Source organism: Equus caballus, chromosome 25 (assembly GCF_041296265.1).
Source record: "Equus caballus isolate H_3958 breed thoroughbred chromosome 25, TB-T2T, whole genome shotgun sequence".
NCBI lineage: Eukaryota > Metazoa > Chordata > Mammalia > Perissodactyla > Equidae > Equus > Equus caballus.
The window spans coordinates 19,771,580-20,059,937 of record NC_091708.1 but is presented as its reverse complement, the minus strand read 5'-3'; the positions used below and the strand labels follow the sequence as shown (position 1 = coordinate 20,059,937).

Below are 288,358 nucleotides of genomic sequence, written 5' to 3'. Positions count from 1 at the left end.
TCCATAATTACCTCTAGCATAGAGTGTGTTTTTCTTTTTTTTCCTTGAGATTTAATAATTGTATTTCTCTTTTTTTCCTTGATTATCATTCCATTCAGCCTTTCTATTTCTTAGAATCAATTTTGATCTTTTTTTTTCCCAGGAGACCATCCATTTCTAAGTTACTCTGCTGCATTCCTTTCATATTATTGACTTTTGATTTTTTAATATTCTCCATGTCTATCATTATATTACCGTCCTGCACTATACTTTTATTTACATATTTTCTCCACTGCCGTCTTGATTAAAATTTCCAGAAGTTTGTATTTTTCTAGAGAACCAGTCTGATAATTATTTATACATTCTACTGTTTTCTATTTTTAAGTGTATTTCTTTATAATTGCCCCACTTTTAGGCAATTATAACTTTCTTAAAGTTAGCTTTTTATTTTTTTCTAGCTCCTTGGTGTAAAAAAATTAATATTTTTTTCCAAAAACTTTTATCATATATTTTTTCTACCTTGATCTTTATAAATGGATATTTAAAGTCTGTAAACTTATACTAATCTGTGGTTAAATGTAAATATCCCATGGACACTTGAAAGGATATGTTTTTTACTTGTATAGTATTAATATAATGATAATTAAAATATTTAGATAATTTTATCCTTTTTTAAATTACTTCCGTTTAAGATTCATAATCTTGAAATTTGTTATTCTCTTATCTTCTTAATTTCCAATGGCTTTTTGCTGTGTATATTTTGCTGCTTCTCCACAGCACGTAAATTTTCATTACCGTTAAATCTCTACTCTCCATCGGTGTTTCTCAGTGACCCGCAGCATCATTCTCACCTGGGAATTTGTTAGATATGCAAATCCGCATGGCCCATCCCAGACTCAAGGAATCAGAAACTCCGTGGGTGGGGCCCAGGGATCTATTTGCTAACAGACCCTCCAGGTGGTTCTGATGCATCTGACGGAGAACCGCTGATCTACAGCAGCACTTCCGGCAGGATCAAATGATTCTAAACGACTCCTTTAACAATTACTATAACCAGTCTGCTTTCTTGTTTCTTTGTTTCCCTAACATACGTTGGCCTTTTATCTTATCGTTGAACATAGCAAACCACTGAATTTTATTTTATGATCAAATTGGAGAAAGTTTAACTTTTCTTAAACAGGCAATTTTGAACTTTATTCTCATACTTGTTATGCTTGGTCTTTCTAATACCATTTTATGCTTTCTGGTTTTTGTTTCTTTGATTTTCCTTTCTGTTCTAGTTTTCTTTGAGGTTAAACTTATTTTACTCTTCTACAAATATGTGGATTTCTAGTAGTAAATGACATGTAAAGCTTTCAAAAGCACTCTAAAATCTATATTTATTCATCAAATATGAAAACTAATTTTTACTATCTATTGAAAAATATTAAAATTAACACTTGCATTTTTTTATTGCCCTCTATTCTTTCTGCTTTCTTTTATTTCGAGTTCAGATAATATTATTTTCTCTTTTGAATATATATAATATGTATAATTTCTTTAGTCTTTTGCCTTCTGTACATTTATCACTATTACTTGAATTATGTCTATATGTGGAATGTATTCAGTGCTCACAGCAGTGTAATTCACGTCTCAGTGATCTGGAGTGCCTATGACTAACCTGTTAAGCAGTATTATATAAGTGGTGTATTCCTTCAGACACCAAACATATCCGACAGAGTTGTCCCATTCTCTTCTCATAGGAACCACAAACTTTCCCAGCAAGTTCTCCATACATCACTGCATTGTCTTCTGGCATTTAGTGTTGCCAAGAATTCTAGCATCAATCTGCTTTTTGCTTATCTGTCAGAAATGGGTTTTTTCCTTTCTTTTCAGGATGCTTGCAGGATTATTTCTTTTTCTTTGAAATCCAAGTTTTTAAATTTGTTGAGACTATTTTAAATCCAGAAATCCTTCTTTCATTTTTTCTTTTGTTTATTGCCTCTACTCCATTGGTTCTGGATTCTTTTTCTAGAATGCTTGTTACCCATGAAGTTAATTTCTGCTTTCTATTGCTTAATTACAGCTGCCACCTTCTTTGACATTGCTTTAATATCTTTGCCCTTTTCCTCTGCATTCTGAGGATATCTAAAGTTTGTCTTCTACCTCGCTTAATTATTTTTTATGGTATCCTGTCTCCACTTTCTTGATTCCTATATGGATTTTACTTTAGCTACTATATTTGTCATTTCTATGCATTCTTTTTATTTTCTTACTCCCTTCCCTCCCCATGACAGCCTGGTCAGTTTAATAGAAACAAATATCCTTGTGTGTCTTGTTAGGAATTGATATTTTTTTTTTTGAAATGTGTTTTCAGTTTTTCACAGGAAACCTATTTCAGACGAAACTGAATTTGCTTAGTCACAGTACATTATCATGCTTCTCTTGTGCTACAGAATTTTCCCATAAAACCTTACATTGATTTTTCTGTTCTCGTCTTTATGAAGGAAATACACACTCGTCCTGGATTGAAGCATTACCAAGAAAGAATTGCTTTGGGACTAGTCAGAATTTGGGTGAGGGGGTTGTGGAAGAGGGAGCCCTCCCAACTCCTTATTCCAAGGTTCAGATCCAAAGGAGATTGCAAAGGCTATAAATGCAGACTTAAATGGCCTAGAGAGGGGCAGGGCCACCTGGGGAGTCTCTTAACATCTGTAGGAACCACAGACAGGAAAAGGCCTCCTACTGTGCCTTCATGGAAAACATTCCTGGTCCCACAATATTTTAGGGCCAGAAGGAAACTAAGGCCCAGAGAAGTCAAGCCATCTCCACACCTGTGACATAGTCTACACTTGAATCCAGGTGCCTGACCTCCAACCTCAAGCCATCACCTGCAGCCACACAGGCTGTGCACTGCACATCCAGAGAGTGCCACTTACAGAGCTACACCCCTGGAGTTGCACATTGGGGCAGCCATGATGTAGGAATCATATTTCCAAATCTCATTGCCTCCCCACTTGGTTCCCCTGCTCCTCCAGGGAAGGCTTCATATCTTAGGATTGCTCTTGCCAAGCCTGAAGTACCATGGCTGGAAGGTGGCTTTTTTCTCTCCAGGAAGGAACTTCTGCCTCTCCCACCGCAGTCAGCACTGTCCCTTGTTGTGTGTGTGTGTTTTTTTAATCCAGATTTCAGTTCTCTCTCAGGGGTTATTGTTCTAAGAGTAGTTGTAAATTTGTTGTGTCTGTGGGAGGAGGTGAATTCAAAGTCCACCTACGCTGCTATCTTGACGCCATTTCCTATAGTTTTTTTAAAATAAAGAATTTTAAATAGTTTATATGGAAACATGAATTATAAATATATGATATCTATATAAATGTAATTTATAAAATTTTAGAACTTATAGAATATACAATCATATAGAATTTTTATAGATTCTTTATAGAATTAGAACATATAAATATTGATAAAGTGACTGAAGGGTATTGTCAGCTCTCTCAGGATTGTAGCTGAGTGGGGCCAGCCGCAGGCATGGGAACACCTAATTGTTTCAGGCTGTGGAGGGTGGGGCCAATCGCCTATGTGGCTGTTTGATAAGCACAAGTCTGCTGCAGCTGAGCATTACAACCAGCCAGCCAGGGGGACAACCTAGCCTCTCTGGGCACCTGCAGCAAAAGCAAACCTGCCACAACAGAAGGACACATGAAGCCCACACAGGGGCACTTTTGGAACACTTGGAACTGGTGACAAGAAGGAAGCACACTGCTGGGCCTTACTAGGCATCTCTTATATAAGGTTACCTCTCCAAGATCAAGAGATATAGCTGACCTATCTGATACGTATATATAAGCACAGAGAAAGAGGCAAAATGAGGAGACACAGGATTACAGTCCACATAAGGGAACAGGATAAAACTCCATAAAAAGAACTAAATGAAACAGAGATAAACAATCCACCTGACAAAAAGTACAAGCTAATAGTCATAAGGATGCTCACTGATCTTAGGAAAAGAATGGATGAACTCAGTGAGAACTTCAACAAAGAACTGGAAAATATAAAAAAGAACCAATCAGAAATCAAGACTGCAATACTGGAAATGAAAAATTCACTAGAGGGACTCAATAGCAGAGTAGATGATACAGAAGAACAGATCAGCAAGCTGGATGAAAGACTAAAGGAAATCACCCAAGCTGAACAGATAAAAGAGAAAAGAATTAAAAAGAATGAGGACCATCTAGGGGCCTCTGGGACAACATCAAGTGCACTAAGATCCGTATTATAGGTGACAAGAAGGAGAAGAGAGAGAGAAAGGGACAGAGAATCTATCTGAAGAAGTAATAGCCAAAAACTCCCCTAACCTAAGGAAGGAAACAGACGTCCAGGTACAGGAAGCATAGAGATCACCACACAAGGAGAACTCAAAGAGGCCAACACCAAGATACATTATAATTAAAATGTCAAGAGTTAAAGATAAAGAGAATCCTAAAAACTGCAAAAGAAAGGCAACAAGTTACATACAAAGGAAACCCCATAAGGCTATCAGCTGACATCTCAGCAGAAAGCTTACAGGCTAGGAGGAAATGGCATGATCTATTTAAAGTGCTGAAAGGAAAAAACCTACAGCCAAGAATACTCTACCTAGCAAAGTTATCCTGCAGAATGGAAGGAGAGATAAAGAGTTTCCCAGACAAGCAAAAACTAAAGGAGTTTATCACCAAGAAACCAGGCATACAAGAAATGCTAAAGGGACTTATTTAAGTGGAAAAGAGAAGACCACAAATAGGAATAAGAAAATTATGGGAAAAAAAAGGAATAAAATCATGGTAAAGGCAAATATACAGTAAAAGTAGCAGATCAACCACCTATGAAACTTATATGAAGGTCAAAAGACCAAAATACTAAAATTATCTATTTCCATGATAAAAGGGTAATGGATACACATGCACAAAAAAAGAGGTTAGGTATGATACCAAAAACCTAAAATGTGAGAGGAGGGGAGTAAAAGACTAAAACTTTTAGCAAGAGGTCAAACTAAAGAGACTATCAACTTAAGATAGATGTCTATAAACATAGGTTATTATATATGAACCTCATGGTAATCACAAACCAGAAGCCTATAACAAATTCACAAAAAATTAGGAGAAAGGAAACCAAACATAAAACTAAAGAAAGCCGTTAAACCACAGGGAAGAGAGCAAGAGAAGACGGAACAGAGAAGAACTACTAAAACTTCCAGGAAAAAAGGGGAAAAAACGGCAATAAGAACATTCTTATCAACAGCTACATTAAATGTCAATGGACTAAATGCTCCAATCAAAAGGCATAGGGTGGCTGATTGGATTAAAAAACAAGACCCATATATATGCTGCATACAAGAGACACATTTCAGACCTAAAAACACTCACAAACTGAAAGTGAAGGGATGGAAAAAGATACTCCATGAAAATTGCCATGAGAAGAAAGCTGGGGTAGCAATACTTGTATCAGACAAAATAGACTTTAAAACAAAAACTGTAACAATGAACAAAGAAGGGCACCACATAATGATAAAGGGAACAATCCAACAAGAGGATATAACACTTGTAAATGTCTATGCACCCAACACAGGAGCACCTAAATATATAAAGCAACTATTAACAGACATAAAAGGAAAAATAGACAGTAACACAATAATAGTAGGGGACTTTAACACTCCACCTACGCCAATAGATAGATCATCCAAATAGAAAACAATAAGGAAACATTGGCCTTAAATGGCACATTAGATCAGATGAACGAAGTAGATATATACAGAACATTCCATCCAAAAACTACAGAATACATTCTTTTCAAATGCTCATGGAACATTCTCCAAGATTGATCACATATTAGGCCACAAAACAAGTCTCAATAAATTTAAGAAGACTGAAATAATACCAAGCATCTTTTCTGACTACAGTGGCATGAAACTAGAAATCAACCACAGGAACAGAATCAGAAAAGCTGCAAATATGTGGTGATTAAACAAAATGTTACTGAACAATGATTGGGTCAATGAAGAAATCAAAAGAGAAATCAACAAATACCTGGAGACAAATGAAAATGAAAATATGACATGTCAAAATTTATGGGATACAGCAAAAGTGGTCATAAAAGGAAAGGTTATAGCAATATAGGCCCACCTCAACAAACTAGAGAAATCTCAAATAAACAATCAAAGAGTGCATCTAAAGGAACTGGAAAAAGAAGAATAAACAAAGCCCCAAATCAGTAGAAGAAAAGAAATAATAAAAATCAGAGCAGAAATAAATGAAATAGAGAATAAAAAAAAGAAAAAATTAATGAAATTAAGAGCTGGTTCTTTGAAAAGATAAACAAAATTGACAAACTTTTAGCTAGATGCACCAAGAAAAAAGAGAGAAGGCTCAAATAAATAAAATCAGAAATGAAAGAAGAGAAATTACAATGGACACCTCAGAAATACAAAAGATTATGGGCCGGCCTGGTGGTGCAGTGGTTAAGTTCGCACGTTCCGCTTCTTGGCAGCCCAGGATTCGCTGGTTCAGATCCCAGGTGCAGACATGGCACCACTTGGCAAAAGCCATGCTGTGGTAGGCATCCCACGTATAAAATAGTGGAAGATGGGCATGGATGTTAGCTCAGGGCCAGTCTTCCTCAGCAAAAAGAGGAAGATTGGCAGTAGTTAGCTCAGGGCTAATCTTCCTCAAAAGAGAAAAAAAGAAATACAAGAGATTATAAAAGGATACTATGAAAAGCTGTACACCAACAACTTGGATAATCTAGAAGAAATGAATACATTCTTAGAATCATACAACCTTCCAAAACTGAATGAAGAAGAAATAGAGAATTTGAACAGACCAATCACCAGTAAGGAGATTGAAACAGTAATCAAAAACCTCCCAAAAAATAAAATTCTGGGACCAGATGGCTTCCTTGGTGAATTCTACCAAATATTCAAAGAAGACTTAATACCTATCCTTCTCAAACTCTTCCAAAAAATTGAACAGGAGGGGAAGATTCCTAACTCATTCTATGAAGCCAACATTACCCTGATACCAAAACCAGACAAGGACAACACAAAAAAGAAAATTACAGGCCAATATCACTGATGAACTTCAATGCAAAAATCAATAAAATACTGGGGCTGGCCCGGTGGCCGAGTGATTAAATTTGCGTGCTCCGCTGCAGGCAGCCCAGTGTTTCGTTGGTTCGAATCCCGGGCATGGACATGGCACTGCTCATCAAGCCACGCTGAGGCAGCGTCCCACATGCCACAACTAGAAGGACCCACAACAAAAGAATATACAACTATGTACCAGGGGGCTTTGGGAAGAAAAAGGAAAAAATAAAATCTTTAAAAAACAAAAAAGCTATGGTAATCAAAACAATATGGTACTGGCATAAAAACAGACACACAGATCAGTGGAACAGAATCGAGAGCCCAGAAATAAACACATACTTCTATGGACAGCTAATTTTAAACAAGGGAGCCACAAACATACAGTGGGGAAAGGAAAGTCTCTTCAATAAATGATGTTGGGAAAACTGTACAGCCACATGCAAAAGAATGAAAGTAGAACATTATCTTACACCATACACAAAAATCAACTCAAAATGGACTAAGGACTTGATTGTAAGACCTGAAACCATCACACTTCTAGGAGAAAACATAAGCTGTACGCTCTACAACATTGGTCTTAGCAGCATATTTTCAAGTACCATGTATGACCGGGCAAGGGAAACAATAGCAAAATAAACAAATGGGACTACATCAAACTATAAACTTTCTGCATAGCAAAGGAAACCATCAACAAAATGAAAAGACAGCATAAGAATTGGAAAAACATAAAGGGTTAATATATCTGATAAGGGGTTAATATCCAAAATATATAGAGAACTCTCACATCTCAACAACAAAAACACTAACAACTGAGCAAAAGATCTGAACAGACATTTTTCCAAAGAAGATATACAGATGGCCAACAGGCACATGAAAAGATGTTCAACATCACTAATTATCAGGGAAATGCAAATCAAAACTACAATGAGATATCACCTCATGCCCGTCAGAATGGGTATAATTGAGAAGACAGGAAATAACAAATGTTGGAGAGGATGTGGAGAAAAGAGAACTCTCATACACTGCTGGTGAGAGTGCAAACTGGTGTAGCCACTATGAAAAATCATATGGAGATTCCTCAGAAAATTAAGAACAGAACTACCATACAATCTAGCTATTTCACTGCTGGGTATTTACCCAAAGAACATGAAGACACAAATGCATAAAGATACATGCACCCCTATGTTCATCGCAGCATTATTCACATAGCCAAGACTTGGAAGCAACTTAGGTGCCCATCAAAGGACGAACGGATCAAGAAGATGTGGTATATATACACAACAGAATACTACTCAGCCATAAGAAATGATGAAATCCGGTCATTTGTGACAACATGGATGGACCTTGAGAGTATTATGCTAAGTGAAATAAGTCAGAGGGAGAAAGTCAAATACCATATGACCTCACTCATAAATAGAAGATAAAAACAACAATAAACACATAGAGACAAAGATTGGATTGGTGGTTACCGGGGGGAAAGGAAGAGGGAGGAGGACGAAAGGGGTAATTAGGCACATGTGTGAGGTGATGGATTATAATTAGTGTTTAGGTGGTGAACATAATGTAATCTACACAGAAATTGAAATATAATGATGTATACCTGAAATTTATATAATGTTACAAATCAATGGTATCGCAATAAAAAAAGTTACAAAATAAAAAAAGTACTATATACTTTTTCATAATGATAAAAGAGTGTTTTAAGAGGGTGTTGGAAAAATATACTTATCAGAACAGCAGTTTATAACTCTGTCCCAAAAATTCTGTGACTATGTATGGTGATTGGTGTTAGTTAGACTTACTGCCGTGATCATTTTGCAAGATATACAGATCAAATCGTTATGTCGTACACCTGAAACTAATATAATCTCGTATGTCAATTATGCCTCAATGAAAAAATAAATTTTTAAAAATAATAATTAAAAAAATGAAACTCTGTCCCAGGAAGACCTGAGGTTTAGCAGAGGTGGCTCAAGGATAAAAGAGGAGGATGAGGGAACAGCCTCCCAGTGTCCCTGCCCTACTTCAGAAAGAGTACTGCCACTTTTATCTATTTCATATGTTTGGGGTTTTATATAAGATTTCATCTGGAAAATGATCACCACTGCCTAAAAAACTGAAACACATTGTATTAGAGGCTTTATATTTGGTTTATTTAGGGCTACTGTGATTTATAATAAGTCTGTTGTTTATTTAATAATCACTAAAGAGTTGGCTGCTTGTAACAGTCGGAATCTATTTTCCTTTCTTGAAACTTTCCCCCCTCCTTGAATGCATCACAGGTTTCTCCTGCCACCTGGTGGCAACATATGTCTATTGCAGGGGCAATTTCTAAATTTAGCAGGTATCTGCTGAAGTTGCAAATACAACTCACAAAGTGATGAAGATTTGTAGGGGGATTTTTAAATATCCATTACAAGTTACAAGACATCTCTGCATCCATTATCTCATTTTATCTTCCCACCAGCTTTGGCAGGTGGGTATTCATAGTCTCTCCCATTTTCAGCAGAGGAAAAAGCTCTCAAAAGCTAAGGAACTTAGGTATAGCCAGAAAATTATGGGACTTGGAGTCTAATAGTTATAAGAGAGAGATAGCTTTGTGACAATCTAAAGAGTCTTAAATCTAGAGAGATATTTGGGCTGGAAGCACAAAATTGGTATCCATCAGAATAGAGGTTAGTGTTTGAAGTTACCAGGTGATCAAAACTTGGAGCCATGGGAAATGACACATGGGATTCTAATGAACAAACTGAGATGGTATGGCTTGGTGATGGCTGATAAAAAACAAACAAGGAAGCTTATACGGTTGGCAGTCTGAGGTCACAATCTGAAGAATGCAAATCTTTGTCTATTGCATAATAGACATATATGAAAATACATAGCAAGAAGAAGAAAGAGGAGGAGGACACATTAAGAGCTCCACTCTACACAGTCCGGATCAAACCTAAAATTCAGGTCCCTGTTTGAAACTCAGATGTGACAAACAAAAAATAATAAAGTGTGACTATCACAGCCCTTTCCCTCCTTACCTCTCACTCCCAAAAGGATTCTTTCTTGCCCAATTACCCAATCAGTCCCTAGGCGTTTCTGTGAATAGTAGGGTAATCAACAAGAGAGACAACACAGGAAGAGGGAGAAGACACCAGCATTGAAAAGAGAAAGGGAGAGAACTAAGGACAAAAGGAGAAGAATTTATGCAGAGAGGAAGAGAGACCTTATGGGCTGGGGTTATAAGAGAATATTTGGAGTTTGGAGTGGGAGAGAAAGGAGACTTTGGTACGGTTGCCTTGTATGGGACACTGGTGGAGAGAGAGGAAAGAGAACTGGGCACAGCCTCAGACAGGTCATGAGGTAGAGATGAGCACTCACAGGAGCAAGGGTTAGAGGACGGAGCACGTCACGAATCCGGGCAGATGACAAGAGGTGTAGAAAGGGCCACAGGTCAAAAATCCTGAGAAAGAGCATGATTCCAAGGCAATGTCTGTGCCATCCACGATTTGCCTACCAAGACAGAAACCAAATCCTCAGAATGGACGGGTCTTGGCCAATAGATGCCAGAGAGAAAGGGCCACATTCCACTGAATAAAGGAGAGAAAGGAGAGGCTGGCAAAAAATCTTCTGACAGACTCAGGTGCAATAAAAGAGAAATCTGTCCATGCCTAAGAGCCATTTTCTAATTGCCATTTTCTAACTAGTGACCCTGGAAAATTCCTCCCCTCTCTGGGCTTCCATGCCATCCTCTGGATAATGAGGAGATGTGGCTGGGAGATCTCTGAAGGCTCTTCTGACTCTGACCCTCTGCCTCAGGACCTCAGCATCCCATTTGGCTGCAGGCCCAGTAGCTGGCTCCTTCCCCCAGAACAGGTAGGACTGAGAGCAGGTCCTCTTTTACTGCTGTGGCTGTTGCCACTGGGAGTGCCCCCCCAAACCCCCAACCTAGCCTGCAGCTTTCTCATCACCATGCCCTTCACAATTGCCCCCACCTGCCTTTGGGGCATAACCTCCAGCCACCCTCTCTCACACACCAGGCTCCAATCACACTCTGTTCCTCAGTGTCCCCCTTGCTCAGCTGTGGACCTCTGCCCCTGCTCTGTCCCTGTCCACACAGAATACCTGCCAAACACTTCTTTATGTTTTTCAACAGATTCTATAACGCAAAGACGCCAATTCCTCCCTTTCCAATGTTACCTTCTCTGTTGCTTAAACTCCTAGAATTCTGGAACAGGATGGGCTTATAACTATTTGTCTTCCATTTCAGATTGTCATCTCTGTGAGGACTCAATAAATATTCATTAAACTGTTTATTAAATGATTTATTAAATTAAATAATTAATGAACAAATGGATGTGTAACGCTAACAAATCCACACATTTCCCACTGTGCTCACTGCCACCATCTTTATCTGTCATCTGGATTTTTCTAACAATTCTCACCTGTTCTCCTTGTACGTGCCTCTCCTTCCATCTTTCCAAAACCTTTTAAAACTTAAGTCATATTTAAGTCGTATTTATCGCTCCTCTGCTCAGAGCCCTCAGGAGGAAAAGCCGAAGGCTTTATAAATGGCTTACCAACTCCTGTCTGATCAAGGCTCTGACCTCATCTACCACACTTTGCCTCACTCACCCCAGCCACATGGCCTACTTGCTGTTGCACAAACTTGCCCTCACACTAACGCCTCAGGGACTTTGCCCCAGATATCTGCCTGGCTCACCCCCCTCACAGCCTTCGAATCTTTGTTCCCATGTCACTTTCTCATGGAGGATTTCCCTGACCACCATATTTAAAATTTTCAACATGTTCCTCCCTGAGAATTCCCTAGCTCCCTCTCCTGCTTCATTTTTCCCATAGTACTTACCATGTTACAATATATAACATAATTTATTTATTTACTTTACTTTCTCTCTCTTCCAATAAATTCCATGAGAAAGAGTTTCTGGTTTGTTTTATTCATGGCTGTATCCCCAGTCGTTGGCACAGAATATTTGTTGAATGAAATCCCTGATTCTCAAGTAGTTCAATTCCAGCACGGTGTCTCATTCAAGTAAACTAATCCAGCAGCCAAAACTAATTCAAAACTTTTATTGTGCTCTTAAAAACCACTAAAGAAGATTGCAATCACCGTCCAAGCAAAACTTCTTAAATTTCCTTTCCACCCTTCTGTGATCCTTAGATTCCAGCAACTGCTTCCTTTAAACCCTTCGCTTCCACATCTCTCCCTGGGTGCCCTGTCTGTGGACCAGCCCCCTCACATCCTCCCCAGAGGTCATTGCCAGGACTTCTGCTCCCACCGCTGAGCCACTGGGATGGCCAGAGACTCCCCCTTGCTCCCCACAGAGGGAAGTGGGCCGAGTCTTCCAAGAAGCAAGGTTCTCTCATTCTGAGTGCTTTTCTCAAGGTAACTGTAATAAAGGTTTCTGGGAATAATTTTGCCCATTTGTTACAAATGCAACCTCAGGGAGCAAACAGGCGAGGGGTCCCAATAGTTCCCCAGGGAGTTGTATGTGTTTGCTAATTGAGGCTCTTGTACCGTTATTGTTAACTTACCTGTGACCAGTGGGTGGAGGTTAGAGACTTCCCTTCCCGCTAAGCTCTGGTTTGAGAACCTGGACCTTTGAGGGAATTTGGAGGTTGGCAGACTGGAACATTATGGGTCACTCTAGAAGAGAAACTGAGTCACACCCTGACTGCCTCGCCCCCACACTCAGTGAGAGGGAGGTCTGGCTAGCTAGAGAAGCACAATCCAGGGAGCGGCCAGGCTACTGAGCTCTCAGTTCCAGGAACCTGATCATCTCAGCTGGTGGCCAAGACTCTGGAGTTAGGAGAATAGGCATTTATCTGGAGAATCACTCAAGGTGACAGGATCCCAGAGCTCCTGCTCTTGAATCAGAGGGAGTAAAGAGCAGGGACCAGAATTACCATGCGAGCCATGACCAGAGGGGAGAGGGAAGAGCTAGGACCAAAAACGAGCCAAGCACCCAGGAATTCCCTTGGGAGCAAGTCTTCTACAGCAAAAAAGACTTAGGGAGCAGTGATGGGATCAGCCAACGGGTCATGATGGGGTCACTTGGTCCCAGGCAGGCCTGAGGGTCCTGACACTAAGCACATGAGGCACAGACAGCAAAGATACTGATAAAATTCCTCCCTTGCTCGAAATGGACGTAGATCTGGAGTAGAATGAAGCCTACAAGTGGAGCCACCAGAGGACAGGGAGCAGCCAGGAAATTCATTCATTCACCCAACAAATGTTTACTGAGTACCTACTATTGCCAGGCACTCTTCCTCTTGGAGCCGGCCTCCTCATCAAACAGACAAACCTCTATCTGAGACAAGTCACTACCAAGAATGCCCCCAGTGACCGCTCTCACTGGGCTCCTCAATCCACACTGTGGTTAACTCCGAAAACAAACTTCATGGAGTAGAGGCTACTTGCACTAGATATATATTTTAACCCCAGAAAAAGTTTAACAAGCAAACCAAAATCAGAGTACCGTGAAAAAGAAAAGAATGTCCATGGCTGATTTTATTACCGTTATTTCCTAGAACTCTTGGCAGCCTACTCAGGATTCCAGGATTCCACAGAGCACAATTTAAAATCCTCTGTCTTCAGTCAGGCTGACCTTCCAAAAGAGAGGTAGGCGCGCTCTCCATCCCCCAAGCAGCAGTAGCGGTGAGATATATCAAAGCAGAGCGGGCCAGGCTTCACTACCGGAGCTCGGAGGCCCGAACCGGGCCTCACAGAGGGTCCATGTGGACTTGTAAATAGATGCACTAAAAGAGTAAATAATGAATTTGTGCAATTGGAGGAAAAGGCTCCGAAGCAGTTCTGGTGATGCAGAGACAACCTTTTAAAACAGAGAGCCTGTGCGTGCATCTCCCCCAGCAGAGGTAATGGCTTCATATACATTCATGAGCTCTAGTCCCCCAACTCTTCCTCGTTCTCCATCACAATCATAAAACACAAAGGAAAAGTGAGACAGAGAAAGACAGATAAACTTCAAGGGTCCGAATTGCAAACACAACCTTCAGTCTGTAAATTGCTTGGAGACCTTTGGAGGGAGAATCGAGGAAATGAAAAGTAGAACATACAGGAATATTGCTGTTTAGGGGAAAGTCTCTGCTTTGGGCATAAAATCTTGTCTGGAGAACGGTGGAGAGGCGCTATACCCACTAAATGTGAGATTGCTTTGTATAAAGGACGAGCCGCGTTCTTACTCCGCATTCTTCCGCCTGTCTCCGGTGGCCACCTCCAAGGTCATTTACTTGCGGAAGCTCCAAGGCTCTATGGTTTTAGTTATATTAAAACCAGGAGCCCAGGAGTCCCGGCTGTGTTTGTTGGGCTCTGCTAACCCCACCCCTCCGAGATCCCACCCCTCCGAGGTGGATCCTCCGAGAGCCCAGCCTGCCACAGAGTCAGAGGGTCTCAGAGCTCAGACCCCAGAGTCAGACTGTGTGAGTTTACATCCCAGCTCAGCCACATGTCGTGTAACCTGCACCGTCTTCCAGAAAGGACTTAGGGCCATCTGCAAAACGGCTTTGCAATTTTGTGCATTTGTGCATGCGTTGCCTGGTAATTTGGGGAGGGGTATTTATCCTTTTTAGAGATAAACATAAGCGCACACACACACAAGGTGAGGAAATTGGCCGCCAGGAACCTGAGGTCAAGTTATTGTTACATGCTGCGGTCTTGTGTCCTCAAAGGCAAGTGCGCTTTGCTAACTTCAGCTGGAAGGAATGCAGCAGGGTGGCGGAAAAGAATGAAAGAAAGATCACAGGCCAGCTTCCGCTCCCACACCAGGCTGTATGTTCAGACCAAAGGCGGCCAAGAGCCAAGCAGCCAGCTCGGCCGGGTCACGAGGCTCAGCTGCCCCTTCCCTGTGAGTGAGGCTGACCCCAAGCCCCCGCAAGCTGTTAGGGGGCTCCTGGCTGCCAGAGGAGCAGCTCTTCAGAAGGGATGCGAGCTGAAGGTCGTACCCATTTGTGCTTAGCCCTGGCCTCGCCGCAGCGCTCAGAATCGTTGGCCCAGGGCCAGCTTGGATAATTACATTTCACCTGCCCAAACTCGCCCGTGGTCTCCCCTGAGAGACGTCTTCCTCTTCCATGGCTGCCGTGATCCCGAACATAAATACTCTCTCAAAGGCAGTATTCTATGCCTGAGCAGCTCAGGTTTGTTCCTGAAAAAAATCCTCTTGTAACAACGCACTTACTCTCATTCCTTCCTTCCTTGGGCAAACAGTTATTAAGCAACGACTTAATGAGTGCGGAGCACTGTCCTGAGTGCAGGAGGAGCAAAGACGAATAAGGCAATAAATTTTCGGCCTGTGAGAAGCTTGCAGTCCAGCAGGAAAACCATCAATATGAGTAGTAAATGCCTTTAGAAATGGAGTATGTCTGGAGAACCAAAAAGAGAGATTCTAAATCTTCTTAGAAAAGTCAAGGAAGGTTCCCAGGGTCCATGATGTTGGAGCCGAGCTGTTAAAGAGAACCTCAATAGGCAGATACTGAAGAAGAGCATGCAAGGCAGGGAACAAATACATATGCAGAGCAAAGGGGTATGAAAGAGCCTGGAGCGGGCAGAATTAAAGGGGAGTGGCAGGAGTATATGGCGTGAGAGAAAGGGGCCTGAAGAAGGGAGGCTGGAAACGGAGTCTCTGGGTAGGCTGTGGAGAGCCCGGAATATCACAATAAGGAATTTGCTTGTAGCGTTTGAAGATTTTTAAGCAATGAAACGACTGATCCATCTGTGTTTTAGTAAAGACAGTCTGTGGCAGTGTGGAGAGAAGAGTGGGGAGACTAAAGAAATAAAGGTCAGAAATAACAAAAATGTGGCACTATTCTCCTCGACCCAATGAGAGGTATTGGGGGCCTGAATGAAGGCAGAGGCAGCGGGAGAGAAGCAGACAGACACAGGCGTTCAGGAAGGGAAATCAACAGGTTCTCAGGGCCTGGTTGGATGAAAAGTGAGAGAGTAGAAGAATCTAGAAGAGTGGGCAACTGGACGGATGGTGGGACTATTAACCAAGACGCCACAGGAGGAAGCAGAGTAGGGGAAATGAAGGATTCCTGCAGAGATTACAGAAGACAGCTAGAAATGTAGGTCTGGGTTCATTAACTTCCATAAGTTCCCTGCAATGACATTTATCAATTTTATCAACAAAATTTATTTCTGGAGGCTCTACACCGGTGGTCCTCAAATCTGAGTTTAAGAATCACCTAGTGGGTTTGTTAAAACACAGCTTGCTAGGCTCCACCCTCAGAGTTTCAGATTTAGCAGGTCTGGGGTACCCAGCCCAAGAATTTGTATTTCTACCAAGTTCCCTGTGATGCTGAAGCGACTGACCTGGAGCCCCCACTGTGAAAACCTCTGCTCTAGATTTTTGTTTGGGCTGCTTTCCCCACGATCTGAAATTTTCTCTGAGTAGGTAACTAAAAGGGCTGATTCAGGTGGAGATGATCAAAAATGTTCTCTTTTACCAGCAGACTTTCAAGGATTCAGTTCTAACCACTAAAAACAAGGGTTTGAGTTTGGTGGCTGACTAATCTCTCATTTCTTCTTACACAAATGACAGGCTTTAAAAAAAACCTTAGCATGTAGAAGTCGGTAGCATTTTTTGAGTGCCTACTATATGCCAAGCATTGTGCTAAGCACTTTCCATACATTGTCTCATTTAGTTCTATCAATAACCCCATGGAAGTGAATACTATTCTAATCCCCATTTCTCAGATGAGGAAACTGAGGCACTGAAGTGGTTAAAGTTAGCCCAAGGTCAAGTTGCCAGGAAATGGCAGATTTACTACAGAGTATATGCTCAAATACTATAAAATATTGCCTTTGTTATCATCCCATATTTTGTTCTATGAAATAGGCTAGCTTACTCCAAGACCAGAATCTTCCACATCCTATTATGTCATTAACCCACAGTGGTTTCCTGAATCTGTTTTCAAAACTCTGCCAGCACATTGCTGGCAGCCACGATGGAGTATAATCATCATCTTTCAGCTTCTTAATAACCCTTGTGCATTGAACAATCAGGAGAACGGAAGGGTCAAGTGGAAGGCAACGCCCTGTGGTGCTATGAATGTGTGTGAGGATTTTCTGCAATAACGCCTTGGGGATACATGGGCATTCTCAGCATTCTAGAGTGTAAGAGCCTCTCACAACATCTGTTCCAACAACCTCTCTAGACAGTACACACAGTATCATCCTTAAAAGACAATTTTCAGAGAGCCCTAAACAGTTGTTAAGATTCTTTGGCCATCTCCAAAGAGAAAAGCAAACAAAGTGAGCAATTCACGCACCAGCTCTCTATATAGAATCTACTGGCCTTTCAGCCCCTAGGTTACATGACTAACCTGTGAGACAGAATGCGTCCTATGAGACCACAGGACATCAGAAATTTGTGACCTGTGTCCCAGTGTTATTTTAACATAATTCCTAAAATCTGAGGAGTGTGAGTCTGGCTGCTTGAGGAAGCCACGGGTACCAGGATTCCTCTCTTCTGAGGAGATTAACCTCTTTGAAGGGCACAAGTGAATGCCCTTCTGGAAAAGACAGTGCTAAAGAAAATTTCAGGAGGACCATCCCAAACTATCCCAGGGCCATGCCTGGCCCAAATAGTCCCTGGCCCACCAGCAGGGGGGACCTGGAATTAAGTCTTGCTGTCACAGGCCAAGAATCTCCAAGGCAAAGCCCTCACATGTAAGCCTTCTCCCAAATCTCTGTCTGTATCACTAGCCTTCAATGCCACAACTAGAACCTGAACTTGAATCTTAGTTCTTAGCTCAGGTCCCAGAATCCCATCCTGCTTGATTCTTGGAACCCCGTCTTCCCAGGGTCTGGACTCGAGCATCCATAACACTCCTACCACCAAAACCATCTCCATACCTGCAGCTCGCTAATGTCTTACTCCCAACTGGGCAGAACAGTTCAAACAGAATGCTTCCTCCTGTCTGAATTCCAGCAAAATCTTGGCTTTAGCTCCTGCTACCCTGCTCCAGATACCACATCACTGTCCCTTGGATATAGATGCTCTGTCAGGCAATGCTAGTCCTCACCAAATTCATTTCCTCTTCTTCTTGGGCTCATAGCCCAGTCTCTTTTGCAGTTACGTGTGGCCATATGATTCAATTCTACCAAAGGAAAGTGAGAAGTGACATCCAGGTCTGGCCCATAAAAACCTCATACATGTCTCTTTCCCCTTCCAGTGGCTGAGTGTTGATTTCCAGGCAACCTTGGAAGCCTGGAAACTAAAGGTGGCAAAGCCTATCAGCCTGAATCCCTGAATACCTGTGCAGAGCATAGTTCCCAACCAACTGGAAATGTATGGACTATTCATGAGAGTGAAAATAAAGTTGAGTGCATTTGAGCCATCATACATTCTAGGGATTTTGGTTAATGCAGTTGGCCTATCCAACTAATACAAGTGGATCAAGTCCCAATTCACTAATTCACTTTAGAGAATCTTCCACGAGGACCCTCCTCATTGATGAGTTAACCTCCCTGGCCCTATACTCAGCCCTAGCTTGCTGGGTTTTCCTACCTTGAATGGCTGAGATCCTATCATTTTATCTGCCAATCCCATCTAAGTAAGCATAGCACCCTATTGGTTCAGAGATGGGAAAAGCTAGATTTATGGCAAGAAGATGAGGCAGTGAACACATGCACAGCCCTGAGCCTGTTTCTCTCGGTCTGCTCAACCAGAGATGGCTTGACTGGTATACATCAGTGAGGAAGAATGTAAGTCTGTAACTTCAGCGTCACTCTCTGAAAAGATGAGAGGATCCAAAAGAATGCCAATATATTACTGACTTCCTTTACTTTTCTAGTGTAGAGTTTTTAAGTTGATTCTTGTGGTAGGAGATGTGAAAATTGCCTTCTTTCAGGTAATTAGGAACTCCTGAACCCAGATGGAGCTTCTGTTAACCCAGTTTTAAAACATTGTTAGGGGTGTTCTTGGGCCCTATTCAATATATGTTCTTCTCATAATGCTTGGGAGAGGCTTAGAACTTGAGTCCCTGAACAGCAGAGGGCGGAGATGAGACAGAAGAGAGAAACATGGGGAACACGGTAAGATCAGTGAGTTCCCATGAGCATGGGCCACTGCTGCACTTCCTTTGCTTTGAAGGGAGTTCCTTGATCAGCAGCAATGCTATGATGTAGATTACTGTGATGGTATATCAGGCATTCTGTAATCCCAAGGATGATAGTTTTGGCAGAAGCATTGCATGCAGGGAAATCAAATCCATGTCCAAAGTGTCTCTTCCAGTAAGAACAAAATGTCACACCATCCATGATGGAAGCAGTCTAGTGTAATCAAACTGGTGCCATATTGGGGCTCTATGTTGGACTCTACTGCTGGCAGATTGGGCACTCAGCAGTGGCTGTAGCTAGGTTGGCTGTGGTGAGTAGATGTTCATGTTGTTGAACTCATACATAACCTCCATATGAATTTAGCATCAGCCTTTCCATCTTTGTGAAAAAGATTGCTGGAATGTTGATAGGGATTGCACTGAATCAGTAGATCACTGTAGGACATACTGCCACCTTAACAATATTCAGTCTTCTAATGCATGAACACAGGATATCTTTCCATTTATTTAGGTCTCCTTTAATTTCTTTCAGCAATGTTTTGTATAGTCTTGAATTTGTTGAGACTTGTTTTGTGGCCTAACGTATGATCTATCCTGGAGAATGTTCCATGTGCTCTTGAGAAGAATGTGTATTCTGCTACTGTTAGATAGAATATTCTGTATATATCTGTTAAGTCCATTTAGTCTATAGGATTGTTCAGATGCACTGTTTCTTTATTGATTTTCTGTCTGTAATGATCTACGCATTGTTGAAAGTGGAGGATTGAAGACCCCAATTGTTGTATTGTTGTCTTTCTTTCCCTTCAGATCTGTTAGTATTGCTTAATATATTTAGGTGCTCTGATGTTGGGTGCATATATATTTATGATTGTTATATCCTATTGATGAATTGACCCCTTTATCACTATATAATAACCTTATTTATCTCTTGTTACTATTTTTGGCTTAACGTCTATTTTGTTTGCTGTACAGGCAAACTCATTTTATTGCATTTTGCTTTATTGCACTTCACAGATATGAAGTATTTTACAAACTGAAGGTTTGTGGAATGCCCACATTGAGCAAGTCTCTTGGCACTGAAGGCTCAGGTGATGGTTAACCTTTTTTCGCAATAAAGTATTTTTTAATTAAGGTATGTACATTTTTTTAGACATAATGTTATTGCACACATAATAGACTACAACATAGTGTAAACATAACTTTTATATGCACTGAGAAACAAAAAAATTCATGTGACTCGCTTTATTGCGATATTTGCTTTATTGTGGCGGTCTGGAACCAGACTTGCACTATCTCCAAGGTATGCCTGTAAGCAGAGCTACCCCTGCTCTCTTTTGGTTTCCACATCATGGAATGTCTATTTCCATCTCTTCACTTTCAACCTATGTGTATCCTTAAAGTTTAAATGAATCTCTTGTAGGAAGCATATAATTGGGTCCTGTTTTTTTAATCCGTCTAGCCACTCTATGACTTTTCATTGGAGAATTTAATCCATTTACATTTAGAGTAATTATTGATAGGTAGGTAAGGACTTACTAAGAACATCTTATTGTTTTCTGGCTGTTTTGTAGTTCCCTTATTCCTTTCTTCCTCTCTTGCTTCCTTTCTTTGTGAACTGATGATTTTCCGTATCGGTATACTTTGATTCTCTTCTTTTTATCTTTTGTGTATCTAGCGTAGGTTTTTGCTTTGTGGTTACCAGGAGATTACATAAAGTATTTTATAGACGTATCAGTCTATTTTATGCTGATAACAACTTACCTTAATCACATAGAAAAAGTCTACCATTTTACTTCCCCCCCTTTATGCTTTTGATATCACAATTTACCACTTTTTATATTGTATTCATAACAAATTGCTGTAGCCACGGTTATTTTTAATACTTTTGTCCTTTAACCTTTATACTAGAGTTAGGTGATTAACACACCACCATATTGTAGTATAAGAGTATTCTAATCTTGACTATATATTTACCTTTACCAGTGTGTTGTATATTTTCATGTTACTAATTAGTATCTTTTCATTTCCGCTTGAAGAACTCCTTTCAGCATTTCTTGCAAGGCAGTTCTGGGGGTGATCAACTCTCTCAGCCTTTGTCTGTCTGGGAAAGTGTTTATATCTCCTTCATTTCTGAAAGACAACTTTGTCAGTTAAAGTGTTGTTGGTTGGCAGTTTTTTGTTCCAGCCCTTTGAATATATCATCCCACTCGCTCCTGGTCTACAAGGTTTCTGCTGAGAAATCCACTGACAGGCTTATGGGAATTCCCTTAGAATTTCAAGCTTCTTTTCTCTTTCGGCTTTTAAGATTCTTTTTTTGTCTTTGACTTTTGGCAGTTTTATTATAACGTGTCTTGGTGAATACCCCTTTAAGTTGAGATCTTTTGGTGACCTATAAGCATCATGACCTTAGATATCTAAATCTCTCCCCAGATTTGGGAAGTTCTCAGCCATTACATCTTTAAATAAACTTTCCATCCCCTTCTACTTCTCTTCTCCTTCTGGGACTCCAATAATTCACAGATTGTTTCTTTTTGTGTTTAATTTTGGTGAATTTCAGCTCTTAGCACAGTAGCAGCTTCCCATCCTCCACCCCCAGCCCTGTGGCAGGCAGCTGTGCACGTGTTTCAGGAACAACCTGCACTCAACTTACAGAAGCCGGAGTTGGCAAACAGGTCCCTGTCCTCCAAATATCAGGAATCTGTGCTTTGATCACTGGTTGCTGCTTCTGACCACAAAGATGCAGAAAAAGAAGAGGGCAGCCATTGTGTGGCACCACCCTCCTTGTTGCAAGCGCCTCCTCCTCTGGGTGAAGTGACTTTCAGGGGTTTTAAAGGGCCAGGGCCCTTTTCCTTCTTTGTTTTTCTCTTTTTTCCCCTTTTAGAAAGCAGGCATTAAAGACTAGGACATTCAAAAGCAACTGCATCTATGGGGAAAATTAGAAAGTGACTGTGCATGCCCAGGAAAAGGCAAAGGCTGGGAGTAGACCAGAGAACACCTTAAACATATACCTCACACTGATCCTTGGCACAAAAACAGCCAGAAACAAACAAAAAACCGAAACAATTTTAAAAAGCAAACCCTAGGGAAGGGGAAGAATCTGATTTGCAGTTACCACATTATTGGATTCAAATATCCAGTTGTCAATAAGAATCATGAAAAAACAGGAAAATATGGCCCACTCAAAGAAAAGAAATAAACAGAAACTCTCCCTGAAAAAGACCTGAGAGTAGATCTACTAGATAAAGACTTTTAAAAAACTGTCTTGAAGATGCTCAAAGAACTAAAGGAAGATGTGGAGAAAGTCAAGAAAACAATGTGGGAAAAAATAGAAATATCAATAAAGAGATGGGAAACCTAAAAAGAAATATGAAAGAAATCCTGAAGTAGAAAAGTACAATGACTGAAATAAAAACTTCACTAGAGGGATTCAAAGGCAGATTTGAGCAGGCAGAAGAGAGAATCAGCAAAACTGAACATAGGACAATGGAAATTATCGAGTCAGAGGAATGGAAAAAAAGATTGAAGTGAACAGAGGCTAAGACACTTGTGGACTACTTCTCTAGCGGACCACCACATGCATTGTGGGAGTCCCAGAAGAAAAAGAGTCAGAAAGGGGACGAGAGAATATTTGAAGAAATAATGGATGGAAACTTTACAAATTTGGTGAAAGACATAAATATAAACATACAAGAAGCTCAATGAACTCCAAGTAAGATTAACTTAAAGAGACTCACCCCAAGACACATTATAATCAAACTTTCTAAAGACAGACAAAAGAGAGTATCTTGAAAGCAGCAGGAGAGAAGTGACTCATCACCTATAATGGATACATAATAATGTTATCAGCAGATTTCTCACCAGAAACTTTGGAGGCCAGAAGGATGTAGGCCAATATATTGAAAGTGTTAAAAGAGAAAAAAACTGTCAACCAAGAATTCTATATCCAGCAAAACCATCCTTCAAAAGTGAGGGAGAAATTAAAACATCCCCAGATAAACAAAAGTTGAGAGAGTTCATTACCACTAAATCTGCCCTAAAAGAAATGTTCAAGGAAGTTGCAGTATGAAGTGAAAGGACATTAGATAACAACTTGAAGCTGTATAAAGAAATAAAGATCTCAATAAAGGTAAATACATGTGAAATTATAAAAGCTAACATGATTTTTACAATAATTTATAACTACATTTTGTTTTCTACATGATTTAAAAGACTGATATTTTTCACTAAACAATTATTAGTCTAAAAGCTGGTATTAAGGTTTGTAACTCCACATTTTGTTTTCTACATAATTTAAGAGATGAATTCATTTTTAAAAATTATTAGTACATGTTTTGGGGCACACAATGTATAAAGATGTAATTTTGTGACATCAACAGCCAAAAGGGGTGTGGACAGAGCTGTTAAAGGAGGAGTTTTTGTATGTTATTAAAGTGAAGATGGTATAAGTAAAATTAGTGTGATAACTTTAAATGTAATCCTGATGATAATCAGAAAGAAAATAGCTATAGAATATATACAAAAGGAAGTGAGAAAAGAATTTAAACATTTCACTACAAAAGACCAACTAAACTCAAAAGAAAACAGTGAAGCAGGAAATAAGGCACAAAAAAGCTATATGGCATATAGAAAACAAATAGAATGATGACAGAAGTTCCTCCACATCAGTAAATTATTTTAAATGTAAATGGGTTAAACTTCCCAATCAAAAGAGATTGGCAGAATAGATTTAAAAAAAGATGCAACCATATGCTGTCTACAATAGATTCACTTTAGATCCAAAGACACAAAATGATTGAAAGTGAAAGGATGGAAACAAAATACGCCATGAAAAGAGTAGCCAAAAGAGAATGTGGTTGGCTATGCTAATATCAGACAAAATAGACTTTAAATTAGAAAATTTGAGACAAAACAGGATATTGTATATTAATAAAATATTCAATACCACAAGAAGATACAACAATAATAAACATTTACACACCTAATAGCACACCACCAAAATATATGAAGCAAAAACTGACAAAACTGGGGCTGGCCCCATGGCCGAGTGGTTAAGTATGCGCACTCTGCTTTGACAGCCCAAGGTTTCACCAGTTCAGATCCTGGGCATGGACACGGCACCACTCATCAGGCCATGCTGAGGCAGCATCCCACACAGCACAACCAGAAGGACCTACGGCTAGAATACACAACTATGTACTGGGGGCTTTGGGAAGAAGAAAGAAGGAGAAGGAGAAGGAGAAAAGGAAGAAGGAGAAGGAGGAGGGGGAGGAGGAGGGGGGGAGGAGGAGGAGGAGGAGAAGAAGAAAAGAAGAAGAAGAAGAAGAAAGAAGAAGAAGAAAGAAGAAGAAGAAAGAAGAAGAAGAAAGAAGAAGAAGAAAGAAGAAGAAGAAAGAAGAAGAAGAAAGAAGAAGAAGAAAGAAGAAGAAGAAAGAAGAAGAAGAAGAAGAAGAAGGAGAAGAAGGAGAAGAAGGAGAAGAAGGAGAAGAAGGAGAAGAAGAAGGAGAAGAAGGAGAAGAAGGAGAAGAAGGAGAAGGAGAAGGAGAAGGAGAAGGAGAAGGAGAAGGAGAAGGAGAAGAAGAAGAAGAAGAAGAAGAAGAAGAAGAAGAAGAAGAAGAAGAAGAAGAAGAAGAAGAAGAAAAGATTGGCAACAGGTGTTAGCTCAGGTGCCAATCTTTTAAAAAAAACCTCACAAAATTGAAGGCAGAAATAGTTCTTCAATAATATTTGGAAACTTGAATACCCTACTCTCCATAACAGATATAACAACCAAACAGAAGATAAGAAGACAAACAACACCATTACCCAAATAGATCTAATAGACATATATAGAATACTTCACCTAACAACCGCAAACACATTCATCTCAAGTGCACATGGGACATTTTCCAGGATAGACCATATGTTAGGTCACAAATTAAGTCTCAATAGATTTAAAAAGGTAGATATCATACGATGTACCTTCTCTGACCACAACAGGATGAAGTTAGAAATCAATAACAGTAGTAAAATTGAAAAATTCACAGATTTGTGGAAATTAAACAACACGCTCAAACAACCAATAGATCAAAGACTAAATCACAAGGGAAATTAGAAAATACTTAGAGATGAATGAAAATAAAAACACAATATACCAAAACTTATGGGATGCAATGAAAGCCATGCAAAGGGGGAAATTTATAGCTATAAAGGCTTATGTATTAAAAATAAGAAAGATCTCAAATCAACGATCTCACTTTACAACTTTGTTGTTTAGTTGTTAGCACTATTGAGTCTATTCTGACTCCTAACAACCCTGTATACGGCAGAGCAGAACCCTGCCAGGTCTTTTTGTGACATCCTCTCATCTTCCAACACCATATCAGACAATGCTCTGCTGCTATTCATAGGGTTTTCACAACAAATTTTTTCGGAAAGAGGTGACCAGGTCCTGCTTCCTAGTCTGTCTTAGTCTGGAAGCTCCACTGAAACCTGTCCCCCATAGGGGACCATGCTGGTATTTGAAATACCAGTGGCATAGCTTTCAGCATCACAGCAACACGCAACTGCTACAGTATGACAACCAACAGATGGGCGGTGTGGTTCCCTGCCTGGGAAAGAAACCCAGGCCATAGCAGCAAGAGCACCAGCTCTCAACCTCCAGACCACTGGGGCTGGCAACTTTACAACTTAAGGAACTATAAAAAGAAGAGAAAACTAAACCCAAAGCTGGTAGAAGAAAGGAAATAATAAAAGTTACAGCAGAGATAAATGAAATAGAAAAATAATAGAGAAAAGCAATGAAAACAAACTGACAAAACTTTAGCTAGATGGATTAAGAAATAAAGAGAAGACTCAGATTACTAAAATCAGAAATGAAAGTAGGGACATTACTACCAATTCTAAAGAAATCTAAAAATTTATGAGAGTACTATTAACAACTCTATACCAACAAATTGGAAAATCTAGATGAAATGGACAAATTTCTAGAAACACAAAACCTACCAAGACTAAATCATAAAGAAATAGAAAATCTAGGGGCCGGCTCTGTGGCTGAGTGGTTAAGTTCACGCGCTCCGCTGCGGCGGCCCAGGGTTCGGATCCTGGGCACGGACATGGCACCACTCATCAGGCCACGTTGAGGCGGCGTCCCACATCCCACAACTAGAAGGACGTGCAACTAAGATATACAACTGTGTACAGGGTGGGTTTGGGGAGATAAAGCAGAAAAAAAAAAAAGATTGGCAACAGTTGTTAGCCCAGGTGCCAACCTTTTAAAAAAATAAAAAAGAAACATTGTTTACTATATTAAAACAGAAATTAAAAGAAAATCTAAGAAGATTTATAACTAGTAAGGAATAATAAAACATCTCTCAAAAAGGAAAAGCCCTGGACCCAATCTGATGAATTATTCATTGATGAATTCTGTCAAACACTTTAAAAAGAACTAGTACCAATCCTTCTCAGACTTTTCCAAAAAATTGAAGAGGAAGGAACATTTTCTAACTCATTCTATGAGGCTAGCATTAGCCTCATACCAAAGCTAGACATTAACACCACAAGAAAAAAATACTACAGACCAATATCCTTTCTGAACATCGATGCAAAAATCCTCAACAAAATACTCCCAAAGTTTAACAGCATACTAAGATGATTATACACCATGCCCAAGTGGGATTTATTCTTGGAATGCAAAGAAGTTCCAATATATGAAAACTGATCAATGTAACACACCACATTAACAGAACGAAGGGAAAAAAAACACATGATCATCTCAATAGATGCAGGAAAAGCATGTGATGGAATTCAACACACTTTCATGATAAAAACACTCCATTAACTAGGAATAGAAGGAAACTACCTCAACATTATAAAAGCCATATATGAAAAACCCACAGAGAATATCATAATTAATCATAAAAGACTGAAAGTTTTTCCTCAAAGATCAGGAACAAGAAAAAGATGCCTACTTTTGCCACTTCTACTCAACATAATACTGGAAGTCCGGGTCAGAGCAATTAGGCAAGAAAAAGAAATAAAAGTCACTCAAATTGGAAAGGAAAAGGTAAAATTATCTGTTTGCAGATGATCTTATATGTAGGAAACCCTAAATAGTCCCCCAAAAGCAGTTAAAAATAATAAATAAATTCATCAAAGCAGCAAGATACAGTGCAAACACACAAAAATCAGTAGCATTTCTATACATCAACAATAAACAATCTGAAAAAGGAATTACAAGAACAATTCCATTTACAATAGCATCAAAAAGAATAAAATACTTAGGAATTAACTATAGAGATGAAAGATTTGCACAATAAAAACTACAATATATTGCTGAAAGAAGTTAAAGAAGACATAAGTAAATGAAAACACATCTCATGTTCATGGATTGAAAGTCTTAATATTGTTAAGATGTCAGTATTACCCAAAGTGATCAATAGATTCAGTGCAATGCCTATCAAAACCTCAGTGATTTTTTTCTTTTTGCAGAAAGAGAAAAACCCATCCTAAAATTTATATGGAATTTCAAGCTACCCTAAACAGCCAAAACAATCTTGAAAAAGGACAAAGCTAGAGGACTTACACTTCTTGATTTCAAAACTTGTTGCAAAGCTACTGTAATCAAAATAGTGTGGTATTGGCATAAAGATAGATATATAGACAATTGGATAGAATAGAGAGCCCAGAAACAAAACCTCACATATATGGTCACATGATTTTTGACAAGGGTGTCAAGACCATTCAGGGAAGGGACAATCTTTTCAATAAATGATGCTAGGAAAACTGAATAGCCACAAACAAAAGAAAAAAGTTGGACCCTTACCTAACACTGTATACAAAAATTACTCAAAATGGATTAAGACCTAAATGTAATGCCTAAAACTATAAAATTCTTAGAAGAAAACATAAGGCAAAAACTTACAACACTGGACTTGGCAATGATTTCTTGGATATGACACCAAAGGCAAAGGCAACAAAAGAAATAATAAACAAAATGGACTTCATGAATATTAAAAAATTTTGTGCATCAAAAGATAATATCAACAGAGTAAAACGGCAATGCATAGAATGAGATGAAATATTTGCAAGTCATATACCTGATAAAGAATAATATCCAGAATATATAAAGAACGCCTAAAACTCAACAACAAAAAAGAACAACCAAATTAAGAAATGGACAAAAAACTTGAATAAATATTTCTCCAAAGAAGATATACAAATGGCCAATAAGCTCATGAAAAGATGCTCAACATCACTAATCATTTGGGAAATGCAAATGAAAACTACAATGAGCTATTACCTCACACTGATTAGGATGTGGAGAAATTGGAACCCTTACCCACCATAGTTGGGAATATAAAATGGTACAGCCACTGTGGAAAACAGTGTGGCAGATCCTCAAAAAATTAAAAATAGAATTACTATATGATCCAGCAATCCCACTTCTGAGTATATACCCAAAAGAATTGAGAATAGGGTCTCAGAGAGATATCTGTACACCCATGTTCATAGTAGCATTATTCACAATATCTAAAATGTGAAAGAAACACAAGTATCCACTGACAGATGAATGGATAAGCAAAATGTGGTATATACACACAACAGAATATTATTCAGCCTTAAAAAAGAAGGAAATTCTGACATATACTTCAACATGGATGAATAAATAATAAGCCAGTCACAAAAAGACAAATACAGCATGATTCCAATTATATAAGGTGCTTAGAGTAGTCAAATTCACAGAGACAGAAAGTAGAATGGCAGTTGCCAGGGGCTGCAGAAGGGGAAAATAAGTAGTTATTGTTCAATGGATATATAGAGTTTCAGTTTTACAAGATGAAAACAGTTATGGAGATGGATGGTGATGACAGTTGCACAACATTATGAACGGATTTAATACCACTGATCTGTACAATTAAAAATGGTTAAGAGGGTAAATATGTTTTGTGCATTTACCACAATTTTTTAAACAGCAGGGAGTTCCGATTTCCAGTTCCACATGAACGAGCTTGGAAGTCGCTGCCCTGTCCCAACAACAAGTACAAAAGCTGGAAAAACTGAAAAATCAACAACTCTTCTTGGATCGGTAAGAGAGGGGAGGACATAGGGTAAACCAATTGCAGAGACAGACAGGCGAATAGAGGGAGTCACAGTTGACAGGAGCGGAGACTCACCAGCGAAACCACCAACAAAACCAGGCCCAGGTCAAAAAATCTGAACCGCACTTGACAAATTGCTGAAGGCTCAGCGTTGACAACTCTGAGTTAAAAACTGCAGGGGAACCCAGTCATAAGCGTGCCCCTACAATAATTGTGAGATTTACTGCAGGAGTTCAACTAGATTCCCATAGTAAATACCACAGAAAAATCCCCTTGGACTTCCAGCAGGGGGAGAGGAAAAGGAACCATTTTGAAATGAGTCAGAGCGCTCTGTTCTTAGCAAGGCCTGCCCTAAGGGGAATCTATAACCAGAGCCTAAACTGCTGGGGTATCATCAGAGCCTAACTGACCTGGGGAAGGGAAAAGCCCACATTTGGTCCACTCTAGCCATCCTGTCCTACCTACAGGTCGGAGAAAAAACTGAGAAACACTTGTGAAGTTCACAGTCCAGAGGCACAGGCTCATTAAAAGACTAAGACCTAATCATAGGACTATACCATGCTCCCTCTCCCCACACCTCACCACCACGTTATGAAAGGCCTATTCACAACAGTTTCTTTTACCTGATACATCATGTCTGGCTTTTGAGAAAAAATTAGAAGGCATACCAAAAGTCAAAAACACAATTTGAAGAGACAGAGCAAGCATCAAAACCAGACATGGCAGGGATGTTGAAATTATTACACCAGGAATTTATGACTAATATGCTAAGGGCGATAATGGATAAAGTAGACAGCACGTTAAGAAAAGATGGTCAGCAATGTAAGCAGGGAGATGGAAAACATCAGAAAGAACCAAAAAGAAATGCTAGAGATCAAAAACACCGTAACAGAAATGAGGAATGCCTTTGATGAGCTTATTTCCACTGGGCACAGCTAAGGAAAGAATCTCTGAGCTAGAGGATACATGAACAAAAACCTAAAAGCAAAGAAAATAAAGACTGAAAAACAAGGAATAAAATATCCAAGGACTGTGGGGAAACCACAAAAGGTATAACATACATGTAGTGGCAATATGAGAAGGAGAAGAAAGAAAGAGATAGAGGAAACATTTGAAATAATAATGACTGAGAATTTCCCCCACATTAATGTCAAATAGCAACCCACAGATCCCAGAAGCTCAGAGAACACCAAGCAGGATAAATGCCAAAAAACAAGTAGGCAAATCATTTTTCAATTGCAGAAAATCAAAGATAAAGAAAGAATACTGGAAGAAGCCAGAGGAAAAAAAGACCTCACCTATAGAGGAAGAAAGATAAAAATTACATCTGACTTAGAAACTATGCAAGCAAGAAGAGTGGAGTGAAATATTTAAATGTTGAGAGAAAAAGACCACCAATCTTGACTGCTGTACCCTGCAACATTACCCTTCAAAAGAGAAGAAATAAAGAATTTCTCAGATGAACCAAAATTGAGGGAAATTGTAGATCTGCCTTGCAAGAAATATTAAAAGAACTTCTTTAGAGAGAAGGAGATAGTGTGTCAGAAACTCAGATCTACATAAAGAAAGCAAGAGCATTCAAGGAGGAGTAAGTGACGGTAAAATTAAAATCCCAATCAATTTTTTTAAATCACAATTTTAAAAACCTCAATAAATATTCCAGTAAGTTATTTTTGTGGAAATTGACAAGATAATTCCAAAATTTGTATGGAAGCAAACAGGACCAAGGACAGATAAGAAAATTCTGAAGAAGAAAAAGATCAAAGTAGGAGGATTTATTCTACCAGATATGAAGATTAAACAGCCACTGTAGTTAAGACAATGCGTGTATAGCATACAAACATACCTCGTTTTATTGTGCTTAACTTTTTTCCTTGTGTTTTTTTACAAATTGAAGGTTTACGGCAACCCTGAGGTGTGCAAGTCTATAGGCGCTGTTTTTCCAAGTGCATTTGCTCACTTTGCGTCTGTGTCAATTTTGGTAATTCTCACAATATTTCAAACTTTTTCATTATACTTGTTATGGTGATCAGTGATGAGTGATCTTTGATGTTACTATTATAATTGTTTTGGGGTTCCATGAACCGCACCCATATAAGGCGACGAACTTAATAAATTGTGTGAATTCTGACTGCTCTACCAACTGACTGTTCTCCCTCTCCTCGGGCCTCCCTACTCCCTAAGACACGAAAGTATTGAAAATAGGCCAATTAATAACCCTACAATGGCCTCTAAGTGTTCAAGTGAAAGGAAGAGTTGCACATCTCTCACTTTAAATGAAAAGATAGAAATGATTAAGCTTAGTGAGCAAAGCATGTTGAAAACTGAGATAGGCCCAAAGCTAGACCTCTTGTGCCAAACAGTTAGCCAAGCTATGAAGGCAAAGGAAAAGTTCTGGAAGGAAATTAAAAGTGCTATCCAGTGAACACATGAATGATAAGAAAGTGAAATAACCTTATTGCTAATATGGAGCAGGTTTTAGTGGTCTGCATAGAAGGACAAACCAGCCAGAACATTCCCTTAAGCCAAAGTCTAATCCAGAGCAAGTCCCTAACTCTCTTCGATTCTATGAAGGCTCAGAGAGGTGAGGAAGCTGGAGAAGAAAAGTTTGAAACTAGCAGAGGTTGGTTCACGAGGTTTAAGGAAGGAAGCTGTCTGCATAACATAAAGGTGCAAGGGGAAGCAGCAAGCGCTGATCTAGAAGCTGCAACAAGTTATCCAGAAGATCTAGCTAAGAGAATTAATCATGGAGGCTACATTAAAGGTTTTCAGTGTAGATGACACAGCTTTATATTGGAAGATGACGCCATCTAGGACTTTCATAACTAGAGAGGAGAAGTCAATACCTGGCTTCAAAGCTTCAAAGGACAGGCTGACTCTCACTAGGGGCTAATGCAACTATTGACTTTTAAGTTGAAGCCAGTGCTTATTTACCATTCCAAAAACCCTAGGGCCTTTAAGAATTATGCTAAATCTACTCTGCCTGTGCTCTATAAATGGAAGAACAAAGTCTGGATGACATCTGTTTACAACATGGTTTACTGAATATTTTAAGCCCATTGCTGATACCTGCTGCTCAGAAAAAAAGATTCAAAATATGATGCTCAACCTAGTCACCCAAGAGCTCTGATGGAGATGGACAAGATTAACGTTGTTTTCGTGCCTACTAACACATCTATTCTGCAGCCCATGGGTCAAGGAGTAATTTTTACTTTTAAGTCTTATTATTTAAGAAATACATTTCACAAGGCTATAGCTGCCACAGAGATAGATAGCTGCCAACCTCTGATGGATCTGGGCAAAGTCAACTGAAAATCTGGAAAGGATTCATCATTCTAGATGCTATTAAGGACATTCATGATTCACAGGAAGAAGTCAAAATATTAACATTTACAGGAGTTTGGAAGAAACTGATTCCAACTCTCATGGATGACTTTGAGAGGTTCAAGACTTCAGTGGAGGAAGTAACTGCATGATCCAGCATTTCACTCCTAAAAATATACAGAACAAAAATGTGTTCACATGTGCACCAAAAGATATGCAAAAGAATATTTATAGCTGAAAACTAAAAACAATCTGAATTTCCATCAACACAATGGCTTGGATACATAAATTGAGGTATAGTCATAGAATACAATATTAGCAATGAAAATGAGTAAACCACAAGCTACATAAAGTAACACAGATGAATCTCACAAACAACATGCACAAAATAAGTCAGATACACCAAGATAAATACAGCCTAATTCCATTTATGTAAAATTCAAAAAGAGTCAAACGAACATCCAGGACTAAAAGTCAGGACATTGGTTACCTTTGAGAAGGGAAGAGTATTGATTAGAAAACAGAGATGCTAATAATGTTTCATTTCTTGACCTGGGTTGTGGTTGCATGGGTATGTTCTCATTGTGATCATTTAACAAGACACACATTTATGATTTGTGCACTTTTCTGAATGTTATACGTCAATTAAAAACTTTAAATCTGATGTTATTTTGAAGAAATGTTACCATTTCTAATACAGATCACTTGTCTTGCCAGTTTCCTCTCCTTTTTTTTTTTTTTCGGATGTACATCATAGCATATTTCAAATTCTGTGTAGATTACATCATGTTCACCACCTGAAAACTAATTATAGTCCATTCCCTCACATGAAAGCCTAATAACCCCTTTTGCCCTCCACCCCCCCTTCCCCTATGGTAACCACCCATCCAATCTCCAATGCTATGTTTGTTTGTTGTTATCTTCTACTTATGAGTGAGATCATATGGTATTTGACTTTCTTCTTCTGTCTTATTTCACTCAGCATAATACCCTCAAGGTCCATCCATGTTGTCACAAATGGCCGGATTTCATCATTTCTTATGGCCGAGTAGTAATCCATCGTGTATAAATACCACATCTTCTTTATCCATTCGTCCCTTGATGGGCACTAGATTGCTTCCAAGTCTTGGCTATTGTGTATAATGCTTCAATGAACATAGGGGTGCAAGTATCTTTATGCCTTTCTGTTTTCAAGTTCTCTGGATAAATACCCAGCAGTGGGAGAGCTGGATCATATGGTAGACCTAGCCTTAATTTTCTGAGGAATCTCCATACTGCTTTCCATAGTGCCTGCACCAGTGTGCACTCCCACCAGCAGTGAACAAGTGTTCCCTTCTCTCCACATCCTCTCTAACATTTGTTGTTTCCTGTCTGACCGAGCAAGGGAAACAAAAGACAAAATGAACAAATGGGACTACATCAAACTAAAAAGCTTCTGTACAGCAAAGGAAACCATCAACAAAATGAAAAGACAACCTAACAATTGGGAGAAGATATTTGCAAACCATATATCAGATAAGGGGTTAATACCCAAAATATACAAAGAACTCATACAGCTCAACAACAAAGAAACCAACAATCCAATTTAAAAATGGGCAAAAGATCTGAACAGAGATTTCTCCAAAGAAGATATACAGATGGCCAACAGGCATACGAAAAGATGCTCAACATCATTAGCTATCAGGGAAACGCAAATCAAAACTACAATGAGGCGTCACCTCAGTCCTCTCATCCTTAACAGAACTGAACTTATCTGTCTCCTGTAGGGAGTGCAGTGCCTTCTGAGGGGAGTCCCCTCAGAGTCCAAACGATTTCCTTTCTCTTCTCCGGTGAGTTGTCGGCTGCATTTGACGTGGTCAAGAGCTAAGAGTCACCTCGAAGCAGATCTTCCTTTCTCTGCAAAGAACCTTGTGAGTGCGTTCCTGACTTCGGGGAGAGGCTTAGCACAACTATCCTAAATGGCCCTAAGCATGATCTCTTGTGGAAGCAGTTACTCGTCAAGGAGGAATTAGGAATAACCTTTATAGATTTGTGAGCTGGAAGGCAGTGTTGAGTGAAACAAAGAGAATCAATTGCTAGGAGGTCTACTAGGAAATTAAGACGCCCCAAATGCATCATGACCCGGGGTGATTGTCCTCCTTTAAACAACTGCTGTGAAAGAACTTCACCTTGGCAGCCTTGATGGCAGCTAAAGCAGAAGATCTGGCCTCTGCCATCTTATCCTTGTCCCCCCTGGAGCCTTTCTGAGGAGTCTCATATTTTCCCAGGAAATTCTCAACCTTGTTGCTGCTGCCCACACCTTCTGCACATTTCTCAACTACTTTGCCCCACTATCTATTGACTCAAATCACTGCCACCTATGGGGAGTGACCATCGACTAAATTTGTGCCATTCCCACTGCCCTGGGGTGACCTAGCATCCCACAGATTTAGTTCAGAGAGGGAACAGAAATTACTTTAAAGATTCTGGATAGTTTGGCTTCAAGTCTCCTTTACTAAGAGTAACATTAATAACATTGTTCAAAATAAAGAGGCAGGACCAAATCTGAAGCCCCTTGAACACACAACCACAAAGGGTGAAAGACTGGAGGAAGAAAGAAGGGACTTGAAGATTGTGTTCAAATGGATTTAATTAACACAAAATTTATCATAAGTCTGCAATCACAGGGAAGAATAATGTGAGCTTTTGAGGACTTCTGAGAATATGCAAGATCAGACAGACTGAACGTGAATGTGATAACTGGCATAGTAGTGCAGTGATGGAAACGACAGAATTGTTTAAACGCGTGAGTCAGGATGCCATCCACAGTGACCCAGCTCCTCCACAATAGCTTACATCACGACAGCATCATCACCATAACAATGAAACGTAACAACAGTGCAATGAGGAGAATGGACTTCTGAACTTTCTGTCTTACTGGCTTGTGGGATTCAAGTATTATACATGGGAAATGACTGGGGCACATTCATTGTATTCCAAACTACGTACAACTCTGGTTTTATCCATAAATTAACTAGACTCTTCTCTGTGAATATTGTTTAAAAACACTTTCACATACATTAGCTTATTTTCAAAACAGTCCTTTAAGGTAAGCAGTTGTGGCAAAGACTGTAACTCGTCCTCTAACATGAATTTCTCTCTCTTCCTCAATATAACCCCCAAAATGTCAGGCTGCTCAAAATAAAGACAACATGCTAATGTTTCATTACTTTTTATTATTCAACATTACAAAATTCATGCATATTTCTTTAGGTTTGGGTCTTACATAATTCTTCCCTGCTATATACTTATATGTTTTAAGTCACACCATTTTCCAAGCATAACTATTATCCTTTGAATTCTTCCTGTCGTCACAGGTTTTCTTAACACCTAAGGTCCTTTGCAAATTTAACTACGATGCTATGTGCTTTCTCTCACAGCTCATTAAGATGTCAAATATAAATGCTGTTTATAAGGCACTGTAGCAGACTCATTTCATTTTGTATTATTCTCAAGGAAGGTTTCTGTCTATAGTTTATTTTTATTGAGAGCAGGCTGAATTTTTATGTCAAACATGCATGATTACCACAATTTTACAGGGGTAAAAATATATCTGAAGTTAAATTAGTCTGGCAGGAGTCCCTCCTGCCTCTCCCCCGACCAAACCATTGTTTGCTGATAATAATTCCACCATGTGAATTGCTTAATTTCTTCTTGATCCCAACTAAGTCTTAAATCTCTTTATTAAATGTAGAAGAAAGTAATAGTTCTCATTTTAGTTATGTGTGCCACAAAATTTTGTATTATCATGGATCATCTGATAGTCTGCCACGTAAATTAATCTAAGGTCTACGGATTTTCATACCAGATCATTGGGCCACATTCTGTCACCACAAATATGCACTTAGATTATATATTTCAATATGGACCACTACCTCCTCAACTAATCACATACCTACAACTGAGCTTAGGGGATTTTTTATTTCATTTTTTTTAACTTTTTATAAAGATTATGATAGTTTACAACCTTGCGAAATTTCAGTTGTACATTATTGTTAGTCTATTTCATTTTTTAAATATTTTGTATTATCACATTCTTATTCACCAGCTCTCCAAAACATTAGTTATGATGCAGCAAGGTCAAACCTGCCCACAGAAAGTCCCTAGACATAGACAGAAAAGTCCTAAATTCCTGTAATGCATAACCTATAGCACAAGCACAGAAAAAGCGACCGCATATGTAAAGTGTACAATGACTTTCAAGAAGCAGAACCAAAAATGAGGGCTGAGTGACTTGCTAAGTAACAGAATTATTACTTTACATAATAGCATAAAGTGTTTCTCTTTTAAGCATTTCTCACAATAAAGGCTGGGTACTCCTTTGTTTGGGTGCCTGAGGTGGGCAAACATTTCATGACGTGGAGGCAGGCAAAAGTTTCTTATGGCACAGAAAACAACTATAACATACAAGGAAATTAGACTTCAAAATTAAAAACTTCTGCTCATTAAGACATCATCAAAAAAATAAGTAGGTAAGCCACATATCAGAAATATGTGCAAAATACATATTTGACAAAAGATCAGTATCTGCAATATATGAACTCCTACAACTTAATAATAAAAAGACAAATCCAACAAAATATGGGCAAAAGATCTGAACAGACACTTCACAGAAGGAGATACACAAATGGCCAGTAAGTACACAAAACAGTGCTCTATGTCATTAATCATCAGGGAAATGTCAATAAAAACCACAAACCACCCACTGGAAATAGACAAATTGTAAGTGTTTGAACCTAATCCTCGGTAAGGATGTAGAGCAACTGGAACTGTCATAGATGGCTGTGGAGTATAAAATGGTACCACTACTTTGGAAAAAAGGTCCAGCAGTTTTTTATAAAAGTAAATGTAATTCTGTTCCTAGGTATTTGCTCAAAAGAAATAAAAATGTATGTTCACCAAAAGACTTGTACAAAAATGTTCGTGGTAGCTTATTCAGAACATCCCAAACTAGAAACAGCCCTGATGTGCAACAGGATAAACAAAATCCGTCCTATTCATCTAGTAGAATGCTACTAAGCAACTAAAAAAGATGCAACACAAACACAACAAGATGAATTTCAAAATTTCAAAAACGTTATGCAGAGTTTGAAAGAAGTCTTATGCAAAAGAGAATATACTGCATGATTCTGTTTATATTCTATTTAGAGGAGGAGTGGGCGGATTAAGTGGAAAGAAACTTCCTGAGGTGCTGGTAATTCTGTACACCTTGGTAGTTTAGGCTACATAGTTTCATGCATTTGTCAAAAGTTTTTAAATGTACACTTAGAATTTGTTCATTTCACTGTATGCAGATTTTACCACAAAAGAGAAAACAACTGTAAAAAGAAAAATAAATTCTACTAAAGAAATGTCTGAAAAAAACAACAAGAGTGAAGTTTTACTTAGTAAGAAAAATAGATCCAATAATTTTTGAAAAAAATATACAATCTAACCCAAGTGTAAGAAGAAACAGAATGACCCTTGCACTTACCCAGATGTCTCTGCCTGGCCTGCTCCTTCACATACTCAGGTCTCCGCTAAAACGCAATTTTAACAGAAAGGCATTCTCTAACAATCCTGTTTTAACACACACACCCCCACCATTTTCTATCCATGTGTCCTGCTTAGTATTTATTCATAACCTCTACTATCACCACAAGAACATCTTTGTTTATTACTGTCTCCCCACGAGCGGAATGTAAACTCCAAGGGAGCAGTGGCAGGAGGAAGAGCATTCTTGAGCACGTTATTCCATTTCCAACATATCACTCAATTGCAATCAACTTGTGCTTTGAGGTAGATTTTAATGGAATGGTGTCTGCTCTTAAAGGAACAGAAAAAAAATACAATAGAGAGACAGTAAATGTCTCCCCTCTTCTCTCATCTCTCCACTCTTTGGTCTCTGCCCACAGGGAAGCTGGATTTCCACTGAAATCTATCTACTCCAAATATCTGCTCCCTCTCCAGCCTTACTCCCTCAGTAAGGAAAAGTGACTAATCTGATAAATCAGAGTTTGATATTAATTTGGCCACATTTTACTAGAGGATGAGATCACTGAGTTAAGCCAGACCATGTTTTTGCCAGCTTCTTGTCTCCTTTTATAAGGAGATCTATCAGGTGTTGACTTTCTCAGTGCCACCTCTGACTGTCCGTGTGAAGCAGGCCCACAGGCCTCATTCAAGCTACCTGTTGGGCAAGGAGTCTAACAACCCGCTTTGCAAATCCAGTCGCGTCTCCATAGGAAGCATGCGTAGATTCAGCGGGGGTTCAAGCCTAAGCCATATTCTCCAATACAGCTTTTTCCTAAGAATCTTGAATTGAACGTTACAAGATGCTTGCCTAGATTAATAAAGTTTGTACCAATGTCCCATTTGAACAGTAATCATTGAATATCTATCAGTCAAAATGGCTTGATTATATATCACTCAAAATGCCAAAATAGAAAAGAAGAAACATTAAAATAATGTAATACTCCATTGGTGCTAGATAACTTATTTTAATAAATTTGTCTTTAATACAAGTGTAAAACAAGATTCCTACCATTTCAACTATAGTTAAACCCAAACTTCAAAACTGTCAACAATTAGTAACATTAATTTTGAAAAGTTTTTAACTACAAGAGTATCAAATATAATACAGAACTCTTAAATATTTAATGCATTTTGTCACAATATTAAAAATAAACTTCTTAGCATCTCAAGGCTACAAAGCTCCTCCCCCTAAAAATCTTTTGTTTTAACAAGTATAGTAACTGCTGGTGTATTTGCTAAAAATTTTTAAAAACAAAAACTTCTAACTTCAATGTGATTTGAGTACTTCTAGGACATCCCAAAACGCCTGGAACATAACTAACTCTTTGTAGGCAGCAGGTTTATGGTCTTGGTAGAAGAAATCATATTAGTCAGAGTTCTAAAGTTATAACTGGCCTTTTAAACTATAAAATAAAGCAAGAAAATTTAACACTATTTGGTACTTCTTTTCTTTTTGTCAATAAGGAATCAGATTTAATGTCATCATTCTTCATTCAAATGAACTACCATATGAGATTTTAGTTTCTGTTTCTTCTTGGTTAGCTGGTTACTATCAAATGTCAAAGGACAACTCTCATTAGGGCTGAGCATTTTCATAAGGGTAATTAGTTTCAATTTAAAATAAAAATAATACATGTACATGTAGATTAAAATATAAACATATGCAAACAAGCAAGAGACATTCAACTAGAGAATGAAGGAATTCCGCTAGAAAAGAGACATAAAGGGGAAATTTTTAAAGTGAAATAATACTTTTGTTGAATCATTAAGATGATACGATCATCAACGTATCCAGACCAACTAGGATCAGAAAGAAGATGTGAAATGCTGAGAAGAATAATTTCTCCTACAGTTAAAATGAATGTGTTTTAAGAAGAGACAAAAAAATAAACTCCTAAAATGAAACTTACAAAGCAAAACATGGGCTTAAGGATTTATTAAAAATTACACCCGATATTCTTTTGAGAAAAGAAACAATATAAACAAGGACATGAAATAAACTTCAGATTAAGACTCATACAAATATTCTCTTCTCACTGAAAAATACTACTAACAAAATTTAAAATAAAATTTCATATATTTTCCATTTAATGTGGGTAATAAATACAATGTTTAGGGGCCAGCCCAGTTGTGTGGCGGTTAAGTTTGTGCTCTCCACTCTGGGGGCCCAGACTTCAGGAGTTTGGATCCCAGGCATGGACCTACACACTGATCATCAAGCCTGGCTGAGATGGCATCCCACATACAAAATAGAGGAAGATTGGCACAGATGTTAGCTCAGCAACAATCTCCTCAAGCAAAAAGAGGAAGATTGGCAACTTTAATTCAGGGCCAATCTTCTTCACAAAAATTAAAAAATAAAAAAACGAAAATAAATTAAAAAACACAATGTTTATATCTGAGATATAAATTAGTAATTTATTTTCATTCATAATATAAACTGATTTAGGTAAAGTTTACTCTTCCCACTGCTCAAAATTAAACAGGAATTGTTTTCCATGTCTAGGAACTATAATGTTAATGTGAAGTAAAAGTTTAATTTTCCTGAACTAAAGCTCAAATAGATTCAAATAAAAAATATATACGAAAATACCTAAATAAAACAAAAAGGCTTTAATATTTTTCAATGATAGTAAGTTTACTTTTTCTAACATTAAAAACATCTAGCCTTCTTTTATCAATCTAAAACTATTAGTCACAATAGAATCTTTTATATATAACTTAGAAAAACAATTTCACATGATACTCTCTTAACACTCAAGAATTACAATCCGAAAAAGGATAGTCTCCCTGAAACAGAAAGAAGTTTTCTTTTTGTCACCTCCATTCCTTATATATAATCTTTATTTCATATCATTTACATAGAAATATTTACCACAACCTGAGAGGAAATAAGAAAAATTTTTTTGCCTTCTAGAGTTCATCAAGTAAATTTACTCAGTCTTCTTAGCATGTTTCTTTTTCATTTTATCTGAAGCATCAGCTGTAGGCTTTGAGGTGGATGAACCAGTGCCATTAAAAGATGACTTCGTTTCACTTTTCTTTCCAGATGGTGAGAACTGCTGCTGCCAGCCAAACAGCATCCGGCTCAGCATGTCCTCAAAAGGGGCGAAAGACACAGTAGGGGTCTCTGTGAGCATCATGGTTATCTGTAAAAAAAGTTCAATTTGGCATTTAAATACAAATATTTTCTGTTTCTCAAAACTGAGAGGAGAAAGTAAATCAAAAAACAAAGATTCGAAATGCATTCTTTTTTTTCCCCACTCTTTTTTTAAATTAAAAAAAAATTTATTGAGGTATAATTGACAGATAACATTATATTAGCTTCAGGTGTACAACATAATGATTCGAGACTTGTATATATTGCAAAATGATCACAATAGGTCATGACACACAGTTACAAATTTTTTATTCTTGTGATAGGAACGTTTAACAACTATTCTCTTAACAACTTTCAAAGACGCAATACACTATTATTAACTATAGTCACTGTGCTGTACATTACATCCCCATGACTTTATTTTAGAACTGCAAGTTAGTACCTTTTGACTTTTTTCATCTATTTCACCCATTCCCCATCCAACCCCTCACCCCCATCTCTGGCAACCACCAATCTGTTCTCTGTATCTGTGAGCTTAGTTTTCTGTTAGTTTGTTTTGGATTCCACATATAAGAGAAATCATATGATATTTGCCCTTCTACATCTGACTTATTTCGCTTAGCATAATGCCTCGAGGTCCATCCATGTTGTCACAAATAGCAAGATTTCATTCTTTTCATGGCTAAATAATATTCCACTGTATATACATAGATAGACAGACAGGCAGATAGACAGATAGATAGATAGATAGATAGACAGACAGACCACATTTTCTTTATCTGTTCATCCATCAATGGACACTTAGGTTGTTTCCACATCTTAGCTACTGTAAATGATGCTGCAATGAACATAGAGGTGCATATACCTTTTCGAGTTAGTGTTTCCATTTTCTTCAGATAAATACCCAGAGTAGAACTGCTAGGTCATATGGTAGTTCTATTTTTAATTTTTTGAGGACCGTCCATACTGTTTTCCATAGTGGCTTCACCAATTTACAATCCCACCAACAGTGCACAAGGGTTCCCTTTTTCCCACATCCTTGCCAAAACTTATTTCTTGTCTTTTTGCTAATAGCCATTCTGATAGGTGTAAGGTGATATCTCCTTGTGGTTTTGATTTACATTTCTCTGATGATTAGTGATGCTGAGCATCTTTTCACGTATGTGTCGGCCATCTGTACATCTTCTTTGGGAAAATGTCTATTCAGATCTTCTGCCCATTTTTTAATTGGATTGTTTGTTTTTTTCGCCATTGAGTCATATGAGGTGTTTATATATTTTGACTATTGAACCCTTATCAGATATATGATTTGCAAATATTTTCTCGCATCAGTAAGTTGCCTTTTCCTTTGCTCTTCAGAGCTTTTTGGTTTGATACAGTCCACGTGTTTATTTTTGCTTTTGTTCCCTGTGCTTTTGGTGTCAGATATAAAAAACCACTGCCAAGACTGATGGCAAGGAGCTTACTGCCAATGTTTTCTTCCGGGAGTTTTATGGGTTCAGATCTTACATTCAAGTCTTTAATCTGCTTTGAGTTAATTTTTGTGTACAGTGTCAGATAGTGGTCCAGTTTCATTCTTTTGCATGTGGCTGTCCAGTTTTCCCAACACCATTTATTGAAGAGACTATCGCTTCCCCATCGTATATTCTTGGCTCCTGTGTAGTAAATTAATTGACCATATATACATGGGTTTCTGGGCTAAAATGCATTCTTAATGTGATCAGAAGAAGAAGTAAACTAAGCTAGGATCTGGGAAATCTCTTTTCTCTACAAGCTTATACTTAATGGAAAAGAACATCACTCATTAACAATAACTATGGTACAAGGTACCACACTTTTAGGTGCCAAATGAGCAGTATAACCACAAAAACACATTATTCAAAGTGAAATATCATCTATAGTCTACACCAAACAATAACAGCTATCATTATTATGCACTTAACATACACCAGAACTGTGATAAGTGTTCTGCATTACCTTATTCTTCTTAAATTTCATCCAACTACTCTATTATCACTCTCATCATAGAGATGTGGAACTAAGGCTCTGACAGGTTGAGTAACTTGACCAAAGGCACAGAGATGATAAGTGGTAAAACAGTTTAGAACACTCAGATTTTGGGTTCAATCACTAAATACACAGCATTCTATCATTATCTAGTCACAGACTTTCAGAATTACAGAATACTGCCCGTAGGAGAGACTGTAGAAAATCTCTATCATCCAATTTTTTCCATATATATATATATATATTTATATAAAAGGAACTGAGACATTGATAGGTGGAATGGAGAGTGCTACCAAATCTTTATCTGGCAAAATGCACAGTGTTCAGAGATGTTTAGATTTGCTCAAGAAATCAGACTGGTGCCAAAATGGATCTGGGCTGAGGAGAGAACTTTAAGGACTGGAATGGTTCCAAAAGCCCATGATTTTCAAAGCGTCAATTCCTCCAGCAGATCTCAGATAATAAATCAAACTAGAAATTTGGGGAATCAAATTTCCACAAGAGGCCCCTACCTAATCCACTTGTTTGAGGGAAAGGGAGTCAAGAGTCAATCTTATTAACTGTAATATAGTCTAGGTAGTGGGGAGCTGGAGACAAAGTAAGTGTCCGTCACAAGAAGAACGGACAAATGAAATGCATACTGTGCAACGGTTAAAAGTAATAAATAGAAAAGTAACACAGAAAAATCCTTAAAACACACTGTTAGGTGAAAATGAGACAAAGAACAAGAGCTATAGTGTACTATCATTTATATAAATTAAAAATGTGATGCACACAATACACTGTGAATGTACTAAATGCCATTGAATTGTATACTTTGAATAGTTGATTTTCTTACGTGAATTTGACCTCAAAAAAAAAAATAAACAACAGGCCAGCCCAGTGGTGTAGTGGTTAAGCTCATGCGCTCCGCTTCAGCAGTCCAGGGTTCTCTGGTTTGGATCCCAGGCGCAGATCCACATACTGCTCATCAAGCCATGCTGTGGAGGCATCCCACGTACAATATAGAGAAAGACGGCCACAGACGTTAGCTCTGTGTCAATCTTCCTCAAGCAACAAGAGGAAGATTGGCAACGGATGGTAACTCAGGGCCAATCTTCCTCACCAAAAAAATAAACTTTTTTTTAAATGCACACACATGGGCTTCAGGCCAGCCACGACTAAATACCTTATATCAGACTCAGTCTCTCACCAAAATCAATATAAAAGATAGAAATACATAAAACAACTGTTAAAAAGCACTGGAGAACAATCAATATAGGCAGAACTTGATGGCAGAACCTTATGATTCCTAAGAGAAAGGAAACTGAGCATGGTGAGCTCCACATTCGCCCTGGCAGTTTCTTTTAATGATAGATGTCAATCTGCAGCATAGGGGAACAGCAAGTCACCAAATGGGCTAAGGAGACAGAGGCTGCATTCTGAGGTCAAAGCATCTAGGACTTGAGGGCAAGACAGCTCAAAGAGGAGGCAACCACATGGAAGTGAGCCCAAAAATCCATGAGCAATCTGCCCTGGAGGAATTTACCAACCCTAAACTGTGCAAATATAGAAAGAGATTTCCAAAACCTAGCAGAGAGCAACAGCTGGGAATCCAGGAGCTGAGCAGACACTTGAGCAGCCAGCTGCTTGGTGCCAGGAGGACAGGTTGGCGTTCAAGGCCAGCCAAGGTAGAACTGCCTAGGCATATACTTCAGGCTTAAGTTGAGACCCAAAGACGGTCACACTGTAGAAGGGCAGACCTGAAATAGAACATCACTAATGAAACCTAAAACCAACCATCAACGTGATTAAAATAATCTGCTTGTGCTTCACCTGGCTGCCAGAAGAATGCTGAACGCAGTCCCTGCCCTCAAGGACTTCACAGACTAGTCAGAGACAGGCAAGTAAATAAGTAATTACAGAACAGCAGAGTACACGCAGTAACAGAGGTCTACCCAGCAACCCTGAAGTAAGGAATATAGATTTGGAAGTCATTGCCACGTAAGTACAAGGTAAAGGTATGAATATGAATGTGGTCACCTGGAGAGGGAAGACAGAGTGAGAAGAGTCTAAACATAACGTTAACCTCCAAGTTTAGGCCATTACTGGGTAGGATCTAAGAAGAACTTCCTTATATTAAATTATTCTTTAGAATAAATAGTTACAATGAAATGTATCAGCATAATTATCTTGGTCATAGCTTGACTTCACAGACTGCCAATAAAAGATAAAAGAATTCTGGGGCCAGCCCTGTAGCAAAGTGATTAAGTTCGGCATACTCCAGTTTAGCGGCCCAGGTTCGCAGGTTCAGATCCCGGGTGCAGACCTACACCACTCATCAGGCATGTTGTGGCTGCATCCACATATAAAGTGCAGGAAGACTCGTACAGATGTTAGCTGAGGGCTAATCTTCCTCAAGCAAAAAAGGAGGAAGATTGGCAACAGATGTTAGCTCAGGGCTAACCTTCCTCAGGGGAAAAAAAAATATGACTCAGCTATCCACTACCGGCTTAACAACTTAAAATCAACGATTCAAAGTGACCTATGTACCCCTATGTTCATTGTAGCACTATTCACAATAGCCAAGACATGGAAGCAATCCAAGTGTCCATGAACCAACGATTGGATAAAGAAGATGTGGTGTATATATACAATGGAATACTACTCAGTCAGAAAAAAAGGACAAATTCATCCCATTTGCAACAACATGGATGGACCCGGAAGGAATTATGTTAAGCAAAATAAACCAGACTGAGAAATACAAACACCAGATGATTTCATTCATATGTCGAAGATAAACGTGCGGACAAAGAGAACAGTTGAGTGGTTAGCAGGGGAAGGTGGGTAGGGGGTAAGCACAGGGATGAAGGGGAGCACTTACATGGGGATGGACAAGAAATAACGTACAACTGAAACTTCACAATGAAGTAAACTATTATGAACTCAATAAAAAAAATTAAAATTAAAAAAAAGATAAAAGATTTCAGATAAAAACAATGGTCCACTGTCAGGAAAACAGCAATGTGTTTTTACAAAATCCAAAAGAGAAGAGTGTCAGGATCTAAAGTATCTCCTGAGAACATGAACTATAGCATTTTTCAAAGTTGAGTGTTTTAATAGACTCTCCTCTCTGAGTAGACTCATCACTCAGCTGAGGACTATTGCTGGCATCAGAAATTATTGCTGGGACAGACTTACGAGGTTCAAGGACAGACTTCTCTGAATTCAGCCTCTTATCAGGCCCTGATTCAGCAAGGTGACACAAATATAATGGTGACAAATAGAATGAACCCTTATTCTTTTACAAATAAAATATAAAACTGTCTCTATATTTAGCAAACTATTAAAAGAAAAAGCATATTACCTAAATTAAATAGCATTTGACTTAATGGTCTCTTGCTTAAAAAGGGAAGGAAACAAAAGAAAGCAGAAGTCTCAAGGATAATCTCATATTTAAAACATATCCTAAAATATAAATTTATTCAGCTAAAGAAATTGCTTAAAGCTCTGCCACATTCTTTATATAATATCTCATGTTATACTACTTCAAAAATACCCAGAAAAATGTGACTTACAAAATAAGTTCTTTAAGAGCAAAAATAGTACCTAAGTAGTTTAATATCCTCTATATTGCCTAGCACTGACTAAACATAACTTCTACCTCACATGAATAATTCAAACACTATTACAATATATGTATATAAGCAAAATTTACATAATTAATCTCTCTCTACCCAGAACATGCTTCTTCCTGAATCTACCTGCCCAAATCCAGACAATCCTTTGCAGTGCAACTCAAGAATCTACTCCATTAACCTTCCTTGATGCCCTCCAATGAAAGTCACTTTGCCCTGTAATGAACTCCTGATGGCATGTGGCATATCCAACCAGGTTTTCTAGTCATCTATGCTTTCTTCATTGGTGATATCACCCACTCAGACATCCATAATCATTAACCTGAATGACTGTCAAATAAATTATAATCTTAAGATTTCCATTTTTATAAATGTCCTTTCCAATAAGGTGGAAAAAAGAATTATTCATTTCTGGTAGTAGAACTTTAGATAAATAAATATGGGAGAATTAAATACAGAGAGACCTGTGAAAGAGCATTTTGGTCATTTATCAGTCAGTCAACAAATATATATTAAAAATCTACTACATATACCAGACAGAGTGCTAGGGATGGAGTGATGCATAAAACAAACCTAGTCCTTATCCTCATCAAGTTTAAAAGTATAGTGTATATGTATCATATTTCTTTTTAGACAATAACATCTTGAGGACACAGTTTGGGTCTTATTCAAAGTTATTATGCCCATTTGTATCCCCCAAAGAGCCTAATAACATTGCCCTTCATTCATGTATTCAACAATCTACTATCTGAATACACCTCTCAACAGCATTCAGCACAACTGACCAGTCCATCCTTCTTAAAACCATCTCCTGGTTTTCATCAGCCACTTTCTTTCCAGATTCCCATTCTGAATCTTCCTTGTCTAAATATTAGAGAATCTCATGGCTCTGTCCTCACTCCTGTCTCACTCTATGCTTTTCTCCCTATGTAAATAACTGCCTAATTTATAAATGTAATACAATCTCAATAAAAATAAGTTTTTTTATGGAATTAGACAAATTGCTATTAAAGTTCATATCAAAGTACAAAAACAGTTGGGAAAGAAACTGAAAAGAAAAATGAACATGCAAGAATGTCCAGAAAACACTGAAAACAAAAAATTGCAAGTGCCTGGTTCTTCACAGTCTCATAAATAGAATATGTAACAAGACTTTTAATTTTTGCCAGCCTGATAAGAAATAGTATCTGAGTGTAATTTTAAATACTATTTCTCAAATTATGAGTGAGTTTCACATTTCCTCATATGTTTGAGAGACATCTTCATATCTTTTCTGTGTGAATTGTCTGTTGATAACTTCCTTTTAATTTTTCTTTCAGGTTTTTGGTCCTTTATCCCTTAACTTTTAAGAGGTTGTTATATATTAGGAATACAAGCTCTTTGTGATACATGTTGCAAGTATTTTATCACAGTTTGACGTGTATTTTTAGTTTGTCCATGACGTTTTTTGTCAAGCAACTTTAAAAACAATGTTATGGAGTCAAACTTAACCTTTTATTTATAGAAAAAGAATGAAGTAAGCCTAAAGTAAGTATAAGGAAGGAAATAATATAGACCTGAAATTAGTGAAATATAAAACAGAAAACAATGAAACCAAAGGCTGGGTCTTTCAAACATATCAATGAAACTGATAAACATCTAGCTAGACAGATGTAAAGAGAAAGAGAAGACAGAAATGACCAACACCAGGAATGAAAGTGGAGACATTACTACAAATTCTACAGATATTAAAAGGGTAACAGAGAATACTATAAACAATTTCATACCAAAAAAATCGAAAACTTAAATGAAATGGCAGATTTCTTGAAAAATGCAACTTACCAAAATGAACACAAATAAAACAGAAAATCTGAACACTCCTATAACAAATATTTAACCAAGAAATAATATCAAACCTACATAAACTCTTTCAGAGTAGAGAATCAAACACTTCTCAACTTATTTAATGAGCTCAGTGTTAACGCTGACACAAAAACCAGAGAAAGAAATTACAAAGAAAACCATAAAACAATATCCTTCATAAACACATCAGGGAAAAAAAATCTTTGAAAAATACTAGCAAATTGAATCTAGCAATATATAAAAAGGATACACCATGCTTTAGTGAGGTTTATCACAGAAATGAAAGACTGATATAACACTTAAAAAAATCATGTAATCCACTATATTAACAGAATATAGTGCATTGCAGTCATATTCAATCAATGCAGAACAAAGCATTTAACAAAATTCCACACCAATGCACTATAAAAATTCTCAGCAAACTAGGAACAGAAGGGAATTTCTTCAACCTGATAAAGGGCATCTGTAAGCCACTTATAGTTAACATCATACTTAATGTAAAAGGCTAAATCTTTTACCACTAAGGTGAGGAAGAAAACAAAAATGTCCACTCTCACCATTTCTATTCACCATTGTACTGGAGGTTCTAGGCAGGAAAACAGGCAAGAAAAAGAAAAAAATAGCATCCAGATTAAAAAGGAAAAAGTGAAAGTATCTTTATTATTTATTATAGACAACAAGATCGTGCATGTAGACAATGCTTAAAATCTACACAACAGATACCAGAACCAACAGGTAAATTTAGCAAGGCCATAGGACAGGAGAATAATATACAAGAATCAACTGTAAATCTACATACAAGCAATACAAAACTCAAAATTGAAAATTTTAAAATTACTACATAAAGGCATCCAAAAATGTGAACTACTTCAGTATAAATTTAAATTTAAAAAATTCTATGTACAACAATGAAAACTACAAAACATTAATATGAGAAATCTTAAAAAACCTAAATAAATACATATATCATAGTCATGGATTGGTAGGCTCAATATTAAGATGTCATTTTTCCCGAATGGATCTATAGACATAACACAAGCTCAATCACAATCCCAGAAGCCTTTTTTTTTAGTAGAAAGTGACACCTTAATCATATTATTTTAATGGAAATGTAAAAGACCTAGAATATCCAAAGAAATCTTGAAAAAGAACAAAGTTGAAATACTTATACTACTTGATTTCAAGACTTACTATAAAGTTACAGTTATTAAGACAGTTTGGTATCGGCTAAGGACAGACATGTAAATCAATGGGACAGAATATGGTTCAGAAATAGACCAAAATAGACTAAGGCCAACTGATTTTCAACAAAGGCACCAAGATAATTCAATGAGGGAAAGGATAATCTTTCCAAAACATGGTGCCAGAACAAGTTCATTTTCTTATGGGAAGAATAAACCTGACCCTTAATTCATTACCAATCATAAAACTTAATTTTTGTTCCACAAATTAGGCCTTAAACAAAAACTGATCCTTGTAATTCAAAAATTTAGCACATATCAGTACTACTTATTCTTACGAAACCCATAATACATGTTCATTTTCTTTAAAGTTAGAAACTCTCAAAAGTTATACAGCTCCCATCACTCCTTCATAAAACACTCAACAAATCAACAGTAGAAAGGAACTAACTGCTTCAATCTGATAAAGGACATCTCTGAAAGACCTACAGTTAATATCATACTTAACAGTGAAAAACTGACTACCTTTTCCCTAAGATCAGGAAGAAGAAAAGGATGTTCATTCTATTTATTCAACACTGTACTGGAGGTTCTAGCCAGGGCAACTGGGCAAGAAAATTAGATAGAAGTCTTTCCAATAAATAATGCTAGGACAACTAGATATCCACATGTAAAAGAATGACATTGGACCCTTCCTCATATTATACACAAAAATTAACTCAAAATAGATCATAGAGTTAAATATAGGAGCTAAAACTATAAAACTCTTAGAAGAAAACATAGAGGTAATCTTTTTGACCCTGGATGTGGTAATGACTTCCTAGACATGACACCAAAAGCACACACACCAAGGAGAAGATACATAAACTGGAATTCACCAAAATTTTTAAAATTTTGTGCTTCCAAGGACACCACCAAGAAAGTGAAAAGTCAACCCACAGAATGGGAAAAAAACATTCAGAAATCAGAAATCTAATAAGGGTCTAGTATCCAGAATACATAAAGAATTCTTGCAACTCAACATTAAAAAAGACAAATGACAATCAAAAATGGGCAAATGATCTGAATAGACATTTCTCCAAAGATATACAAATGGCCAATAAGTACATGAAAAGGTGCTCAACACCATCAGTCATCAGGGAAATGTAAATCAAAATCTCAATGAGATGCCACTTCACACCCACGAGGATGGCTCTAATAAAAAAGACAAGCATTGGTGATGGTGTGGCAAAATTAGAATTCTCATACATTGCTGGTGGAAATGTAAAATGAAGCTGCTTTGGAACACGGTCTGTTGGTCTCCCAACAAGTTAAACAGAGAATTACTATATGATCTAGTAATTCCATCCCCATACAATAAACCCAAGAGAAATGAAACATATGTCCACAAAATACTTGTATGTGAATATTCATAGTTCATTATTCATATTAGCCAAAAAGTAAAACAACCCAAATATCCAGCAACCAATGGATAAATAAAATGTGGTATACCCATACAATGGAATATTATTTGGCAGTAAAAAGGAGTAACATTCTGATATGTACAACAACAGAGATGAACCTCAAAAATATACTAAGTGAAAAACAACAGTCACAAGGCCACATATTATATGACTCCATGTACGTGAAATGTCAGAATAGGCAAATTTAGAGAGATGGAAAATAGATTAGTGGGTGCCTACAGTTGGAGGGATTGAGGGAAAATGTGAAGCGACTGTTAAAAGATATGAGGTTTCTTTTTGGGGGTGATAAAAGTGTTCTAATATTGATTGTGGTGATAGCTGCACAACTCTGAATATACTAGAAACCACTGACCTGTACACTTAAATGGATTAATTGTATGGTATGTAAAATATATCTCAATAAAGCTGTTACAGAAAAATACATTACAGCTTAAAATTTGAGAACTAGAAGAGGAGGGCCCATGTGAGGAGATTTTGCCTCAGATATTTAAAATAACTTGAATTGCAGCCACAGACCACCTCCTCTGCAGAGACTACACCAACAAAAGGAAATGATCCCTATGGTGACTTCGTTCTTTCTAAGACATAAATTTATATAATATATACAGTTTTCCTTTTAAGAATCCCATGGATAAGCTTTTAGTCAAAAATATCTAGGCTGAGACAGAGTCAGCTATAAAATTTTCTACACTTAAATAACAATCTTACTTTAAAATCAACTGTCTACCTGTGAAGAGGGAACAATGTCTAATAATGGTAAGAATAATAATAATCAGGACTAGCCTCATGATACAGCTACAAATAAAATTCATAACATGTGTCAGACACAGTGACAGAATGACATGTATCAGCTCCAATCTTCTCAACGATTGTACAATGAAGATGAAGAAATCGAGATCCATAGACTTACCTCTTCAAGGATGAGATAGCAAAGCTGGGATTTGAATTTAAGACTGCTCGTCTCTAAAACCTATAATCTTATACCATACTACCTCCTATCAAGAGAGGATAAAGCTTCCAACCAGGCAATAATAATATAGACTGAGCACAAATATGTCCTAATGTAAAATTTTGAAATTTTAGACCTCAAAGGCACCTCAGAGAACATCTACCCCAAGTATCTCCTTTTACAAATGAGACAACACTGTCTTTGCAGTCTCGGATCAGCTTTGGTTATTTCCACTACTCTCTAGCCTCCAATACACTATTAGACTATCTGCAAACCCTTCCTGATAGCCTGGACTAAATCAAACGAGGAAACATAGAAGACCTGTGTTTCAGAAAATCATAGACGTGCTGAACAAAGTCCCCCAAATTTATCTTTTTAGACTATAATAACAGTAAAAAATAAATGTTCCTTTTACTTGCCTAGTGAGCAGAATTCTGGTTACACAGAATTTGTAATACTGATTTATAGCTACTTTGAACTCTTACCTTTGTGGTCACAATAAACATGGTATAAAGGAACATAAGATTATGCCTTGATATTGCCAGATGCTTGGTGTGCTGGAACGTGAAGATAATTGACCCCAGCAGGGTAACCTTGGCCGCACTGAAAATCAAACACATTTTAAGTTAGTAGGTAATAAACATGGTCTATCTCTATATATCTCAAAGAGTACTCTACAAAATATCAATTTAATGAGTTATTACACAGACAAAAATGAGTTCTGTGAATATACTTATAAAGTTTTATAAGTGCTAAGTTATATAAAGTTAAATACGTTTCTTTACAGCATAAAGTATCAGAAACTTTAGAATGTTCATACATATTGTGACTCTCTGATAAAGAGATTGCATTTCTATATGCTAATATTTCTGAAACACATTTGACTATATAAAACCTTTTCAAAAAGATTTGGAAGTTTCACGTTCCATGGGGTGATTTGGAAAAAACAGATCAGTCCTGAAAAACTTTAGTGCTAAATAAGCTCCTTGGGGGGGGGGGGGGGGGGGTGGGCAGGAAAAGAAAGCTCTGATTTGTAGCGTCTTCCCATTTCCATGGTGTAAATACTCCCATCACAGCCAATTTCAGGCTGCTGTGGAATGGAGAAGGGATACACAAATCAGCTCTCATAAAACAGTACAAGCCACCTCCAGCACATTACTTAGCTAACTCCAGCACAGAATATTAGCGTTAACTAATACCTAAATAAATTAATGCCGAAATTTTAAAGTCTATAGTAAGATATTAATCTACAAGTAAGCATTATTTTTATACTATATATTTGCCACATAATTAACGTCTATCTCAGTAACAGATCATTATCCAGCTCTTTATGTTTACAACTAGAAAAATAAAAATGATAAATTCTTAGAATGCCACATTGCAAAATATGACAAAATTTAAAAGCCCCTATAAGCCATTTTATGAAAAATTAGTTATTAAATTATTACAAGCTAAGGACTGAGTTCAAAAGAGAGTTAGGTTTGGGCAACAGGGATTTGGACTTCGCTTAACAATATGACTGGGCAACATTCATGTTCTGGAACAGTGCTATCTACACTTTTTGACTGTGCATCCCTATTGGTAAAAAAAGACACTCCCTAGTATAGGTTTATCAATTAATTTATAAGCTATATACATGTACAGCTGTATTACAAAACATACACCAAATTGACATTTTAAAAAGATAAGATAAAAAACACATGTCTTAGGTTTGTCTTAATGTCATTTTGCTACTCTTTGTTTCTAATAGTTTGGTTTCTGCACCATAGTGCCTCATCATGGGCATCTCCTTAGCATACTCACATTCCTTTTTGGATTGCATTCTCTTCAAGCATAAATTCAGAAGTTTTGAATCTAAGGAGCAAAGATCTTGTAGACAATAAATTGGGGCAAGGCATTTCTAGTTTCCTGAGAAACTAGAAAATAAGCTTATATCTGCTTCCCAAATGCAAGGGTGGAATAGCACAGGGTAACAGTTGCAGACATTCCCATACCAAACAGGAGAAACGGAAGGAAGAAAGGGGTCACTAATCCTATGCAATTTCAAAATCCAGCAGGGCAAATTCCACTAGGTTTCGAGACCTGGGAACAATCCTCTGTGGCTTCAGGCTCCATCCTCTGAGTCTGCAGCCCCAACCCCTGCACTCATGACTCTGGCCTTTGCACCTGCAACTCCAGCCTGTGGGCCTGGCCTCAGGCCTCGAGGCCCACAGCTCCCAGCTGAAAGTCATTCTTCCTTTTCCCTGAAAGGTAGTTACACGCTTGCAGCAGAGCAGTTTTATCAGCCTGTTTCCTGCCTACAGAGTTCTGAGAGTCTGACAGTCTTCTTTTATTTCATCTTGTCTCTGTCCCTTTCAGTCCAAGCTGGTAGTGTTTCTGCTGACATAACATTTTCAAAAACCTTGTGGGTCTCCTGTGTAAGACAGAGGAATCCATGCCATTAGTCAGGATGGTCCTCCACCTAACTTTCCTGAATAATCTCATCTCTATTGCTGGCTTCTGCTGTGACAGCTGAATGGACCCATGAGTCCCAGACCTAATCTGCTTAACACTAGCAGAAGTTGCCTAGCCACATCTTTGACCTGCTCTCCATAGCAGGTTGTCCTAAAAATGAATCTCCATATTTTATCCTCTTTTGCAATATGGATAGCCTGAGAATTCCCTAAATCATTAAATCTTGGTTTCTTCACTTAGCGGTTATTTGTTCAATTCAACTCTTTCCTCTCACACTTTACCATAAGCAACAAGAAGAAACCAGTCCAGACTTTCAACACTTTGCTTCAAAATCCCCTCAGGTAAATATCCGAGTTCATTGCTTATGAGTTATGCTTTCCACACAACTGTGGCACACAATTCAGCAGTTTTCTGTCACTATAAAACTCTATCACTTCTTCTCCAGTTTCCAACATCATGTTTCTCATTTCCTTTTGAGCATTCACCAGAACCTTTACCGTTCATATTTCTACCAATATTCTATTTATGATAAAAAACGTATTCTAAGACCATATAGGCTTTCTCTACTATACAAAAGTATTTGGTAACAGGTAAATGAAACCTTACATATATACACACATACACAAACTATCCTAATGTACCAATGATCTATCTTGCCTGACCAATTGTTGATAATTAATTCATTCAGCTAATATTTATCAAGTGTCTAATATGTGGTAGGTGCTTGGGATACAAGAGCAACCAAAAAAGACAATAATCCCTGTCCTTGACATCTTGTATTCTTTCAAGGGTGGGGCAAAGCCAAGGAGAGAAGAAAATAAACATAATATCATATTCTAGAATATGATAAATGCTGTGGGGGGGGGGAAAGGGAGGTATTGCAATTTTAAGCATAGGAGTCCTCATTAAGAAGGTAAGTTTTGGGTCGGCCCAGTGACGTAGTGAAGTTCGTGTGCTCCACTTCAGTGGCCCAGGGTTCACAAGTTCGGAGCACGGACCTAGCACTGCTCATCAAACCATGCTGTGGTGGCATCCCACATACAAAATAGAGGAAGACTGGCACAGATGTTAGCTCAGCAACAATCCCTCAAGCAAAAAGGGGAAGATTGGGAACAGATGTTAGCTCAGGGCCAATCTTCCTCACAAAGAAAAAGAAGGTAAGCTTTGAGAAAATACTTTGAGCAAAGCCAATAAGGGAGTTAGCCACCTGAGGAAAAAGATTCTAGGCAGAGAGAAAAGCTAGCGTTAAACCAGACCACATCTAGCTCATTCAAAGACAGAGCAGAGTGAGCCACGGAGAGATAGTAAGAGATGAAGTCAAGGCAAATAGGGTGTGGCAGATAGGCAGATCTTGGAGGGTCTCTTTTTTTTTTTGTTTAAAGATTGGCACCTGAGCTAACATCTGTTGCCAATCTTTTTTTTTAATTCTTGTTCTCCCCAAAGTCCTCCAGTACATAGTTGCATATTCTAGCTGTAGGTCCTTCTGGTTGTTTAGAGGGTCTTATATAGACCATCTGGGGGAGTTACCGCAAGGGTTTAAACAGAGGAGAGAGACAATTTGATTTAGGTTATAAAAGCCCCAAGAAATGTTTTATGGAATGTACATTTCAAGCATATACTCAAAATGAGAAAAATTTCCCCTGAATATTACTAATGCTTTATTTATAACTTATTATCAATCAAAACCTCCTTTATTCTATTTCTAAACTACCTCATTCAAGCTTTAAGGCGTACTTTCCAAGTTAAATATCCTGGAATTTGCTGATTCACACAAACAGATACTTCACCATTCATACTGCTTCTCAACCTTCATTTTTAATCCACTCTAATAAGCTTATTTTCACATAAGGTCTTTCCTCACCCTACTTATAGCCACTGTTCACTAGTCTTTTCCTTCTTGAGTTGTGGAAACAGTAACTCTTATTTCTCTATTCATTTTCAGGTGCATCAGGGACATTTGTGACATTTAAGATTGAGTCTATCTTTAGAGAACATCTAATGATTACATGGATGCAAAAGGTAGTTTGCATTGTACAAGTACACAGTGAGTTATTTCCTCTAATCTTTTTTTTTATATGGAATTAAGCTCAACTCTCATTCTTAAAGCAACTAACAGGGCTTTATGATAATGTATTGATTTGTTCCTATAAGCCTGACATTTTACTAGCAGAACTATGTATAATTTGAAATCTGGGTGATGCAGTCATTAATGAAAATTTCAAGAGCCTGCAACTGATTCACTTCCATACAGAGAAGTCTGTTCCTGCGTCATTCTCACTCCATAAACACACTCTTCCCACAGTTCTTCAACCATCCAGAAGTTTTGTTTGGTTTTATTTTCTAAGAGGAGAAACCCAAAGAGAAAGAAATCTATATTAATTTGAAAAACTACGTTTGAGAGAGCACACTTTTTGAAAGGGTAACTTTCCTATTTATTTTTTTAGCTACATTTCATGCACATTTAGAGTCCCCAAAATGTTCTTAAAAAGAAATATGGTAAGATCTCAGGACAAAAAGCCGGGTCTCAGTACAGTTTATACCAACTCACTAGGACATCTTCATCCATTTGTCAGCTTCTGGTTTCCAATCTCCTTTCACCAACCGTTCAAAATTTGTGACAATGCTACCACCTGCACCTAAAAATAAGATAATAAAACAATAATATTTATTCAAATTTTCTAGAGAAAATATTTGAAATGAAGCCATAATTCTATCCCCTGACTTAAAATGCCAAAGAAGATCCCCAAAATATAATTCTTGGGAGGAAGAAAAAAGTTGCCTTGTACATTTATGATACTGAAACAACTGCAATTCTTCTCTTTCACCAGTATGGCAACTGTCTATTGTACCATAATTAAGGTTAAAATTGGGACCTCAGGCACAGAGATGTGGCTAGAGGTTTCAGACCCAAAAAATAAAATCCTCTGCTTTATCATTTCCTTCCCTGATATTAGCTTTAGGTGCAGTATACTATAACAAGAGATTAGAGAAATTTGTTCAATTCCTACGTACAAAAGAACTCAACAATAAATGTAAGCAACACAGAGTGAACATGAACCCATAATCAATCATATTTATTATTTCTAGTTATTCAGGATGAAAAAAAGACAAGAAAACAGAGCAATGTTTCTTTCATCTACATGTACCACATAATTTCTTATGTAAACTTGTTTTATCTATACTGGCACTACACCTTAATTAACTAGGAATTCCTCTGGTTCAGGGGATGCTAATCAAGCCAATCATAAAAATTTTATATTATAAGACAGGCTCAAAATAATAGCTGATGACTAATAATAGTGAAAAGTGCTAGTTTTGATTAACTTTACTAGCCAACAGAAACAAGGCTTCCATCCTCCAAAAAAGATTCTGTTATTAAAGTATGTGGTCCCCTGTAATGTAATTAGAGAGTTGCTCGGTAGTCGCAGTTCACCAATAACAGAACATTTATGAATACATATCGTTAATATTACCTCGGGCCCATCCAATAGCTATCATGACTATCCAGCCATTTTTGTAATAGCTATCAGCATGTGTGACTCCACCTACTATTTTCCAAGTTCTGGTCACTTCCTTCATTCCGGCAGCCAAGACTTCAACAGGTAGGAAAGAATAGCCCTGGGAAACTAGGTCATATGGGCAAAAAAATATAATATACCTGAAATTAAAATTCAAATATTTTAATATAAAAATGGAGTCAGAAAAACAAAATTAAAATCCAGCATATCAGCAATAACAATTTGGCGAATCCAACAAATGGAATTATCCATATAAACATGAAATTTGACTTCAAGAAGACCACAGATTGGGTCAATTTTTTTAAATCTCATGAAGCACATAAAAGTCATGATCAAAGGAGAATGTAAATTTTGGACTTCTGAATACTCTATGCAAAAAGTATTTACTGAGTTCCTAATTTGCGCCTATACTGTTCTAAAAGCTAACTGCTGAATCCACCAACTAAATAAAGCAAAATGTACAATCACCTCTCAGGCAGGGACTTCTCTAGCTAGAATGTCTTTGTCCTGCGAGAAAAGGAATTAGAAAAGGGCCCTGGTAGCTGAGCAAGGGCTACATTTTAACCCCACTTACATCTTCACCTGTGCCCCTTTGGGCAGCACATAAACCGCAACCTACGCAAAGAAGGTTAGAGCACTCAAGGAGACACATTTGTGTTAAGGAAAAACATGTTTTCACACAGCTGAAAGAATATGGAGCTTCTTTCTCAATTTAGGTGAGTAAGCTTAAGTTTTAACCAATTAAATTGTGACATTACTTTAATAATAATTCACTCCTTGTGGTCTGCTCTGGCCATAGGTGCTAACACAGTTTTTTGCTGTTTTCTGCAGTTAAGCACAGTGGAAATATCACCTTTGACAAAACTCTCAACACTGCCCGACAGATGTGACACCAGTCCTTGGCCAGAGAACTCTCTGGAACCACTACACAGATCCTGGGGACTGCCCAGTCTGTGGCCCGCAATGTTAATGGCCACCACACTCATGACATCATCGATGACATCAAGAGTGGTGTGGTGGTATGCCTGGCTAGTTAAGACACACCGAGGACAATACTTCAATAAAGGATCACTTGGAAACGGAAAAAACAAAACAAACAAATAATAATAATAATTCACTCCTCCTCAGGTGAATTATTTTCTGAAGTTTCATTTGTCCTAAGCATCTGTTCAAACAATTTAGCAGTACTGTTAATTGAAAAACACACTAGTTTTCTCTCCCCCACTCCTAAAATACTCTCTGGTAGACAATTTCGTGCTTAAAGCAGAATATATTTTCTTCCTAATGGAGTGCTATGGTATACACTGCATGAAAGAAGTATTATATCTCTTCTAAAAGAAGTTGTTAATCTTATTGCAATTCATGATTCATAAAGTCAGAATTCCCAAAAGCATTCATGGAATATGAAATCTATTTGCCAAAATACGGCTTCAGAGACCAATACAAGATGCAATGGTTTATTCAGCCCTCAGCACCTTTTCTTCTTCATCTCCACTTACCAATTCGTTCTTATTCTTCAATGTCCCACTCAAATACTACCATATACATTGACTTTGGGAGTTTTGTTTTATTTAATATTCTCTGTTCAAACTAAATTCTGACGGCTCTGTACAACTAAAACATTTGGTTCCTATGCCCCAACATAGCTCTTTATACATTTTTCTTTATAATATACAAAGGCTGTAACGCTCATAACAAATTATAATAGTCCTTAGACAGCAGGACTCACTCATCTTGTCACCCCGTCACCTAAAGCCCAGAACGATGAAAAGCGGCCCTGAATTAAGTCATTTATTAGCAGTCAATGTGGGGGCAAATTACAAAATATACCAAATCAAAGAATCACTTGATAATTAAAGAGTTTGAGAGAAAAAAAATTATCTGAGAGTAGTAAAAACCTTTATGAAAATAACTGGCATGATTTTAAAACTTTACATGTTCATATAATATTTTGAAAGCCTCCATACACTTCTATCTTTAAATATAGACTAAATCTCCAGGAAGCCAATTACGTATTGGGGGGGGAGGGGAGTTACACTTAAATGAGTAATTTGAAAATGTATTTTTAAATAAAACAAAAATGTGTTGGTATCCACTGTAAATTAAGAAAGGAGGATTTGGTTTCACTTGAGCAGTAATGAATGCTCAAAAGCAAAAACACTCAAACAAAAAGAAAACAAATGATCCATTTTCATTCTCTACACCAAAACTATCTTCAACATGAGTTAAAAATTTATACTAGTGGCAGAGCAATCTTAAGACTTTTCATATTCAACTCTGTGACATTATGGCATACAGTGTAAAATTTATAATTATTGCTGTTTTTGAATTAAAAAGTCTTTAATCAGATATTTCTAAAGCATCTCCATAATAAGCTAACATTTTAAACAGAAAACAGTTCTTGGTTCAAGTGTTAAATAGCCACAGGGCAAAAGGACAATTGTTGATTGTGCTCAGTAGACTTAAAAGTAAACATATCAGATCAATGGCTCCCCAAACAACCATTCCTGCTTATAATCCAAGGGAGCTTTTTAAATTCCTTTAATGAATCACTCAACCAACGCTCATTAAGCAATCATCATGTCTTTCCTTCTGTAAAGATTATAATTCTACCTTTAAATAAAACTGTCACTCCTAAGCAACTTTTAACTTGTAAAATGCTTAAAGAAAACATATTGGAAAAGAAGAAGAAATGGGGCATATTGACAAGAAATGGAAGGAAAAGACGATTTCTTATACATTTTTAAGTCAATTAGGTTAATGGAGAAACGAAAACAACAGAGAATAGTGCCAAATAATAGAAGTTAATCTAAAACAGAGTACGAACAGGATGCTAGGCCACTGACAACTGAAAGCCAAACCAGTTTAAGTAGGAAAGGTGAAAGTAGAATTTAGGTTAATATCAAGAGTTGAGCAGAGAGAAGCTTCCTACAGTTAGTCACTGAGAACTCTGTTTTCACCCTGCTATTAATTCTACTCCTCTATCAAAGACAGTATTATTTAACTAAGCCAAAACAGAACGATAAACTAAATACAGTTCATATTAGTCCAATATGACAGCTTTGCTCTTACTCTTATTACTCTAACAAATTAATAATTTTATGTATATGTTTTGAAAAAGACTATTGCTGAAAGACAGAACTATAAAACTATATCTTGTCTTTTTCCTCATAAAAATGCAGTCTCAGTTACACAAATGTGCAATACACAATAACTGATACTTGTAAGTTTAAGGAAAACAAACTGGGACATAAAAATCAATACACAGAAAAATTGCAAAATATTTATCTCCCCCAAAAACAGTTTTCAACAAGAAAAATCCTATGAAAGTGTCTGCTGTCTTCCAAACAATACTACACCACGACATGCCCAGCTATTGTTTCCCTCTGCCAGTAGATGGTGCTGATCTCCAGAGTGAGCACGATGAGCTACCGTGCCAAAGACGACCTTTCCGACAAGCGCACGCACAGAAGCCCTTAGTTCAGCTTGCTGGAGATTAAAGTAATTCCAAACACCATTTTATGTCCCAAAATAAAATCAAATAAAGCAAAGATTACAAATTTCTTCTCAACATTAAAATTTTAAAAAGGGAAACAGTAAAATATTCTGTGTCTTAAAGACAAATATCATTTTTCATATTTAAGGGTCTGTGAGAACAGAGACAATGTTTGTATTCCAGAGTTGAAAACAACACACTGCACAAGAGCAGATAAAAGGATTAGACAGCCTGGGTTCGAATCCTGGCTCCAACTACTGGAAATTGGTGATACCTTGGGCAAGTTAATTAATTTAACCGTTCTTACCTCAGTTATATCATCTGTTAAATGAGAATAAAACAGCACCTACCTTACACGGTTCTTGTGAGGTTTAAGTGAAATAATATATGCAAAGCACTTAGAAAAGTGTCTGGGAACACAGCAAATACTACAGCAGTGCTATCGTTGTTGCTGTTTTACAATGCCCAACAAAACAACTAGAACCAGTAAAAATGCTCATCAACAGAAGGATAAATAAAATATAGATACTAATATAATGGATTATATAGCAGTGAGAAGGAACATACTATAGCTACGTGCAAAAACACAGATGAATCTTAGTAACATAATGTTGAGTGAAAAAAACAAGTTCCAGAGAACAATATACAGTATGATACCCCATTATAAAATAGGGCTGAAAACAAATAAAACTAAATATCTATTATTGAGATATTCATACATACGATACATCTTTTTTTTAAAGGTAAGATAAACACAAACAGGATAGAGGTTATCTGTGGGAAAAGTAACGAGAGATGAGGGGGGGGGAAGAGATACATGAGTATATGTAGGTTATTGGTAAAGTCCAGTTCTTGGGTTGGGTGCAATGAAGTAAAAATGTAAATTAGCATAACCACTTTGGAAGTGATTTGACATTATCTAGTAGAGTTTAAAAATCACTTTCCCTGACTTACAACTAGGATATACAACTATGTACTGGGGCTTTAGGGAGGGAAAAAAAAGAGGAAGACTGGCAACAGATGTTAGTTCAGGGCCAATCTTCCTCAAAAGAAAAAAGAAGGGGGAGCTGGCTGAATACTGCAATGGTTAAGTTCACACGCTCTGCTTCAGCAGCCCAGGTTTCGCAGGTTCAGATCCTGGGCGCAGACTTAGGCACTGCTCATCAAGCCATGCTGTGGTGGCATCCCACATACAAAACAAAGAGAGAATGGCACAGATGTTAGATCAGGGACAATCTTCCTCAAGCCAAAAAAAAAAACCAGGACGACTGGCAATGGATGTTAGCTCAGGGACAATCTTCCTCACAAAAAAAAAAAAGGGAAGAGTATAGTATGTAATAGCTGTAACTATGATAGTGTAGAATAGTATATCTATTTTAAAAATGAGAAGAGGATCAGAAGAGGTATGCAAAAAAATTAATGTTTCAGTAATCATACGGTAGTAGTTTTAGTACGGTTACTCTAAAACTATTGTGTATTGCGTGCATAATAGAGAATAAAACAAACGCGTAATGTTGGAATATTCTAATTCTATCACGTCTTGTGCCCTTAAGAACTAAAATTCTTAGAGTGGAAAAAAGGAGATACGTATGTAACAGAGAGAGGTTAAATAAAAGCTCAAGGGTCTTGAATGCATTACAAATATCAATATGAACCCGCGTTATTTTATCCTTATTTTTCCCTAACTCTGTCCCCTAAAAAGGCCTAGAAACAATAATCAATCCACCAATAATGAACATCTCTAGTGCTCAGAGTGTGGTCTTGAAATGCTATTTCTCACTAAAAGAAACCAGAGCTTCTTAGAGAAATGAGAGATTCCAGAAGAAAAGTACAAGATGAATCTTATATTAAGTAGCAGGGAAGCTAATCAAAATCCCAGGAGCCAGTCTGAAGAAGCTCCCACTGGCCAAAAATGAAACAACTTGAGCTTCAATAATGACAGTAATTGCAATTTATTGAACCCTATGAAAATGCTTGAATGCACTCATAATTATTTTTAAAAAAACCAAACTGGTCACCTCTTGAGGATGACAGGAGACCAATTCTTATCTTAAAAACTGGTAAGTAAGGGCCAGCCCCACGGCCTAAGTGGTTAGGTTTGGCATGCTCTGCTTCAGCAGCCCGAGTTCAGTTCCCGGGTGTAGACCTACACCACTCATCAGTGGCCATGCTGTGGCAGCATCCCAGATACAAAATAGAGGAGGACTGGCACAGATGTTAGCTCAGGCAGAATCTTCCTCAGCAGGTAAATAAACAAACAAACTGGTAAATAAAGGGAAAGAATCAAGTATTTATCCTGCCTTTCCTATATGAATTGTACAACTGGGTAACCAAATAAGAGATGATTAGTGAGAAGTATCTATTTACAATTCTATTCCAACTAACACATAAGGAGAAAAGACAGAATTAGACTATTAACATTTTGCTATTTCCAATTAATTGATACAGTCATTAAGTATAAAAGGGTGCTAATGTCAACAAAAAGAGAACTAATCAGCCATTTGGGGCCTCTTATGGTCTTGCTAAAGGAATCTAACCTGAATCTGATTTGGTTGAATCTGATTGATTCTGGATCAATCTGCCAATTTTCAGGCAACACAGAGAATAAAGGAATATAATGATCTGCACTTATGAGAATGCGATCAGCAAACTCCAGACTATGGAAAACTCTACGTGTCAAATGGTACTGGTTCTTCAAGAGATAAATTATAAGGAAAAAAAAGGAATGGAGGGGGGACCCATAAAGTAAAAAAGACTTAAGAGACATCAAATTTTTTTTTTTTTTTAAGATTTTATTTTTTTTTCCTTTTTCTCCCCAAAGCCCCCTGGTACATAGTTGTGTATTCTTCGTTGTGGGTTCCTCTAGTTGTGGCATGTGGGACGCTGCCTCAGCGTGGTCTGATGAGCAGTGCCATGTCCGCGCGCAGGATTTGAACCAACGAAACACTGGGCCGCCTGCAGCGGAGCACGCGAACTTAACCACTCGGCCACGGGGCCAGCCCCAAGACATCAAATTTTTTAATGGACATGAGTAAATTATAGTGTCCAGGGACAAACATTTGGATGACAAAATTATAAAAATAAGCAAGAAGTGATTACCATAAAAGTCACGATAATGGTGTGTTATTGTAAGGGTTACCTAAGGCAGGACGGGGGTTGTGATTGAACAGGACACACAAAAGGGACTTCTAAGATGGATGACAAAGCCGTATTTCTTGATTTGGGTAGTGATTTCAAGGATACACTTTACAATAATCCATTAGGCCATATATTTGGTTTTTGCGGTTTTCTGAATTTTCACTTTATAAGAAAAAGCTTTCTTTAAGTGGTAATTTTTTTCTTACTCTAAATGATAGATATACAAGTTTTTATTATATCACAATTATTTATACTTTGCATATATTTTATAAATATTTTTTGTACCTGTTCAATACAAAGTAAAAAATTTTTAAAAGAGAAGGACTTTCTTTTTCTTTTTCTTTCTTTTTTTTTTTTTGCTGAGGGAGATTTGCCCTGAGCTAACATCTGTTGCCAATCTTCCTCTTTTTGTATGTGGGCTGCTGTCATATAGCATGGCCACTGACAGACGAGTTGTGTAGGTCCACACCTGGGAACTGAACCTGAGCCGCCAAAGTGGAGTGCACCAAACTTGACCACTAGGCCACCGGGGCTGGCCCTAAACTAAAATTTTTTAATTGAAAAACATTGTTCTTGATGAAAACTCTTCTTGGTTAAGATCACAGTCTAAATGCTGAATGGAAATCCAGACCCCACCATTTACCAACTTTCTAAGCCTCAATTTCCTCTTATCTAAAATGGGGATAATCAGGGCCGGCCCAGTGGCATAGTGGTTAAGTTCGTGTGCTCTACTTTGGCGACCCAGTGTTCACAGGTTCAGATGCTGGGCACAGATCTACACACCACTCATCAAGCCATGCTGTAGCAGTGTCCCACATACAAAATAGAGGAAGATTGGAATAGATGTTAGCTCAGCAACAATCTTCTTCAAGCAAAAGGAGGAAGATTGGCAACAGATGTTAGCTCAGGGCCAACCTTCCTCACCAAAAAGAATATAAATAAATAAAACGAGGATAATAAAAGATATGAGGTTAATAAAAATCAAATACTAATACTACTAATTCACTATATAAAAATGTACTTCTCATTTTCCATTTCTAATCAAGATTTATAATTCCTTGCTACTCAATTACAGAAATCCCTTATAATATGACAATACATAGCAGTCTATTCCTTTAGCAATGTATTTACTGAGCCTAGAACAGTACTTGGCACACGGTTAACAAAGTCCCTGTTCTGATAGGGTGTTATTCTAGTGGAGTGAGACAGACCAACATAAAAAGAAATAAACAGATAATATGCCAGGTAATAATAAGTCTAAGAAGAAAAATAAGGAAAGATGTGTGATAGTCATGGGAGAGGAGGTGCTATTTTAGTCAGGGAAGACTTCTCTAAAAAAAGAAAATATGAGCCTCAGGGGAAAGGACATTATAGAGAAAAGACAGCAAGCACAAAGGCCCTGAGGTAGAAGAACACTTTATGTGTTCAAGAAATGGCAAAGCCAATGTGACTACAGGAGACTGAACAGGAGTAGAGTGGAAAAGACATTACATCAAAGAGAGTGGAAGGGAAGATTTCCTAGGGTTTCATAGGCCACGGTAAGAGTTTTGTATTTTGTTCTTAAGATAAGAAACTACAGAGCATAGGAATATTATGTTCTAACTTATTTTACAATAATCCCTTCGTCTGCTACATGAAGAATAGCCTCGGGTATAATGAAAGAAGCAGCTAGACCCCTTAGGAAGCTACTGCAATTGTCATGCAAGAAACAGTGGTGGTTGGTCTACAGGAGTAGAAGAAGTAATGGAAACTGTCAGATTCTCCGTATCCTACTCTTTACATAGTTTCAGTAGCTACACACATAAAAACATTCTCCAAAACGCTAAAATCTTTTAAAAATATTGTTACAGAAATAAAAGTCCTTAAGAAAGTCTTTCAAAACACATAGCACCTGGAAGACTATACTTTAAGAGATGGTTAAACAAATCTATGAGAGAAGTGGCTGGTCAGTGCCAAGGCTCTAAAGTCAAACTTCCTGGTTTTGATCCTAGCTCAATCACTTACTAAATACGAAAATTTTAGCAAAGTTTCACTATGCCTCAGTTTTGTCATTTGTCAATTGGGAATACTACTAATAATAGCTACCTCAAAGGACTTGTGATTAAATATGAAAAGTGAATATAATGAATTTAGCTGACATACAGTAATAATTCAACAAATATTAGCTATCAAATTTATTATTCTACTGCTACTAGTTTCCACTGCCACAGGTTCCCACTATTACTTTTTCCCATTGCCACTACTATTTATAATATTTCCTTTTATGACTGGTTATATATTCATTTAAAAATTATCCCAATAAAAATGAACTTTAAGTGTTCCTAACATGTTACATATTTCATTGATAGAGTTTTTTAATGAAAAGCATAGTTTTTGCTATAGATATAACAAGTACTGTGATTTGTATTATGCTTTTGTTTAACTTGATGGATCAATCCTTAAGGATACCTGAATTTGGGTGTGCAAAACTCCAAAGTAATTCCTAACATTTTTTCTTCACTTCAAAACTAAATTCAAAACAAAATTAATGTTAAATTTCATAAAGTTCTGACAGATCCAACAAAGAGTATGACAGGAATAATTATTGCATATGAATCATAATCAATTAGACTTCGTGTGGTTGGTCACATTCTTGATTTTATCCTGTTGTATATCTGCATGTATGGGTTAGGTTCACAAGATAAACTGTTTGGGGCCAAATATCTGATGCTCTTTCATGTTTGAATGCCTCCACTACAGATACATTAGATAATGGTAATAACTGTCTCTGGGAGGGCAAGGGAGAAGGGTTAGAAAGAGACATACTTTACACTTAAAACCTTTGGCATGTGGGTTTCTTCCCTTGCACATGCATTAACTTTCAAGAAGATAAAATATTTTTTAAAGCAAAAAGTTCCATTTACTAATAATTTACAAAACAATTTTTAAAATGACTCATAGTTCACCACAATGGCAGCTTACCAGATTGCAGATGCCAGTAATATATTAGTGTTGTTTGCAAGAAACCTCAATACAGGCTCGCCAAGCAGCACACAGGATAAGATTCCTCCACCAAAGCAGTGGAGCATCGCAGTAAACCAGCTTGAAAAAGGGTTCTTCCGGGCCTCTGCTGCTGCTCCTGAAACGGTACAGTAAAAACGTGGTCTGACAGCTGTACACGAAACAAGTCTCAGGTATCAGTGGCACTAAAGAAACAAACTTCTTAACTTCATAACTTTCAGGAACTTAACATTACTCATAGGTGTGACAATCACAATCATCAAAAACCATACCTTTTGTTCTTTAGATCAAGACTAGAAACATTTTGTTAAGACATGGGTGATTGGGCACCTTTAAAATACTCCGTTCAGGCTCTTATTGCCAGTTTCTTACTAGTAGATTATTATAAACAATCTCCCCATCTACTGTCTCCTTTCATTCCCAATCCTACTGTAAGTACTCCTAGTCAGTATGTCAAAGCAATACATTAAGAAAAATTTATAATCTTAAGTACTTCAAAAATAAAAGGTGAGATAAATAAAATAAGCCTTCAACATGGACAGGCTAGAAAGCAAACAATAAAACAAACCCAGAGGTGAAAGGCTGATGAGGAATAGAAATTTACATCATCTCAAAACACTGCCTAAGAAATTACTTATTAATTACAGAAGGAAATAACTTCAGTGGAGAAATCGTGCAGACGTCACTGTAAACAAACAACATCGGGTGACTCCTGATATGACGCACTAAGAACGTATCATCACTTCTGTGGTATTTCTACCAAAAATGTATAACCTGAACTAATCTAAGCAGACACACCCAAATTAAGGGCTATTCTAAATAAATTTTTAAAAACAAAGAAAAAGGGGGTGGCCTGGTGGCACAGCAGTTAAGTGCGCATGTTCCGATTCAGCAGCCCGGGGTTTGCCAGTTCGGATCCGGGGTGCGGACATGGCACCGCTTGGCAAGCCATGCTGTGGTAGGCATCCCACATATAAAAGTAGAGGAAGATGGGCATGGATGTTAGCTCAGGGCCAATCTTCCTCAGCAAAAGGAGGAGGATTGGCGGCAGATGTTAGCTCAGGGCTAATCTTCCTCAAAAAAGAAGAAAAGAATAAAAGAGAAAAAAGCCTGGCCTATACTTTAACAATGTAAAGGTCAAGAAACACAAGAAAAGGCTGATGAAATGTTCCAGATTAAATGACATTAAAGAGACAACAACTAAATGCAGTGCATATCCTAGATCATATACTGGAGTAGAAAGAATATTTATAAAAGAACTTTTTGGACAACTGATGAAATTTAAATATGGATTGTGGCTTAGATAACAGCATTGTATCACTGTTAAATTTCCTGATTTTGATAACTGTACCATGGTTCTTAAAATTAGCACACTTAAGTAATCAGAAGAAACTGGGTAAAATGCCTCCAATTTACACTCAAGTGGTTCTGAAAAAGTAATATGCATAAATAAAAACATTGAGAGAGAAAATGCTAAAGTACAAGCTTCCAGTTATAAGAACAAGTTCCGGTGATCTAATGTACAGCATAGTCACTATAGTTAATAATACTGTATTGTATACTTGGAATTTGCTAAGACTAGATCTTAAGTGTTATCACTCCCTCCCCCAAAAAAAGGTAACTATGTGAGGTGATGGAGGCGCTAACTGACTTGATTGTGGTAATCACTTCACAATGTATATGTATATCAAATCACCACACTGTACATTTTAAATACATATCATTTTTGCAATTATACCTCAATAAAGTTGGAAAGAAAAATAAATTGGGCAAAATGTAAGTAGTTGGTGAACCTAGGTAGAGTATATGGGAGTTCCTTGACCTACTCTGGCAACTTTTCTCTAAGTTTGAAATTATCAAAGGAAAAAGTACACAAAAATAAACTCAGCTAGAGAAATAGTAGCAATTTATAAAAACAAAAGTAGAAACTAATTAAATAGATGCTAAAATCGGGAGGTAGAGATGGGCAATCAATAAAGCCAACACAAAGCAGTTGTTGGAAAGGACCAATAAAACAGATCATTGCTCAGTAAGTTTCAGAAGGGGAGGGGGCATGCAAATAATGCTAACATTAGAAAGAAATTATTTTAGTCAGAGATTTTTTTAATTATAGGAAAATAACCTGTATTTCACCTAGTAAATGTGAAGATATAGTTGAAATGGACAGTTTTCTAAGAAACTATAAATTAGGAAAATTCTCTTAAGAACAGATAGAAATCTGACCATACAAATAACTATGGAAAAAAACTACAGGGCAGTCAAAGATCTATCCTAAGAAAGTTGCCAGCCTCAGATAAATTCATAGAAAACATTTACCAAATTGTTTTGGATTACTCATTTTTATGCTATATAACCATTATAGAATTTAGCAAAGGAGAAAAATTTAAATCATTCCATGAAACACATAAGGCCAACATCAAAAGTTATAAAGAAAAGAAAAAAGAGAGAATCAGTGAGAAAGGAGGAAGGGAAAGAGACACGGAGGGAGGGAGGAAGAGAAGGAGGGAGGAAGGAAAAAAGAGAGAAACACTATAATTCTAACTTATGAGTATAATGCACAAATATATTAATAAAAAGTTGAAATCAGCAGTTTTTTGAAAGGATAATAAATCATGACCAAGTAGATTTTACCAAAAGAATTTAAGGAAGGTTCAATATTCAGAAATTCATGAAAATCATTCACTATACTAACAAATTATTATGATCACTCCCTTGGTCAGACAGTAAAAGGTCACTTGATAAAAATTTCACATTCTTGATTTTTTAAAAAAATCTAGCAATCTGAGAACAGAAAGATAAGTTCTTAACCTGAATAAAGCCATGAAGGAGATTTCAAATTTGACTTCAACAAAATTTAAAACTTCTATATTACAAAAGACTGGGACAGAATGTTTTTTCAATACACACAAGGCAAATTCCAACAAATCAACAGAAAAAGACAATCAACACAATAGAAAAATCGGCAAGTCACAAAGCAGCAACTATAAATGACTAATAAACATACCAAAAAAAGGAAAGTCCTCAACTCATCAGTGATCAAGGGAAAACGAGAGGCTATTTCACACACACCTAATTGGCAAAAAAAAAAAAAAACCTACAGCTTAATATTAATAAATTGGCAAAGATGTGAAGCAATTCATATACTCTTGTGAAAGTATAAACAGGTAAACCATCTTGAAGAACAATTTGGCAATATCAATTAAAATTTTAAATTTAAAATTGACTCAAGTGCCCAAGAAGTTCCATAAATATTAAAGCAATGCTGCTTATAATGCTGTGAAAAAATGATAACAATCTAAGTGACCATCATCAGAGGATCAGTTAAACAAACCATGATCACTTATACTATACAGGAGCAACTCAAGAATGTGGTAGATCAATACCAACATGGGAAGAGCCCCAAGACATGCTGTTGAGTAAAAACAAAACACCAAATACAATCATACTGGACAACAGTATTACAGCATGGAATCATTACAGGCGAAAATGCAAAGATCACACATTTCTATAGGCACATACATATACATGGAATGCACAGAAAAGGGTCTGCAATACACCAAAATGTTAACTGTTATTATCTCTTGAGACAAGCCTGGAATTAGGAAAGATGGTCAAAGGGGCTTTAAATTTATTTAATTATATTCATTATATTATTTAATTATATTTAAATTCTTTAAAATAAAATATCCATTTATTAATTGTATAATTAAACAAATCTTAACAAATTAGGTCACATCCAATCTGAGGAATACAACACATTTATTCAAAAACAGGTGGCAGCTTTACATGCACTGACCTGACAAAAAGGCAACCATATGTATGTAAACAATATGTACAGTAAAAAATCACTTACAGTGGAAAAACAGAAAACTAGACATTTCTCTAGGTACATACACATGCAGGTCACGCATAAAATAAAGTCTGCACGAACATACAAACAAACTGTTAACTGTTGTTACCTCCTAGGAAGAGGCCCACACATGCAAAAACAAACAACAAAAAAACAACTACGCATGGGGCTGGCCCCGTGGCCGAGTGGTTAAGTTTGCGCACTCCGCTGCAGGCAGCCCAGTGTTTCGTCGGTTCGAATCCTGGGCACGGACATGGCACTGCTCGTCAGACCACGCTGAGGCAGCGTCCCACATGCCACAACTAGAGGAACCCACAACGAAGAATACACAACTATGTACCGGGGGGCTTTGGGGAAAAAAAGGAAAAAATAAAATCTTTAAAAAAAAATTAAAAAATTAAAAATAAATAAAAAAAACAACTACGCAAATGTATGTGGGGGTTCAGCAGAGTAACATCATCATACTTTTATTAACATGGAAATTCATCTATATGTGCTCAGAAAAAAAAAAGAAGGAGGTAAAAATTTAAATAGCACAACCCACCATTCCACACAACAAAATGTGCCCAGAAGTGAACATGAGTTGGCAGACGTGAATTTTCTGTGGTGTACGCATCCTGTCAATTGAAGTGACGCCAAGGTTTAATGATAAGCATCTGGTGATAACTCAAGAAATGGTGACCTGTTCCAATCTGGAAGAAAAATTAGTTATGAGAAACTTACTAAAAGACAGGATGTCAATCTCCAGTGTAGCAACTTCCCCTAAACCTAAGAATTTTCAAGTTATTTTGATGATACATGGTCATAGTCTTTAGAGCCAAATCTCTATGTAAGATGCGACACCACTATGTCTCTAGCACACATATACTGTTATCTATCTAAGTATGTGTATAGGCTCTGTTCACTATTGCCCCATATGATGTACACCCCGTACAGGTGATTGACTATAACACCGGTCAGTCAGCGCAGTTAATGAGTATGATCTTTTTTTGGTCAGTGGACACTAGCTGCCATAATGAGCCATCCTCATGTTGAAAGGCAACGTAGAGTGCTTAATAGTATGGACTGTAGAGCTTAATTGCCCAGGTATAAATCCTGGCTCCAGCACTTTGCTTTCCTACATCTTTAAAATAGATGAAGATATAGATATAGATATACGGACATAGATATACATACAGATCTAGATACACAGATAAAAGAGGAAAAGGGAAAAAATATCCTACCTCACAGCAAGGTAGGCCTGTAAGGACTGACTACAGGTGGGTACATTTAAAGCACTCAGAATAAATGCCTGGCACATAATAAGCAATAAATATTAGCTATCACTATGACTACAGAAGAAAATAGAAATAAAAAGCAAAATTACTTTTTCCTCTCTACTTCTACCATTCAATCACACTCCTCTCCTGAGGAGTGACACTTTCATATTTTTTTTCTATGCTTATTTACACATACACACTCCTTTTGCCCCTTGTCTTTTCTCTCCCCTAACCCCACTCCATGTGTGTTTGTGCGTGTGTGTCTCTCTCTCACAGGCATGCCCTGGTTAGCTCTGGGGACACAGTCTGCAAATGGGAGGGACCTCTAACCATATAAGAGCTATAATGTGTCCATCACAGCAGTCACTATGAAGACACATTCCTAGGTAACTGATTACTTCTGATAAATATACAATACGGGAATACTGGCTCATGTCTCTATCCTCTATATTCCTTAGTACTGTTCTAATGGAAGATTTAGAGTTATTTTCATCTGATTAGCAGACATTTGGTCCTATCCAAAACATCCATAAGACATCTGATCCATACTAAAAGGTCCTTAACATTTGGTCCTGTCCAAAACATCCATAAGACATTTGGTCCATGCCAAAAGGTCCTTCATATTTGGTCCTGTCCAAAACCATTTGGTAAAACTCCTGGACATTTCATACAGGACCAAATGTCCTACAAGGCTTTCATCCATCTGACACTCGCCACTCACTGGCTTAGCCAAATTCAAATATATCCAGGTTTTCCTTGACCACTAAAACAATTCAAATCAAATTTACTAAATGGTTTCACACAAATTATTAACTCACGAAATATTCATTTCTGATTAAGTCTGTCAAAATAACTTTCCTTTTCCCTCAACTTTCTCATTGTCTTATTCTTTCCTCTTAAGACATATCACATTCTAGATTTTGTTCACAAGTATTAGCTCCATTATAAGATTGTTACCCCTTGAGACTTGATGAGACTTTTGCATAAAGTGGGTGCTCTATAAATGTTTATTGTATCACAGAAAAATACATGTGCAATATTTCAGGAGTTTATGTATTACAAGTTTTGTTTTTTGGGTTTTTTTTTTGAGGAAGATTAGCCCTCAGCTAACTACTGCCAGTCCTCCTCTTTTTGCTGAGGAAGCCTAGCCCTGAGCTAACATCCGTGCCCATCTTCCTCTACTTTATATGTGGGACGCCTACCACAGCATGGCATGCCAAGTGGTGCCATGTCCACACCCAGGATCCAAACCAGTGAACCCCGGGCCGCTGAGAAGCAGAGCGTGTGAACTTAACCACTGCACCACCGGGCTGGCCCCATAAGTATTACAAGTTTTTTTTCCACTAATTTCCCTTAGTATTGCAGTGAGTCAGAGAGGCAGTTGTGATTGCATACCAGTTTTGTGACCTCTTTGGAGGACCTTAACTTATCTTGGCTTAAATTTCAACTTTCATAAAATGGGAATTATATAACAGATAAGGATTTAAAATGAGAGAATACACATAAAAACACATAGCACACACTACACATGGTAGACACTGTTGATTTATCTGCTGAATGGATTGATGACTAACAGCAGAGAAAATAAACAAAGTGCAACCCCTGGGCTGCTTCTGACTCAATTCTCTGAGCCCAAGATATAATTCTTTTGAGTTCTCATTGCAATGCTGGGATGAGAACACCACATATGGTACTGAAAAAGCACTCATAACTCCAACAGTCTTAAATCAATAAAACTAAGATTTTATTAGACCAAAAAAGAGAACAGAGTTAAAGGGAGGATCTCCCTTACATAAGTCTTTTCACTTAATTTTCAAAATTATGTCAGTCAGAAGAACTTCTCTAACTCAAATATGCCTTTCTATAAAGCTCTTTTCAGTACACACACGATGGTAATACAGTTTACTTTATGAGGCAATCTTATGACAAAGTTCTTTGAGTGTTATGTTCCTTTGCATGAATCACGCTAGTAGCAGAATTAGTTTAATGTGAAGTTAAACTATGAAAATATATAAAGTTAACCAGAAACAGCTGGTATATCTTTAGGGAATATAAATAACTTTTAGTTGGAAAAAATAGCTAATATATCTTTAATTCCTTTTCAACTTTAAAACAAAGATGTATTCCTTTTAGCTAGGGAAAAAGTTGTGTCATAAATTAGGATACATTATTTTATTTTTAATATACTAAGATTTAAAAGAGAAAAAAATATTCTCCATACTACCTAGAGTTAAGATGTTTGTGATGTGCTATTGATAGATTTTCCCCAAAACCCTTAGCAAAATTTGTTGCATTGAGACCTAAATCTAATTCAAAGTATAAGATCTTTAAAGTACTTTAACATCAAAATATTTTCATTATGAAATGAAGACTAAAAAGTAAAGTCACATTTCTACCCCCATAAATTCACTTAAAATCACGTCTACAAAATAATTCCAGGAGAGTGACATCAGCAACATGGCAGAGTGAGCTGTTCCCTTTGTCTCTCTCCCTTTTGAACTACAACTAAATGGACATTCATTGACCAACGGAGGAAGCCCACACAGCACAACTGGATGCCTGAGAGACACACACAGCTCTACATCCGAGGGTGCATAGACTGGCCCTCCAGGAAGTAGTGGACATAGGTGAGCACTCCCTGCCCTCCCCCAGTGCCCTATGCACACATAGGAAAGCTTTCCAGCCTGGCAGGAGCACCCCAAAAGTGGGAACATGTGTGGGGCACCATAGGAAGAGGTGGCAGCAGCCCTTAGCCCGCTCATGATCACTTTCCTGGCAGGGGTTGGGGGGAGTGCACTGTGCCCCTGCAGCCCCAAGGAGTGGCCCAATCTCGGTCTCAGGAGGAAGCCCTGCTCTCCAAGCACAGTCCACACAAGCCACTGAGCTCCCCAGGGCAGCACAAGTGCCAACAGTACCCCGATAGCTTCCAGCAGACGGGGGGGAGCAGAAACTCTGCTCCTGCTTCCTCTTAGTGGTAGAAGATGTAATCTGTGAACTAATTCTACCACAAAAACCCTGACAAAAGATTAGTTCATCAAGCACCATGAGAAACTGCAGCAACAATTCAGACCAGAAGGAACATGACAATTCTCCAGAAACCAACCCTGAAGGCACAGAAATTTACAACCTAAATGACAGAGAATACAAAACAGCTGTCATAAAGAAACTCAACAACTTACAAGAGAACACAGAAAGAGAGTTCAATGAGCTCAGGAATAAAATTAATCTCTTCACCAAAGAGGTCGAAACTATAAAAAAATCAAGCAGAAACTGTGGATAGGAAAACCACAATTAATGAAATAAAAAATAATCTAAAGTCCTTAAGAAATAGAGCTAATGTTATAGATGAAAGAATTAGTGATTTAGAAGACAAAAATATAGCCATTCTAGAAGTGAAGGAGGAGACAGAACTAAAATTTTTTTTAAATGAAGGAATTCTTTGAGAAATATCTGACTCAATTAGGAAAAGCAACCTAGGGATTGTAGGTATTACAAAAGGAGAAGAGAGGCGGAAAGGAGCAGAAAGCTCATTCAAAGAAATAATAGCCGAGGACTTCACAAACCTGGGGAAGGAACCAGATTTACAAATACACAAAGCTAATAGAAGGCCTAATTACATGAATCCTAAAAGACCTTCTCCAAGGCATGTAATAGTAAAACTAGCAAAAGCCAAGGACAAAGAAAAAATACTAAGGGCAGCAAGGCAGAAGAAAATAACCTACAAAGGATAGCTTATCAGGCTTTCAGCAGACTCCTTGGCAGAAACTCTATGGGCTAGGAGAAAACGGAATAATATATTCAAAATACTGAAAGACAAAAACTTTCGGCCAAGAATACTCTATTCAGTGAAACTTTCCTTCAGATGCAATGGAGAAATAAAAGCTTTCCCAGATAAACAAAAGCTAAGGGGTTCATTGCCACAAGACCTCCCCTAAAAGAAATAATTAAAGATGCCCTCACAACGGAAAGAAAAAGGCAAACGTCTACAAAGCTTTCAGCAAGGAGATAAATAGACAGACATAATCAGAAAAGCGCAGCTCTCTGTCAGAATAGGGAGGTAAATAATTATAACTTAAAACATAAACGGAAAGAAAGCATCAAAAGTGACTATAGACACTTCGACTTAGTCACAAACTCACAACATTAGACACAATAATTTGTAACAACAAGAACTCAGAAGGGGAAGACGAAAGGGATGGAACTTGCTGAGGTTAACAGAATAAGAGGTTATGAGAAAATGGACTATTTTATCCATGGGATCTTTTATACAAACCCCACGTAACCACTAAACAACAAATTAGAGCAGAGGCACAATTCACAAAAAGAGAGAAAATCTCATCAGAAAACCACCAATATGAAATGGCAGTCAGAAGTACAAAGGAAGAGAAACACTGAAAACAGAAAAACCAGAAAACAACAGATAAAATTGCAGTATTAAGCTCTCATATATCAATAATCACTCTAAATGTGAATGGATTTAATTCTCCAATCAAAAGACACACAGTAGCTGGATGGATTTTTAAAAAGACCCAACAATATTCTGCCTCCAGGAAACAAACCTCAGCTCTAAAGACAAAAACAGGCTCACAGTGAAGAGATGGAAGACAATACTCCAAGTTAATGGCAAACAAAAGAAAGCAGGTGTTGCCATATACATATATCAGACAAAATAGACTTCAAGTTAAAAAAGACAATGAGAGACAAAGAGGAGCAGTATGTAATTATTGATAAAAGGAACATTCTACCAAGAGGACATAACATTTATTAATATATGCACCTAACACACAAGCAGCAAAGTACATAAAGGAATTATTAACAGACCTAAAGGGAGAAATTAACAACAACACAATAATAGTAGGGGATCTCAACATCCCACTTACATCAATGGACAGACCATCCAGAAGAAGTCAACAAGGAAATAGTAGATTTAAATGAAACACTTGATCAGATGGACATAACAGATATACAGAGAACATTCCATCCAAAGACAGCAAAATACACATTCTTCTCAAGTGCACATGGATCATTCTCGAAGACAGACCATATGCTGGGAAACAAGACAAGCCTCAATAAATTTAAGAAGATTAAAAACATCTCAATCATCTTTTCCAACCACAATGCTATGAAACTAGAAATCAACTACAAGAAAAACACTGGGAAAGTCAGAAATATGAGGAGACCAAACAACATGCTACTGAACAACCACTGGATCAATGAAGAAATCAAAGAGGAAATTAAAAAATACCTGGAGATAAATGAAAATGAAAACACAACATAACAACTCTTATGGGACACAGCAAGAGCGGTCATAAGAGGGAAATTCACAGAAATACAGGCCACCCCAACAACAAAAACATCAAGTAAGTAATCTTAAACTGCACCTAACTAAACTAGAAAAAGAAGAACAAAAGCCAAAGTCAACAGAAGGAGGGAAATAAAAATCAGAGCAGAAATAAATGAAATAGAAACTAAAAAACAGAAGAAAGGATTCACAAAACTAAGAGCTGGTTCTTTGAAAAGATAAACAAAACTGACAAACTCTTAGCCAGACTCACCAAGAAAAAAAGAGAGAAGGCTCAAATAAGTAAAATTAAAAATGAAAGAAGAGAAATAACAGATACTGCAAAAATACAAAGGATTATAAAAGAATACTATGAAAAACTATATGCCCATAAATTGGACAATCTAGAAAAAATGGATAAATTTTTAGACTCATACAACCTCCCAAAACTGAATCATGAAGAAATAGAGAATCTGAATAGAACAATCACAAGTAAAGAGATTGAAACAATCAAAAACCTCCCAAAAAACATAAGTCCAGGACCAGATGACTTCTCTGGAGAATTCTACAAAACATTCAAAGAAGATTTAATATCTACCTTTTCAAACTATTCCAAAAAATTGAAGAACATGGAATGCTTCCTAAATCATACTATGAGGCCAACATTACCCTGATACCAAAATCAGACAAGGACAACAAAAGAAGGAAAATTATAGGCGAATATCACTGATGAACATAGATGCAAAAATGCTCAACAAAATATTGGCAAACCAAATACAGCAATACATTAAAAGGATTATACACCATGATAAAGTGGGATTTACACCAGGGACACAGAGATGGTTCAACATCCACAAATCAATCAATGTGATACACCACATTAACAAAATGAGGAATAAGAATTACATGATCATCTCAACAGAAGCAGAGAAAGCATTTGACAAGATCCAACATCAATTTATCATTAAAACTCTCTTAACAAAATGGGTATAGAAGGAAAGTACCTTAACATAGTAAAGGCAATATATGACAAACCCACAGCCAAGAATATACTTAATGGTGAAAAACTGAAAGCCATCCCTCTGAGAACAGGGACAACAGTGCCCACTCTTACCCTTCTATTCAACATAGTACTGTAGGTTCTGGCCATCTGTCCAGAGCAATTAGGTAAGAAAAAGAAAGAAAAGGAATCCAAATTGGAAAGGAAGAAGTGAAACTCTTGCTGTTGGTGACATATGATTCTATACATAGAAACCCTAAAGAATCCATCAGAAAACTATTAGAAATAACCAAAAACTACAGCAAAATTGCAGGGTACAAGACCAATTTTAAGAAATTAGTTCCATTTCTATACACTAATAATGAAATGGCAGAAAAGGAAATCAAGAATACAATCCTATTTACAATCGCAACAAAAAGAATAAAATATCGAGGAATAAACTTAACCAAAGAAGTGAAAGATCTATACACTGGAAACTATAAGACATTACTGAAAGAAATTTAAGACAATATAAAGAAATGGAAATATATTCCATGCTCATGGGTCGGAAGAATAAACATAGTTAAAATGTCCATACTACCTAAAGCAAGCTACAGATTCAATGCAATCCTAATCAGAATTCCAATGACATGCTTCATAGAAATAGAAGAAAGAATTCCAAAATTTATATGGAACAACAGAAGGCCCCAAATAGCCAAAGCAATCCTGAGAGAAAAGAACAAAGCTGGAGACATCACAATCCCTGACTTCAAAATATATTACAAAGCTATAGTAATCAAAACAGCATGGGGGTCGGCCCCATGGCTGAGTGGTTAAGTTCGCGTGCTCCACTCTGGTGGCCCAGGGTTCCGCCAGTTCGAATCCTGGGTGCAGACATGGCACCACACGTCAGGCCATGCTGAGGTGGCACCCCACATGCCACAACTAGAAGGACCCACAACTCAGAATACACAACTCTGTACCAGGGGGCTTCTGGGAGAAAAAGGAAAAAAATAAAATCTTTAAAAAAACAGCACGGTACTGGCACAAAAACAAACACACAGATCACTGGAATAGAATTGAAATCCCAGAAATAAGACCACACATCTATGGACAGTTACCTTCAACAAAGGAGCCAAGAACATACAATGGAGAAAGGAAAGTCTCTTCAACAAATGGCGTTATGAAAACTGGACAACCACATGCAAAAGAATGAAAGTAGACCATTATTTTTCACCATAATCAAAAATAAACTCAAAATAGACTAAAGATTTGAATGTAAGACCCGAAACCATAAAACTCCTAGAAGAAAATATAGGCAGTACACTATTTGACATTGGTCTTAGCAGGATTTTTCAAATACCAGGTCTATTCAGCCAAAAGAATCAAAAGTAAAAGCTAACAAATGGGACTACATCAGACTAAAAAGCTTCTGCAAAACAAAGGAAACCATGGACAGGATGAAAAGACAACCCACCAACTGGGAGAAAATATTTGCAAATCATTTATCCCACAAGGGGTTCATCCCCAAAATATATAAAAAACTCGACAACAAAAAAACAACCCGATTGAAAAATGGGCAGAGGATATGAACAGACACTTTTCCAAAGAAGATATACAGATGGCCAAGAGACACATGAAAGAATGTTCAACATCACTAATTATTAGGGAAATACCAATCAAAACTGTAAGATATCACCTTACACGGGTCGGAATGGTTATAATTACTAAGACAAAAAACAACAAAAGTTGGAGAGGATGTGGAGAAAAAGGAACCCTCCTACACTGCTGGTGGGAATGCAAACTGGTGCAGCCACTATGGAAAACAGTATGGAGATTTCTTAAAAAATTAAAAATATAAATAGCATATAATCCAGCTATCCCACTACTGGGTATTTATCAAAAGAACTTGAAATCAATGATCCAAAAGGATTTATGCACCCTTTATGTTCACTGCAGCATTATTCACAATAGCCAAGACATGGAAGCAACCCTAGTGCCTTTCTATGGATGAATGGATAAAGAAGATGTGGTATATATATATATACAATGGAATACTACTCAGCCATAAGAAAAGACAAAATCATCCCATTTGCAACAACATGGAGGGACCTTAAGGATATTATGTTAAGCAAAATAAGCAAGACATAGAAAGACATACACTGCATGATTTCACTCATATGTGGAAGATAACAAACACATGGATAAAGAGAACAGATTAGTAGTCTCTAGAGGGGAAGGGGTTGAGGCGGGTGAAAAGGCTAAAGGAGCACATATGTACAGTGATGGATAAAAATTAGACTACTAGTGGTGAGCATAATGAAGTCTATTAAGAAACTGATAAATAATAATGTACACCCAAAATTATACAACGTTACAAACCATTATGATCTCAATAAAATTACTGGAAAAAAAATAAGAATAATTTCACACTCTGGCCAAAATGAGCCATTAAACGATGTTTCAAACAGTTGCATTGACTTGGTTATAACAAAGGTTGGAAAGATATCTTTTGATGTACTGCATACACGACTTCTTTATTTTGATGCACTTAGTCTATTTTAGTTCTGCAGTGTGTCCCTATTTTTAAGAACTAGTTACACTGTAGCTATTTTCAAAACAGTTAACATTTAGCTTGCTGGTGGTAGATATGACTTCCAGAAAGCAGCAGAGGAATGTTCTAGCCTTCTAAAAGTTAAAGTATTTTTAAATCCCACACAGTCATGCGTCGTTAACCATGGGGATACGTTCCGAGAAATGTGTCGTTAGGCAATTTTGTCGTTGTGCGAACATCACAGAGTGTACTTACCAAAATCTAGATGGTATAGCCTACTACACACCTAGGCTATATGGTACTAATCTTATGGGATCACCATCATATACACAGTCTGTTGTTGACCTAAGTGTCATTATGCAGCACACGACTGTATTAGTAAAACTTTGCCCTAGTATTTCCCCTTATAGATTTATCTCCTTAAAAAGAAAAAGAGAAAAATTAACAACATATCTATCTTATATGCCTCAAGTATGCTTTTTCATCAAAATTATTAAAAAATAATCATGTAGGCAACAGAGGCTTAGAGATTATCTGTGACATAATTCAGGGAGCTTTGGATCAAGTTTGAATCACAGTGGGCCAAGTAAATCTAAGACCCACTCTGTGGTTATTTCCCCAGTTCCTTAACGTATAACTAGAATAGACACTTCTGACAACTGGCACAATCCCCATTTTGATTCTCTGATCCATGAAGTAAGGGTCCTTCTGGTAGGAATGGTCAAGTAGAAGCCCCTAGAGTTTCTTCTCCTCACTAAGACATTTTTAAAATGCAATACCACAGAGACGGGTGCCATAACCAAAAACACGAAAGATGAAAAGGTGGTGATGGTTATCACATCCCATTTAACTTTCCTGTTTGGTCTATACACAGGCAGATGGATCTCGGAGACTGTGGGTTATCATAAATGTAGACTGGTAATGATTCCAATTGCAGCTGGTACTGAAGACACGATATTTTTACTGGAACAAATCAACAGAACCCCTGTAACTTGGTAAGCAAATGCTTTTTTCTCCATATTAATTTGCAAAGAATCCCAGAAACACTTTGATCATACTTGGCAAGGTTAACAGTATACTATCACCATCTTCCCTCAGATCTATGTCAATTCTCCTGCTCTCCAAAAAGGCCACAAAGATTTTGATCCTACTAAGAGTCCACACAAGATCACACTGGCCCACTACACTGGAGACATTATACTGACAGAATCTACGGGCAGGAAGTAGCCAGAACTTTAGCTATCTTAATATGACACATGCAAACTAGAAAGAGAAATTAAACCCCACTTGTAGGTTTCTGTACCAGTCAGAGTTGTCAGGTAACAGAAAATACATAATTATTTTAACAGAGAGAATTTAATATAGAGAAGTAAGTAGGTATAAAACTGTTAATTGTTGAAAAGGTAAAAAGTAAATACTATGCTATCACAGAGGTATCAACTGCAGAAAGCAATTACCACAGCTGGAGGAACAAAAGATAGGCTGAAATTATTTAAACTTAGAAGCTTGGAGGAAAAGCTCTTTAGAGCCAAAACTGAGACTCCTGAGGAGGGGACACTGCTCAGCTGGAGTTCTAATCCAGCTCACTTCCTGCACAAATAAAATACTGAGATTTAAGTTCTTATCCTAAACTACCCAGGCAGTGGTAGAGTTTGAACTAAACACTGGTCTCCTGACTTTATGAGCTCTTTCTCTCACACTACGCTCCCTGACCAATATTTTACGTCAAGCCACTCAATATTCTAACTTTCCTTTCACTTAAAAAAATATCAGAACCAGCACTGATGGTTAAAGTTCAGCACACTCTGCTTCAGTGGCCCAGGTTCGGTTCTGGCTGCAGAATCACACCACTCATCTGTCAGTAGCCATGCTGTTGCAGCAACTGACATAGAAGAACTAGAAGGACTTACAACCAGAATATACAACTATGTAGTGGGACTTTGGGGAGAAAAAATTTATATATATATTTATTTATATATATATATATATATATACACACACCCATAAGATATTTAAATAAGATTCTCTAAACTCACAGATTACAGATTGTCATTTCTGAGACATCTTTTCCATCCCACACTGGGCAGAACCTGTTCTGGATTTTTAAAGCATCATATAACATAGGGGGCTTTTGGGGTATCATGAATGTTCTATTTTTATCCAGATGTCGATTACACAGATGTATTCATTCTGAAAATGTATTGAGCTGTACATTTATAATTTTTTACTTTTCCATATGTTTTTATGTGGGGATTCAGAAAGACAGCAAAACTATGCTGCCACCTTTCCAGAATCCCCAGAACTGATAAATTCCTGACTTACTAATCCTTTCATCTCCCACAAATTAGAGGAAGGAATATGACAAACTTTATTGCTGGATTTAATTCCTGAAAGCAAAGGAGAAACTGATTGGTGATATGGAAAAGACAGAAATCATGAGGGAAAATAACCATGTCAAATGACAACTTATTGAAAAATTACTAAACACTGAGAAACTAAGAACATTAAATGGACCTACAAAGAGAGAGCACAGAATAGTTGAGAACTTTGCAATTAATCCAAGAACTTGCCCCATAATTTACGAAACTATGTGACTTAACAAAGGTTATTTTATTCCTGTAAGACTATTCCTGATCTGTAAAATGAGTTCAATAATACTTACCTTAAAAGGATTTGTGAGGATCAGAATTAAGATACTGATGCATGTATCTGAAATCTGAAACGAATGAATATTATTATTGTGTAGGAAAGGTAGTGCAACCTTATGTGACACTACCAAAACAAACAAAAAACAGCACAGTTGAGTTTCCTTAGGGCTGTAACAGTATCTTTCATCTTGGTATCCTCAACATATGCAGTAGAGTGTCAATGAATATTTTATTAATTGAACTACACGTGATTTGAGAGAGGTTAGCAAGATAGTGGTGGGAGAATTAAGAGCAAAATAACAGATTTTGTGTATAAAAATCAAGTAGAAATAATTGTAGATTAAATTTTCAGAAAGTTTTCCAGAAAAAAACAATTGGATATGAATGTAGGATTGAAGAAATGTGTTTATCTTAACAAAGATTTAAATAGAAAAGAGACAGAGCAGACTGATTTAAAATGTTAAGATAAGAGAGATTAAAATTGATGACGTAAACTTTCTGCTAAAATGGTTTCTAACAGCTCTGAAAGCAGCATTTTCCAATTTCCTAACAAAATGCCCAAGAAAGAAGGGGAAAAACCCTGTACTACTAGCCAAAACTAAAAACTATAGATAATCAGATGCCAGGGTTCTGGAGAAACTAAAGCTTATTATAAGACAAATGGAGGTAAACTAAGAAATAAAAAACAATCCAACTTATTAAATACCCTGATGCCTTTGCTTAAGAAAAACAAGTCACATGGAAAAGGGAAGGGATAGGGCAGACCATCATCTTTCCTGAGATTTGAAGGCCTACAACCTAAACCAAACAAAAAAGGGATGCTATCTTTATCCAGACCAAAGATAGAATCAATTTCCTTCACCCTCTTGCCTCCACTGGCATGTTTTAAGATCTAGACAAAGACCACAAATCACAAGACGTAAGTGGTGGGAGAGCAGGAGTGAGGTATTGACAGTGGTAGAGTACATTCCAAAAGTCAGAGTCTCAAGGAGTAACATGTTTGAAAGGAAAAGACAAGAACCCTGGTCACAGTACATAGATGAATTGTAGTTTTATTGTACTACACATCTGAGTTTCAGAGAATCAGTCACTGGGGGGCACAGAAAAGTTGCCAATTAGGTAAAAATGTATATAAAGTCTTGATATCAGCCCTGATATCAGTTCCCCTACATTAAACCCAGCATATATGGGGTTAAAATCAAAACACTCACCCCCTTTCCCTACTTACTCCTCGGCTTCCTGGCACCAGAATCCACCATCCACCATGGAGGCAGAAAACCCAGGACATCCACCTGCGGATTCCCGTATCTTGCTATTCTCCTCCCTGAAAGCAGCCTCACAAGGCCAAATGCAGGCTGGCAGGAAAACGCCAGCTAGCAAGGCCACAGGCTCCCCACTCCCTCCAAGCAGCCACATTCCTTGTAAGATTTAAAACCCCTGGCCTCCCATCTTTCAGGGAGATGAGACGAATTTGAGGGCTCACTCTCGTCTCCCAGGTGATGTCACCCAAAACAGAAAACCCTTTCCTTGACATAAGCCTGGTGTTCCAGTTTTATTTGGCCCCTCTTGTGTGGCAGGTAAAGAATGTATGTATGTGGCAGGTAACAGTATTGGCAAATCAAAATCCCTAATGATTTAAAATAATACATCAAACAAGTAGAGCTTATTCCGAGAACACAAGGATGATTCATCATTTTTAAAAATGTATTACATTTTGGGGCTGGCCCCGTGGCCGAGTGGTTAAGTTCACGCGCTCCACTGCAGGCGGCCCAGTGTTTCGTTGGTTCGAATCCTGGGCGCAGACATGGCACTGCTCATTAAACCACGCTGAGGCAGGTGTTTCGTTGGTTCGAATCCTGGGCGCGGACATGGCACTGCTCATTAAACCACGCTGAGGCAGCGTCCCACATGCCACAACTAGAAGGACCCACAACAAAGAATATACAACTATGTACTGGGGGGCTTTGGGGAGAAAAAGGAAAAAAATTAAATCTTTAAAAAAAAAATGTATTACATTTTAAATAGGAAAAACAATATGATCAACTCAACAGATTTATAGGAGTAAAAACACAAATGTACAAATGGCCAATAAACTTAAGCAGAAACTCCTTAGTAACCACGACAGATGCAAATGAAAACTATGTTTTCTGATTATTAGAATGACAAGATATTTAAGACCAATAACAGCCAATACTGTCAAAGGAAACAGGGAGTCTAACACACTTGTGGTAAAAGCTTAAATAGGTACACTCTTTCATGTAAATTATATCATTTTTACCTATTTACAAGTACTGGTACTGGAATGTAAAATATTTTTCACACCATGTGTATTAGCATTCAATTAGTTCAGTGGTTCTCAAATATTTTGGTCTCAGGTCTCCTCTGCATCCCTAAAAATTAGTGAGCCAGGGGCTGGGGGAGGGCTGTCTACAAAGAGGCAAGAGGGAATACGAGGTGGGTGATGAAATTGTTTTATATCTTGATTGTGGTGGTAGTTACATGACTGTATGTGTTTGTTCAAACTCACAGAACTTTATATTTGAAAAAGGTGAATATAATGTATGCATGTAAATTAAACCTTTAAAAAGCCCAACTTAAAAAAAATTCGTGACTCTGAAGAGTTTTTGTTTCTATGGGTTACATGTATCAATACTTAGCATGTTAGAAATCATAACTGAGAAAACTTTAAAAGTTATTTATGTATTCATTTTAAAAACAATAAATGCTCAGAAAGCAATCAGAAATGATCAACGATTACAGCAAAGTTGCAGAGTACAAAATCAACTTACAAAATTCAGTTGCTTTTCTATCCTCTAATAAACAAACTAACGGAAAGAGAACTCATGAACACAATCCTATGCACAATCACAGGAATAAAATATCTTGAAATAAATTTAACCAAGGAAGAGAGAGACCAATACAATGAAAACTACAAGACTTTGCTGAAAGAAATTGACAGATTCAATGCAATCCTAATCAGAATCCCAATGACATCCTTCACAGAACTGGAAGAAAGAATCCTAAAATTTATATGGAACAACAAAAGGCCCCAAATAGCCAAAGCAATCCTGAGAAAAAAGAACAAAGCTAGAGGCATCACAATCCCTGACTTCAAAACATACTACAAAGCTACAGTAATCAAAACAGCATGGGACTGGTACAAAAACAGGCACACAGATCAATGTAAACAGAATTGAAAGCCCAGAAATAAAACCACACATCTACGGACAGTTAACCTTCAAAAAAGAAGCCAAGAACATACAATGGAGAAAGGAAAGTCTCTTCAATAAATGGTGTTGGGAAAACTGGACAGCCACATGTAAAAGAAGGAAAGTAGACCATTCTCTTACACCATTCACAAAAATAAACTCAAAATGGATCAAAGACTTGAAGGTAAGACCTGAAACAATAAAACTTCTAAAAGAAAATATAGGAAGTATACTCTGACATCAGTCTTAAAAGGATATTTTCAGACACCATGTCTTCTCGGACAAAGGAAACGAAAGAAAAAATAACAAGTGGGACTTTATCAGACTAAAGAGCTTCACAAGGCAAGGGAAACCAGGACGGAAACGAAAAGACAACCTATCAACTGGGAAAAAATATTTGCAAACCATATATCCAACAACGGGTTAATCTCCATAGTATATAAAGAACTCATACATCTCAACAACAAAAAAATCAAACAACCTGATCAAAAAATGGGCAGAGGATATGAACAGACATTTTTCCAAAGATATACAGATGGCCAATAGGCACATGAAAAGATGTTCAACATCACTGATCATCAGGGAAATGCAAATCAAAACTACCCTAAGATACCACCTTACACCCGTTAGAATGGCTATAATCACCAAGACAAAAAATAAATGTTGGAGAGGTTGTAGAGAAAAAGGAACCCTCATACACTGCTGGTGGGAATGCAAACTGGTTCAGCCACTATGGAAAACAGTATGGCGATTTCTCAAAAAAGTAAAAATAGAAATAACATATGACCCAGCTATCCTACTACTGCGTATCTACCCAAACAACTTGAAATCAGCAATTCAAAGAGACTTACGCATCCCTGTGTTCAGTGCAGCACTATTCACAATAGCCAAGACGTGGAAGCAACCTAAGTGCCCACAGACTGATGACTGGATAAAGAAGATGTGGTATATATACATACAATGGAATATTACTCAGCCACAAAAAAATGACAAAATCATCCCATTCACAAGAACATGGATGGATCTTGAGGGTATTATGTTAAGCAAAATAAATCAGATAACGACAAATACCGTACGATTTCACTCATATGTGGAACATAAACACACAAAGAGAACTATTTAGTAGTTACCAGGAGGAAAGGGAGTTGGGGGTTGGGCAGAAAAGGTGAAGAGGTGCACCTATACGGTGACTGACAAATAATAATGCAACTGAAATTTCACAATGTTGTAAAATATCATAACCTCAATAAAAAAATAATAAATGCACTAAATGTTAACAAAAACGTATTTTTTATGAAAAATAGCTAATTTTCCCAAGCAAAAAACACTTAGTGAGAAAAGTCACACTTTTCTATTTTAGCAAATCTCTTTAACATCTGGCTTCAAACAGAAAACCGCTGGATTCTCATATCTGCTTCTGCATTCAATCTGTTACAGTATCGCAGGTCACGTAGCCTCTGGAAAACTCCACCACACACTTGTGAGAAAATGAGTGTGAAAAAGACAAACAACCTCTGCACATTATTATGAAAATAATTTTGACCTGCAAGTGTCAGGAACCCCAGGGGTTCCTGGATCACTTTGAGAACATCTGATTGAGCCTATACAAGAAAATCAAATACTGAATATGGCATAATAATAAAATATACTTGTTTTCAAATCAAGGAAGCTGCATGTTATGCAGATCACCTGTCCTGATTTAATACAATAATATTCTCCTTATCCAGGTCAAAACTTCTACCAAACAATAATTGAGACTGACTTACAAACTTGCAATGTAAACGAAAAATATTTCTGAGGGCCAAGGGTTTAAAAGACCAGTAGTCCATAGAGGTACAGCAGCATCCTCCAGCCCTCACTCATCAGCTCTGCGCCGGACCAGGCGGATTAAAGGCAGCACCAATACACAGAAAGTAGACAAAGAAAATGCCTGACTTCCGAGAAAGAGGAGACCCATAAAACTACAGGCGGGGAAAAGAACTGCAAAAGTAAAATAATATAGCGCAAACATATCTTGAACGGGAAATACAAGTCTTGCTGGTTGATCGCATACGTAAAAGAACCCACGACGCTGTATACGACTAGACCCCCATCCAGAGAGTGAAACTGCCCCACGACTCTTGCACAGTGTCACCCGCAGGACGGAAAACGGGAAGCCACTCTCTTCTCAACAATCATTCTGTCGACCGTGCGAAGCAAGGTGACAGAACAGGCGTTGAGGGGAAGACTGGTGGGTCGCCTGGAGGCATTTTGCTTAAGCGTTTATACAATTTTCCTAAGCGGACAGCAGTCCACGGCCATTCACGACCCCACGCGCCCGAGTCAAACTCGCGTCTCAGGGACCTCTGTTCCCAGGTGACTTAACTACTTTCCAAGGAAGCGCTGGCACCGCCAGGAGACCGCGCAAATCCTGGCGGGCACCGGCCTCCCTGTCCCCTGTCCCGGGGGCCTTCCCGTGGCTGCAGGGCAGGTCCCCACCCCCCGAGGCGGCGTCGCGGACCCCAGGTCGCGCCTCCTTTGACGAGTACCCGGACCACCTCCCTCCCGGCCTCGGTTTCCCCATCTGTCCTCGAGGGGTCGGACGAGCTGTATCTCTGGGCGCCCCTCCAGCTCGGCGGTCACCCGGCGCCGCCGTCCTCGCCCGGAGCGGGGACCTCCGAGGGGCCAGTCCCGGCGCCGCACTCACCTGGCTGACGCTTCATCGCCATCACCGACACCAGGTAGTGGGCGATGTCAAAAAAGGGGAACATAGACGTGCGAGAAAAGGCAAGGGTCAGCCTCTCCCACTCGGACTCCATGACGACGAGCCACCACAGCGGCCCAGGAAGCCGCGACGACAGGCTCCCGGCGAGAGCCGACAGCGGCGGAGGCGAAGGCGGAGGCAACCGCGGCCGCGCGCCCTCCGGCGCGGCCTGGAGGAGGCTGCGCATGCGCCCTAGCTCCCGGGGCCGGCGCGCCGAGGGGCGGGGCCGCGAGCCTGGGAGCCGCAGGCGCGCGGGCGGTTGGCAGGTAGGCGGGGCGAGCGAGTTCCCGGCTGTCCTCTGCTTCTCCTGATAAGGGTCCGGCGCCAACTCCGGGCTCGCCGCTGTGCCAGACCCGGGAGAAGGGGCGGATGAAGGAAACATAAATCATGAATAAAAAATACATTATTTATGTTAACATGTAGTGCATTTATTATTTTTAAAAGGAATACATAAAAAGTATTTTAAATTTTTCTCAGTTATAATTTCTAATATGCTAAGTATTGACAAGTAACCCACGTAAGTCTGGAGGACGCTCTGGGAGTCCTCAAGAAATTTTGTGTCGGCTTTTTTAAAGGTTTTATTTACATACATTTTATTCCCCCTTTGTAAAGTTATGTGATGTTGGATAAACACACTCAGTCTGGAAGGGGAGACGCTCGGTATCAGATTTATTTCTGTAAATTGATGTCATTCACCTAACATTTCTCCAGCAACCACAGTGTGCAAATCAAACCATGACTCATTGAAGATAGAAAAAAGAATACGATAATATCCTGCCCTCAAGAAACTTGTATTTTCCGAGGAGAGAGTAAAATCTTTTTTTAAAAGGACGTACACAGTTTGTACAAAGCAGGTAGTGAACAGTGTAGGCGCTGTGCCAAGGCATTTCCGAGGAGAAAACTATTTCCGGGAAGCGATAAGGTGAACTGGCCTTTAAAAGCTGTGTGAGAGATGGAGGGAGGTATTTGGGCTAGACTAGGAAGTGAGAAATGAAGTTGGAAAAGAAGTCTTTGGCAGACCATAAACCAGGCGGTTTGGCTCTAGAATCTAACCTCTTGATTACTACCGGTTGCTCAGGCAAATCAGAACCAGAATCCACTCTTTTAACCATGCATTATGCTACGCTGGGTTTTTGTTTTTGAGGGGGATTTGGGAGAAGGTGCAATCAAGCAACAAGATTAGGAACAGATTGGTGAGAAGAGAAGACTAGAGACAGGGAAATCAGACCGTATTCACTGGTCCAAGCAAAAGGTAGTGCAGGCGAGGACAATAGAAGCTGGGACCAGATGGGGAAAGATGCAACAGAAGCAGAATAGGCTGGATGTCAACTCATCCTGTCAAAGGAGGATATGGGGAATAGGTGAGTAGGAGGATTATGGTTGTATTCAGAGAAGTAGCAAACAAGAAGGAGAAGCAGGTTTGGGTGAGAAAAACACAAGTTTAGCTTGGTACACTTTTTATTTGATGTGTCAATACATCATGCTGGCACCAGGAAATTGGAAATACATAAGGAGTTGCTAGATAGGTAAGCGCTATATGGAATACGCACTGCAAAGGGAGACTTTCATTGATTTTTTTATCTGAATATTTATCCATGGATTTTAATTCAGTCAACAAATGTACTTTGGGTGCCTGCTGTGTACCAGACATTTTGCTGGATGTCAGAGGCCCCACCCTAAACACTAAGTGTTCAAAAGGTTGGGAAATTATAGCAAATCTCCACATTTCGTTACTTATCAAGAAAGAATAGACTTGCTAAAATACTCTTCGTATGCGGTTTTCTAAGGAAGCACTTCCTAGTAAAGAAAGGTTTTTAGACCTCTGGCAAAGCTAAAGGAATAAACAACACCTGTGATTATTTATACTTTCACATTTCAGTGGTTCTTTCCATACTTTTTAAACATTCCCTTATTCTTGGAATTATAGAGTTATGAATTTAGAGGCAGAACTTGGATATTATTTCCCAAAAGGCTTTACATTTTAACAATCTTAAATTCCACAAAATATATGTTTTGTCCTTGGACTTAAAAAAATATGAAACATGAAGTAATCTTTACAACATCTCTAAGTCATATGTCTATGCCAGTATCATTCTGGGGTATAAGTAAATTTATTGTTAACACCAATAGGGCAATAGTGAAAAGCATCAGAGATTTTTTTTTAAAGGTAAATCAAACATCTTACTTAACCTAAACAGATTAATTCCAGAGAAAGGAATTAATCCTCTCAGACTCTGTAAGTAATCTGAAATTTGTGTCATTTCAAAACTGAAGGAATAAGCTGGGTCCCTATCTACCAAGAGCCTAAAGAAATTAAAAAAAAAAAAATCTAAGGCAAATGAAATAGTAACCTCACAAAAACACAAGTTTTATCTGAATTTTAAATGTGCTCACTGTATTTGCCTCTAGTCAGCACTTCAGTTATTTAGTGTAACGAAATGAGCCAAGTAGCAGGAAATGGTGAATGAAAAGAGGAAAGGCTTTGAATTGGTAACAGGGAAAGGCAAGATTTGGGGAAATTACATGTGAAAATTAAAACTTTTCCTGACTTTTGGAAGCGGTTTACAAAGTTACATAATTATTGCAGATAAAATGAATTCAAATCAGTGCTTATCCATTAGAAAACAAAACTGGTCTGATTTTATGAACATCTAAAAAAGAGTTTTGTCTAAACGTGTTCAAAGCATTGAGTTCAAAAACATGTGAAACTAATTTTTATAAACCAAGTTTCTCAGCAGCAATACTATTGACGTTTTGGGCTGAACAATTCTTTGCTATGGGGGACTGTTTTATGCATTATAGGATGTTTAGCAGCATCTCTGGCCTCTACCCATTAGATGCAGTAACACACGCATCCGTATGCATGTGTGCATGCGCACGCACACACACCCCGATTGTGACAACCTAAAATGTCTCCAGACATTGCCAAACGTCCCCCGGGATGGGCAAAAACACCCTTGGTTCAGAACTACTGTCATAAATGAATAAATTATTTTTTCAGCAGTATATGCCTCTATTTGTATAACATTATGGTCCTGCCACTAATATTAATCATCAAGTTAATTCTAAAACAACTCACATAACCCTTCTTAGTCTCAGCTTGTTCATCCATCCTCTGGTTCAAGTTGGCAATGTCCTGAAACCCAGTGTCACAAATGCAATCCTAGCTATTTCTTCTCTGCAATACTGCTTTCTATCCACTGAATGGCATGCCCTTCACTTTGGGAAATCAATAAGAGTAACTTTTTAAAGGACTGTAAAGAGTCTATGACTAGGAAGTTTCACATTAAAGAGACCAATTACCCCTCTAATCTTTAGTATTCTCATTAGGCATTTCCATTCTAATGTTATTTTGATAGGTATTTGATAACTAGATCATATCAAATTATAGCTTAACAATATGTGACATTTAAGAAAAGTATGTTTAATTTGAATTCAACTTTTTAAATGTTCAGCTTTATCAAAGAGAATTAACTAGAGAGCAGCAATTGCCCTCAAAAAACCCACTGAATTCAATCAGTGCAATGAGATGCTGGTGCATGGATTTAAGTGATAAACAAATTCAAGTGTACAGTCAACTCTTTAAACTCAGTGTGTATCTAATAATAGTGCCTTCGATATGGTGACTTGCAAAATCTCACTTGACTCACTTATTTCTTGAACTGGAAACTAAGCTCCTTTTCAATAAACATCACTTATACCTGTACTATAAACTGTTAAACCAAAAATGTTTTCCATGTGTAACAAGTGCAAATTTACCTAATTAAAAATCTGATGTTATTAATTGGAATATCTCTGGTATTCATCAGTGTCCGGACTGCCCCAACTGCCGTCACTCACCAGTGCCATAGCTGCCAAGTGTCTGTGGTTAGCAACACTCAAGGTTACAATTCATCTCTGTTCAAGAGTAACAGGCACCATTAAATCAAAGAATAATAGAATTGTGGACATTGAATGGACCCTTTTAAAAAAAGTGCCATGGATTGCACATCATAGAAAACTGTTCTTGGCAGCTTAAGCAATGTGAGGGATTTACTGAAAGATTCTCAGGGAATCTCGTGAAAGCCAAGGGAGACTTGAGCCCCCAAGGCCCAAGAGCAAGAAACCGGGCATTTCTGGGGCCAGCAGCAGCCGGTGAGTGCGGGCTGCTGTCAGTCACTAATGATAGTCACTGTCAACATTGTTCAGTCTCTGTGTCCTCCATTCCCTACAGCCAGGAAATAGAGCCTGCCCTGGCATAGGCTAGATGTCCTCTCCTGGTTACTCAGCTCTGGCACCCACAGCACATGGACCCACAGCATCCCTTGGTATCAGAGGCAATGTCCTGAGAAAGGAGGGAGCCAGGCAGCCATCACAAGATGTGTCTATTACAATCATTTTCTTTAGCCTGTTTAATTCAGAGGAGGAAACTCAGGGCTAGAGAGGTCACGAAGGCAGTCAGTGACAGGCCAGGATTTGCTATTATCCTGTTACGATCACTCTCCCCTAAGTACTCCTGCTGGGCTTTCTCCTGTCCCTCAGACCACAAATACTTCTAAAGTTGTACTTTACTGACAGATCCCGCATCCCTACAGCAATGGAAATGCCACCAGATGAGAGCCAAGAAGACCCACTAGGAGTCAGGGCTATGGGTCAACAGCCAGGATTAAAGGAATGTGTAGTGTCCAGTATAACCAGTTTGCTGAAGGGGCTGAGCTCAGTGAGGTACAATCAAGAAGTGGATTTGTCTTCCTGTAGACAAAGCCCCCAACATGATCCTATGTCAGATCTCCCCTTCTCATCCTTTAACATTATTTCAGCAGATGCCATTTAAGATCCCACCAGCTTCCTCATCGTTTAAGATACTAAAAACAAAGTTAAATAAAAAATTAAAAGTCCAGTCCAGTTAAAACGTCAGTCTTATATCTAATTCAGAGCTTCTCCCCTTTCATCAATCCAGATCTGCCTAGTCCAGAGACTTGCAATGGGGGAAAGGAGCATGGCGTGGTCTTTCAACCTCTCCTCATTTTCTGCACCTTCCATCTTCTATGTCCTGAAGGGTCAAAACAGTAGGCAGAGAAATTAAAGAAAAGGAACAAAAAGCCTTCTAGTTAGCAAGTGTTGGTTAGGGTTTCTGTTTTTGTTTTGACTATTGATATTCTTTACTATGGCAAGTCCAGTGCTGAATCATTCATAGGGTACATTTGTGGGTACCACGAAGATGTCATGGACCTCTGGATAGCAACATTTCCCCACATCTACAGTTATGGCAGATACCATCAAATGGCTAACCCAATGAGGATATCCAACTCTGCCTGTTGAGTTAAAACATTAAATACGGTTTTTCCAGCCTCTCAGCACAGGGTGGCCATGTGAATATTGGCAAATGACACTAAAGAAATCTGTTTACGTGTTTCTGAAAACAAAGTGAAGAACAAAGTTGGAGGTCTGACACTACTCGACTTCAAGACTTACTTTACAACTATGGTAATCAATACAGTGTGGTATAGGCAAAAAAAATAGACAAGTCAATGAAAACAACGTGGCTTCCTTGGTAAAAGGGACCTATGCCCTTGTGATAAGCCCTTCTCCTTTTCGTTCTGGCTTGAGCTGGGGCAGCCATCTTGCGACTAGGGGAGAAAGGTCAAGAAAAGTGCAGGTAACTGAAAGTATCGGCTGTCTCTCTCGGACTTCCTGTTATGTGAGAAAAAAATCCTTTATCTGTTTAAATAGTCTGAATTGGCTTGGGGAAGGGAAGCACCTCCTTCCTCATAAAAGGAAGCAAAACATTCTCTTTGAATTCCTTTCTATGAATTTCCTTTCAAATTTTTGACCTCTTGGGCTGTTGGGAGAGAAGGTCTCTAGACCAGTTGTTATCTTTAATCAAGTCCCACTTAGACTATCTAGGTCCTTTCTTTAGAATGTGGGAGTAATATCTTTTGTCCTATGAGCTCTAGCTGGAATTCCAAGATAATAAGTCCCAATTCACACCTTGTCACACCAGAAGACAGGCAAGGGAGAGAGATGAGAAAATGAAGTTGATGAGTGAGGTTTAAAAGAAAACGCACATTGCTAAGGCTAGGAACTCACAGTGATCTGTCAGTGATCTGTGTAGATGGGTTGATTAAATCAAAACTTTAGCAACAAGAACACAGTGTACACCTGATGCTTGAGCAAACAAAAGGAATCCTACCTAGGGATTCATAAATGCATCCAAATAACAGGAGGGTCCATAAGTACAAAGAGAGGGGAATGCAGGCACAGGTGGCTTCTGACCTGTAACCATTACAAAGGGAAATCATTCCAACGTAAAGTTGTCCTTTTACGATGATTGACCATAAATACATACTCCGTTCTTGAGCCCAAAGTTGTCTAGCTTTCATAAACAATGTGTCTATGTTTCATATCTCTTGGGTTTATTTATAAAGTCAATGTTCAATTAGTAGAATTGTATACGTATAGATGGATGGAACGTATATTCCAGGGACTGCTCCAATCACTGTATGTTCTTTAAATATGTGTAAATCTGTGTAAGTCATGTAAGATGTAAAATCTGTAAAATATAAAAATCTTCTCACATTTATTATCCATGGTGCTGGGTAGTCTTAGAGTTTTGCATTCAAAAATTAGTAATAAGTTTCCTTAGTCTGAAAAAAAAAAGCTAAAGAGAATGCTTTTAATAACAGCACAACATCTTTTAGGCATTATGATTATCTAGGAAGGGATAATTTCCCAAAGTAGTTTCCAAAATATGGAAATCTGTTTTTCTCCCTCCGTGCAATACATGAAAGTGGAAATCCAGCTTGGAGAACCCCGTATAAAGCTTTTCCTATCTCCACCATAGTCAGCTGGACTATCAGGTTCTATGTGGTTATTATTAGGTTATTTTAGGTTTACTATTTATAATCTTCATTCATACAATAAATATGTATCTCATCTTTCAGATAGGGCCATCAGATCATAATAGCAAAGCCTTTCCCTCTACTTCTTTAGCTACCTCTGTTAGGTTTAGCAAGCCAGTAGCAGCAATCAAATTGCATTCTTGACTTTACACCAAGGAGTTCACTTGGCAAATTATCTCATCTTGGGAGACAGTGTATCATGGTTATAACATAGAAGACAGTCTCTAGAGTCAGACAGTCTTTTTACTTTGTAACGTTATAGAAAGCAGTTGCTAAATCTCTATAAGACTGTGTTTTCATCTTTAACTGAGGAATAACAGTACCTACTTCACAATTTAGTTTTCAAAATTAGGAGAGCATGCATATCATTTGCTTAGCATAGTATCTGACCTGTGGTACTTGCTTGAAAAATCTTAGTTATTACTCTTCTCCTACAATATTCAGATCTCCTTGAAGGAATTTACAAGTTCCTTTCCTACTGCTTTCTTAACCACTGTAGTTATTTATATTATACTACTTTTAGAAGCGTAGTGATTAAAAGTATGGATGCTGAAGCTAGATGTCCTGGGTCAAATCCTGGCTCTGCCCCCTAACCTGGGAAAGTTTCTCTGTGCCTCAGTTTTCTCATTTCTAAAATGGTGAAAATAATCCTCTGGACAACATGGGTCTTTGTGAGGATTAAATATGTTAATGTTTGTAAAGAACAGTGCCTAGCACATAGAAAGCCCTCAATAAATGTCAGTTATTATTATTCAGAATTTACTTACCCAATGTTACAAGGACTTTAATAGTTTTCTCTTATCAAGAATAGAATTCAACTTGAACCTAATTTCATAGAAAATGCCTACTACATAAAACCACCCAAATATGTGTTCTAGTGTGTTGGCCTAAATAATGAACAGAATGATCAGTGTACTATAACAAAGGATGCTAAGGTAAGAGATTTTAGGAAGTTCAGCAAAATTGTCTTTAGCATTCCAAGAAAAGGCTTAGGCATTTCTCCTTTATTTTCCTCCCTTTTGGTTTTATGTTTTGTTTTTTATTCTTATTTTCTTCTCTTTAGTGTTATACTTCGTAATAGTAATGTGTACTCAAATAGAAATGACAATGATGCTTCCTTAGTATATGAAGATGATGCTATTGCTTTAACTAATGGCATGTTCTTGAGTGTTTCTAGGAGTTCTTTCATCACATTCTCTCAGCTAGAAGTCATCTACACAGAAATCTACTAGTTCAGTTTGGAAAAGTCTTTAACAGGGGCCTCCAATCCTCTGAATTCAACAACTTTGAGATGCCAAAGTACAAAAAGGGTAAGCCAGAAGGGTTGGGAACATTTCCAGTTAGACCAAGGTTAGGACAGCTGGGCTAACAGTTGTTGCAAATCCATAACCAGGAGACAGGCTGAGATAAAATTAGATATAGGGATGTTGAGAGTCACTAATTAGAGTGGATAATGGGCAAGTATGGTAAGTCAGATCATAGTTGAGACTAAGAAGTCCAACCTGAGGACCAGATGAGGTTTAGTAGCTGGCTTAAGCAGGAACAAGGTCAAACATTACCAGAGCAAAAATGTCAGGTGAAAAAAGTCAGGACAATGAAGCAAGAAACACCTCGATGACAAGGTGTGGATGATGAGCCATAGTAAAACTGCCAGTGCTAACACCTGGCAGGAGGAGGATTTCTCCTAGACAGGTGAAGAGTTGCAGTAAAAAAGATTTACTATCCAAAAGACATCTTCTACAAAAAGCTCTAACCATAAAAGAAAAAATTGATAAAGAGGATTACATCAATATTAAGAACTTCCAATTCTCAAAAGCCACTCTTAAGAGAATAAAAAGGCAAGCACAAAGTGGACGAAGATACTTGCCATATGTATATATCTCCAACAAAGGAATCTTACCCAGAAAAATATAAAGAACTCATGTAAGTTAATAAGGAAAAGACAGCCAGTTTTTTTTTTTTTTTTTAAAGTTCAATAGAAAACTGAGCAAAACCTGAACAGGTACTTCCCAAAAGAGGTTACCCAAATAACCAATAAACATATGAAGAGGTGCTCAACTTCAATAGTCATCATGGAAATGCAAATTAAAACTACAATAAGATACTACCATGTGCTCTTTAAAATGGCTAAAATTAAAAAGAGAGACAATACCAAGTACTGATGATGACGTGAAGCAACTTGAACAGCCTCACACTGCTGGTAAGAACACAAATTGATAGAACCACTTTGGAAAACTGGTGGTATCTGCTAACAGTAGACGTAGAGATCTTCTCAGACCCAGAAATTCCATTTCTTTGAGAACGTAGATTCATCAAAAGACATGCACAGAAATGGTCATAGCAGCATTATTTATAATAGCCCAAAACTGACAGCAACCCAAGTGTTCATCCGAAGTAACATAGATGAATAAATTGTGGGGGGCTGGCCCCATGGCCAAGTGGTTAAATTTGCACACTCTGCTTCGGTGGCCCAGTTTGGATCCTGGGCACAGACATGGCACCACTTATTGGGTCACGATGAGATGATGTCCCACATAGCACAACCAGAAGGACCTACAACTAGAATATACAACTATGTGTTGGGGGGCTTTGGGGAGAACAAGAAGGAAAAAAAAAAGATTGGCAAAAGATGTTAGTTCAGGTGCCAATCTTTAAAAATATAAAATAAAATAAATAAATTGTGGTATGCACTTGCAATTTGTTTACAATATTCTATAGAGCAATGAAAATGAATGAAGTACTGCTACCTGCATCAACATCAATGAATCTGAAACATGACGTTTCAGATATGAGAGAAAGAAGCCAGAGATGTTTAAAAAAGAGAGAGAGAGTACCTTCTGCATGATTCTGTTTATGTGGAGTTCAAAAACAGGCAAAACTAGTAGTGACAACAGCATCATGGGGGAGTGAGGTCTTCCCTTAGACTCTCCCCATTAAGATACATTGAAAAGAACATTCATAAACCAACACAGGGATTCACACAACACAATAGACATCTGAGAGCAATATACGTCCAAGCAGCCATACATCTGAAGGTGGAGGTGCTGGACCCCCAAGGAAGAAGTGGAAGGAGGTAAGGGGATCTCCTCTCCCTCCCCAGCAGAAAACTAGGATGCAGGACTGCATGAGGCTCTGAGAAGAGAGGGGGAGGGGTGGCTCTCTGCAGGAATGCCTTCATTCTCTGAATTGCCTCCCAGCCATGAGAAAGTTCCACACAGAGGAGGCTAAGCTATTATGGTGGGTCTTCATCAAGCCAGCACCTCCGGAGGGCAGATAGCGAGGGCAGAGCCAGAATGACCCTGGGATTGTGCACGTGAAAGAAAGTGCCCCTTGCCCCTGCCTGGCACACCAGCTTGGCTAGTCGGCCAGAGCAAGGGACCACAGCCAAGATGCCTGTGCATATGTTAGTAAAGCAGAAGCTGTGAGCAGGCAATCGCAGACAGGCCCTGTCAACATAGATTCCAAAGGATGGGCACAGACACCAGTGGGCTCAGAATACACAGCTCCTGTCCCCCACCCCAGTGGTGGCAGGTGGAATCTGTGACTGGATATTACCAATATGTGAAGGCACAAATCCACCCCATCAAATAATATGAAGAGGCATATTAATAATCCAGACCAGAAGGAAAATGACAAACACCCAGAAATCAATTCTGAAGGCAGAAATATTTACAATCTAAATGACAGAGAATTGAAAATATCTATCATAAAAAAATTCAAGAAGTTACAAGAAAATTCAGAGACACTTCAATGAAATCAGGAATAAAATTAATGAACAGAGGGAATTCTTCACAAAAGAGATTGAAGCTATAAAGAAAAGCCAATCAAAAATGTTGGAGATGAGAAACACAATGATAGAGATAAAGAAAATTCTAGAGTCTTTGAATAACAGAGTTGATATTATGGAGGTCAGAATTAGCAGTTTGGATGCTTTGGATGGAGAAGAAAGAGCTAAGACTAAAAGAAACGAAGAAATTCTCTGAGAAATACTCTACTCAATTAGGAAATGCAACATAAGAATTATAGGTATTCAAGAGCGAGAAGAGAGGGCGAAAGGAGCAGAAAGGTTGTTCAAACAAATAATAGCTGAGAACTTCCCAAACCTGGGGAAGGGGCTGGAATTACATGTAAATGAAACTAGTAGAACTCCTAATTACATCAATGTAAAATGGTCTTCTCCAAGGCATATAGGAGTAAAACTGGAAAAGTCAATGTCAAAGAAAAAAGATTAAGGGCAGTAAGGCGGAAGAAAATAACTTACAAAGGAACCCCTATCAGGCTTTCAATGAATTTCTCAGCAGAAACCTTACAGGCTAGGAGAGAGTGGAATGATATATTCAAAATTCTGAAAGACAAAAACTTTGAACCAAAAATACTCTATCCAGTGGAAATGTCCTTCAGATATGATGGAGAAATAAAAACTTTCCCAGATAAAGAAAAGCTGAGGGAGTTCATTACCATAAGATCTTCCCTACAGGAAATGATCAAGACAACCCTCATATCTGAAAAAAAGAAAAAAAGAAGAAGAAGAAAGGAAAGGGTTTACAAAACCTCAAGAAAGGAGATAAATAGGCAGACAAAATCAGAAAATTGCAGCTGCCTATCAGAACAGGTTAGCACTTTATTATAATGTTAAAGAAAAAGGGAAGGAAAACACCAAAAATAACTATAATCTTGTCATTTTAACTACAAAGTCAGAACACAAAACAGAATAAATTATGACAACAACAACTTAGAAGAGGAAGAGGAAACGGATGGAACTAAGGAAATAAGAGAAATAAGAGGCTATCAGAAATCTCATCTACAAGGTTTTTTATACAAACCTCATGGTAACGACTAAACAAATAATCATAACAGAGATGCAAATGATAAAAAAAAAGAGAAAATTGAGAAAACCATCCTAGAGAACTACCAAACTGAATTGGCAGCCTGAAATACATGGGATGAGAAACAAGGGAAATATAGAACAACTGGAAAACAAGTGACAAAATGGCAACATTAAGCCCTCATATATCAATAATCACTCTAAATGGAAATGGATTGAATTCTCCAGTCAAGAGACACAGAGTGACTGGATGGATTAAAAAAACAAGACCCAACAATATGCTGACTCCAGGAAACACATCTCAGTTCTAAAGACAAACACAGGCTCAGAAGTGAAGGGATGAAAGACAATATTCCAAGCTAATGGCAAACAAAAGAAAGCAGGCGTTGCCATACTTATATCATACAAAGTAGACTTCAAGATAAAAAAGGCAATGAAAGACAAAGAAGGGCAGTATATGATGACAAAAGGGACATTCCACTAAAAAGACATAACACTTATAAATATGTATGCACCCAAACCAAGAGCACCAAAGTACATAAAGCAACTATTAACAAACCTAAAAGGAGATATTAACAACAATACAATAATAGCAGAGGACCTTAACACCCCACTTACATCAATGGACAGATCATCCAGACAGAAAGTCAATGAGGAAATAATGGAATTAAGCAAAAAACTAGAACAGATGAACTTAGATATATATAGAACACTCCATCCAAACACAGCAGAAGACACATTCTTCTCAAGAGCACATGCAACATCCTCAAGGATAGACCATATGTTAGGAAAGCCTCAATAAATTTAAGAAGATTAAAATCATCTCAATCATCTTTTCTGACCATAATGCTATGAAACTAGAAATCAAATGCAAGAAAAAAGCTGGGGAAGGGACAAAGATGTGGAGATTAAACAACATGCTACTCAACAACCAAGGAATCATTGAAGAAATTAAAGGAGAAATCAAAAAATATCTGGAGACAAATGAAAATACACCATACCAACTCATACAGGATACAGCAAAAGTGGTACTAAGAGGGAAATTCATAGCAATACAGATCCACCTTAACAAGTAAGAAAAATCTCAAATAAACAATCTTAAACTACACCTAACAGAATTAGAAAAAGAAGAACAAATAAAGCCCGAAGTCAGCAGAAGGAGGGAAATAATAAAAATTAGAGAAGAAACAAATGAAATTGAATCCAAAAAACCAGTAGAAAGGATCAGAAAAACTGAGAGCTGTCTCTTTGAGAAGACAGACAAAATTGACAAACCCTTAGACAGACTCATCAAGAAAAAAAGAAAGAAGGCTCAAATAAATAAAATTGGAAAAGAAAGAGGAAAAATTACAACAGATACCATTGAAATACAAAGGACTATAAGAGAATACCATGAAAAACTATATGCCTACAAATTGGACAATCTAGAAGAAATGAATAAATTCTTAGACTCATATAACCTCCCAAAATGGAATCAAGAAGAAATAGAGAATCTGAATAGACCAATCACGAGTAAAGAGATTAAAACAATAATCAAAAACCTCCCAAAAAATAAAAGTCCAAGACCAGATGACTTCTCTGGACAATTCTACCAAACATTCAAAGAAGATTTAACACCTATCCTTCTCAAACTATTCCAAAAAACTGAATAAGATGGAACAATTCCTAACACATTTTAACAGGCCAACATCACCCCGATCTCAAAGCCAGACAACGACAACAGAAAGAAGGAAAATTACAGACAATATCACTGATGAATATAGATGCAAAAATCCTTAACAAAATATCAGCAAACCAAATACTACAGCACCTTAAAAGGATCATACACTGTCATTGTGTGGAATTTACACCAGGGACACAGGGATGGTTCAACATCTGCAAATCAATCAATGTGATAAACCACATTAACAAAATGAGGAATAAAAACTACATGATCATCTTAATAAAAACAGAGAAAATATTTGACAAGATCCAACATCAATTTATGATAAAACTTCTCAATAAAATGGGTATAGAAGGAAAGTACCTCAAGATAATAAAGGCCATATATGACAAACCCACAGCCAACACCATACTCAATGGGGAAAAACTGGAAGCCATCCCTCTGAGAACAGGAACAAGACAAGGATGCCCACTCTCACCACTCTTATTCAACATAGTACTGGAGGTTTTGGCCAGAGCAATTAGGCAAGAAAAAGAAATCCAGAGTATCCAAATTGGCAATGAAGAAGTGAAACCCTCACTATTTGCAGATGACATGATTTCATATATAGAAAACCGTAAAGAATCCATCAGAAAACTATTAGAAATAACCAACAACTACAGCAAAGTTGCAGGGTACAAAATCAGCACACAGAAATCAGTTGCATTTCCACACTCTAAAGAAGAACCAATAGAAAGAGAGCTCAAGAATAAAATCTCTAGGAATAAATTTAACCAAGGAGGCAAAAGACCTATACAATGAAAACTATACGATGTTATTGAAAGAAATAGATGATGACATAAAGAAATGGAAAAATATTCCATGCATGAATTGGAAGAATAAACATAGTTAAAATGCCCATACTACCTAAAGTAAACTACAGATTCAATGCAATTGCGATCAGAATCCAAATGACATTCTTCACAGAAACAGAACAAAGAATCCTAAAATTCATATGGGGCAATAAGGACCCCAAATAGCTAAAGCAATCCTGAGGAAAAAAACAAAGCTGGAGGGGCCGGCCCAGTGGCAGAGTGGTTAAGAGTGCACGTTCTGCTTTGGTGGCCCCAGGTCCACCGGTTTGGAACCCAGGTGCGGACATGGCACTGCTCATCAAGCCATGCTGTGGCAGGTGTCCCACATATAAAGTAGAGGAAGATGGGCACAGATGTTAGTTCAGGGCTAGTCTTCCTCAGCAAAAAAAGGAGGATTGGCAGATGTTAGCTCAGGGCTGATCTTCCTCAAAACAAAGAAACAAAGAACAAAGCTGGAGGGATTACAAAGAAACAAAGAACAAAGCTGGAGGCATCACAATCCCTGACTTGAAAATATACTACAAAGCTATAGTAATCAAAACAGCATGGTACTGGTACAAATAGGCACACAGATCAATGTAAACAGAATTGAAAGCCCAGAAATAAAACCACACATCTACAGGAAGCTAATCTTTGATAAAGGAGCCAAGAACATACAATGGAGAAAGGAAAGTCTCTTCAATAAATGTTATTGGAAAAACTGGACAGCTACATGCAAAAGAATGAAAGTAGACCATTATCTTTCCCCATACACAAAAATTAACTCAAAATGGATCAAAGACTTAAAGATATGAAACCATAAAACTCCCGGAAGAAAATATAGGCAGTACACTCTTGAACATCAGTCTTAGAAGGATCTTTTCAAACACCATGTCTACTTGGGCAAGGGAAACAAAAGAAAAAATAAACAAGTGGGACTTTATCAAACTAAAAAGCTCCCACAAGGCAGAGGAACCATGAGCAAAACAAAAAGCCCACAACTGGGAGAAAATATTTGTAAATCATATATCCAACAAGAAGTTAATCTTCAAAATATATAAGATCTCACACAACTCAACAACAACAACAAAAACAACCCGATCAAAAAATGGGTAGAGGTGGGGTTGGCCCCGTGGCCAAGTGGTTAAGTTCCCGCGCTCCACTACAGGAGCCCAGGGTTTTGCCAGTTCAGATCCTGGGCGTGGACATGGCACCATTTGTCAGGCCATGCTGAGGCAGCATCCCACATGCCACAACTAGAAGGACCCACAACTAAAAATACACAACTATGTAGTGGGGGGCTTTGGGGAGAAAAAGGAAAAATAAAATCTTTAACAAAAAAAAAATGGGCAGAGGATATGAACAGACATTTTTCCAAAGAAGATATACAGATGGCCAATAGGCACAAGAAAAGACGTTTAACATCACTAGTCATCAGGTAAATGCAAATCAAAACAACACAGAAATATCACCTTACACTGTTAGAATGGCTATAATCACCAAGACAAAAAATAACAAATGTTGGAGAGGGTGTGGAGAAAAGGGAACCCTCATACACTGCTGGTGGGAATGCAAAGTGGTTCAGCCACTATGGAAAACAGTATGGAGAGTTCTAAAAAAAAATTAAAATAGAAACACCATGCAACCCAATAAAATTTAACCTCAATAAACCTCCATAACCTCAATAAAATTTAAAAATCATAATTTTAATACAAAACAACAGGCAAAAGGGAAATATGAAGTTAGAAGTCAGAATAGTCGATGCTCTTGGAGTCAGGAGGAGGGGGGTTCTGGAGTTTGGGTCTTGTTTTGTGATGCTGGTGCATTCACTTTGTGAAAATTCATAGAGTTGCACTTTTATGATTTGTGCACTTTTTGATATGTATTTTATACTTCAAAATACATGCACTGCCTACATTGGACTCTTCTAAGATATTTGTGAGGAAATTCCAACAGGCTGGTTCATGCATCTAACCAACTTTGTGTGTAGATGAAGAACACCTCCAGGCTCTCGAGAGCTTTGCTCTAGTGGCTCACAGACAAATGAGCAAAGATTGTATAGCATGATAAGTACCATAAGAGCAGGAAGCACAAGGTACTGCAAGAGGCCTTGGGGGATGAGCTCCTAACCCAAACTTGAGAGGTTAAGGAAGTCTGGGAAATAGATGTTTAGCAAATGCTCTGGAGTCATAACCCCATTTTGTACACCACAGCGTTTTGCCTGCCATCCCCTGGCTATGAAGCAGGAGATTTCTTTCAGAAGGCTCCTAGCCAATCACATGGCAGCAAATTAGGCCACTGAATAGCAGACAGTCTCCCAGATCTTAATTCACAATGTGTCCAGCTTGCAACTAAGACAAGAGACCTGGAACTTTACCAGGACTCTGGTCTACAAGTGTAAAATTTGTACCAGCTGTCTCCTAGAAGCCCAAATACAAGTTTATGAACTGATTTGACAATTTCTGTTTAAAGTAGGTGGAAGAACGTTGTCCTTCAGGCAAGTCAGCCACTATTTGTTTGATGGACTATTTTGTAGAACAACCTACTTCTCATGCTCCTGCTTCTATACCCAACCAGAGAAGCATGGACCAAGCATTCCACATATGCCCCTCTCCCCTCCCCAGCATCATCTTAAGTGGTCTCTAAGGCCCACTGCTATGTCTATTGGTACCTCAGGTGGCCCCTCTTCCATGAAATATTCATCCAACAAAGACCAGGCTCAAGAAACTGACAATCTGTTGCATCCTTCAGAATAGCAAAGAGCTCAAGGACTCCCACTGGTTTCGGGGCAATTGCAGCATCTGATGAATGGGGATCAGGAGTTGGGAAAATGGTCAAAGAGTGAAACTGAAAACTTGCTGCCAACTTCTACAATACCTCAAACATATGACACCTTTCCACTAAAACCCTCTCACAAAGTACAAAGACTAGCCACTACTTGGACTGGAGAGCTGGCATAGTTGTGGGAAAGAACACCATGGTGGGAAGCTAGTGTCACATACCAGTCCAGAGAGTTGCATCTTTATGAATAATGAAAGACAGTCACAGGGATGAGACTCCATATTTTTATAAGAAGCCTCAACACAACAAACCATTAGATGTGATAACCATTTGGTCTTTCCTATTTTTTAGGAAACCACAGAGGTATGATTGACATACAAAAAGCTGTACATATTTAGTGTATACAGCTTGGTGAGTTTGGAGATAAGTATACACCCATGAAACCATCGCTACAATCAATTCCATAAACATATCCATCACCTCCAAAAGTTTCCTCCCATCCTCTTTATTTATTATTAGTATTTATGTGTGTGTGTGTGTGTGTGTGTGTGTGTGTGTGTGACAAGAACGCTTAACATAAGATCTACCTCTTAGGAGAGAAAGAAAACCACCTCCTCTCTGCCCCAAGAAAAGTAATACCATGTGATTCAGCTATCCAACTACTGGATGTTTATCCAAAGAACATGAAATCAATAATTCAAAAAGATTTATGCATCCCTATGTTTATGACAGTATCAAGACAGGGAAGCAACCAAGTGCCCATCAATGGATGAATGGATAGAGAAGATGTGGTGCATATATATACAATGGAATACTACTCAGCCATTAAAAAAGACAAAATCGTGATATTTGCAACAACATGGATGGACCTTGAGAGTACTATGCTAAGCAAAATAAGTCAGACAGAGAAAGATAAATACCGTATGATTTCACTTATATGTGGAAGATAAACATACACACAGACAGGGAGGACAGATTGGTGGTTACCAAAGGAGAAGGGGGTGAGGGCAGGGTGAAAGGGATAAAGCGGCACATATGTATGGTGACAAATAAAAACTGGACTATTGGTGGTGAACACAATGCAGTCCACAGATAAACTGATATATAATAATGTACACCTGAAATTTACAGAATGTTATAAGCCAATATGGCCTCAATAGAATAAAAAAATAAAAAGATCTACCCTCTTAGCAAATTTTTAAGTATATAATACAATATTTTTAACTATAGTCTCTAAGGTATACAGTAGATCTCTAGGACTTATTCATCTTGTATAGGTGAAACTTTGTACCCTCTGACTAATACCCCTTTGTTTCCCCCTACCTCCAGGTCCTGGAAACCACCATTCTACTCTCTGCTCCTATGAGTTTGACTATTTTAAATTCCTTATGTTAACAATATCATGTAGTATTTGTCCTTGTGTGTCTGGTTTATTTCATTTAGCATAATGTCGTCAAGGTTCATCCACGTTGTAGCAAATGGCAAGATTTCTTTCTTTTTAAAGCCTGAATAATATTCCATTGTACATATATGCCGCATTTTCTTTATTCATTCATCTGTTGATGAATGGGAAGTTTTCAGCCATTATTCTTTAAATAAACTTTCTGCTCCTTTCTCTTTCTTGTCCTTCTGGGACTTTCACAATGCATATAATGGTTATCTTAAAGATATGCCCTAAGTCCTATAGGCTTTCTTCACTCTTTTCTTTTCTTTTTTCTTTTGTCCCTCCAACTGAATAATTTCCAGTGACATGTGCTTGAGTTTGCTGATTCTTTCTTCTGCTTGATCTAGTCTGCTGTTGAAACTCTCTATTGAAATTATCAGTTCAGTCACTGTATTCTTCAACTCTAGAATTCGTTTGATTCTTTTTATGATTTCTATCTCCTTGTTGAGCTTCTAGTTTTGTTCATGTATTGTTTTCCAGATTTTGTTTAGTTGCCTTTCAGTGTTCTCTTGTGCTCACTGAGTTTCTTTAAGATTATTATTTTGAATTCTTTGTCAGGCAATTCATAAATCTCCATTTCTTTAGGGTCATTTACTAAAGCTTTATTTTGTTCCTTTGGTAGTGTTTGTTTCCCTGGTTCTTCATAATCCTTGTAGCCTGCATTGGTGTCTGCACATTTGAAGAAGTAGCCACTTTCTCTGGTCTTTACCGACTGGCTTCATCAAGGAAAGCCCTCCACCAGTCAGCCCAGCCAGAGATTCTGTGTGGGCTGGCTGATACGGTCCATAGGTGGGCTAGCTGGTGGGGTCCACAGGTGTGCCTGCTGCCAGGGTTCACAGGCAGATGGGCCTGGTCACAGAGGGCAAGGGAATTCTGCTACTGGGGTTTGCAGGTCAACTGTTGAGATCTGTGCAGTGGTTGGTGAGAAGCCCCACCTCTTTTCTTTGTTCTTAGCTACTCCTTGGTGATCTAGCCTTGCTAATTTTCTCAGTGTTTTGGGTGAAGTGTAACAGAAGGGGGCTCACAAGTAGCATCCTGAAAGGCAGGTGAAGTCATATGCTTACTTTGCTTTCTCTTTCCCCCACGGAGAACTCAGAAGCCAAGGGGATGTCTTTCAGCATTGTGCTATGCTGGCTTGGAGAAGTGACGTGCATAAACTGAAACTGTTCTTACATTTTCATCGCATCTTTTCTCATTTCTGTGCTCCATTGGGGTGCCATAACCTCTCACCTTCAGAGATTCCCGAGCTCTAATGAATGTATTTTCATCCATGGATGGTTGTTAAATCAGTGTCTCTTTGGAGGGGATGAAGGCTAGAACCTCCTATTCTGCCCTCTTGGTAGTGTTGCTCCTCTGATCTTTTCTATTTGTTAACTTTCTCTGGCTTTCATCCCAGATGTGACAATGGACTTTGACTGTTATGTTGCTTTTACATTTGGTAATTTCCATTGTCCTAGATACTGATCCCAGGCAAAATACCCAAAGGTATTTGGACTTTGTTTTGGTATCCTGTCTATTCTAACCTGATATATAACTCCTTTACCATTCTTTGTTTTGTCTTTAGGATGCTCGCCTCAATAGTAGCATCTCTTAGAGCCTCCACTGTGCTGTATAACTGAAGTGGGGAGGATCATTCATATGGTATTCTATACTCAAAGATTTGCTGGGTTCTGGCTTTGGAAAATCCTGGGGTCTACACAACACCTAGGGGAAAAACTGCCAGAAGGAATCAGTAATAAATTTTCCAGCATAATAATAAAGTACAGTAGTATATCTTATGAAATATCTAATTTTATATGATACAAGCATTTTTTATTCATCAAGGTTATTTTTTGCTTTTTGTTTTTGCTGAGGAAGATTCACGCTGAGCTAACATCCACTGCCAATCTTCCTCTTTTTGTGTGTGAGCTGCTGCCATAGCATGGCCACTGCCAGACCATTGGTGTAGGTCCACACCTGGGAGCCAAACCCAGGCCACTGAAGTGGAGCATGCCGAATTTAACCACTAGGCCATTGGGGCTGGCCCTCATCAAGTATTTTTTAATGTTAGCCAAATTTTTTAATCTTCTAGGTTTAAAAAAGTCTATTTCACTACAATTTTCATAAAGAAGTCATCTTTTTCATAGAGCTATATCTATGACACTTGATTTGAATGAGGTCAAGGCAGTTAGCTTGGCAAAGTCCTAAGACTTCAGCCCGTATCCACCTTAACCCCTAGCCCTAGTTCATTATGAGAACTTGACAAAAGAAGATGGATGAAGCACTAAAAATCCAATAGGGCATCATTACAATGGGAAAAGAAGGCCATTTGCAGCAAAATTAACACCAAGGTTAAGGTGTTTAAATATTCATTATTGTTTAGATTGCTGAGTATTAAACTATCAGCAAAAGCAAGTCTGGGGGGCCAGCCCTATGGTGTAGTGGTTAAGTTTGCATGCTCTGCTTTGGCAGCCGGGGCTTCACATGTTTGGATCCTGGGCACAGACTTACACACTGCTCACCAAGCCATGCTGTGGTGGCATTCTACATACAAAATAGAGGAAGATTGGCAAAGACGTTAGTTCAGAGACAATCTTCCTCAAGCAAAAAGAGGACGATTGGCAACAGATGTTAGCTCAGGACCAATCTTCCTCACCAAAAAAAAAAAAAAAAAAAAAGGCAAGTGTGAAATTGGCCTATAATATTCAACTTTTTAAGGAAATTGATTTAAAACTACTGGTGGAAACTTTCCAGACAAAAAATTCTTAAATCAATTGTAAGTTGAGTAAGAATAACATTTTTGTGTTAAGAAATTATTCATTTAAACACATCTGAAAACTTCCACCTCTAACCCTCTGCCCTTCTACTCTCTAATCAGGGCCTGAGGCTTTGAGATTATAAGAATAAATCTTTAGCTTCTAAAAAAAAGTAGGGAGAGGGACAGACAGCAAAGACTAAATATGCCTTTCTTTTCTTCTTTTGATGGGAATTGATTATTGCTGCATATTTAGGCTATTTTAGGGGTGGTGGAGAAAAAGACGTGGTGAAGTGAGCATGTGAACGGAGGAGGCCTCAATCATTCATTACTTTCAGGAGAGGCAATCTTTTCAGCTCCGTAAATGAACTGTGAATTACAAGAGTCTCTCAGATCAGATACAGGAACTCAGTGTGAGATCCCAGAGGAGTGAGGGCTTTGGAATAAGAGAAAGAGGTGTTCCTTTTCAAGTTGTGACAGAGACAGGTACATGGCAATCTCCAGGGAAGATACCTGCACTTGTTGGGCTCCCTCAGCCAAGGTATAACCAGTTTAGAAACCAATTAGCAAAACTGCTGAGTGAGTGCTAACCACCCAGGGTAGCAAGAACCTGATGAGTGAAAGGGTCAGACCCCAGAATCAGTGGGAGAGACCAATTCAGGGAGTATTTGTTGATGTCTTGACTAAGAAAGAAAGAAACTGAACAGTATAAACACACAAGAAGAGTAACAGGCAAGTTAAAGGCTAAAAATGAGCTGAAGTGGATCAAAAACGCTTGATTAGATTATTCCAGTTGAACAATTTCACTTACCCGTTTGAAAACTCAAATCAGTTTTCCCAGCTCCACGAGGCATGAAGGCTTTTTTAAAGCTTTATGTCAAATATTAACATTTTGTGTACAGTCTTACTCATATGCCATAGAATGGAGCAGTTGGCCTCCTAAGGTCCCTCCAGCCCACATGAGGGACCATGAGGGGGGTGGGGCTGGGGGATGACACTAGATTTGGAATCAGAAGCTCCATTATTAACTGGAAGTTTCTTCTTGGATGAGCCATTTAACATCTCTTAAGTCTCCATTTCAACATCTGAAAATGGAGTTGAAAATACCAGTGTTATTTATCTCACAGTCTGTTATGAAGATGAAGTTACATACTTATGTTATACATTTTGATAAAACATAAAGCTTTATATGAACATAAGTTATTTTTTAAAATCATCTGTGGAAGATTGCAGACAAGGACGAGCAGGGTCAGCAAATATGAGGCAGAGAGCAAACAGAGGAACCGCAATCGCCTCATTGAGGCGTTGTCTCATTTCTGTACCTAGAATGTCTTCCCCTACGAGAGTGTAAATTCTAAAGGGCCAGAACCAAGTCGTTGACACCTTTGTGCATGCAGATCACAGACCGGCCATCATCCTTAACGGGCAGCAGGTTCCAATAAATGTTTGTTGACTTGTACCACGTGGCTTCAGCTTCCAAATTTATATATTGATTAGCCCAGAGGTAAATGTGAGTAAGCTGGGCAAGAGGAAGAAGAGGAATCTGATTTAGATGCCAGGGAAAACAGCCTGTCATTGTGGTCCTCATTGGACCTTCGCCGAGCTGCCTTTTGCGTTCTGAACCCAGACGGCCCTGCGCGCTCGAAATTGTCAAGAGCTCTGTGGGCTGCCCAGAGTAGCAGCTTTTTGTGGCTAAACACAGGACGTACTTTCTTTTTGCACTTTTTGGGGGTAGGTTTATTGAGAAAGTCGTAGCCCCTCTCCTCCTGGCTTTAGCCTCTGCAGATCTAGTTACGCTGTTTAGGTTCATGAAGTACAATTAGCATAATCCGATTAGATTAGCTGCTGGGGGGCATCTTTGGACTGAAAAGCAGAGAAAAGAAGTGTCTCACAAAGAGGGGAGCCTGGAGCTTGGAAGGTGGGGGCCCAATTGCTCCTGTGCTGCCGGCCTGAAAGCTTGCACCTGCACAAGCCCTCTTGTAAATAAGGACTCTTAGATGGTATTAAACAGGGGGCTGAGGAGTCTGGGGGAGCTCGGGGAGGTAAGCGTGGGGAAGAGAAAGGCAGGACAGCAGCTCTGCATCCCATTAATTGATTTATCTGGATTGGCAAAGCGCGGGTGGCTGACAGAAGAGAGAGAATGCCCATTTGATTCCTACTCAGCATTGAGAGTGGGTCAGCCCCATACTCTGCTCTATCGAGATAAGCGTTTCAGAATCGCTGCAGGAGACTGATAAGGGGTTTACTTGTAGGGAACAAAGTTCACTGGACGTTTGATTTCAGTACTTGCTGAATTGGACTTCTGTCTCTTTCCTTTATTTCTGGAAAAGAAAACAAAAGTTAGATGGTAGTAGTTGTTTTAGGCCTTTGGGTAATGTCTGTTTAGAAACCACAAAAGAAAAACTCAACGATCAACTTGCTATTATAGGCGAAGCCAAGGAAATTTCGACTGAGTGCACCTTCCTCTGCTATAGACAGTTGATGGGTATAACTGAAGGTCTCATGTTTTTAAAGAAAAGGGCCTTAATCTATGTGTGCAGTCAGTGTTGAGTTTCAGACAAATGATTTCTTCTAGCCTTCTTACATGGAAGAAAGATTTTTCCCCCCAAAGATGAAGGAGTCCTGACACGAAGTCCCTGTACTTGCTGGGGACTGAGGACCATCTGCACCAGTTTACACAATTCTCAGAGGACCTCTAAAAGTGTCTAACTCCATGGGACTAAAAGGAAGCCTAGTGTAAGCGCGCCCTGTGATGCGCTGAACACCTGAGGCCAGGCAGGGAAGGCTCGTTTCTGTCGGTACATCTTCTGCAGTGCCGTTCAACCTAATCTACAGGCAATGAGGGAGCCCCATCACTTCTTTCGGATGGTTTTTCCTTTATCAAAGTCTTCTGGATAGAAAACCCAGATCACCAAACAAATTACTCTGCTTTCTTTTTTTTTTTTCTTTATCTCAATCATTGCCTACCTGCAATGAGCATTTCTTCATGAGAGGTTGATATTCTTCAAGGCAGAAGAACATAGTAAAAGAAATTTGGCGTATGCGGAAAGGCAGACGGGGATTCAGAGACTTGCCTTGCTGCTAGTTCGATCTCAAGTTTGTGTCTTAGATTCTTTTAAGCCCCAATTTCCCAACTGTAAACTGGAGCAAATACCTCCATTAAGTGGTTGTTAGAAGTATTTAAGACGGCGCTTATAAAATGCCTGCCACACAACAAGCTCTCAGCGAGTATCAATAACCCTTCCCTGAAGAATATTCAGGCAGCATTCAACTTGTGTGTTCGGGTCTGTTTATGTCGTACGTCCAAGCGGGTGTACATGATCCTCAAACACAGTGCAGAGTTTACTAGTCCCAGGAGAGTTATCTTTTCTCTGCTTTATCTCCCCTGTCTTTTCAGTACATCTATCCTTCTCAATTTCTGTGATGGAGCATCTTTCCTCCTGGAGCCTAGAGCCATTCAGCCTCTCAGAGAGGGCCAAAGGAGACACTGCGAGGTTGTTTTCAGAAGCTCTGAAGATTAGGGAAGAAATTTAGTCTGGGGAGGCAGGTAGGAAAATCATTTCTAACTGCAAGAAGTCTAAGTGGGCATGCAGAACACCTTAAGTGTGAGATGGAGATCTGGAGGCTGATATCCAGCCAAGAGGGTCAGAAGCAGATGAGGAGAAGGCTATGTCTCCCTTGGGCTGTGGGCTGAAACAGCTGCATTTCATATATCCTCTTACACAGGCAGAGCGGTTGAGTGGTGTAAGAGGAAGCGGTGCAAGGTGTCCTTAGTCAGACAAGATGCTCTGCCTTCCCTCGAAAATTTTAGTGAAGGTTCCTTTTGAAAAAGTCTGACTTTTTCAGAGATGTTTTACATTATGGTCAAGGTATAGATGGGGAACATAATTTGACAGTATATGAAAATACAATTACACCATAACCAAGTAAAGATTTATCCAAACAATGCAAGGAAATATATTAATATCCTCTATCCCATACCCATCTCAATACATATCAAAAAACCTTTCATTAAAATGTATTACCTGGTCCTTATGTGGGGGAGGGGGCAGTGGAAACTCTGCCCTGCTCTATGCCCCAAGAGGGGGGCCTATGCAAACGCCATCACTCTGGCCTGCCTACTCTCTTGGGCTTCTGGCTGGGTTCATCAACGGAAGGGAGCGGCAGAAGAGAGGGTAGGAGGAGAAAAAGTGGTCAGAGTATTTATCCCTGCTCCCCTTCCTGTGCAACCACAGCTCCTGTCAGGCAGCCTCTCTTCGTGGCCACACGTTTGCTGGGTTCCAGTGACACTGGGGATACCTGGAGGCGACGGAAGACTGATCCCGCCTCCACCCAGCTGTCCCTTTCTCGGATCCTAAATTTTTAGAAAGTTGTTCATGTGAACTTTCATTTCTTGTTTTCATTTTTTCCTTCCTGCCTTCTGGATGTTTTTTCTTCCAGTCCAGGAGTGTGTGTCCTCTTAGCTCTGCCAGGTCAGCATGGCGGATGCTGATCTATTTTAGACCTCATGGGCCCGGGGTTCCCCACGTCCTTGTGTCAGAGTTCCAGGGAGCGAGTTGTTGAAACTTCTCTTTATTACAGCCAAATTTAGAATTTGGTGAGGGAGCGATTTTTATCTGTTTGAATTTATTTGAAATATGTAATTTTCAACTTCTTAATAAGTCCTTCTTTTTAAAGGGGAGGGAATATTCAGCAGCCCGTCCCACCACTTCTTGCCCCAGAAACCTCAAAGATGGGGTCTCACAGCAAGATTTTAAGCTGAATCCAAAAAGAGAAACCTCATCATGAAGGAGGCCTTTCTAACTGTGACTCAAAATCCTGAACCGCAAAATTGATCATTCTACTACCTAAAAGTCAAATTCTTATACACGGCAAACAAACACCGTAAGCAAAGTCATAGACAAATGAAAAAGTGGAGGGGAAATATGTGTACCTCATATCACAGAAAAAGGGTTGATCTCCTTCATGGATAAAGAGCTTTTAGAAACTGGGAAGGAAAAGCCTAACAACTCAACAGAAAAAAAGGCAAAAAATATCTACAGACAGTCCACAGAAACAGAAATATAAATGACTCATATGATGTCAGCCTCACTCATAAAAAGAAAAATGCAAATTAAAACCACGTGGTGGGGGAGAAAGGGGTAAAGGGGCACATATGTATAGTGATGGATAAAAAGTAGACTGCTGGCGGTGAACACGGCGCAGTCTACACGGAAGCCAAAATATAATCATGTGCACCTGAAATCTACACAATGTTATAAGCCAATTTGACCTCAATAAGATAATTTTTAAAAAAAGAACCACATTGAGATTACATTTTCACCTAAGAGATTGGCAAGTATGCCAGCAATTGTCAACGTACTCTGCAGGTGAATCTACGGGGCAATAAGAATTCCCATGTGTTGCTGCTAAGAGAGCACCTATCCTACAGATACATCGTGAACTTGGGAAATCGTGTGTGTGGAAGGCTATTCATTGCAGCATTGTCAGTAGCTGCAGAAGAGTGGAAAGACCCCAGAGGTCTTCAGTAAGGTACTGGCTCAGGTACATCATACGATATAAGACATGCAGATGTTAAAAAGAATGAGGAAGTCCTCTCTGGTGTGGAAAGATCTCCAGGATGTAGTGTTAAGAGGAAAAAGCACGGTGGTATAAGAAAGGAGGAAGTGAGGATATATAGTTGTATTTGCACAAGGACACACTGAAAGATAACCAGGCTTCACTCTTGGTGTTGTACATTCTGAATTTCTATAAACGTATAATCACGTGTATCCATCATTATAATATGATACAGAGTATTTTCACTACCCTGAAGATCCTCTGTGCTCTGCCTGTTCATCCCTCCTTCTCCTGCCTCTGGCAACACTCATCTTTTTATTCTCTCCATAGTGTTGCCTTTTCCAGCATGTCATATAGCTGGAATCATACAGTACATGGCCATTTCAGATTGGCTTCTTTCACTTAGTAATAGGCATTTAAGTTTCCTCCATATGTTTTCATGGCTTGGCAGCTCATTTCTTTTTAGTGCTGAATAATATTCCATAGTCTGGATGTACCACAGTCTGTCCATTCACCTACTGAAGGACATCTTGTTTGCTTCCAAGTTTTGGCAATTATGAATAAAGCTACTATAAACATCCACATGCAGATTTTTTGTGTATAGTTAAGTTTTTAACTCCTTTGTGTAAATACTAAGGAGCATATTGCTGGAGCAATTTATGGGGCATCTGGAAGAATATTTTTAGTTTTGTAAGAAACTGCCAAACTGCCTTCCATGCTGGCAGTACCATTTTGCATTCCCACCAGCAATGAATGAGAATTCCCGTTGCTCCTCATCCTCTCCAGCATTTGGTGTTGTCAGTGTTTGGGATATCAGCCTTCTAATAGGCGTGTGGTGGTATCTCATTGTAATTTGCAATTCCCTGATGACATATGACATGGAGCATTTGTCCATATGCTTATTTGCCAACTGTATGTCATCTTTGGAGAGGTGTCTGTTAAGGTCTTTGGCCCACTTTTTAATGGAGTTTTTGTTTTCTTCTTGTTGAGTGTTAAGAGTTCTTTGTATATTTTGGATAACAGTCCTTTATTTTTTGCAAATATTTTCTCCCTCTGTGGCTCATCTTCACGTTCTCTTGATATTGTCTTTTGCACAGCTCAAAAATATTTTTAAAAGAAAAAATACTACTGTTGCTAACCCCACTCCCACTTGCCAATTTTCTTCTTTAAAAATAGCCTTGGGGGGTCTGGCCCCGTGGCAGAGTGGTTAAGTTTGCACGCTCCACTGCAGGTGGCCCAGTGTTTCATTGGTTCGAATCCTGGGCGCGGACATGACACTGCTCATCAAACCATGCTGAGGCAGCATCCCACATGCCACAACTAGAAGGACCCACAACTAAGAATATACAACTATGTACCGGGGGGCTTTGGGGAGAAAAAGGAAAACAAAAATAAAATCTTTAAAAAAAATAAATAAATAAAATAAAATCCTTGGAAAAAAAAAGTTAAAGTTTCACACACTCTGCTTCAGTGGCCTGGATTCACATGTTCGGATCCCAGGCACAGACCTACTCCATTCATAGGCCATGCCGTTCAGGCATCCCAGGCACAAAGTTGAGGAAGATTGGCATGAATGTTAGCTCAGGGCTAATATACCTCGAGCAACAAAAAAAAAATGAGGAAGACTGGTAATGGATGTTAGCTCAGGACAAATCTTCCTCACCAAAAAAAAAAAAAGCCTTGGAAAATAACTTTTTGATAATCATTTTCTGGGCATATTACCATATCCCCATATTAGCTCAATGATATCTTTAAAAACATTACTTTGGAAATTCAAAAACAATAGATTTTAAAACACTTTATCAATTTATAAGACATGGCAGTTGAATTGAGACCATTTTAATTTAGCACACTTATAACCACAAATGATAAAATGCATAGCTTTTTAACTTTTTACACATTTAGCCCATACACTTAGACATTTTACATGACCAGGTAACACTTACACATTTATTTTTTTAAACAGAAGTACTTAGGAAAAATAAAGATGTTCATACCTCGGGAATTTTGTGCTTTTAAAGTTTTGCTTAGAAAGGCCTCTTTTCAAGTATATATGTGGCTATCTGCTGAAAACTAACTTTTCCACCCAAGTCTTTTATAATATATTTGCCCACATTAGGGCTCAAAGGCAAAAGCTAATTTTCAGAGGCCATGGATCCCAATCCGGCCAACACTGTGTTTGCTCCTTGTTTACTTGGTAGTCTTGCCCTCAGCAGTCCTCTGCCCTCTTCCTCTTAAGTCTACTCATCCAGGGAGAGAGAAGTCAGGGAACCTTAAAGCATTTTTGGCTCTAGTCTCACATCCTGCTTAAAAGCTGAGCATGTATCCAGTTTTTGCCCAGAAAGTCACTGATCCTCAGTCTAGCAGGTGCTGAGGAGGGGGCATCTCTGGGCCCTGTCTCATCCAGAATATTACCAAAGCATGTGATCAGACTGGGGACATCCTCAGGACACTGGGCACAGCCCTCACCCCAGGTTCCTCCTATGGGATGTAGGTCGTTTTGTAGCTCTATGACCTCTACCTCCTCGGCTAGAATGTTAAAAAGAAACCAAGAAACTGGATCTCAGACCAGTTGATCCTCAGCTGGAACCTTCCCTAGTTATTCATTGGTCCAAACCAAAAGGAATGAGAGGAATGCTGGTAGATTTCACTGACATGACAACTCTCATCCCCAACTTCTCTTAGAGACCCAACAATCTCATGTACCAGACTACCCAGTCCCCTTCCAGGTATTTTCCAGTTCCCGTTGTCTTGCTTTGAAATCTCTCAAAATCTCTTCTTTGTGCAGTGCCTATACGAGGTGGGAGGGGGTCTGTGTTTCCTCAGTTCTGACACAATTGTACACTCTCAGGTGTACTGTGGGTTAGTGGAAAGAGAACATGTGCACAGACAGACACTTATGTGCATACATATACACACACCATAAGGTAAAATTAAGTCTTGGCTTATTTAGTGAAAGATATTGTAGGGGAGGAAGACATTTCCTCTACCCTCTCTGGGTTTGTCTGGCCGGAGAATGAATTAAATTCACATGAGACAGAATAGCAGGAGAAAATTAAACAAAGCTTTATAACATGTATACATGGGAGAGGCTCAGGCAAGCTGAGCAACTAGCCAAAATGGCTGAAGCCCCCACCTTGAATATCATATCCAGCTAATGACAAAGGAGGATGTTGGGGGTGGAGGGGGTCGGTTACAGGAGGTTACCAGAAACAGGAATAAGATTATTATGCAGATTCAAGTCCTTGCCTTTGGCATTGATTAAGAGTTTCTAGAGATAAGGTCATCCCCCTCTTCTTCCTGGTACAGAGAGGGAGGGACCTTTACAGATGGAGATTTCCTTTACAATGTAAATGTCTCTTAACAAAAGGCAAGCAAGTTCCACTCCTCAGAGCCTCCTTTGCTGTCCCAGTTTATCAAAAGCAACCAGCCCCATAATCCTCATGCCAAAGAGAAATATCTTGGCGAGGCCAAGACCAGTCCCCCACAATATCAACAACACACTGAAGTGATCTGGCTACTGGAGCAGATACAAAATACACAGCACAGTACTCCACTCCTCACACAGTGGGAGGGGATCATGGGGAAGAAAGCACTGTGTCCATTTCCTCAAACCATCCCTCCTCCTCAACTCCAGAGGAGCTAAACCCAGAAAGAGGACAGGTAGTGGGTGTGGAGGAGCAGAGATCCCACCCTCATGAGGACAAAACACACAGACACACAAGTGCCAACACCCTGAGCCACACGTCCTGCTTGAGCCAGGGTGGGGGTGGAGGTGGGAAGGAAATGAGATGGGCTTTCAAATTGGCCTGAACTGGTCTTTTTATTCCTGAAAGACTGGAGAAGCATGGGCTCTACCTGATGATGCGGGCTCGGTGAGTCAAGGAGTCAAAAGAAAGATTTGTTGGACTCTCAAGGTCTGGCAATAGTGCTCTTTTATTCAGAGAATAGCATGGAGTAGCATGGGGACAGGACCCATGGGCAGTAAGAACTGCAATGTGTTGAGGGTTAAAGCTAAATTTATAAGGCATAGGTATGTGAGTTATTTCTTTACCAGACAAAGGGAGGATCATGAAAAAAATCGTTAAAGTGGTATCAGTGCAGGTGGGGTCTGGTTATTGGGTAGTCCTATAACTTTAGACGAGAATTGGATCGGATTAAGTCAGGATGTCCTATGCTTCCCAGAGGATGATACAGATCAGTATGTAGGGCAGGACACCTTGGGCTTCTCCCTGGGGCAGCCTTGACCCTTGTCACCTGACATCATTTATGGCATGGGAAAGGGAGATTAGGCAGAGCATGGGTGAAGGCAGTAACTGGAAAAAATTAAATGTATCTCATGTTGGCACCTCCCCCAAGCCCAGACAGTGGAACAAACCAGTCGCATCCTCAGGCTCACATTCACACGGGCCCCTGAGGGACAGTCTACTCACCGTGTCTCACGTGGTAGCAGCCCCAGCTCGGTGCTTCTAAACAGGAGGCTTTTTAAGGGCAGGGGGCAGTGTTTGTTCACCCAATAGAGTTATGGGCTAACATGCGTGGTCCATGAGGTTCCAAGGTGGTTAGGATCAAAAAGAATTAAGAGGGTTGGGGCCGGCCCCGTGGTTAAGTTCGCCCGCTCTGATTCGGCGGCCCAGGGTTTCACCTGTTTGGATCCTGGGCGCAGACATGGCGCCGCTCATCAGGACAGGCTGAGGCGGCATCCCACATGCCACAACTAGAAGGACCCACAACTAAAAATACACAACTATGTACCAGGGGGCTTTGGGGAGAAAAAGGAAAAATCAAATCTCTGAAAAAAAATTTAAAACAAAAAAAGAATTAAGAGCTCTGATGCAAAAAAACCTGTCGGTGAAAAGCAGTGATTTTGAGTAAAAATGACTGAGTGTTCAATTCTGACTCTCAGAAGGAAACTTGGGCAAGTTAATCTCCTACGCTGCAGTTTCCTTATCTGTGAAGCGAGAACAATACATATAATTAACATAATATTAACAATAGCATTGTTGTGGAGATTAGGTGAGCTGAACATGAGTAACTCTTGGCACAGTCCCTGGCATATAGCAAGCACTCAGAGAATTTTAGCTTTACTCTTATTATTATAATTTTATTTTATTTGCATTGTAAATAATTCTGAAATAGATATCCATGTACATAATTCTTTGACCATAATTCTGATTATTTCTTTATGATGGGTTCCTAGAAGGAATATTATTTAGGTTCAAGTGTAGGAACATGTTGAATAATCCTGTTTTTTAAAGTGATCCAGAAAAGGCATGTCAACAGCTTGCTTCATTCTACTACCAGGAAATTCTTGAGCTCTGGGAATTAAATTTTTAGCATTATTTAGTAGATTACAAACAGAACTAAGGTTTATGTAAAAATCTAGTGCTCTTTAAAATCTCTTTGTGATAGGTCATTAGCAATAGAGAGAAAATAAAAGGGCAAGTTCCCTGTTCTAAAAAGCTCCAGCAGCCACAGAAGCGAAAGGTTTGGAGCCCTGGGCCCGGCTTTCTGTAATCCTTGAGCGGCACCCATTCTCTGCATTCCTTCCTAACACCTGCCACTTTAAGTCCCTCACTTTGCATTGCCATTGAGCTTTTAGTCTCCCTCCTTAGCTCTGACCTTTTTAAGGATGTGACTTTTAACTAACCTCTGGCCTGGGGTCAGCAGTTAAGCTGTCCATTCTCCCAGACCCCTTTCATCTTTTGCCTTTTTAAGGACAAAGCCTGCTGTGCATAACTTATACATGTGTTGGTCGTCTCAACCCTTTCTTAGGTGATGAAACCTCAGAAGGCAGGTGCAGTCAGGACTGCGTTGAATGGATATCATGAGAAATGAACTTTTAAGAAGAGCTTTAGCCTTTGGGCTCCTCAGGAAAATTCAGCCTGTTCAAGTCTCACTTCAATGCCATCTTTTAGGGGAGACTAGAGGAGTATTCCTAACGGAGCCAGTCTTGATATAGTTTCCTCATTTTGAAAGTGAGGTCACTTGCAAGGCTGTTGTGAGAATTAAATGTTAGAAAATGTCCTGTCCTCAAGGAGATCTTAGCTTTCGGGGGCGGGGTGGAGAGAGGTGGGACAGAATATACACAGATGTCTGTAACCCAGGGTAGAGGACGTCAGGGTCATGAAGCACATGGGATTCTAAGAAAGGAGAGATGAGGTTGAATGGTAAAAACCTAGGAGGACTTCATGTAAGAGATGGTGCTTAAGACGAGTCATGAGGGGCTCTGGCCCCGTGGCAGAGTGGTTAAGTTCACGCACTCCGCTGCAGGCGGCCCAGTGTTTCATCGGTTCGAATCCTGGGCGTGGACATGGCCCTGCTCATCGAGCCACGCTGAGGCAGCGTCCCACATGCCACAACTAGACCACAACTAGAAGGACTCACAGTGAAGAATATACAACTATGTACCAGGGGGCTTTGGGGAGAAAAAGTAAAAAATAAAATAAAATAAATCTTTAAAAAAAAAAAAAGAAGAGTCATGAGGATTTTAGCAAGTGGAATTTGTGGCAGATGGAGGGGTGAGTAGAACCAGCGAGAATGGAAACATTCATGTGTAGAAACGGAGTCACCAGAGTAAAGTCAGAGGTATTAAGGAGCGGGGCATGTTTGGGGACCATCGAATGAGGCAGTTTCATTAGCATGTAAAACACACGAGGGGACTGTGGAAGGTGAAGGGAAGGGTGCACGGGGGCCAGGATGCAGAGGGCCTGGCTTGCTGGGGTATGGCGTTTGTCTCGGTCTGATGGACAAGACACTTAAGGATCGATAGCAGGGGGGTGATTGACCACAGCTGTGATTTGAAAAGGACAATTAGGGAGCTGTGTGAAAGGTGAGGTGAAGGGAGATCTAGAGAGGGGGGAGGGAGGGGGGAGGGACGGAGAGAGAGAGCGAGAGAGAGAGAGAGAGAGAGAGAGAGAGAGAGCGAGAGAGACTAACCAGGTGATGCTAGATTTGCTCGAGACTAAAGACAATGGTGGCAGAGGTTGGGGGGGGGGGGGTTTGTCTTAGCCAGGACAGTGGCTGGTGAGGATGGAAAGAATGGGTAGATGTGCTTAGTAGACTTAGGAAATTCTTTCTAAAAAGAAAAAAAAGAACAATTTCTTTTCTTAAATAATTTATTTTCAATAAATTAATAGTTAAATAGCAAATCATAATCAATGGTTAAAAACACATCAACAAATAAACTCTTTGGTTGATACATCTAATCACATTCTACAAGGCAAAATAATTCAATTTCCATAAAATGCATATGAAGAAGATTACTGAACGCTATCGAAAAGAAATCAGCATAATAATAAGGTGCTTGTCCATTTTCAATCCTAAAACACTTAGTGACTGAACAGGGCTGTAGAAAGGCTGGAGACAGAGTCAGGAGGTCAGGCACTGTGTCCTGGGTTTCCACTAATTTCCATGTGACCTCTGGAAAGTCGCTCCAAAACGCTCTGGAACTGTTTTCTCCTCTGTAAAATGAGGAGTAGAATTAGCCACTCTAATGATCTGTATAAATCAATGGACTTGTTTATATCTGGTTTCCAGAGGTTTCCAGTGGTGTCCACAGCAGACCAAACCCTTTTTTTCAAGTAACAGAGTAGCATAGATATATAATCTGTGTAAACTTTTCTGTTGGGTTCAAGTGATCCATAAAGAGACATAACATCAGGGAACTACAATGTGTCTGAGCCATAAATTCTTCCTGCTGCAACCCCCAAGCCCTCACGATAGACACCAAGGAGGAGAGTAGAGTGATTTTTGAACTGGCCTCCAGTCTCATGGATACCTCACCAAGGTTTTGGTCGACATGTACCTATAATTCCTTTCAACCGTCACTTTAACCTAACACAACTTGGTATACCACAATCCAAGCTTGCAAAAGAAATAATTTAAGAGGTGAATTACATAAAGTAATATTTTAAATGTCTAGTCATTTATCAGAGGAATTTCCTGCAGGGCTTCTTTAAATAATTATCCCTCTCGTATAGTGCAATGATAACTCAATCTCCTCCTGACTTTTCAGGATCCCTCCCTTACATTTCAGTGGAAAGGCCCTCTGCACACACACACGGCCCCAACAGCAGAAAAGTGTACTCATTCTGAGAAGAGCAACGAAATCCTGCATTCAGGCAGAGAGGTCCTCTGTGCCTTCCTTGGCAACACATCAAAATGAAGCGAATATAAAAATACCATCAAAGTGTTATTTTGATCTAATGCCATATGAGAGAGTAAGTAGGGTTGCTCAACTGACAACCATCATCAAAGCTTTGAGATGTATTATCACCTGGTAGTTTGGGAACAAACTTAAGTGCACAAAAGCTCATGAAGAACAGATGTACACTGGGGGGAGATTCCCTGGTCTCTGAGCTTATGTGTTTCCCTGGACTATTCTGGGTCTGTAGGGAAGTTTGCTGAATGCAATTTAAAGAAAGACCTAGAAGGAAAATATATTGCTCTCGATAAACACGTTGTGTTACAAGTATGAATGCTGTATAGAATTGAACGACATTATGACCTTGCCATTTTGGGGGAATGAGATTTTGAGGTGTTGAGGGAGCCTCATCCAGCTTTCTTCTGATCCCCAAAGCGAAGAGGCTCATTTCAACCTTTCATAGATCAAATATCTTTTCTAGAGTGGCAGGAAATGTAAATTCCTCTATCTTGTATGCAGTGGATATCCATACTCTCAAATCCACCAATTTCCTACCTGTGGTTCAGAAGGTTTTAAAACCAAGGTACCGTCAAGAACTTTGGGGAAATAAAATGTCCCAGGGACAATCAAATGGCATTATTTGTATTCTGGGCTCAACTATGGGATGCATCTTTGAATCCACGTATCATCAGACTGGCACATGGCCGTGAGTTCTGCCAGATCCACGCTCTTTCATTGACTTGTGGGGACCACCCCCCTAGCAAAAGATGGAGCTAATGCTCCACAGCAGGGAAGACAAATCACAAATTCATTAATTCATTAGAGTCTGGTATTACATTCCTATTGTCTACTCTAAATCTTGCTTAAACTAAGGTATCTGTTAAATGAATCATTAAATAGTAATGTTTGGATTTTCATAATTATGTTTGAATTTTATACATCTTAAATCAGCAGAAACTCAGACTGAATTAAAAGTTTTAATACGTCACATGAAATTAAGGGGTCAGATAAGCTATTTTAGCTGTTTTTCATAAGAAAACTATAAACTCTAATTGATAAATTATAAAGTCCTTTCCTCTCACAGATATAACCCACCTGTTGGCTTTAGAGATAACATATATACATATAAGTGGCTCAGTGCAAGTAACACCTCAGATTTCCACAGAGATGAGGATGCAGAGCTCTTCCACATTGTATCTCCTATGTTCCTGTAATCCTCGTGTCAAGAGGGGTTCTTTCCCACAGATTTTCCCACAAGTCTCCAGGCTGTTTTCTGCCTCTTTCCATTCATCAAGCTTAAGATTTATTTTGTTCATCCTTGATCAAATGTGCCTCCTTCTGAGGGAAGCATCTTTGACTCATCCATCTGAGGTTCATTATGAGAAAACTTTCTTATAACTGAAAACATACTGAACACAACAGTGGTTTAAAAACTTATTTTTTTTTTTTAAAGATTTTATTTTTTCCTTTTTCTCCCCAAAGCCTCCCAGTACATAGTTGTGTATTCTTCGTTGTGGGTTCTTCTAGTTGTGGCATGTGGGACGCTGCCTCAGCGTGGTCTGATGAGCAGTGCCATGTCCGCGCCCAGGATTCGAACCAACGAAACACTGGGCCGCCTGCAGCGGAGTGCGCGAACTTAACCACTCGGCCACGGGGCCAGCCCTTAAAAACCTATTTTTAACCTATGATTTTTTTTTTCAAGCATCTTAAGCAGATCCCGGATAAATAAAACAGACAGACAGGCTGCTCTGCCCAAAGTCCCAGGGGTGGCAGACTCCCAAGTCACATTCTTCACGGCCTCCTTTCGGCTCTCTGCTGCTGACCATGAGCCACCTCCTGGGAAGCTTAAATTCATCCCTCACAAATTATTCATCAAGTTGACTCTGGAACATGCAAAGGGCTGTCGACAGCCAGTGACTTCTGAACAAGTGCTGCCCAGGGCGGTGACAGCCAGAGCCACACTACGGAATGTGGTGGCTTGGGCCAGGTAAAGGAAGCTGGTAGTCACCGAGAAGCGTCCTGTCTGGCAGGTGCGGTCCTTGGTGGAAGAGTCCCAGAATGTTTCCCTGAGCGGCCACGGCCGTTGGCTGCAGGCTTTGCTCTCGCAAGACCTTGACCAAGAAGTTGATATACCTCATCGCCAGGCGAAGTGTTTCATTTTTGCTCAGCTTTTTGTCTGGAGGGTGAGTGGGGATGAGCTTCCTCAACTTGGCAAAGGCACTGTTGACATTCTGCTGCCTGCACCGCTCCCTGGTGTTTGTGAAGATCTTCCTGGTCATGTCTGAGTTCCTGGGATGGGAAAGAGAAAGGGCCCTGAGGGCCAAGACCTTGTAAGAGGCCTGGTGGATACCACAGGTCCTGCCAAGAACTTGAGATGTCAGATCTTCTCCACCCAGATGTTAGAAAATTCCTTTCCTCATTTTTGGGTTTTTTTGCATCTTCCTTTTGGTAAGGGAAGAAAATGTGGCAGAAGAAAGGGCTGGGCAGGAACACCACCTTTCAGCTGTTTTTCTCCCAGTTTTGATTGAAGCCTCCAGTTGCAAGGCTGTTTATCCCAGCACCCCCACTCTTTTATAACCAATTCTTCCTAATTGTTCAGACGATTGAGTACATGTGTGAACAAAACATGTATTTAGCAGTAGGGAGTTGAATATGGATTCTCAAAGGAAAAAAAGCTGTGGTCCTAGGTCTCGTTAGGAAGATAACACCTGGAATGAAGAAGAGGGAGTGCAGCCCTCCTCTGCGCTGTCAGACCTCACCTGGAGGGCTGGCCCCCCGTGCACGAGCTGAAACATCCAGACCGGACCACATTTACAGGAGGACAGAGTGACGCAGAGTCTTGAAACCCTGTTGTATGAAGAACAGAAGTGGGTGTTTAGTGTGACAAAAGAAGAAAAGACAAGGGGCAGGGGGGGTGATGATCTGGCAGGGGTGCTGGAGGTTTTCAGGCGTCCCTGACTGGGTGACCTTGCCAACCCTGAGAGGTGATCATCATCATCTATTGCCAAGTCTCATCGCACCATTTGTAACTCTTGGAGGCGTGGGTCCCTTTGTCAGGCGGCTTGGATTAACACACATTACTGGAACAGTTCACGATGCATCAGCAGAGAAGCCAAAGCCCAGTGCCTGACAGTTTGGGGCTCTTGGCTCACCCCCGCCTGCTCTAGCCTCAGCTCCCCCGCACAGTGGGCCCCTTCCTGTTCCCCCAAAAGAGTCAAAGAGTAGTAAATATTCCTGACGGCATCCCTTTGCACATGCCATTCTCTGTTCCTTGAATTCCCTCCTCACTCTCTCCTTGCCTATTTCTACACATTCTTTGAAAGGCAGCTCAAAGCCTCCTTTTCTATGAAACCTTCCAGCCATTCCAGCGCCCCCCTGCCCTCCCCTCAGTGAACCCCTGCAGCCCTTGGTGGGAGACAAAGGCTGTTGGGAGGATTAAATAAGTTCATGTTTGTAAATAAGTTATAACAGTGCCTGACACTTAGTAATTGCTATAATAGTGTTAATAAATATAACAAAATAATAAATATATTTATAAATAAAAACGTGTGGGGTGTTGACTATCCCTAGGGGGTGATATCTTGTTTTTCTATAACCGAGCCTGCTACAATCTCTTGGCTCTTGGTGCCTCTGTTCTTTTATTTTAACCCGTAATGTAGACCTACTCTGCACCAGGCCCTGTGCTATGAGCTGGGATTGTGGACATGGTTGGGTGAGAACCTTGTTGGATGGTCTGGTGGAGGAGGCAGCACATACATAAGGACTTAAAAATCACAGCACAGGGTCCGGCAGGGTTGCATAGTGGTTAACTTTGCAAGCTGTGCTTCAGTGGCCTGGGATTCATGGGTTCGGATCCCAGGCATGAACCTACACACTGCTCATCAAGCCATGCTGTGGCAGCATCCCACATACAAAACAGAGGAAGATGGGCAACAGACGTTAGCTCAGGACCAATCCTCCTCACGAAAAATAAATAAATAAGTAAAATCACAGCACAAAGTCCCACATGCTGAGGGCCAAATCCAGATCAACAACTGATGACTAGAGAAAGGTGTAAAAGAATTATGCCAAGACCAAAATGACTAGGTCAATAACATTGAACTTTTCCCTAAATTCTACCTCCCTTTTATTTTTATTTGGGTTTCTATAAGGATGTGAACTTGTGGGTAAACACCCCACATATCTGGAATAAGTTATATAAACCATCATGCGGGTTGCCAGGAACTCTTTAGGGACCCCTCAAAATGCCAGCTTCCTTCCACGCCTGTCGTTTATGTGAACAGCCCACACTGCAGTATGAGCTGGGGGGTTAAGCATTGGCATGTATGGTAGGAAAGAGTGGGCCCATTTTATTTGAAATTAATCTAAAGAAGTGATTCGTTGAGGCTCCGGGGGGTAACTGTGAAAAAGCGGGCCTTTGCTAATTTAAAACACGTGGAACTTCTGCTGCTCAACTTTTCTTCTCTTCCGGTGGCTCTCAACTTGAGCTGCTCATTGGAATCACCCGGGCTGCACCCCAGGCCAATTAAATGAAAATCTCTGAGGGCATCGGTATTTTTAGATTCCTCAGGCAGATCGGCTGGATCCTCCAGGAAGCAGACGCTGAGTTGGAGTTGGGGGTTAATGCCTATGACAGATAAAAAGGGAAGAAAGAACGGGACGAAGAACACCTGCAGAGGGCAACGCACAGCTGGCACCTGGGAAAGGAAGGCAGGAAGGAAGCAGGACCGCCCCGAAGATTCCTTTGGGCAGAAACAGCCAGATCCAGTGCCCTGCCTTCCTCACTCGTCGCCTGGGTGCCCGGGAAGACCGGGGGCGGGGAAGGCGCGGCCCTGAGAGCTGGGGGCGCTGAGCTCCTGCCGCCGAGCCGCAAGCTCCCTCTTGCAGGGACCTCCCGGCGCGCCTCTCTGTGACCTCAGAGGGCGGCCGAGAGGAGCACCAGCTCGCTACTCTCCAAACGGGAAGGCTCCACCCTCAGCAAAACCGTGTTTAAGAAGGAGGCGGGACCCTGCCGTCCTGGAGGAAGGGGCAGGAGTAAACAGAATAGGGGAGGGGCCACCCTTGCCCTCGGGTGGTGTGTGTTCTCTTCACAGCACCAAACACGAACCAGCCAGGAGCTGCTGCATAAGTCACCTCACCCACCCGAGCCTCAGTTCTCAGCTGTACTCAGGTGTGATGATACCGTTCCCGCCTCACAGGGTGGTTGTCCAGAGTAAATGAAGTACTGCATGGGAAAGCATTCTGTGAACTAGAAAGTCAGGAAGATGGGAGCAAACAGTACTTTGCGCCAGGCACTGTTTTCGTGAATTAACTCCGCCTAGATGTGTCTGTAAGTGGTGCTGGTTGCAGTGACAATATTGTAGATATTGCTGGGATCCGCCTCGGGATGCCAACATGTTCCAGGAGTCATTTCCCTCTACAGTGTATTGGTATCTCTGCGATTCTGTGGGAATCAAACGATGATCCCAGTTAACTGGAACAGCCCCTCTTACCACCACTGACTGTATGGAAGTCCGCCAAAAGTGGAGGCATCTGTGTGGTGGTTAAGAGCACAGCCTCCAGAGCCAGAACCCTGGCTTGGCTTTTGGCTTTACTCCTCCTAGCTGTGTGACTTTGAGAAATCTACGTAACCTCTCTGTGCATCAAAAGCCTCATAAGTAAAGGGTGACTCAGGCTACTACCTGCGAGGACACATAAAACGATACACGTAAAACACCTCAGCACAGCGTCTGGTGCACACTACATGCTCAACAAATGTCAAATGATTGCAATTATTATCTCCACAAATAAAATAGAGGAAAGTAAATGTTCACTGTCATTTATAATTTTTTTTCTGATGAAGAAGCTACAGTGCCGTAGAAAGGTCCAAGCTTTATTCATGTGTGAGTCTGTTTCACCCTCTAGGGGGCTGTGGACAGATACGTGTGTACAGACAGAAGAAACATCTGGAAGCATTCAGGCCAAGCTGCGGACAGTGGTTCCTTGGGGGAGGCAGTGGGTTGGGGAAGAGAGAAAAAGGCGATGTATGTGTTTTATTCAATATACTTTGGTATTGTTTTACATTTTTATAACAAAGTATTCATATATTATTTGCTTCATAATAGAAAGAAATTAAGAAAGTTTATGGGTTTAGTGTAGAAAGACCTGGCTTTGAATCTCAGCTCCCAATTTCCTAGTTATATGATTCTGGGAAAATCCATTAACTTCTTTAAATGTCAGTTTTCTTCTCTGAAAAATGGATATAAAGCCATCTCCATGCTTCTTGTGAGGATTAAATCAAACACTATATAAAGTATTTGAACATATAAATGAGACACTATGTCACCAGCACATGGGTGCTTAATAAATACAAGGGTCCTCTTGCCCATACAGACGAGAAGTATTATTATCCCAAGAATAGCATTTTTCAGTCGTCTGTATGCTCCCAGGACATTTCTCCGTCCCAGTTCTCATTGCCTTTCCTGCTTCTGTCTGGTCTGGAGAGGCCAGAGCTGTGGTAAGTGCAGCCCAAGTTCACTGTCCGGCTTCAGCCTTCCTCCACCCGTCACGGAGCTCCACCTCCTCTCTGTGTGGAGACACTCCTAGTGGGACCCATGATCCAGTTACAATCATATGCTCTCCAAGCTTTGGTACCAACACTTACTGATCCTATGTGCCAGATACTCTGCTGGCTTCCAGATACTGAGGAGCCCGCTGCCTTGTGACATGGAGAGGGAAGAACAGGGGCTGTAGGAGCAGAGAAATAGCACCTAACCCAGCAGTCTAGAGGGCTTCCAGACAGAACGTGGATCCCTCCAAACCGAGGGGGTGCGCCCGGTGACGCCAAGGCCTCTTTCTGCTCTGAAATGCCATGGTGCCCTGCCTATGGCCTTGTATGGAACGTAAGTCATTTCTAAACAACCCGGCCTTCAGATGTACAATGAATCTATGAGTGTTGTCAGGACTGTGCCCGACTATACCTAAAATATGAAGGTTTGAACCTAAATCAAGGGAATTTTAAGATAGAAAACTATCCAGTTTTGCTGATACTGGGGCTGGCTGCTTCGCAGCCAGGACTGTGGAAGAAAAGTTACATTTAAGCTTCTCTTGTCACAAGAGGGTTTAGCTCACTCACTAAGTCAACTCCAGTCCCATGGGGGGTCTTTTTCAAGCTGGGAAGAAAAAGATTAGGCAGGATAAACTAACCGGTGTGCTCTTCTAAGAGGGCTCGAGCCTATTGTGCTAGGAGCAGACAGAGGAAATGAGAGAATAGAAAATGGGCTTCTGAAGGTGCCCTGCTGTCCTGGGAGGTGCTTTATAATTCCTTGTTGATTTATCTCAAGTGTGTTTCTCTCTTCTCCACAGGGGGAACAGAAATCAGGGATTAACAAGCTGGAAAAACTCAAAGGAGAGGTCACTGGAAAATTACTAAGGTGCTTATTAAATCAAAGGAAGACTGCATTTATGTTCTTCCGGTTTCGAGGACTGATTGCTGCTAATCTTGATTTCAGAGTAACTCAAGAGCTTAAAAAATACGCCAGATGCCACAGAATCAGAGAACACCTGACAGATGTCGAAACGGGTGAAGCGCTTTGCCCAGGTCACCCCCCCAGCTTGGGTGTTTATGCATCTATGTCACCACTGACTCCTGCTGGGTCAGGGTTCATGCCCTTGTCTGTGCCATGGACCCTTCTGGCAATCTGGGGAAGCCTAGCGACGGATTCCATCTCAGAACGATGATTTCAAATACATGAAGTAAAAAGCTTTAGTTCCCTTCTCAGAATAGTGATTTTAAATGCATGAATTAAAATACATAGACACATGAAATAACCAATTCTACTTGAGTTATTAAAATAATTTAAAAATACAAAACAGTAATACGTGCTTCATTTTTAACATATTAAACAATTAAATTTATTCCCATAATTTCTAAGTAGTGATATGTAAATTGTTTTTTCAAATGGTCTGCAAGATCAGTAACATGAGATGAAGGTGCCTACGATTTCTATTGATCACAAAGTCACCAGTACTGCTAAGACCGCTGTAGTTTATTACCCACATTCACGAATAAAGGAAATGCTAAATTTAGATTAAAGGTTGGTGGAGATAAAGACGTAATTTTTTTCCAGTCCAAATATATAGAACCCCTGAATTCTATCTACACACCCCTGGATGGCTATGTCAGGGACCCCAGCTTAGGAATGCCTGTGCAGGAGGAATGTCACGGTAAATACAACAGGAATATAGGTGTGCACAAACTTCTATTTATATCGTTACCACTGAAGGTAACAGGTTAGCAGAGGAAAGAATGACAATTACGCCCCTAGAGAAGGTGACAATGCCCCCAGTAGGAACTGCTGCTTTTTCGTGGGGGTGGTTCCAGGACACAGAACCAAAGTCAACCAGCAAGGATGCCCACAGGTTCAGGGCTAACATTCCCCCCCGGGGCCTGGCTCAGGCATTCAGACTCATAGACTCTTTTTTCCCAAGACTTATGTTTCTCTTCCTGGCATTTGGTCCCGTGTATTGTCTTTTCTTTCATCTTTCTCTTGAAAGTGAGTGAAAACACTCTCCAGAAAAAGGGAGGTGCTTCCTACAGCTGGGTTAGGGAAAGGCACCTGACCTCAAACACAGGGCACAGCTTTGCCTTTTGAAATTATTATACAAGTAACACATGCTCATTTAAGGGGAAAAAATTAAGCAGTACACAAGTGCATAAAGTAAAAACTAAAAGGCTATCTGTCTACCTAGTCAATCTTATTCCCCAGCAGTAGCCAATTTGGTGTGAATATGTATAATATTTATATATCCTTCGTATCTTATATCCTTTAAAAATCAGAATACATAGTATTACGCAAGTTACTTTTCTCATTAGACAACTGTGCTTGATGATGATGTTCTAAATAAGGACATTTACTTGAATGCCAGTCTTCAGGTGGCACCCTGCGCGCCCGCCGGGAGAGCCGCCTGTTCCAGGATGCGCTCAACACGCGCGCCTCCTGCACAGCCCGCACACCCCGTTGCCCTGCCCGCCTCACCTCCCGGCTTGTCCCTATTGCTCTCGATACCCTTTGCTCCCCGGCCTGCAGTGCCCTGCCTTATTGACTAAGTAGTTCAGGAAAGCATCACTTGCTAAAGTGTCGCACCTGCCAGATGTCCGGGAGTCGCTCACTGAGACGCAGGAACCACCTAAAGGGCCCTCGGAGATGCTCCGGAGCGTCGCCGGCACCGCGGATCCAGGCGCAGCGACCCAGCCATCACGCGCTAGGGGACCGGCCCCCGCCCCTGCCCCGCGGAAAGCCCCCGGGGCTTCTCACCGAGTCGCCTTGGTGGCTGCTACCAAGTCCCCGCCACACCCCTGCTCTCCCGGGCGGGCGCGGCTTGGACTCATGGGGCCGCGCGGAGACCGTGGCCCTTGAGCCCGAGCCCAGCCCCGGGGCGCCCACGTCCCGCCGAGGCGACGCACCTCTTCACCCAGAGCCGGAGCCCGCGCCGTCGTGGTCGCCGTAGCCGGCCGTGTGCGCCCTCCCCTGGACGCCGCCGCAGCCGCCTTTATAGGACCCCGCCCTTTGTTAGCTGGGCCCAGGGGGCCTCTTCCCGCCCTGGACCCCCGCCCGGCCCTGCCCACTCCCCCGCCCCGCCTCCCTGAGCCCTGGAAAGGGGCCGGGAGGAAGGAGAACCGCGCTGTGTGTCAGGTGCGGGGCCGAGGGGTCCTGCCCACCATCGGCCTGCGGCCAGAGGCCGGCTCGGGGCTCACCGACCCTCTTCTCCAGCGTCGACGAACCGCGCAAAGTCCGGGCCGCGTTCATTCATCAGATGTCAATTATTTAAGCCAATGTAGTCCAAGACGCACGGGCTTCAGGATCACGGGTGAGGGGAGACACATCTCCACACCCACAACCCCGACCCAACAGATCAGGTTTTCTGGCAGTGGGATCCCAAATCTGCGTTTTTCACCCCAAGAGACTAAGATGCACAACCAAGTTTAACCGCCACTGTCCCGGACAGATTGCCGGGGTGTTCATCTCAGTTCCCGCAGCGTCCGGCACAGGACTTGCTTCTTCCAGAGGCCTCCAGCTCGGTCTTCCTGCTTCTGCATTGCCTCTTTCCTCTACTCCAGTATCACCCAGAATGATCCTGTGAAAACCCAAGTCAGAGTCCCGCCACTTCTCTGCTCAAACCCTCCGGTGGCTCTGCATTTCACTCAGTTACAACGGCCCCCGAGACCCCCTTTACCTGACCTGTTCCTTCTCTCCCGGGGTTTACTCAGCTCTAGCCACTCTGTTGTTTCAGGAACATGCCCTCCTGCCTCTGGCCTCTGCGATGTGTTCTCTGCCTGAAGCACTCTGCTCTCAAGTTATCTACCTAGTTCCTTCCCTCACCTCCTCTCGTTCATTTGACAAATTATTATTGAATGCGTACCATGGGCCAGTGCCTAATCTAGGCACTGAAGTTGGGGACACAACTTCAAACCAAACAGACTCGAATCGCTGCCCTCAAGCTGCTGACGTTCTTCGGGTCTTTGCTCAAATGTCACCTTCCCAATGAAGATTCTCTGACCACAATATCTGAAATTGCACCTTCACACACAAGGACTCTTCCTCCTCCTGCCCTGCTTTATTCTTCTCCTCAGCACTCATCCCCGTGTAATATTTTACTCGTTCATCTTGGCTGTCTCCTCCGCAGCTCCAGTGAATAGGCGTTCATCGAATGCTGGTTGATTAATGAATGGTTGAGGAATGAATTTCTAGGCACCCCACTCTCTGAAGGACCCAGCATAGGATCGAGCACGGTAAATTCACAAACGCATTACAGCTTAGTGGACGAGAGCAGAGGCCTCTGGAGTTGCACTACCCAGGTTGAAATCCCTAGTTTACCCACTTACGTGACCCTAGGCAAATTATGTAAATTCTCCCTGCCTCAGTTGCCTCATCTGTAAAATGGGGACAATAAGAGGATTGTGAGGATTAAATGAGAAAAACAAGTCAAGCATTAGCACTGTGCCTAGCACTCAGTCAGAACACCGTAAATTTTATTGTGATAGATTGTATTATTGTTATAGCTACTGGCTCCCTTCTGTGAGAGGACTACGTAGCCTCGCCCACTGCCACGTGACTGGCAGTGCCTCCCTGTAGGTGGAGGGAGAGGACTTCCCGGCCGCCTTTAAGGCTTGGCCATGAGACTCGCTGCAGCCAATGGAATATGAGCGGACCTGACATCTGGCGATGGAGCCCAAGCTTCGAGAGTGATTTCTGGTTGGGCTCAGTCATGAGAACGTCCTGTTCCGGGTTGGTCTTTCAGCCTCTAAGCCATGGAGCAAACCCATAGGCAACCACAGCCCTTGTGTAACATGACTGAGGAATAAATCTTTGCTGTTGTAAGCCACGAAGACTTTGGGGATGTTTGTCCCCCTCCTCAAAAAAAAAAAAAAATGAATACAGTTCCTATTATAAATAAAAAATCTGTTGCATGAATTGCTAGGTTGGGGGGTGGGGGTGGCACAGGAAGATGAAGAAAACTATCTGTCTTCAAGGAGTGCACAACCTTTGGGAGGGGGAAGACATGACAAAAATGACTAAATACAAGCTAGGCGGTCCTGAGTGCCAGAGTGTGAAATTGGTGTTAGGGAGGCAAAGGATTCTAGCTGGACCAGACATCGCTCGTGGGAGGGACAGCATTTAAACTAGGCCTTGAGGCAGGCTGCCTCTGACATTTGTGGGGCCCAGGACAAGGGTACAAATGGCTCCTGACCCATCCCTCCCCATCCTTTTCCCATCCCTCAGCTCTGTCCTGCTCTGTGAAGGGCCTTATGTATATGATGTGGACTCCCAGCCCACATGGACCTAAGGAAGAGCTCTGTGCAGGCTCTGAAAATGGGCCCAGGTCCTGGATACCCAGAATGTGGTCTAGAATGTGGGAAATGGGCACCAGGGGGCACTGGAGTGGGGCTAGAGCAGGGCCATCTAAAGCACAGAACCCACGGCAGGGGCCCCGGTTGCCTGGTGCCTGGGCGCCTGGAAAGAAGGGTGGAAAGGCTGGGCAGGAATTCCAGATGGAGAGCGGAAGAGAGAGCAGTCATGTGAAGGCAACTGTGTGCCTCGAACATGGGAGAAATGTTTAGATTTACAGTTACAAGGCTCATTGTGGTGGCAGTGCAAAAGATGGATTGGTGAGTGGGTTGGAGAGAATTAATTGGTTAGTTCCTACATAGGCACAAAGGGGCCTTTGGAAACATAACCTAATATTTGCAGTAAATTTGTCCTCTTTCTGCCCTCTGTCTTTGTGTGCTGTAGAAGGGGAATTGCGGCCTCATGGTGCCCATCCTTTTCCATCTTGCCCTATTGTATCACAATTCTGATACAGCACATGTTAGATTTTAAACCAAGAACCTATACTACCCTTCATCTTAGCCCAAAACCTGCGCAGTAATATATTCTCGGAATGGCATATTCCACAGCTGTAAAAAAAGAACTGTGGCAACTGGGTAGCAAGCTCAGAGATGTGTGATGCTAAATGAAACAATAAGCTGTCAAATAGGATCTGTGTACAATTGGACAAGGACTGCGAGAAAGGACGAAGGCTGCAGAGAACAGAGCACAATCGTGTCGGCACACTGGAACCAGGCTTGACACTTGTTTTCTTCTCAAAACTTTCTTACATGTTATCATTGGTTTTATAATTTTAAAAATGGGGGAAACAATTTTGGTGCACCATTCCACTAGCAGCGATTCTTCGGAGCGATGGGCCCTCTCCCATCCCAGTCCCCCAGTGTGGAGAGGTTAGGGGCGAGGAAGGGGTTGAAGTAGGAATTTACATAATCCGATTATTGGGGGATTAGGTTTGGGCAGCGAAACGCCTCTGTGTGCTTGAGCTAAAACCCTTACTATTCATGGCTCTCACTGCCCCCTGGAGAGACTGCACCTGCGGGCTCCTAGGGAGGGAAGAGCAGGCTGGGGAAGGGAGGGCGGGTCGCTAGGATTGCTTGGGCATTGGCAGGCTCTCTGGTTCTACTGGCTTAATTGATCTCTCTGGATTAGCCTGTGAATACTGGACCTCTAGTCCTGTATGCAGCAGTTGTCAACTTCAGGAAAGACCAAACCTGAGGTTTTCAGAAGGGATTTCTGTGAGCCCAGGTGGTTGTGGGCCAAGGTCATTTTGGCTAGAAGTTAAGCATCAGCCATATCCAGTCTCAAAACTCCCTTCCTCCCCCCTCATTCTAAGCCCCCTTCCTGATCCCTAATTCTGCATATCCAGGCCCCAAGCATCCATCTCTCTCTCCATTTATCCATCCATCCATCCATCCATCACTTCTTCCTTCCACCTATTGTGTATGCATCCATCAATTTATTCATCACCTGAATTAGCTGGTTCTTGTTATTAATAGATTTTCTAGTAAATCCTTCTAGGCAGGTTTTGTTCCTTCAAGTGTTCTCTTAAGTCAATTTTGGCACTTTGACATTTTCAGATTCATTAGTAATTTATATACAGTCATTCAATGACTTTTAAAAAATATCTCTGTATTTGTGTTATTGCCTTTCTCATTCCTCACATTATATGTTTATGACTCTCTCTTCCTCATTACCTTTGCTCATCCATTTTACTGTTCTTTTAAAAATATCCCTGTGATTCATCATTTTTATGATTTTCTAATGCATTAATTTCTACTATAGCTTTGTTAAATCTGCTCTTTCTTATTTTGCTTATGTTCATTTTGTTCTCTCTCCACCTCTCATTCTTAGGTTGAGTGTTTTCACTCTTTCTTGTTTAATAAGGAAAGCATTTCAGGTTATGAACTTTCTGCTGATATACCTTTGGTGTCACCTGGTGTTTCAATTTCAGAATCTTTGTCGCTAGCTTCTAACATCTGTTGTTTATTTTAATTTTTCTTTTAGAAAGTCTTTTTAAAATGTCCTTATTGTTGCATTTTTTGGTAACCATTTGCTATTAATTTTATTGCAGTATAATCAAAGATACGCTTCTGTACATTTTCTGCTTTTGGATGTTAATTGAGATTTTCTCTTTGGTAAAACATAGGATCAACTTTTACAAATACTCCATAGGCAACAGAAAAAGAGGTATAGTTTCTGCTTGAAAAATAAAAGGTTTTTTATACACACCCACTAGACCGACCCTCTGTATCCTCGGGAGTTCGGGCTGTTCGATCCGGTAGAGAGAGCTGTGTGACAGCCTCCCTCTCCCATTTCATCTGTTCCTTCCTTTTGCTTTTTCCAGGACTGTTGGCCTTAGATCTTTATACCTTTAGACGCATCGCATTTGGCACATGAAGACTCATGGAAGCTTTATCGACTTAGAGAATTGTGCCCCATGTCAGTGTAAAATGACCCTCTTTGCCTTGCTTTTTATCCTGAATTCCATTTCTGTATTATTGCAACCCCGTTTTTAAATTTGCATTTTCCAAATAAAACTGCACCTGCTCTTTTGCTGCTAATTTGTAGGTGTGTGGGTGTGGCTGTTGGTCATAGGCTTTATCTTTCTGTGAAACTTTATTTGGTAAATTTAAATTCCTTTGACTCTGGTTTTTTAAAGGAGTCCCATCTGCATGTTGAGGGCTTCAGAACAACTCTCCTTCTAGTTTACTTGCTTATTGGCTTGCTGACTACACTGTAAACATCAGGAGGGCGAGGACTTCGTTTCACTAGTCACTAGACTCCACAAACTGTGCTCACTGCATGTAAAAGCTGCCTGATGAGACATTCGTTGAATGAACGCAGGACAGCGCTGACTCGTTTCTCCACACAGCTGCCTCCAGACTGCCCTGCTCTCTGTCAGAAGACACGGAGCTTGTTTCCGTGAAGTGAATGCTTCCAAGGCCATGGAAGGGGTTTGGTGATTGTTTGCTTTTGAAGGAGGAGAGAAGAGTATTCCGGCTGCTGTATGGAGGGGGCCAAGAAAAGGTGCGGGGAGGCTAGGTAGGAGGCTGGGACAGGAATGCAGACCAGAGGGGATGATGGCTTGACCTGGGGGTGGCATCAAGCACCAACTCTGGGCCAGGCACCGAATTCTCTACCTCCATTATGTAGCACTAAGTACTAGGTGTCATGCTAGGCATTTCACCCAATTTTCTCACTTAATATGAGAAATTATAAATTTTGATAATAAAGTTACATAACAACAAGTTATTAGCTTAGACAAAACAAAATGTTGCTCTCAAACAAGTTAAATACTAAAATGTATGTCCAGAGTAACAAGCCTTCAGCACGCAGCTGACTCTGGTTTACCAGCAATTCTTAGAGAAACATCTTTCCAGGGCCCGCAGAGGCTGTACATTCCCATGGCCATTAATGTCACTCCATTCACAGGACCCATACGGCAATTTTGTGATTAGCTCACCTCCTCTGAGGCTCTTCCTACCTCCCCCACTCCAACCTCCCCCAAGTAAAAAGATAATCAAGCAAGTAGCTGCAGATGACAGCCCGTGACGTAGGAAACCAGAGCATCTGGAAGGGAGAAATACGTTGATATGGCCCACATCTCTACCGAGCATGGGGAGGCAGAGGGGCGTGCAGGGGAAGACAGAGGGGTAAGAGCTTTGGTCTTCTATCATAAGGAATGAGGGATTTGGCTGTTTCATCATCATTTCTGGACTTCCTTGAGGTCATACCCTAGTCATGACAGAAAGGGAAAAGTGCTAGATTCTGTAGACCAGAGTCCCTGATATACACTGGTTGTGTGGCCCTGGACATAGATAGGAACAAGAAAGGGAAAATGTACAGATTTAGGAGGAAACAAGGCTGTGGTCCACCAGGTTTTTTCCCCTGCAGTACACAGTGACTTTCGTTGACAAAGGAGAGATGACATTACTCTGTAAACAGAGTTCTCTTTCCTTGGGAGCCTGCCACAGCTTGCTGCTTAGTTGAGTTGCCAGGCATCCTCCATGGCTGGAGCAGTGAACGCTGAATCTCAGGGGTGGTCCTCGACTGGATCTAAATGATACGCGCCCTGTCTGAATCCAGAAGGAGGTGAGGGAGAGGGATCCATCCACAATTCAGAACCGGCAAAGGTTTCCCGCACTGTTGTTTAATGCCATCCTGTTGATGCCCTTTCTTCCCACTTCCTCTGTCTGCTGTCTCAGCCTGTGCCTTGCCAGGGATAAGCACAATGAGGAGGTTCCTGGTTTGGATTGTAAGTAGAGGAATTTATTAATTGGTTTAGAGGGTCGCTGCTGGTCACTTTCTCAATCAAACTGGCCATATATTTAACAAATAAGAAGCTGGCAGAATTGCAAAAAAAAAAAAAAAATTGCCCTTCTGGGCCTGTTCCCTATAAAATGAGATTCATGAATACTCACTGATTTGCTGTGGACTGAGTGGGACAAGGCATTGAGAAATATAAAGTGGGAGGTAGTTTCATGTAGTCGCTGAGAGATCTCTGACTTGGTTGTGGAGGCAGATTGACTGACTGGTGTTTGACTCCCTGCTCTGACATCAGTCGTCATCCTGGGCAAGCGACTTGACTTCTCCCAGTCTCAATTTTCTCAACTGTAAATCAGAAATACTATCAACTTCATGGGTTATTGTAAAGATTCATTGTGCTAATGTATGTAAAGTTAGTGATTTGGAGTAAATGCTTAAAAATGGTGGTAATAGGCAGCTAATAAATATTGTTTTATTTATTTTTATTACTAGAAAAACTCTATCCAAAAGCTAGATGGGGAATCTGAACACATGGGCCACCAATTTTCTGCAAAAGGCACTTTCATTTTTTTCTTTCATGTGCCCAACCCAGTATCCTGGCTCCCACCTCTCTCCTTACAGTTGCTTTGGGTCCCGAGCTGCTAAGAAGCATTTATTTCCTTCCACTGTTTGAAGCAAACAGAGCCCAGGGATGGATAAGGGAGATGTCAGAGAGGGCAAAGAAAAGCTTCTCCTGAGCATCAGGCTCTCTCTTACAATTAACTTGCACTCTCCAGCTCCCCAGACCCAGGACCCCTTGGTAACTCCCACACACCCAAATGAACACACATTTCCCCGCCAAGACACCTGGTGTTGAGGCCAGGCGGGGATTTCTGTCCAGAGCAAATGTTGACCATTGCGGCAGAAAGCGGGGCACACAACTGCTTCAAGTGAGTGGGGTTTTCTTCCCATAGTTACCAATGGGAGGGATCCACAGCCCTGGGCGTCCCCAGCTGCTGACGCTCTCAAGACCAGGCTGGTGTGGCTTTGACTCTGTAGGCCTGAAGCTGTGCGTGCTTCTATTTTCAGCCAATAAACCCAAGGGCAGTGGGAAAGCAAGGTGGGTGGGGGTGGGCAGGACCAGGCACTGGGTACAGTGCAGCTCCCCTTTTCCTCTTTATTCTCTGGTCTTTGTATAAGGGACATAACTCATCAATGGGTCCCCTAGATGAGGATTTAGATGCTCTGTGGACAGCAGATAAGGGTACAGCCTTCTTGCAGAAAGTAAATGCATTGAATACCCCCCATAAAGTCAATACTGTCAGGCTTATCAGCTGTCCTCATTCCCTGCTCAGGCCCCTGGGGACCAGACTTGAAATAAAGGCCACAGCTCCAGGGCTGGGGAGTGGAGGTGCAGGACTGGGCTGGGGAGGGGCCTCTGCCCCCTGGGCCGAATTCCAGGCAGGTGGGGGAAATCTGCCAGGCCTGAGAGCTGCCCAGAGCCCTCAGCTTCCCAGAGTGACAAATCCCAAACCAAACACACAGCAAGGGGATGAGGGAGGGACTCAAATCCAGCCGATGTTTTCAGGAGGCTCTGCTGGGGCCTCTTAGGACAATTAGAGGATGTCACTTTGAATCTAACCAATAAAAAATCTACAGAGGAAACCTTGATTTCTTACCACTGTTCTCACCTCTGCTTTTCATAACACCAATACTTCTGCACTACCCGAGAGCACATCCATCTTTTCTAGCTGGCGGAGATTTGGTTTCTTTGCAAATTGTCTGAAATAAGTAGGTTACCTGCTAACATTTCAGACCTGATTCTGAGACTAACACATAGCCAAAGCAGACTGTTTAACAAGATACAGCCTGGGCTTGGCTCCCCTCCCACTAACCTCCCCCCACCTACTGTGATCCTGGCAGGCGTTAGACTGACCCAGACCCTGGCAGCCAGCAGTCCCAGCTTGAGCTCTCTGACACAGGCAGCAGAACACGGCTGGGTGGAAATGGGGAAGAGTGAAAACAAGATGGACTTGGCCCGGCTTGATTTAATAGCCTAGAATGGTGCAGAAAGCCAATGGGGCCCCAAGACTTCTCGTGGGGGTAGGAGGTAGGGTTGGGAGACAGGTCAGTTGCTAGCACGGGCTGCACTCCTAGGACAATTAGAACAGCTTCTCTTTACCCTTTGGAGACCAGAGTCTCCAGAGGTGAACAGACAATAGGGAAATGAGGACCAAATGAAGACCCAGAATTTGACACCTCTACTGGCCCATCTCCTTTCCTGCCTTCTGCATTCCTCAGCTCCCAGAGTTAAGCCTTGATGTGTCCCCACATTGAGAGTCCATTCTGACCTGGTTTCTAACTAAAGCAGCAGGTATAGAAACGGCTCGTCTCTTCCCCAGATCTCTCACACTGCCTGCATTGTTAGGCCAGGCTTAACACTGACCATTGGGCTCCCTGGATCCCCACTCCCCGACCCCTTTCCAGAAATTGTCTTCATGTGTTCCCCAGAACCTAGGACCTCACTATCAACTCTCCTGCCCCAACTTATCTCATTGAGCATTTGCTTTCGTTCTCAAATGGCTGTTCAATTCTTTGGAACCCTCTGGATAAGACCCTACCTTGGTCCCATCATACTTCCTCCCTGTGGCCGTAGCACCGCTCTTGAGCTCCACTTCCCAGGCCAACACCAAGGGCCCCTCTGTGTGGAGCACTTCCTGCCCCTGCCTCCCTGTTTTCCTGCCTGGCACTGCCTGGGAATTCCTAGGAGGGACCTTACCTGAGCCACCTGGGGTCTAATGCCCACCTGGCTAAGCCTCTGCCCTCCGTCTCTGCAACTTTAGGGATCCTAGCGTTTCTGGGATCAGTCTCAGTGAACGGAAATTCTCCCAAATCCCTACTCTGGCCTTGAAGAAGCTTCACGAATGTTTGCTGAGTCAACGAATGAACCTTGACCCTTAGGACAGTGCCTGTGAGTAGTAATCTAACCCCAAGTGGCCACTGAAGGTATCATGCTCCTATTCAAATAACCTTTCTCCACTTTCTTATCCAAACTTCATAGCAGGATATTCAGCTCCCCCACAATCTGCTCCTTGCCCACTTTTCTAGTGGCATCTTTTGATTGTTTATCCGTATATAACCAGATGGTCTTATTCATTATCCCATAAAGCCCATTCTGTGACTTTACTGACTCCTTTGCTTTGGGGCTGCTTTCTTCTCCTTCATTTATTCAAATGTTCTGTTCTTTAAGTCTTAAGATGCAGCTGAAACTCGCTGTCCCTCTCCCTGCCCTCCTGCCTGGAGCTTTTTCTAGCCTCAGGGGCTCAGGCCGCCTTCCACAAAGTCTGGGACCTTTGGTCCCCTTACCCAAGCCTGGTCTTTGAGACGCAATTCTGTTAAGTGTTATGTTTTAATCCCCTGTCCTATCTCCCGAAAGGACAGGCCTTGCACCTGCGCCCTTGAGGCCCAGGGTCACTTTTATCACCAGTTCTCAGGACAGGGCCCTCTACCCAAAACGGCTCTGAAATTCCTAATCTTACAGAGAGATTATTACTTGGGATTATCAGGAAAATATAAGTTCACAGGATTTATGCCAAAGGTAGAAATAAAAGCAAGTAAACATAATAATATTAACAATAGCTATCATTTATTGAGCATCTACTACATACTGAGCAATGTACCAAATACTGTAGATTCCCTGTAATTCTTATAACTCTTAAAGGTAGGTATTAATTTTAGTCCCATTTGTTGAAAACCAAAAATGGTACTCAGAAGTTAAATACTTAGCTCAAGATCACAAAATTAGGAAGTGGCAGCCCCTGGATTTCAGTCCAGATCTCTACAATTCCAAAGCCCTTGCTGGTCCCATCAAACCCTCTAGATCTGCAGTGTCCAGTATGCTAGCTACTAGCTACATGACGCTATTTAATTTAAATTAATTAAATTTAAACATTCAGTTCCTCAGTTACACTTGCCACATTTGAAGCGCTCAATAGTCACATGTGGCCAGTGGCTATGTGTGCTGGACAGTGCAGACAGAGGTCATTTCCAGCATCACGGAATGCTCTATTTGGACAGCACTACTGTAGATATTCTCTGATCTTCCACTAGGATCTGGGGGGAAGATGGCTCCTAGCAAATTATGACTGACTGACACCATACAAGGAGCCTCCTAAAGGCAAAGCCTTTCCCTTTGTTTGTGAAGTCACCCTTTGGTTCTCCTGCTAAACAGAATCTGGCTGGATTACAGGGTTGCACAGCCAGACTCCCAAACAAACTCTTACACACTCCAGCTATGAGACTATCATTCTTCTAAGCCACCTGGAAGACATTTGGTGGTAATAAATTTTCAGAAAAGTAGTCACCCAATATTCACTAGAAAATTTTCTTCAAATTATTGAGACTAATGAGAGAAAAAAATTGAATTTAGATGTTCTAGATGAAAAAAACCCTGGTGATAAACACGAAATTAATTAAAGTTATAGAAATCTAAAAACAATGACACCAGCTGCTGAAGGGCATTTGCTGATAAACCTAACTGGGGAAAAGTCAACTACAAAGGTCCCAAAATAATAATACATGAGAAAATAAGTTTTAAAGAGGGTTATTAAATTTACTGAGCAAATCAATGAAGAACTGGAGGAAAGAAAGAAGAAAAACAAAACAAAGTAAAAAACTAAAAATCTGTCTTCCTAAAACTGAGACAAGATTATCCCTTTTGTCTTTATTCTGAAGAGTGCTATATATTATGAACATTTATAAAATGTGTAAGGACAATCTCTAGTGAAATCATAGTGCAAACAATGGTGCGTAGTATATATTCAAAAAGAAAACCCTAAGAGACAACTACAGTATCTGGTGTTATCACTATTTTCAATGTCAACCATTCTAACAGGTGTGCGGTGACATCTCATCATGGTTGTAATTTGCATTTCCCGATGGCTGACAATGTTGAACTTTTTTTTTAAGTTATATTAATAATGAACATATAGAGATAGAGAGTCCTCTATCTCTCCTTAGTATCAATAACTTTTTTTAATGGTAAATTATTTTATTTATATCAATAACTTTTCCTTCCTCCAGAAAGTGCCTTTACCTTTACCACCTTTGGTTAGCAGTTTCTATATACTTTGGTATTTGTTACATGGGGGGAATAGTCATAGGGAGACTTGACTGGCAGAACAGTGGAAGGTATCAAGTTAGGTTAGAAATAAAAGGAGTGGTAACTTTCCGCAAAGATGGACATTTGCACAAAACTTCTGGAAAATGATAAGTTTAGAAAAAGCAATATGCTGAGATTCAGCAAATATTGTATTTTTGTGTCCAAAGATAAAAATGAGAGCCAAAACCACAAAGTATGATGAAGCAGAGCTGAGATGCAGGCTGAATGACCTGGAAACTCTTGACTAGAGAGTCACTCCTCACACCAATGACAACACAGCAAATGGCCTCTAATTACAGCGGCACAAGGACTGGCTTATTAATATTCACTTCAGAAGATCTCGCGAGGTGTTCTTGGGAGAAATTACGACAAAGAAAAATGGTAACATTTTTTCCCCAGTTTTATTGAGATATAATTGACAGATGTTGTATAAGCTTAAGGTGTACAACATGATGATTTGATATTTGTATATATTATGCAATGATTACAACGAGTTAACATCCATCATCTCACATAGTTAAAAAAGTTTTGTTTTCTTGTGATGAGAACTTTTAAGATCTATGCTCTTAGCAACTTGCATACATAAAATACAGTATTGTTAACTATAGTCATCATGCTGTTCATTACATCCCCAGAGTTTATTTATCTTATAACTGGGAGTTTGTATATTTTGACCACCTTCACCCAATTCCCCCAGCCCCTAGCCCCTGCCTATGGCAACCACCAATCTGTTCTGTTTCTGAGATTGGTTTTCTAAGATTCCACATATACGTAAGATCATATATTTGTCTTTCTCTGTCTGACTTATTTCCCTTAACAAAACGTTCTCAAGAACCATTTTAACGTCATCACAAATAGCAGGATTTCTTTCTTTCTTGTGGCTGAATAATATTCCATTCTATATATAGAGACCACATGTTCTTACCCATTGATCCATTATCAAGATATTTCCATATCTTGGCTATTGTAAATAAAGCTGCAACGAACAAGGGTGTCACTATCTCTTCGGGATAGTGATTTCATTTCCTTCAGTTATAGGCTTAGAAGTGGAACTTCTGGATCATATGATGGTTCTATTTTTAATTTTTTGAGGAAATTCCATACTGTTTTCCACAGTGGCTGCACCAATTTCCAGTCCACCAACAGTGCACAAGGGTTTCCCTTTCTCTACGTCCTCACCAGCACTTACCTCTTGTCTTTTTGATGATAGCCATTCTGACAGGTGTGAGGTGATACCTCATTAAGGTTTTGATTTGCATTTCCATTATTAGTGATGTTGAGCATCTTTTCATGGACCTGTTGGCCTTTTGGATATCTTTGGGAAAATATGTCTATTCAGTTCGTTTTCCCATTTTTTTTTTAAAGATTTTATTTTTCCTTTTTCTCCCCAAAGCCCCCCAGTATATAGTTGTGTACTTTTAGTTGTGGGTCCTTCTAGTTGTGACACGTGGGATGCCACCTCAGCATGGCTTGATGAGCAGTGCTATGTCCGTGCCCAGGATTCGAACCGGAGAAACCCTGGGCCGCTGAAGCAGAGTGCGTGAACTTAACCACTCAGCCACGGGGCCAGACCCTGCCCATTTTTTAAATTGGATTGTTTTTTCGCTTTTGAGTTGTATGAGTTCTTTATATATTTTGGGTATTAACCCCTTCTCAGATATATGGTTTGCAAACATTTATTCCCAATCTGTAGGTTGCCTTTCATTTTGTTGATGGTTTCCTTTGCTGTGCAGAAGCTTTTCAGTTTGATGTAGTCTCATTTACTTTTGCTTTTGTTGCCTGTGCCTTTGGTGTCATATCCAAAAAATCATTGACAAGACTAATGTCAAGGATCTTTGCCCCTATGTTTTCTTCTAGGAGTTTTATGGTTTCAAGTCTCACATTTAAGTTTTTAATCCATTTCCAGTTAATTTTTGTGAGTGGTGTAAGATAGGGGTCTAGTTTCATTCATTTGCTTGTGAATATCCAAATTTTCCCAGCCCGTTTTATTGAAGAGACTGTATTTTCTCTATTGAGTATTCTTGGCTCCCTTGTCAAATATTAGTTGACTGCATATGCATGGGTTTATTTCTGGGCTCTTGATTCTCTTCCATTGGTCTATGAGTCTGTTTTTATGCCAGTACCATACTGCTTTGATTACAAAAGCTTTGTAATATAGTTTGAAATCAGGAACTGTGATGCCTCCAGCTTTGTTCTTCTTTCTCAAGATTGCTTTGGCTATTTGGTTAATGATGTTGAACATCTTTTTAAAGGGCTTATTGGTGATCTGTATATCCTCTCCAGTGAAATGTCTGTTCATGTCTTTTGCCCATTTTTTAGTTGGATTTTTAAAAAGTTATTGAGTGTTCAGGTTCTTTATATATTCCAGATACTAGGTCTTTTGTCAGATAAGTAGTTTGCAAATATTTTCTCCTAGTCTGTAGCTTGACTTTCCATCCTCTTCTTGAAGGCTTTTGCGGAGGAGCAGTTTTTAATTTGATGAAGTCCAATTTATCACTTTTTTATTTTACGGATTGTGCTTTTGGTGCAAAGTCTAAGAAAAAACTCTTTGCCTAGTGCTAGGTCATGAAGAATTTCTCCTCTTCTTTTTCCCTAAAAGTTTCATAGTTTTACATTTTACATTTAAGTACATGATTCATTTTGAGTTCATTTTTGTATTAAAATATGAAGATCAAGTTGAGGTTCGTTTTTTTTTTTTTGGCCTATGGATGTCCAATTGCTCTAGCACCAACTGTTGAAAAGGCTATCCTTCCTTCATTGAATTGCTTTTGCACTTTTGTTAAAATCAGTTGAGCATATTTGGGTGTCAATTTCTGGTTTCTTTATTCTGCTCCACTGATCTATGTGTCTATGCTGTTACCAATACCATACTGTCTGGATTACTACAGTAGTTTGCTAGGGTTGCCTTACAAAGTATCACAGACCCAGTGGCTTAAAACAGAAATTTATTTTCTCACACTTCTGGAAGCTAGAAGTCCAAGATGAAAGTGTTGGCAGGGTGGGTTTCTTCCAAGGGCTCCTCTCCTTGGCCATCTTCTCACTAAATCTTCACATGGTCTTCCCTCTGTGCCTGCCTGTACCCTAATCTCTTCTTATAAGGACACCAGTCATATTGGATTAGGGCTCACTCATATGACCTCATTTTACCTTAATTTTAGGGATACTGTACTGGTGGCAAGATTACTAGTTTACCAGATTGCTTATGAATGTTAGTGGCTGTTATTTCTACTGCAAGCTTCAAAAATAAACACAGAATATCTCAAGTGATTAGAAAAACTTTATTCATCATCCCAAAATGGATTATATATTACAAATTCTGATCACAATAATAATATTAAAGGCATTTTCAGTAGTACCACAAATTATTTGTACCTGAACATAAAACCAAATAGTAAACTGGTAAGCACACGCTGGAATTTACTCATGTTTAACATATCACTTTGTTTAGAAAATTTACATACATATTGTCCTGGTTATGAAGTGGAAGGGACACACAATTAGCTAGATATGATTTTCACTGAACAAATATACAAACAATTGCCCATGCTCTGAATGGGTCATCAGAAGGCTACAAAATCTTGTAATTTTTTGTTAATAGTGCATGAGACAGTATCTTGTTTTATAGAACAGAATACAGTACTTCTGATTCTCCTTATACTCCCTTTCAATCCCACAGTGAGAGCTGCTCATAAGTATACAGCAGCTTGGCTGGCTAACGGGTTCCTACATAATCTCTGCATTGGGTTAGGTTAGGGGATGGCAATGGGGGGTGCATTCTAAGCTAGAAGTTCTGAGAATATAGAAGCAGAGATTTCTTATTAGAAAAATTTATACTTGCGTTCTTTAGCACTGGTCCTGTATGAAAGGTATCACTATTTAATTGTTCTGTTTTATTTATAAACTATAATTAGGATTTCAGTCTGATGCAGAGCAGCTTAAAATAGCATCACATACCCTGTTAATTCTTGCCTAGCTGAAACAGAAACACAAGTTTGGGGGAAGAAGGTGCAAATGCGTATTTTTAATTACCGTTCATTACTACTGAGATAGGCATTCATCAGCATAGATAATTAAATGAAACCAAGTATTCCAAATTCTTTCCTCTCCAAATCATGACTTATGTTTGATTTTGGCTGGGCAGAGATTTAGTAACAAGGAAGTGAGGTTTTACTTCCAGGAAAAGCTAGAATGTTGAAAAAGAAGCCCAGGGCAGAGCAGGTACCAAATCTAGGGAGGTACAGAGTGAACTGCTTGGGACCAAGGAACTGGGCAGCACGTGGGATGGTATAAGGAGACCCTAGGAGAAAATGGCTTGACCAGTAAAATGAAAATATAAGCTCTGTTTAGAAAAGGAGGCAATTTGGTAATGTCTCTGAATTCATAAACCATATAATTTTTTCTTTAATGCCTTGATACAATGAAGCAATTTTTTCCTAAACAAATTTAGTCATGCAACTTTCTGAGTAAGGATTGTGTCCTGAACCAGTTTCTTTAATCCTATTTGAAGAACAATTAGAAAAAGGACTTGGAAGTAGGAAAGGGACCATTTCTTGAGTACTTACTTAATCCTAGGCTTGATGCTAAGCACTTTATATTTCATTTAATCCTAACTAGAAAGTCCTTAGCAGTACGCACCATTTCCCCAATTCACTCGTGGAAATGGAAGCTAAGAGGGTCCCCGCCATAAATCCCATGTGATGAAGCTGAGATTCAAGCCCAGGCCTAAGTCAAAAGTCCATGGTCTTTTATACCACATGCTGCCTTCCTAAGGGAGAAGGCATGACGCTCTTGAGTTTTGGTCTCAGCTGTTTCTTACTCAAATCACTTCTTTTTGGGCTTATTTACTTAGCTATGAAATAAGAGCGTTAGAATGAATGTTGCAGTGAGGGTCTAAGCTTTTAAGATTCAAGAGCACTTGTTTTGGGGGAATGGTGACAGACGTTCTGCCATCTAGTGGTCATATTTCAGGGTTTGTGGCACCGAAATCAAAGAAACCTGCCATCCCAAAGCCCAGCTTCTTAGGGAGGCTCAATTTTGGGAACTGCAGCTTTATTCCAGGGGCCAGATGCAAGTAGCCGCAGCAGAAAGAAGGGCACGTACTCCCTGCTTAGAGGAGGACTGAGTGGCTACCTGGTTGTCACGTGAGAGGCTGTCAATCTTGCCTCTCAGGATCCTCTGGGGACATCCCTGGGTGCCTAACTTCCAACAAGTTAGTATAAGAGGTTTTCTCCTGGTCAGCCAGGAAAACGGGACCTGAAAGTGGTGAGATTAGGAGAATTATTGTTGGAATACTCAGGTGAGGAAAGAAAAGTGATCTTTTGAGGTGTTGATGGGGGATCCCCCTGACTCAAGGTCTCTGGACACTCAGCAGAGTGCAACTGTTAGGAGGCACAGGATGAAGGACAGCCCAATCTGTATCAGAGGCAAGCCTAGCCTTCAGAGTTTGGGGAAGGGCTTTCATTTCCTCAAGTTAGGGTAGGACCCAAGAGGGGAAGCCTGTGAAACCAGAAGGTAGTCAAAAAAAAGTATTTCAGCAGCCAGCGGTCTGTGAAGGGAAGGATACGGAACCTTCGGCAATGGGGCCAAGATATTTTAGATTTTGGACACTTCAAGACCTCGGACTCCAGAGTCAGATAAAAGAAAAATAACCTACATAGGGTAGATAAGACCCCCTAGCAAACAGTGAGAGTCACAATTTGAAATGGGCAGAAATGTGGAATGTATGCACTTCTAGAAGCTGAGCACAAGCAAATGGCCCTGACTAAGCTGGGTAGGTTTTTGCCCAGGAACACAATTATTATGTTATATTTTTTGAACCATGAAAATTGAAATTAGGTTCAGCTATTTAAAATTTGGGTATGATTTCTACGGGCTGATTTTCTAGCAAAAAGAAAGCTGATTAAAATAGCCTATCATTTTGGGACAAGTTTGCTGATAATTTATGAAGGTCCCTGAAAACCTTGATTATGTTATGTATGAAAAGACCCAACAATTATGCATTGAGAACTCCTTGTAAGAGAGGAAGGCCATCAGTTATCATTTATCAAAAAAAGTTTCATTGTGTTTAAAACCTGGAGTGGGGTGATTGTAGGTTACTTTCCCCAAGTTTATTTTAGGAAAACTCTGTCAGCCCACTCCCTCAGACCTTCTGGTTGCCATTTTCGACACTCTTATTATTCTCTATTTTAGAGGAAAATCTGCCACTCTGGCAGATAATATAAGACTTAGCTTCCTTTCCCAGACAAAGACAGGAGTGCTTATTGTGCCTTCACGTCCCTTCACATCTCACTTCAAATATATAATTAAAGTGACTCACGGAGAGATGAAAGGGACAGAGCCATCCCAGCTCACTCAGGGATGGATCTCAAGGGGAAAAAGGAAACTGGACGGTTTCAGAGCAGGTGTCACTTGATAAAGTGGGGAAGTCTGTGTTCTTGCCCCATCGATATTCAGCAGATAGAACAACTAGGATGGATACAGACTTTGCAAATACTATGATCTGGGGTGGCAACAGTTGCCAGGTTCGCCATTTATCTTCATTTTGGAGACCTGATGTAGTCTTGGAAGAGGAGGGGGCAAGGAGGTTTACATGCCATTTAAACTGGTTTAGAGGCCAGAAATGAACGATATGGAGTTGCAACTGATGAATGAATACACTGAAGAGTACATTTAGAAAAGCTGGAGGTATTTCTATTAATATTTTAGAGTTAACATTAAAATTGGGAGTATAAGGATTATAAATTCAGAAAATATAAAATGTCCATGAATAGTTCATATTTTTACTAACAGATGGTTGAGAATAAAATAGGGAACATAAGTGTGTGAAATCACAACCCTCTCAAAATCATGTCTGGTAGAATGGTCTCACTTGAATGATTTGTCAGCAAGTTCTATCAGAGGTCAGTGGAAATATTCTCACAATAGCTCTAAATGTAAGCATCACACAGCATAAGCTTTCTTCTCACACAAATATGAAAATAGTAAGTATATGGAAATTCACTTATCTTTGACAAGGCTAGAAATGAGCTCTATTCTCTTATAGAATGATGCCTTGTCTCTAAATCAAGTCCACATCAGGTGGCTTGTAACATGAATCTGCTAGCGTCTTTTCTTGATGCCACCTCAAGTCTGATCACTTGAACGTTAACTCAGACTCCACAATCTTAAAAATAGCACTAACACACCAGCTTAAACGCTGAGGACAGGAATGGGCTATTTTTAAGTAGTATATCCTTCCTTAGCTTTGCCTGGTGAGCTCATCTTCCAGTCCAAACATTATCTTACATTTTTAAAGCATTTACAGAACATATCATATTCTATATGAGCTCTTCAAAGGGTGGGGGTGTTTCCCTGGAAGGAAAATTGGGGTGCTTACCAAAGGACGGGTAAAAGAGGCAAGCATCTGTCTCACTCATCTCTGCTTCTCCACTGTAACCTAGCAGTGTACCTGGCACGTGGAGACTGCTTAATAAGCGTAAAACGAGAGAATTAAAGCAGATGGCTCAGGAGTTAGGACTCTTTCTGTATCTTCAAACTTGTCATTTTTCTTTGGCTCCTACTTACGTATGACAAATACACATGCATTTTTTTAAATAGCTACCCACCTTTTTTCCACAAGGGGAATTCTACCATTTCAACCTACTGTCTCAGTATAACTGGATAACTTCGTCCCACTCAGAAACAGGCCAGATGCCATTGGGCTGCACGTTCGGGGGAGAGCGCTTCCAGTCCCAAGTCTTCACGGGAATCTTCCAGGTCTTACCATAGTTGGCTTCAATGTATTCGATGGTTTCACAGGGCACGTGAAGCTTCATGTCTACAAACTCAGTCCAGCACAGTGTAAACTTGGGGAACAGGTACCTGTGGCAAACAGAGGCAGTGTGGAGAGGGGTTAGGCTTCAGGAGGGGAGTCTGAGTGAAGGCACCCGGCTGCTAGTGCTCTCTTGGCTGAGGGATGGTCCTCTCCCACTACATAGCTTTGGGGATAGATCCAGTGGCCATTTTGTTGTTTTTGATTGCCCAGCATCCCTCTCCTCTTCTGATGTCAACAGAACCCCAATTTCCCTCCCCTACTCCCAGTCTACATGGTTTAGGAGGAGCTGACCCCACCTCTGTGCTCCAGAGAAGGATAAAAAAGACCCAGGACTAACTAGTAAATTATAGCGACTGGGTCAGAGATGGTGATGCACATGAATTGGGCAAATCAAAGTCAGCCTTGGGATTTCTCTTGGAACTACTGGGGAAGAAGTGTTCTTTTGCTGAGGTTTCTAAGCTGGTAGGACGGAAGCTGAGCACTGCTGGTGACCATCTTTTTCATTAGCAGAGAGAGTTGTCTGAGAATGAAGTCAAAGCAAAGAGTTGCCAAAAGATGGAGGAAAATGATAAAGTTTGGAAAACCCTGGGGAAGTGCTTGGATTTGGCTGTGGCCACTCCTTAAACATCTCAAGTGAACCAATAAATACATAAATAATTTTTGACTATATTTCTAATACTTGCAATTCTTAATACGGGGAGGGAGGCACATGCAGCCGTGAGACAGAAAACAAAACCGTCCTAGTCAGCCAGAGAAGCCGAATCAATCCTGGCAATATACGACATTCTCCAACAACAGCATCACAAGAGCTTGTGCCTTTGTGATGGGTCATGTTAATTCCTGTGTCCCTGGTTTCACTGTGGTCAATTAGACAATTGAAGGAGAAACGCCCAGGGTCACTGGGGTATTTCTCAAACTCCTTTCCTAACTTACTGTGGTGAGAATTTCATACCACAATACGTGAGCACGGTAACACCCACTAAGCTGGCTTTTCGAGCAAAGCTTCACACCTCCAGCCCCTCCTCAAATGCAGGAATACACATCTAACGTGTGGATATACTGTACTTCAACACTTCTCTTAAAAGACAGCTAGACAAGCTACCTCTTCCTGCTCTGCCTTCTAGTACTTTACCACCTGCTCTTTCTGATCTCTGTTCTCCGCCCCAAACTTACTTTTTTCTTACTTATTTTTAATAGTTTACACATACTAAATCCCCATCAAACTGGTACTAAAAGAACCTAACTAAAGAACTAAAATAAACAGCACATGTATAAGGTGAATTTTCTTTTCTTTCACAACCTGGACTTTCCAAGGATACAGAGGAAGCACGACTCCAGGATGCAGCCCCAGGCCTCCATCCCTCACATGAACCCACCTGGAGTTTCTGCCTTTCTTTCATGTCAAATGCTAAAGAACATCTCTAAGCCAGGCCAAGGAACGTTAGTTATAATGAATTCATCTATACTAGAACTAATTTGATTAGTAGGTAAGTTACAGAAATTAAACCAAAACATGTTTCTTAAAGGCACTCTGGATCAGCAAATTAAATTCATATATTACAAAGGAAAGCTAAAACTAGCAGGTTTGTTAGCTTTAAGTTTATATTATACCCCTAGATTCTGTGTTGGTGTTTTCTGAGAAATGTTTCTTCTCTTCACAACATGGGAAGAACTTGCAGCAATGAGATCTAAAGTGGCAACAGCAGAGATCACAGAAATTTAAATTATCAGAGGATTAAAGACAAAAGGAACCAGGAAAAGCCAGATGTCAAAGTGTAATCGTATTGTGGAAATGGGATCTAACTGGGATGTTCTCCAAGGAAAGGTGAATTCTCATATATTCTGCTTTTGAATATCATGTTTTACCAGTAGATGATCAGAAAGCCATACAGGAAAATGAGAGGCTGAACCAATTCTAAAGAAAGCAACACATCCTTTCTACCTAAACCAATGGGTCCTGGGAGTTAATGGAGAATCCCAGCTGGCTTCTGTGAAAAGATGGCCATTGAAAATCTCATGGCTGAGGAAGAAATAAGATACAGCCTAGTTCCACCATCTGCTTGTCCCAATTTTACTCTGCACACTAATTTTCATGGAATTGCTTCTTTGGTCATCAGACGTGCCCATCCATCAGCAGCCTGCACCCTCTCCAGCCAGACGCTGGTCAGCAGAATGTCCACCTGTCCCATCCTATCAAGTTGACAAGCTGAAGTTGAAATGACGCAGAAATCATGGTCTATCTAGTAACGTGGGCCAGGAAACTTGTCTCTCTCAAATATTAGCCTCTAGAGTCTCATCAAAGAGGTGAAAGAAAGAAAAATCATAGGTCCAGGATAGACAGGGTGGATGAGAATACTACGAATTTTACAAAAGCAAGGTTTTGAACATTGAAGGGTTTATAAGCAAAACCAAAACATTTTAAACATATAAACAGTGTTAAAATAACTCAAAGACAATTTAATTCAAATGTTAATTTTTGTTCCTAAACAGATACATCCCTAAGCTCTTTGTGGTTTTCTTTTTACCAAGTAACTTCCAATTCATTCAGCAAAAAGAAAATTCCAGCTTCCTAGGAGAAGAAAGATAAACAAACCATAAAATGTGGAAACTGACTGTAAAACGGCATTGTGGAGAGGAAGGGGGGCGAGGTGAGTGACACAGAAGAGCAAATGCCATGTATCTGTCCAGGTTACCAGTAAATAGTGACTAAGACTAAAGTACACCATGGGTCTGCAATGCTCCCTTAGCTCTTAGAGCCAAGAGTTAGTTCAGCCAAGCAGTGTGCACTTTAAAGCTCTAAGAAAGGATCCAAAATGTGAACAGATCCAAATTCAAACATGTGGCAGTCTTAAAAATATAATTTACTTCACATGAATGAAAAGTCTGCTGTTTATTCATCTTGAGGTAATGTTCTCTTAAAAAAACAAACAAAGCTAACTATATAAATAACTACTACTTCTATATTATATAAGTATCCAATTACCATAAATTATGCTTTCAAAGTTCTTCCCTCAATGACTCAGTTTTGTACCTGCTACTCACTAGAGGTTTGGAGGTATAATTAAGGAGGCCTAAGACATAATCTATATGCTGTAAAATATAAAGGCATAAACAGAGTAGGAGATGTGAGATCATTTTTTGAAAAGCCAACATTTTAAATACACTCATTTAAAGAAATTATTCAAATTTGCCTTTTTAGCTTCACAGCTATAAGTACTAAAAAGACAAATGTGTTTTTTGAGAGCCAAAACTATGGAAGCACAGTATCAATCTATGAAGCTGAGAGAACCGATGAGTGGAGATTCAACAGCTAACTCTGATCTGTAACTTCTCGCAAAGCAGAGTGACTGAAAAACTGGCGTGACTTGATTTTATGGCTTTGATTCTCCAAAGATGCTAGGTTGCATCAAGTCACCAATCTAGTGTCACCCTATCATCTTAATAAAACACTACACTGCACTGAAGAAGGCCTGATTTTAGTTTCATGTAGGGCTCGGGTCTCACTCGGCCCAACAGATTTACCAGCCTGATTCTACTTATAACTCACAAAGGACAGACAAATCAGCACAAGTAGACAAATAAAGTACGAGAGAGATAAAGGGGAGACAAATCTATGGAAATTCAGAGGAAGGGGAGATTATTTCCAGGGAGAGGTACTGAGGAGCTACTTCAAAATGGAGGCAACTCAACGCCCTTGAATGGGCAGAATTGGGAAACGTGATGATGTATAACAATCTGGCACTACATGCTTAAATCTTGGACTAAAAGCAAGTTTCAAAATGCTGGGTGTCCAAATGCAATGTGGTATCTTGGGACAGATACCAGAACAGAAAAAGGACGTTAGTGGAAAAACTGGAGAAATCCAGACAACGTCTGGAGTTTAGTTAACTGGAATGCACCAGTGTGGGTTTCTTAGTTTTGACAAATGCACCAGGCTAACAATATGTTAACATGAGGGGAAACTGGGTGACTGGTATACAGGAGCTCTCTGCATTAGCTTCATACTTTTCTGTTCACAAACTTTCAAAAGATTATCACAAAATAAAAAGTTTATTTTAAAAGAATAAGGAAAAATTTAAAAAGCAGGTAGACTAAAGCATGCTGACAAGAAATATTAAGGAAGCCTGCACAGCTGCCAAGAGCCTTAAGGAGTCAAGGAAAAACAAGACATTGAGGGACAACATCTTGTACTTTTACTGGTATTAGAACACTGACCACTTATCCCTGTATTTCTTAATCAGCACAAACAATAATAAGAATTCCCCTTTGCGGAATCTATTCAAGGAAACAATCCCTAATAAAGCTTTTACTTTACATACAAGATGCTCATAGAATTTGTTTAATAATAAAAAAATGAGAACAATCTAAATAGAAAAATAGTTAGGTAAACCTACTATCAGGCCTTTCTCCATATTCATACTAAGTCTGCTTAACAAACTTCTCCATTTTTAAGCCACACTTCCTTGCTGTTGATTGCAGATGGAGTTGATTTGGTGTCTCAACCATCCATGACATATTTTAATTACTGTACTGCTGATACAGTACTTTACTATTTGTTTCATGGTCTAGATTAGGAGATCACTGAGAGCCAAAACTCAGCTATCACATCAGAATCCTTAGCACATAGCAATTGGTAAATAAATTTTGCAGAAATGAAATGTGAAATTACATAGAAGTCTAGTCCCATAGAGGACAAATCCAAATTTTCTGAAGATCTATACAATAAGCAGAAACTGCAAATATCAGAAGGTATAAGGAACTCACGACTAGCATGGGGGTAGCAGATTTCCTATTAGAGGACACAGAGGTAGCTGTAATACTCTGACAATGTCAATAAATAGAAGGGCTATTTTCATGGGGGAGTATTAACAATATGATAGAGATTGTGGTGACTGTAACACTGCGATGGATGAGAACATGGGCTCTGAGCTGACATGGCCCTAGGTCTCCGTGTTAGCTCTTCTTACTCTCCTCATCCATAAAATGAAGGCGACTATAATAAAATCTCCCTTATAAACCTGTTGTGAGGGTTAAATGAGACGATGCATATAAAAGCTTAGCATAGTGCCTACCTAGCACATAGATAAATTCAATGAAAGTTAATTTCTATTATTACCATTATTATTATTCTCTCTTAAACTTCTGGCCTCTACTTCCATCAGTAGACTCAGATGGGAAGGAAAGAAATAACCCAAAGAAACCCGGGCAGCCTCTGTAGGAACGGTGAAGCTGTGGAATAAAAACTTCACACCCCGGAGGCACAGTGTTGTAGTCATCACTTTTTATTACTAGTGATTGGGACTCTAGAGGAGAAAAATAAATATAAAAAATCCAGACAATCTTTTAGAATGGAATTTAGATTTTAGGTAAAAGAATGGATTTAGATTGAGAACTAAGGATGGAATGAATATAAGAGCTGGGAAAAACGCTTGTCCAGAGAGTAACTAATCCAATTTACTACTGTGCGGAAGGGGCTACGTTTGCGCCAGAGCACCACAGTAGCAGCAACAGCAATAGTAGTAACAATGTCGTTACTACTAGTGATAGTTGCAGCAGTAGCTAAAGTGTATACAGTACTCACTATGTGCCACGGACTGTTCTAAATGCATTACATGTGTTAACTCATTTAATCTATGGATTCTTAGAAGAAACCATTTAGGCTTAAGAGTCCAACAGGTCTGGAGTTAAATCTTGGCCCTGCCATTAATAGCCAGGTGACCTTGGGCAAGTGACTTCACTTCTCTGAGCTTTACTTTCTTCATATCTAACCAGGAATGAGAACACCTAACTTACCACAGGGATAAGTGAGGGTTATCTGAGAGCATAAAGAATCTATCACGGTGCCTGAGATCTAGCAGATACCCTGGTAGCTGCATCTTTATTACTGCTGTTTATATTATAATTATACTATCATAATTATTATTGTAACGATTATTAAATCTTGGGACTAAAAACATCACCATGCAGAGTAAAAGTTTGAAAGGGGGAACTTTTTTCTTTCTGCCTGAGTTCCTCTTCTACCTTTTAAAAAATGGTTAGGCATTTTATGATACTGCTAAGCTTTTTTCAGAATAAACTATACATGAATACAAAGTATAATATTATAAAGATAAAAAGACTCTTCAACTAGCTTTAAAGGTTTTTTTTCCCCCCTCTGGAAATAGTAGTGGTGAAAATACTACAGTTCTTAAAGTAAACAGTGCTGAAAAGAATGAAAATGGCATATGGCTGGGGGAATCTTCCAAAGAAACTCCTCTACACAGCCATCCCCTGTTCTTTTCTCTGCCTTTTAAGGTCACGGGAACATGATAGAAAATCTGGGACTCACACCATCTGTCCAGACAGCTCTATCACTGCTCATTTCTCTTGTTAAATAATCAGAACACTTCACACTTCCCAAACATTGCTACTATAAAGAGCAGTTAAAGCAGAACGCAAGGAGCTCTTTCTATCCAGAAATGTAGTGGTTAGAAATGAACAGTTCTTTTGAGGCTTGTGAGTTTCAGACCATCTCAGGGAGAAGAAAGAAATTCAAGCCTTGGAAGGCAATTTAAGACTACTAGGACTATAATAATGACTGTAGAAATTATCTTTCTTAGAAAAAAGGCAACATTCTCATGTGAGTTCTCTAAGAATAGATGTGGCAGTTTGATATTGAGATAATTATACAGATTTCTAATTTGTAAATTTCTCATAAGACTAAGAAGAGGAGTAGTTTTCTTTACTACTGCTGGTAGTATTAATAATAGCAGCTAATAATTACTTGGTACTCAGGACATGCTTAATTCTCTTCATAACCCTTTTTGTGCATTAACTCACTTAATCCTTAAAACCACTCTATGTAGCAATTTCTACGATGATTCTCTTTTTACACTTGAGGAAACTTAAGCACAGAGAGGTTAAATAAGTTGCCCAAGGTAATACAGTTGGTAAAATGTAGAGCTGGAATTCAAAAGCAAGCAGACTGGCTCCATGCCTTTAATTTCTATGCTATACTATATTATAGTTAAAAAAACTCTCTAAATTATACATTACATTTGACAACTTTATCATATTTTTAATAAACAAACTATAGCTGAATGTCAAAAACACTTACCCTGCCCCATTCACCTAGCCACAGTGAGAGTGTCAATTATATACTCATTAACTTATTAATTTCTGTCCTCTAATCAGAGCTTACCCCGCATGAAGGTGTTTGCTGTCATAAAGCAAAATAATTTTTCATAAGAGTTTCAAAAATTGCTCTGGGGTCCATGTTACTTTGGGAATTCTTCATGACGCTGAGCAAAGGTTTTGGATTACTATCAAACCTCCAGGACAAGTTTAACCTTACATGAAGACTCCCTGACTTCAAACAAAGATTCAGTAGGGTGTATCAAAGTATCCAGGAGAAACCAGGCTGAGCTTGGAATTCCTCTTCTGTGTTACAGAACATTCCCCACTGTGGCCAATGGCTCAAATTTATTCAATGATAGAAGCTCCAATCTCGGCTAGTTGGTGAGGTATATTTATGCTACTGGTCATAACTACCATAATAACAACACATTAGTAATCATAATATTAATAATATTGAATAATAACAATGATAACCACCATTCACTGATAACTTAATGAGTGCTAAGCATTATGCTAAGTGCCTCATATATCCGGTATATTAGGGTGGTCATGGCGAATAGGGGTAAAAAGCCTGAACTGTAGAGACAGGCTGCTCTCTGACTCCTTCACTTATTTGCTGTGTGATCTTGAACAAATTACTTAAATTCTCAGTGCCTCACAGAATATCTACCTTCTCTGGTTGTTGTGAGCATCAGATGTGTTAATCCACGTAAAATGTTCAGAATAGTGCCTGACACACACAGTAGACCCAAATTGAATAGATGAGGAGATTAATGTTCAGAAAAGCTAAGACTGCAAATTGGTTAGGGTGTAGCTGAGGTTTCCCAGGTCTGCCTGACTCCAAAGCCCATGCTCTTTGGGTTCTCAGTCCCACTCATTCTCTCACTCTCAGAAATGAGAACAGGCCAACTGCATCATAAAAGAGAGCATAGTTCCTCTAATGTCATTTTTGTCTTTTCTCATCAAAGAATATGACTATGGCAGCATTAAAAAAAAAAAAGAGAGAGAGATGTTAAAAATGCCAATCTAAGATACTGCATTCCATCAGTTCTGAGACATGCCCCCCACCTCAATTTTTCCATCTGTGAATCATGTGTCTTATAATTGGCGGTGTTTTTTCTTTCTTAGTAGCACATAAAATTATGGTGCACCCTACAATTGATATAATCTCACATTTGACAAAATACGGAACTGTTAAGCCCAAGAAGTATCCTCTAAAGATTATATTAAAGGCACATCCCAGTATTCATGGTCTCAGCCCGGTTCAATCCCAGTTTCCTTACTTAAACTTCACTTCATGCGGACTATCTGCTCCTTACCAACCCTTACCCATTACCGTTAAACTATTAAGTTCCTACAGCTCTGATGGTCACCCACTTTTTTAGCTGAGGCTCTGGGCTTGGTCTTTGTGCTCCTTGTTTTGGTTTTCCCTTTATGATGACTCTGTGGCTTCTACTCACAAGGACTCTTTGGGCTGACAAACCCAGGGGCACTTCCTCCTCACAGCTTGTCCTTAGAGGTGCACCTCACTTTGCAAGCGTAAGTGGGCTCTATGGGTAGGCTGAGAAAGTATTAGTTAACAGTGAAGTCTTGCCAGTCTTTTTTTTTTTTTTTGCAGTTTCTTCCTTATGTCTACTTTCTAAAATTATTTCTATAACCCCCTTTTATAAGTACTTATCTGATTCATACTTAAATTTTTTTCCTGTTTTGGCCTGAGTGCCTCCATTCCACATATGGTCATTCTCTTCATAGAAGAAAAAAATGTCAAGTTTTACATCATCTTTTCCCTGGAAAGATAGTTCCAAGCTGTCTTCTACCTGGGGGGAAGATGAAAACCTTCACAGACTAAAACAAAAGAAATACATTTTTTTAAATTAAAAAAACAAAAAAGATTCCTATGTGTTATACAGAGAGAGCACTGGTTTTCAGATACACGCTTTTTCAAGTTGGAGCACCTCTGAAATCGGGATGCAGCAGTAGCACGCCAGGCTTGATTTCTTTCTTAAATGCATACAAAATAATGATGCTTCTTGCAAGTGATAACAGCTCAGAGTAAATCACTTACAGTAGTTACCACTCGGCAGAACATCTTGTTCCTGAGCCCCTTTCTGTCCAAAGAAGGAAAGGAACCGAAGAAAAATCACTCCCTTTAATAACCAAGTAAAACCATCAAGAAATAAGTCTCTCATCAGAATCAACAATCAATCAATAAGTACTTAAGTAAATGTGGTATTATAGAAACCCATAAACATAGCTTAGATCATTACATTATGCACAGGAAAAAAAGAAGAAATAAAAGTTAAAGGTACAAAGAATTCTGAGAGCATTTCCCTAAAGAAACTTATTCTACAAATAATTATGTTCCCTTTGGATTTGGTGCATCTGTCTGTTAAAGCACTAATCACAGAACAATTAGTTATACATTTTTTCCTCCCAATTAGACAGTGAACCCTCAAGGGTAAGGACTGTAACTTATTCATCTTTGTGTCCCGGGCGCAGAGCACAGTGGCAGGCACTGAGTGAGTGCTGAGTAAATGTTTGCTGAATGACTAGAGTTCTGTTGCTTTGACTTTGACCTCAGGAAAATATTTTATTAATTTTTTTAATAAACTAAAATGATCATGAAGAGGGAAGTAGTTTTTCAGAGACTAAACATACTCCTACTTGCTTCCAGGACAACATCTCCCTGGGAACAAGCAAATTAAGAGTAAGGTGATTGCAAGGGGTCAAGGGATTAGGGCATAGGAGTCAAAGTGTCTGAAAGGAGACTTCACCTAAGCCACGATGACCTACTCCAAGTTGACCTCTGAGAAAATTGCCATGACCTAGGACATGGGAAATAAACAAGAAATTCAAGCACTGTTTGAAATGATTCTGTATTTCTAACCCTTAGCGATCAATGGAATGTTTCATGTTGATCATGATATCCATGCCTAAGCGAACACGAAATTAAATGACTCACGAGAAACAATGTAACTTTGGGTAGGGTAGATGGGATTTTTACTTATCATTTTAATTGTATATTATATGTTATGTTAATTATATTATATTGTTGTCTGATACAATGGCAATAAATTCATCTGCCAGAGTCCAAGATCCTTCTCTCTTCCTCATTGTCAACAGAAAGCCAGATTTTTTTTTTCCCTTAAATAGTGCAGAAGTCACAAGCGGTAACAAGCTTCTGCTGAACTCATCCTGGCTAATATTGAGTGATAAAATGATGTAGGTAACGTTCTTAAGCATCTCTGAGTTGCTTAATATAAACTTTACTTTTGAGACATGTTACTTATGAAGTAAAGCAGATTTTTATTACTGACCTTCCCAAATTTGTGTTTGAGTGGAAGTCCTGCATCATGAAATGCTGAAATAATATCAGATTTGTAATCCTGTATAAAAATTCCTAGGTCAACATCTTTACTATAAGGAATAATGTTGCATTGCCGATACCATCCTAAAAAAAAAAAAATTTTTTTAAGGTTACGTTTGGAAAAAATAGTCATTATTATAATGGATGATCTTGGTAACAGAGGATTTTTTTCACAGGATAAGACTTAGGGTGCTTTACCAAAATTTCTTTTTAAAAAATTAAATCGCAAACTAAAATCCATGGTTACAGAAGCCACCTATTGAAGAACCTTCTTTCTTTCCTTCCTTCCTTTTTTCACCCATTTTTACTGGCCTGAGCACTCAGCAACCTCAAAAACTTTCATAATGTATTGTAATTTCTGAATAAACGATTAGCTTTAGTAATGTTAACTGGACCATCTATTTAAAAAATTAAGTTACTTTTGAGAATTTTAATCATAAACATCTAATGATGAAGGCTGCCTTTAAGATATGCTAAAATATAATTTAATTCTTTTGCTTAACCAACATTCCTTTCCTGAATGCTAATTTGTAGAACTTAACAGCTCTGAATAGCTCATGTCTGATGGGTCATATTGAAAAAAAAGGAAAGAAGAGCAGGAGTGACATCAGCATCATGGCAGAGTGAACTTGCCTGGGACTCTCTCCCCTCCAACATACAACAAAAAGGGGCATCCATACTACAACAGAAAATATTCTAACAACACAAAAACCTCAGAGAGAGACACAGCCACACAACGGAGGGCGGAGAGGCTGCAGCCCACCTCAGAGGAGCTGGAACAGTGTAAGAGAGAACTTTGCTCCCTCCCCTAAAGACTGCAGTCGCTGCCGCGGGAGGATCTGTGAGGGAAAGAGTGGGGGAGCAGTCACTCGTTCGTGAGTTCACCAAGGAGTGCCTAGGGCCCTTGCAGCCTAGAGGGAAGCCCTGTAAGGGGGGAGGTGGGGCAAAAGCTTCCACAGGGGTTGACCTCATCAAGCCAAGACCCCAGGAGACCAGATAACAAGAGCTGATTGAGAAATCCCGGAGTGCACGCAGGAGAAAGCACCTCTCCTTTCACCTGTCCTGCACCCAGCTGCTCCACTGCCTGGGATAGTGGCTGAAGGTGGAGGGCTCAGAATACGTGGCTCTCAATTCCCACCCAGAGGCAACAGGCTGTAACTGCAACCAAATAATGTCAGAATGAGAAAGACTCGACCTTCCAACATCAGACACGACATCAAACCTCCAGACCAGAGAGAAAATGACAAGTACCCAGAACCAAGTCCTGATGACACAGAAATATGTAAGTTACATGACAATGAGTTCAAAATAGCTATCACCAAAAAACTCAACAAGGTAAAAGAGAATGTAGAGAAACAATTCAATGAGTTCAGGTGCTACTTCACGAAAGAGATTGAAACTATAAAGAAGAATCAATCAGAAATGTTAGAGATGAAAGACACTATGGAAGAGATAAAGCAAAATACACATTCCCTGAATGCGCGAGTGGACATCATAGAGGTGTGTATCAGCATAATCAAAGATAGACATGTTGAAATGTTCCAGACAGAGGAGGAGAGAGAACTAAGACTAAAGAGAAATGAAGAAAGTCTTCGAGAAATACCTGACTCAATGAGGAAATGCAACATAAGAATTATAACAAGCATCTTTTCCGATCATAATGCTATAAAGCCAGAAATTAATAACAAGAAAAAAGCTGAGACAAGGACAAAGATGTGGTGACTAAACAACATGCTACTGAACAACCAATGGATCACTGAAGAAATTAAAGGAGAAATAAAAAAATATCTGGAGACAAATGAAAATGACAACATACCATACCAACTCATATGGGATGCAGCAAAAGCTGTATTAAGAGGGAAATTCATTGCAATACAGGCACATTTTAACAAACAAGAAGTCTCAAATAAGCAAACTCAAATTATACCTACCTGAATTAGAAAAAGAAGAACAAACAAAGCCCAAAGTCAGCAGAAGGAGAGAAATAATAAAAGTCTGAGCAGAAATAACTGTTATTGAAACAAAAAAGGCAGTAGAAAGGATTAATGGAACAAAGAGCTGGTTCTTTGAGAAGATAAAATCAAGAAACCCCTAGCCAGACTTACAAAGAAAAAAAGAGGGAAAGCTCAGATAAACAAAATCAGAAATGAAAAAGGAGAAATAACAACAGACTCCATAGAAATACAACGGATTATAGGAGAATACTATGAAAAACCATATGCCAACAAAATGGATAACCTAGAGGAAATGGATAAATTCTTAGACTCTTAGAGCCTCCCAAAGCTGAAATAAGAAGAAACAGACAATCTGAATAGACCAATCACAAGGAAAGAGATTGAAACAGTAATCAAAAGCATCCCAAATAATAAAACCCCAGGACTAGATGGCTTTTGTGGGAATTTTACCAAACTTTCAGAGAGGATTTAACATCTGTGCTTCTCAAGCGATTCCAAAATTTAGGAAGATGGAACACTTCCTAACACATTCTACGAGGCCAATATCACTCTGATACCAAAGCCTGACAAGGACCGCTCAAAAAGGGAAAACTACAGGCCAATATCACTGATGAACAGAGATGCAAAAATCCTCAACAAAATGTTGGTAACCCAAATTCAGCAATACATCAAAAGGATCATACATCATGATGAAGTGAGATTCATACCAGGGACACAGGGATGGTTCAACATCCAAAAATCCATCAACGTGATACATCACATCTACAAATTGAGGAATAAAAACCACATGATCATCTCAATAGATGCAGAGAAGGCATTTGACAAGATCCAACAGCCATTTATGATAAAAAATCTTGGCAAAATTGGGATAGAAGGAAGTTATCTCAACATAATAAAGGCCATATATGACAAACTCACAGCCAACATACTCAATGGGCAAAAACTGAATGCCATACCGCTGAGAACAGGAACAAGACAGGGATGCCCACTATTACCACTCTTATTCAACATAGTACTGGAAGTTTTAGCCAGAGCAATTAGGCAAGAAAAAGGAATAAAAGGAATCCAAACAGGGAGTGAAGAAGTGAAACTCTTGCTGTTTGCAGGTGACGTGATCTTATATATAGAAAACACCCCAAAATCTATCCAAAAACTTAATTAACACCTACAGTAAAGTTGCAGGGTACAGAATCAACTTACAAAAATTGGTTGCTTTTCTATACTCCAATAATGAGCCTACAGAAAGAGAACTCAAGAATACAATTCCATTTGCGATCACAACTAAAAGAACAAAGTACCTAGGAATAAATTTAACCAAGGAGGTGAAGGACTTATACAATGAAAACTATAAGACATTACTGAAAGAAATTGATAACGACATAAAGAGATGGAAAAATATTCCTTGCTCATGGTTTGGAAGAATAAACATAGTTAAAACGTCCATACTATGCAAAGTAATCTACAGATTCAATCCAATCCTAATCAGAATCCCAATGATATTCTTCACAGAAATAGAGCAAAGAATCCTAAAATTCATATGGGGCAACCAAAGAACCCAAATTGCTAAGGCAATCCTGAGAAAAAAGAACAAAGCTGGAAGTATCACAATCCCTGACTTCAAAATGTACTACAAAGCCATCGTGATCAAAACAGCATGGTACTGGTACAAAAACAGGCACACAAATCAATGGAACAGAACTGAAAGCCAAGAAATAAAACCATACCTTTACGGACAGCTAATCTTCAACAAAAGTGCCAAGAACATACAATGGAGAAAAGAGTCTCTTCAATAAATGGTGTTGGGAAAACTGGACAGCCATATGCAAAAGAATGAAGGTAGACCACTATCTCACGCCATACACAAAAATAAACTCAAAATGGATCAAAGACTTGAAGATACATCCTGAAACTATAAAACTCATGGAAGATAATATTGATAGTACACTTTTTGACATCAAACTAAAAAGAATCTTTTCAAATACCATGTCTTCTCAGACAAGGGAAACAAAAGAAAAAATAAACAAGTGGGAGTTCATCAGACTAAAGAGCTTCTGCAAGGCAAAAGAAACTAGAATCGGAACAAAGAGACAACCCACCAATTGGGAGAAAATATTTACAAATTATATATCTGACAAGGTGTTAATCTCCATAATATACAAGGACCTCACACAACTGAACAATAAAAAAACAAACAACCTGATCAAAAAATGGGCAGAGGATATGAACAGACATTTTTCCAAAGATATACAGATGGCTAATAAACACATGAAAAGATGTTCAACATCACTAATCATCGGGGAAATGCAAATCAAAACTATACTAAGATACCACCTTACGCCTGTTAAAATGGCTATAATCACTAAGACTAAAAATAACAAATGTTGGAGAGGGTGTGGAGAGAAGGGAACCCTCATACACTGCTGGCGGGAATGCAAACTGGTGCAGCCACTATGGAAAACAGTATGGAGATTCCTCAAAAAACTAAAAATAGAAATATCATACAACCCAGCTATCCCACTACTGGGTATCAACCCAAACAATTTAAAATCAACAATCCAAAGTAGCATATGGACCCCTATGTTCATTGCAGCACTATTCACAATAGCCAATATATGGAAGCAACCCAAGTGTCCATCGACTGATGATTGGATAAAGAAGATATGGTATATATACACAATGGACTACTACCCAGCCATAAAAAAAGACAAATTCATCCCATTTGCAACAACATGGAAGGACCTGGAGGGAATTATGCTAAGAGAAATAAGCCAGTCTGAGAAAGACAAACACCAAATGATTTCACTCATATGTGGAATATAAACAAATACATGGACAAAGAAAACAGTTCAGTGGTTACCAGGGGAAGGGGGTGGGGGGTGGGCACAGGGGGTGAAGGGGAGCACTAATGTGGTGACAGACAAGAAATAATGTACAACTGAAATCTCACATTGATGTAAACTATTAGGAACTCAATAAAGAACAAAACAAAAGAAAAAGAAAGAAAACAAAAGAGCAGTATCAGCCTCAATTTTCAGCACGCTCTCAAAATATATTTCTAGGTATTTACTATGTATCTACTTCTCAATTAGGTGCTATAGTATTTTCTAAAAAAGAAAATTTATACTTTAATATTACTAAGGGCTCCTGGGTCTCCCCTATTATCCTTCTAATCCTTCCATTCAGATTATTCAAAAAGTAAATAAAAATCTACGATTATCTTTATAGGCATTGCTATTGGGCATACTGCTTGGAATTCTAAACTTTAATTCCATTTTAACATAGATCTTTAGAAGCCTAGGATGAGGTCTCACCTTTAGTTTGAGAAAAATCTGTAATTCACATCTAACAAAAAATAATAAACTATTAAAAAAGGAAGGCTCCTTAAATATCATCTAGTCTTTACTCCCTCATTTTATAAATGCCCTTAAAACAAGACAACCCATGGGGCTAAAAACTCAAAACAAACCATGACTATTAAGAAGCATTCCAGATGATAGTCTATAAAACAATCTTGCTTCAAAAAGTTAACCCTTAAAGTATATATCACATAAATGTGTAAGACGTACTCTTTTTTTGGCTTATTCTAGCTGTAAGCTCCTAGACAGGAAGAACCATATGAATTTTCCACAAAGCCTCATAGGTAGGATAACCACATATCCCAGTTTATGCCTGTTGTACCAACATAATTATTAATGGCACTCCCTTTCACACTCAAAAATCCCTTGAATTGGACAATAAATTATATGGTAACTCTATAAAAGCAGGAGCAGAATTAATTTTTGTACAAATACAGTTATAATCAAGAAAGAACAATTACAGTTACAACCAAGTACAGTTATAAACAAGAAGGAATAAAAACAACAAAACTTAAGATTCTAAATAATTCTAAAATCCAAAGAAGTTTGATCTAATGTATAGTGAAAAGAGATCCAGAAATCTTTCACAGAGTCTAATAGCAACCTGTCTCTGGGCTCTGGAAAGTCCACGCTTCCCCACCTCAGAATGAACAGAATGTGGGAAGGCAGTGACGCCTCAGCAGTGACACGATCAATGACCCGGAAAAGGCTGACGGAAGACCTTACCACACCCCCTTCCACCTTCCTCTCAGCAGAAACTTCTGGTGCAATGCAAGTTGTGTGTGTGGTGTGTAAGTAAAGAAACAGAATAGAAGTTCTGTTTTGAAGGCAATAACAATCTTTGGAGAGAAATAATAAAATGCTAATGTTAAGATTACCTGAGAATCAAATATAGTCTACATGTTCTGATATAAGTTTTATATACACAAATTATAATTTTTGGTAAACACAAACATGGCCTTCCGACCTTTGTGTTTCTGGAATTAATTTCTTTAAAGAAATCAATAAATCCTTGCTCCATGCACTGTGTTTATTCTGTCTATAAATATGACACTTCGAGTATCACCGATATTTTGTCATCTCAAGCAGTCATCCCTAAAGCCAAAGAGCATGAAATGACAAAAGAACAAATGCAAAGCACCAAGAGTTTTACCTAGACAAGTTCCACTGCTCAGCCAGAACCGCACTCCCAATTTCTTCAATGTTCTGGCTGCTAGTTGCAACAATTCCTTTGCACTCTTCCGAAAGGCCACAGCTTCCACAGTGTTATCATCAAGGTACTGCTGCAGATATAATAAGCAGTCAGCTATTATAGCCATTTCTAAACTGCTAGAAATATCTAAATTAAATCTGAAAATTAACCCCATATTAAATATTTTTCTATCATAAAAATCAAGTTTCAGAGTTCCTTGTTAGTCACATATTTATTTTCTAAAATAAGACTATAAGAGTAGATTCTAGGAGAGACAAGTTAAAGGAGAAGGAATATAACCAGCATTCCCAAAGAACGAGACTTACGCCTTTATCAACTCCCTCCCGCCACCACAGTTTAGCAGATTGGGCAGTTAGGGGAAAAGAGGCCCAACTATGAGAGCTACAAGCATATCTGAAGCAAAATGCATTCAACGACATTTTCATCACTCGCTGACACAATTGGTCTTTAAAGACTGTATATTATAGTAGAAAGGGCCCGGGGTTTTGAATCAGATTATCCATGTTCGTATCTAGCCGCACTTCTTTCTAGCTGTGCCGCTGGGCCTTTCACCTCAGAAGAATATAAGCTCCATGAGGATTTTTGTTGATCACTGTACCTCCAGTGCCTAGAGCAGTGCCTGGAGATCTGCTGAATGAATGAGAGAATGAAAGAACAAACTTCTCTGAGACATAATTTCCTCATCAGTAATTAAAGGATAATAACATGCTTGCTGTAAAGATTTAATGAAATAATGGATGACAGAAAAATGTCTCACAAATTGTGAAGTTCTATACAAATAACAGTCATTTACGTAGTCTTCCTGCTTTGTGCTTTTCTTCATTTGTAGGGTGTTCTGGAACTGAGGAAAGCACTATAAACTCTTCAGTGATGCTTCACTACCCATGGGACAAAATCCAAACTTCCTGGCATGGCAGACAAGGACAGTTGCGTTCTGCTCCCTGACTACCGGTCCAGCCTCATCCCCACGCTCTTCATACTTCATATTACAGCAATAACTTGTAACTCCCCAAATACACCATGACTTTTCAAACCTCTGTGCCATTTTATACATGCTGTTTCCTTTGTCTGAAATGTCCTTGACTAACAAAATCTTTCAAGTCTCAGTTCCACCTTCTGAGAAACATTCTCGGATTTTCCCAGGAAGACATATGCCATTTATTCTCCCAGTGCTCCTCTTCAGTTCAACATTTAGAGGGTATAGAATTATGTTAGGTACTAGATATAGACAAAGACAAATTAAATAATCTGTTCAATGAGCTTATAATAGTTACCACTTGGATACACTTTTACAGTAATTCTTATCACGTTTAATTTTAATTGTTGATTTTATTTAGATTTCCCCCACTAGACTGTAAAGATGGTTCCTTGAAGGCAGGTACTGAATCTCTCCGTCACTCTATGTATAAATATTGAATGGTGCCTGGCACACAGTCTGTGAGCAACACATATTGATAAATGAAAAAATGAATAAATGATTGACTAAGCCCCTCCTGTGCCTACAATATCCTAAGATATCCTGTCATTTTCTTTACAATACAGCAGGAAGAAATACAGTTCCTAGAAGGACTATGGGATCTTAAGCAAAAGGTCCCATGAAGATGAAGAAAGTGGGGTTACTGAAGATAAACAGCCTTCTCCAGAATATAGAAATTATATGGGATCCCTTCAAAATGAAAACATCCTCAGAACGAGAACTGCTCTTCGAACACAGGACTGGAAGGAGAGATGCATGTTCGTATCCTTGTTGTAGTGGGAAAAGCCTGGAGCTAGCTGACCCAGGATTCAGTCCGCACTCAGACAATTACGACAGTGTAACTAACACCATGAAACCTCAGTTTTCTTATCAGTTAAAAGCAAATACTTGCCTTATTTCACAGATTGACTGAAAAGATCAAATTTAATAACAGATACAAAAACTCTGTGCTCTACAAAAACATCACTCTGATAGTTACATCCTACTGAGGCTGCATGCTGCATGGACATACTCCCACCTTTGACACACCTTTCCTAACATGACACTCCCAGAAATTCCACTTCTTAGAACTGACCCTCATATGTATTAAAGCAGATATATGTGTAAACCTGTATACCTTATATATCTGTTATGGACTTTAAAAATCACAGTATATATACTTTTTTTTTTCATTTAAAAATGTCTTATATAAATCTTGGGATTACCATGCCTCTAGAAAAAGACAAAATCCTAATTTAAATATCCATTTGATCTTTCCTTTTCAGGCAACCTTTCCCCAAACCTTTCTCCAAAACATAGATTAAAGATAATAAGGTGACCGGGGCCAGCCCGGTGGTGTACAGTTAAGTTCACATGTTCCACTCCGGTGGCCTGGGATTCACAGGTTAGGATCCCAGGCGCAGACATGCACACTGCTTAACAAGCCATGCTGTGGCAGGTGTCCCACGTATAAAAGGGAGGAAGATGGGCACAGATGTTAGCTCAGGGCCAATCTTCCTCAGCAAAAAGAGGAGGATTGGCGATGGATGTTAGCTCAGGGCTGATCTTCCTCAATAAATAAATAAATAAATAAGGTGACACAAAGTACCCACTCATCTTATAGATAAGGAAACTTAAGGCTCAGAAATTTGCCCAAAGTCTCAGAGCAAATTGGTAGAAGAAGGAGAATAAGAATATAGCATTCTAGATATTCCTAGGTCAGGTGTCCAGATATTTCCAGATTCCCCCCTGGGTTTTCACCAGAATTCGACAGACTAAAGCTCATTAATTATTTTTTGATGGTTACTGCTAAGACAAAATCAGGTTCAGGAAAATGTATATTATCCTAGTTTTAAACTTCTTAGTAAATTGAGAAAATAATTAAAAGTAAATAAAGTCAGACAGCACTTCCTCTTCTCTTCCCCCTCCCTTCCTGAAATATTCCAAACTAGACCCATTAGGTAAGGCAGAGCAAGCACAGCAGCGGCCTGGGATGGGTATCAGAGCCCGAGCAAGGGATGAGGGCATCCCCACGGAGGGGGTGTCCAGTGTGGGGAGTCAGGCCCTGAGGAGGGTGAGAAGTGTATCTATATATGAGGACAGCCCAGTGGGGGAGAGCAATACCCAAGTAGGGTGAGGACAGCATCCACATGGGAGAGGGGGCAGCAGAAATGATGGAATATTGAACAAATAAAACATTAAGGATAATAGGAGTCAGGTTTCTCACTGTTTGAGAAGGGAATTATAAATATGGAAATGAACCCTATCCTGTTTAATTGAAACATAAATTAATTAGACTAGAGATAGTAACATGAATTTATGGATCTTTATAGATATAAAAATAAATACACACACGTACACACTCTACTCCTGTCAGTGAGAGGGCCTGTGTTCAGCAAAACCCAAATGGCAATGAGCACATCTGGCATCTAGATCGTGGCTTCTAAAAGGAACCAGAACTCAGAGAAATGGCTGGTTCAAGGGTTGTGGCAGGGAAATTACAAGATGAACCCAGAACATCATGTGCCAAAAGCAAGACAGTGCTCAAAGAATGATGGAGACGTCAAAAAGACGCAGACGCTGTCGTAAAGGGGTTCTCACTGGCCAAATATGGAACAATCTGAGGATCAAAATAAATAATGAAAATAATGGACTATAACCCATTCAATAAAACAGGAAACCATGAGTGCATACTGATATAAATAAATAAATGGAAAGTTCGATGAGAATACTGACAATATATGTATAGTTTTAAAGTATCATCATGCCAAATATCTACTAATTACACAGGGAAAAAATAGAAACTTCACCAGGGTGAAGCTGGTAGACAGCATTTTAATCAAGTGATGACTGTGAATGTCAGCAGTAATGGGACAAATCAAAACCACGAAGCACCTGACAGGACGTAATGAGAAGAGCACAGCATCACGTCTGTGTTATTCCTACTAAAAGTGTATAAACGAACTGAGATGAGGAAAAACCCGAGAAACCCCAAATGAGGGGCAACTTATAAAAACTGTGGCCTGTGATCTTCAAAAGTATCAGTCATGAAAGTCAAAAAAGGACTGTGAAACTGTTCCAGACTGAAGGAGACTAAAGGGACAGGAAAATTAAAACATTAAATACAGCATGTGATTCTGAAGTGCATCCTTTTATTATAAAGGTCATTATGGGGGCATTTAGCAAAGCCTGAATGGGCATTAAGTGGTAATAATCCATGTGTTAATTTCCTGATTTTCATAGTAAGACATGAAGGAGAATATTCTTGTTTTTAGGAAATCCTAATTATTTGAGGTCGTGGGGCACATGGTCGACAACTTCCAAATGGTTCAGGAAAAAAAATTATTTGTATTGTATTTGTAGCTTTTTTGAAAGTTTGAGAATGTTTCCAAAAAAAAAATTAGTATTAAAAGAGGAAAGTTCAAGAGGCTGCTTTAATGAGATCTATTAGATTAGTTCCTACTTGTTTTACACCAGGCGTTGTATTTAAGACAGTTTGGCGCCATCAAGTGGTCAAAGTTGTGTATGTTCATCCTAATTTGAAAACTGACCCCCCTGGTAATTTTAATCATGGTTCTAACCTAAGAAATGACGAAGAAGGAAACATGTAAGAGGATAAGGATAACAAAAGGTTATCAATCCCATCTGAAACTCTCTATCAGTAACACCAATACATTAGCAGAAGAGAAAAAACAAATTAGGGATCACAAGTGCATCTTGCTGCAAGTGAAGGGCACATTTAAATAACATGATGGCGAATGAATACAGGTTCCACCTGCTCCTGTTATGAATATAAACCTCCAGATAGCATTACAGTCTTGCCACGTGAGGGTACTCTAAACACCAAAACTATGAGGTCATGGAAAGCTGATAGGCCCTCTGAGCATCTATCACCCATATTCCTGACTCAACGGCTGATTGAGTGCTGGCCCTTAAAATTTCAAAAGCAAGAATGAAATATGGAACTAAAAAATACGGCACTACCCTGATTATTTCTCAATTTTCTCAAACATTTTACGTCTTACACTGCCTTCCCGCAAAGATCATCAAAATGGGTCTGGGCAAAGGCTTGCTAGGTAATGGAGTAGCTCTAGTAAGTGTCCTAAAAAAGTCATTTGACTCAGATGAGCACCTTATTCTCCATGAATTTTTCCATAATTATAGGATCTTTTCTTTGTGCTAGATATCGGGGCTACAGTGGTGAATAAAATCCAGTGCCTACCATCAAGAAGTTCACATAATCCACTAGGGGGACAAGGCAGACATTCACAACTCATTGTGATAACCGCTATGCCAGAGGCGGCAGCCAGGACAAACGCCCTTAAGGCAGGAAGAGGGAGCGGTCAGGTTCAAGCAACAGCGCGCACCTCTTCTGCTTCCTGTTACTCTATGGTGGGGATATGATGGGCAGCACCTGCCCACTAGGGCAGGCCCGTCCACACTTGTGGTTGTCCGGCTCACATCCACGAAGCTGACTGAGTATGTTTCACAGCTCCACAATTACACGTTTAAGGGAATAGGGCTAGGAAGGCCCACTTGGGTTGTCAGGCCTAGGTCCTGGGTGCCAGCACAGCCTACCAGAAAAACCTTGCATTTGCTCTTGGCCAGTGATGGTAGAGCTGGTCCTTCATTTTCCCATTCCGCTCCTGTCCTTGTATACACAGCTTTCTTGGAAGGGAACCCCAGAAAATAAAGGGCAAGTGGAAGGATTAGGGTACCCAAACCCCACTGTAAATTTGACTGCTTTCACTGTATCTCTGTGTCATGTCATCTCTTAGAGCTGAACTTTCATGCCCTTCAAACCACCCTTATATCCCCAGGGTCAGCAGAGTTCCTGGGAAACAAGCTTTCAATAAATGTTTATTGAATTGAAAGCTAGAGCAGCAGAATAAAGTAAAGTTCAAAAGTACCTGGTCTTTGTATAGCATTTACCTTCAAAAACCTTCATAAACACACAAAAAATTCACATTCAGTGCCAATCCTCTGAGAAAAACTCTATTTTCCATGAAATCTTTTCTAAATGCAGACAGTCCATCTTCTACAGCGGCTTCATCCTGCTTGGATTGCTTCGAGAACAGAATACACCATCTTCTATAAAGTTTATGGGCTCTCTTAACTGAAAGCAGAGGCAAGTGCTAAAGCTATCAGAGTCTATCCAAATAAAACAAGGTCTCCAGAAATACCAAACCATTCAACTAGGCAAGAAATAGTCTCTTAAGGTTAATATTTAACCTACTTTTTAAAAATTAAAACAAAACAAGCTAGAAGAAAATAGATGAATCGAAACAGATATTTTCTTACCTATTTTTCATAAGTTCCTGCATTTCTCCCCCAGAAATATTAAAAATAAACACATTTCCTTTAATTTACAAAGCACAATATGTGGTTATCTCTAACCTGAAAGAATGCTCGAGCTTCTTTATACCTGCACTCAATAAACCTAGAGTGTGGTACTTCTTCGAGAAAGTGCACTGGATCTTTTGGAATGAGAAGGACTAGTCCATCAACAGTAACCTGTTGTAGCTCTGGCCTGAAAACAAAAGTTAAGATTTATTACAAGGACTTAACCCAGAATACTGGCAGCCTCTTTAAAATATACAACATAAGCAAAACAGCTAAACGTCAAGCATATTTTCTTCAATTACCTCAGATGTTTATTAGCTTAGGTCTCTAATTAACCTAGGTCTTCAATAAGACCTGAAAATTTGACATCAAACAGCTATTGAGTTTAAGTATTTTGGTTAATGTATTTTAGAACATTTTTGCACTTACTTGTATATACCTTGGCATTTAAAGCAAGGAAAGTTGTGACAGAACTTTAAACTACCAATATACTTTCAGAAGAATAAATGTTCTTAACACTTAAGACATGAGTAAATTACAACAGCCTGACAGAACGTCTCATTAGTAAGCAAAATGCAAATCTGGGAATTAGTCTTATTCATCTGGGATCCCATACGCTACAAATATTCTTTGAGTGTTTCCTATTCCTCTTTATATAAAATTATGTAACGTAGAAATGGATTTTTTATCTAGGAACTGGAACACATATATTTAATAAGCATTTATTGACTGACCAATTTGAACTTTATTGAATTAGTAAACTTTGAAATAAATTTTCAAGGCTTTAAAAAACTAAAAAGTAATATCTTCCTAAATAAGCTTATTTGAAATATAGCATGAGAAAAAATAGACATACAAGTGGTAAGAGAATAGTGACAAGATTTTGACTAGGGGGCTGACCCCTTGGCCAAGTGGTTAAGTTCACGTGCTCCGCTTCAGCGGTCCAGGGTTTCACCAGTTCAGATTCTGGGCGCGGACATGGCACCACTAATCAAGCCATGCTGAAGCAGTGTACCACATATCAGAGCCAGAAGGACCCAGATCTAGAATATACATGTATGTTCTAAGCATGTACTGGGGGGCTTTGGGGAGAAGACAAAAAAAGATCAGCAACAGATGTTAAGCTCAGGTGCTAATCTTTAAAAAAAAAAAGACTAAAATCATTAATAAAAGGAGCCAATATTAATAATAAAGGTTTTTTTCACTTTTACTTTTTTTTGGTGATTACATTTCAAAAATTTTTGGGTTGGATCAGAAAAGGTTTGACTTCATATACACACAAAAAATGTAGAAGTCTCCAGTTTTGAATACCCTTTTCAGTTGTTTCTCAAATATGCGATTTTAAGTATTAATAACAAGGCAAGAATAAACATACTCTTACACTTCTCAAGTGTAACAAATGAGAAATGTCTCCCTGGAAGTTGCCAATAAAGAGTTTTCAATATGAAAATTCTTATAAATATGGTAAACTTTAAGGCAAAAGAGAAATGTTTACTGCTACCTTCACGTCAGATTCTAGTATTCAAAGCACACTGTAACATCACCATTAGTGACTTCAAAAGGAGAAAACGTGCCACTCTCGGTCAGAAACTTGGTACTCAATGTCTAACTTCAAGAGTATCTTTTTTATCCTGCAACTGTTAATATCATAAACCATAGCTCATCAAATTTTACATCAGTCCCTGCAAATAACTGTTTCTCATATGAAACCTTTTTATCGTTAAGTGACAGCTAAGGATATATTTTTGCACATAGTTTTTAAAAAATATACGGGAAAGCACATAAAACATAAAGGCACAAAATAATGAATTATGAAGCCAAACATCCATGTATCCACCACAGAAACGGAATTTCTTCAGTTTCCCTTCAGTTCTCTATGTCCTACCAGATCACACTCCATCCATCGCCCTAGAGAGGAATCCTCTTTTGTCTTTTCTGGTGTCTCTTCCTTACTCTTTTCTTTTTTTTTCGTATTATATTATTATTACATATATTTATCTTTTTTACTTTTTACCCGCAGTTTTACTGAGCTATACTTGACATATAACATTGTATTCATTTAAGGCATACAAGATAATGATTTGATATATGTATATATCATGAAATGATTACCACAATAAGCTTAGTTAACATCCATCACCTCACAAAGTTACAAATTTTTTTTCTTGTGATGAGAACTTTTAAAAACTATTCTCTTAGCAACTTTCAAATATACAATATAGTATTATTAACTATAGTCGCCATGCTGTACATTACATCCCTAGAATTTATTGATCTTAATACTGGAAGTTTGTACCTTTTGACCACTTTTACTATGCAAGTATACATCCATGAACATACTTTATCCTGTGTTTGAACTTTTTATAAATCATAAGATTTGTCTGCTTTTATGCCTTGCTTCTGTCACTCACCAAGGTAGGATTCATGTACGTTGTTGCACAGGGTACTAGCTCATTCATTTCCTAGCTCTACAGGACTTCACTGTTAGGAACATACAACGTTTTGTTTGGGGTCATTAGAACATTTCTATGAACATTCTTATATATATTTCCTGGTGTACAAGTGCATGAGTTTCTTCCTGTTGAGTATTTACCTTTCAAAACTGATTATTGTGAATTATATATTAGATTTCATTACTAAATGTAAAAAAGAGCAAGAATTCATGAGCGGACAATATAGGTTTCACATTTCCCCTTTACACCCCAAACTTACCTGTCGAAAGCTCCAGGGTAACGACCAAACTGTAACTTTCGAAAAGGAACAAATTTCCTGTCGATGTGTCCTTTGAGTCGCAGGTGGCCGTGCCAGAGGTAGTTGCCACTCCTCTCATGAAAGACCACCAAGTGGATGGCATGAGCGGCCAATTTGCAGATGTAGTGCAGGGGGATTTCAGTTCCAGAAAGCGAGTCTATCCCATCTAGCCGGGGATCCTTGCTCTCGATCTTTAGGCACTGAAATCCCATATTTTCAGCTATCCGAAACCAGCCTTCCTAAAACCAAAGACACATCACGCTTGAATGTTTGAGACCAAATACTAGTAGCAAAACTAAAGTGATTCTTACACTGAATTAAGCCATACAGATTTTTATGCTAATCTGCTCTTTGCCTGGAGATTTAAAAATGAGGGTGGGGAGGGGAAGGTGTTGGTGGGAGAATAAAGGAAAGGACCAAAAAGAGAAACTACAGAGCGTGGAAGACACGCGCAAAGACTCTCATGATGAAAATTAATACAAATTTCTTCCTTGGAATGAGAATGCTCATTTTATTGTTCTCTGGTTGGTATCTATAAAGTAAATGTTAATACAAGAACAGTACTTAAAATTAAACTTGTGATTTTCAATTTAACTTCCTAATAACCTTTATCTTCAACAGTGCTTCAAAAAAGTAGTGCTTTCATCTCATAGTTTATATTCCAACACCTTAAACTGCTACTGTAATAGAAGCCATCATAATGCAAATTATTAGAAAACAGACTGAGCAGGGACAGTGTTAAGACGGCAGCATAGGTGGATTCTGAACTGACCTCCTCCCACAGACACAACAAATTTACAACTACTCTTGGAACAACTGCCCCAGAGAGAGAACTGAAAACTGGATAAAAAGAACCCCCACAACAAAAGACAGTCCTGACTGAGTTAGAAATTCCTTTCTGGAGGGTAAAAAAAGCCACCTTTGCGAGCCATGGCACTTAACAGCTAGCCAGGAGTGATCTTAAGGTACGAAGGCTTCTCTGGAGGAGTGGTGGACCTGTGCAGGTGAGTATGACTGCTATAAGCAGCTTTTGGACCCAGCACAACTGAGACAAGTGTCATAATATCTGGCTTTGCTGGCTACTAACTACAATGGGAAATACCCCCCAAAAAGCTGTTGGATATAAGGGGGGTAAGCCTGCTCTTAAAGGGCCCACAATTCACCCATTTCGGAAAGCAAACTAAAATCACCAGAAAGAAAGGTACACAGATAGGCTCTGGGTGCATCTAAGTGAGAGGTGAGATCTCTTCAGGGACTGAGACATTGGTAGCAGCCATTACTGTAACCTAGTACAGGCATTCTGACACAGATGCTGGCAGATGCCATTGGAGTTCTCCCCCTGGCCTGTTAGCCCAGGGTCTGCATCACCCCTAGAGCACCAATCTAATCCAGCTCAGCCAGGGCGGGCAGCCTGCCCTAAGGCCTGGCCCCACCCAACAGCAAGCCCTCAGGCAACTTGTGGGCCCACACAGGCAGAGTGCAGAGAACTTCTGCAGCCAGGTGAGTGGCTCCGCTTCTGAGGGGCAGGACACGCTTGAAGAGTGGGTGGAATGTGTGGGGCATTGGTGGAGTGTTTGGGGCCTCTGCAGTGGGGTGACTGGGTCTACTTCAGTGGGTCAGGGAACATGCATGGGGCAGGACTGTGTTGACCAGGTATGTGGCCCTGTGGGCAGTGGGGCTTGGAAGCTGCAACAAACTTCTGCAACACAAACAGTCACATAGGGGATTGGCCTCACCTTCCAAAGCCTGAAACAACTGAGTGTTCCCATGCCTGGGGCCAGCCCCACTCAACTGAGATCCTGAGAGAGGTGACAAGAGCCTTGCAGGCTGGAGACCTATAGCAGTTGTAAGCCCCTGAGCCTAGCAACCAGCCACACTGGGGGCCTACTCACTTAACTTAAAAACTGCAACAGGAATGTGCTATTAGACCTTGCAGCCAACTGTGCCAGGGCTCCCCAAACCCAATAAAGTGACTGAAGGGTCCAGAGCAGGCACATGCAGCTGAGCATTACAACCAGCTGGCCAGGGGGACAGCCTAAACTCCCTGCAGCAACAGCAACCCTGCCACAGCAGGAGGACACATGTAACTCACACAGGGGACACTCCTGGAACATTTGGAACTGCTGATGGGGGGAAGCATACTGCTGGGGCTCATAGGCATCTCTTACATAAGGCCACCTCTCCAAGATCAGAAGATGTAGATGACTCACCTAACACATAGATATAAGCACAGGGAAAGAGGCAAATGAGGAGACAGAGGAACACATTGCAAGTGAGGGAACAGGACAAAATTTCAGAAAAAGAACTAAATAAAACAGAAATAAACAATCTACCCAACAAAGAGTTCAAACAAAAAGTCACAAGGATGATCACTGAACCTGAGAGAAGAATGGATGAACTCAGAACTTCAACAAAGAATTGGAAAATATAAAAAATAACCAATCAGAAATGGAGAATACAATACTGGAAATGAAAAATTCACTAGAGGGACTCAATAGCAGAGTAGATGATACAGAAGAACAGATCAGTGAGCTGGATAAAAGATTAGAGGAAATCACCCAAGCTGAACAGATACAAGAAACAAGAATTAGAACAAATAAGAACAGTCTAAGGGACCTCTGGGACAAGACCAAGTGCACTAACATACATACTATAAGTGTCCCAGAAGGAGAAGAGAAAGATAAACAGGCAGAGAATCTATTTGAAGAAATAACAGCTGAAAACTTTCCTAACCTAAGGAAGAAAACAGACATCCAGGTACAGGAAGCACAGAGAGCACCAAACAAGATAAACCCAAAGAGGCCCACACCAAGAAACATTATAATTAAAAGATCAAGAATTAAAGATAGAGAATCCTAAAAGCTGCAAGAGAAAGGCAACAAGTTACACACAAAGGAAACCCCATAAGGTTATCAGCTGACTTCTCAGTAGAAACTTTACAGGCTAGAAGGGAGTGGCACAATATATTTAAAGTGCTGAAAGCAAAAACCTACAGGCAAGAGTACTCTACCTGGCAAAGTTATCTTTCAGAATGGAAGGAGAGATAAAGAGTAGCCTAGACAAGCAAAAACTAAAGGAGTTTATCACCAAGAAACCAGTCTTACAAGAAATGCTAAGGGGACTTATTTATGTGGGAAAGAGAAGACCACAAATAGGAATAAGAAAATGATTTAGAAAAAAAAAAAAAGCAACAATATAACTGGTAATGGCAAATATACAATAAAGGTAACAGATTAACCACCTATAAAGATAATATGAAGGTCAAAAGACAAAAGTATAAAATTATCTATTTCCATGATAAGAGGGTAACTGATACACAGACACAAAAAAAGAGGTTAGATATGATATCAAAAACATAAAATGTGGGAGGAGGGGAGTAAAAGAGTAGAGCTTTTAGCAAGAGGTCAAACTACAGAGACCATCAACATAACACAGATTGCTATATATGTAGGTTATCATATATGAACCTCATGGTAATCACAAATCAGAAACCTAAAATATACAAAAAATTAAAAGGAAGGAACCCAAAGATAATACTAAAGAAAGCCATCAAATCACAAGGGAAGAGAGCAAGAGAATAAGAAAGTAACAGAGAAGAACTACTAAAACATCCAGGAAAAAAAGTAACAGAATGGCAATAAGCACATACTTATCAACAGCTACTTTCAATGTCAACAGACTTTCCAATCAAAAGGCATAGGGTGGCTGACTGGATTAAAAAACAAGACCTATGTAAATGCCGCATACAAGAGACATACTTCAGACCTAAAAACATTCACAAACTGAAAGTGAAGGGATGGAAAAAGATACTCCACTCAAATGGCAAAGAAAAGAAAGCTGAGGTAGCAATACTTATATCAGACAAAATAGACTTTAAAACAAAAACTGTAACAAGAGACAAAGAAGGGCACTACATAATGATAAAGGGAAAAATCCAACAAGAGGATATAACACTTGTAAATATCTATGCACCCAACACAGCATCAGCTAAATATATAAAGCAACTATTAACAGACATAAAAGGAGGAATAGATAGTAACACAATAATAGTAGGGGACTTTAACACTCCACTTACACCAATGGATAGATCATCCAAACAGATCTAAAAGGAAACACTGGCCTTAAATGACATATAAGACCAGATGGACTTAGTAGATATATACAGAATATTCCATCCAAAACCCACAGAATACACATTCTTTTCAAGTGCACATGGAACATTCTCCAGGACAGATCACATATTAGGCCACAAAACAAGTCTCAATAAATTTAAGAAGACTGAAATAATACCAAGCATCTTTTCTGACCACAACAGTATGAAACTAGAAATCAACTACAGGAAGAAAATTAGAAAAGCCACAAAAATGTGGAGATTAAACAAAATGCTACTGAGCAACAACTGGGTCAATGAAGAAATCAAAGGAGAAATCAAAAAATATCTGGAGACAAATGAAAAGGAAAATATAACATGCTAATATTTATGGGATACAGCAAAAGCGGTTCTAAGATGGAAGTTTACAGCAATACAGGCTTACCTCAACAAACAAGAAAAACCTCAAATAAGCAATCTAAGAGAGCACCTAAAGGAACTGGAAAAAGAAGAACAAACAAAGCCCAAAATCAGTAGAAGGAACTAATAAAAGTCAGAGCAGAAATAAATGAAAACGAGACTAAAATAAAATAGAAAAAAATCAATGAAACCAAGAGCTGGTTCTTTGAAAAGATAAACAAAATTGACAAACTTTTAGCTAATCTCACCATGAAAAAAACAGAGAAGGCTCAAATAAATAAAATCAGAAATGAAAAAGGAGGAATTACAATGGACATCTCAGAAATACAAAAGATTGTAAGAGAATACTACAAAATGCTATATGCCAACAAATTGGATAATTTAGAAGAAATGGATAAATTCTTAGAATCATACAACCTTCCAAAACTGAATCAAGAAGAAACAGTGAATTTGAATAGACCGATCACCAATAAGGAGATGGAAAGAGTAATCAAAAACCTCCCAAAAAATAAGAGTCCAGGAGCATTAACAGGACAGGAAACAACAACTGTAGGAGAGAAGGTGGAGAAAAGGGAACTCTCATACACTGCTGGTGGGAGTGCAAACTGGTACAACGACTATGGAAAACAGTATGGAGATTCCTCAAAAAATTAACAATAGAATTACCATACAATCCAGCTATTCCACTGCTGGGTACTTATCCACAGAACATGAAAACACGAATACCTAAAGACACATGCACCCCTATGTTCATCGCAGCCTCAATCACAACAGCCAAGACTTGGAAGGAACCTAGGTGCCCATTAAGGGACAAATGGATAAAGAAGATGTGGTAATATACACAATGGAATACTACTCAGCCATAGAAAACTATGAAATCCGGCCATTTGTGACAACATGGATGGACCTTGAGGATACTATCCTAGGTGAAATAAATCAGAGGGGGCAAGTCAAATACTGTATGATCTCACTTACAGAAGAGAAAAACAACAATAATCACATAGAGACAGAGATGGGATTGGTAGTTAACAGAGGGTGAAAAGGGTAATCAGGCACAGGTGTATGGTGATAAACCAATGTTACCACAATAAAAAAGAAAAGAAAAGAAAAGGAACTGAGACATACGATAAAACAAAGTGCATTTTTCCAACATCATTAGTTACAGGGTAAATCTTATAACAAGATTAATCGATATGGTAGAGTTTTAGTCCTAAACTCAAAAGAAGAGTACTACAGATGATTAAACAGTATTAATTGTTAAGAACGCCTTATATTTTAATAAGAATTCACAATTTCCAAGAACTTTTACAAATATTATTGCATTTACATATGACCTCTATCTTATAAAAGAAGCAGCACAGGTATTATAGATAACGAAACAGACTCACAGAAGTCTAAAGAAACAAAATTAATAAGAGGCAAAGCCACTGCCAGCATTTAGGTCTTATCCAATCAAATCCTAGGTTCTTTCCACATTACCTCTCTAGTCTATATTTATATAATGTGTACAAAGCTCATTCACATTCATTATCTCATCTGCTGCCCACAGAAACTATGTGAGGTCAGCAAGGAAGATATTATTATGCCTAGCCTACAGTTATGGAAAATAAAGCTCTAAGTGGTAATACTAGACATGAAAGTTATTAAATGATGGAACTACGTCTGGAAGTTTATCTTAACAGCATAGCATTCATGAACATTTTTCAAAGGTGCTTTTTATTCACATCACACTGAATGTTGTCATTTGGATCAGGTGTATCTTTGTCTATGCTCTCGTAACACAATCCTCTATCATAGTATTGATTGTACTGTTTTTTAATCGTTTGTTTAAACTCCACTAACAGACTGCAAGTTTCTCAACCATAAGAATCAACAGAGTGATACCCAGCTGGTGTTCAAGAGATATTTGTTGTTGCTTATGTTGTTAAATGAGAGAAACAGGATAATTCTGGTAGAGAATGCTAACTAGTAGCAATAATAACTGTCTTCTCCTTTATGGATATAGAGTTCAATTGTGTTCTGGTCAAAAGAATGTGGAAGGGAGAAGGGGGCGGAGCAAAATGGCGGGGTAAGCTGACTCGGGATTCTCTCCCCTCCAAAATACAACAAAAGATTGGAAGAACTGAATTTCAGGGGATAAACAGAATGCCAGCTCGTTAGAGACCTACAATACCAAGAAGGTGGAGATCATAAACCTTGCTTACAGCCTCGGAGGTGCTGGTAGGAGAGAACATCGCTCCCTCCCCTAGAGTCTGTGATGGCTGCGGTGCAGGTCGGGAAGGAGCGGGGGAGGGGCCACATGACCGGGGGGATCATCCAGGACTCCTGCCACTGATTCAGTAGAGACCCGCTGACAGGGGGAAAGCTTCCGTCCATGGGGACCCCATAAATCAAGGGCCTTGGGAGACCAGAGAACAGAACTGATCTGAACCCAGACAGGCGCGTGTGAGTAACAGCCCCTCCCCCCTGGCAAAGCCAGTGGGCGCAGCCATCTTGCCCCAAGGCGGAGAGCTAACATGCCGCTCCCGACCCCCATCTAGTGGCGACAGGCTGTAACTGCAACTGAATTCTACCACCATGAGAAAAAACCGCTCCTCTACCATCCAGCAATTTATAAAAGCCCCAGACCAGAAGGAAAACAATAAAAACATAGAATTAAGTCCTGAGGACTTGGAATTAGGTAAACTAAGTGATAATGAGTTCAGAGCAGCTATAATCAAAAAACTCAATGAGGTAGAGAGAAAGATAGAGAAACAAGCCGAGTTCTGGAGTTACTTCACAAAAGAGATTGAAATCATAAAGAAGAATCAAACAGAATTACTTGAGATGAAAAACACAATGGACCAGATAAAACAGAATACGGATTCCCTGAATGCCCGGGTAGACTCCATAGAAGAGCAAATTAGCATAATCGAAGATAGACAGGCTGAATGGCTCCAGACAGAGGAAGAAAGAGAACTAAGGATTAAAAAAAATGAGGAAAATCTCCGGGAGATAATGGACTCAATGAGGAGTAAGAACATAAGGATCATAGGAATTCCCGAGAATATGGAAAAGGAAAATGGAGCAGAAAGTGTGCTTAACGAAATTATTGAAGAAAACTTCCCAAATCTAGGGATCGACGGAGAATGTGTGTAGAGGAGAGTTTTAGATCTCCTAGATTTGTCACTGTAAAAAGAGCTACCCCACAGCACATAGTAGTAAAATTGGCAAAAAGGAAAGATAAGGAAAGAATACTCAGGGAAGTAAGAAAAAAAAAAAGAGAATAATCTATAAAGGAACCCCTATCAGACTGTCAGTGGATTTCTCTACAGAAACCCTACAAGCTAGGAGAGACTGGAGTGACATATTCAAAGCTTTAAAGGATAAAAATCTTCAGCCAAGAATACTCTATCCAGCAAGAATTTCCTTCAGATACGAGGGGGAAATTAAATCTTTTCCAGACAAACAAAAGTTAAGGGAATTTGTAACTAAAAGCCCTCCATTACAAGAAATCCTCAAGAAGGCTCTCATACCTGAAAAAAGAAAAAAGGGAGAAAGGAGACACAATCCACAGACTACGGAGACCGATGGATAGAACCAGAACAGGATAGCAAATATTCAATTATAGCATTAGGGTAAAGGTAAGGAAACTACCAAAGCAAGGACGATCTTATCACTCTAACTACCAATTAATAAGACGAGTTGGAATAAAAAATGAAAATAATTATTTAGGAGGGGAAGAGCAAAGGGTCTAAATCAGTACTGGTGAAGTAAGTAAGAGACCACCAGAGAATAGACTATATTATACATGAGATTCTAAATACAAACTTCAAGGTAGACACTAAAATAAAGTACAGAACAGAGTCACAAATCATAAACAAGGAAAAATCTAAGAAACCCAGCATAAGAAACTGCAGTATTAAATGGGTAGTTTAAAGCAAACAGGAAAAGAAACGCAGGAAAACAAGACAATGAGCGACAGATTAACAGCATTAAGTCCACATGCATCAATAATCACTCTCAATGTGAACGGATTGAACTCTCCAATAAAAAGACACAGAGTGGCAAAATGGGTTAAAGAACAAGATCCAACAATTTTTTGCCTCCAGGAAACACACCTCAGCCCCAAGGACAAACACAGACTCAGGGTGAAGGGGTGGAGGACAATACTTCAAGCAAATAGCAAGGAAAAAAAGGCAGGTGTTGCAATTCTTATATCAGACCAAGTGGATTTCAAAATAAGACAGGTAAAGAGAGACACAGAGGGACAATATATAATGATCAAAGGGACACTTCATCAAGAAGAAATAACGCTTATAAATATCTATGCACCCAAGACAGGAGCACCAAGATTCATAAAGCAACTATTAACAGACCTAAAGGAAGATGTTAAAAACAACACAATAATAGTAGGGGACCTCAACACCCCACTCACATCAATGGACAGATCATCCAGACAGAAAATCAACAAGGAAATAGTGGAGATAAATGAAAAACTAAAACAATTGGACTTAATAGACATATATAGATCACTTCGCCCTGAAAGAGCTGAATACACATTCTTCTCAAGTGCACATGGAACATTTTCTAGGATAGACCATATGTTGGGAAACAAGGCAAGCCTCTACAAATTTAAAAAAATTGAAATAATAACAAGCATCTTCTCAGATCATAGTGCTATAAGGCTAGAAATTAATTACAAGAAAAAAGCTGAGAAAGGCACAAAGATGTGGAGACTAAACAACACACTACTGAACAAGCAATGGATCATTGAAGAAATTAAAGAAGAAATAAAAAAATACCTGGAAACAAATGAAAATGATAGCATGCCATACCAACTCATATGGGATGCAGCAAAAGCTGTATTAAGAGGAAAATTCATCGCAATACAGGCACATCTTAACAAACAAGAAAAATCCCAAATAAGCAACCTTAAAGCACACCTAACTGAACTAGAGAAAAAAGAACAAATGAAGCCCAAAGTCAGCAGAAGGAGAGAAATAATAAAAATCAGAGCAGAAATAAATACTATTGAAACGAAAAAGGCAGTAGAAAGGATCAATGAGACAAAGAGCTGGTTTTTTGAGAAGATAAATAAAATTGACAAACCACTAGCCAGACTTACAAAGAAAAAAAGGGAGAAAGCTCAAATAAACAAAATCAGAAATGAGAGAGGAGAAATAACAACAGACTCTGGAGAAATACAACAGAATATAAGAGAATACTACAAAAAACTATATGCCAACAGAATGGATAACCTAGAGGAAATGGATAAATTCTTGGACTCCTACAATCTCCCAAAGCTCACTCAAGAAGAGGCAGACAATTTGAACAGACCAATCACAAGGAAAGAGATTGAAACAGCAATCAAAAACATCCCAAAGAATAAAACCCCAGGACCAGATGGCTTTCCTGGGGAATTCTACCAAACTTTCAGAGAGGATTAAATACCTATCCTTTCCAAGCTATTCCAAAAAATTAGGGAAGATGGAACACTTCCTAACACATTCTATGAGGCCAACATCACGCAGATACCAAAACCTGACAAGGACACCACGAAAAAAGAGAACTACAGGCCAATATCACTGATGAACATAGATGCAAAAATTCTAAACAAAATCTTGGCAACCAGAATTCAGCAATTCATCAAAAGAATCACACATCATGATCAGGTGGGATTCATACCAGGGACAAAGAGATGGTTCAACATCCACAAATCAATCAACGTGATACACCACAACAACAAACTGAGGAATAAAAACCACATGATCATCTCAATAGATGCAGAGAAGGCATTTGACAAGATCCAACAGCTATTTATGATAAAAACTCTGAACAAAATGGGCATAGAAGGAAACTACCTCAACATAATAAAGGCCATATATGACAAACCCATAGTCAACCTCATACTCAATGGGCAAAAACTGAACGCCATCCCCCTGAAAACAGGAACGAGACAAGGATGCCCTCTATCACCACTCTTATTTAACATAGTACTGGGGTCCTGGTCAGAGCAATCAGGCAAGAAAAAGGAATAAAAGGAATCCAAATAGGGAGGGAAGAAGTGAAACTCTCGCTGTTTGCAGATGACATGATGTTATATATAGAAAACCCCAAAGAATCCATTGGAAAACTGTTAGAAATAATCAACAACTACAGCAAAGTTGCAGGGTATAAAATCAATTTGCATAAATCAGTAGCATTTCTATACTCCAGTAATGAACCAACAGAAAAAGAACTCAAGAACACAATACCATTCACAATCGCAACAAAAAGAATAAAATACCTTGGGGTAAATTTAACTAAGGAAGTGAAGGACCTATATAATGAAAATTACAAAGCCTTTCTGAGAGAATTGGATGACGACATACGGAGATGGAAAGACATTCCAGGTACATGGATTGGAAGAATAAACATAGTTAAAATGTCCGTTCTACCTAAAGCAATCTACAGATTCAACGCCATCCCAATCAGAATCCCAATGACATTCTTTACAGACTTAGAACAAAGAATCCTAAAATTCATATGGGGCAACAAAAGACCCCGAATTGCTAAAGCAATCCTGAGAAAAAAGAACAAAACGGGAGGCATCACAATCCCTGACTTCAAAACATACTACAAAGCTACAGTAATCAAAACAGCATGGTACTGGTACAAAAACAGGTGCACAGATCAATGGAACAGAATTGAAAGCCCAGAAATAAAACCACACATCTATGGACAGCTTATCTTTGACAAAGGAGCAGAGGGCATACAATGGAGAAAAGAAAGTCTTTTCAACAAATGGTGCTGGTAAAACTGGAAAGCCACATGTAAAAGAATGAAAATTGACCATTCTTTTTCACCATTCACCAAAATAAACTCAAAATGGATCAAAGACCTAAAGGTGAGACCTGAAACCATAAGGCTTCTGGAAGAAAACGTAGGCAGTACACTCTTTGACATCAGTATTAAAAGGATCTTTTCCGACACCATGTCTTCTCAGAGAAGGGAAACAATAGAAAGAATAAACAAATGGGACTTCATCAGACTAAAGAGCTTCTTCAAGGCAAATGAAAACAGGATTGAAACAAAAAAACAACCCACTAACTGGGAAACAATATTTGCAAGTCATATATCTGACAAAGGCTTAATATCCATAATCCATAAAGAACTCTCGCAACTCAACAACAAAACATCAAACAACCCAATCAAAAAATGGGCTGGAGACATGAACAGATATTTTTCCAAAGAAGATATACTGATGGCCAATAGGCACATGAAAAGATGCTCATCATCGCTGATCATCAGGGAAATGCAAATCAAAACTACACTAAGATATCACCTTACACCCATTAGAATGGCAAAAATATCTAAAACTAATAGTAACAAATGTTGGAGAGGTTGCAGAGAAAAAGGAACCCTCATACACTGCTGGTGGGAATGCAAACTGGTGCAGCCACTATGGAAAACAGTATGGAGATTCCTCAAAAAATTAAAAACAGAACTACCATACGATCCAGCCATCCCACTACTGGGTATTTATCCAAAGAGCTTGAAGTCAGCAATCCCAAAAGTCCTATGCACCCCAATGCTTATTGCAGCATTGTTTACGATAGCCAAGACGTGGAAGCAACCTAAGTGCCCAGCAACAGACAAATGGATAAAGAAGATGTGGTACATATATACAATGGAATACTACTCAGCTGTAAAACAGAACAAAATCATTCCATTTGCAATAACATGGATGGACCTTGAGGGAATCATGTTAAGTGAAATAAGCCAGCGAGAGAAAGATAATCTGTGTATGACTCCACTCATATGAGGAATTTAAAATTATGGACTAAGAACAGTTTAGTGGATACCAGGGGAAAGGTGGGGTGGGGGGTGGGCACAAAGGGTGAAGTGGTGCACCTACAACATGACTGACAAACATTAATGTACAACTGAAATTTCACAAGATTGTAACCTATCATTAACTCAATAAAAAAAAAAATGTGGAAGGAAGCATCACACACCACCTCTGGGCCTGGCTTTACAATATCCCATAAGTTCTTCCATGTTCCCCTCTTCCATTCACATGTAGGGAAGCAAAGAACTCCAAGATGGGAAAGCCGCACAAATGAAACAGCCGATAACCCTAGGTCTCCACTGCGAGGAAAGTCATCCAGGAATATCCCTGACCAAGAAAATCCACCCTGGATTGTGTGTAAAGACAATTACTCCTTGTGGTAAGTCAATATGATTTTAGGGTTGTTTTTAACAGCAACTAATGTAGCTTACCCTAGCTAATACAATTTCACCTTGATTCTCCTTATGTTAGAATTATCCACTGTAGGATTCCCCTTTTTCCTTTACTTTCTTGGTATACCTAAGAGGTAGAAAGTACTGATTGAGGGTGAGAGTGGCTAATTCACAGAAGGAATCCACCAGACAGGATGAAAGAAAAGCATTCTAAGTTGGTAAATCCAGGAAAAATTTAAAAGGCCAGCCAGAACTTGAAGAGGAATCAGACCATGGGTTGCAGAGGACAAAAACTGACAGACAAAACAGGCAGAGCTATGAAAAGGCTTGCCTTCTAAGAATCGTGAGAGAGAAAAAGTCAAGAACAAAGGAGCTGCTCTGATCAGAGTAAAGGCCTAGGTCAAGGCTGTACTGCACAAATCCACTCCCCGCTGCCTTGGCCATGATTCGCTCACTTTATGGTAATGGTACTAATAAAGAAAAATCACATACAAATGAAGTCTATAGTAATTAGATCTAGTGATGTAATCTGCTCTGTCCTGGGAGAAGGTTTAGGGAGGACTGCCCAAGCGCTCTGTAGGATGCCTTATGTATAAAAGGTAAACATGAACCTGTGTGCTTTTTCTGGGTATTGCTGACCCTCTGCTGCTCCCACTGACTGTGATCATATCAGTTCTGCCAATTTTGGCATATTCCCTTTCTTCTAAAGCACTGGTTCTCAAAGCAAGTGGTACTGTACCCAAGAGAGATTTTAGAAATTTGTGGAGATATTTTTGGTTATCATAATGATTGAGGGGGACACACTGGCATTTAAAGGCCTAAGCCAGGAACATCAGACATCCTACAAGCCAAAATACAAAAATCTACCCTGTGTTCTACATAATTTCAATGTTTTATCAGATAATCATATAGTGAAAACTTTGTCTATAATTATCTAAGCCTCCATTTCCCAGGAATACAATAGCCATGTTAAAGGAGAGACAGTTTTATTTTTCTGTTGCTGGAAACTTGTTCACTATTTTTGAAAACCACATTACTAACAACATCATTCATAACACGAGTCTATGTTTGAAGCTATCACATTCAGCGGTCCTAGTGACAAGTGTAAGACCTGAATTTCTTCATTACGTCTTCCAGGGCAGTCATGCCTGAGTATTTACACACTGAAATATACATTTCCTTTTATTTCTACTTTATATTATAGTTAAGACATTATATTGATTTGGGGGATTATGTACGCAGGTAGGTCATAATTTCTAGGAACTTCATTTTGGGAAAACAAAGGAGCATTATAAAATACTCCTTGTAAAAAAGGTTTATAAACCTGTAGGCTTTTCCTATGAGGAAATCAAATAGTCCGATAGGAATGACCTACAGATACTGACATTTAGGAGTCCCTCCAGTGACAGAAGCTGCATACTCTTATTACCCTGGAGTAAAACCCACCAATTAATGAGGGCCTGAACATAATGAAAGGCTTCCAGTTGGTTTTCAGTGCCTCATTCTTAAATATGAACAGACAAAGATCAACAAGCATTGTAGCAAATCTGTCTCATGCAAAACAGACAAATAAAATAAAACAAACAACCATACCAAGAAACAAGCAGCCACAAAGAAGGGATTTAGAAAAAAAATGTAGCATGGAGCAAAAAACTTTTTTAAAAAACCAAAACTCTAAAATCTGCAGAGTAAAAAAATAAAACTGTATCCATGAAACAACAATGCTATTATAAGAAATAATCAGAGTACACAGAGCTTTTAGAAAATAAACATATGAAAAGCTCAAGCAAAAATATGAAAAAAATCAATGGCATTGTTAAAGGTTTTGTTTAAAAGTAAACAGACAAAGAGATGAAAAATTAAAGAGCAAAGATAAGATGAAAGGATCAATTCTGGAAGTCTAACATCCAAGCAATAAAAAGATCAGAAAGAAAGAACATTTTTATTCAATAGTACCCTGAGGGTCCCACCTAAATCAATAAGACAAGAAGAAGAAATTAAGTATTAGACTTGGAAAGGAAGAGACCAAAATGTCTTTTTGTCAGAGAACACAATGCTCTACACTCAAAGAAAGAGAAAGAGGGAGAGAAAAAGAAAGAGGGAGGGAAAGTGGGACGGGAGGGGAGTGAGAGGGAGAAACTATTAGAGTTTATTTTAAGAGTTCAGAGTTCAATACAGTTGCTGGGAAACAAGATCAAAATACCAAAGTCAATTGCATTCTCATTCGCCTAAAATAATGAACTGGAAACAGGTGAGGAAAAATATCCACATTAACCCCCGCCCCCTCCTCCCACATACACACTCAAAACTATAAGGTAGCAAGAAATAAATCTTACTAAAGATGCACAAAATCTGTAAGAAAAATTAGAATATCCTATTAAAGAATATCAAAGGATACCTGAAAATATCATATTCATGGATAAGAAATCTTAATATTTTAACAATGTCAAGAGATCTTGCATGCTTTTGCTTTCTTGGACTAGCCTGGACTAGCCTGGATGATGAAAGACACACAGCCCAGGCACCTCCACTGCCCCATCTGCCAGTCATCCAGAAGAAGCAGAGTGCCTAGCTGGCTGGCAGCTGCATAAGCGAGCTTAGCCGAGACCAGAACTGCCCGGCTGAATCCTAGCAAACTGCCAAGTCACAGAACCATGAGCTAAATAAATGGCTGTTGTTTCAACCACTAAATTTTAGGGTGATTTGTTACACAGCAGGAGCTAACATTATATACACCAAATTAGATATCAAATGTGCAAGGTAAAAAGAAAGATTTTCAGATATGCAAGGTTTCAACCTCCCATACACCCTTTCTCAGAAGAGAATTCCTAAAGTGTTGTGAAGGGGAGTTACAGTACAGTATCTGCCCAGCAGATCAGTCTGTATTAGGGCAGAAAGACCAAGAGCTCTAGGAGGGACGTCTCCAAGGAAAAAAATGGACCTAAGAGATTATCTGATGTGTTAGATCCCACTGAGAGTTTTATGTTTTTGTTGCAGAGTTCATGGATAGATTATTGATAGATACACAGAAAACTAGGGAACAAAAAGGGAGAAAAAAGAGTTGTATAAGAAAAGGAATATTATCAGTGTAAACTAGGTAGCATCTGTGTGATTATCTATCTACTCATAATAAGGTAACACTGATTTAACTACAAAATACGATACAGTCATTTTAGGATGACGATGAGAGAAGAATGTGTGTGTGTGCGTGCACATGTGCACGAGCTTGTGTGTGTTTATGTATGAGCCAAAAGGGACATAAGAGCTAAATTCTCATAATTCATAATCTAAATAAGAAACATTTTTAAAAGTATAAACATTTAATTTATTAATGAGAAGATGAACAGGGTAGAGGGAGTTGAAAGTGGTTGGCTGAACGAGAGGGAACAGGGATGGGGAGAGGAGGCAGATACTGCCCTTTTCATTATGAGCGCTTCATTTCTATCTGGCTTTTTAAACTTAGTACTAATATTATTTTGATTACAAATAAAAATTAAATTTAAAATATCCTGTCCTAACTTTTCCATAAGTTTAAATATTTTCAAAATATAAAATTGGGAGGAAAGAAAAAAACAAGTAAGCAAACAAAAATCTTGCACTTTGATATACACAGCATCTGTTTCATCATGGGCATCACTGCCTGAAAGAACCACAGGCCAGAAAAAAGTCAGAGCCTATTCTCTCGAGGCCCTGCGTATGAGTCTGGGGCAATCAAGGAAATGCGCAGTTCACACCGCTTTCCCAGCCCACACCATCACCCTGGAGTGTTAAGCCCCACCCCGCAGGGGTGAACACAAGGAAAACAGATCCCACTGCAGAACTGGTGCTTATCCATCATGGGGGGCTGACTAGTGACTTCATTTATTCTGATGCTAATTTTCCTACTCTTAGTTGAATAACTCCTCAGAATGACAAACAGTGAAATTGAGAAGTTAGAGGTATTCCAAATAAAGAAGTAAGCAAAATTTTGACCTGTTTAGTAGAGATGGGCTTTTTTGGCTACTGTCTGACTTCTGCCTTGTAACCATCAAGCAGGATGAAAATATCAGTTTGGACTTTTGGACACACCTCAGAAGCACTCCATTGGAGCATCAAACCAGTACTGTGCTCTTGCAAAGTGCGAAGAACAGTGCGACAGACTAGGGAGACAACCTCACATATACCTGACGCGGCAGATACTGAACATTCATCACCAAATCCCTCCTACTTGCCAGCCTGCACTGATAGAAGTGCTAAATACCTGTCTCTTTAGCCTCCATCACAACAAGGAGACACAGGAATACAGTTCTGGCTGGTGAACTATAGGCAGTTTACCAGAAGCTTCTGAGAGAACTTTTCCTTCAAAGGATGGATAGTGTCATCATCCCTTCCTCTCATCTTCCCGCCCTGAACATGGATATGACACCTTTAAGCTGTGACAGCTACCTTGTGATGATGAGGGAGATGAAGAAAGAACGTCAGTGATGCAAGCCCTGGCATCAGCGGGCAGCTGAACTAACACCAACAGCCACCAAACTTTTAACCTCTTGTCATCCAAGAAAAGTAAATCCTCTATTTGCTTAAGCCATTATTAATTGTGTTCTGTTACTTATAACTGAAAATATTCCTGATACCATTTATAAAACACTTTAAGAAAACTTTTAAATGCTTTACATTTTAAACTGGTTTAATCCCATACTATTTTGTAAAAGCCACATTCCATTTTCGGAAAGCAACGCATCTTACCTCATTCTTCCACAGGTGATACTGCAGCGCAAATGCAGTAAAGTCTCTTGGAACACAGAGAAACTTGCATTCTGAAGCAGAGCCATGAGAAGTATTTTTGACTTGTTCAAAGTTTTTATTAATCAATTCCAGAATCAAAGGATCAATAAGGAACACAGGTACATTTTGACTGGATGTTAGCATAATAAATTTTTTAACTGCACGCTGTTTGAGAGGAAAAAAATTCCCTTAATTCTACTAAACCAATACAACAATCTATCTCTTAAAATTCTATTCATTGATTTTGTAAGAATATATGGGGTGTTTACTCAATAGATACCATCCTTATTATTGTGCTATACAAAATAAACAAATAATACATGGTCCCCACTCTCAAGAAGATGAACAAATATTTACAACACAAGGTAAAATATGCTATAGTAATAATATTTGCAACATATTACAAAGTAACAGTAAGCTACTAATCAACTGTACATCAAAAAAGAAAATCCTCGTAGAGAAAGTGGTATCGGAGATGAAAACTTTGGGCTTACAAATTATTCTCCTGGTATTAACTAAATCTTTTCAAGCAAAAGTGAGAGAGGAAATACCAGATCTGTCAGCTTTTAAAAATCAATCATGTCAACCTTTTCAAAACCAAAAATCAATTGTACATGCTACTTTTCTTCATATTTGTAATTCTGCTTAACAATCTTTCTAAGCAAAAGACTCAAACTAAAATACATTGCTTGCTTAACCATTCCCATATATAGTCTGATTTTCTAATAATATAGCAATATTTTTCAATAGAAACCTGCCGGATAATAAGTAGAGTCTTCTACTGAAAAAAATAAATTTCAAAATTAGAATGGAAACAGACTAAATCACACTTAGCAGTAAATAATACCTAAGAGTAGCAAAGATAAATAGAATAACTGGCATACATTATATATATATATATATACATTGCTTAAAAGCCCACTTCAATGAAAGCAATTATGGTTTCAAAGGGATGTATGCCCATGAAAAAGGTGCTTCACGGAACTAAAGATAAACTTTTATTCACAAAATCTGAAGAAACTTATTAAAACATACAAAAGATAATAAATAAATAGAAAAGGATATCAAGAATTATAAGGATAGAAAAAAATGACGTAAAGCTAGGAATCAGTCTCTCATCATTTGTTTTAGTGTAGAGTATTATGCAAACACCAAGAATACCATAATCTCTGCTCTAGAGGGGTTTATTATCTCTCAGTGGGAGAGACAGCTAAGTAAAAAGTTAAAATAAACAAGTTCACGCCAAAAAATTCAACAACTTTAGATGAAATGGACACATTTCTTAAAAAACACAATTAGCAAAACTACCACAAGATGAAACAGGACATCTGAAGTGCCCCACACCTATTAACGAAACTGAATTTGCTATTAAAAACAAAATATCTGACTCAAAACAACAAGCAAAAACTCCAGACTCAGATGGTTCATTGGTGAACTCTATCAAAGATTTACGGAAGAAATAAGACCAATTCTACAAAAACTCTTCCAGAAAACTGAGCAGGAGGGAATCCTTCCTAACTCATTTTATGAAACCAGTGTAATCCTGACCACTAAATCTGACAAAGACATCACCCAAAAAGAACATTACAGATCTCCCACCTCATGAGCATACATGCAAACCCCCTAACAAGATACCAGAAAATCAACTCCAGGGGCTAAAGAAGACGACCCAAAAAAAGTATCATAACCAAGTAGGGTTTATCCCAGGAATGAAAGGTAGCATTTGAAAATCAATCAATGAAATTCATCATATCAACAGAATAAAGGGGGGAAAAATCCATGATAATTTCAATACAGAAAAAATCTGACAAAATTCAATACCTATTCATGATTAAAAACTCTCAGCAAACCAGGAAGAGGATACTTCCTCAATCTGATAGAGTATGAACAAAAAACTATTACTGAGTTGTAGGAACTCTTGATTATCCTTGATACCAGTCTTTCATCAGGTACATGTTTTGCAAATATTTTCTAGTCTGTGGCATGTCTATTCATTTTCGTAATGCTGTCTTTTGATGAGTAGTTTTAAATTTTGATAGTCTAACAAATTTTTTTCCTTTCATGGTTACTGCTTTCTCTGCTTTACCCTAGCAGGATAAAAGAGAAAGAAATGGTCTTGGAAGAAAGAGGAGATGACAGCCACTAGTACATATAAGGTGCTTAATAAATGTTTGTTGAATGAATCTCTTTCAACTTGGTGTTAAATGCAAACATGATGAACACATTTATGGCTTCTTTATAATTATTAATATAAATACAGATTAGGGCAGGGTCAAGGAGAGGCTCGATAACTCGCCTTCTCAATATGCCTTCCCAGTTGTTATCAATGCTCCTTGGAAACAGCTGTCCAATTGACTCTAAATCCAATTAATTCTAAATCAACACGGCTATTATCATCTGGCCTTCAGTAATTCATTTCATTTACAAGAAAGAAAAACGTCTTGCTGCAAACAGGATGTGCTGAGACTGTAATAGCCTATTCATCTGCCAGTGTATTACAATTTTATCAGAACCTAAAAGGGCTCGGCAGGACTTGTTCTTTGTGAAAGCTAGTTCCTAATAATCACCATTTTCTTTTCTAAGCGTTCTCAAGTCACTTGTTTAATAACTCATTCTGGATTTTATCAGGGTTCATATCTCACTTACTGATCAGACTTCACCTTTCATTCCTTCAAAAATATTAGAACAAAGTATTTTAGTATTTCTCCCTTTCCCATGATTTTACAAATATAATAAAGAATGATTTTTTAGTACTATGCAATGTATTTAACAAAGAGAATTCACTGACTGTAGTAAGGTGCTCTTTAGTTTTTTGCTCATTTACCCTGGAAGTAAATCCTTTTTTATTTAAAAAAAAATTTTTTTTGAGGAAGATTAGCCCTGAGCTAACATCTGCTGCCAATCCTCCCCCCTTCTCTTTTTTGCTGAGGAAGATTGGCCCTGAGCTAACATCCATGCCCATCTTCCTCCACTTTATATGTGGGACACCTGCCACAGCATGGCTTGACAAGCAGTGCATAGGTCCGCAGCCGGAATCTGAACTGGTGAAGCCCGGGCTACCGAAGCAGAACATGCAAACTTAACTGTTGCGCCACTGGGCTGGCCCCTAAATCCTTTTTTAAAAATCCATTATTTTCTTCCACCTCAAGGGTCATTTCCTGGATGAAAAAGATGGGACTGCTCTACTTTTCTCTGTTATTTTAAGCTTTAAATGACACACAAATTCCATTTTAAAACGTATCAGTGAATTTGTACCCCCATTGACTGCTTTATATACTAAAGGTTTGGGGGATGTTGTCAGAATGTTGCCAGTTAAGCCAGACAAAGTAAAGGCTACTATCCCATTGAAGCTATTACAGTTTTAAAACTTTTTCTGAACATACTCTTTTAGTGCACATATGAAGATTTTTAATAAATGGCAAATTTGAAAAGTTTACATTATTAATGTCAGTATCATCACATTTTAGATATGATATGATAGAGCACCTCCATTACTTTCAGACAGGTATAGTTCCCAGCTGTTAAATACTGAATTTCAAATCTCAACAAATTATTGCATACACAAGACAATAAATCTGGTCCAAGTGTTATGTGTATGTTTTCCTTAAGAGTGGGCTGGAGGTAGAGCAGAGCTAGAGAGAAGTACACAAAATGTGCCTTTTTATTCAGTCTGCTGGAGTCTTTAAATTGTGACTGAGGAGTATTAATTTCAAGTGTATCACACTTCTCTTTCCTCTCAGACTACCCTAAGTTCACAGGGCAAAACATCTGCTATTTTTTTTGCTGAGGAAGATTAGCTCTGAGCTAACATCTGCTGCCCATCTTCCTTTTCTTTTGCTGAGGAAGATTAGCCCTGAGCTAATATCTGCACCAGTCTTCCTCTGCTTTATATGTGAGTTGCTGCCACAGCACAGCTGACAAGTGGTGCTAGCTTTGCACCCTGCATCCAAACCCACAAACCTGGGCCACCAAAGCAGAGCGCGCCGAACTTAACCACTATGCCATGGGGCCAGCCCCAAAATCCGCTATTTTTAATAAATTAAAAGTTCACATTGATACTTCTAGACTTGATAGTTGAGGAGCACGATAATAGGATATCCCAGATTTTACCTTTTAAACAGTAGTTCAAATCCAATTGGTGTCAGCAGTGACCTAAAATTATCACTACTTTATCACTGCTCGGTGACTTGAAAGTCCACTTCTAATCTAAAGCCTTTTGTGTCTCTGGTTAAACAGAAGCCAAAGATTGAAGGGCAACTACAAGAAGGATCCAGTCATATGCAAAATGTATACTAACAGGATAAATGCAATTTTTTATTACTAACCTAACATTGTTTTTCATTCTAAATTTAGTTAGAAAAGGGTAACATTTTTTATAATATTTTATAAATGTGCAGGTGCTGCAATTTTTAAACCAAAACAGGGACATATTGTATATATTGCTAGTTTCCCTTATCTCATAACAGAAACGTGTTGAATAGATTTTTATTTCTAATCATTATTTTATCCCTTATTCATAGTTCAATTCTTATTCACATATTTACTCATTTAAGGAAGCATCATAGCTCAGTGATTGAGGTTTGGGGGGCAAACAGTTAAAATGTGGACTCAGACACTTATTCACCAACTAATCTTACGTGTTCCAAGTGAACTGAGGATGACGATGTGTACTAACTTAAAGCTTCCATAAGGACAGAATGAGATAATGCATGCACAGCACTTGGCACAGGGCCTGCTCCTCCTCTACCACCTGCCTCCACTCCCCACCAGCATAGCTATTGCTATTGTCATCATTCAACAAAGACTTGGCAAGTAAATAAAGAAACGAACTAAACGAACATTGCAATTGAGGAATTTCTTGCTTATTGTACATACCCACTGTATGCTATCAAATCCAATTTGGCTTCCTTTGGATTTTGATAAACCGGCTCCATTCTAGAAAGTTAACATAATAACATCTTAGTAAATTCAAAGCCAAGCATGCAACATTACATTTAGGGTAAGTGTGAGATTCAAACTATATAACAGGCTCATCATCATTATCCAAAAAGCATTATCCAAATACCTATTTTCATATGGTCATGAGCTAAGAGTTCTACAATTATACAACAACCCAAGACGGAAAACAGTTGACAGACTGCAGTATTGTTAATTAAATTACAGAACAATAAGGTATATATGGTCAACATCTCTGAACTAATTAATTTCTCTCAGGGAATAGTTAACTCCTTGCTATCTCTTTGGAATTAGGGTTTATCCATTTAGCTCCATATCCCTAACTTGGACTTATCTCCACACACTGGGATAATATTTGTAGACCTTGGCAAAGTGATAAAAAAAAGTATAGTAATATTTATTGAGCAGCTCCTAAGTGTACTGAGTTTGACATTTCCACGTATGAATTATGCATTCTCCTCTATCCTGCATGACACTCCTACAAAGCAAGCATTATTATTTCTGTTTCACAGACAGCTCCAGGGCCCACACTTTTCCTAACACACATCATAATTTCAAACGTTGAGGCTTTTTTAAATAATATTTTTAAAAGTATTCAGGTCTAGAGAATCAGAAGAAAGAAAGCATTACTAGTTTTCATCTGATAAGTTCTAAAATACATTCTTCCTCTTGTCTCTAGACCTTCAGACATTCTTTCTCCTCTTGCTTTCAAAGTATTTTATAAGTTCATAAGAACATTATAATTGAATATGATTTTATTTACCAAACTCTAACGTAAACCTTAAGAACACTAGAAAATGTAAGCTATTAATAACTACAATTTTCTGAGCATCTACCATCAGATACTAAGTTAGATGCATTACATACGTTCTCTCAAACAGCAAAGTTGCTATTAGCCCCACTTAAAGAAACTGAGGCTCAAAGAAGTTAAATGACTTGCTAAAAGCCAAACAACTGAATGAGGATTCAAACTGGGGATTATCTAGGCACCAAACTCAAGAACTACTGCTGTTGCCACTTCTGTCGAAGTATGAGTTCCCTGAGAGTAGAACCTGTGTTCTATTTTTCTCTGTACTCCTGCAAATAAATACAGATTGAATGGGCATACAGAATTATACTCACACTATCCTGTTAGGTACAGTAAGAAACAATGAACAACTGAACATCCCCTTGAGGGTCCTGGAGACATGTCCTTTCCTTTGTGGTGTGAGCTGCAAGCCAATTACTTGAAAGTTGGAACTCACAGAAAATGCTCTCAAGGCCACCATACTACAAGAGTTTTTATTTCAAAGACCTTGTTGGCCATCTGGGAATCTGAAGAGTCAACTGTACCCATCTATGGAATTTGAGCAGACCCAATACATATAAAATATTGGTTCCTTATCTTCAGTGCTACAGAAAACTAGATTACTCAGACCTCATTTAAGGGATCAGAGAAAGACTAAACTTGTCTAACCAGCTGGGCCAAAAGGAATTGTGATGAGGCCTGAGAAACGGATAGAAGCAGGCCTCCTAAACTCCAAGACAGCAAATCTCTTCTTCCCTGACCAATGACAGATATTGGAATACTTTTTCCTGAAGAGGCTGAAAAGCTTTGTAGTCCTTCCCAACATTTACCACTGCAGGCATTTACTGCTACTAGGTGTGGGTTGGGACCAAAGATAAAACTAATTTTTCATTCTTGCCCTAGCTCTAACACATAATCTCAAGTGTCTTTCTAAATCATCTTGCAGTTCAAGGATGATCTACAATTATGGTTTTATGTCGATGATGCTGACTTATAATTTAGTACTGATCAAGGCTACTATTCTGTACTCTTCTGCTAACAAATCAAACAAATTTAATTGAACTAGAAATCATTTTTATTTGTGTGAATTTTCTTTATTTAAGAATATTCCACAAAATGTTGTTCACTGAACAAATGAGAAATGCAATTTAGATACAATCAGTAAACAAAGTTTACAAAATTTGGGTTCTCTTCCTACGTCAGGAGAAACTGTATTAGAATACCGAGGATGCATCTCTACTTCCCTGAAGTTTGAGTTCAAACCCTATGTATAAGTGAGATCCTGAAGTTTAACAAAAAGCCAAAAGTTTAAACATTCTCCTCAACAAAACTGAAAACATTGTAAAAGTTGGTACTTCAGCATCTATTAGTTTAACTACCCTTATTATTTTTAAATAAAGCATTTTTTTTCCTGTTGACATAGAGAAATTACTTGTACTCCTTACAGATAGTATCTTATTTTCATGCTAATAACATACAGGAAGCATCTACACTTCCATCAGCATCTGTCCTCTATAAATATATGAGGAGAAGAAACCGTTTCTCACTGTTTCTATGACCTTGGCAAAAGGTCCAACAAATAGTGACTTTTAAATAAAAGTTTTTGAATTAATACATAAATTTATAAATTCCATTTTTTAGAACGTAAAATTACTTGGCTAGGAGTAGTTTAACATAATTTCCATATATTTCAATAAAATAAAAATAACCTTTGGTATTTTAGAACTGAGATGTCATAATTTCTACCCATTATTCATTAATAGTAAACAGAAAACAAGAACTCTATCACAGATACTGCAAACTTCACAAATTTAGTAGTACATAAGGTTAACTGAACTTTATTTTATGCTTTATTCTGTTCAAAATATTCTTTTTTGTTTAATGAATATGGCACTTATTACTAAGGAAGTTTGTATGCTATGGACTCAATATAAGAGATACTACTTTTGATTATAAAATTGAATAATAAAAATCATAGCTCATATTTACTGATCTCTTTCTGTGGGACGTGCATTATTCCCAATGCTTTATGTATATTAATTCATTTAAGCTTCACAAGTCTAGAAGACAGTACTGTTATGTCTGCATTTTGTAGATGGGGGAACAGAGGCATTTAGAAGTTAAGTAATTTACCCGAGACCCCACAGCTAATAAACAGTACAGAAGAGGTTTAATCCGAGGATGGGGTTTGTGCTCTTAACAACTAAGCTACATTGCATCCTGGGAAAAGGATCAAGATAGCAGTTATTTATAGGAATACATATAATTAAGAAAGGATTTTTAAATTAATGGGGGAATTCAGTAAGTGATATTGGAACAACTGGTTAACCATTTGGGGAAAACTGCAAGTTAGATACCTTACTCATACGTCATACTAAAATAATTTCTATTTAGTTAAAAAATCTAAACATAAAATAATATTTGATGAAAATATGGGTGAATACTTCCACAATCTTGGGTTACTTATGACATAAAAACCAGATGCCCGAAGGAAGAAAGATCTTGACATCTATCTACCTGGACATCAAATACTAACATATGAAGTGGGTACATCACGAATATAAAGTTAAAAGAAAATTAACAAACTAGGAAAATTATTTGAAATATACATGATAAAGACAAAGATCCTTAAAACTATGAAGAGCAGCTACAGAAAAAGACAACACCACCAGAAAAAATATGTGGATAGGAACAAAAAGAAGTAAAAATAAAAAAGAAATAAAAAGAACCAATAACCATATAGCAAGATGTTTAACCCCACCAGCAATCAAAGAAATGACCTCTAATGGAGTTTTTCAATCTTTCAGCATTTGAACATCAAAAAACTAAACATATAAAGAACAGTTTTTGGGACAGACTCCCCAGGCTTAAATTCTACCTCCCCTCTTAATAATTGTGTGACATTGGACAAATTAATAAATCTCTCCAAACCTCAGTTTTTTTCTCTAGAAAAATGGGGACAACAGGATCGACTCAATTTATTGTTATTAGAATTAAACGTACATAAAATGCTTAGTCTACAAGCACATGAAAAAATGTTAGCTCTGGCAGACACTAGGTAAGTTGACCCAACACCCACTCCCAAACCCCTTCTCCTTTGCAGTCTCTATTATAGAGGCTGGAAAAGCTAAATAACAACAACACTAACAGTAAAACTTTGCCTTCCCAGACTCGCTTACAGATGGGAATCTGCTGGCTAATGTCACAGAAGTAGAAGCCTGCTAGAATGCACTATTTCTTCTCCCAGCCTTGATTGTAACACAGGGAAAATGTCAAGGAAATTTTAGAAGCTCTGGACTTAAAGGTGTAAGAGACAAATAACCCTCTGTTTGAGCTACTGTCAGTCAGTCAAAAGCAGCTCTAACTGATACAGATGCCATTACTATGGCTACTACTGTTACGCTTATTCCCATCCTTGGAAAGGGTATAGGAAATCAGGCACACTACTTATACCTATGAAAGGTAACTCTGCAATATGTAACAAAATCTAAAGTGTGCATATTAGACCCAGAAATTCCACTCGAGGACTTAATCCCAAGAAAATAATCAGAAAAGGATTGAAGAGGCCATACAAAGACCTACACTGGATAAACAGCCAAGATATCTGGTAGCCTCGGTACTTGTCAATTATTTTAAAAATAATATAGTCTGGAAGGAATGGAGCTAGGTACAACGGTCAGCTCTGCGTGTTACAAAGTGGCTGATGTGGGTAAGTTATCTAACATCTCTGTGACAGTTCTGGTTTTCTTGTCTGTAAAATGAGGTCTAGAAACCTCATGTACCAATGGTGCATAATAAGCCTCTGCTAATCCTACAGGCATTAAGCATTTATTTTCTCCCTCACAGATCTGTGAGTCAGCTGGGCAGCTCTGCTGTGGTGTGCTCCATATATCTCACTCAGGGCAGCCAGAACCCAGAAGAAGCCAGGGCACATTCTTCTCCTAGCAAGTGAGCGGAGCACAAAACGGCAGTCAAATTATAAGAGCCCATTTGAAGTCTCTGCATACATCTATAACATTCCACCAGCCAAAATAAGTCTTGTTTGTGGTCAAGCCCAACTAGGGCAAGGAAGCATCATCCCCTTTAGTCGGAGGGAGAAGGAAGTAACTATTTCTGAAGATTACTTTCAACCATCAAGTGGAGATTAAAAATAAAAACAAAAAACATCTATTTTTTTCCCAGGGTTGTTTTTAGGGTTAAATCAAGCATGGAAAGCATCTAGTACAGTTCTCAATAATGGCAGTTATTATTACAATAAACCCCAGTGGGAGTGTTTGGCAACTTTTCACAACTCAGCAATGCTTCCTCAAATTCAGAATTTATCTGGACCACAGAAGTATATTCTGTGTTGATCTTCAGGAGCTATTAGTTTCCAAACCACTGTCTCTGCATCTTTATGCCTATAGATTCGTAATAAAGGTAAGTTATACCATTACGTTTTCCTGATAGATAGTAAATTAAAATGTAAAAGATCATACTAAACTAATTTTGACATTTTATCAAAATGATTTATCATTGATTGTTTTGAAAAATAATTTTTACATAACTATATGAGAAAATTTCAATAGATGAAACATCACTGAAACTTGGCAACTTTGACATGTAGTGTATTATAATAACATTTAACTGCAATTTTGAATTGTTTGCCACACCCCATAAAAATAGAATCTCAGTAAGAAATATTTCTGGAAGGATCTGAAAAACTGTGATTAATTTTACATACTGCAAAAGGGAAGTATGCTAGGAAAATATACAGTTAAAATGAAGCCCAATGGTAAGAAAGGAGAAAAAGAATTACCTTTGCTGATAAATAGTGCTTGTAGTAGTACAACTGAAACAGCAAAAACGCAGAACTTGTCAAAGTTAACAGCGCCAAAATCACGTTCTTATTGATTCTACTCATTAGTCTGCGGTGCTCACGTGGTTGCCTTGTGAAAGTACCCCAGTTGGTTTCATCTTTTTGGATGCGCAGATAATCTTGTTTGCTGTGAACAAAAAGGTATTTCTAGAGACAAAACTTATTTTTAATTTTTCACCTCTAATAACCAACAACAGAGCAAAGAAAAAGTTATCGAAAGCTCTAGAGAGCATTCTTTGATCTGGCCATCTTCCTTTGTAAAGAGATGATCAGGTATGAGAACAAAGACGGAAGAACAAAAACTTATCACGGCATTCTTCACACTTGCAAAAAACTGAAACATAAATGGGATATGAATAAAAACTGACCAACAGAGACTGGGGGGCTTTTCCCCAGTTTCTGCTTCAGTGGATCTGGTGTGGGGCCTCTGAACTGGCATTTCTGCTGAGTTCCCAGGCGATGCTGCTGCCGCTGACCCTACAGAGAACAATTCCATGGAAGAAATGCAGAAAGCTTGTGGTCAAGGAACATCATCCGTCTGAGAGCTCTTTATCGTTTTTGATGTGATCAGTTTTTATAGATATCCCACGTATGCTTTCAGTTTCTGGCAAGTGTAAATAAAGAACGCCATGATAAAAATTTTTGTTCTTTCATCTTTGGTCCCATCTCTACTTCTAGGGACAAGAAATTCAATATAATTCTAGTTCTTACCTCCTCTCCACTGTTTGATTTGGGTTAAACATACTGTATTTTGTTCTTCAAGTGTTTATCCTTATTCCTTTAAATATACTAACACTTCTATTACTTGACGTCTAAGCTTTCTGTCTTTTGTTCTCCAGCTATAAAATAAGAAATTAGCAAATTTATACTACCTCCTGCCTTCTCTCCTTTCAATCCCGCCTTTATTAATTATTTCTACTATGTTATAGTTCTATTGTATTCTGTAACTACAAATCTTAGTTGTTTTTGACTTATTCTTATGATGTTCCCTGCCAATCCTCTTGCTGTATCAACTCTGCTCATCTCCTGGATAGCTGATATTCATCTTCTCATAGTTTACCAAAGAGAACTTTGAGTACCATTTACCTTGAGCTCTTGCACTCTTCAAAAATGGTTGTCAACTGACAGTTTGGCTGTGAGGTCACGATTTCTTTCCCCTGATGATTTATAGGCTTTGTACCATTGTCCTATAATGCTAAATATTCCCTTGACAATATCTGATCCCTCCTCTGCACTCCTCTATACGTAAGCTGATCTTTTTAACGAGATGAGCAAAGAATACATTCCTTACCCTTGAAATCCATTTTTTTTAAAACTAGGTCATGTTATGATGTGGAGGACTGTGTATTAGTTTTTTCTCATTATGTGCCCTTTCAATCTGCAGAATCAAGATTTCTTTTCTTTGTGGACTGTTTTCTTAAGTTATATGTTTGAATATTTTTCTGTTCTAATGTTGAATTCTCTTATTTCCAGAACTACAATTAAGCATTTGTTGCATGTCCTTTCATTCCCATTTCACTTTGTTCAACTTTCAAAAGCCTGTCGTCATGTCCTTTACTGAGTTTTCAATAATCTTAATTCTCCTTTTTGCTTCCAATGTGGCAATTTTTATTTCTCTGATTTTATTTTTCTTTCTGGAGCTCTGTCAGATTATGGTTCACCAGATACTGTTCTCTTACTATTTCTTCCTGGTTCTTGGATCAATTACCTTTGTCTATGATTTTAAAGAAGTGATTATTTCATCAAACTTGTTAGGCCAATACAGTTTCCTCATGGGTTCTTCGCCATTTGTTTCTCCGTTTCTTTTCTCCTTTCTTCTTATAGAATTTTTGCACAGATACTGTGCTCATTTCCTTTTTATTATTATTTATCTTTGAATGATGTGAACTCCACTCTGATCAGCTATTTGTGGAAGGAAGAAACAAGACTGCATTCTCGACTAGAAGGTAGTTCCTCTGGAATACAAGGAAGCTGTTTACGACAGATTTGTGTGTGTGTGTGTGTGTGTGAGAGAGAGAGAGAGAGAGAGAGAAAGAGAGAGGGAAACTGTGTCGGAACAAGCGAAAGTTGTTCAGCCATTACTTCTTGCCTCACCCAGAGAGTGCTTCCTGCAAAGACGGTGTACCTGTGTGCTTTCTCATTCAGTCTTCTTTTCCTGATAGTTCATGTTGCCCAACAACCCAAGGAAGCTCCCACTGCCTTCCTAAGCATCCCGATCCCACTGTAAACAGATCTCTCTCTCACGGCTCTGCCAGCTCTGTCTGAGATCTCCTTCTACCAGCATCCTCTTTGAATCTCCTCCTGCTTACACTTGACAACAACTTCTCAAATATTTAAATTTGGGGTTACAGGACTTATAGTCTCATTGAAGATGTAATTACATCTCTGTCTCTCGCTGTCCTTTTGTTTCAGGGTAATTTCAGATAGAAGCGGGCACAAATCTCTTTACTCTGCCATCTTAAATCAGAAATCTTGGTTTGGGGTTTTGAAACAATCCAAATGAGCTTCCAGAGCTGAAGCCTATATGAAGCAAACACTATAAGAAATTATATAAGATCAACAAACTATTTAAGAGAAATGATATCAACAGTGATGCGAATAATCCACTGGATCTACAGATAATATATAAAACAAAGATAACTAAATAAATCACGATCATTTTCTACCTCCTAAAACCATGAAAAGCAGCAACATAAAACAACATTGATGATGGTAATATTTTTTGCTGTCAGCTAAAACTTGATAAAATAAAATAACCAAATATTCTATTAAGGGCAGCTCACAAGATAACAAGGAGAATACCCTTCATTTTCAATATTGAGGCTAAGTTTCTTGTACTCGTATCAAACAGGGCATCAGCGTATTGTACACTGATTCCTAATGAAATCTAAAGTGGCATTTGCAGCGTGCCATAGCTCAGCCCCTTCTACATCTGAATTAATAAATGGGAAAGAAAGCAAAAAGGCCGATATAAACCATTACAGAAACAAAGTCCAAATGAATATCTTGTTCTCTCTTTGGATACATCTCTAATCTACAATTAATGTTTACATGAAAGAAACCTCCAAAGTCAATCACTTGACTACATTTTTATTATCAAGATGATATCCAATTAACTTTACCTCATTATTTATTTTCTATAAACGCCAAGGCCATTCAACTGCAAAAGGAGGAATATCAGCATGTCAAAACATTCATTTTGGCTAACACTCTCTCTTCACTGGGAATGGTGTTACCACTTTAAAATGAACAATGTGATACTTAAAATAAGAGAGGCCAAGGCTTGTTGAGTTTACCTCTAAAATTATCTCGGGCATCAACTATCTCTTCTTTCTTCACTGTCATTCCAATTTAGACTCTAACTGTACCTAATATCCTCATTTCAACTGAAGTCTGTTTCTACTTTCTACCTACCCATCATCTTACCTATACATTGACAGACATATCAAGTTGCTGATAGAGGAATCAAGTTACACCACAATCAAAATTTCTCAGTGGTTCTCTACCACCTACAGATAAAGTTCAAATTCCACACAATGGCATTCAAGGGCATTCACAATTTGAATTCAGGCAAATTTTCTAGGCTTTCTCGCACTTCACACAGTCTACGGTTTTTGCCCAAATATTCCTGGAATACATACCACACAGCCCTGCCTCTGCTTTTGCTCATTCCCTCTTGTCTGAAATGCACTCTCCATTTCCATAAAACCAGTTCTATACCTCTTTTCAAATCCCTCTCAAGTGACCCTTCTTTTATAAGTCTTTCATGCCCTTCCAAGTCAGAAGTGATCTCTCCCAGCATTAAACTCCTGGGTTTACCTTCTTGCAGGGAATAAATACTTACTGTCTACCTTAATAGGCACAGAAGCCAAAAGAAAACTAAGCACTGGAGAGAAAATGATGATACAGTTCCATATCTTCTCAGAGTTTAGAGATCAGTATTAGAGTTTTCAAAAGGAGAATGGTGATGGTGATGGTGCTAGAGGGTGTGATGTACCTGAGGAATAGCATGGGAAGTTTGTTTCAAAATGCAAAGCCCCATACCTTACTACCCTCACATCTATTAAGAACCACTGTTCTAGTTTGTAATAGACTCAATCAGAGACAAAAACAGAGGCAACATCAATAGTGTAATTGCAGTGAAGGAGTAAGTACAGGTTATCATGGGAGCACAATGAGAGACAACTAAGGCTTTTACTACTTTCTATTTTGAATTATAGTTATTAGTATACATGAACCCTCTCCCCTACCAGCCTAAAACTGGCTGAATCAGTATCAAGCAATAATAAGTAAACTAAGTATACTTCAAAACACTGCACAATGCTCAAGAGCACACAAAATTATTTTTTAAAGACTTTATTTAAGAAAGTTCTCTGTCTAGAGGAACTTTTATGATAAAACAGAGTATGAAATAGAACAACATGATTTTTTTAAGTTTAGAGCCCATACTTGGTCTAACTCCTGAACAATAACCATTTAAAAATAACATGGAGCAGGGCTGGCACGGGGCCGAGTGGTTAAGTTCGTGTGCTCCGCTTTGGTGGCCCGGGCTTTCGCCAGTTTGGATCCTGGGTGAGGACATGGCACCGCTCATCAAGCCATGCTGAGGCGGCGTCCCACATAGCACAAACTGAAAGACCTACAACTAGAATATACAACTATGTACTGGGGGGCTTTGGGGAAAAGAAGAAAAAAAAATAAAAATAAAAAGAAGATTGGCAACAGATGTTAGCTCAGGTGCCAATCTTTAAAATAATAACATGGAGAAATACGGCATAGAACCAAAATAAAAATAGTATTTATGCATATATTTCTTTTTATACATGACATTTTAGCTATCATTATAAAAACGTTCAGGAGGATAGGTAACGTATTTTCTTACTTATACTTACGTAAAGTTTCCTAAAGGAGAGAGCATCTCATGTCTAACGGGAGAGAGAAGAATGCTGCAGAGAAAGTAATTTAAAATGAGGAGGTAAAGAAAAAAAGATGACAAATGTTTTCAGGAAGGAAAGAAGATGTAATAGGGACACTAAGGGTAGTTATGAGGTTTAAGTAGCCCAAGTGTCTTCCAGTTTTAATGCAAATATCAGAAGGTTAATCTAAGTGTGGTATATTACAGCACAGAAATTAGTCCTAGATGACATGGAAGTGAGTCATAATAGTGCGTGAACTGAGATTTGTCAATGAAGAAACAAGGAATGGGTGGATCTGCTTCCCAGCTGAACCCTTCCATGGTGACGGATGTCAGAGCTGTCAATCCCCTCAGTCTTTGGGCCTGGGGTAGCTACAGCCCAGGAGTAGTCCCTCCAGCCCAAGAACAAACACACTCTTTTATCCTTTCTTTCCTCCCTTATTATCAATTTCACTACATGTCAAGATATGAAAAGGGTTAAAAAAAATGGTAGTATACGAAAGCCATACACAAACGTGAAAGAAAAACGTACAGGACAGGAAGTTAAGACAGTTCTCAGGCTCTTTCCACGGCCAAGAGCAGCATTCCACATTCTTTTGGCTTCCCACTTGCTTTTTCAGTGTCATTTGTTGTTTGAAGGTAACGGCAGAAAGACTTTGGCACCTGGCTTATCCTGACATCCTCCACCACCACCACTCTTTTGAGAATCATCTGGGTTAGGATCTGTTTGAAAGACCGTCTAAGTGCCAGATTTTTTATTCCACTTCTTCCCACTCCTGCCTTCTGGATCACCTCTCTTGATATCAGAGGACCATGGGCAAGAAATGACAGCCTGACACCTAAGTTATGTTCCTAAGATGGCGTGTGCTAGCCTGCTCCCCTCAATGCTGCTACAGTCAACTTATCCAGGGACATTGGGGAGTGAGAGGGAGGCATGGGTGGTATGAATCAGACAGAATGAGGTTCAAATATGCACTGCACTGCAAAAATAAAACAGGAGGCTAAACTACCGGGAAGAAAGAGAGTAATGTAATTAGGCAAAGGCCGGGTTAGAGAGATGAGGCAGCAGATTGGCAAACATAAAGATAAAATGTTTCCGAAAATGTATTCAGAGTTATGACACGAAAAAAATCAACATTTTCAGCTGCTCTAAGCCAAAAAAGGCCTAGCAGCAATAGATGCTATCCATCTTCCCTAAATACTGCTGGTCCTTCTTGCTGTTCATTTCCTTTCCTATCACTGCTAAGGTCTCAGAAGAGTGTCAGTAGCCTAGACGTAAAGATTGGACTGCGAGGAGTTAAGAGGTCTCTTTATCTGCTAACCACTCACTTACATCTTAACGCTTCGCATCATAACCTCTACCTCAACATGCTGACTCACACTTGAAGATAAAAAAAATTAGTCTCTCGGGGGCTGACCTGGTAGTGTAGTGGTTGGGTTTGGGCACTCCGCTTTGGCAGCCTGGGGTTTGCAGGTTCAGATCCCAGGCACGGACCCAGCACTGCTCGTCATGCCATGCTGTAGCGGTGTCCCACAAAAATAGAGGAAAATTGGCACAGATGTTAGCTCAGTGACAATCTTCCTCAAGCAAAAAAGAGGAAGATTGGCAACAGATGTTAGGTCAGGGCCAATCTTCCTCACACACACACAGAAAAAATTAGTCTCTCCATTTGATGCTCCAGAAAAATCACAAATATACAGTGACTCCTTTCTGAATGACTATGGAGTAATGAGGTATTGGAGTGTCTGAAATGATAGATCCTAAAAAACAAAGGCTAGAGAAGACAGGAAGTGAAGACAGGAGGGGACTGACAAGATAGGAGCAAAGTAAAATGGTGAAGGAAGTGGTACTGCCTAACATGCCTACTATTCTGCACTTGATGTTAAATCTGGATGGACGCCTTCTTTATATCCTCTTGCTCCTAATCATTTTATTAGGTATACTTCCCACACGTGCTGGCTAATTACTACTTATAAATATTCCAGTCAACTGCTGGATACGTCCTCTTGAACATTCCAATAGCAGCTAAAAGAAATCACTATCCACCTTCAAATCACAGTTCTTTCATGACTTGCCCATCTATTCTGTTAATGAAATCCCTATTTTCCCAATTATTTATGTTCAAAACAAAATAGTTTTTGGGGCTGGCCCCGTGGCCGAGTGGTTAAGTTCGCGCGCTCTGCTGCAGGCGGTCCAGTGTTTCGTTGGTTCGAATCCTGGGCGCAGACATGACACTGCTCATCAAACCACGCTGAGGCAGCGTCCCACATACCACAACTAGAAGGACCCACAACGAAGAATATACAACTATGTACTGGAGGGGCTTTGGGGAGAAAAAGGAAAAAATAAAATCTTTAAAAAAAAAAAAAAAATAGTTTTTGTGGTTGTAACTCCACATCTAATGAGTCAACAAACTGTGTATATTCTTCTCAGTGCCTCTAAAGGCTGTCATTTCTTTTCCTTTTCCAGTACAGTAGCCTAACTTAAAGGCCTTATTACCTCCACTTAGATAGAAAGCCTCCTGCATAAATTCCCATCTTAGGGACCAAAGTCTGATGGTTTCTTAAGTACCTTTGCGTCACCTCCCCTGCTCTAAGATCCCCAGTGGCTTATTTAGTACTATTCCCCTACATGAACCCACTGATGCAGCGCTGCTCACCTCAGCGCCTTAGGCCACACTATTCCTTCTATCAACAATGCTTTCTTCCCCCACTCCCCACCCCCCTCACTGCCTATTGAGTAATTAAGAGTATAGGCTCTGAAGACAGACTGCTGTGTTCAAATCCTGCCTACCACCTGCAGCCTGTATGACCTTGGGCAGGTTACTTAATCTCTCTATGTCCTCATCTTTAAAATGGATCTATGAATTGTACTTGACCCACAGGGCTGTTCTGAGGATTGAACAAATTAATACATGTAAAGCACTGAATAGCACCCAGAACATGGTAAGTATACAATAAATGCTAGCAATAATTAATAATAGTCAATTTAAAGGTCTACTAGTAATTCCGCTTTCAGACAATTAAGGTCCCCCTCCCTCAAATTCCCACAGCACTGTATATTTGTACTATTTTTGCAGTCAGCCTTAAATTACAGTTTCTTGAGACAGGAGGTTACATATCTGTTTTTGTATTCCCCAGGATTCTGTATTCTTCCACAGCAGAAGTCAAGCGCAGACATACATTCAAAAGGCAACGTTATATACATGATGGACCTCTCTTGCCCCAGAAGAGCTCTATGAGGCCAGGAGCATTCAAAAGCACTTCAGATGAGCAGTGAAGGCAAGCAGCTGCAGGGGACGAGTGACCAGAGTTTATGTCACACAGGTCTGTTTGGTTCGCTGCCTCATTCATTCTTCCATTAAGTTCATAAATATTACTGAGCCCTAAACACTGGCAAAGGTGCTAGCTAGTCCCTGTCCGAAGACTACAGAGTATAAACAACAGACTATGGTTATTTCAAAGGCAGCAGAAAATTGAGGAACCAAGGATTTTTTTGGACCCAAACATTATTTACATAAGTTATTCCGTGAGTTCATTTAAGAGTGACCTCAGCATATACACCAGAGCAAGAACAGGGGTTGTCTTTGGGTTGGAAGAGTGTAGGTGCTTTTCTTTTTCTTTTCTGTTTATCCTACGTGAACTTCAACTGATTTGGCAATAAGGAAAAAAAGAATAAGTGTCAAAAAAATTTTTTTAATTCTCTCATCCTATGGCTCAATTAACAAATATTAATTTACCACAGCCCACACGTTATAAGCTTTAATCATGTTAATTTTCTTCCATTTTTAGAGTAACAGAATGGTGTTAAATCAAGTTATTCTTAAGTGAGTAAAGTCTTCCCCACAAGAAGGCAAGTACTTAATGACTTGGTTGAGGACATTTGGGTACTGATCTTAGTAAAACTATAAAGCTAACAGAATCAAACACAGGGCTGAGTGTCCCAAGTACTTAGAACAACATATAAAGTATGAACATGTACAGATATAAAATGTGGATGGAGGTTCACCAAAATAACCTTGGTTATCTCTAGGTGGGGGGAATCGGGGTGATTTTTACATTGTCCTTATGCTTTTCTATATTGTCTCAATATTTTGATAATGAGCATATATCATTTTCATAGACAATAAAATTATTAATAAAAACAGATGATGGGTAGGAGTAGTGGCTTAATAGCTGCCACAGTTGCTAGACAGGATCTAGATCTTTGCTACTTAAAAGTATGGTCCTCAGATCAGCGACGTCAGCGCCATCTTGGAGCTTGTCAAAAACACAGACTTTTCAGGCCCTGCTGCAGACCTCCTGATTCAGAAGCTACAATTCAGCAAGATCCTCAGTGATTCACATGTTCACGTTGAAATGTGAAAAGCACCGATTTTGACGCTAAGGCCTTTATATGTGGGGAGCATAGGAGCAACGTCTGCCTTATTCACTGTATCCCTAGCACCCAGCAGTGCCTGAAACATAGAAATATTTGTTGAATAAACAAATATGTAAATGATATTACTTCTGAGTAGACAATTAGAAAGACAGTGGAGAGTATATCTATTTCAATTATTTATTTTCTGCCAGAGTTCCAAGAAGTGAGTGCTTACTATTTGCTGTAAATGCTATTAAATTATCTCAATAACAATGTTGGCCCTAAGAATCTACTATGACTATGTGTAATCCTTTTTTTAAAGGAATCCTTGCTCTGGGATCTGCATGTCTCCTTCAATCATTTCTCTAGCCTCCTATCTATGGGAACATCCTACAGTTAGTGACTCTCTATAATCTCTCCCTCAAAGCAAATTCATTTTCAAGACCTCTGAGAGAAAAGCTACTATTTAAGTTCCAGCCTATTAACTCCATCTGCCTATATTTTCCAACTCTATTCCTACAACTCAAACTTAACATGTTCAAAATTAACAATTTTATTCTCCATCAACTCTCTCCCTCCCCGCTTCATGACAGTAGTTCTCATCCTCACAGACTCGTGTTTTACAGGTTTTTACAGAAGAGATACCACCTAGTCCAACAACATCACTTTACAGAGGAGAATAGGATCTGGACGAATTAAATGACAGCCCAAGAGGTGAGTTATTGGCAACACCAGAATCCGGTTACAATCTAAACCACCTTCCTCCCAATACACTATTGCATGCTGCACTTCTGACAGGATACTCATTTGGGTCAACAGCACTTAAATTCACCTTTTAGGAACCCAATCAAGTCCTGTATATTGCTGACATTTCTCTCATTCCTTTTTTCTTCTTTTTCAGAACATACTGCACTTCTTGCCACTTAGGGTTCCTTCAACATCCAATGCCATCCTTCCCAAATCCTCTATCCTCTCAAAACCTACCTCCACAAATACTCTAAAATATAAATGCCTACTCCTGCCTACTCTTTATCCATGATTGTCAACAGAGATGGTTCCTGATGATTCAAGCCTTCCATCCTCAGTGTACAGCTCAATCCCAGCATTTTCTACTGCGCTTCCCTCTTTTCCCAATTCCTAATGCACCGCTCCATCACTTACTTTGATATTTGTTCACAGGCTGATGTTAATTCTTTGGAAACCGGCTATCTTCAAAAGTAGAAAGAACCTGGTATCACCTAGGTCCTCTTTTTACACCTGAGAAAACTGAGGCCCAGACAGAAGTGACTTGCCTCATGTAACTTGAGAAATTGGTGATGGTGATGAAATCTGAACTCAGTTCTCAGGACTCCTATTCAAAGCTTCTGACAGTCACCTCTGCACAAACCCTGTCTCTCCCGACATCCTCCAGCTGATAATGCAAACAAAAGGCAGACGTCAAAGCCATAGGAAACTTTATTGAGTATGGCTAGATTTAGTGTCCACCCAATTATTAAGCACACAAAGGGAGCGCTTCCGGAAATATTCCTCCAAATGAACTAAAAGTGGAAGCCCGGGGGAAAGCATCAGAAGAGACAAGGATAGTTAATTAAATTGCTCCCTCTCTATAAGGCTGCTTCTCACTGCCCACGGAAGAACTCCACATTCCTTCATGGGGCGTCAAGGTCCTTCCCAGCCGAGACTCCCCGTTAGCTCCCGCCACATTCCTGGCCTTCCCTTCCCCGCCCCCATCCCTCCAGCCATTACCCTAATAAGCGGTGCTGTGAAAACCTGGCAGATCCTTTCGCGCTTCGGCACCTTCGCACACATTGGTCCCACAACCTGCAATGTCCTTCTGACCCACGCCTCGTCCTCTCGAAAATCTCGATATGGCTCTCACGACCCTGCTCAAACATCACTACCACAGCCCAGGTCCTACAAGGGTCCTGATCGCCCTCCAAAACTGAACTGGTCCCAGGATGCGGATTTAACTTGCTGACACGCCCAGCAGCGTGGGAAGGACTGCCCGAAGACCTCTACCACGAGGTGCTCCTGACTCACCGAGTACCCCCTGCCCGGAGCGCGCTCCACCTGTGGCCGCCGGGGGGAGGGCAGGTGCCCAGAATGCCGGGGGCTGCCCATGAGGGCACCTGAGCCACCAGCGGCACCTGTCTCCAAGGGCCTGCCCATCCCCAGCAACCCAGCTGAGCCTCCCTTACCTTTTCTCACACAACAGCAGCGGCAGCTCCGCTTTACGGCACTCCCAGCAACCGCTGCAAAAGGGCCGTCAAGTGCAGAGCCGCGGATGCCTGCCTGATTGGTCTCGGAGACGTTCCCACGGTCCTGACCTGGGCCTCCGCCAGTCCCCGACTCCCGGCTGAGTCCTGGAGATTTCCTGGGCTTTGGAATCTAACCACTTAGCCGTTTCATCCCTTGCCTAGGTTATAACTACATCAGCGCCCTGAGGCGACCAGATTGTAGGAAGTGGACCAAGAATTGGAGAGGCACCAGCTAAGCTGTTTCCTAAAGCGTGTGAGTTTTCGAGATAAACTGTAGGATGCCAGTTAAATGTGAATTTCAGATAAACGACGAATAATTTTTTAGTGCGTGTGCTATGCAGAGGGATTCAGAATAACTCCCTGAATTCTGGTTCGGGTACCACCAAGCGAGATGGGGGATAGCGTGGGAAATTGGAGCAGCGTTTAACACGGCTCACGAGGTTGAGGCGCCTGCATGACATCCAGGCTCCAGCGGACTGTTACACTCTGGGAATATACACACACAATTCCGAACCTGGTTCTTTAACTTTTAACAGTGTAATCTAAAGGATTATTGTTAGAGATCAGATCTAAATCAGTTTTGACATGAAGTTTGAAAACTATAACGCACGAAACAAATGGTTGTAATTTTGTTCTACAAAAATGTTTTATTAGCCCAATAGTAAAAACTGAAAATACTCCCCTCATAAATGAGTTGTTTTCCAAACTTTGTTTTTGGAAAAGTGTAAAATGAAGTCTTTTTCTTTCTCATTTCCTAGCGGCTATGACTCTTACCACTTTGTTTTTCTTGCAGACATTTTCTGTGTACGTACAAGCTTATTCTGTAGAAGTGCTCTTATTACTTAGAACTAGTTCTTCTGTATACTTATAAGTGGAAGTTGGTAGGTTAATGAAAAAGTAGGTAACACCCAGAGGAAGGAAGTTATCAAAGATTAATGGGATCATTGGACACAGGTGCTAACGTAAGGGACCTAACATGGGAAACTTTGAGGATCAAAGAATAACTGCTATTGATTGAAACACATCAAATATATAAAAATTCTTAACTTCATAATGACTCTTTAAAACTGAAACTCATTAGCCATGATTGAAGGTTGCCAGGGCACCAAATCACTATCCTGAAACTTGATAAAGGGAAAAACATCAAGCATTTATCCTTCCTTTCTTGTGTGAACTGTATTTCAGTCTAACCAAAATGCTAATGAGAATTCCAGCTCATAAATGAAGAATGAATGATGGAACAAACACCATTTTGCTACTCTTAATGAAATAATACAAAAGACAACACTTATGACTAGATGGTAAAATTAAGGTGAAATGTCGACAGGGAACTTTTTAATGGATGGATTAGGCTGGCACCTCCTGCACCCACCGATCAGTCTTATTATTAGGTCTGGGACAACCAGACATGTACTTCCTGACGTGATGCAACAGAATAAAGGATCCTTGCGAAGGATTCTTGCCTAAAAATTGAACCTGCATTTAATCAAAACTTCAGATTTAACACGGGATATAGAGACCAGCTAAATTCAGAATGTGGGACATGCTACAAGACAAATGCCCCAGTTTCTTTATCAATGGCATTTAAAAAATAGGGAGGGAACTACTACAAAATCAGAGACTTAAAAGGCATATGAGTAAATGCAAGTGTGGACCTTGTCTGGATCCTGACATAAAGACATTTTGTGAAACAAGTGAAATTTTAATATGGACTGAGCCATTAGATGATACTAAAGAATTGCTGTTAATTTTGCTAAGAATGTTAACAGAATGTGGCTGTGTTTAAAAGTCATCATTGATGAGTATTGCAGTACTTACAGGTGACATTTTTTAAAACTTTAAAAAAGATGACACAATCCTAGCAAAATGTTAGTTGATAAATCTAGGTGATGAGCATAAAGGTGTTCGTTATTAATAGCCTCTCTACCTTTCTGTACGTTTGAAAATTGTCATAATAAAACTAACAGGAAAAGGGGGAAATTATCAGTTCTTAGAAGTAAATACTTTTCAAGTGCATAACAAATCTTGTTCCATGTAAACCTAAAAAAAAGGCAGTTACAGCAGAGGATTATAGTGGCCAATATTTTGATTTGAGCTAAGCTCTTTTTAAGTATGGATCAACTGATTAGTTTCTCACTGCTTTGCTTTTTTTTCCCCCCCAAAGATTGGCACGTGAGCTAACATCTGTTGCCAATCTTCTTTTTTGTTGTTTCTTCTTCTTCTTCTTCTTCTTCTTCCCTGCAAAGCCCCCTCCCCCCTCCCCCCCCCAGTACATAGTTGTATATTCTAGTCGTAGGTCCTTCTGGTTGTGCTATCTGGGATGCCGCCTCAGCATGGCTTGATGAGTGGTGCCATGTCCGCACCCAGGATCCGAACCGGCGAAACAATGGGCCACTGCAGCGGAGCCTGCGAACTTAACCCCTTGGCCACAGGGCCGGCTCCTCTCACTGCTTGTCTTACATAAACCACAGACATAATACATTGTCTGTAATTTCTAGTTTCTTTAAAGTGGATGAGGAAGTTAACGATACAAGTGAAGGAATCTGAACTCAGAGTCCTAGATTTTTATTTTTTGCAATTCTCCCCTATCATTTACAATATCTTGGACACAACTAACTTGTCAGCAATGTTTTTTACCTCTTCATCTCTAAAGTTTCCCCCACTTACCTTATAAGTAAGTTTTCATAGTCATATTTCATCGGTTTATGTAATACTTAAATTATATAATTACAACAGTGACTGCCACTGGCATAAATAGGTTTGGGAACAAACAGCTAACTGGAGGTAAACATACAACTGGTGGGGACAGTACTTCTCCAGAGGGAAACCCAGCTGTGAGCCTTCAGCTCACTGTGAATGAATGTCAGGATGCTTTAACCTAGTTAGCCAATCCAGATGGATGAGGGGTACAAGGATAGGTAAAAACAGCCTCTCTTATAGGCAAACATCCATCTTTTAAAAATCACTCAAATGCAGGAAATCCCACACATCCCGGCCACTCTAACACTGTGGGGCCTGGGGCAAGAGTACAAATGGAGGCCAACACTGACATTTAAGTGTCTAAATAGATAAGAATTAACAATAAATAAATACCTTGACAAATATTTCTTCTCATGTAACAGAAATCTAAGTTCAAATTTGGGATTCTCAGACATGTACTGGAAAGTCACAGCATGAGAACCAGGTTGGCCTGTTCTTCTTCCAAGAACCTGGGTCTGTCTCCTTTTACTTTTTTTTTTTTAAAGATTTTTTTTATTTTTTCCTTTTTCTCCCCAAAGCCCCCCAGTACACAGTTGTATATTTCTTGCTGTGGGTTCCTCTAGTTGTGGTATGTGGGACGCCGCCCCAGCGTGGTTTGATGAGCAGTGCCATGTCCACGCCCAGGATTCGAACCAACGAAACACTGGGCCGCCTGCAGCGGAGCGCGCGAACCCAACCACTCGGCCACGGGGCCAGCCCCATGTCTCCTTTTACTTTTAACTTCAGCTTGCCACAGTGGTCCTCATAGCATGCAGTGTGGACACCCCAGGCTCCACATCCAAGCTCCATCCACACCCCTCACACACTGCCACCCCTTGAGTATACGAGTATATACACCTGTAGTGCAGCCTTTGTTCAGGATGGACTTGGGGAAGAGTTCTGCATGTGTTCTGGAAGCAGGTTTTGGGGTGGTCGGGCAGGGAATTCTGGGGTCCTGGCTATCTGGTGCATAGTCTAGAACTGGGTAGAGGATCACAGACTCCAAGTGGATACCATCCCTTGGCTCCTTCAATTTTTCATTCCAGAAGACAGGCACAGCCAGAGAGAGAGGATCAGGGCAGGGACCCCTCTTGTCCAAGTCTAAATGCACATACACATCCATGGTATCATACTGTATATACTATTGGAGAGTGCTTTTTCCATTTCATAATATCGTGAATACACTGCCATTTATAGCATATTCTCTAACAGCTGTGTAGGGTTACCTGGAAACACCACAATCTAATCATCCCGGTGATCTTGTGCAAGATGGGCATAAATGTCTTACTAGTATGATGTGGTGTAAATGTAAAATAGGATTTAGTAAGGGAAATACTTGGACAGCAAAGTAGAGTGCACATAATTTCCTGAGCTCTTATCCCACAGAGATGCAGCCAGGCACAGCAGGCCTGGTAAACCAATGAAAGGGCTCTAACTGAAGCCAACTCCCATAATGGGCTACTTATTTACAACATTTATGGTGGGGGGGGGGAATGCAGAATATATCTGGGCAATTACCTAAAATGGTAGCTTACCGGTGAAGCACATTAGAAAAAGGGGAGCCTTCAAAATTCTGGTAGCCCATTCTTTTCTTCAATTAACAATTAGGTCCTTGTATTTTGCTATCATAATGCTGCAATGAATACTGGCTTATTTGTGAGTATGTAAGAGAAATATCTAGAAATGGAATTAACTTTTCAAAGGTATGTGTAAAATCTTGACACTGCTAGACTCTTCTCCAGAGGTGCTGCACCGTCACACTCCACCTTCTGTGCGAGGGTACTGGTTTTTCACTATCTTTGTCACACGCCTCTCCCTGACTCAGGACTATCCAGTGTCCCTTCATTCTTGTTGAAAATGATCTTAGTTACAGTCTCATTTAGTCATTGACTGATTGTTTTTTCTCCTAAACTGTTTTCAAGTTAGAATACAAATTTTAAAAAGGCTTAGATTCTGGTTCTGATTCTCTTAGCTACCATCTACCAAAACATAACCCAAGATGTGACAAGCTGCAAAGACGGAAACTGAGGCCCTGACTTACATTACAGTTACTTCTAGCGCGTCTCGTCGTCCAGCCATAGCCGCACGGTACAAAGCAGTAGCGATCAGCAAATGTGGCTCTTTACATTTAAACTACGACAAAAAATTTAGTTCTTCCGTCGAACTAGGCACATTTACAGTGCTCACCAGCTGCCTGTGGCTAGTAACGACTGTGTTGGACAGCATAAATATAGAACTTTCTATCACTGCATAAAATTCTGTTGAACAGCACTGCTCTAAAATGTAAACTTTTGGGCAAAGGGAGTATGAATTTTTTATCTTCTCATCCCCAACAAGACACTGTAGATATTTGATGAGAGTTGATAAATGCAAGCACTGAAGCAAAAGAAAGCAGAAAAAAAAACGTTTAATTTTTAGATGAGATATTCCAGGTGCTTTTGTGAAACTTAACTCAGTCATTCTATACAGAACATACAATCATTTCAACATACAAGTTACTCCACTTTGAATACTCTATTTTAAAGTTAAAAAACAATTTAAAAGGCTTTGTCTTGTTTCCAAGGAAAATGAGGCAATCTGCTTATTAAAACACTATTTTGCAGCACTGAGTACATTATAAGTAATTCATTAATGTTCTTCATCTGTAACTTAAAGGTTAAACCTGAGGAATTAGAATTTTTATCATCAGAACTGCATAGCAAAACTATGTTGAGATGATAGACATACCAAATAATCTGTAGATCAAGATAACCTGTAAACTACTTAATAAATCCAATTTAAAGCAAAACAAATATGTTAGGAGAGAGATTGTATCCTGGTTAAGGTTTTTAAATGCTTCATCGTATTTTTTAAAAATGAAAGTGCAACAAAAGTTCTCAAATGTTAAGTGGGCACGTACACCTTACATCACGTATCCAATGACAACAAACTGTTGAACCATTTGGTTGTTTGGGAAGAATTATTTAGGCCAAATTCAGTCTTTGCATGTGGCACTGAGCAGTCATCCGTTGAAAGTGCAAATGCCTGGATGGAAACATAGCTTAAACCATTTACTTATGCTACTATTCTACACTGACACACTAATGCTGTGGGAGAAATTTTACAGTTCTAGAAACTGATAGAGAGTAACAGGCTTGATGAGAAAATACAAAAAGGCCACAAGTCATGCACAAACTAAAGAATGTTAAAGGACATTTAAATCAGGATTTTGGTTTTTTACAAATCACATTTGAAGTTCTGGTGATATCACTTTAAGCCCATGCTTTATCAAAGTAAATGGCATCTGGAAGTATCCAAACACTTAAATCTATTATTAACTGAAAATAATACCTTACATTTATACAGCATTTTACTGTTGTTGAAGCAATTTCACATACTCCATTTCATTTTATTCCTCACAACAGCCCTGTGAGGTAGGCGGAACAAGTTACAATTATTTTATGTAAGGCAATGAAGGCCCAAAGACAATAAATGATTTATGTAGAGGTCATAGATCTTGTATATGGTAGAGCTCAGATAATTATATGGTAGAGCTCAGATAATTAACTTTAAATATTTTAGAAGAAATGAAGCCAAAATATTTTTTATATTATATCCAGAAATTTTAAAGACTAGTGGTTTTTAATATTAATTACTCTAAAACTGTAGCCATTATGTATCTTATAGTATGGATTAGTCATGAATTTGATTTTAAAGAGTCTCCCTGAAAAGGTAAATGAGACTCAGCACTTTGGTACCTTAAAGATATTGGAAATGTTAAAAAAAAAAATTATGTATTCTCATAGCCCTCAGGCTCTCCAAAAAGTTTCAATACTAATAAAAATGCCTTTTGCAAATCACTTATAATTTGACTGACTTTAAAATTGGTTCAAACTTAAGAAGCTCCAAGCCAAAGCAAACACATTCACCTACCTTCTGCCCCACATACCATGAAATCCTCCACATGTCCATTCCCAAGGACTAATTTATGTTGAACAGGTACCATTAAGAAAATATATCAGTTTAAACTAACATAGTTCAAATGATTATGATTCAAAAATCAGTACCTTATATTGATCCAGAAATAACAAATACTGTTTTAATTTAATAATTGGGTAGTCTGAGGAGAAAAGAACTATGGCAATCTCTGGTATTTATTTATAAGCCAATACTAACCTTTATATAGCATGTCCAACAATATCTTTTCAACAAAAACAATATATACCAAATGTAATCCATTTAAACTGCAAATTACTCAAAAAGCTTAAAGTATTTACATTAATCAAACATTCCAGGTAACAAAGCTATCATATATGACATATCAGGATCACAAATATTTGCATAATGTGAATACTGTAAGATACACACAAAACTACAACTATACTGAATGTGAGGTAATCTTTCCGTGATGATTAAGGAAACATTCATGACCTCTTATAATGCTCCAGGACTGGCATTATGTACATTTTGGTTTAAAATAACAAATAACTTTATGGTTGCTTGGATGTTGAGTAAATTTATGCTGACCATACACTTCCCTAAAAGGACATATCCAGTGTAAAAATAAAATCAAGGAAGAAACTTTTCCAGACTCATTTTATGTGCCTATATAAAAGTAAACCATATTATATGCAGTTAATTTGAATTTTTTAATAAACTATAACAAATTTACTTTGTAAAATTTATTAGCAAAATATGGTTTTTAAGATACAATTTGTCACACCACTGACAAGTTGGAAAACTATATGCACAGTAAATCAAACTTCACTAACTTTGGAGATCCGAATACAAAGTATGACTGCCATATCAGAGACACTTAAATATTTGTTGCATGAATTAGCCAATGAAAGAACACTGATCTAACAAAATACAGGGTTTTAAAAAAAGAATGATGATGATGATTTGAAAATACAGTCCTTAGATTTTTAGCCTGGAATCACATATTTTATAGTAAGAAGTCTATACTGTCCTCTTCGAAGATTAATACTCTTTGACATAACAATTTCCCATATATATCCTTTTCCAATTTTTCCCCTATGTTTCCAAAAGAAACAACTAAAAATATATAAATAACTATAATTTTATGGAAAAAGTATATAGAGAAAAACTAATCACTCTAGGTAAGTCATGAAATGGACTCTCTTAGCCTAATTAAAATTTCATTACAAATTATTTACTTTTATTTATACCATCAAGGATCCGTCACAAAAAATTCAATTATACGTGATTCTGTTCATGCTTTAATTTCATAAATGAGTAAATAAAACCAAGCCAATGTCTCTTTAGATGATAACATGGGGAAAAATTCCTGTTTGCAGAACAAAGCAGACAAGTCTGGCTGTACAGCAGCACTTCACGGTTTGTCAAACAGCACAGACACCATCAAACTGATGTACAGACAGGCACGCCCCTAATACTTTCCATTTGTTTATATACACGTAGAATATTCAAAGACTCACTGTATATTAAAGTTCCTATGTGCGTTGCTACTAAATGTTTGGTATACACATATTTACCAAAAGTTAAAGACGTATGTGACATGGTAAGCCCAAAGAGTCAAAATGAATTGTAAAAAAATTCTTTTTCTAAAGTGCTTAAGGCAATTCCTTCATTTCTTTATCCAGTTTACTAGAACTGGTTTGGGGTTCAACTGCTAAAAGAAATGCATGTTTTTATAAAACATAATTTTTTTACACCTGTGATACATCCATTACTGTCAACCTCTCATGCATTTCTTTTACAGAAAGCAATCATGTTTGACCTGTCAAAACAAAGAGTAACTAAACCAACAAAGAGTGTTAAAAGGGTATGCTAACTTTCCACAATGTATTGAATTGAACAAAAGAGCTCAATGTTTTTTAATTCAAATGTCCATGACAATGTTATATATTATGGTCAATAGTTACATTAATTTGAGACTATTTAAATAGGCACTACAGTTGTTTATCTTCTAGTTTGAAATGAGGGTGGCAAACCTTCTCCAGTTTAACTTAACACAAACTTAAAACAACTAAACTAAAAACCCACACGTTTTGCTCTTTATTTTTAGAGATCTTTAAGAAGCACAGTAAGAGGAAAACCTCAGATTCTTATTTGGAAATAATCATTGTATTACTTCAAATGAATTTTCAGAATGATTATTAGAAAATTTTATATGAAGGGTTTCAAATGATGGCATGAGCACAGGAAAGAATCATATGCACTCCTCCAGCCCCTGATTAATATTTCCTTTTCCCCATGCTCCTGCAACAGAAGGCTCTTGCCAGTAAAACATGATATCTGACTTAAATACCAGGTGACACTGCATGGGGAATGGAGCAAGAGCATGCTGAGAGGAAGAAGGCACTGCATTAAAGAGAAGACACAATTATATAAGACATAATAGTAAAAATTTTTATACAAGAACTGGCTTTTTCCTTGTCGTTTTTGCTAAAATATGCATGTCTAACTGTTCACGTAAAGCAGCTACACCACTAAATTACTGCTTTCAGGTTTGACTCTTACGAAAGAGAATTACAATTTCCTGTTTCCTTAGGTCCTGGAATAACCTCGCTGTAGGGAACAGAACATCCAAAAATTTCTTTCAAAATCTCTAGGAGGAATAAAAATCAAAACTATATTTGTTTGGAGAATCAAAATTCTCTAGACTGCCTTATAATCTTTAGCATTACCAAAATGTCATCAGACAATGGTGCAGATATGAATGTCCTCTGGAAAAATAAGACCCAGTTCAAATAAATTCCTTATTTAGATTTGTTTTACCAATGAACAAAACATCCTACCAGTAAGCAGTAAACTTTAAATGAGAACGAGCTATTCCTGTTCTCCAGGCCTTTCTGTAGAAACAAACTCAAATGTAAGTAGCAATGGTCATTTCTTGGGGGAAAGTTGTCATAGGACAAGATACTTAGAATGAAAGAAAGTCAACATGAGAAAGTAAAAGTTCCAAAAATTAAGGAATATACAAATTCAGACCTCTTTAAAATGTTCAAGAACTTCTTAAATACTGTAATTACAACTTTCAGTTTGGCTCAAAATACTTGTTACAAATTTTAATCAACTTATTAAAAATAGATAGTTCTGCTCAATAACCATGGGTTTTACTCATCTCCCTAAGCTTGGGAAAGATTATTCTATGTTGAGTTTTGGAAAAATTACACCTCTTTAGAAAGCAAATGAATGTAGCAAAAGGAAAATAACCTCTGAATAGTTACATTTGAAAAACTCATGTGCCAGATATGTAGATTTTTTTCAAAACACTTGTTTAAACCATTCCATATCTTATTAAAAAGCAGATATAAATGATTTCAGTAAACAATAGTTTTAAGCACCTCCCTTTATAACCTATCCTTCTTAGATAAAACTTGAGTAGTGTAGGTTTTTCTACCTTCTATATAATGTTAATAAACTCTCATTCCAACTAGAAACGTTAAAAATCAGTATAATTATTGTCAGTTATTACCAAAATCAAGTGGGAATTTTACCAAAGATAACTATTAAAGGTAGTATTGAACTAGACAAAATGAGAAAATATAAAGCTTTAAAAAAAATCTTACCCAACATCCAAAATGATGGAATGAAAAGAAGTCTAATTAAACAGGGCAACATATAAATCCCTTTGAGTATGTCTAGAAACTCTTCCACTTTCTGTAACCACAAGAGAAATATCACGATATTTGGAAAAGAGAAAATGATATACAATCCAGTCAATGAACAAAAGAGGATAATTTAGCAAAACTCAACTTATTTATAAAAGGGGAAAAATAAACCATTGTAAGAAAACCTTTCTAGCACCCCCAACCAATTATTTCAGTTTTTAGAAACACTTAAGAGGACTGTATATTTTTAAAGCTGGGTGTAAGAACTAAATACTAGGAGGTGAGGCGATAAAGACTAAGTACAGAAGAAAGAAGGCAAGATTTAAATGCTTTTCACTTCAGGCCCTAGGGCTACCATATGTAACTGAACACATTAGAAGAGCCAAAGTAATCCCAAAAAAGTAACAATGGGCTTCTATGTAACTATTCAAACACGGCCTTTCTTCCCGTTCACTCTTCAAAACAGTTTCTTGCTTGATATCATTTTGCTTCTATGCTATTGCACAGCAGGTTCCTGTGAATGCTTCGTACTAGATGCTTAATGCTAACAGATTCCAGGCCTTAAAGCAGAAGATAGCAAACCTGATTTCCACCACTCAAATTTCTGTGATTAGCAACTGCACAGAAAAGGCCACCCAATCCACAGCGGGGTAAACGTGTTCTGAGTAGGCATTACTGAGGAACAGTGTTTAGACTGCTAGCTGAACCAGTCATTCCATTTTCACTTTTCTGCAGTGTTCTCACAGCACTTGGAACCTGCATCCCCGTACTCAAAGAAAGTCCACCACACCAAACCTAGGAAAAGACAGACACACAGCTTCAGTCAGATTTCAAATCAAATTAGAACTTAAGTGATCCTTAAATTCCCATTTGAAAGGCAAAATGCCTCATATGTGAACATGAGCAAGTTCCAAACCGATAACCTTCATATTTGAAGTGAGGAGGAGAGGAAAGGTTAACAACTCAAGAGTCTTTTAGAACCACAGAGGCCAGAAGATGTCTTTGTGGTAGCGGAACCCACTGGAGCTCACACAAGAGAGGGAGCTAAGGGCTGCAGAAGTTTAGAGACTAAATTAGATCGATCTAGGCAAAGGACGTTGGCCATCATTACTGCTGCTAACCTTCACTACCAAGAGCAGTGCACAAAGAGCCAGCTTGCTTATCCCATTACTGCTTTAGATTTTGATAATGAGGTGTGGCCTGAGACCGTAGGTATTGAACACCTCTCTGTTAACAGAGTAAAATCCATTAGCTTCTTCCCTAACTTCCTTAACAATAAGAACTCTTTTATAGTTCTTTAGGAACGACTTCTGAGAAAAATGCAAATGGCAATATCCAGAGACACTTTCCATATTCTATTAATTATCATAAATGTGAATGAGTTTATAAAAGATAAAACTGCTTCACTGTGAACAAAGAAGCTATCATTCAATAAAGTCAACAATAACTGATTTGGAAAAGAGTCAAGAGAATTAAAATATGAAAATATGGATCATTTAAACTCATCAATTGCCATGTAGTAGCCAACACAAGCTTAAGGCTGGGGAGATTCTAGAAATTGTTTAAGTATTCCCACCTTCAATTATTTCCTGAAATGTTCATATTTACTAAGTAACTATAGTACTGTAACAAAGAGTCTACTGACCTGTGAAATTTATAACTATATAATTAATATTCTGAATTTTTTAAACTAGCAGGTTCAGTTAATGACAACCACCAAAATAAGAAAGCAACTCTCTGATTAAAAACTACTTACTATATTACTTTTTTTGGAAATTATTTAAGCGATTTACAAAAACATTTACTCATAATATCTAGCACAAAGGTGAAAATCAACGGGAAAAGCTCAGTCTTTTTCAGTAAGTGGCACTGGAACACCTGGACATCCAATGCAAAAAAACAGATAAACAACACCTGGTACCATATACAAAAATTAACTCAAAATGGATCATAGACCTAAATGTAAAACCTAAACTATAAAACTTCAAGAAGAAAGCATAGGAGAATATTTTTGTGACCGTGAGTTAGGTGAAGCATGATCCATAAAAGAAAAAAATCAATAAACTAGACTTCATCAAAATGAAAACCTTCTCTTTGAAATGCTCAGAAAATGAAAAAAAAACAGACTGGGAAAAAAATATTTGTAAAACATCTGTCTGATAAAGGATTCACATCCAGAATACATAAAGAAATCTTAAAACTCAATAAGAAAACAAGTAACAATAAAAAATATAAGCAAAAGATTTTAACAGATATTTCACCAAAGAAATTATACAAATGGCAAATAAGCACATAAAAAGATGCTCAATATCATCTGTCCTTAGGAAAATGCAAGTTAAAACCACAATGAAATACCATTACACACCTATTAAAATGGCTTAACAACAACAAAAACACTGACAATATGAAATAATGGCAAGGATGTGGTGAACTCTCATATATTACTAGTAGGAATGCAAAAGTGGTACAGCCATTTTGGAAAACACTTTGGTAGTTTGTTATAAAGTTAAACATACAATGGGATCTAGCAACCTCACTCCCAGGTGAAGAAATGAAATGAAAACAAATATTCACACAAAAACCCATCTATGAATGTTTATAGTGTCTTTATTCATCATTGCCAAAAACTGGTGAATGGATGAATAATGTGTGGTACAAACATATATGGAACACTAGTCAGCAATAAGAAAGAAGGGGCTACTGACAAACACAACAACATGGATGAATTTCAAATGCATTATGCTACAGAATCAAAAGTCTACATACCATACAATTTCTTTTATATGATACTCTGGGAAAGGCAAAACTATAAGGACTAAAAACTGGTTAGTATCTGCCAGGACTGGGTGGACTGGAGGGGTCCACTACAAAGGAGCATGAAGGAATTTTCCAGGGTGATGGAAATGTTCTGTCTCGATCATGGTGGTGGTTACACAAGTGGATGCGTTTGTCAGATCCCATAGAACTGTACTCTACTCTAAATTCCACCTCAATAACCTTAAATCTTGTATAACCAGAATTTAAATAATCTTAATCTTAAATAACCAGAAATCTTGTATACAAAGAATTTAACAGTCATTTACTTAGTTAATAAAAGCAAGCCTTCAATGAAGGAAAAAAACCAATTTTAACCATTTTGAAAATACATTTCCTAAAGCATCTTACAACATTTACTAATGAAATTATAATTTCACTATTTGGAATGAAGAAACAATGAGTATCTGACATATCTACCTGAGATAGACTCAAATTAAACATGAAGCCTACCCTTTTATAAAAATATATCTAAGACTTAAGGGAAAAAAAATTACTTTGAGTTCCATATGGTAAAAAATTTGTCCCTGATTGACCAATTTGGAAAACAGCCAAAAATACATAATACAGCAGCAATTTGTGTCAAAGTGAAAAAATAAATAAATAACCCTTTCAATATCTGTAAGTAGTTTTCTGTGAACAATAACATTATTCACTAATCACTTTTTCTTTTTAATGAAAAACTAGGGGTCTGGTTATTAGCATTGTTTTAAACTTATTTTAAGATTTTAGGGTATCTAGAGTGAATAATCAATTGTGAGATTTAAAAGTACTGTATTTTTTTTTTTTTTTTGAGGAAGACTGGCCCTGAGCTAATACCTGTGCCCATCTTCCTCTGTTTTATACGTGGGACGCCTGCCACAGCCTGGCTTCATAAGTGGTGCGTAAGTCCACACTCGGGATCCAAACCCGTGAACCCTGGGCCGCTGAAGAAGTAGAGCACGTGAACTTAACCACTGCACCACCAGGCCGGCCCCTAAAAGTACTGTATTTTAAACCCACATATACCCAGAATACTTTCTCCTCATAGTTGTGGGTGATGATGAAAGAATACACATACAAAACATTCCAGCAAGTCTAGGGGAAATCTACCACCCTGATTTGCAGAAGTAGCCTCCAGATTAAGGAATGATCTACCCAGAATAATGATGATCTTAATGGAATTACAGAACTCCCCACAGCAGCCTAACCTTACAGAGAAATGCAAAGTATCAAGTAGTTGGGAGAAGAAGTAACAGTTGCTTAATAAAAAAATAAATTCAAAAGCCAAGTTTCATTTTATATGGAGAATCATGACTCTTTCTTATATAAATCAACCTGCAATTGAGTAGTCCTGAATAATATATGTGTGTATAGCACATGCACATTCAGCCTACCACACAAAGACAGTCATCTAATATTTTACAAAGAGGACACTGCACTGCAGTGGAAAAGGGATGATCATCTTAAGAAATGGTCCAGGAATAAGCAGATATCCATATGGAATTAAAGAATGCATCTGGACCCTAACTTCATACTAAACATATCAATTTTACATTGTTCTTGCACTGTAAATGTAGTCTATATCTAAAATGTACAAGGAAAAGCTTTTAGAAAAAAAACACAAGAATGTTTTCATGACCCTGGGGGTAAAGAAAGATTTCTTAAGCAGAACACAAAAAGTGCTAACCATAAATGAAAAAACTGATAAATTGAGCAGTATTAAAATTAACAACTTTTGTCCATCAAAAGACACCAATAAGAGAGAGAAAACGAAAACTGGAGTGGAGAAGATATTTGCAATACACATATCTGGCAAAGGACTCAGACTATGTAAAGAACTCTTAATCAATCAATAGGAAATAGGAAGAGAACCCAACAGAAATACAAATAAAAGACTTGAACAACCATTTCACAAAACAGTATACCCAAATAGTCAATAAATATTGGTGTTCAACTGGTGAACCAAAAAAGGTGTTCAATAGCACTAGTCACCAAAGAAATGCAAATGAAAACCACATGTAATATATCATAACCACTAGAAAGACTAAAATTTAAAAAAAGACAATACCAAGTGTGGATAAAGATATAAAGGGATTCAAACTGTCATACACTGCTCGTGGTAAATTAGTATAACCAACAACTTTGGAAAACCCTACTACAGTGGATTACACACATACCATATGATCTAACAACCCCAATCCTAGTTATGTTCCCAATGGAAATAAATACATACATTTACCAAAAGACATGAACAAGAATATTCATAGCAGTTCTATTTGTAAATGTCCCCAAATGGAAACCATTCAAGAATACAACTAAATTAAAATGAGTAAATTATGATATAGTCATATAATGGACAACCATATGAGAACAAGTGAATTACCACCACGCAGAACAACATGGATAAATATCACACAGTGTTGAGCTGAAAAGATATTGTAGGATTCCATTTATTCAAAGTTGAAAAGGTGGCAAAATGAATTTATGGTAGTAAAACTCAAGATAGTAACCACTTTGGAGGAGGGCCATTAGGGTCTGGAAATTGGCACAAGGGAGCTTATGAGGCTGTGGTAATGGTCCATTTCTTGATCTAGATGCTGGTTACAAAAATGAGTGCAGTCTAATGAAGATTCATCAAACTGCATGCTGAGGATTTGCACACTTTTATGTATTAACATTTACTTCAATCAAATATACCAAAAATATACAACCACAGATTTAGGAGAGGTGAGCTGGAGAAAGGGAGAGGATTATGAAGAAAAAATAAGATATTCTGCTTCCTCAAATATACAGCATAGATTGTTCTCCTTAAAGTTGCCAAACCAAATAAAATATAAATTAGGTACTAACCATGAAACCAGGTAGTACTGGCTGAGTAAATTTTGTCTTAAAGGAATACAACAACTGTTTTGAGTTTGCATCATAGAAAGAAAGTAGACCTAAAAGGAAGGAAACAAAAAAAGCCTAATTTATTATACATAAAATTATAACATCTAATTAAGTCTAACATATAATCATGCATAAAAGTAATAGCTAAATGCATATTTTGGCATTCATTTTTTTGTTACAAATTTTAAGGACTGGGCTTAGTACTTCTCACTTGAAAATCAGTAGTGAATGTGCCTAAGAAAAAACCCTAATCTAGTTTTCTTTGGTTTTAAAGATCTCCATACTGCTTCCATATCTGGCACTATTCTACTTATTCAATATAAACTATTTCTTTATCATTATGTAGCAAATGGTTTCCTTAGCCCAGTAAAAACCAAGGCTATTTCTTCCTCATTTTTACTATAACAAGCCTCTCTACCGAAATCCTATCACCATTTCAGGTTATTTTATTAACCCTCGTCTGCTAACTACTTGAAGCCGTACTCCTACTTCAGTCTCTGAAATCTCAGTATAGTGATCACTGCTTCAGCTTTGTTAATTTGTAAAATCCCCTCACAGTCTGTCTTTCAACATGATCGTGTAAGTAAAATAACTCTGTCTTTCTGACCACCTAACCGCCCACCCGATGGCCTCCCTACAACTGTTTTCACTTCTTGAAACTCCTCTCCCGTGGCTATTCCCTTGGTCTGTATCCTAATCCTGAGGATATCATTTTCTCCTATTCTAAATGTAGATGCTTTTCCAGGCTCTCTTTTCTCTCTACATGCTCCCTTAATAAATCAGCTGCCACCAAACAAAGCAGCAAAGAAAAGAAACTAACATTTATACCTACCATTAAAGCACCAGGTGCTTTCTATACATTACCTCAAAATATTAAGCAACCTATATATGGCCACAAAGTAAAGAGCAGAGCATTAATGTCTGATTCTTCTGTGCAGTCTTGAGTAGCCACTCTGTGATGCTGTCTCTAATATTTAGCTTCAGCTCTACTTCTCTTCTGAGTTCTAGCACCAAATTTCTAAATATTTGCCAGACACGCCACATGGTTGTCCTGCTGGCATCTCATCTTTCCCCAGGACCCTCTCTGTTTCCTGTCCTGTTGATGACACTATCATCCTCTTGATCGCACTGGCTGGAACCCCAGAATCATCTTCAAGTCATCTTTGTCTCTCCCTCCAATCCATATTTAGTGACAAAGTCCTATGGATTCTACTTTCACACCATCAAGTCCATTCTTCTTGATTCCCCACTGCCCAGGCCCTTGTTACTACTAATCACTCAACAAACACTTATTAAGGGCTTATTATGTAAAAAGCATTTGCCAGGCAAAAAGGATATAATACTTAAAACAGACATGGTCTGGCCTACATTGCTTAAACACTGCCTCCTGAAAAGTCTTACACTATCCTTGTTTGCAATTTCTTCCACGTTTAACCATCTACTCTCTAATATTTCTAAAAGTAGATTATCATCACATGACTATTGTTTTCTAAAATGTGTAGAAGCTCCCCTTCCTCAACTACTAAAAAAAGAATAGCTTATTATTACTTTTCAAAGCCCTCAGAATCTGATCCCACTCTACATTACAACTTCTCCGTCCTGTACCTGATGCTCTGAGCTAACAATCACACTCTTCTCTACTGTCTTTGAGGAACCACGAAATAGGGAAAAGCAGACAGGAGATGATAAGCAAATGCTATCTTGGTAATTGAAAAAAAAAATCTGTGCCAATAAATTTATCATTTATTCTGAGGAAATTATCTGATTCAAAGTGAATAAGTAAAAAAGAATGCAGCAAAACTGACATGTTATCACTAAAAATAAATCAAGCCAAAATGAACATTTTTCCTTTTTTCTTTGAGTAACTAGGTTGACAGCTCATGGAATTATTTGGACACAATGTTACTTACAATGGCAAAATTTGGTTTTATTAGCTTTAAGTGTCAACTTGGAGAGAAGCATCTAGGGAATTACTTTCGCTCCCTAGTTCAATAGTATGTCATCTTCTAAATTTTTATAAATATTTAGATGATGCTACAGAAGATACTTTTCAAATACCCAATTCCAAAAGCTTCAATAAATTTTGCAAAAGATAAATATCAAGTTAATTTTTACATGATTTTAACAGGAGGCCAAATCTATTAAGATGAAACTTACAAATGTACTATTCTTCATTTGAGTTATAAACAATTAAAAACAACCCTAAACTGCCTAATATAAGAGGAAAAAGATAATGCGACAGAACTCTATGAACAAAGATCTAGTGGATTCCGTGGTTACAAGCTCAGTATAGGTCAACAGTGTTATTAAGTCATATAATGAGAAAATGTGCTGCTAAGTCACTGTCCTACAATGGTCAGAAGTTGTGGTCTACTTTGAGAACCAATCCTTAAGGAATACATTGACATAGTATACAACCACAGGAGATTATAAGGGTTTGGAAAAATTAAATTGTAAGGAACAGCTAACTGTACAGAGAATGTATAATCTTGGAAAAACAGGGCAAGAGAAGCAATGTTAGTAGTTTTTAAACAAATAAGGATTATCATGTAAATGTGGATTAGGGAACATAATTCTGTGTTTCTTCACGTGACAAAATTTAAGAGCAACAGTCTCAGAAGTTATTGGGAGACAAAGGGAGTCAATTTAAGAAAAACCTTCTAACCAAGTGCTATCCAACAATGAAACAGGCTGCCTTCTAAGACAATAAGCTTGACATAAAAAAAGTTCTTCAAGCACAGGAGTGGCAACTACCTGCAGAGATGATGTGATAAGGATTTTATACTGCGTGGCAGAGGGACTGAGTAATTTCTAAGGTGTACTCCAACTCTGCTCCACCACTCTTTACAGGTAATAAACAAAATCTTTCAGGCTTATTTAGTGCACTATATGAGTGCTTTTGTAGGGCTGCAGGCAGGCATCACACACCCTTCCAGTCAATTCTAGAGCTGACATTATGTTTGTGATCAAATCTTAATAGGTCAAAACACCCTTACCACAATACTAATGGAAATTCTGTATAGATATTACCAGTGAAAAGTACTGAAATACAAGCAACTATGATGAAATGACTTAGGAGAAAAATCAGTAAACTTACCCCCATCAAAATCACAAAATACACCTATTCTTTCAGGAACGGTAACATCCAAGGCTTTGACTTTATTATTATGCTTTGCTGCAAATGTGTTTTGTAGCCAGTTGTTGACATGGATACACCAACTAGTATTTGTCTTTCCTAATTGGTCAAATTTCCCCAAAGTCTTGTATGCTACTCCTACACTGTAGGATTTACAATCCTTCTGGGCCTTGACCTCCCAATAATGCTGTCCGTTTTCAATAGCAGTGTCTCCTACAAAAGATCAGAAAGGTAAATTTGACGCTTACCTCTTCCTTATGAGTCACATAGATTTTTACCTCTCATCCCACAAAACTGCACAAAAAATTTGATTCACGAGAATAAACAAGTTAACACACAGACACTAAATGCAGAGTATCTGCTATAACTTTACTTGTATAGTACTAATTTTTCTGCATATAAAAGGCTTCAGAACTTTTCTTCCTTATTATTCCCTCCAGAGTTATGCGTGTATGTGAAGCACTGTGTAAACTGAAGTAGAGTTTTAAACATATCAATAATAACACAATGTGAAAATCCACCCAAGTAATGAGGCTTCAAGAGGGAACAACTTCAGCAAAGATTCACTCAGTACACAGGCAGCCACTCCAGGTCTAAGTGAGTGGAAAGTGCACCAGTGTGACTGTGATGCCTCTAATCTGAGAAAATGAAGAACTACTACGTTTACCCTACCCAGCACCGTGTATGACTCCCCAGTAAAACGATCTCTGCTGCCTCTTACTGCTGGTGGCCTGGAGCCCACGGATGTCCGTTTAGGGGATGGCGTACCACTTCTATATAAACAGGGACAAAAAGAAAATCAAATACTCTATGTTGTCAATGTTTCATAAACTACAAATCAGGAACCTCTGAAAAGACTTCTAATTATGCTGCACAAATAGGACCATTTAATTTTATCTGAATTATTATTAGACACAGGTGTCAATTATAAATACTTAAATGCATAAAGTCATCAACAAAGCAGGCTGAAAACACAAAAATCATGCAGATTGAGCCAGGCTTATATAAAGGACACACAATTGAAATAAGAAACAATGCCAAAATGAGACAAAAAGGAAAAAAAACTGAGGAAAAAAAGAACTCAAGAAAGATAATGGATTATAGCTTACATTTCTTGCAGTTAAATTTAAATAAAAGCAAAGGCAAAAAAGTAGGCTTATTATAATCAAAACTAAATAATCTTTTTTACAAGCAGTACGTATTTTTGTTCTGGAACTTTTCTTCTTAAAAGGAGAAATAGCAACTGTCTGAATCCATGCACAGGATATCAAGTTTTATAAAGCATTTCTCCTACTACAGTGGACAAGATCCAACCTGACCTCCCCTTCTATTAGATTAGGCCTTTTACTAACTCTCAAAGAGTCAAAATAGATCAAATCCCAAAAATATTTTTAAAATAACATTTTAATTATATTGAATCACTGTATTTAAAAAACAAAAAATTTACAACTTACCAGTAGTAAACAGAGAAAGGGAAAGCATGGAGAAAATAAAGAGAGACATAACTACTGAGAATGTCAGTTTAAATTTCAGAGAAAAGTTAAATAAAGGAGAACTCTTCCACTGCAGCATTCTAGACTTCCAACTCTAAGTATATTTTTGCAAGTACAACAGCTTTTGTCTTAAGTCTAACACGATCTACGTGTTTTACCAGCTTCCCAAATGATCTTCTTGTGACCCAATTCATCTTGTTCACTGATACCAGATAAACCTAACTGATCCTCCCACTTTAAAATCTTTAAGCAGTTCCTGACTGCCTGCAAACGACTTAGCTTGGCATTTCAGGTTCTTGATTTGGCCCCAATCTTCTTTTCTAGCCTTCTCACCCACGGAGAGCACTGTTCAGCTCAATGTACCTGCTGAAGTGTTCCTTAAGCTCACGCAATCTGCTTCAGTGCCTTTCCTCCTGTTGTTCCCTCTCACGGCAAGTCCAAATGCCACACGTTGTTCCACTTCCTTGAGAAGCAGCCTAAGTAACATTCCCTCAATAAAGGTCCCCCAGATCCTACCAGGCTAAATAACTCGTCTGAGGAGCCCAGCTCCAGGCCAAAATCCTAAATGTGATCTTTGAGTCCCAACCACAGGCACTCATGAAGGCTTTACTGGCGGGCTTGGGGGCGCTGCCCTCCCCACAGGAGACCTGGTGCACAGCCAGTTCACTCTGGAGGGAGCTGCAGTCACCCCCACCAGGCCATGCTCCTATGCATACCTGCACGCCTAGCTTAGACACCTCTATTCAGAGGCCCCCTTATGACAGGGGGTCTGAAGCTGACTCTTTTCAGCTCACTCTGGGAGACCTCCTTAAAGGGGGCAGGGGTAGGGGGAGGAGTTTGAAGGTACTTTGCTCCACTCTGTCTCAATACTTTTCTAATCCTAACTTTTTCTTCCTCCTCATCTTCTTGGCCCTCAAGTCCACAAATCAATAGGAGGAGCCTTTTGTCTGGGGCTTCCTCAGCCATGAGACAACCCTCCAGAAATCCTCCATCTGCGATCTGCTGATTTACCTGACCCTCACCCAGAGCCATTCTGTCAGGAAGAATGGAACACTGGGTCAACCTCAATAAAAAACCAACAAACAAAAAATGGAAAACTGGGAAAGCTGGCACCCTTTTCTTTGTGGCTTTTTGCTTATAGTACCACAGTAAGTAAACAAAGGCTTGATTGTTACTTTCAGTTTGGTTCATTGTCCTAACTGACCACTTCAACACCTGGCAGCTCAGGACATTTTTCTTCCTCTAAACGCCTTTATTCACACTTACCATTACACATAATCTCTACCTTGTATTACTGTTATTTGTATATAGACATATATCTCATCTACATAAGTTAGGGGCAAACTTATTGAAGGCAGGGACAGTGTTTATCCCTATAAACCTCACACATCCAGTGACATCCTACAGTGAACAAATATTTACAGAAAGAATAAATGTGTCTAACATTCCAGAAAGAGCCTACATATAAAATACCCTTAAAAGGAGGGAAGGAGAAAGAGAAATACCGTGATCTGAAATGCTAAATACAAGCAGTCTAAAAATCTCCAAGTGATCAAACAAAACTTCATAGAATCTATTAAATCCAGCAACATTTTACAATTTATAATATGCTAACTATGAAATTACTTTCACCAACAATGAGCAAATAAACTAGAAAAAAAGAGAGGAAGATAATTTTGAAAAGAGAAAACATTCTGATTTCTGGTAAAGATATGTGGTATCTTCAAATTAGCACATTATTCCTCATGCAATTTGAATTGATTCATCTTTCTGGCACTGTTCTAATAATTTCAATAATGACCTTCATTTTTTATCCTTGATGCTTTTGAAACTGCATGATTATTATAAAATATACAACACTTCAAACTTGCCTTGTGTCAAATACAAATAAAAGCAAAGCTGTAACGTTAGATATATTGAATACAGCACAACAAGAAAGATGCCAGGTATAAGTAAGTGCAGAGAAAAATAAGAAGAGGGAAAATAATTCAAGAAAGACTTTAAAGCAGAGCTTATTGTTTTGTTATCATATACAATAAAATCCAAATAATATGTAGCATACTATAATGCTGTAAATTCAAAACATAAGCTACCAATACAGACAGTCTACACAGAGCAATGTTTTAGCTTATGAAGGCTGCTGCAATGGCTTCTGCTTATTGGTTAAAAGAAAAATTAAAGTTATTCAGCCAAGCTAGATACACTAAGTCCTAGAACTAGACAGACAGAGATCATCACCTTGTATGCTTCTTCAGTGAAGTAACATGGCCACTGTCAGATAAAAATAGGTAACTGTTAAGAGACTGCTTTACAACTCAAATTTAACAGCTTACACTAAGATTAGATCAAAAGCCTGCTGAGGAAGTCTTCTTTTATTCACTGTTGTCACTCACAGTGGTATTACCTTATTTCAGTTTGAGCAAAATTTTCCTCCATTAGAAACAGAGGCCCCCATACTTTGAGACTATCTAAATAAGTCTGACAACAACAAAAGGTGCAAGGCTGCCTCTTTAGTTCACAAGGCTGCTAATCAGGGGCAAGACACGGGGTTGCATAAGCTACAAGCTGTCGTTCCACGCAGACCTTCAGATAAGACAGGCGATCTCTAAAATTCAGGAACTACACTAGCAACTTCTCTCTAAGCAGTTCAAGTTGCTGTAGATAAAACTTTAAAGAAATGGAATACTGAAATAAAAATGTATAAATAAGAAGAGGATCAGGAAATAAACTGAGAAAAAGTAATGAAAAATGTTAATAACAAATTCAAGTTTTGACACACAATGTTATATTCTTCCCTTTGCTGTTATTAATATATCACAAATCATATAGATATAGAGAATAAGAATCGTAAGTTACTGTCATATAAGAATCACCGTACAAGCACTGTCATGATCACAGATTTAATGAACTAGCTTACCTGCCCTTGTTCTCCTTTCCTTTAACTTTTTCTTGACCTTTTCCTCCAGTAGGATCCCACTCTACACAGGTATCTTCAACTCTCAGGTTCAAATGGGATGATGAGTTATCCAAATTGAAGTTAAGCGCTATCCAAAAGAATATTTCAATTTTTTAAAAAATGTAGCATATCTCTACTTTTTGAAACATAACTATCATCATATTATTTTCCTTATTCAACTGATTCAACACTGGATACAGAGAATAATGTTCAAATTCCTAATCCTGGCATTTAAAGTCCCTAAAGGTAAGGCCATAATTTACTAATTCCTACAATATTTCCCATTATTCTTTTCTATATAGCCTATATACTGCACTAAATACAATGTACGTGCATGGCCACTGGTGTTTCTGCTATTCCTTCTACTGGAATCTCCATCACCACAAAATAAGCTCAATTTCCTGTTATTAGAATATCCGTTGATTATCAGTTGATTGTTATGACTAGGAAGAGGAGCTGGCAGAATGAAGGATGAGGAGAAAGTGATATGATGTAAAAAATTATAGAGCCTGGCACACACACATTTTCTCGGATGCTCTAATACTTAATTTCATATTTAAACTCTCACTAGTTTCAAATTAAGACAAGCATGGGGAAATGGGCTAGGATGGCAGAAGCAAGGGAACCGACCCAGATGATAGAGCTAGAGATGATTTACATGGCAAAGGGCAGAGGGGAGAAACGGCTACTTAAATGAAAACAAATTAAAAGAAAAACACAAACCCAAACTATGCTTTTCAAATTATTTGGTATTTTGAGGAACTACCTGTACTATTTACAAGGCTTACTCAGAACGGGTAATTTATGAAATTAGTGTAACAAGGTATTATCTTCTCTCTTTGGAAATTGAGGGTAAATCATTAAAATGTACTGATTCACAGCTGAGTAATGCACAGCTCCTCCTATTTTAAAATGCAATTCCTAGAATTTGTGTCTTAAGCAAGGTATCATCTACTACATAGTTAGCAACTAATCTGCTTCTATTTCCCTCCAAAAAATTCAAATTTCTGGTAATTACTCATTGAAGAAATATTCCTTTACAATACCCCATTTCACTTAAGGATACATCACCAAACAACAAAATATTCACATAGAAAGCCTAACAGTTACTAGTGCATCAAGAATCCTTTTATCTTCTACTGTTCTGTAAAGAGTGCTTTAATTTCAACTATGCATCTGACCCATTGTTCATTCCCTTTACTTATAAAACAACATTCTCAATACAAATCTACTGACCATAACTGCTTCTACTAAGTGTCATACTATGCAAATAAGTTAATAGCTTTCAAAATCTGCATGTTAACAGAAATGAACTTACAGAAAGCAGAAATAATACAGCTTTCCGGTAAAAATGGAAATAGAATTCCTTAATAGGTAGGTTACTGAAAAGTGAGGACTAAGCAAAATTGAGACCCTGCTCTACCAAGAATGAGCTGCCTTAAGAAAACAGGGTTAACCTCTATATTAGCTATTAGGTAATACATGTGAGGGCATCTACATTTTTGAGAGAGAGAAAAAGTGGATATAACTCTAAAGTGCCATCAATTCGCAGTTGCTTGTTAAAATTCTAAGGCTGTTTTCTTTAAGAAAAATAAAAGGAAAGAAAAAAATCCTAAGGCTTCTCCCTAATGTATGATATGATGGAGAGACGGGTGGCGTCAAGGCTGGCAAGCAAAGGTATCACCACCAAGCCGCCTGAGACCAGACTTATCAAACACCACAGCACCCAAACAGAAAGGCATGGGTTTCAATCGCAGGGTAATCTTTTATCCCTCTCCTTTTTTTTTTTTTTTTAGACACTATACTTTTAGGAGACCTCAACTAAGTCACAGAGCCTGAGGTAACAGGGATAATACTGAATAGTTAAAAAAAAAAAAAAAACTGGTCTCAAAAGTGAGGTCTCAAATGTTAGTCCCATCTCTCATATAAGCCCTGTAGTATAGCTACCTATTAGTTTCCATATCTTTAAAAGGTTGTGAAAACGAAGTACAAAAAAATCAGAGCGCAGATATGTTTCATGTGTTTAATTTGTGTTGGTGGTGGCTTTCTTGGTATTGCAAAATTATATCATAGCCACTGGCTTTTGAGGCTAGAGAGTAATTTGTGAGTAATATCATTTCATTTACCTTTACAAGGAAGTAAAGGATAATACATTTCAAAAATTCTGGACATAAGAATTTCTATTACTCATCACTTTTGACAATTCCAATGACAGAAGAAATAGTACTACATACATTGGAGAGTCAGAAATTAACAATGTTCACCATTTTCCACTCAAGCACCATAAGTGGCAGGATATGAAATTTTGGTAGGCCTCAATTATTTAATCTCCATCTCTCTCCCTTTCCATCCAGTTCTTTGTTCATATACTTATTTCTATTGGTTGGTCAAAAATGGCTGCAGCAAGCCAAAAAAATCAGTAATAAATTGTTCAGTGTGTCAATTTTTTAAAATCTGGACTTTTCCTCTGGAGCTCTTGCTGTCATTAGTAGCCACTCCAATGGGATGGAATAACCTTAGAAAATCTGTTACCCACAGCCACTTAAGAGACAAATTTTACTCTGTGTCTCCCTGAGCGTCAGAATCACTGCTCAGCGGGCCTCAGAGTCGAGTTTCAGTCTATCTTCACCCCAGGGGATTTGTTCCACAGTGAGAAATGCTCGAAAGGACTAAAATCGACTTAGTCTTTTACTATAAATACTAAGACCAAGAACTGGACTAGGAAGATCCAGACACTGCTAACAGGAGCAGCCAGCCCAGCTCCAGGGAAACTACAAGCCAGCTGTTCATTTTTCTGAATCTATGGAATCTGCACAGAAATGTACAATTCACCACATTTAGGTCCAAGTTTGGTCACTAATTATAAAGGGTAAATTAGAAGGAACAAAAGAAATAAAAAGATATGATACTCCTGAAGGAGAATAATAATAATGATACAGTTTTACCTGACAAGGGCTAAAAACAGTTCAAGTTATGTAGAAAAGATTGTCTGTCTGTAAATATGATTATACTTTGAAATGGTAAAAATCTCTAAGGAAACCACAGTAATGTCTCAGTTTGATAACAAGTAATTCAAAGTAATTGCATTTCCTGCCTGACTGAGTTCTCAAATAAAAACATTTGCTAATCCAAACAAATTACTTCAACTTAGTTTTGTTTTGTTTTTTTTTACCTTTGTGATACAAACATATTTTCTGATTTTGTCTTGTCAATAACTTATGGGCCTCATATTTTGTTTTATTCTGATACGATATTTTTATGTCATCCTCCAAATCATATCAAGCTTCTGGCATGCAAACCTATTCAAATACTACATGAACTAGAGGTCAGTGGGACACTGCGAGGTCCAAGTACCTAAAACAATGGGTAGAATCTGACTCTGGAAGTAAACCCAGTCAATTACCATTTCACAACTGGAAAGATCTCTAACATCATGGCCTTCAAATTGATAAATATCTGAAAAATACTCTGTGTTAAAATATCTTATTCTAGGGAGTTTTAACTAATTCCAAATTGCTCTCAAGAACTAGAAATACCCAGGCTCCAGGCCCACAATAAGAGCTGGCACAGAACTGGGAAATATATGCTTATTCACACCTTTCCAAGCTAATCCTGGGGATTGCAAGCAAGTCATTTCACATATTTGAATTTCACTTTCCACTGCAAAATCAATAATATCTATTCTACTGATCTCTCAAGATAGCTTTAATAATCAAATGAAGAACTGTCATAGTGCTTTGCAAACATTAATAAGCTATACAAATGTTAATTTCTACAATAAGATTTAAGAAAACAGAGAGGACTTCAACTAAACTGAAAAGGTATTTCCCCATCATGGAGTCACAATCCATTCCCTGGGAAAACTCTGGGCAAACCTCAGTGACACTTATGTATTTAAACCAGACTGAAATTTGTAAACTAAGCACCCACCAGAGAATATAACACCATCACCTCAATCTATTTTACCCATCTGATTATCATGATAAAGAAAAGACTAATGAAAACCAGTACTGTAGTCCTAATTTCCCCAACTATTTAAAATTCCTACTGCTGGGAATTTCGTGTTGTGTGTGTGTGTGTAAGGAATGCAACCACACATGAAATGCTTTCTGTCACAAAGTCTTGAATAACTTCAGATGTTAACTTTCGTTTTATGCTGTTTAAACAGCTATTGATTTTACCTTTGGTCTCAAGAGTCACAGGATCAGAATACTCTCCAGCCACAGCCTTGTTACAAGCTCGCACTCTGAAATTCATATATTTCGAATCAAACTTTAAGCCTGAAAAAATGAAAATGGTTTTCAGATATGAAAAGTAAAGAAATCTCCAAAAGTGTGAGTATGAACCTTCAAACAGACATTTTTCCCTCCTTGGAACTATCTCTTTACTCAGGAAGAGTACAAATCTATGTTAGAAGGGTGATAATGCCCGAAATAAAAGGTATAATGATTTATCTATCATTTTCTTCAAAAGAAATAAACTATACAGTTTATCAATGGGTTTTTTAAAACCTAGTGATAAAAAGGTACTCTCAAGCATCATTAAAAGTAATGTTTCATTCGAGGACAGACGCTACAATTTAAAATAACATATTCAATTTTTGGAGAGCAGACAGGTAAAGAATTTTTATATTAATGAAACATTGTCTTTTATGTGAAATATGAATTTAAAGAGAAAGTGAAGCATAATGATTAACAGCAAAACTTTGAAATTAGTCAGGTCTAGATTAAAATCTCAGTGCAAAAATTACTATGGAACCTTCAACAACTTGATGAGGCCACAGTTCTGTATCTATAAAATAGACATGATAAAACCAACCTCATAATTGTACAGAGTAAATGATATATATTTTACTGATTAAATGAGATGTACTGTGTAACACACTTCAGCCTAGCTCCTGACAAACTGTTAAGTGCTCAATAATGGTAATGTTACTGCTCATGCATAACAAGCATTGAACAACTCAGGCAATATTCAGCTATTTCAAATATCCCAAGTCCCCTATATATGGAGGTATCTTTTTAAAGACTTTCAAAAGGCCAACACACAAATTTCTAACACCAAGTCACAGCTCTACTTTAGGTATTTCCATGAAAGTATCACAACAGGGCAAAGGCAACACTATTTACAGTATCACCTAAATGTAGTGTGTGCATCTAAAAAGATGACAACTTTTTATTGTTAGAAAACCAAGGTAAAAATTAAATGTTAGGGGCCAGCCCCGTGGCTGAGTGGTTAAGTTCATGTGCTCTGCTTCAGCAGCCCAGGGTTTTGTCAGTTCGAATCCTGGGCACTGACATGGCACCACTCATCGAGCCATGCTGAGGTGGCATGCCACATGCCAAAAATGGAAGGACCCACAACTAGAAATACACAACTATGTACCTATGTATCAGGGTGCTTTGGGGAGAAAAAGGAAAGATAAAATCTTTAAAGAAAATTAAATGTAACTCTGAAATATTGTTTCCAGAACATCCCTTCACATGTGCTTTACATACATGGTTTTGCCAGGCAGGTGGCAAATATCCAGAAGTAATCAAAATGAAGGTTTTCTTGATATTTTAAGAGAAATTCACCTCTATAATAAACATATAAAAAGTCAGCTTGGCAAAGAAACTTAATAACTTTATCTTTTAAAGTAATTCAAATATTTTTCACAATTACATTTACTTTCTGAGAATGAGATGGATGGATGCAGTCATTTTACCTGATAGCGTGTACTCAGTACCCTTAATATTATCAATGACCTCCCAGCATCGCTCATCCTTTACGCGTGGAAGTCCATCAAAATTAGTTTTCCTATATTCCAGTACAAAATGGTCAATCTTGTTATCTTCTTCTGGCATTCTCCAAGCTACCGTGACAGAGTTGTCAGCCACCAGACACTCGACTGGATCTATCTCTGGAGCTTTGGGGACTGAAGGGAAAAGAAAAGGCTCATTTCTCATTTACTATAGCACCAATCCAATATTTATGTTTGTCATTCAAAGCATGCTTTTTCATGTTGCTTTTGAACTGTTCAGTTGAGTCAGGCTAAGAGAAGGGATACCCTATAAAGGCAACAAACTATTTTTCAAAGCTCCGTTTAAAAATTCACATTTCAAAGTTTTTTCATAGACTCATATTTCAAGGTTGTTACAATCCTAGCTAGCAAAAAGCAAAGGAAACATGCTAAGGATAAAGGATCAAGAATAACCTGTTACTTCTCAACACATACTTTTAATCTGCTATTTCAAACATCTGTAGAACATAAATCACTATTGACAAAACACATTAACAGTTTGAATCTAGTGATTAAAATAATTCAAGATATCTCCAATCTATTTTTTTAAGTCTTGTTTATAAAAGAATTGTAATTTCTCAGCACTAAATAAAAATGTCCCAAACCCCAAAAAATACTTAAGGGTTTTTAAATGTTTCTCCAAACAGTTCTATGATTCATTAAAATAAACTGGGGTAAACGAGCCACAATTAACATGTATAAACATTAATCAATTTCATCTCCATAAACAAGATTTTCCATAGCTCCTCAACATTAACCGATGTTCCATTAACATAACAAAAGGTTAACTGGAGAACGTGGTCCTCCAAAGACAGATGTGTCTGAAATATGAAACTGTACAGGTATTGTATCTAGACATTTTGTTGCTAAAAAAAAGTTTTAAAATATTTACTCCAAGTATGCAAGCTTGGTGCCACATTCTAAATCAATTAATGTAACATCATATCGGTGGAAGAAAAATCAGATGATCATATGAATAGATGGAGAAAAAAATATCTGACAAAATCCAACACCAATTCATGACAAAAACTCTCAGCAAACTAGGAATAGAAGGGAGCGTTACTTGATAAAGAATATCTACGAAAAACCTACAGTTATCATCGTACTTAATGTTGAGAAACTAGATAGGCTTCCCCTAAGACAAGAATGTCCCCTCTCACCACTCTGGAAGTTCTAGCTAAATGAAACAAGACAAGAAAAGGAAATAAAATGTATACAGATTAGGAAGGAAGAAACAGAACCGTCTTTGTTCACTGATGACACACTATCTATGTAGAAAATCCCGAAGAATCAACAAAAGAATTCCTAGAACTAAGAAGCAATTATATCAAGGCTGAAGAATACAAGGGATGAACAGGCAGAGTACAGGGAATTTCAGGGCAGTAAAACTATTCTGTATGACATAACAGTAGATACATGACATTATACATTTGTCAAAACCCATAGAACTGGATAACACAAAGAGTGCACCCTCATGTAAACTATGGACTTTAGTTAGTAATAATGTATCATTATTAGCTCATCAACTACAACAAATGTATCACACTAACACAAGATATTAATTATAGGCAAACTGTATGTCGGGGAGGCAGGGGTATGTGGTGACTCTCTGTATTATCTGAGCAATTTTCCATAAACCTAAACCTGTTCTAAAAAGCAAAGTATTAATTGAAAAAAAAAACTACAACAATAATAACAAAGGAATTACATACAAAAGCTAAAGTGCAAAGCAATGTGAAACCTAACAAATAATAAAGTAAACCAAATGTGTTAGATACAATAATCAAGACTAAGATGAAAGGAATTTGATACCAGGTTTAAATCTTCAAGCCTAACTAGTAAGAAAAGGAGGCAGGGAGAGAGGTAGGACAGTTGATCTCTATTAACTATAGACTCCAAAGTTCAACTCTTGTATGTGCGTTATTTTACAATAAATACTTACAATCTGATATATCTTATTAGTTAGACAGAACCAAAGAAGTATATATCATTTGTCATTATGGTTAATTTCCTTCATCTATCTTGTAGGGTTTTCGTCCCTATAATACATGACATGTCCGTCTCTATGAGTGGAACATAAGCAATACAGGTACTATTCATTGCCAAGAGAACAGACCACAGGCATTAATGAATTTAATATGCTCTGCATTGCCTACATGTGAGGAAAGGTAAAGGCCTTTGGCATCTAGTAATTGTATAATTTTACCAAGTCAAAAACCTGCACTGAAAGTCTCAAGAGGCTGGTATAAAGAGAGAGTCACTTAATTTGTTAATGGGTCTGGCTAACTACCTACATCTCAATGTACTGCAAATAGATTCTTCTTTCTTGTGAATAATGGCCCCCAAAGAAAGCAAACTGCTAACGGGGTAACTGAGGTAAACATGAAAAAGAATCCAAGAAAACGGTGATACTCGGGAGGGAAAAAGAAAATTTAGATAATTGAAGAGTGATAGGTCAAATTAAGGTTGACTTGGATTTAGCATGTGGGAAGTTCACCCAAGATTCTGTACAGAAGTAAGAGAAGAGTTCATCAAATGAGGAATAAAACTTAAGGGGAAGATGAAAGGCGGTAAACTTGTAAACTTATAAAATCATTACTTAGGCAATGCAAAACTCTCTCTGGAAATGATAATGGAAAGCAATTCACAGCAATTTCCATAAAGCAACAGTTCACTAGCAATAGTGTGGAAATTGGTCCGAGAATTTTACTAAGGTTTTCTCTGCACATGAACGTAAAAGGACAAGTGGCATCAACACTGCCACAAACATGTTTCTCTTCTCAACTGTGGAAGCTCAGAAAGGAGAAGGATATAAACTCTCAGTTTCAGTGTATAAAAAATGGCTTAGAGTAGAAGAAAATGACTTGTAATTATTATCATCCATCATCATCATTTCCATTTTTCAGACTCTGATAAGCTCACATCTCATGTTACTATACATAATGCGGTATAGAGTTGAGTTTTGTGGTGTTTATGGAATGAATTATTGAGGAATGAACGTATTCATTTTTTTTTTAGTTAATCTGATTGCATCTTATAGGAAATGTTATGTTACAGCAGAATACAAAAAGTTAGTGATATGAATTCATCTTTCATAAATTTTAACAAACTACTATACTTTTTCTTTGGGATGAAACCCTCCACAAAAGGATTTCTTGTTTTTCATTGTACCTCATTCCTTCAGACTGTCTCAACAGTTTGCCGGAAGTAGAAATCCTAACTGTGCATGCAATCTACTGACTGTACAGTAGGCATGGCCTTGATCTGCTACGCCATCATTAAAAACCCGAAGGAAGGAAAGCAATAGTGAGAAGATTGCTTTTTCAGTAATTTATTTATAAAAAATCACTCGTGTATATTCATCATCCACCACTCCTGATTCTCCTGAATTCAGAAGTAGTATTAATAAAAATATAATGGTTAGTAATTCTGAAAGACCAATTTACAGAGAGAGATCCACTGACAAGTATACTTTCTTCCTCCACAACTATGGTTCCTTCTCTCATCTTTTCCTTTTATAAACTCCTCTAGAACTTCTGATCTGTACCACACAAGTTAACACTTCACTTACACTACTCTTACTAGTTCCATTATAATGTCATGATTACTAACCTTGTATCTCCAATCATATTTTAAAGACCTTGACCAAATATTCAAAGAAAACAATGGGTTCATCTGATGAACACTCTCTATTCAAAAACAGCTCACTTCCAAAAAATAAAGCCAGTTCTAAAAAAGCACCTCTAAGTAAAATATGTCACTTTCAAGAGATTTCCTCATGCCCCAAATCACCATGTCCAAATTGTTTTAGCTATCAACTAACAACATTACTTCATGCTAGCCAAAAGGAGAATACTACTCAAAAGGTCCTTAATTGGCTCTTTCACATGTGGACAATAATTTGGGATTCAATTTTAAATGGTTTTGGCTGCTGGAATATCCTTATGTTAATACTCTAATAAACCAACGTTAACATATTATTACTGGAAATAAAATTCCAACTGAGCCAACAACCACCACAACAATAATGGTAATGAGGGCAGCTAACACTCATTGAGTGTTAACTATGTGACAGGTACTCTTTCAGGTGCTTCAGAGGTTTCAGTTCATTTAATCCCTATAAAAATGCTAGAAAGATAACATCACATTTTAAAGATGAAGACAATGAGGCAAAGTTTAAACGACTTGTTCAGGGTTACATGGCAAATAAGTGGCAGCCAGAATTCAAATCTAAGAAGTCTGGTCCCAAAACCCAGTGTTTTCCATCATGGTATGCTGCTTCTCTCTGCCAAACCAGCAATAAAAGATATCTCTTGATGGGATTCTTAAAATGGAATTTTTATTACCAGTAAAATAATTCTCTAAAAATAAAGACTAGCAAATTTAATTATTCTTAGCTGAATGAAGAAAAAAATTACACTGTACTTCTTTAATATTTACATTCCAATGTTCATTACAGAAAAATCTTGCAGAAAAAAAATGTTCTTATACAGAACCTTACATGTAATATATGCACTTACCTGGCAAAAACTTCAAAGTTTGCAGCATCTGTCTTTCCTGAGAAAAATCCACCATTAAATGAGTCATGTTGTCACTGACCTTTGGTTTCAAAGAAAGGCGAAAGGCTGAAGCCATTGTTACTCTACGGCAAACACAAACATACTTATAAAAATAAAATAATGGCAGGTATCATCATATTTAACATGAAAAGATAGACATTATTTCACTCTAGTGATTTCAGAAACTATAACAAAGGTAACAAAACTAAATAGAAATTTGCTCTTAAGAGTCTTTTGAAAATTAATTAAATAAAAAATGTGCAATATTTTTAAAGACATTTAAGATAATTTTAAGAAACTTTCCTCCAGCCAGTTCCATAAAGTTGCATACAAATACAAATATCAGAAGAGACAAGCATCCAGTATAAATCATCTTTAACAGACCCAGGAGTCATGTGAATCTCTGTACACTCAGTCTCACTGACTTCCTGATGCCAGCCTCACTCCTTTTCACATGCCAAACAATGAACTGGACACACACCCTGATCCCAACGTCTCCCAAGTAGTCACAGCTACTCCATGTAGCCTCAAGTAAGAGGAGAGGTACACTGACCACGTATTCTATAGCTTGGTAGCTGCTAAAGACAGGCCACGGATGAGAAAGGAGAGACGTGAAATCATGATCCTGAACACCATGCTAGCAGGTGTCACTCTGATGTGTCAACATCAGCTACATCGAAGGATATGAGGAGAAACAGCCCTGTGAAACCATATCCATGGGAATAATAAGAATTCAATAAACATGCAATAGATGAATGTGGCATAAAAAAACAAAGAAAGAAGTCATACCAGGCCTCATTTTACCCAAAGTACGGGGAACCTGTTCTGTCAAATAAAACTAGAGATTAAAAGAAATTTTCATATTCTATTCACCATTTTATCTCAAATTTCAATTTTTCATATTACAGTAAATTTCCACAAGTATCACAAAGTAAGTCCCCTTATTATCTTTGGTCAAAGAATGATACAAAAGTACTATTCCTGAGTGTTGTGCTTCTAACACACCAGTTGGGAGAGGAAGTGAATAGAGTGGAGGAACAAGGGGAATACCAGGCCTCGTGAGTCAGACCTGCCAAACCTCCCCTAGAGATCAATGGGATGACAGATAGCGAATTTGGTGCTGTATGCAGTTACCCGGGGATGAAAAATGCCAAACTGGTGCTGTATTCAGTTATTTTATTTCATTTTAAAACTAGGAAAATAATCACTTTAATGGTAGTAACAATGAGTCAACAACAGCCCAACTATTTATCAAGCAGAAAGTGCTCCACTGAAGCATAATTTACGAGGACGGGAACTCACACTTATCGAAGCGAGCATACCCCCGAGTATCTGACACACACTACTCTAACCTGTCAGGTCTCAACACTAAAATTTCAGATTGTATCAATAAGAAGTTAGGAACTTCTTAGTTGCCAGGCTTACATGCTTTGTTCCTTACAGCCCCAATTATCTTCTGATTTGAAGACTTCCAAAAGAGCTATATTCAGGCAGGTTTTTAGTACATGCCCACCAAATCAATGAATGGGTTTGAACCTATCTGGCTGCTTCTAAACCTATTTAAATGTTTGTTGAGAACTGGTGAGAAAAAGTATCTGAAAGTATTTTAGGGAACTGAAATCTGAAACTTTGTACAACTTCATATAATCACTATGGCCTCAAAGAAAAAGAATGTCTTCCAAAAATGCATTAGAAAGGTCTACCAAAGCTTTTTTAAAAAGCAAGAATAATGACCTTTATTGTCTAGTCAATGAAAATTGCAAAGTCCATAAATCAAGTAAGATGTACAACAATGCTATAATCTTTCAAAAGACTGAACTTTTTATTTTTAATGAATATATATATATATATTTTTTTTTTTTTTGAGGAAGATTAGCCCTGAGCTAACTGCTGCCAATCCTCCTCTTTTTCCTGAGGAAGGCTGGTCCTGAGCTAACATCTGTGCCCACCTTCCCCTACTTTATATGTGGGACGCCTACCACAGCATGGCATGCCAAGCAGTGCCATGTCCGCACCTGGGATCCGAACCAGCGAACCCCGGACCGCCGACGTGGAATGGGCGCACTTAACCGCTGCACCACCAGGCCGGCCCCTAAACTGAATATATTTAGACAATTGTGCCTAAAAACCCAAACTAACATCTAAAATCCATAGATAATTCTCTACATTACAGTATCCATGTGGTTAGGAATGTTTTCATTTACCTTGACTTTCTTGGCTTATTTCTAACAGTACAAGTTGAATACAAGGATCCCTTCTACCTCCTAGTTTTACTTTTGCAAAAAGAAAATAACTGCAAAACATATGGATGAACACTTTCAATTTCCTCAAACTACCTACCTAATTAACTTGACTCTCCCTTTCATGACGCCTTTCTTTCAAGAACCAATAATTCCCACAACATACCTCAACTAACCATCTTCCAACATTACTCAGCACCCAGGGAGGTATAGTTCTAGAGATCTGCTATGTATTATCTTCTCATTTCTGTCTTTAGTTTTTCCTTTCACTCCCTCTGTTCCTCCTCTCTAACTTCTACCACAGCAAGCAATAAATACTGAGTTCTCACAGGTACTTTCATTTTTACATATGTGATTTCCTGCTCAGCTACATTATATACTCTTCCTTAAAATACCATTTCTGCCCTCAAATAAGGGAATAATCCTTTCTTCCCTTAGAGAAAATAATTATTTTATTATGACTGTGTGTTTAAATTATTTTCGTATTATAGATGGAGATGATGAAATTCTAGAAGCTTGCTTCCTGGGAGAGCAACTAAAAACTACATCAGAAAAACCTGGACGTTATGAAGCTAAAAATCAAGCCAAGACCCAGATATGTTCCTTAGGCAGGGGGTAAAAATTTTGTGAGAAGCCAAAAAAAATTACATGCTTTGAAAAACAAACAAAAACAAAAACGGAGTTTGCCCTGAGAAAAAAGGAACCCTGACTTCTGATCACCTGGATACTGATGAAATCAACCCAAGAGGCTGGCTTAGAAGAAGAGGCAAAGAAGTCAAGCTTCATGGAAGAATACATTCAGTCATAAAACTGATCATAATGTCAAGTTCTGATAAAAAAAATCTGGACAAAGAGAAGAAGGTCAGGGGTGAGGACAGGATTCTGGAAAGCACAGAATCAGACAGATCCCTAGGAGAGGAACGAGAGAAGACTTTGCAAGGTCTCTCGCAAAGGCTTTGGACAGCCCAAAGTCTCATTAGGAAGTGACTTCTAATTGAGACCATCAGGGACCAGAGCAGGACTCAGGGGACTGGTGGCTAAATAGAATAATCTAGCCAGGGTGGAAGATGGATTACTCATAGCGAATTCCAGCAGACACAACTCAACTCTGCCTTACCCAAAAAACTGACCTACCCAGCATCCATTCCTCATACAGCCTATACTTTTCCCCTTCAAGCCCTCATGCCCTCCTTCCTACCTCCAGGATTTTATAAGAATTATCCATGTCTTTAACCACTCCCCGACATAAAATACACAAAAAATACAAAAATTAATGTTTGTGCTAGGAAGCTGTAATGGCCACATGAATCTTGCCTTTAGTCAAATAAAAGCCTATGAGAGGAACACAGAACTGAAGTCTTCAGCCAAGATTAACAAAAGAGACACTGGTTTTCACATAATCCATAAGGAGTAATTCTGTGAATTATCTAATGAAGAATAATTTAATCTAGGAATCAGAGTGGTGCTTTGAAGAGCTGTGCCTGTCAGAGAAACTCATAATCCTCAAATGAAGAAACCTTAAGTAATAATATTATAATTGATGCTCAGTGACTAGCCAGGCAGATCAAAACCATCCTTTCTGTGGTCGCCCCATCAAAAACTGCCAGCTGCTCTTTTAGCCCTTTGGTGTATTCATTACAGCATGAATTTCCCTATCTTAAATCCTGGCTCCACCAATGAGAAAGATCTTTTAAGCCAAAGTCTTTCATCATTTTCTTTAATTTTCTCTTCCCATAGACTAGATGATAGTGGCATTAGAAATAGAAAGAGATGGCACCAGGAACAGGATGGAATGAGAACACAAAGGTGTTAAACAGAAGAGCAGTGAAGTCGGCGAGCTTCAGCTCTTGAGGACTATTTAAAGTGCTGTGAGGTCTCAGAAAATAAGACATGCTAATATAATTTAAGAACAACCAAAAATGCATTCCAGGAATATATATTCTTTGTTTTTCTAAATGGTTCCCCATCCATTAGCATAGCTAATTAAGAACTGTACTAAAACTAACTATATTATACCAGAAATGAAATTCTTTTGGAAGTACGTAATTGTCCACAACTATGTTTTTAAAAAATCTTGCTGATATATTGTTTAGTCCAGAAAATATGCAGAAGACATTTTCTTTTATTTTTTTTTTTGTACTGGCCACTAAGTATTTTTATTTTAACCAATGAGATTCTAATAATAAACTGTTTTTGAATTTCATTTCTGACTTCAATATCAATACTAAAAGAAAAATGTAGGTTTTATACCATACCTATCCTTGATCTGTCTGGCAGCCTTGGAGCAAATCAGGGAGAAGAGAAAGAAGGCAGTTAGTGCTTTTCATGCAAGTTTCAATGGCAGTGACATGCAAGAAAAGTTAGGACATAAACCCCGGAACAGATTAGTTCATATTCACCAAAACATAAATTACAGGAAATCTGTACAGTTGGCATCAGCTTGCATAATGTGATGTCAGAACTATAGTAGAAAATCCAGACCCCATGAATATTACCTTAAAAGGAGGAAAATTTAACACTCCAAACTAACTCCAGATGACTATAAATGTTTTTTCTTACCTTAAGATTATCAAAACACACCTCCACTTTCATTCAGTCTGACACTCTTCAGCTAGAGCAATCAATCACCTGCATGGGGCACACATTTTTACGCATCCTGATGGTTTTCTCAGACATTTTAAATCTGCTCTCCAATTTTTCTGCAGAGTGCTCTTCTACCACTTCACAGTGACTGTCTCAAGTTTTCTCTATCGGCCTTCACTGGGCAAGGACTCTGGATTTTGAGAGCTTGCCTGCTAACATAGAACACTAGGCTGCGCTTCTACAACCCTTTACCCCAAAAGAATGAAGTTGTAATGGCAAAAATTCAGAGGAGGAGAAACCAGAGAAAAACTTCTAGTAATGGGGTCTTTCCCTCAGATGACTCCACTGACGCTGCCAACTTAAACCTACTTTACATAAAATATCTTTTTTTTTTTTTGGAGAAAGCTAGCACAAGTTCAGAGAGGCGGGCACAGCTATTACTTGGTGCTGTACAGTCACTAAAAAATACACACAAAAACTGCTGGCTCCTTAACATTTACAATATATCCAAAAAAAGCTTTTTTCCCACACTGACCTGCATAATTAATGATACCTGCAATGTGGACCATGACTGTTTGCTCAACATCCTATCCCCAGTGTCTAGCAGAAAGTGTGGCACATATTGATACAATAATTATTAAATTTAACTGAACATTAGTTAGGTGTATATAGCAATGCTTCTGTTACCTCTCTTCTTGAGTTCTAATATTGTTCTTACTTGGTATTGGTTATTTTTATACTCATCCTAAAATAATTTTGTCTGAGGATCTTTCTACACAAAAGAAGAGAATTGTGATTTAAGAGATCAGGATATTAAACAGTTCCAGCACTACCATAATCAATTCTGTGACCTTATATACTAAATCATCCTATTTCTGTAATAAGAGATTTTGGTCCTTAATGTTTCTAAAGATCCTTTCCAAGCTCCACATTCTACAGCAAACAACACAATTCTGTGGCATCTATAATATGTACCTTGAGTCATGACACTCCTTTGTTAATAGGGATAACAAATGTTAAGAAAGTCAAATACATTGCATCTACGTTAATTCCACTTACTGAGTCATGAGGAGGACTCAGCAAATGCTTAGATTTTTAGGTTATGATACTGCGTATCATCGGAAAGCCTTCAAGAAGTTTCGTCATATTACTTTGCTCAACATCACTATTTTCTATTTCAATTTCAATCACTATTTCTATTTCAATCTTCTACTGAAATCCTGTTTGCCAACATTTATATCAGAGACGGCTCCTTTCACTTTCTCTCTCATTCCCTTCCTCTATCTCTGAATCAATTCTTTTTAAAATAAATCTTACAGTTCTGATCCTTTATTTTGTCAGCTATAGGAAATTTGTCAGGAGGCCAAACTCCCTTAAATAAAATTGTACTACGAGTACAATGTAGGAATAATCACAAATGGTTCTTCATAATTACTAATTAAAGAAGTTAAACCACATCTCTCTCCCAGTCTCTCTCGTTTTTAATCTGCAGTGAGTAAATAAAGGAACTATTTTCTTCTGTGAATTTATCAAGCACTTTGAAGGTAAAGATCTTATTGTTTCCATATTTCTTCTTAAGCCTCATTTCCTCTTTTACAGAAAGATGTTAGAAGCAAAGCATTCTAAAATAATTCTATTTATGGAGTAGCTAATTGAATAGTATTTTCTAAACACAGTTAAGATGGGAATAATAAAATAAAGAAATTTTAGATCTTGCTTACTGTACTCCATGAATCATTTACCCAAACAAAACAAATTTTGAGATTTCCAAATTTCTTCCCAATCAGCAGAAATTCTGAAACTAATCAGCAAAATATAAGGAGCATTAGACTAAGAGATCCGAGTTTCAGTCCATCACATTAACCAGCGAGTCACTTAACTCTTTTAGGACTCAGTTATCTCATCTATGGAATGATGGGCAGTAAGACATCTTTGAACCGTAAAATCCATCCTATGCTATCTTATTTGTAGATAATGACTTACGTAAATTATCTAAAATAAACATTTTGACAATCTAATTCTCTGAAACACAGGCTGGAACGAAGAAAGAGGCAGCAAGGGAAAACTTAGTTAAAATCAGAGCACTGATAAACAGCAACAAAAATAAGAATATATCTGTTTCTGAACGATAACTGCTGAGAGAAAAATATACTAACACTGTCAAAACAATGAATCCACCAAAAACTAGATGTCAAAATTGGCATTTGCCTGACAGGACTTATCTTTCTTTTGATTTGCAGTAAAGCCCAATAGAGTTCCTAGTAAAAATCTGAATGCCACACAACACTGAGAACCTTTTCAAGTTTTCTCTATGTGTTCACATTGTTTTATCTTTTTATACTTTAGATTTTCCTATTAGGTTTGGTTCAGACAATTTTGTAATATCTCCTTGAGACAATCTGAAAATGACTAAGAGGCAAGTTTTTAATACTTTCTCAATACTTTTTACAATATAAAATTGAGACTTCTACCTTCACCCCAAAAATAACATTAAGAAATAACTCAGGAAATGAAGGGTACTCAGTCACAGAGAGTGAAAAAGAGTTTCAAAATGCTATTTTCCTTTAGGCAAAAATACCAGCTTTCAAATGAAGAAAAAAAAACACTGCATACCGGTTGATTTATATACTAGACATTTTATATTTTCCATACATACATTTATCTGTTTATAAAAAGAACTACTTTTCAAAAAAACATGATCTTTTAAAAGTCTTCCAAAGCCACAGTAAATAAGTTGAAATAAACTCTGAACACAGTACTACATCCATCTGCTCAATGACAAGTACATTTATATAATAGGAGACTACACCCAAAAATAAAATAGAGGTGAAAAATTATAGTTTGAGTTATTCCTAACAAATATTTAGATTTGTTTTAAATTGCCTTCATAACTGAAATACTCATGCTTTGTTGAAGGTCCTCTCCTCTCCCAGCATTCCTGACTTCAGCCTACAGGAGTTTCTCCCAGCACTTCAGCTCCCTTGAAAATACTGAGTGAGTGTCCACTCCTCTCTCCTTATTTGCTCCTCCCAGCAGTCAGAGACTGATACTCACTGAACAATATTCCAATGGAGAGTTATTGTGAGTCAGAAGTGCAAAATACACAAAATCCATTCTCCCTTTTCATCTGTGATCAAATGCAGAAGACACTGTTCCCCTTTGACCTTACTCTGTGCTTTTTATTTCATTGTAGGCACCCATGGCCAGGTAACCATTCCTTCTCTCCTAGTCTGACAACTGGGTTATGTGTGGTTATGTATGGCAAAATTGTAATTGACTTGGAAACTGTCCCATAGACTCAGCTCTTTTCACAGAATTCAACTTCTAAATTCGGGGGGCAGGGAGAGAATAGGAATATTAATCTTGGCAAAGGATCTGAGCAGTGTTCTGAAGATCAGCTATTGTAGAGAACCCAGGTTTGGTGGAGTCTGGCGGTTCGTCCATCCAGAAATAAAGCTAATGATCCAGATCTCATTTGCTGGGAATCTTTCTGCATATATTTACTATCAACCAAACTTCCGTTTAAAAAAAAAATTAGTGAAAGTATGTTCTAAAATCCTTTTCCATTTGTGCTGTTTGTACTTGTTTACTTTCATATTGCCTAATGCTGGTGAATAGCATAACTATATCTGATTTACTCACTTTAATATGGGACATTCACAAATAGTATACCTTAAAAGAATTTCTTTTTCCAAATATCTAACAATATACTGCTGGTCCAACAATTAATCTTCAAAGTCATCTTTCCCTTTTCCATCAGCAATTAGTGTCTGAGGCAAGCCTCTAGTCCACGCAGCTGGCTGGGAGAGTGAACTTACTTTTTGGACCTGGAATCAAACCATTATCTGGATACTACTTGGATATACTAAGAAAATAATTGCAAGCAACTCTCAGGCATTTTTCTTGAACAATAAACTCAGATTTCTGGCTAGGAAACACTGACAAATAATCAATTTCACCACAAGTCCAAAGGGTTTAAGCTATTAAGCAGTACTGCAAAATGCTGGAAGATAAGACCAAAATAGTAAGAGAAGAAGAAAAGTGGCACACTAAGAAAATATACTTAAACTACAATGTGACTTATTTTATGAGAACCTTTCCAAGTTGCGATCAGCTGGGAACAAGTTCTAACAAAGCAGAAAACAAAGCTGCAAAGAATAAAGCAGGAGCAAGAGCAGAAGCCTCTCAGAGGAAGGAAGAGAAAGCCTGAAAATGTCAACGGAAGAGAAACTTGGGAGAAACAACTTTTACCATGTTTTCCGAGCATCACTCCCTATTTAAATACAACTGGATTCAAGTTATTGTTGAGTACTCGTGTCCACATTTTATAGCTTTCCTGTCTTCTTCCTCGCTGTCAGGCTCTCAGCTGTTAATTCTTGCTGCTATGATTACGCCTGTCATTAACAGCTACCCTACTCCACCAGAAGGGGAATCTAGTGACAACTAGGAAATGGAAAGAAAAAAACCTGAAAACTTAGTAGTACCATATACATATTAATAGTCAAGAGATTCTGAGAAACCATCATGAAGAGAGGACACTAACTCCTCCCCATGAACTCTATGACACTGATTCTGATGACTCAGACATCCGCTTTCTGCAGGTTTTTTGGCTGTTTCAGATATCTGAGGTTATCACATAAATGCCCTCTGAGGAACTGACATATCTAGACCTTTAAGGTACTTTAAAATATGATACATTTTCCTCATAATTCTTTATATAGTAAGTCCTACCAAGTGCAAAGACAAACTTCCTTACAACCCACCTCCAAATTCAAGAGTTCACTGGTTTATAGCAAAGAAACTTTTGTCTTGAATCATTTTGTTGAAAGGAATCAATTTTTAAAGTTCATTTACAAAATGAAGGGATATAAGCCAGCAAATGTTACCTTCTCAAGGAAGTTTTTTCCTACCTCAAGTTCACAGAAAAATCATAAAATGAAAACATAAGGTGGACACAAATGGATTATAAAGCCACCTTTCTAACACTAATGCAGCTCACTACATTGTCCACAAAGACCAAGAAAATAGTATCAAACTCAAATATTTCTTATCTTGATAAAATTACTACATAGTATATATTCTGATAATTATATGGCTTAATTTCCTGATCTTTTCACACCATTTTTTATATATTCTACATCCTTATTTTACATCAGAGTAGATTTGATTTGCTAAATTGGTAATCATTTAAAAACAACTCTACTTAAAATAAGAATTGGAATCTAGAATTCAGAGTCTCTTAAACACCAGGATCTAGATTAAAATATTACCAGTCTTCTTGCTTTACTGTTTATATTTTTATACCAAACATACCCCTTAAGTAAGGACCTACATTTTCACATTTTAATAAAATAATCAATTATTAAGTTATACAGCAGGACATTTAATAACAAATTCTAGTAGGTTACAGTACTCATATGCATCAAGTGATGATGTTTTCCCAATCAGCTCATAGAAAGGAATATAAAGCTAGATTTTTAAGAATGTTAATAGCAATATCAATCTTCTTTCTTTAGCCATGAAATGTTTATAATAAAGGTACAACTCTGCTAAAGCACACAAGTACCTTTAAAATAAATGACCAAAAGGGATGTAACTGAAAAAAGAGAATAACTTGATTCATCTGACATACTTCTAAGTGTTTGCTTTGGAAGAAATGAGTAGCTAGCATTTTACTTAACAGGAAATTCCAGGCCTTTTTTAGTACTGGAAATGACTGAAAAAATCCAAAATTAAAAGGGAAAACAGCATCTTTTTAACAAAACTTTCCTTTTTAAGTAGATCAGTTTAGCTTTTTGGGTAGTTTTTTTCATACCTTTGAAAATTCTTCAGGTTCCTTTATATCTAATGACCGTGTTGCAAATTCTAATAATTCTTCTGAGTTTTCCAGGGCATTATTACATTGACTAAGCTGACTCTATGAAAAAAATAATAAATCATTAAAATAAAATTTCCTATTGCCATCAAAATCTTAAATACACATCGTTATAATGAACTTAGAATTTTAATGGGAATAACTGAACAAAAACTTTTTAGAGAGTTATTGAAGCAAGGTAATCACTAGTCATAAATATAACAAATTTTTATTATCTTAATACATTGTACTTAACATCTTTCCATAATTTGTCCAAAATAGTTTAATTGCATACAAATAAAGATATATTAATCACTTAAAAACACAAAAGAAAATAAAGCAATTAAAAATAGCTGGGATCAAATTTACTTAAAAGATTCTTCTCAATCAGGGCAGTAAGGAAACTACCAACAATTTAAATTAAAATACCAAAATAATCCATCTGCAGACAACATCCTCTATCACGAAGACTAAATTTCTTAATGATATTTAACTATTTAAGTTAAAGTTTACGAATCAAGTTACAGGTACATTCAGTTGAGCACAATCTTAGTACTCCACTTATAACATTACTTAAGTAATTCATACTAATAAATGCTAATTTATAGTTTCCAAAGCTAGATAACACAGGAATCACAAATCTAAGCGCCTAGATTTCAAAAAGAATAAAAAGGAACAAAGATGGTAACTGTATAGTACTGTGTTAACTTCACCTAACACCATCTTTCTTATTCAGTTCTCTCTCATACTATCATTTGTAGGTTTAAAACTTAGCCCAGTCATCTGAAAATATCGTCAGTGTTACCTTTAAACAAAGAAACAGACCAATTTCTAAGCTCTTAAATGTATCCAAGATTCTTATTCAGAATATTTATTAATATCTATTTCACATTCAAATCTACTTAGTTTTTCCTTAAGATCAGCACTAAAGATAAACTTCATTTTTTTGGTTTCTGATGTGTTCTATTTTACTCAGGAAAAGTAGAACAGTTCAACCATATTTTGAGTTAAAACAGGTTTTCATGTGTTATTCTAAGAACCTAACCACAATTTCATAAAAATACTGCTCCTCCTATGAGTAAATCTCTTATGAGTCCAAAAAAGAACTAACAAACCACTACCTGAAACATCCCATTTGTAGAAGAGCTTTATGAAAGGTTTAAGCAAAATCACTGAGAACAAAATGGTAGGTATAAATGATCACTAGGGCAGACTACATCAATGTAGTAGGAAAGTAAAAAGTACCAAGAAAAATAAAGAATATAGCTCAAGGAACTACGAAAGTGAAAGAGTCCAATCTGAGGTCCAAGTGTGAGATAAAATAATATCTTATTCTAAGAAAATGCTGTTTATTTGAAGTCAAGAGGAAAAGCAAAAAAAGGGAGAGAAGGGTACAAAAGAATACAACTTAAAGACTACTAACTTAGTTATTCATAGTAATTACTAAAACACCTTAATGAAACAACATGCTACAGAGTTTGTGAACCCAAAGGAAGAACAGAGATGCTCTATTATCTCCAACTAGAGAAGGAAATGGCATCAGTGGCCAAGCTGTGATTCTTTTCACTATCTCATTTTTAAACTATCCCAAGAAAGCTTTATGGTTTGAATTACCATTAGGTTGATATCCCCATAGCTTTTCCTTTAAATCATAACACAAGAGCATCCACAAGAATGATCTTCACTAAACTTATGTTTCAACAATTTACAGTCTTATTTTACAACCTGTTGTCCCCTCAATATGACTTGATCTCCCCTAGATCATCATTTCTATAAAAAAAAACTGCCAAAATTTTTGCGGCATTGAGAAGGAGAGGTAAGTATTAAGAATTACAAAGGATAACAGATTGGAGGACAAAAAGAGGAAAAAAATAAAACAACCAGAATCACTGGGAAAAAATGAAGATCTGAAGTGATGATACAGGAAGGGAAGATGGTGCTAACATCCTTGAAGTCACCGCTTCCGAACAGTGTTTAGAACTCTGCTTTTCCCATTTTCTGCAACATTGTGAATTCTTCATCAATAGTCAGCAGCTAAAGATAAATTTGATAGAATACCTCATCAAAAAATCAGAGTAAAGTCATCCCATTTTTGAAAAGCCCAAATGCAGTTTCAATGGAAGACTTCCATGAATCAGATCAGCTAAAAAAAAATTATGATGTCCATTACCATTGTAATTAAGATTCACAAAACCCAAAGTGGAGAAAGCTCATCTGAGACTATGAGAAAAAGAGTTATAAGAAACTTATATGACCCACTTAGGTATTACGGGGAATTTAATCAACAACTAGAAATATAAATTCAATAGCTTACAAGGGCAATAAATACAGCCTGCTCTAAGACGAGCACTGTGGATTTTACGTGTACACACATATATCCAGCTCTGTATATGGCTCTCAGAAAACAAGTTCTGATAGGTAATTATCATACTTCTTCTAGAAGTCTAAAGATATATTTTAAACCAAAAATCCACAATGGGTAGAGATTATTCAATTCTGCAAATCTCAAACGTCTTGAGTTAAAAAAGGACAACACTCCTAAAAACCAAAACCCACATGCCATGACGTGAATGACAGTAGATCTCTCCTCCAAATGAGCACTGACTTGGTTTCATGATGATTCTAAGGCTCTTCTGGACTTTTGATCTTGGATTATCTTAACAACTGAACTCCCCCTTACCTGAAATACTCTCTCTTCCCCTTATTAAATAAGACTTTCCTCCCTCAAAGTGCTTCAAATTAGTTTCTGAGCAACTGTTTCTTAACTCAATTCCCTTCGTGATCCCTCTGCATTATGTACAGTTGGATAGTGTTTACACTAACATTATTCTTAAATCAGTTATACCTTATACACATTTTTGCTTACTCTTATAAATTCTAATCTCTTTGGCAAAAGGATCTGACTTTCCTTTCTTTAGCATTTCTTGCAAATTATCCTCCATTAGGACGTGAAATCCATGAGCGCAGGAGCTGTTTTGCTCACTAATATATACCCAAAATCCAACACAGCAGTAATTCAATGAATGTATGAAATCTAGATACTGACAATGAAATATTATCACTGACTTATCCCATAAATTATGCTAACAAGAAACACTCTAAACTAGCTTCTCAAATATGAATTTTAAACATTAAAACATGGAACATTTTCAAGGTTTTTCAAATCCTTTTACAACTATAAACTATCTCTGGGGCAAGGATAACAAGACGTAATGAAGACAAAATAATTTTTAAAAATCCAATGATAATCATGATTTAAACTTCTAAAAATGCTTTTCTAAAGTCATTATTGTAAGAGCTTTGCTATCCAACGTACGTGAATTTTGAGGAGAGGGAGAAAGGGAGAATAGAGAAAAGAACCTAAGAGGAGCCAGTTAGTCAACTGCTGTTAATTAAAAGCTAGCAATATAAGATACATGAATAACATGGGACAAGTAGGAAGTATTTTTCTAAACACAAATGGCAAAGTTCCTACTCTAAAGAAGGATGTTAACAACAGTTTAACTTTATCTAGCCAAGTGCAAGTTTTAAAAAATGTGTCTACTGGCTGCTTCTAGATTCCCCACTAAAAATGCCAGAAAAATAAACTGCATACACAGTAAGGCAGAATAGGTCCCAACGAAAAACAGGCACCAACCAAGTATTTAGAGCTTACAGGTCAGTGAAAAGGAAAATAATATCAGCAACATCGGAACATCACTCACCCCAGGAATGGTTCAAGGTGGCAGATAAAAACTGACAAGGCACATTCAATTTGCATGAGATTTTTTTCACTTGATGGAAGGAGGGACAGGGAGGAGAAAAAATATGACTCATGGCCACTTTGGTGGCAGATTTAATATGTGGTATGGACTATGATGACAGAACTGTTGGCTGGTGAATGCAATGAAGATGAAGATAATTAGAGGTGCTCTGGCAGAGAAAAAGTATGAGGAGGAAGAAAGGGAAAGTTGGAGATTAAGAAACTGAATGCATAAAAGGTATTCCAAACTGGTGCTGTGAAGGAGGAGCTGGGTCCAAGACAGAAAAGAAATCTGGAGCCAGCCCTGGTGGCCTAGTGGTAAAGTTTGGTGCACTCAGCTTCAGCGGCCCAGGTTCTGTTCCCAGGCACAGAACCACATCACGCATCTATCAGTGGTCATACTGTGGTGGCAGCTCATATACAAAACAGAGGAAGAGTGGCAACAGTTGTTAGCTCAGGATGAATCTTCCTCAGCAAAAAAGAAAAGAAATCCATACAGGATGAGTTGTGGGTTAGATCTTCAGAAGATGCTGAGTTTTCTTATTCAATCTTATTTTTTAAATGAAAGAATTTATTTACTGAAATTTATGGATACTTCATGACTACTTATCTTTAAATGATTTAAGTAATACAACCCCCACCTCCTAAATAAAAACAACAAATCTCAACGTGGGGAGTATGTGTAGACTTGAAAAGGTATCTGACCCTTGGAAATTGCGTGTACAGCGTGTGTGTAAGAGAGAAAGAGAACATTTGTATTCTTTCATATCTTTCACATTCTCAAAGATATCTGTGACCAAAATCAACACCCCAAAATCAGTTGCATCTCTATACACCAACAATGAACAATCCAAGAAGGAAACTAAGAAAACAACCCCATTTACAATGGCACCAAGAAGAATGGAACACTTTGGAGTAAACTTAACCAAGGAGGTAAAAGACCTATAAACTGAACATGCAAAACACTGCTGGAAGAAATTAAAGAACACACGACTAAATGGAAAGACAAACCACGATCATGGATGGGAAGACTTAATATTGTTAAAATGTCCATTCCATCCAAAACAATCTACAATCCAATGCAAGCCCTATCAAAATCTCAACGGCATTTTTTGAAGAAATAGGAAAAACAACATTCTAAAATTCACATGGAATCTCAAGAGATCCCGAATTGCCAAAACAATCTTGAAAAAGAACAACAAATTTGGAGACCACACTCACACTTTCTGATTTTAAAACATATTACAAAGCCATAATCAAAACAGTGTGGCACTGGCATAAAGACAGACACAAAGACCAATGGAAGAGAATAGGGAGAAATAAACCCTCCCATACATGGTCAAATGATCTTTGACAACAGTGCCAAACCACACAATGGGGAAACTACAAAATCTTCAATAAATGGCACTGGGAAAACTGGATATCCACATGCAAAAGAATGAATTTGGACCCTTAACTGACACTATATATAAAAATTAACTCTAAATGGATTAAAGACCTAAAGATAAGCCCTAAAGCTATAAAACTGCTAGAAGAAAACATAGGGGAAAAGCTTCATGACACTGCACTGGGCAATGATCTCTTGGATACGACACCAAAAGCCCAGGCAAAAAAGCAAAAATAGACAAATGAGACTATATTAAACTTAAAAACTTCTCCACATTAAATGAAACAACAGAGTGAAAAGACAACCTATGGAATGGGAGAAAATAATTGCAAATCATATATGTGACAAGGGGTTAATATCCAGAGTATATAAAAAACCCCTACAATTCAACAACAAAAACAAGTAACCGAATTAAAAAATGGACTAAAGGTCTGAATAGACGTTTTTCTCCAAAGAAGATATATAAACAACCAACCAGTATACAAAAAAAATGCTCAATATCACTATTCACTAGAGAAATGCAAATCAAAACTACAATGAGCTATCACCTCACATCCATTAAGATGGCCACTATCAAAAACACAGAAAGTATGGGCAAAATGGATGAAGGTGGTCAAAAGGTACAAACTTCCAGTTACAAAATAAATAAGTCCTGGGGAATGTAATGTACAGTACAGTGACTACAGTTAATAATACCATACTGTATATCTGAAAGTTGTGAAGAGAGTGGATCTTAAAAGCTCTCATAAGAAAAATAAAATTCGTAACTATGCGTGGTGATAAATCTCACCTAGACTTATTGTGGTGACCATTTCTCAAAATATAAAAATATTAAATCATTATGTTGTATATCTGAAACTAATATAATGTTATATGTCAATTATATCTCAATTAAAATAATAATAATAAAAATAGAAAGTAACAAGTGTTTGTGAGGATGTGGAGAAGTCGAAACACTTGTGTGCTGCTGGTGGGAATGTAATATGGTGCAGCAGCTTTGGAAAACAGTATGCAAGTTCCTTAACAAACTAAAAATAGAATTACACTATTAACCAGCAATCCCACTTCTGGGTATATATCCAGAAGAACTGAAAAAAGGATCTCAAAGAGCTATTTGCACACCCATGTTCATTGCAGCATTATTCACAATATTCAAGAGGTGGAAACAACCCAAATGTCCATAGACAGATGAATGGATAAAGAAAATGTGGTGCATACATAGAGAAGAATATTATTCGGCCATAAAAAAGAAGAAAATCCTGGCACACGCTACAAGATGGACAAACCCTGAAGATATTTACCCTGAGAGTAACATAAGCCAGTCACAAAAGGGAAAAATATCGTATGATTCCGCTTATTTGAGATATCTAGAGTATTCGAAATCATTGAAATAGAAAATACAATGGTGGGTGCCCGGTGGTGGGGGGGAGGGGCAAATGAGGAGATGTTGTTCGATGGATATACAGTTTGTTTTGCAAGATGAAAAAGTTCTAGAGATCTGTTACACAGCAACGTAAATACAGCTAACACTACTGAACTGTACATTTAAAAACAGTTAAGAGTGTAAATATTCTATCTTTTATCACAATTAAAAAGGAAGATCTCTATAACCAAAACAAAGTTAAGAATCATTATTCTACAAAATAAAAGTACAGTTATACACAGAAACACAAATTTTTGCTTTCAATAAATCAAGCATTAAATAGACTAAAATTATTCATATTTAAATAGTTCCATGATCTCACCTGTAACTCTTGTGACTTACGAGCTTGTTCCTGCTTGATACTGTTAACCATGCTTTCTTTCACCTCATCCAATATGGAGTATAAACTGTCAAATTCTTCATCTAACTCTGAAAGTATGTTAGAAGAATTTTCCTGTTTAATAAGCAAACAAAATAAAACAATGATTTTACCAAAGAGCTGTCAAACATTAAGAAACTAGGAGATATACTTATCAAAGAAGAGAATAATTCATATTATAAACTACCTCAGCATTCCAACATAAAAATAACAAAATTCTAATATTTGACATAAGGTTAAAATCAGATAAATCTAAGAAGCTCGCTGCGACTGTTGATAGTACTATTTCAGCTATGCTATGCGTTGGCACCTCTTATGGACTAGCCCATACTCTCTTCACCTTTTAAAATACTGTTTCCCCAGGACAGTGTGAAAGGTTGTTTTAAGGTTGCGAACTCTGTCCTGACCTTCAGGCTCTAAGGCAGACCCCAGGCCAGTGGTTCTCAACCTTTGTTGTGTATCAGAATCAACAGTGAAGCGTTTCAATAAAATATTCCAGAGATTTCGATTCCATAACTCTGAGGAACAGTTTGGGAATATGGGGATAGGGCTGATTTTGTGTAAATTTTTAAATCTTTCAGTTTGTCTAAAACACTACATTTACGTAGGATAAACAGAACTTAAAAGACTAAGCAATTCCTCACTGGATCCTAAGAGAGTTATCAGTGAATTTTAGTGCTAGAAGGAACCTCAGAAATCATCTACTGGCTAGAATTTGTAGTCAAACTCCTAAATTTTATGAAGTAAAATACAGATAAACGATGTGCCCAAAACCACACAACTAGTTACTATGGCAGAATCAATAAAGCATTTCAAGTCTGTTGACTTCCCAAAGTTCCTCAATGCCTTATTAAGCAAGATACTATCCCAGCAAGAAATAAAATATCTGTGAAATTTCTAGATAAAGCAATATCCATACTTGTGGCAATCATAAGATAGAAGAAACTATCTTAAGGAATTTTTCAACTTACATGAATCAGTCAATTAAGCAAATTGACACTGGTAAAGAGAACTAATATGAGTAATCTACTGTAATATAACCCAAACTTTTGCATATAATGTTCATAAGAAACAGACATCATCTCACTGGAGTCAAACCAAAAGTGGTGTCAACAATCTTACTAGTTTATCTGGCAGTAAGAACAAGCTGTGCAAGAAGAAAGGCTCCGTATGGAAGGCAGAAGACCTAAGTCAAATCCCACACTGACCACGCAGTAAGAGTGACCTTGGACCAGCCACTTAAACTCTGGACCTCAGTTGCTCACCTGTAAAAAGGAGGTGAACTACTCTTTCCCCCTCAATAACCAATTGGCACATTCTTACAGTCTCTTGCCCACTACCTCTTATGCCCCCATCTTCAGTGACAAGGGTATAACTTAATTCCCCCTCTATTTTTTTCTGGATTCTAAGGTAGAGTTCTAATAATTTGTCTATCAGAAAAATAGTTTGAGTCCGCGTGCTCCGCTGCGGCGGCCCAGGGTTCGGATCCTGGGCACGGACATGGCACTGCTCGTCAGGCCACGTTGAGGAGGTATCCCACAACCCACAACTAGAAGGACCTGCAACTAAGATATACAACTGTGTACGGGGGGGTTTGGGGAGATAAAGCAGAAAGAAAAAAAAAGATTGGCAACAGTTGTTAGCCCAGGTGCCAATCTTTAAAAAAAAAAAAGAAAGAAAGAAAAATAGCTCTCTCCTAAGGGCTCTTTGTCAAGACGTCAAATGTGATGATTCTCTTGTCCATAGATCAGAAGTGTTAGAACCACTAGCTTTGCTTATTTAACGAAAGCAGATTCGTGTATTCAACAAATTTTCCAATAAAACAGTTCGAGAAAGACAGTTCAAGTGGTGACAATCACAATAAACTAACTTCAATTGCAGCAAATTCAGAAGTAAAGTAAATACAAGACCTTATGCATAAGGTTTAAAAGGCCAAGAACCAGGCAATTACTTATGTTAAAACAAACAAAACCACAGGGAACGATTCGCTGCATACAAGTATCTTACAAATCTGTTTATTTCACAAAGAAATAATCCGTAAGTTCATCAAGGCACATTCAAAGGGAAGTACCCCCAGATGATCTTAAGGCCCCTTCCACAATCAACATGTGATGATTTACACTTGGGCCATCTGCCCAAACCTGAGGCCATTTCCTTACACACTCCTCTCTCTCCTCATTGGACACTTCACCATTTACTTCTATGTTTTACTTTTATCTAGTTCTACAAGCAGATCTCTTACCGTCTACATTTTCCTTCTACTATTTACTGTAAAAGAAATGTTTAGCTTTCCAGTACTTTTGAAAGGTACAATTTTCTCTTAATTGGGATCAGAAAAGACAAACATAAAATGGAAAGGGACAAAAGTGAGAATTATAATATTCCCTAGCAACTACTAGTCCAGTTTTCTTTTCCATTACTATTTGATCCTTCCATGGAGAATACAGGAATAGCAAAGAAAGCATTTTTATTTATCTGCCATTTAAAAACCCTGCTCTCACCTCCATTAGTTTATAATCTAATCAATCATAATTGATGGAGTATATTTATACTTCTGATTTGACCCAACAATCATTTTTTGTGACAAATTTACACAAACTTTAAAAAGATTCATACCTGAACTCCTTTTAGTGTTTGATTTAGTGTATCAATAAAGTTCTGAATTTCATCATTTTTACTTGCCAAAGTTGAAATGATCCTTTGCAGAGCTTCCTAGGATTAAAAAAAAAATTAAATATTACAATATTTTAATAAAAGAGAATTGTAATTTCACAACAATTCTCTAAGCAAACCCTTTATGTAAGAGTCTATTATATAATAAATAGGAGCAATGGAAAGCTTCCCATTGTTCAAAATTTCCAAAGGCCTATAATTACAAAAGATGGAATATGTATTTGCACTGTTTTGAAATCTCTTATTCTTAGTACAACTTAATCATCATCATAACTTTCACATTGAAGATGATCAAATATTGCTTAATATCAACAGTATTATTTTAGGTCATAAGGCCATGGCAAAGGAAGAGAACTAAATCTTTAAACCTTGCAAAAACAAAAACAAAAGGAAGCCTCTAACACAGCCTCGGGATATGAGGAATAAAAGCAGAGAGACACTGAAATTTCACATTTTATTCATTTATGAAAATAAAACACATTTTAGAAATATGAAAGATAAATTTGTAGCTAAAATTACAACATGCATTGCAATATTTACAGATGCTACAGAACCACAATAAAGCAAGGAATTTTAGCAAATACCTCAGACTTTTTGATAATGCTTCCTATTTAAGTAAAATGGTTATTTCATTTCCCATACTCTCTAGTTCAGTGCTGCCCAATAAAATTTTCTACTATGATGGAAATGTCCTATATATGTGCTGTCCAATATGGTGTCACTAGCCACATGAAGTCAATGAGCTCTTGAAATGTGGACAGAGCAACTGAGGAACTAATTTATTATTTTTTACTTTAATTAATTTCATTTTTTATGACCACACGTGGAAGTACTGTCATGTTGGGCAGCACAGGTCCAGCTGTTTAATAAATCTTCATGGGTAGTAACAAGGAAATTCAAACAAGATACTTCCATTCTCAGTAAAAAGGAAATTTAAGTACTTTTACCTTTTAACTTCCCCAAAAGCACAAGCCTTGTTTCTGTAAGCACCTCAAGCACAAATATTCTAATTTTGTGTGATAAAGGTTCTCCTTAAAATAAAATCAGATATTGATAAAAGGCTATATATAAAGAGCTCAGGAAATAATCTGATAAAAAGGTAACACTTTTTATATAAATGTTCATAAAGCATTATTGCAGTTAAACATTAAAAATAATTACAACAGTCCTATTTAATTCTCACAACAATCGCTGGAGATAAGCAGGTGTCATCACCATCCTCGGGGCTGCCTAGAGCTCTCCGCTGTATTCACTTACCTGCACTATTTCTTCCCACCTTCACTGCCGGTGGCATGTTAGTATAGCACCACAATAAAGTTATGCTATGAGAGAAGACTGACACCAAAAGTTAGCCGCTTATCCTGTCAGTAGTTCTCCCAGAAACAGATGCACCAAGATATCAATACAAAGATGACCAAGAGAACGGCAGAACGGAGCCAGGACTTGGGGGAAGGGGGGCACAAGACTGGTATGGTAGTACAGAGATGGAGAAAAGGAGGCCAGAGGACTTGAGTCTTCCGAGTATTCATCCAAGAAGGCTCTATGTATATGTAAAAACTACACAATGGAACAGTTAAAAACGGTTCTGCACGGGGGCTGGCCCGGTGGCGCAGCGGTTAAGTTCGCACGTTCTGCTTCTCAGCGGCCTGGGGTTTGCCGGTTCGGATTCCGGGTGTGGACACGGCACGGCTTGGCATGCCATGCTGTGGTAGGCGTCCCACGTATAAAGTAGAGGAAGATGGGCATGATGTTAGCTCAGGGCCAGGATTCCTCAGCAAAAAAAGATGAGGACTGGCAGTAGTTAGCTCAGGGCTAAACTTCCTCAAAAAAAAAAAAAAAAAAACGGTTCTGCACAATCCTCAGACTGCATATAGTAAGCTTCAATTCAGACTGGGCTCTTTCTGGTTAATGGACTGTACCTGCCTCCCCATCCATCCTTCCTAATGGCAGAGTTATCCTTATTGTACAGATAAGAAAATGGAGATTCAACCAGTTGCCCCAAGTGACCCTGCTAGTAAGATAAATATGATGCTCAGTCTGTCTTTACCACTTTAGAATACTGTCTCTAAATCTAACCAATTTGCCCGTCACATAAAATACTCATACAATAAATTATATATTCTTTTTCAAATGTGGTTTGCTAGGGGGCCGGCCCAGTGACACAGCGGTTAAGTGTGCACGTTCCACTTCGGCATCCCAGGGTTCGCCAGTTCAGATCCCAGGTGTGGACATGGCACCGCTTGGCAAGCCATGCTGTAGTAGGCATCCCACATATAAAGTAGAGGAAGATGGGCAAGGATGTTAGCTCAGGGCCAGTCTTCCTCAGCAAAAAAGAGGAGGATTGGCAGCAGATGTTAGCTGAGGGCTAATCTTCCTCAAAAAAAAAAAAAGTAACAGAAACAGATAAAATTAATTTTAATATTTTACTTAACCCAACTGTTGCAAAATATTATCATTTCAACATGTAATCAATATTTAGCAATTACTGAGTCCCTTCCTTCTCTCCTTCTTTCCTTTCTTTTTGGTACTAAGTCTTAAAATCTAATGTGCCTTTTACACTTACAGCACATCTCAATTCAAATTGGTCACATTTCCACTGCTCAATAACCACATGTGGCTAGAAGCTACCATACTGGACAATACAACCTTAGAAGCCTATACCATCCAAATAGTCAATATATTTCAAAAAGTGGTGATAGGGCAAACACTCCATATTGATCTGCTTAATTTGCAATTAATAACAACCTAAAAGCTTTCTGAAATTCTTCTTGGAATACCAGAATTTCTATATGTGCTTATGTTATGCCAGATTCTTGAAATATAATAGCTATATGTGGATACAATCTAGAATGTTACAATCAAGTTTCTTTACCAGAATTTCACCAAGTTCTCAGTTTTTATTTATGTAAATATTACCACTAGAAATGGAAAGGTAATATTATAATATCACCACCTCTCAAAAGGAAAAAAAATCGGAGCATAAGCAGCACTCCTTTGGGATCCCCCTAATATTTACAACAAAGGGAGAAATACAATCTTCTCTCCCGTAAAACCTACACTACTCATTGTTTTCAGTTAGAAAGGACTCTCTGGGGATCACACAGAGTACAAACGTCCATGCCAAGGTTGACATGTGACAAAAACAAGACTGCACCTGAGGACAGCTGACGTGTAAGTCATACAAACTCAAAGAATCATCAGGATAATGCCATCCTTTGTGAATGGTACTGTTCTATACCTCCAAGATATAATACCCTTAGATTACAGTTAATCTTGCCTTTACCATTCCCCCTTAATTCATTCAAAATTCTGCTATCACCAGAGAATGAAAAGTGACTCTTCTCAACTTGTATTGGCCCAAGAAGTATTAACAGCAATACTTCTGAAAAGAAACCCCACAATCTCTGTGTTAAAGCTTTTGGGGGAACGGTATTCTACATGAATTACCTAAGGCTTTAAAAGTACTATACTCCCCCAGAAAGTGGTTGGGAAGGAAAGGTCTTTAAAGGCTGATAGACTATTTCTGGGAAAGATCACTTCATTCTTTGAAGAGAGAATACTCTATGGCTCACACTTTTAATTTACCTGGGAGTTCTAGTAAAGCATGAGGGTCCATCACGGAACACCTAGATAAAGGGTCCATGTCCTAAGAAAGGCAGCCTTGCCTTACTGCCAAAGTAACAAAGACTGAAGGCTGAGGGAGATTCCCAGGGAGGTGCTACTCCAATCCCTAGGGCAGGAGAGCTTCAGAGCCTTTGCTGTAACAACCACCACTGAGATGCTGGAAGGATGGACAAGCCAGCTGCAGAGGGCTGTGGAGCCTCAGAATTTAGGTCACCTATATTTTCACAGCTACCAAATGCATCAGTAAACATGGCTGCAGAAGAAGCAATCATCCAGACGAGTAACTGTCAGAACCCAAAGTAACCAATATGACCTTGGTAGCTAATGCAGATAAAGTGCTGCTTCTACCCTAAGCTATTCTCAGCTTAGAACAAAAAAAGGGCAGTATCCTGAAAGTGTCCCAAAGGCAGGCTGCTGAGACGAGGACTCCAGAAGCTCTGAAGCCACTTGCCCTTTACTCTGTTGTTGTGGAGAGGATAAGCAATTGCAAAAGAGTGCAATCAAGGGCTCACATGGAGTATGCTACTACAATGGGGGGGGTCATCAGGGAGGGCTGAGAAGTAAATCACGAAGGGGACTAGGGCTTCAAGAATTCTGGACCTCACAAGGACATGGACTGGCTAGATCCAGGGTGGAAATGGCACGAAGACAGAAAGAACTAAGGAGCTTGGAGCTCCATAGAACTGGAAAACAAATTACAAGGGACCAAAATATTTAAGACAAACTACCACCAACACCAAAACTTATAAAAACTAAAGGATTAGGATTATATGAGCTGAGTTCTGAAACTTCAACCTAGCTTGTGTATGTGACATAAGGCTAAAGTCTTCTCTAGGTGGTGGGAGTCAGGGAAGAGGTGTCTTCAGGGATAGTGTGAGCCTAACACAGGAGGTATGCAAGGGGAGGCTGGTTGAATAGGTACCAAATTCAGCAGAATTTTTTAAAAGTGTTTTCTAAATACGGTAGGCAACATGCCAGCGCAGGTAATCTATATACTCTGTATTCTGAAACTTAGAGAAAGAGGCAGAAAAGAATTAAAAGATAACATAATGCATTAAATTTTCTACCCCACTCTACCCCGGCAGGGCCTCCAAATCAATAGCTGCTATAAGGAAGACACAAGTAATTGATAAAGATGAAGAGGAAATGCAAAGCTAAAAATCTCAATGAATGTGATATAAGCTGCACACAAACAGCACCATTATATACAGTGGCTCTCCTCTGAGCTCCAAACCATTTAACCCAACCGCTCACCTGAAATCCCCAACTACATGTCTCACAAGCACTCCAAAACTCAACACATCATGATGTCCCCCTCTAAACCCAAGCCAGTGTTCTCTCTTTGCAAATGGCACCAGCAGCTGCAAAACCAGAAACCTAGGCCATCATCATATCCTCTCCTCATTTTTGTTCTGCATGCAGTCATCAAGTTCTGTAGATTTTACCCCTAAATAGTGCTACAATCACTACCACTGTCTTAGTACAAGTCAATAGCATATCTCAATTTATGCTCTTGCAAAACTTCTTAACTGGCCTCTGATCCATTCTCTCTCTCCAATAATTAGTTCTCTACACTGCAGCTCTGGGATATGATAGCATCACTCTTCCTGCTTACTAATCTTCAATGGCTTCACACTGGTCCTTAGATAAAATCGAAAATCTTTTAACACTACCTGTTAACATGACCTTTCATAATCTGTAAGACCCTGAATGATCTTCTCATTACCTACTTCCCCTGCTTCAATTCACACAGACTTCCTCTCTCTTGCTGTATTCCAGCTGCAGCAGCCTGCTCTAAGTTTCTCTTATATGCCTTGCTTCTCACATTTATCAGTTCCTCTACCTGTAACCACTGTTCTAAAACATATACAAAATGTATTGTTATAGAATAAGTCCATTGTGATATATATTTGCCTCATTTCTTTTATTATCAAAACCTGACGGTGAAGGAGGGCGAAGACAACTTTCATCTGCTCCGTGAGATTCTATCAACCTGAAAGGGTCTCAGATTTCATCTCAGATCTCAAGTTTCCCATTACCTTCCAAACACTGATGGATAAAGTGATAGACAGACATAGACAGATAAGGTCATATAAATTATCTGAAGCTTATCTACATCAGATAATTGTATTTTACAAGACTTAAGGTGGCCAAGACTAAAGGTTCTAGGTGATATAGGTCCAAAGATATGCTTTGACAAAATTCTGCTGGATCACAGTAAAATATATAGAAAACAGGTGTTCAGAGGAAGTGTGCACAGGCAATGTCAGCCATTAACCCTTGGTCATGCACAACAGTTACTAGGACCTCGGAAAAACCTACTGTATCAGGATTAAGCCTCTCAATTACTCGACTACGAAATTAGGCTAAAGTAACTGCTATTCTAACAAGAAGAATTGTTTTATACACCCCAGCCAAGCATGACTGCAATCATTCCCATGGAATGGATCAAAGTAATCTGGGATATACAAGGCATGAGGTACCCTCTTCAAAGGAGCATAGCTTAAAGTTATGCTTATAGTCATGATAAATTATGTGATATAAAAGCAAAATCAACAGACTGAACAAAATAATAATAACCCTTTTATACTTTTAAGGGTCAAGCCCTATCTTAAGCTCTTCACAGTTATTAATTCATCTAATCCTCTCAAGAATCCTATGAGGTAGGATACTATAATTATCCCCGTTTTCCCAATGCAGAAGCTGAGGTATAGAGAGGTTAAGAAGCTTGCCCAGGATCTCAGAGCTAATATGTGGCAGAGCCAGGATTCAAATTAAGGCAGTCTGACTCGTGAGTCTGTGCTCTTAACTATTACACTGTACTACCTGAAAGACCAGAAAGATCAGCAGTTCACGAAAAGGAGGTCAGAACATCCAAGGGCACCAAAAGGACTATGATTTTACCTCAAGATTGAAAAAAACCGGAACTGATCAACAGGTGGTAACACATACCACCCTGTCAGACAGAAGGGCTACAGAAAGAGCCATTCTTACTACAGGCATATCATCTCCTAAGTGTGAGAACATGATGACTTTCACCATTTGAAATGGTATGGTTCTACTGGTTTTAGCTTAACATACGTTAAGATGACAAATTTAAATGTGTCTTAATTCTGCTCTATCCAACAAAAAACTCTGCCAACTTGGGCTACTTAACTGGAAACTATCCAGTGCAAAATTGTGATGCAGAAACTTCCTGCTCTTATAACCAGTGGCAGAAAGCCATTAACCCCAAGTTTATATGCTACTCTGAATCTGAGGGCACCAATAACCAAGTGGTCATAACTAAAGAAACACTCTGACATAAGGGTTTCCCACCAGTGTCTACTCAGACCAGGAGAAGATTTCTGATTCAAATGCTACATTAGTTTTCCAGACATTTCAGATACACAAATCTAGAATCACTGCACATATCACTAATGAATCTACAATTTAAGGGAGTCAGAGTATTATTACAGCCTTTTCAGTTAGTATTCATTAAGCACTTTCTAGGCATTGTACTAAGCTGTTAATATCTTTTCAATCATCACAATAGATTTTTTAAGAGTAGTATTTGTCTTTGTATTTTACGGGTGAAGAAAGGTAAGGTTAGAGAAGTTAGGAACCTTTCTAGGTCACACAGCTATCAAGCGGCAGTTGCAATTTAAACCCAGGAAGCTGCCTCCAGAGCCTGTCCTTTCACACTGCCCTAGGCTGCATACACTGCTGGGGACTTGACAGAACAATCACAGGGTTCCTACAACCAGAGCAAAGAAATCAATGAACCCAGCCGACAACGTTCCTGGAAAATACCCTAAAGCCACCAGGAAGCTTGCCACCCGCATCAATCCAGACCACAGACCTCTCCTTTGAATTAGGTAACAAGAGTTGAAATCCAAAAGCTCTGTCTAGCTAATAAACTAGACAACCAGAATCTTACCAGTTGATCATAGCTATGGCAACACAAACAAGAGTACTGTGCTCACATGTGATGCAAGAAGCTGGGAAAGGAGAACGAAACATTGTTGCAGAGTTGAGGAATACAAGCAGAAACAGCTAACTGGTAGAAAGCTACGCCCTCTCTAACAGTGAAACGGTTAGGAATGCCACCCGTATACAGATGCAACCAAGGTGAACCACAGAAAAAAAATCCAGTGAAAGACCTGGTGGGGAATAATTGCCTTTCAACCCTGAGCCCAGGTGTAAGATATGAGGGCAGAAGACGAGGTATCCTCCCATCTAGGATCTGAGGAAACAGCGTGTCAGAGGCTGAAGAAGGCTTATCCACGTTCAGGGACCTTTGAACTTGCTGTTCCATCCACTGAAGTATAAGAAGCTTGTATTTAGCCAAGGAAACCAGAGGTCCCACCATCTAATTAAGGGAGGGGGAGTAAGAGATGGGGGTACTCTCAGGGACTGCTAGCAGCAGTACAAAATGACACAAATGCCTTCTGAAGGGCAACTTGGCAATATACATCAAAAAATTTTCAAAAGTAAAAAATGAAGATATCTGTATTTAAATACAGTGATCATGATTAGGTCAGCATGGTCCTTTGAAGAGGGCATTTCATGCCTTGTACATTCCAGATTACCTGGATCCATTCCATGTGAATGACTGTGCTGGTGCTTGGCTGGGATGTATGAAACCCCACTTACACTTTCCTGTTCACACCTCTAAAGATTTTATTTTTCCTTTTTCTCCCCAAAACCCCCCGGTATATAGCTGCACATTTTTAGTTGTAGGCCCTTTTAGTTGTGGCATGTGGGATGCCGCCTCAGCATGGCCTGATGAGCGGTGCCATGCCCGCGCCCAGGATCCGAACCAGCAACACCCCAGGCCGCCAAAGCAGAGCGCACGAACTTAACCACTTGACCAAGGGGCCAGCCCCCACAGCTCTACTTTAGAAAGCTAAGACTCCCCCTCAAAAAAGAAAAAGAGCTGGAGAGAGGGGAGATATATATACTACAGAAAAATAACAACTTGATTTGGGGCAGCAAGCGACTAAATTCCAGGGTTTTACCCAAATCATATTCTATATTTTCTACCAATTATTTTCACTAGACTTAACTAGCTTCTTTAAAAAAAAACTGGGTGTTTATTCCTGTTAACATCTTAAGTTTTAATTATCTTTATATACCACCATTTAAAGGCAAAGGATTCAGGCCAGAAGGGTGATAATGAAAAAAGCTTAGGTTGTGAAGAAAGACCTGGTTTGAATGCAGACTACCATTTGCTAGCTGTGTGACTCTGAGAAAGTCACTTAACCTCTCTGAGTTTCATTAGCCATACCTGTGCAACAGGAATAAGCTACTGTGAGAGTTTAAAGCAGTCTAACACAATCTTGGAGGCAGAACAGGACTCAAACTTCATTTCTCTTTCCTTTCCTGAGGAAACAATATTTTTTTTTTACTGAGAAGAATGAGTACTTTTGGAACATGAGACAGTTGGTTGGGTGTCTGGAGGTCTTTGAACTGGTAGGGTATGAGATGAAGGCAAAGGATAGCAAACCCCTGGGTAGAGGAGAAAACCGAAATAAGGAAACCAACGTAGACATACTACTTGCTGCTGGTTGTCACGCTTTAATACTCCCCTACTCAGTTCCATCTCCCCAATCTAGGTGTGTCCAGTCTCGTCCAGTCAAGCCTCACTTGACTACCACTACCCCTTTCCAAGTAAAAAATAAAGAAAAGCAGGAAAAAGTGGGGAAAAGGAAACAACTGACAACATATGCTCTCCGAGACATCCTTCCTCTGGGATCCCTTCCCCCTCTCTCTCCACGTTATTATTCCTACAGCATGTATCTTTCCTAGAAACGCAACCCCTCTGAATGTGAATGATCTCCTGCACAAAAAATTTAACTCCATCAAATTCTAAGTGCCAAGATTCCAGAAAGGTGTAAATGTCTTATTTGTTTCAATGGTTTCTTTGAATATACACATTTCATCAGGTAAAGAAACCTTTGAGATTTTATCTTAAAACCACTTAAGGACATAATCAAAAGGTCTGGGTATCAAACAAAGCCACCTATCCATAACACATCCTGCCCACAAAAGCGACCCAGAAACTCCATATAAACAAACTCCCTCTGTTTATTTCTAGAACATAATACTGTGGTCTTCTGTCTCCAACAGGACGCCTTACATACCCAAGGCAATGATGTTTTCTTCCTCTGCTCAAACAGAGCATCTGTTGCTAACACGACACTGAAGTCCAAGTTATTTTCACAGACAAAAAAGCAGCTGGTCAAGCTAATCCACTTGCTGACTAGCCACCATCAAGCTTCTGTAAGACTGTCCAGCTAACTTAACCTCCATTGTCAGATTGCATGAGTCAGAACTTTCAATCCTCTTTCAATTAGGATTTAACAACTCTCCTTTGGTATCACCATTTGAAATCATTTATTAAAAAGGTAAAAACAGAATACATACTTTAAAATGTAAGGACAAAGGTAAAAAATGGCTAGACTGGATTAGAAAAATAGTTACACAAATTATCAACAAAAACAGTTATTTTGAAGTCGGGGTTATGAAATTAATAACAACAGCTAACAGTACTTACGTGTGCTAGGCACCAAGTGATTTTTAAAAATTAACACAATCCTCACGATAACCCTTTGAGATTAAGTACAATTATTATCTCTGTTTTATAGACAAGGAAATAGAGAGACACAGCAAATTATCCAAGTTCTTTCAGCTCATAAACAGGACTGGAGACGAGGTTCCAGAACTATCCTCTTAGTAATTTAAAGTCCAAATCCCAATGCTTTACAAACAGGTACATATTCAAGCCATGTCACCCTTTGCCACTTGCAGTACCTAACCATTTTCCTTACACTGACTAAGGTACCATCCCTGCTACTATTGTCATTGTAACATTATGTAGCAGGAAAGAAAAATCATGCCACAGGTATACAACTTACTGTCTTATTTAAAGAGAAATAAATATCCCGTTTAGTTCCTTATTAGTTGAGGTATATAATTGATTCTGCAGTAATTTATGAGAAAAGGATGCTCAAATTCAGAGCACTAAATTGGTCATAAGCATCAACACCAGATACTCGTTTTAAGCTATAAAACAAAGCGCTTTTTTATTAGAAATATTATTTGATACCACCAACAAAATTCAACAGATTTTCTAATATTGAAAAGTTGATTCTCAAAGTTATCACAAATTAAGATACATTAGTATCACTAGGAAAGAACAGCTAATTCCTTGCTACCTCTAGGGAAACTGCACACGGTAGGTGTAGGGACTCGAATGTATCATTTAGAATGAGACCAAATAAGTTCAGATCTTAGCCTTATGGCCACTGGTATGACTTGCAGGAGTCACAACGTCCAAACTTGAGTCCTCATTAAAGTGAGGGACAATGCACGCCCTGGCAAAACAAGATAATCTATATTAAAATACTGTTTTCAATTACATTTTACAGCGCACAGAGTATTTCAGCACTTATTCTTTTTGAAAACTTTAAAATGCTGCATAAGTTTTCATAATGAATTATTTTACCTGACTTTGACAACAACCCTATATAAAACAGTCTTACTTCCACTGCATAGATGAGGAAACAGATTAATCACAGTTAAGTGATCTGCGCCATATCACAGAGCTAGTAAATAGCAGTATGGAAACCAAGTCTCTGGACTTGAAGTCTCTGCCCTGAACGAAGGTCCACTCGGATATCTTATGATTTTTACCTAAAAAGTTAAATAAGCTGTAAAATGTTTTACAAATTTAGGAAGACATGTTTTAAACATATATTCAAAACACACAAAATGTAATTTTTTTAAGTGTCTTACTGTTATCCAGCCCACCAACCCCATAAGCCATTAACCACAGCCCTGCTCCCAATAGTCATGGAAATAAAAATTGAGTATATCCAATCAGTTTCAAGATGCACACATACAATGAAATCACGTGCACTTTTGCTAAATACTATAATAGTCAAGGCTTAGCACATCTTTACACTATTCTCTCATGCCCCCAGGGCTCCTCAAGAAGGTTAATCCAGGCAAAATTACAGAAAACATTATTCTAATAAGTCTTTCCAGTGCTTTCTATCTAATAATAGAAAAGAATGGCCTCTTGGATATGCCCTTGTTTTCCCCTGCTCCATTATTAATAACCCTCGTGTTTCCTTCCTATACAGTACTATATTTCAATTACCATAATCTAACAAAGAGAACAGGGTGGTCGATTTCTACATACGGATTATGACTGAACATTAGTAACTCACTTCTAATTGTATTCAAAACATTGACTACGTACTCTATTTTTTTCTTAATTGAAACGGCTAGTTCTGTATATCCTCTCCTTAACTTGTTCAGAAAGTATAAAACATGCCACAACAGCCGCTAAGGTAACGGACCAGCAACACTGAACTGATCGAAGAGGGTGGGACCGCTGCCCCAACAACCGTCGGTCTTTTCCCTCAATTCAACCGACACTCAACACTGGGACCTGCTTAAGAACTAGTCACGAGGGGGCGGGGGGCGGTACTAGGGAGGCTGGGTTCTACAGAAGCACGTATTGTGGCAAGAGGAGAACGACTGGGTGGAGGCAAGAGCATCAGCAGGGAGACCCCGTGTGCCTCGCGTCCCTCATCTGCTGGGGAGGGATAAACCCTCGCTAGCACGCTGGAAGGATGCAAGAACCAAAGAAGGCCTGGAGCGCTGCAGAAAAGGATTGCAGAAAATATGGGACGGCTCCTATCCGCCCTCAGGAGCCAGAGCCCCGGACCAGGTGCGCGGCAGAGGCCAGCCTGGGTCACCGGGCGTGGTCCCCGCAGTCCTGCGGGCGCCGCTGCGCTCCCGCCGGGGCCGGGGTACCTCGCCTTCCACCGCCACCGCCGCCGCCACCGCTCCGCGCGCCCCCCGCCCACCCTGCCGGGCGCCCCGCCCACCCTCCGCCGGGCCTGGGTGGCCCCGGCCCCCTGGCCCCGCTTACTTTCTGCGAGTCCATGGCCAGAGGCTAAGGCCGCTGGGCCCGAGAGCGCGTCGCAGAACCGTGCGAGGAGGCGGAGGGGATGGGACACGCCAAGACCGCTCCCCGCGGCCGCAGGTCCTGCCGGCCGCCGCCGCCCCAGCCCCAGCCCGCACCGGCGCCGCCCGGCCCCGCCCCGTCCGCGCCCAGCCCGCGCGCGCCGCCGTCGCGCCGCGGTTGCCAGGGTGAAAGGGCGGCCCGCAGCAGGGAGGGGGCTAGGAGCGCCCGCGCCTGCGCGCTGCCGCCGGCCGGAGCAGGGAGGGGGTGTTAGGTCCCGGAGGGAGTGACTGACAGAGAGTGCTCCCCCCTAGGTCCTGCGGGTTCTTCGAAGGCGCCTCTCCTTCCTTCCCCCATCCTTTTTCCTCCAGCGTGCGCGATCGCTGCAGGCCTTGGAATGGACCACTGGGCATCCTGCAGCCAGGCCGGTGGGGAGGCCACGGGAAGGGCAGCTCTGGCCCTGGAGACAGATCAGCCCCCTCTCCATCCTGCGGGTATCTGAAGCAGCTCCCTACGCTGGCCTTGGAGGAGCAGCCAGGCCAGACCAGGCCCAGTTGTCCACTGTGAAGGGAAGGGCTGGAATGGGAATGTGGTGGAAACATGGGAAAGGCCTGCAGGACCGTGGCAGAAACATGGGTAGACTGTGGAACCTGGTAGACTTTTCCTAGAGAACCCACCCCCCCACGCCCCCCCTCCGGACACCTTGCAACCTGTGATTTTGAGCAAGTCACTCTCCTTGAGCCTGTTTCATATTCGGTAAAAAAAAGAGAAATCATGCTGACTTTGCAGAGCATCGTGAGGATTAAATAACATATTTGAAGTGCCCAGTACATACTTAATGCTCAGTAAGTTATAGTTATTGGTGGGGAGCTAGGACCTGCTCAGTCTGAACTGAGGGGACCTTGAGGACTGTAGAAAGCTTGGGAAGGTAGGCTTGGAAATGTGCTTCCCCGAGCAGACAGGCTTCATCCTCCATTCCAATGTCCCTGGAAAGGCTCGGAAAAGTTCACCTGGGCACTCCTTTCTAAGGAGGGAACAAAAGAGAAAGATACATTGAGTACCTATTAGGTATAGCTCTACGAACGGAAAATTCAGCAGTGACAAGGCCCTGCTCTCACTTGGAGAGCTTGCAATCTAGTATGGGAGGCTGACAGATAGATAGATAGATAGATAGAAAAATAAACAGCATGCGGTGGTTAGAGATACTATAAAGAAATATTGCATGGGGTAAATGGACTCAGAATTGTGAGGGCTGCATTTTCCGTAGGAAGGTCACTGAAGGCCTTTCTCAGGAGTGAGCTGAATGAGGTGAGAGAATGAGCCATACAAAGATCTGGGGAAGAACATTCTAGACAGAAGGAACAGCAAATACAAAGGCCATGAGAGGGCATGAGTTCTATGTTTAAGAAACAGCATTTATCCTACCAGGCTGTAACTATCTCTATACATGGCTCTCCCGGACTATGCTGTTATTGCCATGTGGGTCGAGATTTCTTTTACGCATATCTGTATTCCCAGCACAGGGCCTGCCGTCTGGTATGCA

At 38.6% G+C, this 288,358-nt stretch overlaps 4 protein-coding genes and 1 long non-coding RNA gene across 25 annotated transcripts; all 5 read right to left on the bottom strand.

Annotated features, from left to right (window-relative positions):
• Window positions 1-39,060: 39,060 nt before the first annotated feature.
• TMEM38B (transmembrane protein 38B) lies at window positions 39,061-90,640 on the bottom strand. Its single transcript, XM_023629830.2, has 6 exons — window positions 90,347-90,640; window positions 67,842-67,998; window positions 58,202-58,386; window positions 57,277-57,364; window positions 52,760-52,877; window positions 39,061-41,264 (listed from the first exon to the last, which is right to left on the bottom strand). The coding sequence occupies exons 1-6, from the start codon at window positions 90,588-90,590 to the stop codon at window positions 41,049-41,051; spliced, it is 1,008 nt and encodes a 335-aa protein (XP_023485598.2). The 5' UTR covers window positions 90,591-90,640; the 3' UTR covers window positions 39,061-41,048.
• LOC138920813 (uncharacterized) lies at window positions 70,884-84,522 on the bottom strand. Its single transcript, XR_011432664.1, has 3 exons — window positions 84,466-84,522; window positions 72,275-72,422; window positions 70,884-70,949 (listed from the first exon to the last, which is right to left on the bottom strand). It is a non-coding gene; the product is annotated as an uncharacterized lncRNA (long non-coding RNA).
• Window positions 90,641-124,223: 33,583 nt separating the features above from the next.
• TAL2 (TAL bHLH transcription factor 2) lies at window positions 124,224-134,758 on the bottom strand. 3 transcript variants are annotated; one of them, XM_070250814.1, is made up of 3 exons: window positions 134,715-134,758; window positions 128,029-128,116; window positions 124,224-127,582 (listed from the first exon to the last, which is right to left on the bottom strand). In XM_070250814.1, exon 3 carries the CDS (start codon window positions 127,546-127,548, stop codon window positions 127,231-127,233), a length of 318 nt encoding a protein of 105 aa, XP_070106915.1. In that variant the 5' UTR covers window positions 127,549-127,582; window positions 128,029-128,116; window positions 134,715-134,758; the 3' UTR covers window positions 124,224-127,230. The 3 variants fall into 3 exon arrangements, with proteins under 3 accessions (XP_070106915.1, XP_070106914.1, XP_070106913.1); XM_070250813.1 differs by lacking the exon at window positions 134,715-134,758 and adding an exon at window positions 134,395-134,523; XM_070250812.1 differs by lacking the exon at window positions 134,715-134,758 and adding an exon at window positions 134,566-134,704 and having other exon boundaries at window positions 124,224-128,116.
• Window positions 134,759-149,801: 15,043 nt separating this feature from the next.
• FKTN (fukutin) lies at window positions 149,802-220,096 on the bottom strand. 13 transcript variants are annotated; one of them, XM_001493424.7, is made up of 10 exons: window positions 219,965-220,096; window positions 208,432-208,618; window positions 202,766-202,825; window positions 197,852-198,055; window positions 180,373-180,650; window positions 177,715-177,847; window positions 171,303-171,432; window positions 164,789-164,922; window positions 163,161-163,288; window positions 149,802-154,402 (listed from the first exon to the last, which is right to left on the bottom strand). In XM_001493424.7, exons 2-10 carry the CDS (start codon window positions 208,534-208,536, stop codon window positions 154,189-154,191), a joined length of 1,386 nt encoding a protein of 461 aa, XP_001493474.2. In that variant the 5' UTR covers window positions 208,537-208,618; window positions 219,965-220,096; the 3' UTR covers window positions 149,802-154,188. The 13 variants fall into 13 exon arrangements, with proteins under 13 accessions (XP_001493474.2, XP_070107347.1, XP_023485591.2 ...); XM_070251246.1 differs by having other exon boundaries at window positions 171,303-171,429; XM_023629823.2 differs by having other exon boundaries at window positions 219,513-219,974.
• Window positions 220,097-225,150: 5,054 nt separating this feature from the next.
• FSD1L (fibronectin type III and SPRY domain containing 1 like) lies at window positions 225,151-286,980 on the bottom strand. 7 transcript variants are annotated; one of them, XM_023629818.2, is made up of 14 exons: window positions 286,783-286,956; window positions 274,176-274,271; window positions 271,503-271,634; window positions 264,590-264,691; window positions 258,447-258,469; window positions 253,913-254,034; window positions 249,318-249,527; window positions 247,792-247,890; window positions 243,572-243,698; window positions 242,893-242,925; window positions 239,834-239,934; window positions 239,123-239,374; window positions 235,987-236,075; window positions 225,151-231,135 (listed from the first exon to the last, which is right to left on the bottom strand). In XM_023629818.2, the coding sequence occupies exons 1-14, from the start codon at window positions 286,795-286,797 to the stop codon at window positions 231,013-231,015; spliced, it is 1,524 nt and encodes a 507-aa protein (XP_023485586.1). In that variant the 5' UTR covers window positions 286,798-286,956; the 3' UTR covers window positions 225,151-231,012. The 7 variants fall into 7 exon arrangements, with proteins under 7 accessions (XP_023485586.1, XP_070107354.1, XP_023485589.1 ...); XM_070251253.1 differs by lacking the exons at window positions 242,893-242,925; window positions 286,783-286,956 and adding exons at window positions 285,056-285,214; window positions 286,105-286,309; XM_023629821.2 differs by lacking the exon at window positions 286,783-286,956 and adding an exon at window positions 286,105-286,291.
• Between the last annotated feature and the right edge of the window lie 1,378 nt (window positions 286,981-288,358).

Coding starts and splice junctions, on each gene's coding strand:
- TMEM38B (XM_023629830.2), bottom strand. CDS start 90,590: ATGCGCAGCCTCCTCCAGGCCGCGCCGGAGGGCGCGCGGCCGCGGTTG. Junction 67,999..90,346: donor GGCGATGAAGCGTCAGCCAG/GTGAGTGCGGCG, acceptor GTACCGTTTCAG/GAGCAGCAGCAGAGGCCCGG. Junction 52,878..57,276: donor AAATGGATGAAGATGTCCTA/GTGAGTTGGTAT, acceptor TTTGATTTTCAG/TGCGGCCAAGGTTACCCTGC.
- TAL2 (XM_070250814.1), bottom strand. CDS start 127,548: ATGACCAGGAAGATCTTCACAAACACCAGGGAGCGGTGCAGGCAGCAG.
- FKTN (XM_023629823.2), bottom strand. CDS start 219,661: ATGTTTGAGCAGGGTCGTGAGAGCCATATCGAGATTTTCGAGAGGACG. Junction 208,619..219,512: donor TCACAGCACCGCTTATTAGG/GTAATGGCTGGA, acceptor TTTTGTTCACAG/CAAACAAGATTATCTGCGCA. Junction 180,651..197,851: donor ATCACCTGTGGAAGAATGAG/GTAAGATGCGTT, acceptor CTTTGGTTTTAG/GAAGGCTGGTTTCGGATAGC.
- FSD1L (XM_023629818.2), bottom strand. Junction 249,528..253,912: donor AACTTTGAAGTTTTTGCCAG/GTAAGTGCATAT, acceptor TTTTCCCTTCAG/TCCCCAAAGCTCCAGAGATA. Junction 239,935..242,892: donor TCACTGAAGAAGCATACAAG/GTGATGATCTCT, acceptor CTGTTTATATAG/AAGTGGTACGCCATCCCCTA.